Consider the following 288,358-nt stretch of genomic DNA (forward strand, 5'->3'; position numbering starts at 1 on the left):
CGTGCGGTTCGGGCTGGGCAGGGGGTGTAGATTGTTCCACGCCGGCAGTGACAGCAACACGTGGTTTGGTTACCATCAGCAAATCAAGCTGTAAGCCATCACTGTTGTGTGCAGTGTTCAAGGTTGTAACAGGGTGACAATACGGGGTATATATGTACCATAGTCATATTAGGGTTTTCCCCTTAGTCTTTTTCTAAACGTGCAGATTTGGAGAGGGCTCGCTCTAGTTTTTACACGGGAAATATCGGTGTTTTTTAATGGATGAGTCCATGTGGCAGTGCGGGAGCCAGGGCTGGCGCAGGTGCGGAGCTGATGAGGCGCCCAGCTGCGTGGCCGGGATGTTCTCTGCGGCTCCAGGGAGCTGGAGAGCGGCAGAGGAAGGTTCTTCGTCAGTGACTCCTGGTGTGGAGGGACTCTAGCAAAGCGGGGGATGCCGTGAGGACTGGCGTGGCCCCCGCTGGAGGTGGGGGGATGACAGAGCGAGCCGGGCGGGGTTGGGCTGGGCCGTGCCGGGGCGGGGCGGTGGCGGTGGCAGTGCTGGGGCGATGGCGGGGATGGCGGAGGCCGTGGCGAAGGAGCGGGCGGCGGCGGCGGGCGCGGGGCGGCACAGCCAGGCCGTGCCCTACCTGGGCCAGCGCTTCGGGGCGCTGCGCCGCGAGTGCCTGGAGGAGGGGCGGCTCTTCCAGGACCCCTCCTTCCCCGCCGGCCCCGCCGCCCTCGGCTACCGGGAGCTGGGACCCCGCTCCGCCAAGACTCAGGGCGTCGTCTGGCGCAGACCCACGGTAGGGCGGCGGAGGGTGGGGGGGATCCCGAGAGCATCATTCCTTGGCACCGCCCTATCACCCGACTTTTCTTCCTTCCCCTACCCCGTAAATTCGGTTTAATTGTGCGGGGGCGGTGGGTCGGGGCGATGCCGGCAGTCCCGGGCTCAGACCCGCTCCCGCAGCCTCCCCGGGCTGCACAATCCCGGGATTGTGAAGGTGCGGATGCTCACAGCATCGGAGGCCTCCCTTTGACGCGGATACGGGCTGGCAGGGTGACGTGCTCTGTCTGGAAAACAAACAAAGCCGTTTCCCTCTCTATCCTGAACTCTCCGTGTGGACAAACCACTTGCCCTGGGCAGCGTTCTGGACTATCACTCTGGGTTAACTCTTTCCCTTAGCAGCAGAGAGCTGAGCTGACCACCGTGTGGTTTCCTGCCGAAGCCGCCCAGCCAGCCACAGGAGCCGTGGGGTCAGGTGGACTCCGGGGTGCCTAGTGCCTAGGCGCTGCTGGAAGACTTTGACATAGTCAGTGGCGGGGAGGTAATAGCGGAGTGATGTCTGCACGTGGGTGAAAATGCAGTGGGCGCCGTGGCACATTCTGTGAAGTGAGATGGCTGCCCACAAGCTTTGGTCACCAGCTCCCGCTCTCTCACTGTGCTTGGTGTGCCAGGTGCCCGCACTCTCATTCCTGACCTGCTCCATCTCTGTGGTGTTCGCCTGCTGTGGTCAATGGCTTGTGTAATTTGCTGCAGGTGGGGCCTTGTTGCCTCCCTTACCTGTGGCTATGTGTAACGCGAGGCCTGTTTTGTTCCCAGGAGCTGTGTTCCAGCCCCCAGTTCATAGCAGGTGGAGCCACTCGCACTGACATCTGCCAAGGGGCCTTAGGTAAGGTGGAGCCAGGAAGCTGAGTTTTCCATGCAGCTGCTGCCCCAGGACACTGTGGTTTATACTAGGCTGTAACTCACTCTGTAAATATGTCCTTTTGCATCCTACCACCTCTCTGCATATCAACTCAGACCATTCTCTCCTTTCCTTGGCATTTGCAGGTAGGGACCACATGCATTTGGGGCCACTGTGCACAGCCTTTCTGCATGCACCAAGCAGGGATGACACAGACTGTTTTCCTGGTGACTTTTCTGATCATGACCAGTTCCTTTCACGTTCACATCCATGTGCCTGAAAGCAGACTGACTGATTTCTGCCTCTAACAACTGCTTAGAAGAGCAGTTGCATGCGCAATGGGGCATTTCTTTCCATGGTGGAAGAGAGTGCTGCTGAGCAGGGGGGACCCCCCCAAAATCTGGAAAGATGCAGTGCAGGGAAAACAAGTTGTATGGGGGATTCCCTGCTGGTCATCAGCCCTCAAGGTGGATGTTTCAGGAGGGATGGGCCAGCCTATGAGCTGAAGCTTTTGCCATGGCTTCTGCTCAGGTTGTGCAATGGCAGCCCCTCAGTCAGGCTCTCTTGGAGGACCCCTGGGAGCTGCAGGGAAGCCCCAGGAGACAGCTGGCAGTGACTGGCTTAGCCTGGCTGTTTGTGCACAACTATCCCGGGTCTGGAAGCCTCTCTCTTGGCTTGCCTGCCAGAGGGGGTTTTAGGCAAGTGCCTCTGTGCCTGTCCACCCAGAAAGCATCGTGGAGGCTGGCAAGGAGAATGTCTGCATAAACATGAGAAGAAATAAAGTGAAAGCAGTAGGCTCCTATTTATTTCTATTATAGCGGTAGTGAGAGGGTTTTGGATTAAACAGCACAGTTGAGGGAAAGCTCTTGGTGCAGGGAAACATGACTAATACATGCTGTGTTGTTCTGTTTGTTTGCTTTCAAACAGCATAATATTAGCCACATTGTGGCTTCTTCGTTTCTAGTCCTACTGCTATTTGTGTTTTCATGTCCAAACATAGACAGGGAAGCTTATGTTTTGTGCTTGTGTTTTCTTTCAGAAGTTTTTTAGGTTTGTGCTTTGACAACTAGGTACAATTTGTGTAAAAAGCCCTGAGAGTAAAAATACTTAGATTATTTACTTAGTTCTCTTCATGCCCCAATACCATCTGTGGCATGGGTTAGGCTCTACTGTGTCATGGGTTGTTGGCATGTCACCAGCTCCCTTCCTATGCCCTCTCTGCCCAATATTATGTCTCCCACCATGACTGTTTTGGCATAAAGCTTGTCCCAGTGCTTAACACACGTGCTGGACGTCTGTCTTCTCTTTTTATTGTGAAACTTTACAGCTATGGAGTTCTTCAACTTGAAATGAGAGTTTATTGTAATGCCATTTCAACATCTGGCACTTTGTAGAGATGCTGGTTTCTGAGGGCTCTTAGTTGCTTCCTGCCATCGGCAGCCTTCCAACTTTTCAAGATGCTGTGACAGTAAGAGCACGGGAATGACAGATTTGTAACTTCATTTTCAGGTTAGGAAGTTGCTGTTGCTAATGCCAAACCCTGTTTTAGACTGATAAAAGGATTTGTTGCCTTACTGGTCTTTGGACCAGTCAGATGTTCCTGTGAGGTTGTATGGTATCACCAAAGGATGTGAGCTGACTCAGAGCTGGTATTATTTTACCTCCTCAAAACTATATTTGAGTTAGTGCTCTTGTTTGTCTTAATGTTTTCGCCATGACTAAGTACTGTGATGACTTGCCCCACTATCTTTCCATGAATCTGGGCAGGATTTTGATATTGTGTGACAGTCCCGTGGTTGATTAAAAATTAGATGCTATTGATTTTATCTCTGTATTGCCATTGAGTAACTAAGAGCCTGTATGGAATCTCTGCTTTATACACAGTGAGGCTAGCAGACGTGCTGTGCAAATGCTTTTCTTAAAATTTTTGTCATCACCTCGTCTGACACCAGCATTTATATCAGTACATGTGCTTAAGCTTCCATTTACTTGAATTTTGTGTGCCGACATTGATGTCCCATGACATTTTAGGATGTTACAGAGAAGATTGCACTGGAAGATGTCGGATGCTTTTGAAAACCTGTATTTTTCATCATGCTGGTTTTTTTCCATAGGAAGCTTTTGTAGCCTTATTTATCTCCCAAAAGGCTTGATCCCAAAGCAACAGACTTGTAGCCATGTGGAGCTTCACTGCTGTTGCTAAGCCTTTCAGAACATCTGGGAGTACTGCAGGGGCAGATGAGGCATCCAAAACACACGTACCCATCAGTGCTGCAAGAGGTTTCTTGGCAGAGGATGTGTAACCACACAGCTCAGCTAATGAGCAGAGATTCCTTTTAACCCAAGAGGGTTTTTTATTATGGGCCAGGTGCATACATTTGTTTTATTGTTTTTGACCTGGGCTGTATGATACTGTGATGCATATAAGGCATATCTGATCATCAGTGCAGAAAAGTTTGGGGTTTTAGTTGGTTTGTTGGCTGTTTTTGGTTTTTTTTCTTTTTAGGTGAAACTTTTAAAGGCACGTATTTGGAGTTAGTTTTGCAGTATCAGATCTGAAGTCAGTGATGTTTTTTGGCTGCAAATGGCAGCACATGGGATGTGGTGACTCACTGCAGCAGAGGGGAGGATCCAAAGCCAGAAAAACCTTGTTCACCCTTAACCGCCTTTTTTGGAGGGGATGTCACCATGGTATCACAACACTGGAGCGTAAACAGCACAGTGTCTCTCATCTGCTGTTTCGATGCAGGTGTCTCCTCCTTAAATAAAAATGTGTGAAAAAACAACTAATTGAGTAGGACGAATTTAGGAAATTAGATCCATGGTTTTCTTAGGCTGACAACCACTCCACTGTCAGTGGGTTGCCACAACCTCATGTTTCTAACCAGAACGCTTCCTGGATTCATGTGGTATTAATAAAAATACATTCAGTAGCTGTTAATCTATAGCTATGAATGTTTTAAAATAGTGACTAGTCTGTGATTGGCAGAATGTACATTAGAATGTTCTTTTTTTTTTTCCCATATTTTTACACGGGCTGTGCAGTGGCCAGAGGAGCTGCCTTTTGCTTACAGCCCTTCAGGCACTTCTTGGGTGTGTTTTGCCTGTCTTTTCTTTCTGGAATGGTCAATTTTAAGCCCTTAAGGCTATTTATGTGTGCCTTGCAGTTACCTTTTTTTTTCTAACATTCTGGTTGTAGCTGGAAATTAGGTAAATGCAGAGATAGGGGTATAGAAATAAGTAGTAAAACATTAAAATGGCAAAAAGGAAGTGTGACAGGAAAAAGTAGTACTTCTTGTTCGTATAAATATATGCTACAAATAAACTCACAGCTTGTTTTTTTATTCCCTTTTCTGATAACGTTTTTCTACCTATTGTTCATTTACAAAAATTCTCTATGATTAACCTAGCCTTGCTAACGCTCCTTTCAAATTCTTTTTATAATTAACCTCTGTTACCCTCTTCTTAATTTTCCTTCTCTATCAAAGGAAAGTCACTGTCAAGAACCTTACAGAAGTACCAGTTCTGATAGTTAGGACTATTTGGTAAAGACTCTACTCATTCTTACTTAATGCTTGCTAAAACTCCAGATCTGTTCTCCTCCAGGCTTTGAATTATCAAGTTTACTTCTTGTGATGACTGTTCAGAAAGGAAGAGGTGATATCTTGACTGTTGAGCACTTTTAAATGTGAAAACCAACGGATGAGGTGTCTCCCACATATGCTGCATCTGCTTTTAAATCTGAAGAAGACCTTGCCCAGAGTAGTCCGAATTATGATCTATGTTTGTCAGACTCTCAACCAAGAGATTTTACAAGAGTCTACTATTTCAGTCTGCCTGCATGAAGCAGCCAGAAAGTAAAGGAAATTCTTTATAGACTCTGCTTATTGGCGTAGAGGTCCTCTGGGGGGAGTTTCTCCTTGAATTCCTGTGTTTCTTACCTACAGGGGAAATATGACTCAAAGATATGTTATATCATTGAAGGGTGTATGCTCTTAATCTAGATACCTGATCAGCTTCTTGACCCAGGCTTCCTGAGATGCTGTGGTCATGTTGAATTGTTCACTTATTCTTTCTGTGCTGCTCTCTGCGTTCCCAGCCCCTGCCATGTGTGTGGAATAGAAATGCTGATATTTCTTGGGAAGAACAGTGAGACAGCTGCCCTCTGAGCCAGGCTTGCCACTAATTTAAATCAACACAGTTTTTCTGAGGTTAGTGACACCAGTGTCAGGTACTCTGGGGTTCTCTTGGAGCATGGGTCTGAGAAGCTCCTTTTACTTCTGAGTTGCACAAATCTGTCTGTAAAAGCCTTGTGGAGCATGGGGTGTGTGCTGGGGCTGTTCAGATGCTCAGATAGGCCCCTCTCTGTGGGTTATCAGTTATTTGGTCTCTGTGGTGAGATGAGACAGGTTAACCTACCAGTTTGTATATTTGTGACTTGTCTCATGCCTTATGGCTTCCTTCCAACTTCAGATACTCCGTGAGAACTGCTGTGAAGGATAGCTGCTAAATCCCTTGTGTGACTGGAGGAGAGAGGACCCATAATTATAGATTAGCCCATCTCAAAATGCCTCTTAATACCTTCTGACCGCAGTCTCTTTCCCTGCAAGCACCTTTGTGGTGTGTGGCAATACCTCTGGATGCACTGCAGCACCAGAGGATGCACAGCTCCCAGGGAAGAGAGTCTTACAGCACCTTGGAGGAGGCTGTAAGAGGAGTTCCCTTTTGGCAGGGTGAGATGGATGTGCTGTCGCAGAGGAGGGAGGGGAACATCCTTGTTGCTTCATAACCTGTCAAAGCAGAATGGCAAGGTGACTTTCCTGTTTGAAAACTCTGACACAGTGATTTTTTTATTGCAGTACAAGCAGCCAGAGGCCGGGCTGAAGGGAAAGTTTTATGTTTGGTTCTTCCCCTCTAGGTAATGAAACAGTAAAAGCACCCTGGGTTTTGAAATTGTTCTGCAATTTCATATCTTCTCCCTTTTATGAACTGTGAAAAGGGCCGTGGGACAGATGTCATTCATAGGGGTGCTGCTAGGGGTCAGCTATGAAAAGCAAAGGGCAGCCTGGAGAGAGCTGCAGGTTGCTTGTGTTCCTGCCAGTGCTGTCTGAGCAGTGATGGATTTGGGCCTCAGGGTGGACCTTGGGGGCCGCTTTAGAGTTAATTCGCCCTGAAACTTTCTCCCATTTGGATCCCAGCTTCTCACCTGTAGGCTCTGAGCCTTTTCCTATGGGAGAGAGGAGACTGTCTAGGGACTGCTGCTTTGCTGGGCTCTGGCTTGCTGGCAGCTGCAGCTGGTTCATGCTGCTTCAACCTGCAATCCTCCAGTATCATTCTGGGGGATCTGATGTGTAATACCGACTACACTCTGTTCACAAAGCAAAGGGACAGTGGATCTGGTAATGCTAACAAGGGGTTTTGTGCTGGGCTGTGGCAGTCAGGGGATCATCCAGGTCTGTAAATCTCTGCCTTGCTAACAGGCTGCAGGAAGCCCATGGCTGAGCAGAAAGGTAACTGCCCTGTGAAAGTAACACTGGGTTCTGAAAATAATTACAGAAATAGAGGTGTAATGTTTATAGAGCTCTGTGGTCTCTTCCTCCCTCTGCATGGCAGGAGATGGTGTGGAAAAACACTGTCCAGGCAGCCTGTGCCCTGGAGCTGTGGTGTGCTGGCTTAGTGTATGTTGGCTCCATCCCAGGTGGGGTGAAGAGGTGTGTGGGACTGGGAAACAGTGCCTGCCTTCAGGCCTTTCCTGTCTCTCTGGTGACTAGAGCCAGGGATGAAATGTGGGACTAGACAGAGAGGCCTCAAGCAAGAGCCTCTAGAGATGTCTAAGGTGAAAGGAGCTCCTGTTTGGAGGGAGGCTGGCAAGAGACCTTAAAGGGAGTTTGTCTAGAGGACAGGTCTCTGGATGGCAAAGCAACAGGCATTTATTAAACATGGAGGAGGGAAATGAATGCAGCCCATGCTTGAGTAAACACTGTCCTTTTGAGGAGAAACTGCACCCCTAAGTGCCTGCATGTGCCCACAGGCTCTTTACCTTTTTCCCCATGCTGCTTCCTAACATGTAAGCACTCTTTCAAATAATCCCAGAGTGGGTGATAACTGTGATGGTAGATCAGAAAAAGCCTGCTTTGGGTTTTTTTTTAATGACTTTGGTCTTGAGGAAACGCTTGCCTGCAACTGGAGGGTATTTATGTTCATGCATTTGATCTGTCTTAGAGGTAAGGTGGTGGGAGGGATCATCATGTCCCAGATGAGGGGCTTATTGGTTATAATGCCCAATCCCTATGCAGTGCAAAACCTGAAGAATGAAGTTTGAATATTGAACCTAATTATTTTTTTTTCTTTTGTTTGTACAGGGGACTGTTGGCTCTTGGCTGCCATTGCTTCTCTCACCTTAAATGAAGAAATTTTGGCCCGTGTTGTTCCCAAAGACCAGAGCTTCCAGGATAAATATGCAGGAATTTTCCATTTCCAGGTGTGTGGAAAACAGCCTTCTCCCCCCAGTGCTGTTGGCCAGGAGCCGGTGACTGGCTGTGTCTCTGTGTGTGGGGTTTCCTGGAATGGCTTTATGGGATGTCAAAGAGCCAGACAGAAAAAGGGAGCCAGCTAAGAAGGGTGATGGTGGTGGAAGGAACAAGACCATTAACCAAAGAGCTGGGAGCAGGGGCAGTCTTTGTGGTCCTCCCTCCACCAGTGCAGCCAGCTGGGTACGTGCATCCCTGAACAGGGTGGATGAAGGGAGATTGCTTTTCCTCTAGGAAATTGGCGCTAGCAGATAAAGGTCCTGGTGACGGAGTGTGCTGTGGTGACAAGGTGTCTGTGATCTCTTTTCAGTTCTGGCAGTACGGGGAGTGGGTGGATGTGGTGGTGGATGACAGGCTGCCCACCAAGAACGGGGAGCTGCTGTTCGTGCACTCGGCGGAGGGCAGCGAGTTCTGGAGCGCGCTGCTGGAGAAGGCCTATGCCAAGTGAGTCCAGGCCAGGCTTTCACCCCACTCAAATAACTGCTTCCCCATGGCATCCTCAACTGTATGAATACTATGCATTTAAAGTGTCAGCCTAATTATTACCCTTTACAGCTTCTGGGGTATCCCACAATGACTGCGTTAATGAAACATCGTGTAGAGATACCTAAGACAAGTAGCCATAGTATTGGCTGTGTTGCTAGCCAAAAAAAGTAGCTCTTGCATCTCATGGTGAGGCTGTTCCTAGAGTGGTCTCCTGTCACCAGGGCCTGGGAAACTCTGTTTCTTGTGTTCTGTGTACCCGTGAGAGCTTGAGCTACAGTGCTTCAGTGTGCAAAGTGCATCAGTCCACATGCTTAGGTCTGCGTTAGGGGCAAAAGACACTCATATCTGAACCTCCGTTTTTAGGTTGACCAGAGAGGATTTCTTCCCTCTGACATTATTATCTTGAATTTACTTAAGAAATTTAGAACATCTGAAAATCAGACCCGTAATTGTTAAGGAGACTAAAAGACTGTGGGACTCAAGAGGCAAAATGATGGGTCTTGATTGGTTGTTTTTTTTAATACATTTTTTTTCTTCGAATAGCATTCAGGATTTTTGTCATCGACGTGACTGAACCTGCAGCCTGTATCCATGATTGTGTAAGATTTTATGCTGGGCTTTTCAAGTACAGGGTGCAAAGTTGAATGGAGGGCACATTCGTAATTCGTAGCTGCTGTTGAAAGCAGAAATGCCATCACAGTTGGCCCACTGAGTGCCTCTACTGAAGAGAAGAGGAGAACAGGGAAACCCGATGACTGTGTGTGAGAGAAGAGGAAAGCAGGCAGCATGATGGTTGTGCGTGTCCCTCATTTTGTGCAGGCTGAACGGATCGTATGAGGCCCTTTCTGGTGGCACCACCACCGAAGGTTTCGAGGACTTCACCGGTGGAATTGCAGAATGGTACGAACTGCGGACAGCACCACCCAACCTCTTCAAAATCATTCAGAAGGCCCTCCAGAAAGGCTCTCTCCTTGGCTGCTCCATTGATGTGAGTTAGAAGGCTCATTGCTGGGCACCCAGCTGTGCATGCAGGCAGCTGTGGGGGGGACAGTCCACAGGAACTGCACACAGGATGCAGGTTCCCTCTGCTGTGGTGCTCTGCTCTACTTGTGCCTGGAGAGTTTGACCCACCAATGTGACTCAGGCACGTGCTCTTCATGTGGCTTAGGTTGAAACATAGACTTTATTAGTAAAAGTCCTTTGCCTCCTTTGTGTTTCTTCCTTGAGACCTAGAGCTTTTGCTGTCTTGTAAGTTCATGGCAATGAATCGTACAGGGAACTCGTTAGGGATCCTGAGGTACATCTTTGCTCCTAAGAAAGCCTGTAGCTTGGCAGCAGGATGGTGAGGGTGAGTAGATTTGGACAGAAAGCTGCTGCTAATGGCTCCTGCAGATTCTCAGATGCAACCTCCAGCCTTGCTGTAGCCTTTTCGACACACAAGTTGCACCTAATATGTTCCCCAAAAATCTGGGCAGGTCTGAATGTTCCCAGAAAGTCTGAAGCAGAGAGGCTCAGACTGTTGCCAGGTCTTTAAAAGGATTTATGAGAAAACACACTGACAAAAGCTGGACCTGCATGAGAAGGAAGAGAGGAGCTTTGGCCCTACCTGCAAGGATTCAGCATCGCTTTTAGCCTTACTGAAATGAGCCTAGGTATTGTTATTGTGTTAATCACCCTCCTTCCAAATGAGATTGCATCTTACTTATGTCTAAAGGGAAGGTAAATTGTTTACAAGAGCTCCATTCATAATATAAATGTAAATGTTTCCTCCCATTTTTCAAGTTAAATCAGAGTCCCACAAGAGGGAAGCTTCACAGCATGAAAAGTACTTGGTTAATGTCAGTGTTTGACTTCATGGTACTTTTGAGGCCTGTTTTACTTGTTTGCACTTAGATAAGAATCTGACATCTGGATTTTTGCCCCACAATACAAATCTCTTGTTGAAGGTGGAGCAGAGTAAATGTATTGTGTTGTTGATAAGTACTGGCAATTTCTGCACTGTGAATTTTTTGTTACTGAGTTTAGCCTTTGGAAAAAATCTTCTAAAATCTTCTCTTCTGTGAGAGAAATAGGGACAAGGAGATTAAGCATTACATGAAGAATGTATTGCAGGGCAGTAATAGGGCCTGAATTGACAACAGGAATCCTGCCTGCTCAATCCCCTCCTCTCTGTTTTCTTAAACTTCCAATATGCTTGTTTAGAGATCACACACTTTCTGAAATGGTAGGAAGAGAGTGATAGCCTTATGTTTCATAGGTGGTTAAACCTTCGCTGTCTAGCAAGAAGTGACTTTTTCTCTGCAGTGTTTAAAGGCCAGACTGCCCAAGTATTCTAATGGCCACGAAAAAGCAAGAGGGTGATGTGCCTTCAGGTTCCAGTGGCATCCAAAATTCAGCCTTGCTGCCCTGCATGGCAGGTTCCAGGGTGCCAGTGCTAGGGAAAGCAAAGGCAACCTCCCACCCTACAGTGGAGCTGAAGGGAGTGTTTTAACCCTGAAGCAAAGCACTGGGCTTGCTGGACCTGGGTGTGATCCCTGGTGATGCCTAGGTAGCCTCAAGCCAGTCACTCCCTGTTTTCTTCCCAGTTACCTTGAGAATATGGGGTTTATTGTGTGTATCCCCATTGGAGATGCACAAGAGGGGATGCACCACACCAAATGTTTTGGAGCCAAGAGGGAGCTCTCCTGTGGTGCAGGGCTTCTGGGGTGCACCCTTTGCCATGAACGTGGCCCCTGGAGCTCCAGTGCTCCTGTTCCCTTTCCCCACTCTGCCGTGCTGATCCCTCTTGTTGCCTCTGTGCAGCAGCTAAACCACCCCTGCAGCCTGCCAGGGAGATGAAAGCTCCACTGGAGGGGGAAGCTTTCCTCTGCAGGATCCCCTGCACATGGGAAGCCACGCTCACCGATGTTCTTTGCTCCTCCAGATCACCAGTGCAGCAGAGACAGAGGCTGTCACTTCCCAGAAGCTGGTGAAGGGACACGCCTACTCGGTCACCGGGGCAGAGGAGGTAGGTGTGCCACCCCACGGGGGTGTTGTGTGTGGCAGCCACAAATCCATCTCCAACACTGCAAACTCTGGAGTGTCACCCAGAGCTTTTTCATTTTGCTGAATCGGGTTTTGAGTCTCCTCTTTCTGAAGGAATACTGAATGAGTTGGTGTGTTTTGGATAAACAGAAATTTGTGTTCTTGGCGGTCTGGCTGAAAAAACCCTATTTTTCCATAAACATTGCTTTTTCCCAGTGAGCAGGGTGGTGGGCAGCTCTGTGCAGAGGGCACACTACCCTCTGCTGGTGACCAGGCCCTTTAACTCGGTTCTGCATAACAGGCAGCACTGTAACTTAAATGCACGAGATGAGAGATGTGCACAAAGCAAGAAAAATATATATTATTGTCTTTTAAGTGCCTGCCAAACCACTTTTCAGGAAGGCATGGTATTTGAATGCAAGGTGCCTAGTGAAGAGTGGGTGATTGCTGAGGGTAAGACAAGTGAAAACTAAGGAAGAGATCATGATGTCCTTATACATGTCTAATGAGTTTTTGGGGTTACTTCACCAATAATTGGTTCTGAAATAATTTCTGAAACTTGAGTGAGGTGTAGAGAGCTGCTGACATGCTGCTAACAGGCAGGTTTGTGGGTGTTTATTTGGTCCTCCTGTCACAGCAAAAGTGGTAGAGAGGGAGTTTGTTGACCATAATTCACGAACGGGCTTTTCCTTTGGAGATCTGTGCAGACTTTGTAAGGATGCTTCATCTTGGAGCGTCTGTCATGTCTGGACTCTGCGTAGCTGCTGCTCTGCAGTTTTCTTGGCTTCAGGCTCTAGAGGTGCACCAGCTCCTTCTTCACATCAATGCTGTGTGTTCCCCAGAAATAATGGGTGTTTCCACTGAAATTTGAACAGCTCTGCTTGGCCTGGCCTCACTGTGTGCAGAGGCAGCAGATGACAAGCCACAGCCTTGGCACAGTGTGAGGAGGGGCTGAGGAGCTGTGGCCAGTCTGAGTATCCCATCTCTTGTAACAAGCACATCTAATATAGAAGGAGGGGAGAAAAAGGCATTTGAATGTAAAAAGGCAGGTTATACATAATGATGACTTAGAGAAATATCTCTCTGTACCTGCTTTCTGGCAGTCCTGTAGCAGTTTTACATTCCCTTTGCTTGAAATCTTAGAGGTCACTTTTTTGCAGCACAAAACAGACATTTTGGTTATCATGAGCTTTGGTTTGTGCATGTTATAAAACTTCTCTGGACAGGCTTGGGTGCATGAAGCACATTCAGAATCAGTTTGACTTGTCTTTTGGACCAGATGTGTGCACGTTTGTGTGTATACTTTGTCATGCGGAACATTGAAATACTTGCTCTGTCATGTTTTTTAATTACCATAGAAGGTGTGGGAGGGAGCACGGTACTGCGTCCCTGAGTAACTCTCCATACACTTCTGATCACATCAGGTGAACTTCCGAGGAACAGTGCAGAAGCTGATCAGAATCCGAAATCCCTGGGGGGAAGTGGAGTGGACTGGGAAATGGAATGACAAGTGAGTCGATGGCTTACACGGTGCCAGTAGGCTTTTACTGCAGGGGTGCAGTCATGTTTCTGCTGTTGTCTGTTTTTTCCCTACCTCAAATTCCTCTATAAGTCACGTCTGGATGTGATGTTCACTCTAAACTGTTTCAGAGAGAAGCATCCCATCACTGTCATCTCCCTTGTGGGTGTCACAGTATGTGGTGCCTTCCATGCAAACACCTGCCTTTATGTAAGGTGCAGTGATTTGGTTGGTGATTCCTAGAAACTTCACTGTAGTTTCTGCTTATTTAACAGCCTGTATTCGGTGGTGAGCTTCTGAAAACTTACTTTCTAAAAGGGCTTTAAAATCCACTTCTGTTGTTAGCAATGAAAACTGGAGTTAATTCACCTGTGTGGCTGGGTGGTTTTTATTCTGAGACTTTCTTTTTCTAATACAAAGCTCTGCCTCAGTCAAGGCATTAGCACTTTCTGAAAAGAAAACTCTGCTTCTCGTCCTTACCTTGGATATTTGAGAAGTGAGTTAGTTATCTTATAGACCAGGTCCATCTATTTTTAATTCTGCAGTGGTTTGAGAGTTCTGGCGCTGCTGTCATTTAGATCTTGTGGAATATTGCAGTTGTGGAGAGTGAAATCATTGTACCAGAACAGCCAAATTAGGGTTTAACCTTTACCATATGCTGCAGTTGATGTGGGGTTCTCTTTCAGCTGCCCAAACTGGAGTGGCGTTGACCCTGAGGTGCGGGAGCGGCTGACCAGGAGACATGAAGATGGGGAATTTTGGTAAATACCACTAGGTTTCCATTTTGGCAGAAGAGAATGTCATCTGCCCAGCTTTTTTTCACACAAAGTAATCACTCCAAGTATGCTCTCCTAGATGAGTGCACAAAATCACCCCAAATCCTGGTGCTAAATCACAGTAAGAGAGAGGGAGCAAAGGCAAGTTGGTTGTATGGAAAACCTGTCCATCCTGAGGAGATGTTTCCAGTGGCATTGCCTCCCACAGGATGGCGTTCAACGACTTCTTGAGGCATTACTCCCGCCTGGAGATCTGCAACCTGACTCCAGACACCCTGGCAAGTGACAGGTACAAGAAGTGGAGCCTGCTGAAGTTGGATGGGAGTTGGAGACGAGGAGCCACTGCAGGGGGCTGCAGGAATTACCCAAGTAAGAAAAACTGGAGAAATGTTTTGCTTGTCCACTTGTACTTTCTGTGAGAGCTGATGGGATATGGTTTGGGGTGGCTTACGGAGGAGGAGAATGTACCTGGGATATCTAGGACTAATGTCCAAAAAGTGCAGGGGTGTGGGAGATGCAGCTCCCTAGTGAGGGTCAAGTTATGATTGTAAAGGTGGAGGGAGAAGGGGAGTTTTTCCTTCTGACAGCTGATTTTTGAAGTCAGAACCACATCTGTCCTAGCTGACACATAAATCAACACAGTTTATTTCAAAGAAGCCTCTGAGCAGTTTGCATAAATCCACTTCCCAGACACTTTCTGGACAAATCCGCAGTATTTAATCAAACTGGAGGAAGAAGATGAGGATCCTGATGATCCTGAGGGGGGCTGCACTTTCCTCATTGGGCTGATTCAGAAGCACCGGCGGAAGCAGAGGAAGATGGGAGAGGACATGCACACCATTGGCTTTGCAATTTATGAGGCAAGTAAGGCTGTACAGGTGCATGGGAGGAAAAGGAAAGCTCATTCCACCTATAAATGGGGTAGTGCAGTTCTCAGACTGGGCTTTCAGTCAAAACTCAGATGATGAGTCAGACAGCAGCTGCAGCAAGGCAAATTCTACTTAGATGTTTAGAAAATTATCCTCCACAAAACATAGCAGTCAAGCACAGGGGCAGGTACCAAGAGAGACAATGGAATCTATGATCCTAGAGATACTCAAACCTAGGCTGGAAAATGTCCTGAGCAAAATAATTAACTTTGATGTCAGCCTTGCTTTGAGTGGGAGGTTGGACCAAATTACCTGTAGAGGCCACTTCACACCTATAATATTCTGTTACTTCTAAATTATTTTAAAAATAATAAGTGCAGAAATCCCTTTCACTTGTCAGACTGTGGTGAAAGCAGCAGAATGGGAGCAGCTGTGGTGGGGTTGTGACCCTAGCTGGGACACCTGTTCTACCTTGGGAAGTGTGAAGCCAGCAGCAGAACCAACCAAAACACCTGTAAAACTCCTTCTGCTGAGTGAAGGGTCAGGGATGTGTTTATGGTAGCTCCTGAAGTAGGACAGAGCTGGAAATCAGCGGCGCTTATGTGGCAGTGGAAACAGGAATGATGATTTTGTCTGTGGGTTGCTCTGTAACCACAGGCAGTATGTACAACTGCTGGTTTTATCAGTATCCCAACTTTGAAAAGCTTGTCAGAGGATCTGGTCCCCATAGGATAATAAGGTTTAAAGCAAAGCTAAGTCCCCTGAAACCATAAACAGAAAGTTGCATTATTGCCTTGCTCAGCCTCTGCCTCAGAGGTCAGAGGGGCAGGAAGGTGAAAGAAGAGGTGGGAAGAAATAGTAGAGAAATTGAGCCTACAAAAAAACATCACAGTGGGCTGCAGGGAGGAGATTCAGCAGGAAGCCACGGCCAGACTGTGTCTGTGTCAGACTGTGCCCACGCTGCCCCAGGAGAGCCTCACCTGCCTCCAGGATGGAGCTGAGCCAGCACTCAGCATTGTGTGGCGTGGGCTCAACATTCACCTTCCCCTCAAGCCTTTTTTTTTTTTTTTTTCTAAGTGTGGAAGTTCCTGCTAAGCAAATGAAGTAGCCCTGGAGCTGCCATTCAACAAGCAAGTAATTCTCTCCTTTTCTCCTTGCAGGTGCCCCCAGAGGTATGTAGCCTGTGTTGGTGGTCAGCGTGCAGAGTTGGGGCTGGAGGGCTTGTGGGAAGAAGTGGTTCAGAGGATCCTCCTGTCCACAGGACAGCATGACTGCACAGAGTCTCTCTAAACTTAAAGACCATTTGTTCTCAAAGGGGCCTTGAGCCCATGTTGCATTTTCAGAGTGTCTTGGATTGGGATAAGAATGTCCTATACTGCAGAAACTCACCAAAGCAGCTCTTCCATGGCTCTTATCCCTGCCCTGACCCACATCTGCTCCCCCAGAGCACAGCTGCTTTTCCCAGCTCTGCACAGAGTTCATGTTTGACACATGAATAATATTCCAAGGAGGTGTTTATATTCATTTCCCCAAGCACCACCTTCATTAGTTTCTCTCTGTTTCTACCTGCAAGTAGCTAATAGTACACCCTGGGGGGTTCAGAGAGGAGTGGCAATGCAGCACTGCCTGTGCAATATGGGGAGGGCTGCAGGCACCTCTGAGCTGTTGCTACTCAGAGGAATGACTGAAGTTGAGCAAAATGCTGGGGTGAAAATCCAGACCCCATTACTGGATTTGCTGTACCTGTGAGGGTGCAAGCAAGCCACTGGGGTACCCCATGATACCTGAGACTGTGCTCAAACTAGCTACTTTTGTGTAAAATGTGGTTTCATCAGGGAAAAAAATGGTGCTACTAGTTAATTAAATTTCTTATGTACCTTCTTAATGCCTTAGCAGTACTGTCAGCCACGCAGCTCTCACCCTAGTGTTGAAAAATCTCATTTCCTTAAGAGATTCTACCTACCACTCCCCATGACTTTTCCTTTGCCCAGAAGGTAAAGGAAATCTTTATCTCCCACTAAAGCAGCAGGTCTGACAGGTTTTGCATTCATAAAAATCTGGGAGGACAGGAAGGAGGAGGATTCTGAAACATGCACATTCCTGATGTTGGAATCACCAAGGATTTCCTGGAGCCGAAATAGCCCACCTGTAAGACACTGCACAGAAAAGTTTAATCTGGACAATCATAGAGTCATGGAATGGTTTGGGTTGAAAGGGACCTTAAAGATCATATACTTCCAATGCCCCTGCCATGGGCAGGGACACCTTTCACTAGGTGTTACACTCAAAGTATTTGATTTATTTTATTTTATTCTTGGAGCCCTCCATAAGTGAGGTCTCTGCCTTAGGGCAGCCTGACCTCAGAGGCAGATCCAAGCTGCAGTCTCCAGGTGGCACCAGCTGTGGGGACCAAAGGGACATGGCTCCTATGCCATATAACTTTGAAGAAAAATGGTGGGAAAATTTTCAGATGTCTTCAGACACCCATCATCATCTGCAAAACAAAAGCAGGACCTGAGTGATTTATTGTGATGTTCTGCAAAATACATTTGCAGCCACATCTCAGGAGTCCTGTGGTGGGATGCACTCACCCCCTTTCTCTTCTCTTTCAGTACTGTCGAGCTGACAATTTTTTCTTTCCCTGCTGCCCCCTTCCCCCCCCATACATAGCTACTTGATATTTCTATTATATTTTTAATTTGTGGATGCAAGTGCATGCAGACTGTAGGTTTTTCCTCTTTCTTTGCTTTGCATAAGTTTTCTGGCCAGACGAATATTCATCTGAGCAAAAACTTTTTCCTGACCAACAAAGCAAGAGAAAAATCAAACACCTTTATCAACCTCCGGGAAGTGCTGAACCGGTTCAAGCTCCCTGCAGGAGAATATATCGTCGTGCCCTCCACCTTTGAACCCAACAAGAACGGGGATTTCTGTCTGCGCGTCTTCTCTGAAAAAAACGCAAACTCCACGTACGTACCTTTTTGTGTGAGAGTGGTACGAGCACGTGGGTGACCTCTGGTCCCTCTTGCAGGCATGAAAGGATGGAACAGCCCAGGGATGGGGTGGTACATCCACTTCCCAGGAGGGAAGGGGGAACGCACAGTGACCCTGTATGGATGGGATCATGGCGGTTCTTGTTTGTCCCCAGTTTCCTCGTGGGCAACTAAGGAAAGTTTGAGTAAACTTAGCAGGAAGAAATGGTGGAAGAAAAGTAATAATATTTAGTACAATTTTTTATTATTGTTGTCATAATTATCCCTGCCTGAGCAGACATTTGTAGTTACGGGGCCTTGGGCAGCTGGGTGCTACAGCACAGTTAAGTCTGTGGAGAGAAGAAAGCCCCGGGAGTGGCAGGTTGGGCTCTCCTGTTGGGAGACAGAAATGCCTCCCAGTGCTTTCAATTGCCTGGGAACACACTGATCACCACAACTGATCTCACAGCGTTGAGAAAAATTTGGAAAAAATTCAAGATACTTGCTCAACCAAATGGTACCTTTGATAAAGTTAAAATGGATTTTAACGGAACTGGCTCAAACCGCACTGTTAGCTGTAAAACCATGAAAAATTTTAGGTGTCACACCTTAAAGAGCAGCTGGGCTAAAACCTCAGGAAGGGATGTGGGATCTCTTGTATTAAGCTCCCTGATTCAAAGCAAGCAAAATCCTTTTTCTGTCCTGTAATGTTTTGCTGCATGTTTGGGCTGTGGTGAGAAAACTGGGATGGCTGTTGTGTGAGGACACACTGAGCTTTGGATGGGCCCTTAGCAGTGCTTAAGTAGGTGTGGTGCTCCCACAGCACCTGGGAGACAAGGTGAAACACATCAGAATTTAGGGCTCTCACTTTTTGCTCTTTTAAAGGAATAAAAAAAAAAAAAAGAAAAAATATCAACTAGATAAAGTTTGATTTGCACCCAAGAGCCTGGTCTTGGGCTAAGTGACACTGAATGACCCAAAGAGTTATGTGTGGCCCGAAATCCTGTTTGTGACTCTGCAGGACATTGCACAGTTTGTAATGTGTTTCCATAGCTGGCAAAATACTGCTTTCCCTGTGGTATGCAGTGTCTGTCACTGATTAATCCAGTAATTTTTGAATACTAATTATTATTTCCATATTTTAAAGAATCTCTGTGTAACTGAAGCTTGAAGGAAAAGCATCATAAAAGTGACCTGTTTTGATTTTAATATTGATTTCTTTATCTTTCTAGGGTGATAGATGATGAAATTGAGGCCAATTTTGAAGAGGTACATCAACTTAAATGTTTTTTAAATTGAGATGGTTTTGTTGTCAATAATTGGGGTTGGAGTGCCTGTTCCCTGTGCAGAGCAATGTTTTTCAATAGGCATTATCAAGAACTTTGATAAAAGATCTTTTGATATCCATAACTGAGTGTCAAGCAAGTGGAAATATCATAAGCAATGTAATGGAAACGTGCTTTATCCAGCTCTCAGACTTCCTAGGTAGAGGAGGTCAGGTACACTCTGAAGAGTTAACTGGAGCCACAGGAAATTCCCTTTGCTCTCCAGGAATCCAAGAGTGCAGCTTTCAGTCCTGGGGGTTTTTTGCATGTGAAATTGTTTCCATGAGTAACTAGTGGCTCACCATATGTTTAGTCCTGCTGGAGCTGGGGATGTTTTGCCTACCCGTGCATGTACCCCATGGGTGATTTTTTTGCAGCATTTGCAATGCCAGCATTTTGAGGTGCCCCTGAAAATGAAACTGATTAAAATCATAGCAAAAACACTCTACCTTCAACTTTGCCATTTTAATTATGTTTTACTAGGGACAAGGAAATGAACAAAGTCTTTCTCAGGTAGAAAATTTCCTCCTTTCCACATTCTCTGTTTCTGTCTTCTAGACCGAGATCAGTGAAGATGACATCGAACCCAACTTTAAAAGGCTTTTTGGACAGCTAGCAGGAAGTGTGAGTATTTTTCCTGGTAATATCTTAATGGCATCATGGGTGAGTGGGTAAGAGAGACACCTCTCCCTGGGACAGAGTTTAGTTCTTGTGCTGAGTCAGATCTCAAGCGTGTGCATAATTGTGCGAGCTGAAATCTGTGCAGTGACCCATCTGCTTATCCAGTGGATTTGTGAGCACTCCTGGTGAACAGTCTTTATTCTCTTTGAACTGCAGGCTTTTATCTCTGCAGGGCCCTAATTCTGCCCTGGGGCAGAGCATATGGTGCAGGCACAGAGGTGCCTCGAGGGCTGGGCTGTGCCTTCTCCCCAGGCTGCTCTGGGCTGCCCAGGGGCTCGGGCACACCTTGCTGGGCATGCTAATATCTGGGAATTGGTGGTGCTCTTGGGAATGGGAGGAGGGAGAACTTAGTGCTTGCATTTCCATCCAAGGGAAGTGAACTCCAAGGGATGTTTGAACTTGGCCAGCTCACCCAAAGGGGTCAGAGGCTGCAGATGGTGTCTGCAGCTCACAGTGAAAAATTTGTTTTCCTCTTCTCTGCAGGATGCAGAGATCTCAGCCTTTGAACTGCGCAGCATCTTGAATAAAATCATGGCTAAGCGTAAGTACCTTCCTCCAACAGCAGCTTCAGTTGGCCACCAGCGGATTTCCAGTGTGGCTGTGGGAGCAGGGAGTGCATCACCAGCCTGGGCAGAGTCAAAGCCCTGGGCTGTGCCCCAGACCTGCCCTTGGCTCTCCATCTGGCCACAGCCACATGCTCTCTCTGCTGCTTCAGGGGGCTGCAGAAATGCTGGGGCTGTGCCAGCCCGGAAGGTGTTTCACAGGACATGTGCTTTGGCAGGGTATATGTGGGTGTCTTTTATCCCAGCATCTACCACTGGGAATTGGCAACCAGGAAGATGGACAGATTTGATTAGTGCTTGATAATAATCAAGAGAGGTATTGCTGCTACTTCAGTATTGAACCACTCCTGAGTGGTTCAAACAGTCTGACCAGACAATGGTCTGCCATGTCCCTAAGCAGGAGGAGAAACTTTGAAGCTCTGGGCTACTTTTTCTGTAAAGTGATGCCTAGCTTGGCTCTCTATTATTTCCTTTCCATTAAACAGTGCTCAAGGAATAAGTGCTTAGAGAAGTGTGTCTCTTTAATTTCCAAAGTGAAATCTTATCCAGATGGTCGGGACTGTGTTGTACGTCTGTGTGCACCAGCCAGTTAGCAATGGGGTATTGCTGGTTACCAAGCTTGATTTGATATTCAGCCCTTGCACGAAGCTGCCGACTGCTCACCTCTGTAAGTTAAAAGTCCATGTTGTCCATAGGAGTCTACACTTACCCTTGAAGGCAGACAGTAAGGGCAGGAAAGCTTTTGTCTCTGTCTCTTGCTTCTGTAGCACAACTTCAAACTAGACTAACTGGGCTGTTTGCTTGGGGAAACATCCCAGCTGACTTTCACCTAAAGCCTCTCCATCAGCTGCAAAGGAAGCCACCAATCTCACAGAAGCAAATAAGGGCTGGTGTGTCTGCACTGGTTAGAGAGCTCATGAGCTATTTAGGAAGGTGCTGTGGTACTGCATGCAATGATAATCCCGTCTTTTGCTCTTTCTTTACAGGTCAAGATATTAAAACTGATGGCTTTAGTGTTGAGACATGCAAAATAATGGTTGACCTGTTAGATGTATCCTTTAAGGCCATTCCTAGGTGATATTCCTCTGTCTGTGCTGAAGTAGGTGAGCTGCCTTTGCTGCCTGCTGGGTCCATCCTGATGTAGTAATGACACCTGAGATGGAGAAGCTGGTTATACCCTGGTTCCCCTGAAAAACCAGGCCCTTGCTATCACTGCTCACCATGGCACGTGCATTCTCCCAGGCAGCCAGGAAAATCCATTATCAGATGTTATGATCTGCTTTGAAGCCTTCCCAGCTGTTGTGTTCTGGTTTAGCTGGGGCAAAGTGGTGTTTGTGGTTTGGGAAAAGGCATCTGGCTCTCAGCATGGAGTGGATGGCCTTGGCTGTAGAGTTGTATGTGCACATCTGGGTGCACTTCACCTCTCTGTTATCTGGCTGGAGTTGGTGAGTGCATTATAAAGCCACAAGGACCTAGCAAATGGAAAATGATGGAAACTAATGGAAGTGGAGAGTACACAGGATATCAGGAGCTTTTATTCCTCAGAATATGGGAAAAAGTGTAGGATGAAGGTTCAAGTCTAAGAATAGTTGTGTGCAGCTTCTCTGTGCAGCGGGAGTTGAATTGCAGAGTTAGAAAAAGGGAAAATTACCAACACAAGGTAATGCTCTGCTATAATTTGGTGTAAAATATGGCAGTCCATAGGAACTCCTTAGCAGATTTTGGGAGCAATGCCATGACCAGGTTCTTTTGTTAGCTGTTTGCACAAGAACTTAAGTTCTGCAAATAGCAGGCTTGGTTGTGGCTTTTCCTGTTTATAATCCAGACTTAGGACTTATGCTCCTTTAACTGCAGCTGTTGAACCAACTACACAGAATAAAATGGCATCATCTCAGCTCTTTTATTCTTGTAGAGGAAAGACAGCTGCAAAGGGGAGCAGAAAGATCTCGTGAACTGATCACCGTTTAAATTAATCAGCTTACTGATTCAGACAGAGTTTTTTAAGTCACAACTTAAAGTTGTAAGTAAATCTGGCACAGGGAGAGAAAACCCCTTTTTCTTCCCTCCAAAAAAATTCCCTTAACTCAGAGAAGAATGATGGGAGTGGTAAACTGGGACTGAAGGAGTTCTACACCCTTTGGACAAAGATTCAGAAATACCAGGTAAGATGCAACCTCTTAATGAGAAACATGTAGAGGTGGCTTTAGATTGATTTGCCTCATACAGTGTACACATCTCCTTTCCTAAAGCAGGGGTTGTGTGTCCTCAGTCCCTCAGGTTTTGTCCCTTGGAGTCCTTCAGGTGCTGGGGTGAAGGGCTGAAGGAGAGGCTGCTTCTCTTCCTGCCTTACTCTGGGAGGGCTTTCCGTTTTTAACTCTCATCCAAATATTTAACTTGCCTACATAACAGTGGGAGTTTGGTGTCAGCCTTTCCACTTTGGTAGTGATAGTGCCATGGGTGTTCAAGGAATTCTCCAGAGTAAAGGACTTGCTTTCTAAAGCTGCTTTTAGATGAAATCGACACAAGCACCAAGTCCTTCAGACCAACATTGCAAATGCTCCTGAGTTACACACAGGCTGCATTTCAAAATGTTTCACTTCCGACAAAAGCCAAACAACACTCTGAATTATTGTCAAGGTTTGACTTTGGGTTTTGTGTTTTGCAGAAAATTTACAGGGAAATTGATGTGGATCGATCCGGTACCATGAACTCGTACGAGATGAGGAGGGCGCTGGAAGCAGCAGGTATTTATATTGATCTGTCCCTTTATAGGATTATATCAGTTTCAAGCTGGGTTGATAGATGCTCTCTAGTCTCCTGTACATCACTTGTAAGATGAAACATCCTGTGTTCCCAGACCTGAAGGCCTCCACGTGATTCAGATGCTCAGCTTGGGCTCTTGTCTTGCCAGGCAGGCTCACTAAGAGCATCTCAAAGTGGTGACAGGTTTGCAGTTATTTTCTTTAGTGATCAACTTTTGGAAAAGCACATATAACTGCAACAGTCTGGTCTTGTAACAGCGTACTTTTGTCCTTCAGTGAGTCTCTCTGGGTATACGTGGGTTTGGCACAACCTGGTAGAACTGGGATATGTTCTACTCCCCCAACTAGGGAAGGGAAGGGGCTTGACCAAGGAGTTATGCTCACAGCAGTGGTAGGAGTGGCAGTTTTCTCCTGCAAACACTGAAAAAATCAAATCTGAGTTACGAGGGAGATATCATTGACCCATACGATCCCAAATTAACTTACTGGTCATGTGGGGCCATCCTATTGTCCACTTTTGGTCACTCTGGAATTTTCCCCTCTTGTCACTCTGTAAGATGAGGCAGCATTTCAGTTTGTACCAATGTTTAGACACTCTGTGGAAAGAGAGACCCATTTGCCCACAGAAAGCCACTGCTTCATCTCAGGTCTCAGGGAGCACACACACAGCAGGAAGAACACGTGGCCTACTCACAGCTCTAAATCACTCTAAGAACAGAAGGGGTTGTTGGGAGTTTTAAAAATGAAAGTAAATACTCTTAAAATTTGTGAATTTAACCAAAAGAGGTTAATTGAATTTCTGGTAGTGTGTAAGGTTGTTTGGGGGTTTTTTTTGTTAGGTGGAGGGGTTTGCAATTTTTTCTTTCTCTTTTTTTAAATCCTCAACGTTGTATTTTTAGGGTTCAAACTGAACTGCCAGTTACATCAGATCATTGTGGCTCGTTTTGCTGACGAAGATCTCATCATTGACTTTGATAACTTTGTCCGGTGTTTGATTCGGCTCGAAACCTTGTTCAGTGAGTACACGCTTGATAACTGGCCAGACTCTGTTACTTTGTGTTTGCAGCAGGATAACTGTCCAGAAGTCCAGGATAAGGTATCCATCCAGATAAATTCAAAACTGAGATATAAATCTGGCCACCCACTTTGCGTGCTTCTCCTAGATCTAGGAATCAGCCTTTTAGGCCAGGCTGCTGAACCACAGCCAGTCTTTCATGCAAACAGTGGTATGTTGATTAAAGAATATTAGAGAGCTGTTAAAAATGTTCAGTCTTGGGTTTCCACAATGATTGGGCCTTTCTGTAGGTCAGTGTGAAGTTTTAGATTCTGGGATTAAATTCCCTTTCAATCCTGAAGCACAAGGAAGGGGAAGGCTTTCCAGTTAGTTCCTGTATTCACCCTTGTCTGTCATCTCCTTCCCACCACAGAAATGTTTAAAAAACTGGATACTGAGAAAACTGGAACAATAGAGTTGAACCTTGTTAATGTAAGTTCATTTAGCTCAAAAACGTTTGTTTTCCTCTTTTGGGGGAAGGGAGGGAGGGATGTAGAGTCTGTCCTGCTCCATTTTGATTGACTGTGGCTGGTTATATGTATTCACACTTACGCTGAATTATCTGGCTTGAGTATTTGTAAGCAGCCTTAAGAAAGTTTTTGCCTTCTAAAAGTGGACCTTCATCACAATATATTCTCTGACAGACAGACCAGAAGCCTCTTATCCCTGTACTGGCTGTAATTTTGGCTTCTTCCTTGCTTTTTCTGTTGTCAGAGTAAAATGTAGGTGCAGTAGTGACTCATGGTCTTGTCCCTGTCTGCTTCTTTCTGCACCCTGTGTGCCCTGCAGAAAGGACTAAGTTTAGAGAAAAGTACCCTCCTACTTGTGTTTGACTTGCTTATGACCTGAACATAACTTACTTCTGCAACTCAAGGAGGAAATGTGCAAATCATCCCAAAACTCTTTTGACCTAAATGAGATATAAATTTAAATCAGTCAGGAAAGATCCTAAAATTACTTCTGTAACAACAGGCTGACTTTATTGTAGAAAGGGTAATATGCGTACTTGCTAAAAGTCTTTTTACTAAATTTAACCTTGGGCCCTTTTTTTCTTGTTCCAGTGGCTGTGCTTTACTGTCATTTGAGCCACTGGCATCAGCTTGAGACCTCCAAAAGAGCATGATCAGGTGAAGATAATCAAGCTACATACAAGTAATATCCTAACATAAATGTGCCTTAACTTACACATAGCAAATTTTGCACGCTATTGCAAGAAGGAAAACATTCTACTTCAACTGAAGAATTTGGAACCTCATTTCTATGGGTCTGACAGTCTTTATCTACGATTATATACCCTCTGGACAAGGGCCTTAATTTAGTATTAATCCTCAGTGCAACTTCTGAAAATACTGCTTTGCTAATATCTTTGTGTTTGTTTAAGGTGTTTTACAGGACTCCTACAGGAAGAAAGCTCATTATAGCTTGACAGTGGTTTAATAAGTGCTTTTTGAATAACAGCTCCATGCCATCCTCCAAATCTGAAATTAGAAAAGGGATAGTATTGCATATCTTACCTAAAACACCTGTAATCAGAGACAGAGGGTCCCTTGTATGCCTTCTGTCAAGCCCCAGCATTATTCTGGTTAAATATCCTTTGAAGAATTTGAAGAGCAAGTACAGGTTTGACCAAATGAAAAGACAATTCTTTCCCTTCTGACCACTGATGTGCCTGGAGCAGGAGGCTGTTGGCAACAAGATTGTTCCAAGAGAAAGCCCATCCTCTGAGGTGGAATCTTGAGTTCCTGTATCTTATTTATCTTCCTTTGAAATACAAGAAAGTATTTAAATAAAAAGAGTATAAATAAAGTTTGCAAGACTTATTTCTGCTGCAGCTAAGCACCTTTTTTTTTTCTTAGATATAGATCATTGCAGCACATGCACAGAGCATTTGCTTTCAGGAACAGAGCTTGCTTGTTGCCTTTTAAAGGGGAAAAACAGCATGCTGGAGCTGATTCTGGATGTGTGTCAATTAATGAAGTGTTACAGTCTGAGACTTTAAAAAGATTAGTGCTTGAAAAACTAAAGTTTTCTAGATAGGTAATTGATACTATATACCCCCTCCCCAGCCTATTAACACCCTGAGGCTGTGATCAGGCACAGACTGCTGATGACTTAAGTTTTGCCCTGAGGAACTGTGTCCTCCTTCTTATAAACCACTTCTTGTACTTACAGGCACCTTTTCAGAAAGCAGTAAGGACTTACCTAGTAGGAAAACATGAGGCCTGCAGGGTGAGGCACTTCATAAATACCCTTTAAGGAAATATTTGATCCTCTGTTAAATAGTGTTCATTACCAAATTATTCCCAAATAGAGAGATATAAAAGGATAGTTCCATAGGAAAGGCTTTATTTGGAAAACACCTGTACCAAATCTTTTTTCGTAAGTATGTCCCTTAGCTTTTAAGAGAAACAAAGGTTACGTGCAACTAACAGATTCAACTCAATTTTAAATGCAAAAGACTATCCTGAATGGATGGGGGAGTAGGGGTTCAATTTAGTACAGAAAGTAGTTGAATAGTAGTGTAATGTAGAACAGCACTGTTTTGTACTGGTAACATTTTCAGATGGTCTAATAAAAATTGCCATTAAAATACCCAGAGTTAAAGCTGAAGAGGAGACAGAAGTTTAATGGTATCACAGTGGAGTAAAAACAAGTAAGTTGTCAAGGACTACAGAAAGTTTCTACTTTTAGTCTTCAAAGTACAAAATACAATAAATACATGAGACTCTTTGTAAAAAGAGGAATCTAAAACTACATTGTCTGTTACAGCACATAATGTTTCGAATACATAGAACCTCTAAAGTTGCTACAGCTTTTTTAAAAGTTATTGCTTAATGGATCAGTCAGGTGGGTGTGACTGTTCAGATGCACTTCAGTTTAGCTTCTTTAACAAACATTCTGCTTCCAGCAATGAGCAGTTGGGTGCTGTGCACTTACTTTAATTTCTCCCATCTGGAAAAAGCCTTGGGATAAATTTTGGACAAAGCCAAGTTGTCTGTTTCATGATGATTCCTTCAATGGTAAATTGAAAAGGTCCTTGTACTTAATACAGAAAAAAAAATGTGAAATTCTCTTCTGCCATGTTTGAAGAAACCCAAGTGGGTACTTGAACATAATGGCTCGCTTCGACCGAAGGCAGCAGAATTTCATTTGCTTGCAAGCATTATTTCATCTTGTACAATGCCCTCATCCATTTGCTAATGCATCAATCCTTCATTTGTTTTCAAAGCACATTCTTCATAGCTTTCAAATTACATTGTCATTGAAATAAGTCTCATGATATTGGAACCAACACAAAATGAGGTTTTTTTTCGTAAGTCATCCATGATTAGTACTTGAAGAATCTGGCTGCTGTACTATTTCATGCCAAGCTTCTTTGTCTAGGTTTAATCCTTGGATACAGCTGAGGGTAAAACAGAAATGAGGTTTAAAATTTTATTGCTTTAAAAGGTTACTTTTTTTTTTTTAAAGAAAAATGAACAAAAAAATTTCTTTTTGGTGCTACAATGCTAATGTAATCTGAGGTAGTAAAAAGCATGATTATAAAAACACCCAGGTCACTAACAAATACAAATTTAGTATTCTTAGGCAAGCTAAAAAAAAAAAAGTACTAACCATGTCAGTTCCAAAGCAAGGTATTGAACAGCACACAATACATAACTTTCAGCTCTACCCAGGTGGGTGGGCCAGGAAAAGCACATGGCTTTGTAGGTCAAGAGACTTTCGTGTTCTGTGAACTGCAGGATTGTTCTGTTTTATAAAGGGGACGAGAGAGCAAAATCTGGTTTGCTTTCTCAAGGCATATCAGCTTTTACACGTGTACCTTTGGGCAAGCCGGAAACATCTGGCTGCAGAAGGACCATGGAACAGCAGGAGCTGTGCTTTACTTAGAGTGTGAGTGGCCAGTGCAATCACTTCAACTACCCAGCCATAACTTGGTACCTGCCACCCTGTGGCTCTTGAGCCACGTGCTGTTCACACATTCTGGCCACACACACAAGGTACAGGGTGGCGATTGACGGTGCCGAGATGGTTGGGAAGTTCTTGGCTCCCACTTGCAAGGGTTTTGGGAACAACTGCTGTTGTGAAGAGCATGGTTATTGGCATGTGAAAATAGGATACACTTCATACAATAAGGAGAAATGAATTCTCCATGCTCTAAATGGCAGTGCATGTCCACATTGTTACTTAGGTTCTTTCATCTAGAAAGTTCTTCTTACAGGTGCCCTCTTCTCCCTTCAACCAGACTCTGGTTTCTTCTTTTTTCATAGTCAGCTCATGATTAGGAGAAAGCCAACAACTCTACCTACACAAGGTCTCAACCTGCTATGATTTCACCACTAGCAGAGATGAAATGAGTTGGTTATCATCACACCTAACAGAGATTTCATTTGTCAGTTTTATCAGCTTAGGGAGCTAGGGCATCAGCAGGAAGGGTAGAGTACTGATGCAGATAATTTAATCCTTGGTTTTATTCAGTACACCTAACTGCAAGGGGATAAAAGAACCATGATAAAAATATAACTTAAGAATATATTAAACTACCAAACATTTTCCTCTGTGCTGAACGTTATAGCCTCGATTTCAGCTGCTGTATTAAGGGTCCAGTAATTGCTTTTGAGAACCACCACAGAATATTTCAGTGGAAGTACTAGAACAACTGAACAGACACAAGAGTGTAACAGTGAATAATACTGTGCTTGGGTAGTTTTCCCCAAAGATTCTGTTTGGGTTGTGTTGTGCTTACAAGGACAAGTTGTGATCCCCAGATTAAGCTGTGTTGCCCTGTGCTTTTGGGGTTTTTTTTACAGAAGCACAGATGCTCCTTGTGTTCTTACACACCTGAGCTCAGCTGAGTGCACAAGCTTGTGACAAAGTAGCACATGCACAAGTCACACTGGGGCAGGTAAAAAAATTAAAAAGCTGCTATTTTAACCTTACTGTGCAGGGTTGATGGCTGCTCTCAATTTAGAAATGTTTACTTTGGAGAGAAAAACACTGAGCAAAAGTACTGTGTTAAGGGAGAATTTTACAGTACATTGTGGGTAGGTCTGACCTGAGAGAGATACAGAAATGAAATCTGATTTTGCATTAGATGCAGTTGCTCTGCAAAATCTAACCAGTTGAAGAGTAAGGATTATCTGCATGAGGAAGGAGGTTCAGCCTCTTTCAAGCATCATAAATCAATCAGCTAAAATTCAGAGTGGTTAATCTTGGAGAACCTTTTATCTCCAGCAGCAGGGCAACTGGATATGTAGAGAAAAGCTTAATGGAATGTTTAGGCAATTTGTCCATCTGCCATAGTTTTCTAGCAACTCAGCCATGAGGAGAAATATGGGGATATAACTGAAGTTACCTTACTTGTACATAGTTGTTTTTAATAAAAGAGGGCAGTACAGAAGGTGATGAGAAAAGGAGAGGTCATTCATTTAAATATTATTGTTAAATATTACTTAAAAAGCATAGGAGAAAACAAAAATCTGCCTTTACTTGGTAATGTAATTTCTTTTTCAACACTATAAAAGAGATAACCTAGATTTTTGCAGTGTTTATATCTGTGAAACATCCTCAGATCACAAGGTGCACTGTGTATACCCAGACAAGGAAAGACTGAGGACTCACTCTTCATGCAAGCCTCAGTTCTTAAAGCCTTTTGTGTCAGTGCATCACTTTTTGAAAGAGGGGAAAACCAGCTCACACAGAATCATAGAATACCCTGAGTTGGAAGGGACCCACAAGGATCACTGAGTCCAACTCCTGGCCCTTTATGGGACAGCCCCAAAAATCACACCATGTGCCTGAGAACATGCTCAACAGAAGCTTATGCACACATCATGTTTGAATAAAAGGGTTTTTTTTCTCTCAGATGGTGAGACAAGATTAGTATGAGAGCTTGCTATGTACAGCAGGGTGATGACATATGTTGTTCTTTTATGCCCTCATTAATATAATCTGTGTTAGGTATCTTAAACAGAGGGTGTTAACCCATTCTGTTCCCCACATGAATACATGGAGAATGTAAACTCCTTCCTCTTGGCTTTTAAAATGGCATCTCACGTGGATGCAAGAGATATGATGAGTATACAAGTGCTTTGTATACTCCACGTATGGGGGTGGGGTCTTTTTGACTCTGGCAGTATCAAGGACTCACCCCCAGCAGGTTGCGGGGAACGTAGCCTTCCTTGTCGTTCAGCCGTGCCCACCACCACTCGACCTCATCTTCATCTTCCCGGCGCAGGATTGTCATGCAGTCTCCTTCTTTCATCGAGAGCTCGTCATCATTCTGAGCCTCGTAATCCCAGAGTCCATAAATCACTCCTTTGTTCATTATGCCCATCTTCTCCTGCACTCCTGCAACATTGAAAATACAGAGCAGTTAAATTAAAATAATAAAGAAAAGAAAAAGGACAACAGGTGGAAAGACTGCTTTACTCTTACTGGAGAGCAGTCCAGGAAAAAAATATAAACACAAACCAACATCAGGTCCTATCACAGTTGGCATCTTAGTGCCATCAGCTTACTCAAAGTCAGTCCTGGAAGAGGTGACACTGTGGAGTTACTCCATACACACAGCAGACAGGTTCCTTCCTTGCACATGTTCAAAAAATATGAGGTAAATGGGGAGAGCAGCACTGATTGAGAAAAGGTTATGGGTTTGTGTTCACACTTTCTGGACCTAAGTGATAAGCAAAAATATACTTGCTTGTATTCTTAGTCCATTGGTCATCTCTCTCTGTCATAGCAATACCTGCTCAGGTTGACCACCCTGTCATTTTGGTGCCTGTGGTGTCATTTGCCACTCGTGTCACTTTATTTCAGAACCTTAAGTCAAGATGCATCGCAGACCTGTACCTGAAAGATCTGTCTGCTACCCTCCAGTTGCTTTTCGTTAACTCAAACACTTCTCAGTTGTTCTTAATTTCTGACACTATTTTGATTATTTTTTTAAAACACCGACTTCAGAAACACAATTCTCCTAAATTGCTTCTGGACCAAGGTGTCTTGGAGTACACACACATGTCCTGCAGATGTTATTTAAAACTAGCTCATTTTACAGCTATAGCAAAAAATGAGATATTGTTCTTCCTGAACATATTTCTCAGCCTCTAAGCAACTAAGTGGAAGAGGTATCTTAACTGTCACACAGATTTTCTCTTATGTAATTCTTTTATTTTAAAATATGAATCCGACTGGGCTTTTTTGTTTGGCTTTGGTATTTCCAGGAGCAAAAAGTACTGCCCACTGTGTAAAAACAACTTGTCATTTCCCTTTTCATCACTTACCTATTACAGCCTATTGTATAGGATTTTTACCTACATCTGCTAAGGGAAGCATCTGCTCAAATCAAGGTCTTTATTTCTGCATACCAGATCATCACATAAAATTAAAATTACTTCCACTGCATGATAAGCTCTGCTCAGAGAAAAACTCTTCTCTTGCTTTGCATTTGGTATAATTACAGGTTTGGCAGAAGTTGTGCTCTGCACCCACGTGGAAGGTGAGACTGAGCATTAAACATCAAAGCAGACAAACAGAAGAGTCACTCAATGGATCTGGTCTCCTAAGGAGGTATTAAGAGTCCCAGGAGAGTAGCAGGGCAAACATGCTCTTAGAGACAACACAGGCATTACATCTTAGAAAGTGAAAAATTGCATACTTAAGCAGCATCAGACTTGCCATTTAATCAACACTAAAGGATTAGTGGTTTTATTTAAGCCTACCTGTACATGATGCTATTCAATATTGGGCATAAATTTACAATAAAAAGGGATTAGGTGATCAATGAATTACAGCAAGGTTTCTCACCTTACAAATGAGTTTAGAGGGCCAGGTTTTAATGTCATATCTTTTCTGTAAACAGACAGATACACATTCCCAAACTTCTTTTACAGCAAGAAACAGATTTAACTAGTGAATGAATTTCTTACTACAATCATAGGCAACCAGAAGCAGTCTTAGCAATAGGATTAATTCCTAATGGAACAATATGGAACTTTGATGGCTGAACAATCAATATACCAAGAGGTACCCTAGTTTCAGTGGTTTCAATTTGGAAAAAGCTGGCAATATGCCCAAGCCTTACAGTCTTTTCAATGGGTCATGAAAAGTATCTCACAACACACACAAGAAGTCCCAAACCCAACAAAAACCAGAGTATCAACTTAGACCACCAGATGGTGGGCCCAGAAAGAAAAACACAAAAAGAATGCATTTCTTCATGCTGTATCTAATGAAGCCATGGACCTCCTTTCCACAGGAAGATGTGGACTGTTTACCTGAATTTAAGAATTAAACAAATTCCTGAAAGAACTCCCTCAAGGGCTGTTCAACACAAAGATACCATTATAATGGTATATTAGATAATCCTCTTAACTCATATCAGAGTTAATGCCAGTACAAAATATTGGACAAGTATTATTTTTTTATCTAGTCCTACAATCTTCCTTGGATATTTGCTCTCGGTGATCACCCTTAGAGAGTCTGAATACAAAACTAAATGGAATTTTGCTTCACCCACAGACTTTGATGCTAGTTAAAAAGGCTTCCTCCCTTCGTAGTGAAAACTATATTTTTGGCACCGAGAGATACAGTTTTCAAGCTTAGTGAGGACAGCTGGACAGACTGTTTTGAAATATGCTGGCTGAGCAGCTTACAGAAACTCAATCTCGCCTGTTCCACAAAACCAGCGAGGCAGTATTACAGCTTTTTACGCTGTGTTACATTACTGTTACACTGACATCTTACAGAGAGATGACACATCAGCTGGTAGGTGCCTACGGGACAAGAACTACATACAAAATAGAGAAAAGTAATTTAAAACCCCATTACACACAAAACATACAGTAAAGTAATTTAAAACCTCATTGACTAATACTCATCACACCCTAGGGGGAATTCATGCTCTCCATTAAAAGATAGTATCTCTGTAGTCCTATTATTTGAATAAAATCTAAATTTAATATGGGATTTCTTTTTAAATGCAAGTGAAGAAAATAAGCCAGAAAGATGAAGTCAAATTCAGTGCTTACTAATCTCCATCAAGGCAGAAACTTGGCAATACCTTTCCTGGTTCTAAAGTGCACATAAGGAAATACTCCTCCTTAAAGACACTAGGTAACAGGTATGAAACTGCCTACTGAGATACCCGTACCACTGTTGTTTTTACGTAAAAGAAGTACTTATGTGGCAAGATTCACCTGACTGCCACCTCGCAGCAGTGTATCTGTCAGCGCACATGCTTAATTCAGAGTTTTTGATGTAGGGAAACCTTTTGTTACTCAGATCTCCTCCATAGGTTGAGTGTTACGAAGTTAGTCTCCGTGGAACTTGTTCAGTGACAGGAAGCCAGCTAAAACCTCTCTCTTTCCAAGAGGAACCTGAAGCATGGGCACACAACCCAAGCGTGCAGCTTACCCCTCCTCGAGCAAAAATGCACTGAGAAGTGCCAGGTGAGCCCCTAGCACTTGCCAGAACTCAGTGATGGCACTTACCATATAAGAACTGGGAGCACTGTGTGTAGCCTTCCTCCATCTCCTCGCACTTGTCCGCAGCCGTCTGCATGTCACTGTAGGTCATCGCAAACACGGCCGCACCCGACTCCACCAGGAACTTGCACACCTGCACGTTATTGCAGGAGGCTGCACAGTGTAACGGGGTCCTGCAAGGCAAGAAGGAAAGATGACACTCTGTTTATAGTGCTTGTAGCAGCGCTCAGAGACCCCTGGGAGCAAGCCACTTTCATGGGTGACCTCCAGCAATCAGTACTGCAGCACCGGGGGCTTCCCACCAAAGCACTTAACCCAGGATGTCAAGAGCGGTTGCTTTTCACAGATAACAGGAGCCATCGAGAGCTGCTTGGGCCCTAAAGCTAGGTTTCCACACAGATCTCTAGTTATGCTACCTTTCATAATCCATTAGCATTCTAAGAACATTCATCAGGGCAATAACAATTAAAAATTAATCAATATTTTAAAACCCACTCAGAAATCTTTCTGACATCATGCCTCCTGCAATCTAGACAATTACTTCAAGATCTGACTTTGTGCAGATGATTGGGATAACCACTAAGGTCAAATAAAGATGTTTGTTGTCCCTCAGTCTTAGGCCTCAGACACTCTTGTTATATGCAGAAATAATAATAAAATCACTGCCTCCTGCATTAGCCTTTTGTAAATAATCTTCTCAGCTACCTGTGAGAAGGATTTGTAGCCCATTAAGAGCTGCAAGCCTAGTTTGCAGGCTGTAGTTTTCCACTTTGTTTTGTTTTTAAGTTGTCTGAGTATTGGACGTAGAACTGAGAAGATACTGCCCAGAGCATATATAACTATATACGGCTTGTTATGTGTAAGATGTCTTAAATTTCAAACACAGGAGTTTCCTAACAACTGTATCCACCCTACTGGACATCAGACCCAGTTTTTTCATAAAGGGAATATTAGTATAAATTTCCCTATTTTCCCCTCTGCACAGTCTCATGTGATGCCCCACAGAGAACTGCTGTTGCTCCGCTGTGGAGGAGTCATTGCCAGCTCCACAGGAGCAAAATGAGGGACATTCTGAGGGAGCTGCAGCAACCCCCAGGCCATGGCTCTCTTGTGGAGAGCATCTTCAAGGAGCCACTTAAAGAAGTCATTACCATCCATCACTATCTGCAGCATTCACGTTCACCCCAAACTGCACCAGGAACTTCACGATTTCAGTGTGCCCAGCACACACAGCGTTGTGCAGTGCAGTAATCCCTTCATCATTGGGCATGCTAGGATCTTCCACCTGCTCAGACAGAAAGGAACCAGTCACATTCTAGTGCAACTCTCTAGGATAAACAGCTCTTCGCACATAAAAATGAGTTGTCCTATTCTGAAATACAAATTTGAGACTTTTCTAGGAAGGACACAAGCAGTAGGTAGAAGACTACAACAACTGCCAATTTTGCAACAAGACTCATATATAAAGGTTTGCAGTGTCCTTTTAACAGTGAAAACCTAGAGTGGTTCAGAGAAACAGTATTTTAATAACTTAGAAAAAGTACTTTTAACAAATTTCTAGTATTTGCCTATTTAACTGTAAGCAAAGTTCACATGGATTTTGCTTATCAATTATCTGATAACACACCACATAGGGATGAAACACTACATAAGAAATGAGAAAAAAGTTGTCCTGCAAATTTATAGTCCTGATGCTAAAGGCCCACTGTGGATTTAACACACTTAAAGTCAGCCTCCAGGTACAATCACTTATGAGCAATTATTTCCTCAAGGACAGATCTAGGTTGTGCACTATTCTTTGAGTCTCCTCAGTCCAGGAAAGCTGCAACTTCCTAGTTTTGAACCAGGATTGCTGTTCGTCATCTTGCAAGTTAGTATTTGTACCTCATAAATTATTCTCTGCACAAGGTCAAACTCCCCCTCCAAAGATGAGTCCAGAAGCAACGCAAGGGGATTGAATTTCACTCTCATTCCATGCCCAATTCTCTCAGAGCCAGTCTTACGCAAGTTCGTCCTCTTCCCCTGTGAAAAGGTAACAAGTTAAAGACATTTTTTTCCCTGAGAAACACAAGAACACAAAAGACTGCTTATTTGGGAATGACAGCAGAAATGATCAACTAAAGTACTGTTTAACATGAAATCTATACTATTTTCTACCAATTCTCTGATACATTATGAATATATTAGGTTAGGCATGCTACGAAAGACCTCTGCCTTTATCTCTGGACAAGGTCACTGTTCAACTTTATTACAGAAGTCACCTTGATCAAACATCAACAAAATAAGAAAACTCCCAAATTCCTGAAGATCAGGGGAAAATGCCTTTTTCTTTTTGTTGTTGTTGTTGTTTGGACAATTTTAGCATTAACTCTCACAGCCATTACACAAACCAAGCAGCACACTCCACAAGACACTACTTTAAGTGCTGATGTTAAGTTCCTAACACTTTTTCTAAGTTTAGCAGAGGAGAAAACAGTTACGGAAAATGGTTTTGCAAGGAATACAGAACCACATACAGAAATGCTTTAGATGTTCCCATTGATACTGGAAACCAAGCACTCCTTTAGCTGAGTTTGTAGTCTTTCTTTAAGAGAACACGCACCCAGCATTAGCTCAGCGCTCGCCCCAGCTGGCTGTGCAGCAGCAATAAACACTATTCATGAGGGTATGTAAATTTCTGACAGATGTCCAGGCAAAGATGAATAGAAATTACTCACATTTTGCAAGAGCAAACACGTGAAGATAAGAGATATAAGAAGAGATTCCCAGAAAATACTCTTCTGCCTGTTGATTTCTACATAATATCAAAAGTATGGGCTTTTTAAAGAAAAAGCCTGTCAGCACAACCCAAGTATTTAAATATGAAATCAAGAAGTTGGGCCGGTTTCTTCTCATTGCTGCAGAATTATTATAAAGCCAACCAGAAATGAGTTCTTACAATTTAGGAAACCCTACCACTCAAGTTTCCTTGTAAAAGGTAACAAGTACATAAGCTTTAAAGCATAGAAACATGCCATGTCTCTTCTATGCAGAAGTTACAAGATTAAAAAGCACATTTAAAGCTTTTAACTACCCTGCACTGAAGATAAAGTGGAAAAAACCACTTCCATGCATCAAGTTATTAAAAAAATTATATTCATGATAGGTTTTCAAAGCAAGTTTTTGAAAAACCAAAAACATAAAGCATTTCGGTTATACAGCACTGAGATAACATCACACCACACACAGAGAAGGAAATTTCCAAAATAAACAAGAGTAAAAATACTGCCCATCCTTAGCCCCAAGAGACTCCATTTTGATGCAACTTGAGAAAAGACTGATGTTAAATCAGGGTCCAAAGAAATTCAGAAAGCATTCAGTAGAAGAAATGCAAACAGCTGATGTCTACAAATGAGTTTTTAAAGCAGAAACAAAAGAAGTCAATTTCTCCATATTTTTCAAGCAAGGCACTTCTCAGATAAACATATGCAATCTAGGATTAAGATAATTAGTTTCCAGCTCTTAGCAATAGTGGGAAACGCTTGTGAAATCTGTATCTGTACGTCATTAAAAATCAACTTTAATTTCTCTTAAAAATGAAGTAAAAATCTGATGTAGTAGGCAGATCTTTATAAGGAATATTCCTTAGAGCTCAGAAGAATTTTACTATTTGTATATCAGATTCCATTTGAAACTTTTCATTATGTCATTAATTCTAGAGACAACAGAGGCTTTTCATTACTGTCATTCAGTCTGGAGATAAGACCATCACACAAATAGAACAGATAACCCACAGAGAGACTTCTAGACCATTCATGTGACCGTTCTCCTACATCTGCTTAAGCTCTACAACACAATGCACAGAGTTTATGGCAGAGCTTGAAATGATTTATTGACAGGGCACCCAAGTTGTGAGCTAATACTAACTAATACTTACAGGAGGCAAAGAAAACTGTCCAGTAACTTCAGGAGGCCTCATATTGAATGAGTCCTCTCCCAAACTCTCTGGTTCCCCTGATGGATAGGGAGGTGGTGGGTATGGAGGATATTCTTCCATGTATACCTCCAGTGGCAGTGGAGCTTCTAGGTTTGTTTCTTCTGTTTTTGGCTGCGTGAGTTCATCACTATCTGATACAGCCTCAGGTACAGGGTCCAAAGGTACAGAGGGAAGAACAGCCTCACTCTGGTCTGATGGTGTGTTTTCTGTTTCCTCAGCAATAGTTGGTTCTGGCATAGAAGCAGCTGTTTCTTTTTCTGATTCTGTGCTCAGATAAGGATTGGGGATTTCTGCTGGGCTTTCAGGACTGGCAGCTGATGCCGTCTGCTTGGAGGGATGCGATGGAGCTGAGATAGTCTCCATTGCAGCCAGAGTGGTCCTCTGATACAACAGCTTCTGAATGTTGGGGCCATTAGGACCCTCTGGCTCAGTAATAGAGCTACGTTTCTTCAGTGGTCTGGGTGCATTGGACAGCTTTTTCCGTAGTGCTTCCAGATCAGCATCACTCTGGTTGCGGTATGGATTGGATAAGAAAGGCAGCAGTTTGGTCGGGCTAAGAGGACGGGGAATTCGCTCTGGTTCATGATTCTCATGAGCAGAGGCTGTTGTTTCCATCTCAGGCTCTGGGCTGCCTGGTTTGCCTTGGAGGTTTGAGTAGACATTCTCCGTCTGCAACAGCTGATTCTGTACACCAGCTCCTGCCATCACAGGCTTGCCATACACTGCATAGCAGTTCAGAGAGGGGCAGGGGAAAAAAACAGAAACAAAAAACAACAAGTTTGAATATTTTATCAGCAAGAAAAGAACAACAAAGAAAAAAGGTAAATCAGGTTGTGTATTCTTTATGTAGAGCAAGGAAGAGAATAATACAATCAACTGAACAGAACTAATCTGGCAACAAGGTTTACCATCACTTATCTTGCAAACACAAGGCAGACAATTTACACTTTTCATTAACACTCACATACAGCATGGAAGATCCACTTAAGATTCTTACAGTGGTCTCACCCACTTAATTCCCCCAAGGAACAGCTTTACACCCACAGACCAGGTGGAAAGCACATGTATCTGAGGTTTATCAGACAGAAGAGAGGTAGAGAGCCACATGCTTACCGCTTGGGAAGTGTGGTCCTCTGGTGTGTGTCCTCGTGAGAGCACTCTGCACTGCCTGCTGGAAGTTCTTCCCAGGAGTCTGCTGTTGTGTGTACATGCTATAAATTGAACTTGCAGCCACAGTTTGAGGCTTTCGAAATGGTGGCTGTGAAGTCTCTTTGGCCGGCTGAGGAGTAAAAGGCCTCACAGCAGCTGCTGGGGGACTCTCCTGTTTGGAGGAAGGAAGAATTTGATCCTGGCTAGAGGAAGAACCTGCAGGAGGTACTGAAATTCTTTGCTGTATCTGCTGAGAAGGATGGGAAGACTGCTGTGCCACTGGTTTTTGCTTGTTCCCCATAGCTACAATAGCCAAAGGCAGCTTCTGCAGGTTTCCATCCACCTTTGTATCAGAAGGTTGCAAATGACTGGTTTGACCAAAGTAAGGCAAGTTTATCTGTTTTGGTTTAGTGGGGACAGGTGGTGGCACCTTTGTTACATTTTTATTAGTTGCCTGAAAGACAAAAAAAAATGTCATTAAGATAAAACAGTAAAACATGGTTTACAATTCTGCTGTGAAGGATTAAAGAGGCTCAAAGAACAACACAGTATCTAGTGTTTCTACTGTTGCTGTAACACTGTTTACAACATCATTGGAAACACGAAGAGACTGCTTGAAACATTTTCTCATCATTGTTGTTTGTGTAATAGTTTGAACCCATTCTCTTTAATTCTTTCTGTAGCAGCTATGTTTAAAACACCAAGCACCGTAATTTCTCCCTAGAGATATCAGAGACACTTAGTAGCATCTGTAGGCAAGAGGTTGTTTTCCAACAAAGTACTTGTCATCCCCCAGTTCTATGTTACTTCTCCCCTACCTGATCAAATTGTGCCCTTGTGACAAAATTTAAGTGGGAAGTCTTGATGTAATCAAACATTTGAAGGATACTGTTCCATTGAACAGTGAAACAAGAGTGATTTTTTTTAAAATGATTTTTTAAAAACACATGCAAATGCCTCTGCACATACATTCTTTGGGGAAAAAATACACACATACACCCTAGTACAAGTAATACAGTCATTTTTATATATTAAGCCAAAATGTGACTGTAGAGAATGATTTTGAGTTACCAACTCCCATTAAAAGCCTAAAAAACTTTTTTTCCTTAGAATCAGTCTTTTAAAAGATGACCTAGGTACTTTTGAGAGAGCTTTCTGACAGTAACATTTGAAAAGCTGCTGGATGGAATTGGCCTGAGTTTCCTGCATACCTGTGCTTCTCGCAGGAGATCTTCACTGCTCTGGTTCTTCCTCAGGGTGCCGAGCCCAGCAGACTGGTCCACCGAATCAAACATTGAGAACGGACGCACTTTCTTCTCTTTGTCTCGTAAAAAGGTTTCTCCTTCAGCTGTTGTTAGAGAGCAGATGACTTTCAAAAGGGATGGTACGATTGTAGGACTAAGAGTCCTGTTCTGTGCATTATTCACCACAATGTACTCAAGGGGTGCTTCTTGCATCCATCTTTCCCCTGCACTAAGAAACCCTCGGCCTATCAATTGCTGTATCATGCAAATCGAACAGGAGCACATAGAGAAGGCATTAGTATCTACTTCATCTGAGGTGAGTGGTGGGTTTGGTTTCTTTTTAAAATCCCTGCCACACCATATTAAGGACTGTATGGCAATACAGGGTTTTTTGTGCTTTCAAATGGATTCTCAGTATTTACTGAAGCATTTAGAAGAGACAGATATCATCAACTAGATTCTCCATATTTTCAGATTAGCCAAGCTCATAAGAACATACCTTGTCCTTCACTAGTCACAATTCCTTTTCCTGAAGTCAAGGTTGATCCTTGACTAATATGATTGTCTGCATTTGAACTACTCCAGTCAGGGGTAGACAGGGAAGGTTTTGCACTGGGGACCACAGAACCTAGGAGATAACAAGAGGAACAGATTAGGCTAAAATAGTTGGCTCATTTATTATAGGTAGGTGGGCTTTTTTAAGAGTCAGGTCTAGACAGTATGCAAGTATCCCATACAGGTTAACTGCTATAGATCCTGCCACTACAGATTTTCATCTGTTTGTTTTAAAAAAAGAATGCAAACCAAGTTCAGAAACAACTGTCAAAGCAGCAGCAAAACTATTTGTCCTAGAACACACCTGCAACTAGAGCATTCAAAAAAAGCTTCTCTAGATTGCCTCCTTTCCAGTTGGTAGGAAACTTTCTTTGAATATTTGCAGTAAGTTAAAAGGGACACGGTGGTTAAGGAAGTATGAAAACCACACACTGGGCAAAGCAAAACACAATGCTTTAAAGCACAGACAGGCCCTGCCAACAACATCCAAAACAGTAGAAAAATCATCTCTGTGTTTATTGCAGAGGTACTGCAATAAAGCTGATCTTTACATTCACTGGAGTAGACATACATATCTGCAGAAATCACTAAAGAAATGTTTCAACTTGCTATTAAATATTCCAAATTCTCTCTACTAAATTTTAAATAATGTAATACAATAAGTAATGTTAAATTCAAACAATAATGATAAGCAGCAGCACAAAAGTTCCATTCTGACAAAGTACCAAAAACTCTAAGAATGCCATCATTTTGTCTAAATGTTAAAAAATAAAAAGTGATGTTTTAGTTCAAATAGCTCACTACCCCACATTCCTCTAGAAAAAAAATTTTATATGATCTAGAGCTAAAATTCCACTCCAGTTGTTCTAGGATCAGCAAACCAGACAAAATTAAACAATTCTCCATTCACCAATACAGCAAGAGACACTTGTACTGCCTTTGTGCAATGGTTACTTTAATAATACCTGTCAGAACTGCAGATGGAGGGAGAGAGAAAAAAAAAAAAAAGAAACAGAACTATTTTAAGAGCAGTCTCTATTTTTTCCTTTTAGAAAAAATTAGAGTTTCTCTTCTCTCCCAGGTGAAAAGTGAGTCTTCTCTCAAGATAGCACAGAAGAGATATTTGCAACTCTCTAGTTTCTCCACACTTTTCTCATGGAACTGAATTGTCTCTCACAGGAAATACTCGCAGAGGGAAGCCAAGCAAATCTCCATTAACTCTCCAAGTAGGGGAGGCCAAGCCTTATGTCATCATCAAGTCAATAACTTTATTGCTATTTCTGTGCTACAATCAACTGCCTCCTTGGTAATATTTCTTGTAATGTTGGTTAACCTTTACACGTGTCATTTCCAAAATGTGTGATCAGAAACTTGGCTTCACTAGTTTTTAAATCCAAGCACCAGGTTGTTACAGGTATGCCCTAAAACTGCCTCTAGAAACTCAAGCACAGACTGGTGTATAGTTTTTAGCAGAACTTCCAAATAAATAAATAAAAAAAAATAAGTTTACAGAAAAATCTTCCTACATTTCACAGTATATATATAACAACACCTATTCCTCACTAAGAGAATTACTTCATTTATAACACTGAATTGTATATCCTCAGTGCTTACAAAATGTATTCACTGGTACAAAAAAAAAAATTGCAAATAGTTAAGAGTGACATCTCAAGTAAGACTTTGCTTTACAAAAAACAAACACCAAAACAAAGCTGTTAGGTAAAACAAAATGTGTCTGGATAAGAACTATTAATCATAAGCCATTACCTGCAGGAGCTTTAGCCTGTGAACTGTTCCCAGCTCTCATGTTGGGCAGAGTTTGTGTTTTTAGCGGACCATCAGGTACCTGCAAAGCTTGTGTGCCATCTGAAAATGCCGGTTTCACCAAAAGTTCAGGTCTGGAAGCAATACGTGGCATAGTAGAGGACTGGATATAAGGACCTACTGCTGCCACTCGACTTGGAGCAGAGGACACTGGCTGTGGCAAATTCCCATCTGAAGAAACCTTTGGGAAAACAAAAGAAGAAAATGTAAAGAATTTTATGCTGCAGTATCCATACATAAGAGCTTGAAACAAAAAGTCAAAAAGGATAAAACAAGAAGCAATTGATACCCCAATATTAAAAATGCTTTTTTGAGAAAGCTTTGAGAACTATAAACCTGAGGTAGCAATAGCAAAAAAAAAAAGGAAAAACCTAAAAAAAAAATTCCATGACAACATAAGATTTCTTGTCTGCAAAGAGTAAGTAGGTTAACACTAATGTACCATGAAAAGGACTTTAATAATACAAGACTTCCTCTACATATGGATAAAGACAACAAGTCGAGCGTCTGAACAGCCTTCCCCACAAGCAAGTTTTTACTTCAGACTGTACAGGCAACAAATCAAATCAATGTTTTAGTTATTACATATCCCACACTTACTGGTACATTCTCTTTCTGTTGCAGAGCAGCCTTTTTCTTCCACAGACGCTCTCGCAGCTCATTAACACGCTTATCCATGACTGCCACCTCCAAGTTGCGCTTGTTCAAACACTCCCTCTGTTGCTGCAGCTTGGCATTCTGCTCCTGGTTCAGTTTGTTCCTCAACTGAATAAATTCACAAAGCAGTGGGGGGAGGAGGGGAAAACAACAAAAATAAAAACAAATTAACTTGCAGGATAGGGGACAGGAATCGGTTTCAAAGAGAAAAGCCTTTTAAAAAGTCAAGTCATATTTTCTCTCCGGAGAAAACGTTGGTTAGTCTCCAAAATTGCAGAAAGGAAAGGTATATACACAGTGTGCTCCTTCCTCTCTTTGCATTGAACTCAGCACAACTAATCCTCCATCCTCAGCACTCAGCCACACGTAGGTCTGGTGGGAACAGGAGCAATGGGATTTCTTTCCAATAAGGTAAGAAACAACCCAACCAACTTTTAAGCCCTTAAGAATCGTGAGTCACACGCTGGCTTTCCGTTACCTGCAGCTCCTTGTACAGGCGGTCGAGCTCAGCTACAGCTGACTGGTTGTCGTGGTAACCATCAATTCGGCCGTTCTTCAGCATCTCCAGTTGCCTGGTGAGCTCCTCCACTTTTGACACGGCCAGCACCAGCTCGCGCTGCTTTTGCTGGAACAGGCTGTTCATCTGTTCAATCTCCTCCACTGGAAAGAACGAGGGAGCACAATAGCTGCCCTGAGAAACAGCCGAGCGTGGGCCGCTTCCAAGGCAGCGGTTAAGGGGACAGGGAGCGCCCTGCTGGCCTCCAGAGCAGGGCTGCACAGAGCCAAACCAGCTCTTCCTCCCAGCACTTGCAAAAGAAAACTCACTAGCACGGTTATGTAAATTTGATCTACTTAGAGCACTGATGGAGAGGGAAAAAGAACGCTTCTTTTTGCTTTCTGAAGTATGGAAACAAACAAAACCACAATCCCAGACTGAATTCATCTGTAGAAGCCTAAATTCACTGAATGCTGAATTCAGCAGGAAGACACTCAGCCACAAGGCATATGAAGACACTCACTCAACCACAAGGCATATTTATGGTATTTAAAACTCTGAATTGAAGTCGTAAGAAGTCAGTGACAAAACATTGAAGCTGTTTCATTAAACAAAGACTCAGAGGGCTTTTTCGGGTCTATTACAAATAGCTGTCATCAGCTGCTCCCACTGTCAAAACTGTTCTACTATAGAACCAAGTTTAAAAAAGTCAGTAAGAATTCAAAGTACCACCAAGACCAGACCTGTTGGGGATAGTGCACAAAAACAGATTCACCTGCTTCAGTATCTTGTATTACTCTACCATCCTTTTATGCCTTTAAACTGATGTTTATTTTGTGCAACAGAACCCAAACAGAAAGTGCATTCTCCCCATAGAAAACCACTTTTGCTTTATCTGTAAACCACAACACCTCCTACTAAAACAACATATTTATATTTTACCTTAACAAACCAATATATTTTCATTTGAGTCAGGCTGGAAATAACAAGTTCTACACAATATGTATATAGAGAGGATGAAAAGGTAGGCAGAAGAACATGTGTCAATATATGTGTCAAGTCTGAAATAAATATTTAATGTTGCATCAAAATGCTGAACTACAAGCACTCAACCAGTACTGTACCAAGCCAGACTGTGGTCAGATTCACATAATTAAAAAGGAAATATGCTGCCAATTTGGCCATTAAATTACCTCTCGCATAAAAGGCAAGGTATCAGGCTAAACTTTGTTATAGGGCAAGAAAATAACAATCTAAATGTGTAGGGCACTGACATCAAAGATGGAAAAAGTTACTGTGGTACACAAAGGTATTCAACTAAGGAAAAAACCTACACTGTAATTAAAGAGCAGACATGCTAGGCCTGAAAATACAGGGTGCTCTTACAGGATATTTTAAAATACAGTAAGAAAATAAGTTTTATTCTCCATCATTCATGAGTTTTCTTGGTAAATACAAGATGTGAAATTGTTAGGATCAACACTTCCTGGAATGCTGTAAATAACTCATCTGAATCACCAGAACTGCATTTCCTGAAAAATCATAAGCTACTGTCCCCAAGCAGTAACTCACCTAATTTCCCATTGCTGAGTCTTTTCTGCTCCACGTGGCCTTTCAGTGCTCTCACTTTCTTAAGTTTGGCTTCTTGATTCTCAGCAATTTCCTTTAATCGCTTCAGTTTTTCCTGCTCAGCAGCTTGCTGTTGCTGTCGCTGATCTTGCTGCTTCAAGAATTTCAGACGTTGTTCCTGCAGTCAAGACAAGGATTTTTTAATTTTTTTTTTTTAGATGAACTTACAGTAAGGTACTGACAAAAAAAAAAACCCAGTCACCACAGCAGTTCAGATCAGCTTCAGCCCAGTATCCCATCTTTCCAAAATGTCAAGGGAAGTCTGAGAGAACAGAGCAAACATGAACCCATTCACATACTGAACACAAATATGTCCCAATGGTTATAACTGGAGAACTGCACTCTGTAGTACCAGAACCTACTGAAACAGAGGTGGCATCCATGTCTAACAGCCCTCGGGAATTTTTTCATCCATGAAATTGCTCAAAACCCTTTGAGGCTTAAGAAAAATGTTAGCATTCACATTCCACGACATTTGCCAATTTCATTTAATCACTACTTGGCTCTTGAGTTGCAGGAGCTAGTGACTATTTCCTCTCTACCTTCTCCATGCTACTTGTTCTTTATAGATCTCTAGAATATGTCACATTTAAAAAACTAAGCCATGCAGGAGAATTTTAGACCATTATACCATAAGTTATTGGGTTTTTTTGTCGATATTCATCATTTCACTAGTTCTGCTAAAACCTCTGTGAGATGGGGAATGACTGCACACCAAAGCTCTGAAAATAGACTGTCTCCTGATAATGATCACCACTATCACAACACAGTTAATTCAGGACATGGGAAAACCTTCACAGTGACCTGGTCCCCATTTGTGCAACAGATATCATCTTAGTGGAGAGGATCCTTTTGCCTCTCCAAGAGTACAAGAGTAAAATATGTGTTATCACAGTTTATATATATACACATGTGTCTAATTTAGACCTAAAAGAAACCATTAGATCACCAGATCACCTATAGAGAATTCCTTTTAATCACTGGTCATTATTCCTGGTTTGCAGTTCTAGAGACATGCTGTTCCAAAAAAATCACCAGTCATATTTAGAAAATGGGGACTTTGAACAAAAACAGTGCACTTTGAATAAAAAAGGCAGAGCAAAAAGTGAGTTTGTCTTCCGGAGAAAACCAGGCAGCACCTACGGTGTATGTACTACTTTAGAGTTACTCCCACGCAAGAAAACATCAAAAAAAAAAAAAGATATTACAGTTCATGTCTAAAAACAAAGTGTATTTTTCCTCCCTCAGGATCTATTTTTAATATTGCATCTGATTTCAGAAGGCAGGAAAGAGGCAGTGGAAAGTCTCTCTGAAGAGGCGTGCAGGAAAGCAGGTTTATTCCAGAGAGTGACATTAAATGAAGAATTCTACCACTGGGACACCCACCAGGTTACTCTTCTTCAAACCACAGGCAGCAGCCACCTACCTGATGGGTAGCTATCCAGACTCAAAACTTCTTTTTTTTTTTTAAAAATCTCATACAACAACTCCCTTTACATTAAATACATATCACATTCCTATTTCTTGTCTCATATATATAGTGACTATAAGTGTTATTTATAAGACCAAGGTATATTGCCATCACCTTTGAGTGAAACAGACAGTTGTGAATGTTTAGGCTTCTTCTATATTTAATAAATCTCAGCTGGAACTGAGAAGAGGGCAACTATTCTGCCTTGGCAAATTAAACAAGACAGAATTGTTTAATTGCAGCTGAATTTCATGTGAAAACTCTAATCACTTGGTTGATTGACCGCTTTCTTACATTATAGTTGCACCTTCTTCATACCTGTTCTTACCATAAAGCAGAAATAAAGTTTTATTGACTATTTTGGCAGGCCATAATACCACTTAGCAGGTGCTGCAGAACCATTAGAAAGCCACTGTTTTAAGCATTTCCCTGAGATAAAATTATTGAAGGTCAAGGGAACTGAACAAGATGCTAAAGATTAGGACACACACGCAGCTGGTGTCAAAGGAGAGGGAGACAGAGTGTGTGACAGAGGAAGAGGAGTGAGACCAGATCCTCAAAGCAGCCTTCTTCCCCAGTAAAGCACATTCTGAAATGCATGGGAACTCATTCACCCAGACAGACAAGCCCTCTTCAGGACAGACTCACATTTAGTGATTCTCTGCCAAAAGCAGAATTTGCTGTTATATTTTCAAGTCTAGTGTGTACCAACAACACTTAAGTCAAATATGACCTCTATGCCACTATTCTGCAGATGCATTCAGAATATTTTTCTCTCTAAACACTTCAGGAGCACTCTGTGTGCTTTCATTAGCTTTTCTGTTATTGTTCTGCAAGTATTCCATAAATCAGTGTCCTAGTTACTTCTATCACATACATGCCATCTTTTCCAGACAGCTGCCCCAGGAAACCAGGCACATTGAACTCTATCAGGAGAAGGCAAGATATCATTGCAGGACAGCATTATATCCTGAGACAAAAGCCTTGTTCCATGATCAAACTGGTGAATTGCTGGTCACCACATAGAGCACAAATAAAGCTGACAGAGCCACCAAGACAAATGACAACACATTAATGTTATGTGCTCTATCCTTTTAGGGAGCTATATGGTCACTTCTACCACTGCCATTATTGTAATGTTTTACTACTAGGTATTTGCATAGATTGACTTTCAAATTTAAAAACAGGCAGCCAAAGAAAGGGTTCTGTTTATAAGAGGTGAAAAAACACACATTCCCAACCCTCTCTCCACCTCACGTGACTCTCACTACCTTTGTTCCGGGCTGTAAACAATCTAATTCCAAACTCACCTTGTTAGCCAACATTTGCTGTTGAGCCTCAATTTGTTGCTGCTGGCGGGATGCCATTTCCTGAAGTTCAGCCAGTGTCATGTCCATCCTCGGAGCACTCACCTGTCAAAGAAAACCCAAAGCATGTTAAGTCAAGAATTTTTAATTTGGCTAGTATGTAACTCAACAGAGCTACTGCACAAAAGTAAGATAAAAGTCTTTAAAAACAACCACCACCAAATATCCAATAAAATAATTAGAAGTGTCATCTTTTAATAGTAAAAGAATAAATAGTTGTAAGCTCTTGTAAGTGTGTATCCCAATTCAGCAACTCACAAAGGATGACATCTCTTGGAACGTTAATATTTCTAGCAAAACCCCAGCAGCACTTTAAAGAGGCATTTCAGAGCCCTTTATAATTAAGCTCAGCATGAATCAGCTTTGACTGACTGAGCCCAGAATGCTCAGCACATGGCAGGATAGAGCTGTGGTCGTAGGTGGATCACTGCAATTCAACGTAAGTCAAAGAAAATGGAAAGTTTAAATATAGTTGGACGGGGGGAAACACCACTCTAAGACAGAACTATTATTAGTTATCTGTTCACATGTTTTTCAAATCAAGATTCAATCTCATATCCATAATTATATCTTTTGGAGCGAGAATAAATGTCAGACAAGGAATTCAATGCTGAAACACTCACTGGTCTCATCCTGAAGTCTGGAACTAGGAATTTCTGACACAAAACAGAGACAGAAACATTAAACTCAAGTAATATGAGAGAAAACTTTTGATGGGAGTAGAGGAGAGAAAGTATTCTGAATTTGCTGCTCTAGGATCACCTGTACCAGCAGAGATATGGCAGCCTAAAGATCTCAGTGACATCTTAAAAACAGAAAGCCAGGATGATAATTGCTAGAGGTTTTGTGTCTATTTTAGAGCAGTCATTAGCAACCTCTCCAAAATTGTCTCTTAGTTTCCGTGGTAGGACTTGCACCATTATCTCCAAAGAGGGGAAGCCTCCAGTGTCACTACACTGGCCACTGCATCAAGCACTTACTCCATTCTCTATTCTTCGGTCACCAGGCACTTTCACACCATTTCTTTTGAAGGTTGGATCTTGAGGCCTTTGTCCAGTCCCTAGATAGAAACAGTCAAAAATAGTAAGGTATTTTAAGATTTTTCTTATCCTTTTAGACACAGCATTCATTCAATGCAAAACGAGAACAAGTACAATCGTTATGGTTTAGAAACTGAACACCTGTTCTTCTTGTGTGTTTACCACCAAGATAAACTTAACTGATGACACAAAACATTTTTTGAAAAGGTTGCTGTTTGATGACAGCTTTTATTTTAAACTATAGTTCTGTTCAAAAAACAGACAAAAAAACCAGCTTAACCAACAAGCAGGCTATTTTAGTATTTATCCTGGGATGAACAGTAAGTGTGTATTATAGATACATAGTTTAAAAGCACAATTATTTTTTTCCCGTCTTGTGTCAGTAAAGATGCTACTTAACTAGACTCCTGTTTTAATGCTTCTATCAAATTACATACAAACAGTGTTCAGATACCAAATACCAAGCTCATTCATTTCCCTGTAGGACATACATGACTGCTACCTTCTTGCCCATTTGATACCTCTTTAGAGACCATATTTCTGTAAGACTAACTGCAAAGCTCAAATATATTGCTTAGCAATGCTGTGGCCAATGAAATTACAATAATCCTAATACTACAAGCACCCTGGACTTGAAAAAAACATATCTTGACAACTAAACTGCTCTGTAAGATCCTTAGTTGGTAAAAATGGCACAGCTTTAGCTTTTCATGCACTCATTCTATCAGCAGTACACATTTCAAACATCAAGATATGTTTAGTCTTTTAAAATATGCTGGATACAAAGCCACTAAATGCAAATGCAGGATTTCCAACACTGAGGAAGATTACTAAGGATGAAAACAGGAAAAGAGGAGGAAGAAGAATCCAGTAGACTGTTTCAGAAGTAAAAGTCTTAAAGATTCTAATGAAAAGATAAATGTAGGATGCACAGAAAACCCTTGAAAAGCAGAGAGTAAGTTTTTAGGTTTCACATTTAAATTTACAATGCATCGATATTGCATTCTGAGAGAAATTGCCCAGGCCATTCATTTAATGCTATTCCTGAAACTAATATAAGTGTGCAAATTGTAAGAGAAACTTTGAAGAACTCTATCTTTTACCAAGCATGCTAAGTTTATCACCCTGGTAAAGTGTTATCCAGGTGAAACACCCTGAGCCCAAGTTATAGATTGCATCACTAGACAACAGTTTGGTTACTAGATTTAAAAGAAGAGACCATCACACATCTCCAGATATTTTGCTGCAGAAAATATATTTAACACAGGATGCCCTCAGACAATTTGGTAATAACCAGATCTAGAGAACCTGCAAAAATTTCAATTTGGACTTAATATTCCCAGATCTAGCAAGGGAGGATGAAGTCTTTCCAAAATTAGCCAGTTTTCTGTTGCAAGCCTTCTTGCTTCATAGGAAAAAAATGGTCATACAAGAGGGATTGCAACACTGTACTGACTATGAACATTGATGGATAACATATGCAAGCTGTTTCCTTAACCTTGAGGAATGAAATGAGACTTGACCAAGTGAAAAAGCTGAGAACAACACATACCTGCTTCCCGGCAGGGAGAGCGTTCATGCCGAAGAAAGAAGCGAACCTCACTCCTCTGCATCCCAAAGCGCTGCAGGATATCCAGCATCCGTTCATTATCGGCTACGGGACGCTCTGAAAAGGTAAAAAAAAAAAATACCAGCTGACTACTGCATCCCATCATAGCTTGGGCACATACCAAACCAAAAATATCCATCCCTCATCTTTCACTTGAACACCTGTTATTCCACAGGTGCAGTGGGTGCACATAATCCTTGCCCTCACCCAAGCCATTTCTTCTTTCCCCTCAAGAAGCCACAGTATCACTCCTTGCTTCTGAAACTAAACCAGCACCTATGAAAAGCAGCCCTTTAGAAGATCACCCCTGAAGGGAAAAGCTGAGGAACCGTCGCAGCCCAAGGGAAAACAAACAGGGAATTGAGACCTTTCAGCTCTAGTGTCTTTCTTTTGTATTTGCAAATCATCTTGCCCACTCACCACCGCAGGAAATGTGCTGGTGCACCTTTTGCTCCACTTCTTCGGTACCTCAGACAAACTTATTCCTCAGTCATTCCCACCCCCTCCTCAAAGCACTGCTGCTTTGATTCCTACAGGGACTCATTTACTTCCTAATTCCAACAAGAATTAGGAGAGATACAAAGATAAACTCTCAGGGAAGAGGGAGTTCTTCCTTTAACTTCCTAAGGATTGCAATCCAACGCTGGATGGCAGCCCTTGCGCTCAAGCTCAGGCAGCAGCACTCAGTACCCTGAAAAGGCTCGTAGGCAGTTCCCAACAGGCCTGATCCTCAGCCTGCCAGCACAGCTCCTGTCCCTTCAAGTGTTCTCCTACAGCTCCTGTCAGACACAGATCTGGCTCATTCTCTTGGACAGCAAATTTCATGAAGTTCAGATCAGATGCATTTTGAAAGCCCTATTTCTGATAAACCTTGAAAAGCTGAACTACTTTGGATTCAAAGCTCAAGGCAAAAAAAGTGATCAGACAGTGAAAAGTGAGTCTAGTAAGAACTTGCCATTTTCTTTCAGACAGCTGAGATGAAAAAGTTACATGCACAAGTTCCACTGAATATCCTTTCCTGCTCTTATTCTCACATTCAGGATTCAGTCATATATCCTATTTTTAAGCCTTATTCGTTGTCTTTAGATAATACAAAAATCCAGTGTGAGTCTACATCTACCAACTCCATTTAGCAGTATTCCTATCTTTTTGTATTACCAGTCTTTCCAAATTGACATATTTCATAGCTGGGCATTCACAGACAGGATATAATTAGAATTACTTATTGGCCTCACATAAAAGTAATTTCTTTTGCTATTCTAGACACTTTACCATAACTTTTTCAGCCTATTTTAAATGTGATGGAGAGGGTGTGGCCAATATATCACAGTAGTGAACTTTACATAGTCAAGATACTGTCATATCTTCTAATAGCATTGGGGTTCACGATTGGGTTGAACCCATTTGTGCTGGATGTCAGACAAACAGAAGACATTGTTCCTGGTCTGAGAAATGAGACAAACAATGAAATTAAATACCACCATTTTTGCACTAGTTTCATTTTTCCTGACATGGCTTTTGTTGTAAGTTTCCTTTCATTATTTATGCAAGGGGAGGGGGGGAAAAAAAAAAAAGGAAATCAGAGAGTAGTTCATTCACATTCAATGGAGTCTTTCAAAGCCACTATCCTAATATGAAATAATCTTTTTAGCAGGAAAAATTGTTGGCATTAAGTATAAATGTTTTCAGTTTCATAAAAAAAGGAGTTACTAACATGTTTTCGGCATGTGAAAAGCTCTTTTCAACATGAAAGTGTTTCTTTAAATGAAAATGCTGCAGCTGTGCTCAAGCAATCTAGGAAGGAAAATTTCTGGAGTCACTGTCAAAAGAGATTAGCTTTACAGAATAAGCAAGTAGGTCACTGTTACAGAAAAAGCAGTCTCTTGGCGGTTACTTGTCTAGACAGCTAAAACAGCTCCTCATCTGCTAAACCTTAATTCAAGAAAAAAACCCACACACACACACAACAAAACCAAAAAATCAACAGTACCACTGTCAGATTTCCTACTTAAAGGATATACAGCAGGCTTAGGAGACAGACTTCTAGCAGCTCGGCTATACCTCAAGTGAAACTCTATAATCAAGGGAGATACCCTTTACACAAGGATTCTGTCAATACCACTCACTGACTTCAGAGGAAGGTCAGAGAGATTGTCAAATACCAAACAAATGTACATTTGGAAAGCTCAAGAAGAAAGAACAATCAGTTTTCTTTTTTAATTCCCTATCTGTCTCATAAAGAAAAAAAACTTTTATACACTCACACACCTTTTGACTGCTTTCCACAGTGGCCAAGGTAGTCGCCTAACAGAATTCTGACAAAAATAGGAAGGTCAAGAAATTTTGCCCTGATATTCTTCAAATTTCAAGCAAAACTGGGAGGACAGGGAGAGTAGTAAACTTGCCCCCTTCAGGGAGCAGAGTGCCTCAAGCACACTTGCAGCAATCTTTCAAAGTATGCTTAATAAAGTCTGACAACAGAAGCTAAAATTCCTGAGCAAGCGTCAGAAAAAGAGAAGAACGATGTAAGAAGGATCCCAGCAATCTGAAGTCTGAGAAGTCATTTTCCAGCATAAATATTTTGTTTCTACCCCAAAAGGTTAACTGTCCTGCACCATGTTTGTTTTAAAGCAGGTTTAATTTGTTCAGTGTAATATGCAAACAAAACAGAAGTCATGGCTTATCTTGGCAAAACAAAACAGAAAACTTCTCTGACATCTAAAATGAGATCAGCAAAAAACTAAAAGTATTTCTCTTCCTCGCTTCCCCCTCCCGACCAAAACAATCCAAGACATACATGGAAACATATCTTGCAAATGGTTGTTCCTGGATGCTATAAAGATGCTTAAGAAAAGATATTTTATCCAAAACAACATGCATGTATCCAGTACTAAAGTATTTTAATGTTACTGATTTGCGACTACTGCATTTTTCCTTAACAAGTACAACTTGAAACTGTATTTGAAACTTCAATAAAAGGTCAAGTCCTGCATTTCAGTCACAACAATCACACACAGCACTACAGGCCAGGGCAATGGCTGGAAAGTGGCTCAGCAGAAGAGGACCTTGGGGTGCTGTGGTTGACAGCAGCGAGCCAGCAGTGTGCCCAGGTGGCCAAGGCAGCCAAAGGCACCCTGGCCTGTATCAGCAATAGTGTGGCCAGCAGGACCAGGGCAGTGGCTGTCCCCCTGTACTCAGCACTGGTGAGGCCACACCTCAAATCCAGTGTCCAGTTCTGGGCCCTTCACTACAAGAAAGACACTGAGGTGCTGGAGCAAGTCCAGAGAAGGGCAACGGACCCTGAAAGGTCTAAAGGATAAGTCCTATGATGAGCAGCTGAGGGAGTTGGGGGTGATTAGCCTGGAGAAGACTCAAGGTTGACCTTATCACCCTCTACAACTACCTGAAAGAAGGTTGTAGCCAGGTGGGTGTCAGCCTCTTCTTCCAGGCAACCAGCAACAGGACAAGAGGACATAGCCTCAAACTTTGCCAGGGGAGGTTCAGGTTGGACATCAGGAAGCACTTCCTCACTGAAAGGATGCTTAAGCATTGGAATGGGCTGCCCAAGGAGGTGGTAGAGTCACCATCCCTGAAAGTGTTAAAAAAATGACTGGACATGGTCTAGTTGATGTGGTCGATGTTCAGTCAAACACTGAACTTTACGAACTTGGACATCTTTTCCAATCTTAATAACTATATTCAGTTTTACACACACACAGAGTGTTTGTATACAGAAGTAAATAACTAGCAAATATGACTGGATCAGTGGAGGGAACTAGAATAACTTGATTTCTAAAACAATTGTCAATGTTTTCACTGTAGAAATGGATGAAACTTCGTCTTACGACAACAGCTGTGCAAGTAACATTTAGATATCTCTTCTCATGTATCTCATGATGTGTTTGCAAAAACTCATTTCAGAAAAAAAATTCTTCGCTTCCCTTTACGTTTCTGTATCCAGATTATTTTCTTACATGTCCTTGACTAGCAGAAAAGCTGATAACTTCATCATATGAATAAACCCCCATGTATTATAAGGTCCCACTCACCTAGAAGTTTACTTTTCAGCTTAACAAGACCATTTGGACACTGAGTACTGGTAGGCTTCACTTTTCTTTTACTATAGGTGCTATCCTTTGATTTCAGGACAATCTTGCTGTCCTTTCTAGCATACTCTGCATCAACATCTCCAAAGCCAATCAAGAATCCAGGTTCAAGAAACACAAGGAGAGGAGATGCCCACTCTAGCAGGGCTCCAACTTTAGTAATGACAGGAAAACCCTGTCCCTCATCACAACCACCTGTACTCTTTAACAAGGCATGGGCACTAAGGCTAACTATAAATTCAATAGCTTTACCTAAACTTTTATTTTACTTTTCTTTCACTGTAGGCTTTGGTATTGTGCTGACTTAGACAAAGATGTATGATAAAAATACATTCCTAAAAGAACTCTTTCCATGCTGAATTGATAATTTTACTTTAGTATTATTTATGAAAAAAATACTCTTTTTAAGAAAAAGAAATATTCTGTTCCATTTTTTCAACTTAGAAATATCAGAAATATCTCTGTCAGAAGTAGATAAATATCAAGAGACAACTCTGGTATCTCATGCTATTAAACAAATATCTATCTCACCAAAGCCTTCTTTGAACAGATGTGAGCCTGAGCCAACAGCAGAGGAAGAAAGGAATATAAGCCCTTGTTATCTGATTCTTTTACAATCTTGAAGTATCTCAAAAAAGTTGACCCAAGCATAGTTATTTTCCATGACTTAAAATCCTGTCCTGGATTCATCTACCTTATGCCTCTGGATGGCTACCAGAATCTAATTAGTACCATGGAGACCGGAGTTAGTCCAGAGTCCTTTCCCATTTAAGCCATGAGACTTTAGCCATACTTTAGCTTTTCATTTTTTTATTGACATATTCTCCAGTTCCAGTGGAGCACTGCCAGCTAGGGAGATCTGAACTTCTGAGACAAAAAATCAGCAAGAACACAGAAAAAATAAAAAAAAACAGACCAAACACAACCCACTTTTCCACAAGCTTAAAAGGACACAGGTCAGTCAAAAGTTGCTTCTCTGTCCTCCCTGTTACCTACTTTCTTTAGAGCACTTCAACATCAGGTTTCTCCTACTAATTCTGCTAACACACTCCTTCCCATCCAAACTCAATTAACACCACTGGTAACAGTGAAGGTGTCATCTGAAAAAGGAAGTTTTCTTTTGCCACTGCAAGTGAAAATGGTTGTGAGGTTAAAGAAATGATCCTGAACTGGTCACAGAACTATTAATACTTAGTCCTTCAAAACCCCCACACTGGCCACTGGGACCCCACTGTGGGGAGAAGGAAGAGAAAACAACTTCCTCAAACCCTTCAGAGACTCATTTAAGTCAGAGAAGGGTTGCATGGACAAAAACATCTGCATGCTTGAGTCACCTCCTTTTGCTTTGAACTCATTTTTGCAGACTGAGCCTTTCTGCAGGTACACGGTCATACAGCACGTCTGATGGACAAATTAACAAAATGGTAATGCAGAAACCCTCTGGGACAGAATCACTTCCGTCAGGTCTCTGTGTGCCACCTTATCAGAAGCAGCAAATGCCCTGTAGTTCACCGAGCTGACCTACCTGAGCCACACCACACTTCAGCCAGGTGGCACTCGCTCTCACCAGGCTCCTTGCACAGCTCCACCACATCCCTGCAGGTTGTTTCGGGGGTCACTGGCACCTCGGTGAAGTGCTGCTCGTTGTTACTGAGGTATACGGTCAGAAACATCTGGAAGAGACAAAGGCAACAGCACACGGTTACTTTATAACACAAAGGGCAGACTGCACCTTGGATCACAACCCTCTCATTAAATGAATTCTTTCCAACACAATTACGTAATTTGTTATCAACTACTGTGTGTACAGATTTCAAAACAAAACCAAATTTCTTTTTAAGGTAGAGGCGAGAGACACTAAAGAAGTAATCCCCTGTTCAACAAAATTATGTTGCTGGAGGATTATTTGGTTTTAAATCTGGACCTACTGCTCCTTGCTTCTTCTCAAGGTGATGTGTCAGAGCTCCTCCCACCTCACTGTGTGTATATACTGCACCCATTTGACACAGCAGCAGGAGAAACAGTCATCTAGAGTTCAGAAGTACTCTTTATAGTGAAAAACAATGGTAATTAGGTCTGGTATTCAAAAAAAAAAAAAAAAAAGACCAGAGATTACTACATAGGCAGTGAAGTGGAAACATAACTTGCATTTCCATAACACATTTTATCAGAAGGTTTCTTAAGAACACAAGTCAGCTTGCTATTCCCTAGGTCTCAGTCTTAATACAAGGTCCCCCAAAGGCCATTCCCAGGAAAGCAAGGATATTTCACTTGGCTTCCTCTTCACAGCTGTAGAAGGATCCTTGATTTTTGGTTATTCTGTTGTTTAAACATACCACATGGAGAGATGTTATTCTTGCTCGTGTCTTTCCTGCCACAACTACAAAATGACCACTCTAAAATATTTGTTGCTATGTTTGATAGAACATTGATGATTACTGCAGCTGAACACCATCTCGCTATACGCTATTAAAATTAAACTGCTATCAAAGTTGAGCTGCTAGCTAAAAATTCACATCATTTCTCTTCTGAGACCTGTTCTCAACTACTGTATCAACTGGCTGCTAGTTGCATGATTTCCAGCAACACAAACATCAGTCAAATATCTCCAGAAAGCAACTGCTCCACTAAGCATTACAAGCAAAAGAAACCTACACAATTCAGTCTTTTTCAAACAGCTGGGAAAGGTGTTCTCAGTGAAAGAAATCCTTGCCTGTTCTCATTTTTAGAGGGTCAAAGGGGTACACATCATTACAAACAATAGCCCGAATTCAAAAAAGAGGGGAAAAAAGGGAATCAAAATCAAACGAGGCAAGAGAAGTATAAATATCCATCTAAGTAAATTTAAATAATGGAAAGTCCCACAACAAAACCACTACCAGAAGCATTATTTTTGTGATTTTGTGTAAATACACTGGAGCAAGTACTCTTTATGCCACTGCAAAGTGATATTTAGCCCCACCTTCTTCACAGTTTTAAGAACCCACTCTGGGAAATTCTTCTGGAATACAACCATGCACACACACATTCCTGATGTCTCCAAAGCCTTTCCAAGGTCCTTTTGAGTACCAAGGACCCCTCCATCTCTGCCAGGAGAGAAGCTGCCTTTACTCTTAAAAACGTCTGTGAAAACACTCCACACTCAGCATGTCTTGTTAGGATGTGTAAGGATTTGGCCCACTCGTGGCAGTACAAACACTTGCAAACAGTGCTTCGGGCCCTGGCACTGCACCAGACATAGCACACAGAATTTCTGACCTCTGGTTTTGCCCAGCTCCCCCAGACAAGGGTTTCTGATAAATTCCTAAACACCTTTCTTCAGAAAGGAAAAAGCCTGCAGAGAGCGAGCTCAAAACTGCCTGTAATCCTTAGGAAAATAGCTAAATTCCCCCTTAAGTCTTTTCCTTGCCACATTATGGTGGGGAGGGGGGAGGCAAAACCAACCAACCAACCAACCAAAAAAAAAAACCAAAGAAAAAAAACCAAACTTGGAGTTTGTAAGGAGGGAAATTAGGAGAGAGGATATGGAAAATGCAAAGGCAGCAACAAAATTCTGGTTACTGCCCGACGACAGAAGCCAGTGAATCCTTGAACCCTGTGGAGAGCAGGCAGGCAGATAGAGCAGGACACCCAGTGCTTGAGGATTTTTAGCTTGAACCAAGGCTGCTGCTCCTTTCACAGTCCTGTTCTTGGAGGTGAGCATCCTGCCTGCCAGCCAGGGTCACAGCTGCTTACCCACAAGCAGCAGGGAATTTGTTTCAGCACTGCTCCCTTCTCCAGGATGCTCTGTATGGGCCAGAGCTGTGGCAGGCAGGCAGGTAGGATCAGTCTACCACACGCACTCATTATATAGTAGAGACAGGCACAACCATTCTGCTGTTTACAGCACAATGAGGTACTGACCTAAATTAAGACAAAGCTTTCCGAGCAGGAACTCTGACACCTGGCTTTAATCTTTTGTCCCTGAACACGCTACCTTCTAGACGCAGTGTTTCTAGAGGAGGCTGGCAGGGAAGGATGCCAGGTGCAGCCAGGTAAGAATATCTCCTAATCACAAAAACTGGGGCAGAAAAGTATAAAATAAAAAAAAAAAAAAGGCTTCAAAATCACTTTAGAGGAGGGTTATATAGGTGTGTAAAGCACATCAGCTCTTCATATTTAATGCTGTACAACCTCACATTCAGAACACCACCGAATCGCACAGGCTGCGTATCTGCAATAACACTGGTTAGCTTTAAAAGAGGAGCTCTCAGATGGGAATTAAGAGAAAATTATAAAAACCCTGGTATTATACACAAAGCAGACCCAATTTGACCCTAGCATGGCTGTTCACTCTTCAGTGTGCCTGTCTATATCCAGTTGTTAATCCTTAGGATTTAGCAATACAGACAACTACACAGGAAGGATCACGAGTTGCCATTTCTATCCACAATGCTCAGGATAATTACTAATACATTAAGCCAAGAGCACTCAAACCTGCTGTGTGGGGGCCATTTCTGGGACTTTGTAGTGTCTGCATTACCTCTATCCCACATATTCTAGGAACTAAGGGGAAAAAAAAAAAAGGCAACCAAATCCTGCAAATTCCCTAAAACTATACCTCAAAGTCCTTAGAGTCTAAAGCAACTAAAAGGTTATGATATTGGTGCTAACTTGTTCTGCTTCCCCTTAGCTCCAGGGACAATGCTGACAATCCATCACAAAGATATCTCTCCTCAGAGAGGAGTGGAAAAGGTAAAGAAACTGATGTGACCCCAAAGCCTACTGTGGCTTCTGGGTGCTCTCATCACCCTTGGTGGCTGCTGTGGGTTCACACCACCTTGCACCAGGATCCCAAGAACTCATCCTCCTCCTGGGAATGGTTCTGCTGTGACATTCATTAACCATCCTACCAGATTATACTGCAGTTTTATTACTGTGTGGCAAAGAAAAACAAAGGAAATAAGAATACTCTCATGACACCTTGTTCAGAAGTTGGAATCCTGTAGACTTCACCTAGCTAGAGCACAAGGCAGTCTCTTGCTTCTCCCTGAAACCAAAGTGGTTAAGACGTTGTATCCAAGTCAGGCATCCAAGAACTCAGGGAAAAAAACCCACAACAACCCAACATAAAGTTCAGTTTCAAGCTATCATAAATTAAGGACTTGATAAAAGAAATGAGAGGAAGACAAAATCACAGTCAGAGCATGGATTTCTCTTAAAGATGGCAAAAACTGAAATACCTGACAATTTCATATAACCTTGGATCAGGGTTTTTTTCCTTTAGAGACTTTTAAAGAATGAGTTTTAGGAATGCTCAGCATACAGACTGAGCATTTTTAAACCAGACTCAGGTCCCTAAGTAAGTTCTAAACTAAAGATTACCCCCTCATTTCCCACCTCAAAGACAAACTCATTATTTATAGGTAGTGGAAAGCTTTAAAATGTAAAAGCACTGCAGTATTGTGGCATACTTGGGAGAAACCGGGGATGTGTTGTGTACCTACTGAAGCACTTCCTTTTAAAAATCACATCGCAGATTTCAGCTGACTCTGCTACAGCTTAGAAAATAAAAGTTTGCAGTTATGGAGCCACCAAATGAGGCAGTTTCGATCGGCTGCACCAAGGGCAAAGAGATGCCCAAGGTCACAGGAGCTAAAGCAAGAGACAGTTTTTGCACAGAATGACTGCAGTGCATGACTTACAAACAACTGGATGGCAAAGTAGAGTACTGAACATAAAGGAGGACTTCATGTCTCAAAAGAAAGCCTGCCACTTAAGACACAAATGTAATAAAATCCAAATTGGTATGAATTGCAACTTGGAGTCCCCTCAGCAGGAAATATATCATTTTGTTTCAGCTCATATTACTCATGCATCCCCTCCAACTGCAGCCTCCAAGTCTGGATTGCAACACACCCAGGAACAGAATATAACAAGAAAGCAACCAAACAGGAGGACAAAAGAGGGCATCAGATCAAGCAAGTCATATCCCCTTTTATAATCCTCCATCTCTCTTCTGCACCTCAGTCCCAAACAGCCTTACATTTGCCTGCAAATCTGACCTATTCATTGCTAAGCTCATCAACAGGAATTATACCAGTATTAAATATAACAGCTCTCAACATCTGCAAATACATTTTCGACTGAAAGTAAAAATATGAACACACCACATTTTAGCTCCTGCTTTGTTGCAATACACAAAAAAGCCCAAACCAGAAGAAATTGCTTCCAAACACATCTGGAATACCAACCTGAGCAAACATATGCCATATAATTTACAACCATCCAATGAGATATCATTTCATATCAAAGGCCTCTCATCACTCTTTTCCTTAGATCAGAAGGCCTCAATTATTGATTAAAGGGGGAAAAAACAGAAATGCAATTTACTTTTCAGCTTTGATGGTGTTTCTGTAAGGATAAGACCTCTCTTACTCCTTAGTTATTATAAAGCTGATGTCACATTTTGGGTATTAAAGGATGTTAGATTGGACATTTTCTAACTAAAATACTAATAACGTTCAATTATTTGGGATGCAAGTATTCAGGGGAACACTATTATGGTGCATGGTCCAAATTAAAATATAAGCACTTCATTAATTCCTGAAGCTACCTGAGTTTAAAGGCACATACTTCTCCCCTCCCCCAGGTTTCTAGTGAAAGATCTAACTCAGATCATAAAATTTCAGCAATGCACAATAATCAGCAAAACTCAGTCCCCTGAAAAATATTATAACCAAGTAGAGACTATATTAAAAAAAAATAACACCTTAACCCTCATTTTCAGTATTTGCTGAATTCCTATATTTATGCAGTCTTCCTGCACAGTATGTAATGTACAATACAAACTGTGGCATCTATTCACATAGTATTCTTCATCTTCAAAGCATCTTGTGGCCAGGAAGTCATGACACAAGCAAGCAGTTTCCTACTTTACAGGCAGGGAAACTGAGGTGTACCAGAAGGCAAAATCAGAGACAATCACATTATTTGATAGCCAAACAAGCATACAGGCTATGGAAACCATGATTCATTTCATTACCTTGCATTAGAGCTAATAACACAATTCTGTGCCACATTCCATATGAGCTGCATTTTAGACTGAAACCCAATACCCTTGAACCACTCATTATTAGTGTTCAAGGTTTTTGTATTTCCATAGCACAGCTAAATAATGGTCTTAGCTTGCATAACAAATTTTCTTAGCTCTCATTTTTAAGGAGGCATTAAAAGTCGCTCTTCAGGTATTTTCAAACCTAAGCAATTCTAAGATTCTACGAATTTGCATCGTGAACTAAAATGTATTTTAGAAGTTAGTTTTCGTTAGCTGAAAAACGAGCAACTGAAAAATGAGAAATTTTATAATTAATAGAACAACTATCATATTTCAAGTAGGTGACAGAAATGAGGAATAACCGCTTTCACCCACCGTTTTGACCATAAATGAGTCTTCCCTGATAAACAGAAAACCCCTCAAATAAAGAGTATTAAATGGAAGTCTTGCATCTTACCTAGTGGGAACACTGATGCTGCACCTTCCCAGATGGCCACAAAGAAATCAGCAGCTAAAACACATATTTTTGCTGACTTGATGCAACTTTCTAAACAACAGAAGACAGCCTGCACAACAGCACATTTTCTTGATCTGATAAGCAGCATTCAGAGCTGGTGGAGTTACAGCTCTCCATTCAATGCAAAATATACTACCATAATAAAGTAATTCAGCGATTCTTCTGCATGAAGTTTCTCAGAACCTGAAAACAGTCCTTCAGGAGGCAACATCCTCACTTATTGTGCCTAAAGATTAAGGTAAGCAAAAGATTAAGGTAAGCAAAAGATAATAATAGACTTACTAGAAGACGGGCACACAGGATGACTGCTATCCCTGATCCTTTTCACATTCAGCTGTTCAACAGAGGCTCAACAGAAATGCAGAGCAAAGTTTAATATTTGCCTACGGCCACACCCAAACGCTTGGAGTTCGGTCCTTGCCGTCTCCCCCGCCGCATACACTACTCCGTTTATATTGCACTGGCTTTTGGCCATAAATACGAGAAAGGAAGTTATGATGCAAGGTAGGTGGAGTACAGTAGGAAGCACCATGGGATTGTTCAGATTATTCCCAGTCTATATAAAGCACAGCCCTTTTCCCTTTCAATTGTATCACAGCAGAAAACAAGATTGAGCCTTTATTCTCAATGGCACGGTAGTTTCTGCTGGCATAGATTATTTTAAAGATACGTTTATCGTGCATTTATATTCTATCTTTGGTATAAATGTCAATTTTTTCCAGGACTTAAAATACAACATACATCTATATGCACTTTGGGGGACATGGGGAAAATAAGCTGGAAACAGCAAAGAGGAAGCTTCCTTTTATTTCTCCCTCTTATCCTTGATGCAGAGAGAACAGAATCAAAGCCATCTGCTTTTGGTATAGGCTAGTTAAACTGGGAAAACACTACAGCACAAATGCCACATTACATCTCACTATCAGGCATGCATCTGAATCATCATTAGGGGAATCTGAAGAGCTGCAAGGAAAACAGCCTGAGTTCTGGCCAAGTATTGTTACTGCCTGAAATTAATGGATGTCGGTTTGCAATCCTCCTACTTCATGGACTTCAACCTCAAAGACAGCGCTCAGTGCTCCAGCTCAGACTTACTAATGAGGAATATGCAACTACAATCTTCGTGCCAGATCTTGTAGAAAATCATCTTAGTTTAGCCATTTTGATTCTGTGAAATCTATCAGGTGTAGCTCAGGACTGGTAAATACAGGACTCCTGACCTACATACCCCCCCTCTTCCAGTAGATTATTACGCACGAGGTCATTAAGAGAGCTTTCCTAACAAAGACTTACTTTGAACCCAAGTTATGTTTTTCAGCTTGAAATTTTTCTTCAGGCATTTTCACACACAGGAAAGCAAAAGTCCTCCCCTAAGCCAGACACCAGAAGGGTCTATGCAAATGAAGCTCACTATTTTGGATGAACACCAAGCACAGCAGCAACATAACTCCTTGGTTGAGACACACATAGCACACAAGGTAAGAACGTTTCAAGCAAACTGGGCTTTTAAAGCCACCTATACTTTTGCAAGTATCTTTTGCAACATCAGCATTCAGTAGGAGAAAAACAATATCTAGAAGATATAAACCAAACAAACCAGCCTGTAAGATATATAAACTAAGCTGGTTTCAGTAACACATGCAGGAAACCACAGCCTTTTACTGAGCACCCACATTTGCCAACACATCACGTATAGTTCATTCTGCTCAGACCTGAATCCACACTTGGATTTGCACCAATGTAGTTAAACAACTGCAGGAATTCAGGGTAAACAAACCCTGAATATATTCTTCATATTATACCACATGGCAGCATGTTGACAGATCCTTTACCACTGCCATCTGTGAAGTTCTTCTCCTACAATAAAATTCCCTCCTACCCCACCGTACTCTTTCCCTTTCTCCCCAAATCCTTCCTCGTGGCTCCTCACAGACGCTACTTTTGCACTGTTGTACACTTCACTGCTGCAAGCTGACTGTCAGAAAAGCAAGCCTACACATGGGTGTTTGGGCTTGTACTGTTGGTGTCCTACTTGGAGCCTGCTCCTCCTCCTCCTGGAGTCAGCAAAGGAGAATTGGATCTTTGGAGGCCTGCCCCTTCAGGCAGACTCTGCCTCATCCTCTGCGTTCAGCACCAAGTTACAGACACTTAGCTACACAAGGAGAAAGAAATAAATAAATACTATTTTCAGGTAGATAAAAAACCAATACCCTGCAATTCTTATAAGAGATACTGAGGTGTGGAAAACAGTCCAACTCATTCAACATAACCACAGGGGGTTACAGTTGCTCCTCCTCCCATTCTTCAGTATCGCAACACGCGTTGTGCCCAACAAGAGCCTAAAGCCAAGGCAACATCCAAACATAATGAGTGGGGTTATGAACTCAGGCTTAAGCCTGAATCATCCCAATTTCTGTACTTGCGTCAAACCCAGAGGCAGTCTTTGTACTAAAAAAAAAAAAAAAACCACCAAAGTAATAACTAAATAAAGGAAAATAAAAAAGAAACTAAGCTGCTCCTGTTGCTCTAGAGCTTTGCATCTTCTCCCCTGTTGGTAATAAGAATCAGGTTCTCTTGGCCTCCTAGATGGCCAGAGGCCAATAAAGGGCTACAGGAAGTGTGCCCTGTTGGGACTCAATGAGAATTACACCTCTCAAAACAGTCCCTTAAAACACATGGACATTCTCACAGTGAAAAGAAAGCCTAGAGTTTTTACTGGTAATAAAAAAAGATTTTGTACGAGACAGAGAAAAGCAAAACCAGATCCCACGTCAGGGATGAAAGCATATTTAACACAACCTACACAAACAACACAGGCTAGCACAGTAATTCTGGCACCTTTGCCACCCACACCACACCGCCCACTGCCTGAGACACCAACTCTTCCTGGGTTTAAAAATACTCATTTTCTGCTTTTCCAGCCAACACATAATAATCTCACCAATAAAGAGACGATCAGCATTCACACCAGGAAGCGCTCCAGCCTCAGCCCATCAGCACGCGCAAGGCTAACGCAAATTTGTCGTACAACAAGTGCCTACCCATACATCAGGCAAATTTATTACCTTCTATTCACTGGTACCAGGGTGGGAGCACCCATGGGGAGTTGGGTATTGAAGCAGAAAAGAGGATTTTTTTTTTTTTTTTTTTGTGAGTCAAGGTCTATCTAAAACAGTTTAAAAAAAAAAAAAAACAAAACAAGAAAGCAGATGGTTTGCGATATAATAGCAACACAAAACAGATCATGTAGAGAGTCAATAAAAAAAGAAGCATAGAATACTCATTTACTCCAAATCCAGCAACTTCATAGAGCTCAGTGCCAAACACTTTTGAAAATACATCGTGTCAGTCACTCCCCCGGGAAAACAGCTGCCAAAATCTGTGTCCCACCTCCATGAAACAGATCTACGACCAAACCAAAGCACTCATGACGTGCACAGGTTGCTCAGAGGACAAACCATTTCAGGCACCTGAAACAATGACACATTCAACCACACAGGTAATTCCAGTGTGGAAAAAGTCATAGGACACACTGTTTGGGCTGTTCTGTGATACAGCCTGATCGGTCTGGTATCCTGAAGTGCATTACTATAACATGAAATTCAGAGGCATTTTAACATGCCACAGGTTGACACCTCCTTTATGCTGTAACCCCAGAACACGCTATTCAGCCACCCACCTTCAGGACAAACAAAAACCAAACCAATGCAAATCAGAAATTTCAGACCACACAGCACAGTGTGCATGTTTTACTGCTTCCAAAATCAGGTCTGACTTCCTATATATTTGCTGCTACAACAGAGAGGTTTCCTGTTACATGAGCCTTGCCAGAATAAATTATATGTACGTGTTAGTCCAACTTAACCCCTGCAATGAGAGGCTGCACAGAGATGGTAGAGAAATTCCCCTCCATCACCAACTCTCAGGACAACACAGATTAAGGAAAGCATAAGCTACCACTTGACTGCTACAGCTCAGCCAACCTAAATGGTGAGCTGAGAGAGGCACACCATGGTCTTCTCAAATCTGCCCCCTTATGTATTATGATTACACAGCCACACAGCAAATTGCTTCCACTGTATAACTCTTTTAGTTCCTTGTTGCCTTTACTGTAGGCAGCATTTCCACCCAACTCCTTACTAAATTCAAGGGGAAGCTACAAGAGACACGTGGCTTTGGGTGTGGATGGAAACCAAAGGAACAAGACCATCCATTTCAGCAGCATCCTACTATTAAAATGATTAGGTGTAATGTCACACCACACCTTCGCAGAAGGGCAGCTCTTTCCAACTCACCACCAGCTCTGGTGCACTACACTTCTGTTGCAACAAAATGCACCTTGAAGAATGACCTTCTCTTGTCAGATCCAGATGACTGCCAGCACACATGGCAACCAACACAGCCACCAGCCACGCCAAAGATGACCAGCATGAAATACCTAAGCTTGGTGATCACGTCCATTTGACAACAGCTGACGTTATTATCCAAAGCCCTAAAGGGGTTTTGTCCTACCACTTCTGGGCTGCAAACACACAGGAAGCCATTAGTGACTGAAAACAGCACACGTTCAGCTGGCACAGGGGACACATCGAGCTTTTGCACCACAACAGACCGATTCTTTTTGTTATTTTGCAAGTTAAAAGAGATTGGTGGGGTTATTCCAACTCTGAAAATGATAGGCTGCCAGATGGTCTTAAGTCGACCACACTATAATGGGATATGTAAAACCACAGCAGAACTGGGAAGAAGAAATCCTGCCCCTTCAACCAGCACATTAGCTCAGGCACCCTGCTTGATCTGACCTTCGCTCCTGTAAGGTGGAGCTCTACATACTTTAACTTCTATGGAAAACATTCAGCTACTGTAACAGAAGCTGCAGAAGGGTGGCAGATTGTAGAGTTGATCACTGTCTGACAGGTTTTATTTAAGTACTGCTCACTCCCCAGAGCTCTTTCCAGGCAATACCAGGCTCTACACAGACACGCCAGATGAGAAGTGAAGGGAGAGCAGTTCATCAGGGCAAGGCAGCCTGGATGGCTTTTGGCTTTACATGTTGTCACACCAAAGTCAGACAAAATGAGCTTTGCAGATGGACTTGTATGAAATGGTGGTTGCTTAGGTGGAGTCACACCTATTTTAAATGAATTAAACAGAGTTTAGTCAAATAACATTTACATTGGGCCAGGCTCCTCTTGCCCCAAGAACTTCAGAAATTGTCCCTCTCAGCCTGTCACTATGTGGCTGCTCGTTCAGCTTCCCTGGAGGTAGAAAACTTCTCTAACCCAACATCACTAAATACTATTTGCAAGACAGGCACTCTAAATAACAATGGGTTTTGTGCAACACAGGTAAACCACTCTGCAGAAGGGTCTCTTGGGCAAGTCCTACATACAATAGCAGAGGAAAAACAATGCAGAAGCAAGAAGCATGGAGTGCTGTTTCCAGAGCTTCCCTGCACAAACCTTTACTTGCAGTAAAACATGTTTTCAAAAGGCTGAGAAATCCAGTATGGCTAATGCTGGTGAAGTGGCTGTGGGGCAGCATGACAAGCAAGAAACCTTCTTCAGGAAGACAGCTCATATGACCTTTGCAGCATATGGTATTTCACAGGAAAGCTTCATGGCATTCTCCAAGGAGGTCTGGAGCACTTGATTATGTTGAGAGAGACACAGAGTTTTATTAGAGCTGAGATCAAGAAGCTCTAACAAATTCTAGGAATACCATCCTTTAGAGGGTCTACCCTGCCTTAGGATACCCAAAGATGGCAAGAATGGGTTTCACTTTCCTGGAGAAGTCTGGCAGGAGCTATCAATCACTACTCTGCATGGCTCAGATACTGGTCTGGGTGAGATTCTGCATTCAGGGCAGCACACACTTATATAGGATGGAGAGTAGGGTAAAGAAATGTCTGCACACACTTAAAAAAAGGAAAAAGCACACTGGATAAGCCACCACTCTCAGGCAGCAAGGAAAATAGCAAGTTAAAACTGAGCACAGGTATGACAGAAACAGCTACAGGGACTGAGAGCCTTCCAGTGTGATTTCTGCATGATTCATTAGCCCAGCCCATTTCCACAACTTCAACTTTGTCCAGCAAAACAGGGGTTGAGAACCCTGTGTGTCTCGCTAATGAGTTTTGTGGCTAATGAAGCCCAAGAAGGGGACAATCATACTGCAGGAGTTCAAGCCTCCACACTTTTGAGAATGCAAGAGGGATGCTTCACACCCATGCTTATGCATGGTCTTCCAGCTCCTTGTTCACATACAGCATGTCTGCAACCTGTTCACACACTCACAGGTTGCTGCTACACTGGAGTTATTGAGCACATTGGTGGTTTGGTGCAGAATAGAGCTCAAATGAGGTGAAAATTACAACATTAAAAAAGAATCTACTGAAGAAGGTGAAAAAAATGGATTTTTTTCTCTCCTAAATGACAGAAGGAAAATGAAGATAAGAAAAATACACAATTCCAGAGACTCTTCTTCAGCTTTCAATTTAAAGAAACAATGGGATTTAACACTCTTAATGCAATAGAGGAAAACTCGTAATCTAAGCTTAGATCTAAATTACTCCTTAAGCAGTTAAGCCTCACAAAATAAAAGTATCAAAAGACAAGGGAAATCTAACTTATTCAACAACAAAAAAAAAACCAAACCTCAAGCTGCCTCTTATATCCAAGACATACCTTAAACAATGAAATGAGAACATTTGCATGTGTGTGAAGTCAAGGATTTATGAACAAGCACCTCTTTTTAGGACTATTCTCAAATGTGGGACATAAACTACCACCAAGGTTCTCTCCCTATTTGTAATCAACCCTACAGAAGTAGAGGGCAGGAGATGCAGTTACTGTAAGATCATTTTAAAACTTACACTGGACACAACAGACTTGTAATCCCGCTGCACCACAATGCACCACTTGGTTTGACTCAACGGGTCTCCCAAATCCCAGGCTGAACTCACCACATGAGCTTTAACAAGGGGCTTGAGCTTCCCGCAGTTTCTGCTCAGTTTATTAAATGTTATAATCACAGCAGTCAGTATTTTATAGACCAAATGTTTGATACGGAATAACTCCATGTCAGGAGCTTTCAAGTCAGCTTTCAGTCAATTCCATGTAAATGTGCCCACGATTTTGCACAAGCTTGGGTATTAAAACCCAGATATACTGTGGATAAAAGCTTTTAAGAATCAATTTTATTATAATGAGAACCACATAGAACAAGAGATAACTGCAGTACATGCTTGATTTTAAAATATCTATGCTTTACTTTGCAAAAGGACAAAATAAAGACATAAGAGTAGGCTTTAAAAAAAAAAAAAAAAGCTAGAAAAAAAGCAAAGTTTGCCCCTAATCCTGCTTTTTAAAACATACACCAATAAAAGCTAGGGCACTGCACACAGTCATCTATCAAAAGGACCATATCATATGATATGGAAGCACCACGGTAACAGAGAAGAAATCAGTACAGAAACAACATAACCAGCTCAGTTTTAAAAAAAAAAATCCTTGGTATTAACACCACAGCAACAAAACCCAAAAGGTTCATCCTTAGACAGCCCCAGGTTCAACATCCACACAATACCACCGCTATGGTGAAACAACTGATGAGGACACATGCATGGCTAACTCTAAACAGCAGCAGCAAGATCCTGAATATTAATGATTAACAAAATGCAAACAGCAAAAGTGAAGACTAGTTTCTGCCCTGTAACATGCCAGAGTCACAGTTGCTGTTCTGTCCCTAATTCACTCCCTGTTCCCTCTCCCATGAACATTCATCACAAACTACGAGCAAGTTATCTTACTCTGTTTTAAACAACATTTCAGATCTTTCATGTTTCACAGGAAAGTCTGAAACCTCTACAACAGTTAAGCAGTAGTGACTAAGGTAATTAAGTATACTTCACATGATGTCCAGGATTTCTAGCGACCTTTATACACAGTATCATCCGACTGTTTGGGAACTGAAGATCAAAAAGACTTTGCCTGACTCACAAGTGAGTAAGCTGAGAGAAACCAGGCCTGAAGATAATAAAACTGTGAGCCAAGAGAACAGTTTTTATCTGCTCTTAACCTCATGAATCGGAGCATCCTCCAGTTTCCAGAGCACTGAGTAAGTTTTTACACTTCAGAGGACGGTGAAAACCCACCGATTAAAAGGATCTGGTGGTTCCTTTGTTATCAGTGGGCACATGCAAAAGGAAGTAAGAAGTCCTTCTTCAACTGTGCCACCAAGCCACAGGAGGCAGCTTGAGTCGGTTTCCTTGGGGTTATCCGACTCCTTCTTCAGAGAGGCTGTACGGCAGCGAGGCACGGCTTTACCCATAATTAAACAAGCTCAATAACATGCACAGTGGGAGAGAAAGGAGAGTCCCCAAGGCAGACTACTAACAAGGACACAGGCTAGACAAACGGAGCACTTCCAGCACTGTTTCTTAATCGATAATTTGAAAGGAATGCCAGGCACATTGCCATTCCACTAGTTTATTTTGCTGAAATAACCTTTATACCTGCCTCTTTTAAAGTCCAACTGACTCGCATGTAAATGAATCCCACAAACCAGAGATCCCATCTGACAACACTAGGAAGGAGAAAACAAAACAAAACGCCATGAATTATCCACCCATCCCAAACCTCATGACTGCACACTAGCCCTTGAAACTGTAAATGCAAGAGCCCCACGAGGCACTCACACCCTGAACTGTTGAATAGATCAGAAGCAGCATAATTAGCTATTCCCATGGCCTCCACAGCTTGATCTGGTATGAATTTGTAATATTGCCCTTCCCCCAGTTCTGATAAAAGCCACACAAAGAAACAAAGATACTAAACATACTGTTGCATAATATAACACAAATTGCAGATGGAGGGCTAAGGTATTAAAGTCATCTGAGAAATTAAATGCATTTAAAACTATCCCTGAAGATATTTCTAACTGGATGGGGGGGGGTGGAAAAGTAAGAAAGATCTTTTAACAACACGAAGAGAGGGGAGGGGAGAAAGAAGAAAGAGCACTCTGGGAACCTCAAGGCAGTGTTCTCTATTGAGCATCACCACAGGTCACAGTCTGTATGGAAAGTGCAAGAGGTTTGATAAGTTTAGAGCTAAGAAAGCTCAACAAAACAATCATCTAAGCTTAATTTAGCATTCTAGACAAGATACTTAAGCACTAAGTACCACATTGAACTGTTTTATTATGGTATTAAAACTTTTAAATTATTAAGGGAAATTCAGTTAAAAGAACAGACAACAAGCTAAATCCTCCAATCAGATGAAGATACGAGGCATATTCTCAGAACAGCTCACAGTCTGAAATCCCATTCATGCACTGAAATCCACGAAAAGGGAAAAGAAAAACAATGTTAATGACTGATAAACCTGATCAGAGCTAAAGTAATTAAAAGACCACAGGAAACAGGGCTGAGATCCTACAGTTCACTTCTTGTTATCATAACAAACTCTACCAGGGGTCAGTTTGTTTATAAACTTATAGTTGCTCACCTTACAAAGCGCAAGAGATTCATTTCTGCTTAAAGTTCTTTAGTTAAACTGCCTGAAAAGTGTTTCCTAAGAAAATTGCCAAAGATGGGTGACTAGTATACTATTTCAGTAATTCAGAATCCATACGGCAGTTCCAATTAACAGCCTAATGAAATGAGCAAAACAACTTTTAATTGTAGTGGGGTTTTTTAAAGGTAAAAAAATAGACATATCCACCAAGTAGGGAGCATTCTGCGATGAAAATGTGTACTTTAAGTGCAGTGCTCACTCGATATAGCAATTCTAAGACCACTTGGGACAAGACATTCAACAGACCTTAGAAGGAAAGCGTAACAATTCCTGGTATCAGAGTTGCAATATTACACTTAAAAGCGCAGCTTAACCTTTTAAGAAAAGAACATATGGTTATCAGGAAACTCCAGGTTCAGAAATTTCAGTCATTTCTGATGACAGAGGTAAAACTGAAGGAATTTAAGTGCTCTCCAGTCTGCCAAGTTAGCCCCTAACAATACAGCTGTGCACCTGGATCCACCCTGATCTCAAGAAGGCCCCCCAGTAATCACTGCATATAATTCAAATTGCAAAATGGACTGTTATCTAGATCAAGGGGGTGTGATCCAAAAACTTCTCTAGGCTTTAAAGGGTAGCTCAATCTGTTTTACCTCCCACTATCTGACAAAAAAAAAAACAACCAAAAAAAAAAAGCCCCAAACATTTATCCAGCATGCATAATGACAAAAATTATTTCTCAATACATGTTCACTTTAGGGTAATAATGTAAAATAAGGGAGAGAGACCAATTATGCTGCAGAAAAATATGCTATTTTAGAAAGTGTTTCCAGCTCCTTTTCACTACTTAACAGTACCAGTCACACTCCCACAAGCCTTCACAGATGAAAGGTGAGACAACTTCACACAGCTTGCCAGCATTAACCCTGTTATTACCTTCATCAGTACAGCTACACACAAATTACTTCATAGTACACCCTCATGCAGATTTTCAGTCACTGTCCTGACATATGGTTACAGCAGCAGTTGAGCTCCTATCTGTCATTACCACAAGGAAAACATTCCCATTTCAGGGTAGTCTCCCAAGAGCACGAGGAGTTATGCTGCTACAGCAGTTTCCCAGCTTTGCCCTGGCAGCTACTCAGAGGTGAATTCCTGGCTGGGCTCACATTGCCTGTATTTCCCAGTTGGGGTCACAAACTGTTGTTTAATCCCTCGCCCACGCTATTCTTCTGGAACACAGGAGGTGGACCTGGAGCTGAGAGTTAAAAAATCTTACACAGACGATTTTATTTGCAGGTGGGAAAAGAGACATCTTCAGAGACATTAAGAAAGAAACGGTTTAAGGCCAGCCTACTACTCATTCAAACAACGCAGATAAAGATACTCAAGTCCATGAACACCTCATTATCACATAAATACAAGAGTTCCCTTCTGACTTTCTTCTAACCCACATTCCCTCTCACCCCAAACTCTTTTGATTTCTTTGTTAAAAGAGGAATGAGGTTTTATTATTGTTAAAGATGATGAGGAAATCTGCACAAATACTTACCAAATAAAAAACAAAAAAGATAATGACTTCCGACACGGCATTTTCCACACTTTCATATTCACGTTCATGCGAGAATATTTGATATAAATTTGATAAAATGCTTTCAAAGTGGCAAGTGGCTGTTTATGTGTCCTACAGTCAATGAACCAGAGCACTTCCATAACACCTTTATGAAGTTTTGGAAATCTTATCCCTCTGAAGACTATAACAAAACTGAGATTTTTTTTTTTTGTTTTGGGCTGTTGTTTGTTTGGGGTTTTGGTGGGGTTTTTTAGCTGAATTAAAGTTCTAATACTCATGATAGCTATATTTTTAATTCCTTAAGCCACTTTCAACCTTCACGTATCTTTCATTATTCACAGTAAACACAAAGTGAAAAGGCTGCATTCATCCCTTTATTTATGTGTTAAAAAACAGAATCACTAATGAGTTGAGTCATGAGCCAAAGAGAAGTCTGAGCCACCGGGGCAATGCATATTCTGGAACTTGTCACTTGCAAATGCTGATGGGGTAAGACTGCTCCTGCTTGTTTTCTCCTTTATTTGAACTCAGTGACAAGGAATTCACCAGCAACAGGAGATTTCACTGTTATATGAGAGCGCTTACCTAGCTCAGTTTTGACAGGAATTGAATTAACACCTTATTATATTTACTGCTTGTTTTTCCAAGTTTTTATAGGCAGACACCACCACTGTTGCACAACACATCAGCTATTTAATCTGTAGTCGGGCTCATATTCTGTCTGTTCCTCTCTCATTAGCTACAGCAATAGTCACCCTTCTCTAGTGTTCTGCGAGATCAAATTATCGCCCATTATTTCCTCCTAATTGCAGAGGAAGAACCTCACACCTATAGCAAAACAAGCTTCCCTGAAACACCCAAACCCTTTCAGCATGGATTCCCAGTTTCGCCTTTCAGTACAGTTCCTTCCTCGCTTGATTCACCCCGTTCCTGAAGAGTTAAACTGGAAATAATCTTCAATAGAAGAGTGCTGTTGAAAGAACTACCTATGCGTGCAAAGCTACTCGGTAGCGAGCTCGGTGAGACAGGCCGTATCGCCCGGGGGAGGATGGCACAGAGAAGACTTTAAAGCACTCTCAACTCGGACTAAACAGGTATTAAGCTTTTGGAATTTTCTGTACATACTCTTGTTTCTCAGAACAGACTATGGATTTCATGGGCCATCCCTGCTGGTAAAACCAGGTATTCAGTGGCAGGTGTACTTTCAAAAGAAACTATTTTATGCCACCACTTTCACATATATTGTGCTGGAAACTAAGCAAAGCTTCTGCGCTTTGCTTTCATCCAACCTCAGCTGACAAAAACGGTGTAGATTTAAAATTCATGTTAAAACCCTTAGAGGAGGTGGTGCTCCCTATGCCTTTTGAAAGTCTTAAAACAAGAGACACCTCCCAGAGCACGGCAGGTTTAACACACACAGCCGCCACCAGCTCCCGAAACTCTCCCGGCCGAGGTTGGGAATACCTGCCCCCGAGAGCTCCTAATCACTTTGAACCGTAAACAACATGGACACCATCTTCCTCTGGGAGTGCGGGCACTCCAAAACAAAACCACCCCCAGCCCACAGGAGCAGCAGAGGCGGCTCAAAGCAACTTTAGGAACTTCGTGCCATTTAAAAAAAAAAAAAAAAAAAAAAAAAAAGCAAGCAAGCAGGATCCAGACTCGGTGCCCGTTTAGCCCTCCGGGCGGGAAGCCTTACTCCGCCGGGAGCGGGGCGAAGGGAAGGGAAAAGCCCCCGGGCGCTGTGGGCCCCCTCCACCGCCGGAGCCCCGCCGCCCCCCCTGCCCTGGCCCGGCTCCAGCGGGCCCGTCTAACAAGTTGATCCCGGCGTGAAAGAGGAAGAAAAGGAAAAGCTGCGGGGAAAAAAAAAAAAAAAAAAAAGCCGTGTGGGGGAGGGGAAGCCCCTGCGCGGCCGTGGAGCCCAGTCCGGCGGGAGGGAGGCGGGCAAGGAATGCCGGAGGGAAGGAGGGTCGCCTCCCGCCCCCCTCCACGTCCGCAGGATCCATTTTCCCTCCCACCGCCCCGCTCCAACTTTCCGCGCGGCGGGCAGCCCTCCCCGCGCCCCGGGACTCACCGGCATCATCTTGGAGCCGAACCGCATGGGGGCGGCCGGTCCGGCCCCGCCGCCCGGCGCGGGGGAAGGAAGGGCTGCGCTGCCGCCGGCACGACCTGTTGCGGAAGGCACCGTGCCGTGCCCGGCCCGGCCACACCGCCCACCCTCCGCTTTGTTCCCACCGGGAGCCGCTCTCCCGTCGCCCCCGGCTCCGCTCCGAAACTAACCCCGGCCCGGCGAGGAGGAGCCGCCGCGCCCCGCCCACCGCCCACCCCCGGGAGGGGCCGGCCCGCCCCCCGCGCCCGCAGCTCCACGAGGGAGGTCGGACCTCCCGGGGCTCGGGACAACACGGGATACGTGAGAGTCCTCACGGGTCACCCCCTCCTGCACATCCCGCCGAAACGCGCCGGGTTCAGGGCCCCACGCGGGGCACGGGCACACACAGCACCACTCTTCTCGGGACCGGCAGCGGAGAAGCGAGGGTGGGAAGCCATCGGCCAACGTCGGGCTTCATGAACAGAGCCTCCTCTAGTCTGATTTGCGAGTCACTGCCTTCCCCGCTGCCTCAAATGGACGATCCTACCGATAATCCCCCTTTTTAGCTCCTCGTGTACGCAGCCAGCGGAGCATCCCTGCCCAAGGCACGTTTTGTTTTATTGCTGTTCTGGTTGGACCCGGCAGTCGAACTACGATGATGGTGAGACCTCGCTGAGATGCCAAAACAGCCTTTAAGAGACCCATATTAAGTTTGAGATGTCCAAAAAAAATATCCACGCAAATCTTTTACACCCACTTAAGAGTGGGGGAAAGAAAGTTTTCCCTTCCCTGGACCAGTGTGCAGGACACCCGTTTGAAACCCAGGCACTTTGCTACACCACTTCAAAAGCTCAGGAAAGGCTTGGTAGAAAAGTATGTTCAACCAGCACCGTTACAGGGCTCTCTCGGCAGGAAAACCAGCTCCATCTGTTTTTCCTACTCGCATTAGAATCTTGGCAGTAATTAGACAGGATAAAAGCGGAGAGGATTAGAAGTTCCCAGATGAAGGAAGAACAAAACTAGGACCTAATTTGTGTACAAACATCTCTTTTTCTAGAGTAGTAAAGAAACTTTGAGAGCTCTGACACCACCCCCCCCCAGGGGCTCCTGGGCGATAACCAAGCACTGTTTAATGCAATGCTGCTGCAGCTGTGGGGGGAACGGGGCAAAAACCCGGCCCGACCCGGCCCGGCCGTGTCCTGGGACCGGGACCGGGACCCTCCTTCCCTCTTGGCCCCCGCGCCGCCACTGACCAATGGGGAGGCGCGGCCGCCGGCATGACGTCACCTCCCCCGGCGCCCATTGGCCATCCCGCGAACACAGCGCGGTGTCTCCCGGCAACGCCGTGACGTCACGGCCCCGCCCCGTCACCCTTCGCGTCCCGAGTGGCGGATCCCTGTTTTCCAGGGGGAAAACCCGCCGCTGCCCTGTCTCCACCCGGTTGTTCGACCCAAGGACTGCAGTCACCCAGCCCGAACCGCGAGCAAAGCCCCGCATTGCTGCTCCCGCAGCGCTGCTTCCGCCGGCGGGCGCTCCTAAACCCCGTGGATATCCCCTGGCAGAGCCCATCTCTGAATTCCAGCTTTTTCCCGTGGCCCCGATTTGCAGCTGTTACGATTCACTTCTCCGCACACGTGGGCCAACCTACCCACGGAAGATTTATAAACCCAGTTTTCATTTGGTAGTTTGGATCTGGGTGTGGTTTTTTTTCTTTTTTAATCACACTTTAAATTTTTTTTACAAGATAAAAATGTTACAGGCCAAAGTACGTGGCAATGGAGAACCAAAATTCTTAGAATCATAGAATCATTAAGGTTGAAAAAGACCTCTAGGAGTTTTTAACCATTAACCCAACACAGCCATGTCTCCCACTAAACCATGTCCCCAAGCACCACACCTACACATTTCCTGAACACCTCAGGGGTGGTGACTCCACCACTTCCCTGGGTAGCCTGTTCCAATGCTTGGCAACTCTTTCAGTGAAGAAATTTTTCCTAATATCCAGTCTAAACCTCCCCTGGTGCAACCTGAGGCTGTTACCTTTTGTCCTATTCTTTGTTACCTGGGAGAAAAGACCAACCCACATCTCGCTACACCCTCGTTTCAGGTAATTAAAGAGGGTGATCAGGTCCCTCTGATCATCTTTTTTTCCAGGCTGAACACCCCCAGCTCCCTCAGCTGCTCTTCATAAGACTTGTGCTTCAGACCTTTCACCAGCTTCATTGACCTCCTGGGGACACACCCTAGCCAATGATTCTGCAAATCTCTGCTGAATTTTTAGAAGCATCTAGCTGGTAAGGGATAAACTAGGAAGTATCATCTTTCAATGTACCCCTTAAGTACAGATACAAATAATTTCTAATAATAGTTAGAATAGTGAAATATCAACTTCTACGCCTGTAAAATAAACCTGGAAACAGGCAAAAATCAACTAGAAAAGACATTTCAGGTGATGTGTGTGGTAGCTACACCTTGCTAGTGCATACCTTTTGCAGATCAATCCACAGAAGCCTCTTCTGGCTCAAGTTCCAGTTTTGACATCTTCCACACAGAACTACAACCCCATTCCCGCTACGGAAATGAAGCTCCAAGGGGTGCACCTATTTATTTCCAGTTTTTGTCCAGGCTCTGTGACTCATACACTGTGATGAAAGCTCAGAGTGCCATCTGGTCTCTCCCTTTAGATCCCAGCTCCTCTCCAGCAGAGGGGACAGTGCTTGCCAGGTTTGCAGGTAAAGCAGGGTCAAAACCACCCGTGCACTGCTTGCCAACCCTACAACACGTCACACCTCCGCCTCTCACAGCAATTCAGACGTGATTTCACTAGGTAAGCATGACATGAATTTCCCACAACGGGTTATTAATTACAGGAAAGGTTTTTGGGTTTACGAGCAGGGAGTCAGTGGTTTCCCCTCAGTGGGCAGAAGTATGTGAGGGTTTCTGACCGCGGGTTCAATCTCCAGCGTGTCAACAGTTGGAGATAACTGGGTCACGCACAGGAGAATTGGCAAGGGGCAGCAGTTCCCAGTCCTGCACGTATGGAACTATCACAAAAAGGAAGAGAAGAGGAGATCTGCAGGATGTAGAGCCAAGGGCACAGCTGAAGCTCTGCACCTCTTCCCTGGTTCCCACTACTTTTGGCGGCCTGAGCGGAGCGTGCTGCAGCTGACTAAGACCACATGCAGTTCCCTAGAAGCTGTCACAGCAAGGGTTCAGGGGAAGTTAATACTCATGGAATGGCTTGAAAAGTATCCAAGAAAAGGAGAAGAAACACCACCAAACCACTAAACAGAAACGTAGCAGAATCATTCTTCTTTCCAGGAGAGATCTACTTTATCTGAACCACTAGAAACTTGAAGTAGCAGAAACACTTTACAGGCAGTAGTGGTAATGATAACCAGTAGAAATCATAGCATCATATTTTCTTGCCATTAGTCTTGTCATACAGTGGGATCAGGGGGAGGGGGCTTGGGAACATGCTGCTGTAGTTCATGCCCTCAGCACACTACCCAACCCAAAAACTCCACTTAATTCCCCCACTGCTGTATCTAAGCAATTGTAACAGTAACTTCTCATCCTCTGCTCTACCAGAATACTTGAAACTGCCTCTAGACCAGTCAAGTCCCTTCTTATGGTCCTGACATAATTAGGAGTACTATCGGGTAACATCCCTTTTGCAATAACATGTAAAAAAAAAAAAAAAAAAAAAAAAACAAACCTCCCTGCTCGCTCTTTTTAATAAACTCTTTAATTCTTTAGAAAAAGCATTGTGAATATGATTTTTAGACTGTTTCTAATTCAGTAATTTCAGAGGTTTGTCAGAAATCAGCAGGACAGCATCAATGTAAGAGGAGCAGAAGGGCAGCTGGTTTAGCTTTGCTGTCCGCTGCCACCTACTGTTAAAACTCCACCAAGTCAGGCTTTTGAGCTCTAATTCGTGAGGGATATAATTTAACAGCTCAGAAAGAAGGGAAAGCTTTGGAATTGAGATTGCTGTGAAGGAAGAAAAAAAAAAAAAGGAACATGCCAAGAGAATTACTCATCTAAATTCTTCGGGCTGAGGCACAGCATCCTCACAAGTTTGGATTCTTTCCAGCAATGTTGAACTCCTGGCACCTAATTTATATAGCCAGTCTCCAGCTCAAGATAAGGGTTTTCCAGACAGTGATTCAAAGCAAAGGCCTTGACTACTCCGTGCTGTCAAACTTCCTCACAAAGAGAAAAAGTATCTATAGAAAAGAAAACTGATGAGTTTACACCTTCAGCACTTTCATTCCATTCTGCTAATCCACCAGCTTCTTTCTAGTTGTTGTTAGATTAATTTTCACTACTTAATGTCACATTTTTTCTATTGAATTTGTTTTAAAAACATCAGATAACAGACCTCACAGCAGAAACATAGAATCATTAAGGCTGAAAAAGCCCTCTGATACCATCAAGTTCAACCATTAACCCAAATCCACCACTAAATCATGTCCCTAAGCACCCCCTCTACACGTTTCCTGAACACTCCCAGGGATGGTGATTCCACCACTTTCCTGGGCAGCCCATTCCATGCTTGACCAAGTTCCAAAGTCTGCAGATGAGATTTATGAACTCTTTAAAGAAATCTGCTACCAACATCAGCTAGGACATCCCATGTTATCCCAGTGGCTGCTTCCAAAGCAAAAGTCTTTGGTCTACGTCACATTCAAAGCAGTACATCCAGACGCATTTAGCAGGTGTAAATTTTAAATTAAGACACAGTGGCTTGCCACAACTTGCAGCAGCCCAATTCTCTAAGTGTAAAGCTTTTCTTGGACACTGAGGAGTGATACAGTGGACACACCTCCCTCCTGGTGACAAGCTACTTCTCTCTAAAACATCTGTGTCTGGCAACTGAAATGAGTCTCTTCAGCTGTAATCCCCTGTAGGGAGCTTATCACATCAGTGCATACTTAATGCACAACATCATCAGGCCTCTACTTGGATGGTTTGTGTTTTGTTGAAAAGTATGTTTTGTTGTCAGACAAAGTCCATTTTGGCTGTGACATATACTTCCTTACTCACACAGAGATGATATTGATTCAAAATCTAAACAAATAATCACATTCTGTCACATTCCTATGCCACAGCTCAAACACAAATTAGACTTTCACAATGGGAGGAACAGCTGAGTTACATTCACCTCACTCAAAGGCATGAGAGCCAGTCTCTTGCTTGGGAAAGCACTTACTACTACACGAAGTGAACATGAACTTCATGGGTCACTCTATATATAAACTGGTAACACATCTAAGCAACTACATGAGACAAGAAGTTCAGATTCTGCAACTTTAAAGTTAGTTAAAAATTATTTATTGCTTAACTTGCATCCTCTCTGTAAACTAATCCCATTATCTAAGTTGTAAGAGTCCCACGTGCACTCACTGCACAAAGTACATACTCAATCACGTTACTCAGTAAATTAATAATTGCACAGAGCCAGCAGCACCTGGAAACCAGCAGCACTGAGAAAACACTTTAGAAATTTGCACCAATTTTGCTGCAACCCATTCAGCTCTTATGAAGATCTTTAAAAAGAATTTCAAAGGATGATTCTATAAAAGCAGAAAGTGTCACTAATTTCATTCTACACAAACATCACTCACAATAAAAAAAAGTCTTCTGTTTATTCCAGATCAGCCAGAAATTATTTAACTTCAGTAAACTAAAGCTTCTCCAGCTTTCTCAAGTTAGTTGCTCAAAGAAAATTCTAATTCCCTCACTCAAAATTCTTTTCTATGTAATTTAAATTCAATGTGGCTTTTTTTCTCACAGGTAATTTAACAGCTAGCCAGTTAAAGCAAGTCTGCATTGTGTCTGAAAAAGAGGAGAAATAAACTTCCTCTTCCATTAGTCCCTAGCATCTTTGAACAAAATGTAGGCTGGCACAAATTAGTGTTTTGTATGCATCACACACAGCTGCCATTCTTCTCAATAACTAAATTATATTCACTAGACACACTCTGGATTCCTGTCAATTTATCTCAGCACAGATCCTGACAGAAGACCCTCTGTAACAAAACGTCTGTTTTAGGCAATTAAGCAATGTGAGAAAGCTGTATCTGCCCACAGCCACTCATCCAGCCCCATCAGAGAGCTGGTCAGTGAGCAAGAACAGGGAAGGAACTGAAAAATATGCTCATTAAGCACAAATATATTCAGCTGTTGCAAACAGGAATACTGTGATCAAAATCCCATTCCTTACCAGAAACTTTAGAACACTGGTTGGCCACAGAGTGACACTGAACCTCTGTCCCAGATGGATGTTTAGGGAATATGGGGAGTTAAATTAACACTGCCATTTTACTGTTGCCTTGTCCCTATTGCTCAGCTGCCCAGAAGCCAGACAGCTTATGCTAGCAGTCCCTCTGGAGTCACGAGAAAACGAAACTGGAAGGATTACAGAAAAAAACATCATTATTTCAATATCAGACCCCCCACGATTTCTTTTTTGTAAAGTGACTGCAGGACTGAGCACACCACATTTTTGTAAACACGTTCTCCTGGTTAATTTATCTATTTTCTTTGCACCTTCTCACACAGAGCTGTAGTGCTGTGCCTCAGCAGATGAAACTCTGCTTTAGATAACCCTGGCAGACATGGGTACGTGGTCTATAAGCACCAATGGACACCTTGGGAGCTGTCTTTGTCTTATACATCGACAATATTGGTGCAGTTTGTCACGTCAGTGATGTTTCACCGAGAGGAACTGATGAGGCACAGAGACATTACTGATGTCTTCACTGAAGTATCTTTATGGTAGAGTAAATACATGGTAGGTAATACATAGAAATAAAGGAAATTCCTTGGAACTTACATCAAAACTGAGCCCTTCTTAGTGGCGGAAAGTGATTCTCTGTCCCAGGGCTTGCAAACATCCTGCAAGATAATAATACAAAGAATTAGCAGAAGTCATGTAATTAAATTTTACTTAATTAAAACCTCTTTTTTTTTAATATAAGCTTTTTCAGCACACTTACTTTTGAGTACCTCTGTGTGAGGATGTGTAAACCCGACCAAGACAACATGCTATCCAGTACCTGATTCTGCAGTCATCTTTCAGGAAAGGGATTTTTACTCCTAGAAAATAGAAAGGGGATTTTCCTGAACCCTTACCCTTTTTATCCTCCAAGTACATCAGTTTACCTCATTAATAGAGGTAATAAATACACCTCTACAAACCCCAATTTTCTTGTGGAGTTGAAAATACTTTTAGCTAAATATTTTCTTGAAATTTAAGAGAAAAATATGTTTAATGAAAGCTTGGCTGTGCAACATGCCTGGCCTACGAAAGCTGCTCAAGATTAGTCTGGTCCCCACACTTTTAGTTCAGAAAAATCTACAGAGGTTATAATTTCTTTCACCCTATCTTCTACCTGTTTTCTTTTTGCTTCTACCTCTCATTTCTTGTGGAGCATCATGTTCTTCTGCCTCTCAGCTTCAGCTTATGATTCCTATCAGAAGCCTAATGTACAGTATTACAAGTAAATGAAGAGGTAGATGTAGATTTTAGAGTCACTTTCTCAACCAGTTTTTTATTCAAGGTGTGGTACTCCAGGTCCAAAACTGATTAAACTGCAAAGGATCCAGTTAAATACATATATTGATTTAATTAAACTGGGATTACACTGATATCTGAAGCTGACTCCACACAACAATACTGATTAATTTACCTATTAATGGATTAAAAGTTTCAGCTTCAAAAGATTAATCTGTTCAAATTTACACTCCTGTCTACATTTATTAAAAACATTCTAAAGGGAAATTTAAATATGGCTTTTTTCCATTTCTTTTTTAATGCCTGTCAAAAAAAGACCTTTAAGCAAGAAAGACTTTACTCTGCCTCAGTATCCAGCAGCCTGAATGAAAATATAGTTGCTTGAACAGACCAGATTTCTTTCAAAAAAATCCCAAATATCCATAAAGTGAGCAAACTGCTGCTGCCACTGCCATTTCTGGTTTTCTATTGATTACAGTAACTTAATAAAACAAATCTGTTCTCCTCCCACCCAACTTCTGCTCTTACCCTCAGTTTTTGAGCACATTACTCCTCTTTGCTCCAATATTCCTCATTAACATGACAGTTCTCGACCTAGTTACACACTCTCCCTCACCTCCAACCCCTGCTGCTAGATTTCTTCCTGCAACCCTCTTTTCCCAGATTTATGCTTGCAAGCTCCTGCTTCTCACTCTCTCTTTCTCCCCTTCCCTGAGTTTCTCCTCCTTTCTCATATTTGATAGTTACAACTTTACTTGTATTTGAGCCAGGCTCTTTCCTCTTTATCATGGTTCTTGGGTTGTTGAATTCCACACAAAGCCCAAACAAAATATTCTACATGCTTGCAATACAATTTCACAGTCCCTGCTGACCTCAACAGACCAGACTTGAGTCAGTTTGGAGCACAAAATACTTCTTATGAGCTTGTAGTAAGCTGAGAGGTTGAATCTTTCAGTGTAGATACATCTAAGAATTTCACTGACAAATTTTAAGCCAAATAATTTTACAAAGATTTTACAAAGACTTGTGACATAAAAAATTTTTGGCATATTACCACAGAGAATGCAAAACAGATGTCCTTGGTCCACTCGACCTTCCTTTTCAACCTCATATAAGCAGTCCAAAGTACAGAGATATCCAAATTTCATCCCCAAAACATAAATAAAAATATTATGAGAATTTTTTCGTAAAAGAAGCAAAACAATACTTTTAACATCCATCTTGTGAGTCACTGAGACATTTCAAAAAAATTTCAGTCCAGCTATACTTGTAATTCTAACATGGTAAATTCAAAACTAAGGCTATTTGAAGATTTTTAAGGTCTTACAAGCATTGCAGAAATCTAAAGGAGTGGTAACCCAAATAAGGCAGGTGAGGCATGTACCCTGCATGACATATAAAATATTGACAAAACGTTTGTGTGTTACATGACATACAATAGACTGCAAATAACTTGATTTCATTCCTTTCAGGAAGTATTATCAAGTTGTCTGGCTTCACTCTATCCCAAAATACCTGAAAAGTGCATCCACTGGAGAATCTGTGATGGGATTTTGTAAAAGTGCGTGTAGGTTGTGTTTCTGCAAATTAACGCAAAGTGATGCATGCTCAGAAAAACGACAGAGGATACACTGGGGAAAGACATGAACCAGAATCCGGGAGGCAGCAGAATTAGCCTACTTACTAAAGTAGACTTATTAACTATTAAGCTACGTATATAGTTGTACTTGGTATAAAATATATATTGTTCATTGTATCAATTTATTCTGCTTGGTGATATAATAAACATACAGAACATAGAGCTTATATTTATTAAACATAAAGCTTAAAGTACCTTAAGTATCTTAAAAACTTGAATTGTTCAAATTATATGAAAACCAAAAAAGCATTCTTGAAATAACCTTAAATTATGAATGCATAGGTAGGACAAAAAAATCCGCTTGCTTTTAAAGCATTAATGGACTGCCAGACCAAACTTCATGTGCCAAGTCACAAGTTCATAAAGGATTCTCCTGAGTGTGTTTTAAACCGCTGACTGTGCATGTGAAAGGAGATCAGGTCTGAAAAACATGCACAAGAACAAAACCCTTGTTGCAAGATAGCCGGATCATCTTACAGCGGCATCGATGAGCTGAGGGGCGGGGTCGGGGAGCAAAACACTTCCAGATCCGTACAAGGCACACAGTGTTCTGCTCCCAAAAAGGAAATATTAATTTCAGTGCACATTTTTGGCGTGCCATTCGGGTGACACACATAAAGGCTTACCCTTGCATTCGCCCTGCTCCCAAGCTAATTCTTTCCCCGTTGCCCTTTTTTTTTTCTTCTTCTTTTAAGAAAGAGGTTGCAGATAGGTTTCCGAGGAGAGGGGGGAGTTGCACATGAAAGAAATGGGTTAAGATTAAACTTCAAAGACGAGAAGCGTGGCTGAAAAAAAAAGTACAGGGATGCAGCAGGCAGATAATCCTTTAATCCTGTATTATTTTAAGGTGTACTACCTTAGTGCAGGTACTACAAGTGGCCCCATTCTCCCAAAACATTTTATGGCCTTTTCCCACACACTCTGCTACCACCAGCTCTGGTATTCATCTGCTGATTTTCTTTGGCAACTCAGTCTTAAGCAGCACCAGTTCCCCAGTCAAGCACACGCCCAACGTTGCTGATGTGAAACAAAGCAGCAGCGGCAGCTGAAGGCAGAGAGGAGGCTGCCACCATCCTTTTCAGTGGCTGCCACAAGTTCTGTCAGGCTAAAATGGTTGTGAAACTACGGTGTGCCTGCGCTCAGAAGCACCAGGGAATGCTCTATTAACAGCCCTTGGTCCCATCCCTTTGCTGTTCCCGCAATTCGATCCAAGAAACCTCCCTAATATGCAGGATAAAGGTCAAATAGCGGAGCAGAGTTTGCTTTATTCTGGGTGTTCTGCCTGCTCAATAATGTCTGATTTCAAGCGGTGATTTTCGGGCTGCTTAGTTTTTTCCCAGCTGGCTACGACTCCCCAAAAAGCTGTCAGCAGATCTTCAACCCCCCTGTCCAGCCAAGCTCCTGGGGCTTCTCCTGAAAGGAGGGTAGGGCCAGGCTGGACTCAAAACACAAAACAGGGTGTTCGCCCATCTGTAGGTAAAATAAAGGCCTGGATTACATTTTTAATAAAGATGAAGTCGCACCTCATGTAGGTGCTACAGAGGTATTCCTCCACCTTGTAGCTGCCCCACTGTAATTCACCCACATTCTCCTGGGAGGCCACTGTGCCTGTGCAGCCAGAGCTGTTTCCAGAGAGTGGAGGCAGCAGTGACAGACTCCTGGGCAGCAGCAGTGAAGGAGTTTTGGGAGGCCCTTCTCAGAGTTTCCTCAGGAGGGAGCATGGAGAGGGAGATGACGATCTCTCCTCTCCATTCTCCAGCCATAGGACACGATGGGATGCTGTAAAGCCATCTCAGGGGAAGTTTGGGTGGGGTATCTCCTCCTGGAGAGGGTGATCCGGGATGAGAACCACAAAATAACTAGGGTTGGAAGGGACAACTGGAGATCATCCAGTCCAACCCTCCTGCCAAGGCAGCATGACCTAGAGCAGGTGACACAGGAGCGCATCCAGGTGTGTTCTTAATGCTTCCAGAGAGGGAGACTCCACAACCTCCCTGGGCAGCCTGTTCCACTGCTCTGCCACCCTCAACGTAAGGAAGTTCTTCCTCGTGTTGAGGCGGACCTTGCTGTGCTCCGGCTTATGCCCCCTGCTCTTCGTCCTGCCGCCGAGAACAACCGAAAAGAGCCCGGCACCGTCCTCTCGGCGCGCGCCTGGGAACGGCCCCTCCGTGGAACGAGTCCCGCGAGCCGGCCGGTTGGCGCCGAGCGGCCGCGGGCACCGACACCCCCACAGGCATTCCCGGCTGGAATGCCGGGCGGGGCGGTTGGCGGCGGTTGCGGAAGGGACGTCACAGGAGGGCGGACCGCGCTCCCCCGCGGAGGAAGGACGGGCTGCAAGATGGCTGCGCCGGAGGAGCGGCTCGTGTCGGAGGGCGAAGGCGGCGCCCCGGGCTCGGCGCGGCTCTCCCCGGCCCCGCTCCCGGAGCCCGCCGAGGCCCTGGCGCCCATGGAGCCGCCGCCGCAGAGCAACACGCTCATGGGGCTGCCCATCGTGGCCATCGAGAGCATCCTCAGCTTCCTGTCCTACGATGAGACGAGCCAGCTGCGCCTGGTAGGGGCGGCGGGGGGCGGGGAGCGCCCCTGCGGGACCCGGGTCGGGCCGCCGCGATCCGCCCGCCGGGGCAGCGGCAGCTGCCGAGGTGTCGGCGGCACCGGCCGACCCTCCCCCGGGGAAGGGGCTGGATGAGATGGCGTGGGGTGGGGTGGAATGGGATGGGGCTTGATCCCTTCTCCAGTCTCCGTGAGCGCCTCCATACACGCATTCCGAAAGGACTGTTACCGTCTCTTACTTCTTTCGTTCCTTTCGTCCTCTGGGAGAAGACACTAAGCTGCTGGAGGCTTATTTCTGCTAGTGACTGCCTGGGGTGGGTAGTCTATTGTGTCTCATGGGTGTGTTTATTTTTACTTATAGAGCTTAAGCCAAGAAGTGTAGGAGATGATGAGCCTGCTGCTCCAAGAGCCAAACCTATCTAGAAATAAATGTAGGGCAAAGAAAGAAGATGTAAAAAACCCCCAACCCTTGTCTGTTTGAAAGGCTGCCTGCTTCTTGCAGTCATTGTGGTAAATCTAATAAAATACATTATCTCTACCTTTGATCTTGACAATGACAACGATAATGATAAGTGCAGCTGTCAGCGATGAGATCAATGTATGTCAATATTTAACTGCCCACATAAGGAACTTGATGTAAACTATGTCACGTTATGATAAGCTGAATCTCCTGTGAGGTTGTAAATGGAATAATAGTGAGGGAATTAATGCACAGCTTATGTAACCCTCAGTAAACGTGCACATACCGTACTGTTTCTATTTTAAGAACTTGATTAGCCTAAACTGGCTAATATTTCAAGCATATTTCTGCAGAAAATTAGACTGCTTGTGTCCTGGATCAGCAACCTCAAGTGTTGCATCCTGACTGTAACTTTAAACCAAAAGCTCTTCAAGCAGAAAACCTGTTCTTATTCATACTGCACCAAGTACACCGGTTTCTAAACATTTCTAGAGCATGCTGTCAGTCCACCGAAGACTTTGCTTCTTCTGTGAGAGTAGGTGGTGGGTCTGTAAAAGAGATGCAGTACTTTGAGTACCGTAGAATATCCTGAGTCGGAAGGGACCCACAAGGATCTTCAAAGTCCAACTGCTGGCCCTGCACAGGACAGCCCCAAAGATCTTGGGTGGTGCTCACAGTTTGAATTAAGGGAAGTACATCAGATACCTTCTGTTATACTTAGTGTTTCATGGTCTGTATTGCAGTGCCAGACACAGCCCTTGGCTGCACCTCTCCCATTCATTTTACAAGTGGTTATACCTGTGGCAGCTCTCACCCACCGGTCAGCAGAAGGCTTTCTCTAGCACCAAGTCAGTGTTCGTAAGCAATGCTGTGTTGGCACTCAAGCTGAGAACAGGAAAGGTGATGGTGTAAGGACTAAACCAGGTGTTTAAGTCTCAGTGGTACCTGGGAAGTAAAATGTAACTCTTTCACCTTTCCTTATGTAGCACCTCCAAGATTGCTTTTCCAGAAGATGGCTGCCCCTTTCAGAAATACCCAAAACCAGACTGGATAGATATCAACTCTGAAACATATACAGAACAATGCTGGGCGTAAAGTGAAGGAAACTATTAAGTTAGTCTTTCCCTATTTTTAGTTTTGAGTCAGTGACAGCCAAGAAAATGTATCTCCAGCAAATTCCTTATTGTTCCCTTAAGCACATCAGAAAGCATTCACTATGAGCATTCTTCTGAGAAGAAAATACCCTTTTCTTTGTTAACCAGCAGTAAAGAATCAAAGCCCTTCTGCTTTGACCCCATAAGCTTCATAAGCTGGATCTTTCAGGTGGCTGTTCAGAACTGAAGGTCTTCTTTTGGCAGTTCACTGAGAGGCAGACACTGGATGTTTTATGCAACTCCAGGTGCTGTTGGACAGAGAATTAAGGTAGCCTTTAAAAATAACAGTGCCTAGGCATAAATTCATAATGAAATTTCATCACTTTCTGATTTTTAAAGGTGATGAGTAGGCTTGGGAAAGACTTGTATATTCCTGCTCTAAGATGTCTTAAACAGTAAATTTTTCTCTTCTATGGGAACTGACGTGAGTTGCATATCAAATATGAATGAATGTATATTATAAGTAGTATTGTGCTAAAGATACATCGCAGGACCACATTACTTGAATGACAGGGATTAAATTGCTTAGGTATCATGCCTAAGCATACAAATGTGCCTGAAAGCAGCTTCATTAATCCCTTAGAATGTGGCATTCTGTGGGATAAAACATCTTGAGGAAGGCAGGAAGATATGATCTAGGGCATCAGTTCACCCAAACAAAATGTGGATTCCCTAAACCAGTCACACTGGAACACAGCATTGAAGCAAATGGGTGTCCTAATATCTTTCTTACTTTGGATCACCTTAGCTCACTGATCCATAAACAAAAATAAATTCCTTGAGTTAAAGTGGTGTTGGATCTCGAGTGTGTACAAGATGACAGACCAAGGAGTTGGCTGGGTGGAATACCAGCACGTTTTCAGATTAAAATGAAGATAGGAACATGCATTGTTTATACAGAGCATAGTCTCAGGCTTAAGATCCAGAAGTCTTTTTCTGTCAGCAAAGGATGAGGTAAGGAACATTTCCTGCTTGTGATGATTGCCACCAGGCAAGGCAGGACCCTGGGCCCCTCATTGTGCAAAGAAGCATTTGCTTTCCTGAGCGTAATGCTTTTTGCTATTCCTGGTGTTACTGCATTTGAAAGCATAAATGAAGCACCTACTGGTTAAGCAGTGAAGTAGATCTAAAGTAACAGAGACTAAACAACAGGTATTCAGAGTGCAGCCTTGTCTGAAATTATGTAAATATTGAGTTCTAAAAATTTTGTTTGGATAAAGTGAATGAGGGGAAAAAGAGCAGTATTTTGCTTTCAGGCCTTGAGTATTTCGTCTGGTTTCTCTGATAGTCATCATGAGAGAAAACCCAAAAGATCCTTATGTCTGAACTGTAATGTTCTGGACAAGCTGCAGCCTAGTGTGCATGCTGATATGGTAACTAGCTATCTTCCAGCTTTTGAAGGCTCCTTCTATGGGGATATTTTTAGTGACTTACAGAAACATTGAAATGTTTACCTCAGTGGGATAATAATGAAGTTCTGATAGTCCAGTTTCTTTTTCAGTCACACATCTGAGCTTGGAAAGGCACTTCCATTCAGGTTATGACTATAGCAGTCGTGATTAAAACCAAGCAATCCACAGCCTCCTTCCACACACACTCTGAGGAGAAGGTTATCTTGGATACTGACACGTGTCAGAAGTGACTTAGATTCTGCAGAAAACTTGTGTTTGTTTTCTGCACAGCAAAATAAGGACTGATAGCCTTTGGAAAGCATAGCTTTAGTATTCCTACCTAGTTTGAGTCCGTTGGTATTTACAGACATTTCTATTTTAAAGATTCTTGCTGAAGTCATCAATGTTTTGCCACTCACTTTACCCTAGAAAGGCATGTCATGAAGTGTGGTGTCTGTGTAGTTCCTAAGAAAGAGAACATTTAGTGACTCTAAATACTTTAGGATGTTTTATATCTGTTTTGGACTTGGTTGTCTGGTAGTGAAGCTTGGAAGAAATCAGACATGCTTGAGGAAACAGGAGCTAGTAGATTGAATTAGTTTGTTTACAAATGGAGAATTAGTTCATAGGCTCATAGAAAGCTGTTATTGCGTATAAGTCAGCATGTGAAGAAGCAACCTCTTATCCTGCTTTTCACATGGACTTGGAATATCTTTCTAACCCTGAAATTTGAACATAGGGGCTGGTTGGACTGGACTTTTGAGGAAACTCTGGCTTTTTCAGCTCTATGACTTGCATAAGAAAATATTCACCAGAATTTGCAAATACAAATATGAGGAAATTTAACATTTTACGTTCTTACAGTCCATTGAATAGTGAGCATCAAATTGTCTTGAACTAATGTGGACATTTAAAAGTGTAATGATGCTAGTTTGCATATGACTGCTGTCTGTGCAGTCTAGAAGAGGTCTATTGTTCCTATAAATACAGGTGCCGTCCCGTTTACATGGTGAACCAGCTGAGAATTAAGAGATGATTAGTAAAATCAGTTGCAACCAAACACCTTTTGTTTCTGGTGGTGCCTGTTATCTGTTCGGCATTTGGGTTCTAGACTGGTTATTGGCATAAATACGGGTAATGTGGAGAAACTGGAGCAAATGGTTCTTCATGCTGTGTAGCGTCAGCAAATGAGTAAGATTAAAAAAAGCCAGCACGGTTCGTATTACCCATTGCGAGTGCCTTGGTCCGCGCACTGGCAGGTCCTTTCTGCCACCAGATGTCAGTGTGCGCGTGGTTGAAATCGCTCTCTGCTTCCTCCGAATCCGTAGCCGATCGTGTCTCCAGGGTTGTTTTTCTCTTGTGCCGAGTAACTGCAGAGCTGACGTAGCCCTAGTGCAGGTACCATCGCCTAGTTCAGGGGTTTGGTAGCGTTAGAACTACAGGAAAGCTGTAAAGCCTTGTACACGAAAACAGTATCAGATCTATGCACTCCTAATACAGCTACTAGCTCAGGAAGAAAACGGCAAGTTTCCTCCTTCCTGTAGTTGAAGGGCCAGCATTATTCCTCATGCACAGGAGATGACTTAACTGGATCAGTGAATGTGGGGCAGAGTGTGCTGAGACTGTACCTCTGTAATTTACTTGTCTGATCCTTCTCCTTTGACTGTTATCAAGGAAGATCTAATAACAAGGAGCACAGACAGATCCAGTATTTGCTTAATGGTTTGTTAATACAGATCTGTTTGAAAATAGTCAGTTTGCACTGAGCTTAAACTAGCCGTGACTAGAGGAAGACTCTCAGAAAGCAGAATTTCTTTGTGTAGTGCTTTCTAAAGTAATGGCAGGCTTTGCTGGAAGAAGTGAGAATCTTCTTCCTCAAGGTATAAGCTTGTATAGACTTAAAAGTTATGAGATTAAGTGTATGGAGGAAAGGAGTGTTTGGGTTTGGTTTTTTTGGTTTGTTTTTTTGAAGAAGCTAAATCATTGGAATGTGGGGTCAAAGTGGAAATTGTGCAGTTCAGTACTTAAAAATAACCCACACGAAACCAGTTTCTAGAATAGTTAGCTCTTGCACCTGCAGAACTGAATTGCAATGGCTTTAAACTTTTGTCCAAGTTGGCTTTGTCCTGTAACTGGTAACTTTGTGAAGGTTTAACTGTAGCACTTTATTATATCTTCTGCAGATGTTAATGTCCTTTCTCCCTAAATCTTTGGGGAAAGAAACTATTGGTCTCTTAAACGGAGAAGAAAATACTTTTTTTCTACAAAAAGGAATCTTGTTTCATGTGCACTGTGTTGCATATGTTTTTACATTTAATTGTGGCTGACTTCAAAACATAAGCTTTAAACACTGGCAGAAAACCCTCACATTTCTTGGCTTTAAAGGCTTCATTTTTGAAACTATAAAATACCAACTTGATCTAGCAGAATCACTCCGGAGACCAAGCTAAAAGCCAGACACAGGCATTTGCAAACTTCCATTAAAACCAGAGGAAATTGTATCTGCTTATATATGGGAGGCATTCAGCCTACTCTCTCGTTAGGCAGTATCAGGAGATTAATTTGTGAACATAGCTGCTCCTCTTTGGAGTATCATGATCATTGTTGGAGATGGTGAGGCCTTAATCTCAGCTGCAGTTTTTGCTCACTGAAATGGAACAAAAAACAGTAAGAAGGTCTTTTACTACCCAGCAAGTATGGATAAGGTAATAGTAAAAGTGACTTGTGGCCTTAATTGAGCCTTAAGATTTCTCTTTACTTAAATACAGGTTTGTAAGCGAATGGACCTGGTTTGCCAGAGAATGCTAAATCAGGGATTTCTGAAAGTGGAAAGATACCACAACTTGTGTCAAAAGCAAGTTAAAGCTCAACTTCCAAGGTATGTATGAGTTAAAATTGCAATTCAATTTAATTGTTAGAATCTTTTAAGCAGATTATTGAAAAGAAATTTCTTGATGGCTAATTCCATTTATATATCTTGAAAATTTGAGTCATTTGGTTTTAATTCATTTTTTCTCCGAAAGCCCCTTGAACTTAAGATTTAATTGCAGAATAATGGTATGGAAAGTGTCTCTGACATTTCAAGCAGAGAAGACTGTGTTCTGTATTACTCAGCTCTTCTGGCAAGTCAAGCAAGGACTCCTAGGAATGAATAAATGCCATTCCTTTTCATGACCAACTGCCTTCACTCATGATTTATCAAAGACTGCTTTAAAGGAAAGCAGTGACAAGGATTAAATGGGGGAAGGAAGAGAGGTTTGACATGTGAGCATTACTGGGAGCTAGTTTCTCACTGAAACAATGTATTTCTTCCTCTTTCCAGTGAATAAGTGCAGCTGCTGCTATGTCCTATCAGATTTCCCAGTCAGAGTGAAGAAACTAAATGCTACTTACCACAGAGATCCTTTGTCAAAAGAGCTTCTATCTCAACCTAAACTTTGTAGCAAACACTACTAATATATTGCATTTATTATGTCAATTGTACTGAAGTACTAGCCATAGGAATTGGGGGGATAAAAATATTCACACTGATTCAGTATCTACTGCTAGTTAGTACTGAAAGCTCGTTCTTAAAATAGTCCTAAATTACATATAGAGTTCATGGATCAACAAATTTTGTCTAAGAAAGTGAAGTATGCTGTTACTGACTGGTTCTCAATCTGTATCTCTTACTTCCACGAAGACAAATGTTAGTGGTTACAATTTCTAACTTTAGGGGGTTTTAAGGGTGAAATTAACTTGAGTTATGTTACAGTTGGACTTCCATTGACTCCTTGTTAAATCAGTGTCATCTTATGGTCTGTCTTCTAGACGGGAGTCTGAAAGAAGAAATCACTCATTAGCTCGCCACGCAGACATCCTGGCTGCTGTGGAAACGAGACTCTCCCTGTTGAATATGACTTTCATGAAGTATGTGGATTCCAACCTCTGTTGCTTCATACCTGGAAAGGTAAAACGTAGATTATATTATGTGAATGTGTCTCTGTGTTTAAAAAAATTAGGATGTGTAACTTAACCTGGCACAGCTGAGGCAACTTGATATAGTGTATGTATACATATATATATATGTGTAAAAACTGTATTTCAGGTATTTGTAAACAAACATACAAGCCAATACTCTGTTTTACCAGGCAGTCTGAAATGAGTGAACCAGACTATATTTAAATATTAATTATTTTAAATTTGGTCTCTGTTTGCCCTTAGATTCTCTCTTTATTCTGGTGCTTGACTTATGGCATATACATCCTCTACAACCTTTTAGGCAAATCACATGATCCAGGCTATCAGGAGATGTAGTAATTTAGGCTGTGTATGGCACTAAGCACTCAATCAGGAAGATTTTATGCACCTTTCTTAAGGGTTTGAGGACCTCAGATTAATTGAATAAAATACTTAGTGTCTGGAAACACTGTTCAGTGTTACAGTGGATGGTGTATTTTTGTGTAGTAGGTGGAATTAGCTTCAAATATAAAGTGTGTTAAATGTGAATATTACTGAGCAATTCTGGTGGTCGGTACCCCAGCATTGAATATGTATCATCTGGTGTACACTACCCCAGCATTAAGTATGAATTATGCAAGAGAGATGTACATTGGAGATCCCACTGTTTATTAAGCTGTGGAAACAACAGGGCATGGGGCAATTGACAAAATCCTGGTCATAGGAAGACTGGTACAGCTCAGGGATGAAACGAGATCAGTGGACATTAGCCTGGTGCTTTGTTCATTGATCTTTCCATGTAAGGTTTGGATATGTTGGTACTGCTTTTTCATGAGCGGATAATTGCCCTGGGATGAATGGAAAAGTTATCTTTTGGATTCGGGGGCAGCATGCAGGCATTTGTGCTCTCAGTGTGGTAGGATAGGCTGTGAGCATGTAATGTATTTTTATCTTGAAGAGGTAACTGTTTCTGTACACCATTGTTGACTTGATATTTAATACATTCTAAATTAAATAACTATAGTGTAGTATATTCTTATTTGACTTTGCATTGTATTTTATATGTACCATGTATTTTGAAAAAAAGTAATATAACAAAGTCAAATGAACTGAAGTCCTTGATACTCACCTAGTAAATTAAATACTTACAAGAAATGTTACCATACTATTTTGAAGGGTAGATGGAAAGGCATTACTCAGTCTAGACCTGGGGTGTGCAGGAGTTGGGCAAATGAGCTTGCCAGCCATTTTCCTTATGGGCACTGACTAGTAAGGAGCTTGATTGTATTTTGATATTACTGCTAAAAAGTTTGGGGTTTTTTTTTAATTATTTACTTAGTGTATGAGTTTGCTGAAGCTGCTGCTCTCTATGCACAGTTACCAGTTCACCAGAGAACAATATTTTGGTCAATCAGATTCAAGGCTTAGTGTTCACTTCCTGTTCCTCGCACCTGCATTGCTTCCCTCAAAAAATTTTGCCACAGAACTGCCAGGAACTGAATTTGTGTTAGAATATGCAAACCCTGGTTGGAGGTTTGGCATTCTGTGAGTGTTCCTGGTGATAGCAGAGTCCTGCTGCAGGTTGGATATTGAGGATGTTGTTGCTAACAGGATATAATGTGAGTGAAATTAGGGAAGTCTTCTGTAAGTTTGTTGCTTGGTGGGAAACTTTAAGTCTTGTCTAGCTTTTGCAACTTTTTAGCTAAGCTTCCTTTATCAAAACACAACTCCTTATGATCTGTGTTCTTCAGGAAACTCTTCAGCCATTCATAATCCTGTGAGAAATATCTGTGTAGTTTTGGCTGAGAGACCAGCACTCCTATCTTGGCGTGCCTCAGACTATAATTCATAGATTGGTGGCACACCTTTCATCTCTCTGTATCTCTCCTAATGAAAGGGCTTGTTTGCCAAACCTGTTAATAGAATTATGTTTTCTGTCAGTAGTGGATTGATGTTCTCTAAATTAATGTCTTTTGGACTTAATCTGAATTTGCACTATTTTGGGTGTATGCAAGTGGACTCAAGTAAATACTTACATCTCTTCAGACTGACATAATGCTAATTTTTGCTATTTCAATTATGTGTTTCAGAAGTAGCTGGGGTAGTGACTGCTCTACATTGGAGCTTAGAGTATCTGTCTTCAGAATCTCTATAAGGAAATTATTGTGCTCTGCTGAGTATAGATTATATAACCTCAGAAGTCAAGTATGGCTGTAGTAAAACAAAATTTTGCATAATGAGCATTATTTCATGAGTTTGAAGAGAGCTGTTGTGATAGATCAAGTGAATAGCTTCTCTGATATATCACAAACAGCACTTCATTCAAAAAGGTGATCTAGAACTAAAGCACACAGTGGTATGCAACTGTTACATGGTAAAAGCCCCTGAATATGCCAAAATTTTTAGCATTAACTGAAATAATCATGCTTTTATCAGAAAATCCTAATTATTCTTAAATGTTTTAGGTAATAGATGAAATTTATCGAGTGCTAAGATATGTAAACTCTACAAGAGCTCCTCAGAGAGCTCATGAAGTTCTTCAAGAACTAAGGGACATTTCCTCCATGGCTATGGAATATTTTGATGAGAAGATTGTTCCAATACTGAAAAGAAAGATGCCTGGGTCAGATGTATCGGGACGTCTGATAGGAACTGCCCCAGGTATTAATTCCAACATATAATTAAGTTTTATTTAGTTTTTCTGTAAAAATTCACAGCACTGTATGTTTTTAAGGCTACCTCCCTTAAATATGAGCTTTATTACATAAATATTGATGATATTTGTTTCTTAAGAATGCTAATTGAAATCTATTTGCTTTGAAATTTAAAGAGGCTTTGTACTACCGAAAGAACGTCACTTGAATGTATGTTAGAATTATGCATAGTGTGTATTCCTTAAACAAACACTTCTGTGCCACCAATGAATTAGACTTTATCATTGCATTTGGTTGAAATTTGGCACATGAAACAACAACTTGATGCCTTTTATTTTTAGCACAATCAGCAAATGAATTTGCCTAAGCTGTTGTAGTACATAGAGAGCTAGAACATACTTGAATGTGCTTTTTTTACTTTCCTGGGGCAATGTTGTATACACTAACAAGCAAAATACTTACAGGTAATAGTGAAAAGACAATATTTAAAATAACAGTCTACAAGTAAGCAATTAAACTGGTCCTTCATATGCTCTTTTCAGACTTTCCAGAACTTTTGTCAACCAGAGTTTAACTTTGGCTAGAACTAAATCTTTGGCCTGGATGGCAAAAGGCAAAAGGGCTGGTAAAAGTGTAGCATTTTCCCTGTACAGGACATCTTCACACTTCAGAAACTGTGAAATTAGGTCCCTAAAAGGATAACTTAATAAAAATAGAAGAAAGAAAATATTACCTCTTAAAAAAACTGACAGGCCTAACTGCAGGAGATGCTTACTGTTTCTTGTGTATCCTGTCCACCCTTTTAGCCATGTGTATACCAGCTGTTAATTATATCCTCTTAATTATACTTTCATTTTTTTAAATTATATATGGTTTGAATTTTTTTTTATTATATATGTTAAATTTATATGTTAATGTATTCTGAGCCTCTCGGTTGAGGAAGTATTGCCCAAAACCATAGTTGAGGTCAATTGGCTTTTCGAGGGCAAGGCTTTATGGTGCATAAAAATGCCTGTCTGGTGTTGAGGGAGGAGCGTAATTTCTCCAATGGCAACCCCTTAGTGCCACGTAATGGTAGCTGTGCTGGCATCCTGACTGACAAAAAACAGGAGGAAAAGGAGGATGACTGTTCTCAGTTGTTCCTGACTGTTCTGTCTGCATAGCACTTAAAAGTTGCATCTTGCTTGCACAGCATTGCTTGAAGAGTAAAATACCAGAAAAAGTGATAGATAACTTATATAGCAGAAGAAGTGAAAGAAATTATACAGTAGCTGTTAGTCTCCTTGATTTGCAGGAACTTTATTAGAATCAACAGTTCCAAGCTCAGATTCCAGTATGACTTTAGTACTTAGGAAGAGTGATTCTAACGAAGCGTGGGAAGTAAATTCCTTTCTTCTAAAATGTAAGTTAAACTGAAATATCTTGTTAAGCCCCAAATCACAAAATTGTTAGCTGTCTGCAACTAAGACAGCAGGTTTTTGCTGCTCTAATGAAAGATATTTATTTACTCTAACTCTTCTGTGTAAAGTAGATGTGTTGTGGGTTTTTGACTTAACATTAAGTCTACATGACAATATCTATATGCAATTTTTGATACAGCAAAAGGAGGGGGGGTTATATACAGGAAATGAATGATGAGCTGTTTTTCCAGACTACTGAAAATCTATAAGCATTTTAAATTAAATTTTGCTCTGAGATTACCACACGTTCTTCTTAGACACTTAAATGACTGTAAATCTGTTTACATGCTCATATAAATTGCAACTGGTGTTCAGATTCATGTCTGGGGATTAGGGATAAGCAAAATGTGAAAACTGGGACACAGTTTTTACCATGAAGTTTTAGAGGACTAATCATACTTCTCTCTGAAGTTCCAGGGCCTTCTGCAGCACTGACAACAATGCAGCTGTTCTCCAAGCAGAGCCCTTCCAGGCAGGAAGTCACCAAACTCCAGCAGCAAGTAAAAGCGAACGGCACGGGTTTGACAGCGCTAAAGCGGGAGATCTCTGAGCTCCGCATCAAAGTGCAGGAGCAACAGAAACAGCTCCAGGATCAAGATCAGAAACTGCTTGAGCAAACCCAAATCATAGGCGAACAGAATGCCCGGTTGGCTGAGCTTGAGCGCAAGCTGCGAGAGGTGATGGAGAGCACAGTAGGAAATTCCTCAGGTTCTGGCTCAAATGAACAATCTCCTCGAAAACGGAGGAAGGCGGTGGATTCCACAGACTGTCCTAGGAAATCTAAGCGCCTTCGAAACAGAAAATAACTTGGGAGTAAATGACACCTTCAGGAGGATACACTGCTCGAGTAGCCCAAGCAGGTCTGCTTGTTTGGATACTGTGACCAGTTTCATGGTGTCACTTAGCTGCTGGCTCTTCAAAACACCTCTTAGACTTGAACAGTTATTTTCTTTCATTGAATTTTCCCCTGCTTTCTGTATGGGTGGGCCTAATGCACAGAATCTTTAATATTTGCAATAGTTACGTACTAACCAGACCTGCTCTGTTATGTTTTGAAGGGTTAACCTTTTTTTTTTTTTTCTGTGCAAACGTGTTTAAAGTAAAGTTATTTGTGTTTATGCATATGTTCACAAAAAATCTTAAATAAATTGTCTTAACTGACTAAAAAGTTAAGCGTAAAAACAGATGTCCTGTTCACTTGAAGGAAAGATCCACTTTTAAAATCTTGGTTTTGAGAACTTGACTTTTTTTGTTACAAGTGACCTTGTCTGGAATGTCTGAAAAGTAGTTAATACTTTTTGGGGTTCTCTGTAATGAGTAAAACTGACTTCTTAAGCTACAGTATTAGCTATATATTTTTGTAAACTTACAAGGGAGGGCCTTCTATCCAGTCTTCACATGCACACACCCTGGTTCTAGGTCTTGGGAGCCATGTTCTACATTTGCATGGATAGATGCATGTACAGCTTAGTCAGCCTGCCAAAAGCACTTGCCTGAAATTGTTCCAGACTCTGGGAGAGAGCACAGAGACCTGTAAAGCAATTTCTTTGTTCCTCAGCCATAACTTAGCATCTGCTTTCAGCACAGCTGCTGTTCTACAGTGAGGTGGTGTTAGAAGGTGAGTGGCAGGAGAGTTTGAACCCTGCCTGTGAGGCAGGTATTGTTGGCCAAAGCTGGAGAGCTGAGAAGTGGCCTTCACTTGGTTCACGGGCCAACATCTAACACGTGTCAGACGAGTCGTCCCTACACTCACCAAGCTTGGGGGACATCATTGGAGGGAAATGCTGTATTGTGGGAAAACTGAAACTATTTTGTGTGTCTGTGTTGAGGTTGAGGTGGAAATTTCTCTGTAACACTGATGACAATATTCTAAGCTTTCCTTATCCTAAAAGGTAAATAACTTCAGACAAAGCTTTAATTTCTTTTGCACTTCTGTTTTGAGCTTGTAACTGGAAAAGCATGTCTTGCACTGTTCAGTCTCTCTGGTCACTTTAACCACCTCAGAGTTGTGTACAGTGATTATTCCCCTCCCCATCTGTATATTTTTGGAACCTTATACAAATACCATTGTCCTTGGTTTTGTTTTAATGTACTAAACTATGTAGCTTTATCATTTGACTTATGTTTTCTTTTTTTAACCAGCTGCTGCTTTGGGTTTAGGTGGTTCTGAATTCAACTTGGGATGGCACTGAAGATGCAAATGCTGCGTTTGTAGCTGTTCACAATCTCAGTACTATGGGTTAAAGTTCAAGTTTCTCTTTCGTTTTGTACAGCTGTCAGCATAACATAGTGGCTGTATTTAAAGCACCAAACAAACAAATCAGAAATTGTCTGATCAAATGTTACATAATCACAGAAAATGGATGTTTTTCCTGAATTTTCAGCTACAGTTTTTACTTCTAGAACATATTGACTCATACCAGGAGTAGCGTTGCAAATGCCTAATATTTCGCAGACATTTAGCGCTCAAATAAACTTCTTGAATAGTTTGAGTCTTTTTTTAAAATAGGCATTTTTTCTTAAGCATCAAGGAAATGATAAAAGATTATCTGAGGGAAGACTTAAAGTGTTAAAGGAGCATTTGCTGATACTGGTTTTCTACAGCTCAGAATTTTTTTTAACATTAAGAATCTCTTTAAGATAGATGCCTGCTCTTCAGATTAAAAATACTGGCATATACTTTAAAAAATAATTTTGAATCAAAGGTTCAGCATAATAGCTATAATTACTGTGTGATACAAATTCATTCAACGGTTATTCATGATGAAAAATTCCTGTAATGGACTACTTACCAGCTATTTGTGGTGAAATACTTCCAACAAGTATAAACTTGTGAATTGCATTTACTGAAAAGGTTTATTCATACATCCCTGAATATCTTTCACCTTAGTTTCTTTATTAATTTCTAGAATATGCAAGCAATTTCCCCCCCCTTCACAATATACAAATAGTTTCAGGTTACTCAAAGAGTATCATTTATTTATGTGTTGGGGAATCTCTAGCTCTGCGTAAACGGAGCTGGAAACAACAACAGCCCATTGTTACATGAAATGTTCTCTGTGAATGTGCCAAGTGCCAACTTGGAACCTTCAGCTCAAGGAAGCGTCACGTGCTCTGAGTTTGCAGGTGCATCCTGATTATCCGCCTGCTGATGAGCACAGTGAAATGGAACAAGGCCCCAGAAACATCACAGATATGTAACAGAGGTTACAAGGCAGCTCTGGGAACGCCATGGCAAAGGCACACCAGTGTTTTGCTTCCCAGGGAGGGAGGCTCCCTCTGGAATATACCCTGCTGGCACAGACAGAATGGAGAAAACAGAATGAAGTAATAGTTTGGAGAAAGGAGCTGCAGCGGTAATTTCTGACACTGTTGTCCCTTATTAAATAGAAAGTGTGCATTTGCAACATGGGAACAAGCTGATAAATTGCCTGGAGTAAAAACTAAATCACTTGTCATTCTAAATGTCTGTGCACTTTTACATGAGTTGGTGCATCAGCCTGGAGAAGTACAATGTTTGTAGTGATAAGTGACTATAATCTGTTAAAGGGAGATGTAGTTTACAAAGTTGCATGAAAAATTGTTTTATTTGCACCACTACTCAGCTTTAGCACTTTCATCAAGGGCTGAAACTGAACAGCTCAGGGTTGACAGGGAAAGCAATTGTGTCTTTTATAGTTACTTTCTTAAAATAACTTAAAACTACTGAGATCAGTTTTTCTGCTTTTCTAAAAATAGCAGCTTGCCTTGAAAACTTTTTGTTTCGTAGTAGGGTTTTTTTTGTTTGGTTGGTTTGTTTTTTTTTTTTTTTTTAAAAATTTATGTATCTAATGAACATGGTGGAAATGGGATCAGAAGATACCACAGTAGTGCTTTTTTGAGGGAAAAGCTGTTTGCAACCAGGTCTTGCTTCCCAAGTGGAACAGCTTGGATGTGAAAGGAGTATGCAAGCACCTTCCAAACAAGGACCAGTAGATGTCATAGATGGAAGCACTGAAGGAAGAAAGACTACCTGCTTAACAAGATAAATTTCACAGAATAAAGAACAGATAGAAACAAATGGAACTTCTTCAATTCCTGATATTTGCTCAGCATTGCACATTAATCACTGAAGTCCATTAATGTTACAAGGATGCCTGTGAATAATTTCTTAATATAAAAGGTAAGAGAGAATTGAACAGAAACTTAGTTGTTTTCACTGAGATCTAAGGGGGAGCACTAAGATTGCTTAAAGAATTTTCAGCATTAAACAGGATGGAAACAGGATGATGTGGCATACGGTTGAATGTGTCTTGAGACAGGAGACAGCTACCTGATTTCTTGGTGTTCCTCATGGTATTAAGAAGGTAACTGGCAAATTACAGTGATCGATTGTTATTTCATTCATAAGTCAATTCAGTTTGGGCTGGTTTACAGCAACATGTCTGCTAGGTGTCAGCTGTTCTGATACTCTCCAGTTGTATTCCTGTGCTGCTTTGCACCATACCTGGACCAGTTCACTTGTCCATGTGCTCTCTGCTCTTGCAGTTTTCCTTCCTCATTAGACAGGGATGCACTGCTGGCTTTGGTTTACATGTAACTGAACATTCTAGAATTTTTGTCCTAGCTTTGTGCCAGCTGAAGGCAACACTAGATACTGGATCTCTTTGTCTTTGAAAAGTGTCAGATAGAAAAACTGTTAGCTTGCTGAAGACCTAATAAATCTGGATTTGTTACACAGGCTGCTTAAAGCGGAAAGACTCAGTGAGTAAATAGGAAAGGCACTTTGCTCTCCAGTACACTTGGGCAATTAAATTTTCCAAAACTTTCCTATTTAATATTTTTCTTAGTCTTTTAAGCCTTGTTTAGCTGCTCTGGAATGTTTAGTTTGTAAATCTGGGCTCTTCTATTTAATTGTCCTAGTGAAATTTGTGACTGTTCACAAATCTATTTGCATTTGCAATGCTGTAAACCTGCCTCTGCGTGCTGAACTCTTGATACTCTGTCTCTCCCCCCAGTGTTCCTGTTGGCCGAGCTGCAACCCCTCTCATCATCTGACACATTCCTCCTCTTGGCAGGATCCTTCCCAGGGGTGAGAAGGTCTTTAGCGCAGTGATGGATAGCAGTGCTAATATTTGAGCTACAAGAAGGGAAACACTTTCAGAAACGTCGCTCGCAGTGTTTGGAGTGCAGCTGAGTGGAGCACTTGTGACCCCGGCGATCCCGCGCTCGGCTGCTGCACGGGCAGCTCAGAGGCGCTTCCTGGCTTGTTGTGAAACGGTGGCTGACCGAGAAGTAAACCTTGCAAGGTCACAGTGCCTGGATGAAATCTAAACATCTGCTTTGCCTCCTGTGCTGCACCAGTCCCCACGGAGTCGGCAGAATTCAGACCATGCGGCTAAGGAGGGGAAAGCTGTGCGTGAACTCTTCCATGTCTCACCTGCTTGCTCCGTTTTCCCCTTCTAATTCCCATCCTAATATGCACGGGTTAAAAATGCATGCAAACAAAACTATTCCCACAGGTGTTATCTTTATGGATCCCGTGCTTTGTGCATTATTTAGATTGCAAACGTTGTCAAGTAGGGATTGTATTTCCCCTCAATGAGCCCAGTTGCACATGGGGATTTCAGCAGCCAGTACCCGTTAACCTCTTTTATTAATTATTACAAATAAATTTTAAATGACGCAACATAAACCTTGAGATATTAATATTACATTAATAGACGAGGTATAATTTAATTTGTGATAACTTTTTCTGCTGTTTTTGCCACTATTACTCATTTAGAGTATTTTGAGTGGATTTTTGGTCTACTGACTTAGATTGTTTTGGGTGGGCAAGTAAAATCCCAATCAAGTAGTCATTCAGCTTCTATATTAAATAATCTTTGTAGCTGAACTTCCCGAAGTCAACATTATATAAGAAATACATGAAGGGACGGATGTTTGTCAGTGAAATCCTTAGAATATCTTACCACAGAAAGAGACCTTGGCACGGGCGTTTTGAGTAGTAGTTGAATCCCTTTAGGCGGGGGTCTTTATCTTTAGTGACGGGGTTAAACCACGGCAGCAGTGCAGATTTCGGACAGATGACAGCTTTTCCTTGCTCGGCGGCTCCGTTCCCGCCGGTGCCGCTGTGAGGGGTCGCTCCCGCGGGCTGAGGGAGCGCCCCCCGCCCCTCAGGGCGCCGGCAGGGGGCGCCTCCCCGCCGGGAGCGCGCCTGACAGCGGGCGGCGGCCAATGGGCGGCGAGGGCGGGGCGGGGGGGCGTGTCCGCGAGCCGCCTGCGCGGCGCTATAAAGTGCGGGGCCGGGGGCGTCGCGGAGCCGGCGGGACGGGCGGCTGTGAAAGGGGAGCGCGTCGCTGCCGCCATGGGGAACACCGTGGCCAGAGAGGATTTCGAGTGGGTCTACACGGACCAGCCACACGCCGACCGCCGCAAGGAGATCCTGGGTGAGGAGCCGCGGGGCCGCCGCCTCTTGCCGCCCGCTACGTGGCGGGGGGGAGGGGGTCACACATGGGCACCCCACAAAATGGGCACCCCACAAAATGGCCGCCCGCGCCGGGGGGCGGCGGCGCCCGTGGGGGGCTCCCGGCGGAGCCGCCGGAGCCGGGCTGGGCCCGCGTACGTGGAGGCGGGAGCTGCCGCCTTGGCGGCGCTGGCGGGGGAGGGGAAGGGAAGGAGCGGGGGGGAAGGAGGGAGGGGGAGGGCGGCGGCCGGGGTTGTCTCCCGAGGGGCCGCACCGCGGAGCCCTGCGAGCGGTCAGGCGGTGTCACCTCCGGGGTGACAGCCCGCGCTCACGGGGAGGGGATAGCGGCGTCCTCCGGTGCCGCGCATAACGCGGGGCTGAGCTCATTGCAGCCCTTCCGAATCGCGGGTGGGTTGTTCGGGTCAGAGCCATTTCCTTCCTGGGTAGGATGGAGGTGGCACTGGTGCTTGCCGAGTACGTGTCTAGTTGCTGAGCAACGTGAAAGTGCTAAAATTACTCGATTCCAAGTGATTCATTATAGCAGCACATATCACAAGTGGAAAGGTCATGCGTTTTCGTTAACTTTGCAGGGAAATCCTAATTGGGAAGAAGGGAAGGAAAGGCTCTGTCTGCTGTTGTACTCTAACTGGGGGTAGTTGGCTGTGAGGAGAGCTTCGAAGTAACTCCTGTTTCATGTAATTCTTTCTCATCTAGCTAAACATCCAGAGATAAAAGCATTGATGAAACCAGACTACAACCTGATCTGGGTGGTTGTGCTGATGGTTCTGGCGCAGTTGACTGCATTTTATCTAGTTAAAGACTTGGATTGGAAATGGGTAGTCTTCTGGGCATACGTTTTTGGAAGCTGTATTAGCCACTCCATGACTCTGGCTATTCATGAGATCTCTCACAATAGTGCCTTTGGCAACAGCAAAGCCATGTGGAATCGATGGTTTGGAATATTTGCCAACCTCCCTCTTGGTCTCCCGTATTCCATATCCTTCAAGAGATACCACATGGATCATCATCGTTACTTGGGAGGTGATGGAATTGATGTGGACATTCCTACCAACTTCGAAGGCTGGTTTTTCTGCACCCCTTTCAGGAAGTTCATGTGGATTGTTCTTCAGCCCTTTTTCTACGCGATTAGACCTCTCTGCATCAATCCCAAACCCATTACTCGACTTGAAGTAATCAACTTGTTGGCTCAGCTTTCCTTTGATGTTGTGATATATTATTTATGGGGAGTCAAATCCATTTTTTACATGCTGGCTGGTTCAGTACTTGGACTTGGGTTGCACCCAATTTCAGGACACTTCATAGCTGAACATTACATGTTTTTAAAAGGACATGAGACCTATTCCTACTATGGGCCACTTAATTTGCTCACTTTTAATGTTGGCTATCACAACGAACATCATGACTTCCCCAATATTCCTGGCAAGAGCCTTCCATTGGTAAGTTTACTTCCAAGGTTATTACTTTTTCTTAAATTGAACCCTACTTGAACTTGAAAATTAGGTAGAACACTGACAGAAGAATGGAAACAACAAACAACAAATAACCAAACAAAAATGACAACATGAGTGATAAAGGAGGTAATTACTTAGCATTTTAGTGGTATCTTGGACAAGCTTCCAGAGTGCTGCCTGCCTCTTCCATAAAAGGAGAGGGGAGGAAAAGCATGTCTTATGCTTTGCACTAACTTTAGCTTCCTGTAATTACAACCTGTCTTCTGATTTCTTCAGTCTGTAAGTATTCAGAAAGCTAGTTAAGAAGTTGCAAATAACTTGGGATATTTGTTGTCACTGCAGTCTTAAGGACAGTGTTGTGATGTGTGCTTATGCTTCAGTTTCTGCTATCAGTGACATTCTCTGTTGGGGGAAAAGAGAGGGTTTGAGATGATGTTAAGGTTTGTTGTACTGTTGACAAATGTTTAGTAACTTTCCAGTCTGGAGCACCTCAGTTTCCTCTGGCCAGAGCCTTTGAACCCTAAATAAGTATCAGCTGTACATTGCCAGGACTTAGACCTGTCATGTCTGCATGAGTAGCAGAGGTGAAGTTTCTTCTCAGTTCAGTCTTTGCTTCCTAAAGGCAGGAGTTTTGTTCTCACTGTGTATGTGTTTCCCAATTGGAGCACAAGCTTCAGGGGACATTAAATTTGCAATTGGACAGCAGCTGCAGTGTTGGTCTTGTAGCTTTGTTTTTGCACTTGGCAATAGTAAGACCTTATAAGCTTGCCCCTTTGGTGGAGTCTGAGCTTGTTATTTCTGTTGTCAGTGCTGGAACTGTAAAGTGAAAGAAGTAAGCCAGCACTTTTAGCAGGGCAGCTGGATTGTGTAGTTGGTTTGTTGAGGCTTTGTGTGTTTCTTGTTTTTAATGACGGATGATTGCTCTTATTTATAGATTTCATCTTTCAAACACAGGAAAATTTGCTTTAAGTCACCTTTTATACCTAGGTCTGTGCTGGTGAACTAGTATTCCACTTCTTGCAGAGGTATTTCAGCTATAAATAGGCATGAATTTTTTCAAGTATTTAATTCCAGGGGTAAATACCCAGTTCTGCTGCAGGACTTGTAATCCACAGCTCTGATAAGAAAACAAAGCCTTCTTTTAGAACAGTGCAGCAAATCTGATTGGACTGGACTCTGCTATGCTGTGTGCTAAGACCCCTGAAGTCCTGAACACTTGATTCCTCAGCACTGAGGATTGTTACTGTTGAATAAAAGTATAGATGCGCTATTCTACAGGTGCAATGATGGATCAAAAGATCTTTGGCTTCAAACTAGGCATGTAAATACCTTGGGCTCCTTTGTTGCTTACACAGATTAATATTATTTTTCTGACTAAAGCTACGGAATTTTGTGAGAAATCCTTTTTTTGTTCTGTTCAGGTTTTTAAGGCTTCAGGTGCTTGGCCTTAAATATCACTAAGGATAGCTCACTGAATCTGCTGCTCTCAGTTTAAAACAGTGGTCTAGTCAGTACGTACAGCTGAGAACAGTCTTTGGAAGCAATTTATATTCATTCTTTAAAGTCTTTCTCCATAAAGGTGTTCCTCTGAAATAGAATTTTTTTTTTTCTTCTGAATGCGGAGGTTTGAAACTACATGTAAAAATAGCTGAGTTAAACATCTCTTCCCAGAACTCGTAACATCCTTTTTTACTGGTACTTGTATACCTATGAGTCAGCACTGAAGTGAGTCACCCACTTTCAATAGCAATCAAACCACTTGCTTTTTGAGGGCTTTATCATGTGGGTAGCAGAGTGAACGGACTTTGGAGTGCCAGTGGAGTTCGTTCGGGTTATCTTCAAAAGCTGCACATGAAGCTTATGTAACAACTAGGGAATTGCTTTCTCCTTCAAGAAATGTTCACACTGTGGCAATAGTGGCTCTTCCTGTATAACCTAACCTCTGAAATGAAAGTGCCGTGCATTAGGTTACACGTTGAGGTTACAATTTGCAAAGTTGTCACAATTTGTGCTAATATAACCGGTAAATAAACCTCATATCTCTTCTTCAGGTGAAGAAAATAGCGGCTGAATACTATGACAACCTGCCACAATATAACTCTTGGATAAAAGTACTATATGACTTCGTGATGGATGACACAATCAGCCCATATTCACGCATGAAAAGGCAATTAAAGGGTGAAGTGAAGCAGGATTAAACTTCTGGCAACCAAAAAACTTTGAAATGTCTGCTTGCTTAAAGTGGCTGGTATAAAGGTCTCTTGCTAAAGCTGTTCACCTGTGTCCTGAATTAAGATGTACAGCAACATAGCAATGCATCCTCAAGGACTTTGTAGCAGACTCCTACCAGCTATAACATTCCTCACAGCCCTCAGATTTGTTGGTTTAATGTGTCTCTGTTTGCCTAAGGATCAGTGTTATATGCATAATGCAAAATCACTTTGTTACAGAATTTACTTTGCTAGGTGTTAAATCTATATAAAATATGTCTGACTCATAATATTTTAAAAGTTCTCAATATAGTAAACTGCCCTCAACATGCTATTTAGGTGACTGTAGTTTTAAAAGGCTGTACTTACCTGTTAATTCTGAACTAACGTAATTTGTGAACTTAAACCTTCTGTTGAAAATGTTTCCAAACTTATGGTTGGAAGAGCTAAATTTGCACAGAAATGTTCAGTCTGCTTTTGTTTAAATATGTAATATGTCATCTGAAGCATTGCTTGAAAGTTTGACCTTTTCTACTTAAAGGACCTTAAAGGAGCAATCTATCAGAATGAAACCAATATCCTTGAGATGGCTTCTGTGACTTCTTTGTTTAATTTAAAAAAAAAAAAAAAAAGTGGGGAATTCAAGGGTATTGCCGCTCTGTGGTTCCACCTACTGCCTGAGCTGCTTATGTTGGCATATAGTGTGAGCATTTAGGAAAGTTAAAATAACTGATTGGGGTTTTCACATTGGAAAAATCGTTACAGTTTGAGGTTTTTCTGATCTTCAAGGAAAAATGATTACTATGTTTTAAATGCTATAAATATTTACACTCATTTGGAAATCTGGCTTGCATGGAAAACAGAATAGATTGAGACAGATATTGTTCTGGCAAACAAGGCTTGCTACAACCACTGACAATTCTACCTATTAAGCATATTAGTAATTTATGTACACAGAAAGGTGTTGTTAAATAATCTTACTTGTTTTTTTTTCCCTACACCTACAGTACCCTCTATAAATACTTGTCTTTCTTACATATTAAAATGTGGCGAGAGGTGGTGATATCAAATTTCCTGCTTAAGAAGTTTTTAATTTGGAGCAGAGAACAGATAGCTCTGCTGAAAACTGAAGAATCTCTCCATACCTCAGCACAGTAGGTTTGCCTTCTACCATCTAGTGCACTGATGATGGCTTTAAGCAGTCAAAGGTGGCTACAAATCACCCTTAATCTCAAATGGTCATTCTGTGGTATGTTCTTCACTAACCTGAAAGATGGAATCTGAAGAAGGTGGAATCTTTAGTTGCTGCTCTGCTTCAAGTAACTTAATTTTAGATGCCTTCACCTTCTGCATTTTGGTGTGGTTTTTTTTAGGCCGTTTGTTTTTGTTTGTTTGGTTGGTTTTTTTTGGAAGAAGGTGAGTGCCTGAAAAGAATGTGTTGGTACATCTTACTCCTTATCTGATTGTGGTCTTGTTCTTTAATGTGTGTTTTGTTTAAGTATGGGCCCTTACCTTTGGCTAAGCAGTAGAAACGGAATGAAGGTATGCCAACCACTTCCAAAGTGACTTCCTTAGGCCAGGAACACGAGAGCTAGCCAGCATATTGCTCAGGGTAGAGTGTAATGTCAAAATATACTTTGTCCGGTATTTTTACATGTAATTAAAAAGCAAAGATTAAAGTAATATTGGGTGAATTATTGATTGGTCCCCTTATGCTGAAAGACTTAAGCTTTAGAGAAACTTGGTATTTTTAAAGCAGATTCAAGACCTGCTTTATTGAGTGGTGATACAGATGAACTGTAAAGAACTGCTGCCTTTCGTCTCTACTCAGGAAAGCTGACTTTGGTTGAAATACTTGTATAGGCTTAACAAGTTGCAGACCAGTTTCTTTTTAAGCCACTTAGTTAACTTCACCCTTTTCTTCTTAAATTACCCTTGATGTTGATGACTTATAGGTGGATGAAGGACGGAAAGTGTCTCCAAAAAGTTTTATGGCCAAGAGCTTAAGTTAAAAAATTCAGCTATCCTACATGAATGCTTGAGATAACCAGAGTTCAGAGACAAAATTTTATAGTTACTTAGTTACCTACATCGTGGAATCACTGATGCTCCTTTCTGTGCCCCCACTGGGTAGTGCGAGTGTAAATTCCTGCTTTTAATCAGGACTGAAGTTGCCATGTCTCTTGTTTAAAATTGCAGATGTTGCTTTAAGGTGTTCTGACTATGCTCTTCCCTTCCAACTCCAATTATAAATACTCTGTTTTTCTCTTCAAGAGGTGCAGAACAGTGGGGAATTCTGAGGGAGATATCTATGCCTGCCATAATCGTCCTGAAACATCTGCTAATGGCTACTTATTGGAGAACACTTACTGGATAAGGCTAATTGGAGCCAGTGAGACTTCAGTTTGGATCTAAATAATGGTTCAATTCTTGCAAGCATTGCTTAATACCATTCTTAGGGATATAATTCCTGTGTAATACACAAGAGGCCTCGGCATCCAACTTCAACAGTAGGGATTTTGTCAAAAGCAGATCATCTGAAAGTTAACCTACACTGCAGCATAGTTTCATCCCTAAAAAACAGAGTCAGAGGCATTTCTGAACCAGTAGTGAAAGTAATTAGGAACAGCTGGGCTACTTGATGTGTTTGATATATTCTAAATGTAGAACTAGCTTTATCCAGTCCCACTTAAATGTGGTGTTTACTCCAACAGCATGGCACGGAACTAAGAAACACTAACATCTAAAAAAATATACATACACCATTAGTTATTGTTTTTTAAGGAAGTAAATAGTTTTCATTAATACAAATAAAATATATGGCAAAAACAGGTTAGTATAATTTTGAAACACTTTATCTGAAAGTTGGAGGGAGCCTTGACTAACCGATGAAGAACAAATTGAACCTAAAGAGCAGTAAGAACCCTGATCGTTAACCCAATTATAATTTTTTCTAAATCTATTCAAATGGAATGAGCTAACTTCGGTGTTTCTACTTGCTGGTTAAGGTTTGTTCCTTTCTGTGTAACTAAAGCATCTCAGTTTGGCAAACATCTCCTTTATGTGAAATCGGCCAGGACTTTTAAGTGTCATCCAAGTATTTTAGCTGCAGTTAAATTGTGCGGTGCCCTGAATCCCCTCCAGGGCTTTCAGAGTAACTTGCAGTTTTCAGAATAAACTTCCTTGCATGGCTTTTAACATTCCCTGCCCCCAATTATTTGAAGTTGCTTAAGTGGAATAAGTTATGCATCCTGGAATCTGATTGTACTAGGCATTAGTTTTCCCACAGGACAGGCGTGGGTATATTCCTCTTTCAAAACAACTCTTGCCTCTGGCATTCTTGTTTGGCTGTTGAACCTGTCTGCACCCCAGCAGTGGCCAATTAACATGTGCTAAATGAGCGCATCTCTCTGCAGATCTCGGTGCTTTCAGATCCCTGGCAAGACTTCCCACCTGGCACCAGAGGCCAGTTGAAAACTAGTTAAGACTTTTCAGTTGTGTGTCTCAGAATTGTTCTGGTGAAGTCTTTAAATGTAGCTGGTGAGCACATAACACACACTTGAAAGTCTACAAGTGCTGTGAAATGTATCTGTTCTAGGTGAGTGGCCGCTGTCAGATGATGAGGTCAGTGGTTCACCTCTGCCTCCTTGACTTTTATTCCTTCTAGCAGATGTCAGGTATGTCACAGGAGAGCTTAAAGCTGTTCATTCCTTATTTAATGATGAAGTTCAACAACTGATAAACATCAGCGCTGTAGACTGCAGGCTGCCATCCTAATCCTGTTGGACAAGCTGCAGAAAAGTCACTTCCAAAGAGCAATCTTGTCTAAGTAGTTTGACACAGCTTTTGGGAAGTACTCCTCTGTAATTTGAAAGTCTCAAAGGACTTTTATGGCAAAGCAAGCTCTGCGGTTTCAGCTCACACTGCAAGGCACAGGCAACACTCGTGGGTCTGCACACGTTGCTTCTGTGAGATCCTAGGAAAAATCTGATAAATACTTGTGTCTAAATCATGGGTCTGCCTTTAGCACAGTAACCTGCAACTCAGCACACAATTATCTCCTCTGTAGCAAATCCTCCATTTCACAATGAAGCCTGCAATGGTATACAAGACTTTATTCAGAACAAAGATGTGGAAAAAGTTTCCTATTGAGCCAAGAATGAAGGCAGCTTTTTTTTTTTTTTTTTTTCCTGTTGACATTTCCCTGCCCTACCTCTACCCCCTATCCACGCTTAAGTTAGCACCTACTCTGCTCTGGGACAAGATGATTATTGTGGTTTAAATATGTTGCTAGCCTCAGGAAAAGGGAGAGGAGAGTGGCATGATGAACAATTCCTTGATCTTGTCACAACAGAAACAAGATGACTCGAGGCGAAACCTCGAGGCATGTCTGCTGGGAGGGGCGGTAGCTGCATATGCAGGAAAAATATTTGTCTCTATTTCATGAAAAGGCTCGTTCCTTAAAGCAGCTCCCATTTTCTGTGTACAAAGGATCTCTTCTGTACAAAGGATCGTTGTTTTTTTAGTGATACATACTATAGCTTCACCCAAGAAGTAGCAGTGTGGGTGCACCACTCCTGTGTGAGCACTCAAACAGTTCAGTTGCTGCCCTTGTCTGCTCCTTGATGCACAGGCAGCCCAGGCAAGGTAAGCAAACAGGATATGGAGACTTGACTGATCTGGCTCTTTTAGGCTTCCAACCTGACTTCAGATTTTCCTGTAAATTCAAACACTCCTGCACCCCATTTCCCCTTCCATTATCACCTGTTAAGAATGAAGAATGATCATGAGACACCTTGAATATTAAACATGTTTTGTGTTGGAACTCTTGACAAGATGATTGAGATCCCCTTGCAACGTGCTATTGATTGAAAATGATGATTCTCCATCGTGGGTTTCTGAGAATCAGAATTCAGTAGTTCCTGAAGCCCCAAGCCTGATCTACAATTAAAAGCAGACATGTCATCTTCTGCTTTCTATACAGGGATTTAATTTGTTAGTCATAGGAGCCAGAATTTGAGTCACTGAGGCACCAGCTTCCCTAGGAGAGGGAGGGAATGTCATACCATGCTGAGAAAAAAATCACAGTGCTAAATACAAGCTGCCACGAGCGTCAGGATTTTTAAAATGCAAGTCTGTGGGGATTAGTTATGTGTAATAGCCTTCCACATTTACCTTTGGGGAAAAATATGCAGCCAGATCTGTTGTTAGAAAGCAATTCTGAGAAGAATTTAAGAGGAAAGAGGGAATAGTTTCCCTGTCAAAGTAAGGCCAGCCTTAAAGTTAGATCAGCTTGTTCAGGGGATTTGTTTAAATGAATTATGATTTGTGTAGATCAAATGATCTTCTCCCTCGTCAGTGTTCAAGTAGGTAGAGGAGCTGCTTTCAGATTAGATGTTGCTTACAGAAACTATTTCACTGGGGTTTTTACATGGAAATTTCATGACTTCAATTTTTAAAGTTTAATGTTATCAAACTTAAGACTTTCTATGAAATGTAGTAGCGAAAATCATTAATTTCCTTTTCTGATCCTTGACTGGTAGTAGTGCTTTTAGGAAGAATAGGGCAGATCAGAGGAACTGAGATCAATGATTAAAGAACTTTGTAGAATAATGATGGTGGTAAAAATCCATTAAGGCTTGTAGGTTTCAGAAGTTGGTTGCTCAGTATCTGTCATTTTTCAATGTTCTGTCTTAACTTGGATACTTCCCAGTTTGCTGAAAGTTCAGACCTTCCTTCCAAGACAGAGTCCTTCTTGTATTTAAAAAATAATAATTTAAAAAAAAAAAAGGCTCTTGGCCTGCTTTTTAAAACAGTAACATTTTCCTTCCTCTAGAGGATACCAAAACACTTAATAAATTCAAATCTGTAATTTTTTTTGCTGTTGCAGATTTGCCTAAGAAAAGTAATTAACAACCACACTGTTAACTGACTCTTAACTGTTTCAAATGTTTCTTAGGTTAAATCATAGCACTTTTCTGATTTCTAAAGTTCACTCTGTCCAAGGTAACTCTGAGACAGGTTGCCATCTGTGGATAGTTTCTTTTGATAAGGCAGAGGGAAGCTGTTCGGAGCTCTGAGAACCTGTGCTGGCACAATCATAACGTGTCACTGTTGTTGGAAAAGGCAGGATTAATGGTATGACAACATGCACTGCAGCACTTTCCCAGCTCTGTCCTCCCAGTGATTATTTCAGAGTCTTTGTTCTGGAAAACACAGCAATTTTCACTGGTGGTGGGAAACAGCTACTTGAGGAGTGTAAACACTTGGAAGAGTTAGCCTCTGCCTCAGAGAGATTCCAGGGCACCAAATATATCAGAACGGCATTAGCTTTTTAAAACTAAAAGCATTCATTTTAAAAATGTAAATGGTTATAAGCAGGAGGTACGTATTGTATCTTTTATTCCAGGGACAGTTAAAATACGGATGGTTTAGAGCAGGAGGTTATGATGATCTTTTCTTCAGGTACAGTATAAAAGTTGAGACAGTACAGCTTCTTTCCACCTTGTCTCTTGAAATCAGGCAAGGGTATTACAAAACTCTCCAACAGTGCAGAATAAGTCTCTTGGGAATTGTCCAAATGTATCACCTGCACAGTGACTGACGCAGTTCTTCATACATTATTTGATCCTAACAGTGCCAAGACAAGAGGAAAAAATACTTCAGACAATGGTAAAAAATTATGCAATGTTTAAGTAAGTGATTTTATTATTTAACTAACTGATGTATTATTTAACTAAGTGAAACAAGCCAGCTATATGAGCCACCGGCTGTATTTTAAAACACAAATGAAAACAACAAGGCAAAGCCCCACTATCCTGCCTCATAAATTAGGTTTTCCAGTGAATGGTGACTATCACTGGAAACTATTCACAGAAGCCTCTGGCAGAGTTCTTGCACTCCTCATTGCCGTGGTAGGTGAGAGGGCAGCTTCACTGGGAAGGTACTGCCCTCTTTACTGTGGGAGCTGCTGAACTGACACTTTGCTCCCCCATCTAATGACTGATTAGATGCCAAATTGAACAGACAAGATCAGCTTTTGCTAGTCTAACTTAAAACTGTAACTGCTCCTTAACCCTTCTTACTAGTCCCTGAAAATGACGGTTTTGAGGAACAGAACACTTCCACTGAAATAACTGGCTTTAGAGGTGATGTCTGTCCATGGAATGGACTTACTTTGGTTTGAGAACAACTTTGTCTTCAGTCAGCCAATTAAACCAAGCAAGTTAACCAAACACAGAAATGTGTATGGGATGGAAGAGATAAATACACTAAATCAATGAGAAGTAGCTTTTTTAGCTTTTTTTAATTACTATTTTCCAGTGTTCATAGGAAGATGGGGTAGAGTTTTTGCCAGACTGAATTTGTCTAGCAGATAGGAAGTAGCATCTGGAAATGGGAGATAAGTATCTTGTACTGCAAAAGATATTTCAAAATATCCAACTGACAAGTCTTCAGATGGATTGAACTTCTCTCTGGCTAGTGTCAAAAGCGAATATATTAATGTATTTTGGCTGTAGCACATTCCTGGCAACATACAGAGGGCTATACACAAGCTGTGGTGGTGGCAGGGTGTGGTAAAAGATAACCTTGACAGCTTGGTAATCCATCTACATGCAATGCATCATCTGCAGCTGGAAAAGGAGGCTTTAATTTCTGACCTTAACTCAGATACCAGCTTTGTTTAATGCAGAAACAGGTCAGTCTGAAATACATCCAAGGATGCTGGAGACCTCCAGTCTCCAGCATAAGAACAGTATCCTTTCCAGGGAGAAACGAGTCTTACATACTTGACTCTTATCTTACCTTTTTGGATACTGAAGATTTCACTTTCCTAAAAGCTTCTTCAAAGTGTTTACGGGAAATCTTGATTTCTCCTTAAAGAACAAAGCATAATAAATTATTAAAATTGCAGGCAAGTGACAATCAAGTGACTGTTGCGTGTATTTTAAGGCAGCAATCATGAAACCTCATGTGCTAACTGCATGTGCTACTCAACTAGATGAGATCCAATTCAATAGTGTTATGAACACCTGAACTCTTGTATTTTATGCAGACTCCCATCTCTGATTTTAGGCAAGATCTTAATCCCTCTATCCCTTGCACCTCAATCCAAAGAAAAACTTGTTTCAGAAAGTTATTTTAGGTATTGGTGTTTCTACGTGCAGACTGAGAATTTCATTCTCAAAAATGCTGAGTTAACTGCAGCTTACATCAAAACCAGATAGAATTCAAGTCCATTAACCTTTCTGGAATCGAATGTCTCAAATCCTGCTGCTTCCAGTTCTAGGCTTTATTTTCTACATATATTTAATATTAAGCTTCCCTGTTATTTAGAAAGTACTTAGAAAACATTTTGTTACCACTCTACTTCTACTCATTTCCAAATAATTGACTTCATATCATTGCCTTCTCTGGCATTACCCACAAGTGATTAAAAATTTCACTTCTAAAACTCCCTGTGTTTAAGTTTATGTAAATTGCCCTTTTGACCTTAATGCAGCTATCCACAGTAATTATTCATAATAATAACCTTCTGAACAGGTTTTTTTAGTATCTTAAAACATAAACATACCTGAAATAGGTCATGGATTCCTCTGCTCTCACAAGCAAATGCCTTGTTTAATCTAGAACTAAGCATCCCGAGATGCCACTACTACAAAAATTCATTACAATACTAACACTATGCACAGGTATCAGATATGATAGAAATATGAACTGTGCACTTTAGAATCAGTTTGGTGCATTTTTTTCATTATTTCATCAAGATGCTTTGGGCTTTCACTGCCACTACCTTTGCGATGTGAAATGAACATGAAAAAACTGTTAAGATTAATATATCTTGACTCCAAGTTTAACAAAAATCTTCTGCTAATATAGTAAAAGACTACTTAGGAAATGGAAGGGACTAAATTAAAAATGAGAACTTGTCTAAGGCATTGGTGCTGTTTTTATGCACCATCCTCAGTGGTTTGGAAAAGGGAGGCAGAAGTGACACTCCAAGTTTGCATAGGATAGTGAACTCTTCTGGTAGTTGTTAGGAATTTTCCTTAGATAAACTGCAGTTATCTGGCAGCTCATAACATAATCAGCTCACCTAGGCCTGTTCAAGTTGGAAGTAGAATTTATGAATTCGAACTTCTAAGAATTATCACAAAAAGGATACCTTTCCATTTCACTTGTAAAAATTTACAAGTACCTTCAAGCAAACCACTGCTCAGTGTTAACAAAACCACACCCCCTGAATTTATTCCAGAGGCAAAATATCAGGTATAACAAGAAGTTGCAACAGAGTTTCTCCAGAGTAGAAAGGAGCAGCCATAATTGCAAAGCCCTGACCCTGAGGACACACAGCACCCACCCACGGTCAAGCACAGGCTCTGGGAGGGGAATCAGTTGTGTGTGTCCTGTCCTAACAGTGAAGGAAGAAATTCTCCAGTCTGTGTACACCCTTTTAAGAATATAAATGATCAAGGTCTCAAATTAGAAACCACCTTTCACACTGTCATACCAGTCAGAGCTGGCACCTTGGAAATCCAAGGACATTCCACACAAGCAGCTGCTATAAACACGCAGATCAAGCTATGCATATCTTATGGACTTGCTGGCTGCCTACACATCCCTACAGTGAGTGCTCAGGCTGCAATCCTAACTGTGAAGGCTGAATTCAAGTGATGACCACCTCTGAATGAAGCCTGTTGTATTCTGAATAATTATCAAAATGAACAGGCTAAATTCACATCTCAAATCAAAAGCTTTGTCCATCTACAGCAAGCAAAATGGGTAACTGAGTCATACAAAGGGGAGATTTTATAGTTTATTTTTTTCCTCCCTCTAAATGAACATGGTTTGCCTGAAAACAAGGAACACAAAGATTCTCCTCTGTTAACCTACTGTTAGAAACCAGACAAGACTGGATATGTACTAGATCAAAAAGAATGATGCAAAGCCATTAAAATTCCAGCTTGGTTCTTAAGAGATCAGGGTCATAATGAAGGCCTAAAATATTTTCCAAGGACATAGCCTGAAAAGTCACAATTCCATCTTAGCTTTGCATTTTGACTGATAGGTAAAATAGCAAAATTACTGAAACAAATCTAGACAGATGGGCATTTTATATAAAAGTTTCAATCTATAATTAAAAAAAAAAACAAGAAAATAAAACAGAAGGTGCAGAGAGAAAATGAAAGGGCACACACTGTACTTGAAACAATTTATAACTCCCTGTTAACATCCTGGCAAGAGCCACTGATGAGCTAAACAGCAGAGATCAAAAGCAGCACTCAGATTTTCCAACTCATCTTATCCAGTTACACAATTCAACTGTGTTCCAAAGGTAGGGAATCAGTATATGGGTGGTTCACAGCTGCCCTCAAATCTGCAAGTACGTCAGTATAACTAGTCTTTGATAATGATGTGGAAATTTTCAAAGAGGTATTCAGTCTAGTAAATAAACTGCCAGTTTATAACAGAAACATTTCTTTAAGGTTACAAGGTTCAATTCTTTTAGAGAAACGTTTCTGCTGCACCTCCAGCATAACCACTTTTCCTTTCCTACTCTCCCCCAACTTTACTTCCAAGATGCTTATGTGTTCTTGAAACATCTCTGACTTAATTTTCATTTGGCTCAGAAGTCATCAGTCATACAGCACGAATGTCTTTATGCTTGTCTTGTACTACTTTAAATATTTAACATTCCATTTATCTTGCCACTGTTGAGGTTTTTTTAAGCTTTCTTACCTTTCTTGCTTTGATTATTCTGCAGGGCCATTTCCTCTCTCAAGGCACAAATTGAAGCCTCACGCACAAGAGCAGAAAGGTCTGCTCCTCTACAGATGCAAACAGAATAGGTGATTTTAGGACAAATTGCTCGTCTTTTGCTGATGGCAAACAGAAAGGCAAAATGCTAAAAAATGACAGTAAAAAACTGGTTGGGCCGTCAAAAAACTTCATCTCAAGAACACTGGAAAGAGGCCTGATGACTACCCGCTCTGCAGCCTTCATTATGGACTGACGTCCTCCGGATATTAGTCACAGATTAAGATCAAACAAATGGGAAGCAAGGGAAGAGGCAAAAATCCTACTCAGCATCTTTAAAAATGCCCAAGGATTGATTAATACTGTGCCACTTGGTGGGAACATGAGTCTGTCTTTCTTTTACAGACCTTATAAAAGATTCAAATGAAATCACTCCCTATTACAAAAGGGAGTTGTGGTGCTCAAAGCTGCATCAACAGTTAACATGTTCTTAAAATAACAGTATCCACAAAACATAGATCAGTGGTTTTATGCATTTATTTCCAGTTTCCTGTAACTGGAACAGCTGGAAAGCTGTTGAACTAAGCCCTTAAACTGGTGAAAGTCATTGAACAAAAAAAAAATATTTCACAATTAACTCCCTATACTTCATTTGGGGGTGATAGGAATACAGCTGTATTTAAAAAAAATCAAACAAAGAAAACCAAAACCACACAAAAAATCCACAAATCCACAAAAACCCAAACCAAACCCAAAGAAATCAAAACCCACAATAAAGGCCCCTCCCCCCCAAAAAAACCCCAAACCATACCTCAAAATACAAGTAAACCCAAACATTAAAAAAGACAAACACAAAACCTCCCTGAACCCCACAACAAAAATCCAATTCAAAACCCACTCACACTGGACCAAAAAAGTCCAGTGAGTGAAAGAGAAAGAAAGAAAAAGTGTTCATCTTTCCCAAGTAATATTGCAACAAGCAGCATGTCATAAACTTTATATTTTGTGAACTACACAAAATTATTAAGTATTAATAAATTAGTGAATAGCTTAAAGCTTTTTGAAGTTTTATAGACTGTAATTGCAAATTGTTTTGACAGGTATGGCCATCAAGCTTTCCCTGAATCCACACCTTGCTATTCCAAAGCACAAGTTGAACTGGGCCCTCATTACTCTGTCAAACAGATTGCTTTCAGCTGTGGGACAGAACAAGTCGGATATGGCTGTCTGACCAATTTGCTTTCATCATCATTATATATAGGTCCACAAATACAGAGAGCTCTTTTATCCTCAGATTATGCAAGAATTATAAAATAAAACCAAGCAAAAATCAAGAGGCCTCCACTGATCTGTATTTACAGCATGAAGAGGACTATTCCAGATGAGAAAGACTTTAGCATCTGTATGTTCCTACCAACTCCTTGGGAAAAAAGCTCAAGTGAAAAGCAAGAAAAATAGCATTAAGGGCAAAGGTGTATAAAACCTGAAAATGAAGAGATCCACTTAATAATAGCAATATAACACACTTTCAAATGCATCAGAAGACCGTTGACACTGCATATTAAATATTAAAGTCAAAACTAGAAGGAACTCACGTGTAACAATCACAATGTTGACTGTAAGCAATTTCTTCAAGGCTTACATCACTACCTAGTGGAGGCCGAGTGCCATCCTAAAGGAGTTGAGGTAAGAAAAACAAGAAGACAGGAAAACATTATTTTTATACATGCCATCCCTGAAGTGATTAAATTTCATTAATCAAGAATAATATTGAGGTCTGACAGATTTCCCAAAATATCCACAAATACTAATAAACTTAATATCAAACTGACAAGAAGGGTAACCAGCCCTGAAACCATGTAATTATGAAATAATAAGCAATGCTAAATTTTATCTTCCCACCAACAGATTAGATTCTCTCTAAGGAAATATTGACCAGCCTGTCACAGGGCATTGTAACATTGACACTGTTCCATAGGGGGATGTGCCTTTAATAACAGCTGGTTGCATCAGTAGTGTTGTTTAGCTGAACTTCCTCTGGTTTTATTGTGTGTTGAAATCAAATAGGTAAGCACTAAGCATGTCAATTTAGTCTTATCACCTTTAAGACTGAATTAACTGTATATCTTTTATATTCTAGATCTAAATTTTCAAACTTAGAAGTTTTCCATTCTGGATGTCATAAAAGTTTACATATACTGTTCTTACTGCTTCCTCCAGAAAGATCCCTGAAGTGGTTTTCTTTATTATTTTTGCATCTCCAAGAGCAGAAAGTCTTGAGCAACATTAGAAATTGTATTTGAAACTAGCCAACAAAGTTTCCCAACACTATAAGCTTGGAGATCTCCCTATTACCCTTTGATAACAGTAAAGTAGTATCATGAGAATACAGAGATTCAAGATGTCTCTCTTATCAAACAATATTTTTGACAGTTGAGAACACTTTTTTATACAATTGATAAGTTTGTGCCAGAAACTCATTTGACAGAAAGGCACAAATTCATATACTTATTTTCTGACTTCTTCAGAGGAACTAATATATCACATACCTACAACACTTTCCAGAAAAAAAAAATAGTTTATAGTAACTGGCAAGTTAAACCCCTTGAATACTTAACAGACAGTAAACAGTCAAGGACTAGGCACAGTAAGGAAACAATCTTGAATGAGTCTTTGCTCGAATAACAGTTAGAAAGGGAAAAAAAAAAAAAAAAAATCCAAACATCCTATAAGGAGAGACTTTAACCTTTAACCTTCCTTTAACAAGGAAGCCTCATACCATTTCATTTGGGATACTCTGGTAATTGTTGTACGAAACTGCAGGCCAGAGGCACCTTCTCTGCTAGAAAGGAGTGCTCTACCCAGGGCTTTGAGGAGCAACATGTGTTGGGCACTTCTTGCTCTGCCCACTCTGTGACAAGCTCAGCCGCCTGTGCACCAGAGAAGCTTGATGCAGCTTGTAGGAATGCTACAGGGTAACCCAAACATGTGAAGACAGGCTACTCTTGCATAACTAACATGCAATTTGAAGTGACTGATTTGTACAGGTTGACTGACATAAAACTCTTTCACAACAAAGCTCCAACCTACATTTAGACTGTCCGTCTTCCTGACAATCTATTCTTCCCCCAGCTCCCTTTTCTGCTTCTCATGCTGCCTTCATAAACATCCATGTTTTCATTCAGCAACAATCATCAGTTTCCATATCCTGTGCATGTGTTCCTTGGAAATTTCTGGGAATGCATACCGTCATCCAGAAGCCACTCAAACATTTTTTTCTCTGGCCTTGAGCAAGTGTGTACTCAAACTTTTCCTTGCCTATAATGCGTGGATGAAATCTGACAAAAATTGAGGTACTTTAACACATTTTCTCCTCTCCCCATTCCACGTTCATCTTTCAGATAACTCCTATACATTTTTAAAGATTTAACACCTCATTCACTACAAAGACTTGTAACCAAAACGTTCAGACTAGTGTGAATTAAGTAGGCATGAAAGCATCTTGCATTCCAAAAATAACAAACCTTGATAACCAGTGACAAGATCCACAGAAACCAAGCTGGTAAACAGTATGCAGTGCGTTGCTTGTATCACAAGAAGACCCATAAACAGATAAGGCAACATCAAATATGACTTGTCAGCAGAAGACAAAAATACTCTGGCAATGGGATAATAACAAGGTTACCACATCCCATGTGCCACTCCTCTTGGTATTAGCCCAACAGGAAGATAAGACTGCAGCCACAAAGATTCCCAGAAGGAGCAAAAGATGGTTTTCAGCAACCTTGCCCAAGATTTATGGCAGCTGAAGTAAGCACAATTCTGAACTGTTTGATCCTGAGAGGGAAACTGAAAACAGTTCTCTCAAGCCACCAGTTCATCATCACCAGTCAGGAGGAAGCCAAAAAATCAAGTAAGGACTCAACACAGAGTTCCTTATCCCCCATGTTTCCCTCAAGTGATTCTGGCCCTACCAGGTGGATGTGTGTATCTACTGTATGTGGCTGTGAGAGCGTGAGCAGGTGAAATCTGTGAGGGAGTGAGAGAAATCAGTTCTGTTTAATACCACCTTTCCCTCCCGTGAAGTCTCACACCAAGCTCTGCTGCCCTATTTCCCCACACACCCAATTACCTTTAAAAATAAATGTTGTAAAATAAAAATAAATGAAATAAAAATAATAATTCCTTACTGGAAAATGATTCATGGATGTTACACTCAATTTCTCTCAACATCTTAAAAAGAGCAATCATCTTTAAGAACATGGCTGTAGAAAGTATTAACTGAAATATTTTTATAAAATTTAGAAACAAACTGATCTACTGCAACGAGCAAATGGGGGAATACTTAATGTTTTTTCATCCCTGAAGCAATGCACAGAACAAATGAAGGGAAGTCTAACATCCTGAATTTGTAATGAGAGTTCATCTTTTGAACAACCATTTCATCATGAAAGAACATGTTTGAATGAGTTCTCACTTTCTGTATTATCAACCAGCCATTGCCTGCACCACAACTTTAAGCTTACACAAGTCTGAATTACCTTTTATTACAAATCTATTAAATAATTTTTGCCACACTTTTCATAATGCAGTGTTATCTCAGTGAAAACTTCGTCTCCTTTGCAGCTCAAAAAGATTATCAGATAGAACATCTGCTCTTAACAATGTTGAGCTACTGGAAAAGTAGGAAATATCCAAGTAATTCATAATGCTTTGTATGTTCTTTTTTAAGGCCTCGATCACTGCTGTGCCATACCTGGAGAAATACAAAGAATTCTATAACCCAAATCTCTGAAGTGGCAGATTGTGCTGTTACCCAGAGGGAGGACCCACGAAGGCACCTATTTTACGTTTTCACATTCACTTTGACCTACAGCCTCTATCACCACAAGCTCCCTTTAATCCTAAATGCAATTAAATGTCACAACTACTGTTGAGCAAATACAGCTGGAGCTTGTGAATCATTCTGGTGAATGTCTGGAACCCCCCAAAAAAAGCTTACAAAACACTTTTAGGCCTATTACTCACACAGATAGGAATCTTTTAATTAAATCTATTCAAACTGTGACGATAAAAGCAGCAGCTTCCATGTCTGACGGGTTTGCTTTACTCAAGATTTATCAACTCCTTGCAGTTTCACAGCAAATTTGAAAGCAGATGGGCTGATGGTTTATTTTTATGACCTCATGTAATGCTTGAAAGTGTTTCACGAGACAGGATCCTGCAACTCTTTGTAAAATTTACTCTGTCTTAAAACATTCCACCAAACTTCAAGGTAAGGATTTATTTCCAAATACTCACTTTGGTGATGGTCTTTAAAATAGCCAGTCGATCTTCAGGTGGTGGCAAACCCACATAGAGTGTTTTATCCAGTCTACCAGGACGCAGGATTGCCGGGTCAATTATATCTTAGGGAGGGGGAAAAAACAAGGAAAAAAAAATCATCCAGAACTGAGACACACCCTTAGGAAAGCCTACACACGAGAAGGAACACATGCCTAAGTGTACCAGGATTCAAAGAAGCGTTAGTGCTGTGATGTGAAGCTCTGAGCATTGAGGTAGCTGACTGAAGTAGTTTCATCTTTGTCAAGTAGGAGTCTCTACTGCAGTTAAGCTGCATCTGCTCAACGATGGCTCATAAATACCGGTTTCATCTCTTCACAAATGAACACAACTCTATATCTGGCAGTACAGAACTGGAACATTTTTTCTGAGGAATTCCACATTAACTCATAACAGTTTGTTCTATTGGAAGGACCTCTTACCTGTATTGCAAATCTGCTTGAAAGGGACAGAGATAAATCAAGAATAACAAGTACACAGGGCCAACCATAACCATCCACATGTAAACTTAATTTTACTGGTCATTTGCATCTCTATTACACACTAGTTTTCTTAATGGTAAAATAGGAGATCCAAGTACAGCATTTGTTTCCCAGGAAGAACTGCAGACTCCAAATTTATTATGTGTGGAGAAGCAAGAAATTGTTTTAATTTATTATTTCAATTTATTTTGCGATAAAATTATCATAAATATTTCTAGACAACCATTCAAAACTTAAATATAACAGAAACGTGTAGCAGCCTTTTAGCACCACAGGCTGTGGACTGAATATCCACAAACAATAAGTCAGGATATACTGACTACTGGTATAACAAGAGATACAAACAAGGCACATAACCTGTGAAGGGCCTCAATTCCTGTCTGTACTTCAGCACAAACTGCCTGCATGATGTTTCTAAAGGCTTCTCCATGCCCTATTTGCCCACCTTCCAAAATCCAATAATGATATTAACTGCTCTGTTTCACTAAGGAATTCTACTGAGTCACCATCCCTGGAGGTATTTAAAAGATGTGTAGATGGTGCTTGGGGACACAGTTTAGTGGTGGACTTGGTAGTGCTGGGTTAACGTTTGGACCCGAGGACCTCAGAGATCTTTTCCAACCTAAATGATTCTATGACTTTATGATATCCTACATCTACAGTAACGTGAACAGCAAAGTCACAAAAGCACCCACAGAAGATATAAATAAAACTGTACTTTTTCCTATAACAGACTGGGTTTAAGTATGTGAATTATAAGGATGTGTGAGGTACCTACTGCCAGAACCTTTCCCAAAAGTAACAGTTGATAGTTACATTTAAGTCTTAAGCGGGAAATCACTCGTTACACCCTCTTGACAAAACAGCTGACAGATAAACTACATGCATTTGTGTTTATCAGCAGTGAAGAACTGGGAAAAGTGAAGCTGTTGATCCTTATTCAACAGATGTTTTAAAGAAAAGAAAACACCACCCAAGCCCTAGAACAGTAGGATGGAACCACAGCTATCCCTTTTTTGCAAATGAAAAAAAGCTTGTTTAACACTTGTCAAGACTTGAATACCTGATCCTACCACAATATAGTCTTGATTCACTTTTTAGAGATGCTCATAGCCTTGTTCAAGTTACTCTCTGACTTATGCTTAAAGGACAACTCCATTATCTTTCTCTTGGACAAAAACATATTTTTTTTTTCCCATGATATAGCAGTCGTGTGCAGAAGCATCTATGGAGGCAAAAATCAACTATTGCAAATGCAACAACAAAAGTGGAGAAAAAAAAGAATGCCTTGATGTATTAATTTAATCCAGACCAGATAAAACAAGAGTTAAACAGAATCCCTGCCAGAGCAGGCCAGACAAAAACATGTTACTTATATGTTTGTGCACAGTTCTATGGGACACTTCATCTTGCTTTGGCACAAGTACACTTTCCTGTTTTTGTGGCTTTTTTTGTACAGAAGTCTTGTCACGTTATTAATATAAGATGACAAAGTTCCTCAACATCAGAAAAAATACTCTCAATAAGGACTTGCATTACAACACCGTGCGCTTGACAATTTTCCCATTCTGAAGTTCCACAAGCTCTTTAAAATGTTAAGCTTGATACACAAAATACTGTTTCCATTTTGCATGCTGAGAACGTGGTACTTGCCATGCTTTTTGTCCAACAACATGAGGTCAGTGAACCGTCTAAAGATGCATTCATCTTTTTGTGATAACATTGCCCGCATGTTATCTAACTAGATAAGCTGCCCTAATGGTGGTTTACAACAACAAGGCCACACCAAAGCTTAAAACACAGATCTACACTCCCCATCTCCTTAGGAATCCATTCACTTCACTCTTCTGGTTGAGATGTGGGCCTGAGGTTCTTGAAAATTCATGTCACGTAAACCAGAAAATTAATATTTACTTGTTGGACAAATTCACTCATTAGATGCACTTCATATCCACTTAAAAAAACCGAATAATGTTCTCCTATTGGGAATTTCAAAGCATTCCACCCTGATAAATCATAAGGCTCTCTCCATACATGTTATCTCTAAACTTATCTAAACGAAAGAGAGTCAACTCATTTTAGATACATTTAACATTTTAATGAAGTTAAGGTAGTTATCACAGATACCTCTTTCAGAGCCTGTTATTATCTCTCAAGTTGGAAGGAAAGCAAAGCATGGAAATGTGATAAAACACAACACTCCTTTTTCCAAGTGGTTGTCTCACAGAGAGACTACACTTCTACTAAGAGAAATGTCCAGTTAATAATTTTCTGTCTTTCTGATGTGGTCAGTGGCGTTGACTATGTCATTAGAAGACTCTGCATCATTTTCCAAATAATTTGACAAAATTACATAAGAAGACATTTGGAGTACATCCATCCCTTGCTTCACTTTTTAAGGTTAAAACAGGCACTAATCTTTAGAGAATTATATAGTATTTCAGTTTGCTACACTGCTCTTCAAACTACTGCAAAATTTTACGGAATCACTAAATTCCATTGAAGGTATCTTTGCATGAATTCCTATATTGTGACATTCTATTGTTGTATAATAGAACACTCACTTCCCGTTGATTATTCATGTCTTAACTCTACAGGAGTCAATGTTTACAGAAGTTCAGTGCATACCAGCAACAAGGACTACTGTGCTGAGCTCATCAAACTTCTCCTATACTCACTAGAGCTTTTAAAATCACATTTGAAGTACATGAGGTCTAGGCCCTCGCATCTGTGATGTCCTGAACCTCAGGCTCAGAAGCCCTAAAAGGCTTTCTGAGACTCCAGATGTGAACACTGTAGTTAACAGCTGAAGTTACTGTGAAAGATACTTAACATTCAGGGGCTGCTGAAAGGCAGAAATATAATTTGTGTGAATCAGAGCTGTTATGAAAGAAATTGTTCCATGCCTCACATATTAAGTGCTTTTCTTAGATCTTATCATGCCTTTAATTCAGCAACATGTATAAACAGGTAAAAACATAACAAACAATGCCCAAAACTAAAATGTAACTATTGTCAAAGACTGAAGATTTTGTCATTGTGTTTCAAAACATGTGCTTCAGGTGAGTAGCTCTAGGAAACCAACAAACTTGCTGGAAGAAAAACAGAACTCACTGAAACCAGGACCACGCTCAAAGACAAGAGCAGACGGGGAATTTTACAAGAATCAATTAAAAAAGCTACAGGAAGAGGCCATGAATAAAAGCAAAGACATCATCACACTTCACATCAAGCTTAAAAGCACTGTCAGTTTGTAGTGTTTCACTTGGTTCTTGTCTGTGTCCTCATGTTACACACAGTTCCTTAGATCCCAGGTAAATGCTGCTGATGCCTCGGTCAGCACTCTAAGAGTTTATAAATGTCCAAAGCCTGGGGAAGTAAGAGAAGAGCAGAAAGCAGCAGTATCTGCTGAAACTCACATTGATAACTAGAAATTTGTGGGACATTATAGGCATTATTTAACAGTGGTACTTGATGGTTTTGTAGTATTTAATCTCGGATTCGGGGAAGGAAGTAGACTGAAAAAGAATATAATTATTGTGACCCATAAAGGTTCTAACAAGACAAGACATTTCTGACTCCTTTTTTTTCCCTCTCTCTAATGACATTGAGTGCTTTAAAAGTTTAATCCTGTTCAGACAGAGCTTGACATTGGTTCTGCATTTAGGTGGAAAGAGACTGTGTTGGGAATACTGCATCCCTGCTAATTTAGGAGGAGTCAAGAAATATCTACAAAGGACTTTCAAAGTCACCAAGTAAATGCAAAAAACATTCAAACATCCTGCTTTTTGGGGCACATCAAAGGCTTATTTCAGCACTGCCAGAATAAGAATCACCACTTGCAGACCAATCTACTGTGCCTGCCCTTTTGGTAGGAATTAGAGCCTTCCAAGTCCTTAAAGGCTCTTCTAAAAAAAAGAAGTTGCCAGTCTCCAGCCATGGGGTATATAAAGCACCACCATTTCACAATAATACCTTGTCACAGATGCCAGCACCTCACTGGAACTGCTGTGCCAGGAACATACCTTGGTGGCAAAAGTGGTTGAGCCACTGCTATCCTACTGCTATTATTATTATTATTGTTGTTATTGTTATTATTTAATAACAGTCTCTGAGACTACAGTGCTGACAACATACACTAACAGTCATGAACAGTACCAGCAAACAACTATCAAAGCTACCATGCCTGCAACCACTCTAAAAGAGAAGTGTCTTGAAAAGCCATTTTCTCTCCCAGTAAGTTATACTGACATGGATTAAAACCTATGAGACCTCACACTTCACAGTAGTACTATATTCTTCAGATTTATGTAACACAATCCCCCCAGCAGCACCTCTCTTCACCATAACTATGACAGAAAAATCTGTCATACCAAATGTCAGACTTAAAAGACCTTTTCAGGCACCACAACTTTTATTGGTTGTGGGAATCATTTAAATATAGTAGCCAGTATAAGCTATGCCTCTCCTAGAACAGACACTACCTGCAGTGTGCTCCTATTAACTAACCAGACCATACCAGAAATATTTAATTTGGTGAGCACTGCCTCTTCCCTAAGACCCATAAAAAGTGCATAAACTGAGAAAAATCGCTTCCCCAATTTAACCCCAACTTCAGTAGAAGTTGTTCTGAGAAAAGCTGCATAAACTGAAAACTGTATTTTCTCACACTGACAATTTGCAGATAGCACAGGAAAAATTCATGGTCTAAACCTATCCAAAATGTTATTCAGACACACAGCTGATGTCCTTCTGAAGCAAGAGATCCATCCTATCCAAACTGCATGAATAACTCTCTCCTCTAGCAGAAGCTGCATGTGCCAAGCTTGGCAATTCAGAAAAAATTATTTTATTATGTTGGCAAAACAACTCTTTGTATCTTTATCAAGATGCAATTGATTTCAATTTACAGAATTTGCAGCTACATTTATACCCTTTAATGGGATGATTATATTTGTTATCCCTGCCTTTGCGTTTTCTTTACATTTGGTATTTTTACCTCAAATTCACTTTTTTTCTCCATCGATGTCACTGACTAGTAATACTGATTTCATGCCTCACAAATTTTCCAGCTGCCCTCAAATATTAGTCCAAACCTCGTTACTAAGGGAAGTTTTGTAATTTTAACTATTTCTGTATGGTAAAAGAGTATATCTGCTACTGCAGCTGAACAAGGCAACAGAAAAAAAACTGAAAAAAAAAAGAAAGGAAAAAAGAAAAAAAGATCCTCAAACCATTCCAGAGGTACTTTATAACAACTTAATGGTAAAGATGAGTACAGTATAAGGCTTATAAAGGGAGGGATTAACAATTTCACAGATTTCAGATATGCATGAAAATGAGACCCATAAGTACTGAATCAGTGTAAATCTAAACCATGGAATTAGGACAAACCTGCCCCACACAAGTATTCATATCCTGAAATGAACATCTGAGCAACATTTATTCTAACCTGGCCCTTGTAAAGCCACTGAAGTGTTGCATTCAGCTGCCTCCACAAAAGGAATCATGAGCTCAGAACGTTGCCACATACACAGACCAGCCCTAAAAGTACCCGCCTCGTGTACAACCTGCTGAGGTGGCACTGCAGGAAGGAAAGCTGGATGCTTCCTCAACTTCAGAAGTGTTGGAATTCCCAGCCCAAACTACCAGTCAGAGATAATGACAAGTCAGTAATTAGATACAAAGCCCTTGAGAAACATTAATAAATAAGGCTGCTTGATATAAATGCCTGCGCTAGCATAACTAATTTAGGGAGAGATCTCTTTCCTAAGGCAACCTGATGACACCGGTAAGAACACCCTTGGTACATCCAACTGCATCTATATATAGATGGGCTACATTGTATAACCTTATTCTCTATTCTACATTGGATTGGAGAGGTCAGGATCATCAAATTCATGCCAGGAAAATTTACCACTTTAAATCAAAGAATTGGTACAAGCAGATATAGATTTAAGCACCTACTGCTCATCCTTCACCATACAGAAGGCTTTTGAGAGTCTCTTGTGATACCAAGAATTCAAGAGATAGGAAAATTTTCCTCAAATCTCTGAAGCATTTGACCATTGGAAAAAACCAAAAATGCCTCATAGTTGCTCATTTAAGCTGATTTCAGATCAAATTTCCTTAATTCATAGGACCCAAGTAATCTGACAAGTTTTTTAACTTTCTCATCTCCTGATTTATATCCAAAATAGCAATGCTACTATTTTGCCCTGTTAAGCCATTTCTCAGTAAGATCCTGCACCTTGTCCTTAGTTAATGCAGGTCTGAAATAACTGTGTCAGTGTTATTAGTAATTTGCCAAATACCTGTTCTAGGTGCAAAGTTTCTCTCAAAAATTCTGGTACCCAAACCAGTATGTTTTTAACAAGACATATGAGTAATCCTGCATTTAATTTCAGCTGCAACATTCCAAAAAGTGCTCATAACCAAGGAAGTGCAACATCTTCATGCATGTTCCTTTCTAAACTGCTAACAAATTCCTTTACTTATGACTCTCAGCTCCAGATGGAATTCAAATTCAGGATGAGCCAAGTTTCTTGCAATGTATAAAACAAAAGACTTCTCCATAATACAAAGATGCAGAACGTTGCTTGTAAAAAAACATGACATTTGTAAAGCAGATGTCAGTGTTCAGCTTATTAACTAAGAAGATGCTGCTGGAATTGCAAAAGCTACCAAAAATTGAAGAGCCAGCAAGGGAGCACAGACAGCTGTTAATATCAAAGCCTGACAGAACATGAGGAAACAAGAGAACAACTTCAGCCTAAGGGAGCCTAGTTTGGAATATGGAGCCCGGGAAGCAAAATATAAGCAAATGGAAAATGATTTACCATGAGACAAATGCCCCCCTGCAAAAAACCCCAAACTAATGTTGTTTTTGATAGAAAATCAGTGTAAGAATTAAAAAAATACATAAATTACATTTTAGTTCGCTTTTCTTCTTTTATGTTCCAAGGAGATAATGCAAAGTCCAAAGCAGTCAAAGGTCTTTCAAAGGACTTTGCAGCAATGGTACCACGTGCTAATTTAGACACATTCTAAAGAGGTTGCTTCATCTCACACTGCCACATGAACACGGAACAGATTAACCAAGCAGAAAAAGTTTGGATTTGAGCAGATGCTGTAATTTTAAGTACAGAACAAGGTTAGTTATAGAATTCAAATATTTAAGAACATGTGATTTCATTAGAAGAGAGTCAAGGAGGTCTGATTTCTCCTTCATGATTTTTGGGTCCTTACCTGGCCTGTTTGTGGCAGCCATAATGAAAACCTGCTGACGATTCTCCAGACCATCCATCTCGGTGAGCAGCTGGTTAACCACTCGGACACTGGCTCCTGACTTTAAAACGAGAAATTTGTCAACAAAACTGAGGGAACAGTGGGAATGTGAATGTTTCAAAGTAAAAGAAACAAAAGATCTACTGGCTCCCTGCACTGAAATACTACTCAAAGAAAAAGTTTCTTTTTCACACTTTCACTGTAGCTGCACTCTGGATTCCTTCTATCATACTCTGAGCATGTTTCCATCCCAAATTCATGCTATCTGTACACCTGACACAGACTTTTAACATGTGGCAAACCTCTTCTTTCCAATTAAAACTAAAGTGCTCACTTAGAGAACTACATATAAATATTTACACTAACTGTTCTGCCATCTACCTCAAAAAGACAACACAAAATTTCTCAATATTCATTTTTTTGAGGAGAAAAGAAGTTCTCAAACATTTAAACCTCTAAAACAAGAGTATCAGATGAACTATTTAGAGTTAAATGTTAACTCCACAGTAGTGACATCCTTATAACCAAATTCAACAGCTTAACCTGAATTTCTCTGGATATTTTTTCCATATATGTGTACTAAAAAAAAAGTATTAAGCTTTATAAAACTTGACCAACATATTTTTCCTCAAGTGACAGAAAGCCTAAGAGATTGCTTTTCTTGTGAGATACTGATACCTTCTGGGCTAAAAAAACATCCAACAAAACAAAACAAAACAAACCCCACAAAAACAAAACAAAACAAAAAACCCTGTAACTTGGATTATTTATTTATGGAGATATTTTAAGACACACTCACTTCACGGTCAGACCTCCGAGGGCACAAAGCATCGACTTCATCAAAAAATATAACACAAGGGGCTGAATTCCTGGCACGCTGGAATACCTGACGTACAGCACGTTCACTTTCACCAACATACTGAAAAAAAAAAAGAAATAAAAGACAAATTACATTGAAAAAATGTAAGACATGGAGATTTTACTTGGGTAAAAAAAAATATCATAGTTCTAAATAGTATTTGAGGTACTTTGCAAGGGAGAAATGCAACATACTAACCAGTTTGCTTCTGGTAAGAGTCTGTTGTCTCTGTTTCCCTACTGATCAAGATTTATGCAGGAACTAATTATCACTAGTTCACTTTTTACAGTTGTCAGTACATTCAGAGTTTAATAGAATTCCCACTTTCAGGGGACTAAATGTAACTTGCCATCCTTCTGGTGATGAGAACTAACAAATACAGTCTTAATTAAGGACCTTGTTCCACTATTCACAAACAAAGCCAGTGAGCAATGTGAACACAATGAACAGCTGAAGTTCATACAGCAGTTGCCTGAAGACACGGGCTTGGCAGGAGGGAACTGAAGAATCAGCCAGAATTTCACTTTGAATGGTGAACTGTAGGGGCAGAGGCTGCAAAACTGTAAATGCAAACACTTAATTTTTATCACACAAACATGTTTTGATTCACTTAACACAGTCCCTGAGTCACAGCCAACCATTTTTGCTGTGTTCCACCAGGAAGCAGGGCTCCTAATTAACGTAAGTGCTGTATTTCCTGCCTGTATCAGTACTTGAAATACCCATAAATAAGTGTTTAGGAAGAGATGAATCAAATCCAGTATGTTGATTTTAGCTTCCACATTACTGATAAACAGCTAACTGCCATGGTCTTTCGAGATGTGGACTGCAGACATCTTGGTCAGTTAAACACACTCTCTTGACTGCAAAAGAGACTGAAGTTATATCACAACACTTCTAAGTCCAGTGCTGCAAAAATTTGAACTAGAGTACTATTAACTGTTGACATTGAAAATCTACATGCTACATAAAAGCACTGATGCATTTAATTGGTTATTTAGATATCCTACTTCAGTCAAGAAGGCTCCATCTGCCAGGAAATTTAAACCAAGAAATAAACTTAAACAACACAGATGGCTTTTTCCTTTTCACATGAACAACTTCACTGCTAAAAACTTGAAGCAGAGGTTAAATAAAGGCAACGTCAGTTGTACCAGTATCAGTTGTGTAATTACCAGGAATTTTGCTTGCCCCGCTTTGGACAAGAATTCCATAAATAACCAAAGCACAATGATTTGCACATACCATATTTAGCAGCTCAGGACCTTTCACAGATATGAAGTTCAGTCCAGACTCGTTGGCCACGGCCTATCAAAAAGGCAAAGAGAGATGCATATATATAAAAACACACATTTATCAGGGCTTCTTTGGTTCTGTCCATGGAGCAATAACAAATATAAGGGAAAGAACACAGTTATCAACTGTTTGTAAAATACAGAAAACAGTACAAAGCATAATTACATGCAATTAAGAGTGGGAGGAGAGCAGGGAATTTAGCAAGGTGTTCTCTCTTTGATGAGGCAGTGTTCCAGATTCACACCCCATCCCCCCTCATATCAGCTAAAGAATTCTCAGTAATTACTGGGAGTTAAGGAGATATGAAACTACATAAGAGCATCTAAAGATAAAGGTGAGTGACAAACTGAAACCTGAACAATTATCTGCATTTACATGGACAGCCTGTAAGAACTGAAATGCTCATGAAGGAAAACAAAAGTATTTTCAGAAAGGTAAATACAACAATTACATAAATATAGTAGAGTGTAGAGTACTTCCAAATACATAATTTAGTTACAGTGAAATATTCCATAGAAGTGGTTATTCAATAGAGCTTCTTCTCATCCTTGCTTCTTTCTTCTCAACCAACTTATTCCTTCAAGTTTTGCAGTAATTCCCTCTCAATTCAAGCAAAACTGTAACTTTATGACAAGAAAATCAAATAACTTCAGCACAGAGGCCTGAATTTAATGTTCTGACGAGAACTGGTGCAAAAGCCCAACTTTTGGCACTACCACCCAGACTCAGTTAAAAATACTGGAGAATCTTCTTGAAGTGCATGGTTTTGTAGGAGTGACTGAGTCCAGAAAATGCCTTACCTTAGCTAACAGTGTTTTGCCACATCCTGGAGGCCCTGCCAGCAGGACACCAGCTGGAGTAGTCAGGCCCAGAGCTTTAAACTGCTCCGGGTTTCGCACAGGCGCCTAAAAAGAAATTATCACCGTCATCTGTGACACAAAGCTAACATGAAACTTTTAATTTCAGGCACAGTTGAATGAAAAATCGTTAATCAGCAAGTTCTTTATTCCAATTCTTTACAGGCTAAAAGAATAAAGAGTTATTGGCATCTTATTATCTTGCACTAATAAGTACCCCCAAACGGGAGAAGTATCGTTACTGAGAGGCAAAGATTTTATTTACCCAAGTTCTAATCTTAAGGTATTAGTGTTAAGAAACCCTCTGACTGGCAGCAGAACTGCTGAGCTTCCAGCTAAGCAGCCTCCAATTCTTTGTTTGGCAGTTGCATAACCAAGGTTGTTGGTATAACACTTTTAGACTACTAAAGACTGAGCGACACAAACACACTGTAAGCATGAGTACAGAGAGCAAAATGTTAAATACATGCCCTTGTAACAAATTTTAAAGCAAATTACAGAAGCCTAACTGTTTTAAATAAAGATGTTGCAAAATTTCTAGTCTGTAGCACGTTAGAACTCATGAGCAGAACATTATGACTGAAATAAACAGTAAAACCAAACAGTTTTATTTCCTACATAAGGGGAAGTGCAAAAAGTCTTTGAAAATAAGGTTCAGACATACCAATATTGCCATAGTCAGCTCCTCCCGAACATCCTCCAGGGCTCCAATATCTGCCCATGTCACATCAGGGATTGTGACAAAGCCTTCTCTCTTGGCAGAGGGCTGCACTGATGACAGTGCAACAATAAAATCATTCATCTCAATGCACAGCTTCTGCAGCTGCTCCTCAGGCAAGGGGTCTTGCTTCTTCAGCAAATCCAAAAGTCTCTGCAATTCATCCTTAGGGATCATGGAAAGGAAAACAAAAAGATTATGCACTAGACTGGACTTTAAGAACTATTTTAAGGGGTTTTGCAAAGCAATACTTCAACTATCAACCACATATTTACATTATTACGTTGCAGCAATTTACATATCTTATATGTACTGTACATAATACTGATAAAAACGTTCCAGGAAAGCTCTTTGCACATTTAGCACATGTGAAAGCACTGAGCTGAGGCTAAAATCTTGATTTAGATACACAGAAGCTGAGCTAGCATGTGTATTTTGCCTTCTAATTCTTCCTACTGCTCCTCCCACACCAATAAGGAGAAAGTTAGTTCCACGCTGAAATTTCTGAACTATGTATTATTTTTATGTATTAATTCTGGTTTTAACAACAAACTGCTTTCAAGAGAAAGTGAAAAACTCTCCTGAACAGCACAATTTCAACAATTTGCAGAAATTTCAGTTACGAGTAAACCTTTGAAACTCTTAACACACTTGTAGAATACACACTTTTATTTAACACGATCTGATTTCAAGTCACCAAGTCATTTCCTCAGCCTGATTAGACCTAGCTTTGTAATCAAGCCCTGACAAAGTCTGGGCAAGCAGAATAGAGAAGCAGGGTAATGCTGTCCCACGTTGCAGGCCACAGTGACCCAAGGAGGCAAGTTCCAGCTTCCCCAGTCAGTTCCTTACTGGGGAAACTACCCTAGAAAATGCTTGATTGAAAAAATTTATACCTTCACAACATAAATACATAAATACTGTTCTAATACAGAGAGGCAGTATCAAAGCAAACTGGTACTGCACCACAAGTAAAACTGTATCAGGATTTTCATTATAAGATAGAGGGAGGAAAAAATAAAAGTAAAAATTCTGTGACGTTTCAACATTTTTCCTACAGCCGCATACAGGAAAAGTATCACTTCCTATCAGTTTCAACTAGGAGAGCTCTACAACTGACCACAAAGAAATAGAAGTCTTTATAGTGCCTGATATCCCTCTTAAGCCCTCCCTCCTCCTCTTAACAGAACCATTAAGAGAAACTCTGAAATAGCCAAGACCACTGGGTTTGTTTACTTGAATTGTGTGAATGATTTTTAAAGGTTTTGTATGTTTATTTTTCCATTATAAACATAATACAAGGGTTTTAATGACAATACCCTGTATTAGGCTATGTCAACCTCCTGCCAGCTATCAAAATATGGCTTTGTTAGGATTAGACTTCCTCATTCTCAATGACCCCTTTGATGATGGTGATGTTGATAAAAGCTGCAACTACCTGCCCTTCCCCACTTTCTTTTGGCTGCATCGGGCCCCAGGAAACACTGGGAGGTTTGCAGTATGGTTATGTTACACTAATACAAAGGCTTACTACAGCTTTTTTACACTGGTTTTTGTAATTACAGTAACAGTTTTCTTTGCCAGTCCCTCTAAAAACAGAATCTAAGTGCAATGTGGATTTAAGCCTACTTTGTTTTACTTCTCCAGGCAAATCTTTAGGAAGCCTGCACATTATAAATGCACATACAGACTCCAAATTTTGAGAAGTAGGCCCAAGGCTTTCTATATAAAGTTGTTGTGCTTCACTAACTACATCATGTTACTTGGGCCACAGAATAATTCTGGCACTAGAAATGCTATTTTCTGCAACAGAGTTCCAGCTGTCCTGCACATTAACAGCTCATCTCTTCCTCGAACATACTATAGGTACTAGGCACAAATTTGATTTACCTCAAGTAATCACACATCTGGAGGGAAAACACAGACTGCTTAAATACTTTATCAGGTCAGGGAAGAACCCCGGGCATCATAACAGATATTTCACTGTGGGCACAGCAAGCAGCTTGTGCAGAAAACTCAGTGCCAGCCTACTATTTTTAAAATTCTGTTAACAGTTGATACACTTTTGAAGAGAGATACAGCTGCCCTTTTAGCCTCTGCTCTGCTAGAAAACAAAACAACACAGTACAAACACCAACAGAAAAATCCAATGGGAAAACCACACCTTGTACAAAACGTGAACGTTGACTTTTAGGAGGACTGGGTTTTGGAAGCCACTTGTTCAGACCCATTACATGGGTCATTCAGCTCCTGTCTTAGTAGCTGACAGCTCTAAATCTCAATTAAATATTACATTGGCCATAGATGTTTGAGAATTCATGAGCGATGACTTTTACAACTATAAAATGCTTCAAGGAATAAATACCTTAGGAGGAAGTTCCAGTTGTTTGGTGCCCTCTTCCACCAGGATGTCTGTTCCTGTTCCCATGCTTTCTTCAGCTGTGTTTCCTCCAGCCTGTGCGTGTTTCCTTCTCTGCTCCTCAGATTTTATCAGGACCCTGTTCACTGTGCCCATCGCTGCCTCTCGACACAGTGCCATCAGATCAGCTCCCACATAACCCGGAGTCAGCCGTGCCAAGTGACGGAACTCAAAGGACTCTGGGAGCTTAAGCTTTCGACACAGCGTCTGAAGGATTCTAATTGAGTAGGGAGAATAAAAAAAAAGAAAAATGAGGCTGTAGCTTTGGTTTTTTAGCATATATATAAACAAACAGTACGGATTTAAGGACTCTTTCAGTCCCCATGAACTGAAAAACTACAGTGGGAAGTTTCACTCAACTGTGCAGTAACAAACACTGAAATCCACAAAGATGTGCTATGGATTTCCTTTTAGTTCTTAAAAACTAACAGCATCAACCAGGCAATACCAATCAGTGGGTAAAAGCCAGTTTTGGTGAATTTAAGTATTATAGATTCTTTAAACTTTAGCTTATGATTCCAAATCAACCGGGTAAGTCTCAGACTGTACCACAGAGATGCACTCAAGTTATCCATTAAGATATTTAACCTTGTATTCCTCACTACACTAGTCGGCACAGTCTGTTCCATCCCACTTTTAGTTATGTATTGAAGAACACTCATGACAACCTATTCTGCAAGGAGCAAATGAAATCAGACCGTGTGGTGCTCTATCTTTTGACCTTCAGTATCCTTCCCTGGCCATTCTCAGTGGAATTTGTCAGCAGGTATTTCCTGGATCCCCAGTAAAACTTCCAACAGTTTTATTGTGCACACAGCTCATGTGTTACCTCATCCTCATTCAAAAGCTAAAGTTACACCTAGTTATGTAGCTCCCTCACTAACACAAAACAGCTTTATGTAACTGCCAGTGAAGTGCTACGCTTTGCACTTTTTTTTTAAATGGGAGTTTTTTCACTCTGTAGCAAGGCTGAAGCTTTAAAAACCTCCTTTAAGGTCCATTAAGACTTCTGGCTGCTCTCCGAGCCAAGGACAAGTGAAAACTAAATGACTGGTCAAAAAAAAAAAAAAAAGGCATAAGCCAATGTCACTGCACAGAAACTGGCAGAAGAACTCTGAGGAAAGGGATCATATCAACTTGTTTAAAACAGGAAAACATCACTTCATTGGGAAAATATTTTAAAGAGGCAGCACAAACCAAAGATACTTTCTAGTTCCAATGAAACTAGTTTAAATTATTTCCAGATCAAGTAATGAAACTACAGAAAAGTCAAGAAAGAAACAAGTGATTAAGCTATTCAAAACTCTGAAATTACAATGTTTCATCTGTTTGCCTTCCCCACTGCTAAGAGCCATCCTCTTTCCTTTGAAGCTTTATTAGTGATATTAGTGTGGTTCTCAAGAATTTTTCAACCTGACAGCAGCTGTAGCTAATTAACTGAGTCAGAGTGCAAAAAGTTAAGAACTATAAATGGCTTGTTCTGACTTTGTGTCCTACAGATATTATTTTCCTTCATGGGCTTCATACACGTACAAGAAAACACTGCAAGTAAAGCAAGACCTCCAGATCCTCATCTTACTCCACCCTGCTAAGGCTGTGGAACCTCAGCTAAGCAGTTCAAAGCTTGCCTTCAGCAAGACTCATTTATCCTAAGTCAGCACACTGTAAGGGTTTCTGTTTCTATATGACCCTTTCATTTTAAAATAAAGGAACAACACCATCCCCACACTCCCTGGCAAAACAAAACAAAACAAAACAAAACAGAAAATCAGGGGAAGCATGGGGAGGGAATAATTTAAAAAAAAAAAAAATCAAAATCAACAGTTCCTGTAAGCTTACACCTCCAGGAACACAAACAATTGTACAAAACAATAACATGAACAAATATGACTACTCTCCACCAGTGAACAATCTCTACACACTGCAAAGACTTTGCCATTCACAACTGCTGTCCTTCAAAACAGTGCTGTTTCTGGGAATATGAATTTTAATATGATCCTAAGAAGTACCACAGAATCAGAACTCCCATCAGTTAACTCTTTAGTTCTGCCTCTAACAATCTGCATGTTTTCCCACAACAAAGAGGAACATAATTTCTACAGGGCTGCAGCTCTGGAGGAACAAGGGAGGAAAAAAAAAACCCAAACAAAACCCAACTTAGAAATATGATTAGATGAGGTAGAAGAAACTTATCCTTTAACCTTCCTTTCCTTTCTATAACAAGATAAGCCCCAGCTGTTTTCAAACTTCCCTTCCTGTGTTTTCTGCTGTTGTGGAAATGAGTAGCAGTTCCTTTTTAATTAAGAAAGCAAAAATAGATTTATTACTTTTAAGTTAGTCTGACAGTCACAGCTCTTTGGGTAAAAAAGGGCCAGTTACACAACAGAGGATGCAGCTCAGCTGAATGCCTGGACTGGTGTATTTCCACGAGGACTGGAATGAAGAATCTAGGCTTGTTGCTTAAGGTATGTGCTTGAGAGGACCAACAAATGGGCTATACTGAATTTAATGGTTCCATAGGGAACAGCAAAGATAGAATGTTAACTTCCTGAAAAACAGAAAATATACATTTGACTCCATCATCTATACTGTTAAGGCACTTGAAAACCCATTAACATAATGCTAAAAGCAGATTTGCACACAAGAAAGGAGACCACTCCAAATGTAGACAGAGCTTCCAAGACAAAGAGTAGATGCACACAATGTCTTCTGCGCTTTTCAGAGTGTGCTGATCCACAGGTGTGTACAGGCACAAATAGGACTAAACACAATAAAGTACTTTTCCTTAATTTGTATGTCAACTTACACATTACTGCCTTAACTACTAATTAATCACAAAGAAGCTTAAAGTTCGTAACACGTACTTTTCTCTCGCCCCTTCATCCGGGATCCCTAAACAAATTTCTCGGTCAAATCTCCCAGCTCTCCTCAGCGCAGGGTCCAGTGAGTCGGGTCTGTTTGTTGCTCCGATAACAAGGACCTGGGTAGTGGCAGCCACATTATTCAAGTCTAAAGGAAGGAAGGAAGGAAGGAAGTTAATACTCATACTCACTGTCCCAACTTTGTTCCGGTATCTGTGGGACTGTTTCTGTAGCACACGATAACACTCAGCACAGATAAACTGACCAACAGTCACTGCTGGTCATCCTTATTTCTACTACCCAGAACTTGCATTTTGAATCACCAAGTAAAAATAAGCATTTCAAATTAAATTCAACAGATATTTCCATTAGTTCTGCTTATGCAACAGATAGGCTTACATAATGCTAGACAGACCACTGTGAAAATAACATCAAATTTATAAGAGGCTTCCCATCACTCCCCACAGTACCAAAACATGAAAAATTATTACCACGAGCTTCTCTAAATAACCACACATCAGTACTGAAGTAAAGCAGACAGCAAGCCTGCTAATCAGAAATTCGAGCTTAGCACAGATGTTCCTGAAACTGACCGTCCATACAAGTCAGGAACTGAGCAACAATCCTCCGCTCCATGTCCTTGGATGCAACTTCTCTTTTTGGGGTGATTGCATCAATCTCATCAATGAAAAGGACACACGGTGCACTGGACTAGGAACAAAAAATATTAATAATTACAAAATGACACTGGCAGGGTGTATTACAAGAAAGAAATTTTTCCTATTCACTAATCTATAGTTATTACTGTAAATCTACTGCACAATCAACTGCTTCTGGAACAATTCTATTGTTCTTTCTGAGGATTTGGAGAGTCACCAGACTATGAAACTGTGCTGAACTGAGGCTATGGAATAATTAAGGCTTGAGATTCAAAATGTCTCTGCCCACTGTTTAAAATTTAAATATACCTCTATGTTGCTTTATGTTTCCCACAAATATTCCATTGTGACTGCCTGATTAAGTCCACAAACGAAAATCACACAAGAAAGGTCTGGTTTGGGTTTTGTTTGTTTTGTTAGTGACATTAGAGCTGTGGAATTTCAAGAGCTAATGTTACTGACACTCATGATGAAACAAAAGGAGCAGTAGGTGGTCATGTAACTTCAAGACTACTACAGAGCCTGACCGTGTTCAAAAAGGAAAAATGAGCCATGAGAAACTCCTACAAGTGTTCTAAAATTCCATGTACTTCCTAAAAAGCCAAGACTAATTCGGAATGATAATTTGTGTAACTAATAGAATGGTGTTTAACTGACAGAAGATTATTAATATTCACATAAAGCACTAGTAGTACAAAGGAATACTTCAGGAAAACACTGGAGTCATCTTGCAAAGGAGTGCCCTATAAAAAAATAGCGTTGCACACCCCATGCACTGGGTGTTATCAGGCAACAGCTGCGCCATCTACTGGTCATTCCCTTTCCCTCTGTCTGACAGGGGAAAAGCCATCGAGATTCCACAGGACCTGCATGATGTGGAATCGTGCCTTTATCCCTGCACAAAAATTGGTACAAAAACGGACTGGAGAACTCCTTAAGTGAATGTGAGAGGCTATAAAAAGTTTTCACACTTAAAAAAAAATCTATATTTATGCATTAGATGTAAATTCTGCAACAACAATTTTTAGAGCAACCTCCTCTCAATCACTCCACACAGAAAAGATATGTAATTTCTAAAAACTCTTTCCCATAAACTATTTAATTTTATTCTAAACAACATCTTAACAAGGCTCTCTAAAAATGAAAATACTGTATGAACTGGAAACATAATAAATTAATGGCTTCACAAGCAATCTTTTTGCCCTGTTTAACCTTCTTTTTTACAGGAAATACTTTAAATACCTACATACAGTCATGAGGGAAAGTAGAAAAATGGAATAAAGTTAGAAAACCATAACATTCTCAGAGGTCAGGAACGGAAAACTGTCTTCATGAAGTAAAACACTAACCACATCTGCATTTGTTTACATTAAAATTATCTCAACCTCTCTCATTTTCTTTGCTTCTTACTATGTCCAGAAATCACACCAAATCAAGACTTCAACTGTAGCTTGTCTCCTGCTCTTATCACATTTGTTCCAAATTTTCTACTTTATACTTAGACCCCCAAAGCCTGAAGTCTTTCACATTCACTCAAATTCCACACCACATTAAACTAGCAAAAAACCCTGTAACAAAAAAGCACAATCAACTGCTTTTACTTTGGTTTTTTATACATCCAGCCAAGCAGCTCCAAATATGTAAATAATTTCTGTTGCTCTCTTTACATTGCTATGATGAACTATCTTTTGTCAAGGCTTCAGAATAGTGAGCTTTGTGCCCTGTGACATCATGACAGTACAATGGAATTCTGGTCACAGGAGGGGAGAGAAGTCATGTGTGCAACAGTATAAGAATTCGCTCACTAAAATTCACCCAAATTCAATCCACAGCAACAAAGTACAAATCTTTACAGAGAAAGAGATAAACAATTCACAGTGTTATTTCCAGTGGGTGTCTCACCACAGCCTGCTCAAACAGTTCTCTCAGTTTCTGTTCAGATTCCCCTGACACTCCAGACACAATCTCTGTTGCAGCCACTTTCAACATTGGGAGCTCGAGTTCCTGGAAGAGACAAGGAATGTTGATTGATATATCCAGAGGTTAGAAATTTGTCTGCAAGGCTGTCCTTGCAGACAAATATTTTCCAATACGACACCTACAAACTACGCAACCAAGACTAAAACCTAAAGAGTTTTTAAAAAAGATAAGTAGTATCATTCAACTTAAAATGGGTCTGAGCCATTTGTCCAAGTGAATGGAAATGGATATTAAAAAAAACCCCACACTTTCCCTAATTCAGTTAAGTGACTGCACTGTCAAACAGCTTCTCACCTTGGTTCCCAACCCAGTCCTTCACAATGCATATTTTTCAGTTTGTGCTTGGGCTCCTTTCTTGAAAAAACTGTTTATTTCTATGCATAACAGTGCAAGACAGGCCCCACCAGGTTTGGTTCCCTTAATCCTGCTCCAGAAATATCTGAGCAGGAGGGTACAATAAGACACTTGTAAAACACACACTCAAGGTTTTCTGCTCTTAAAAATAAATAAATACAATGGTGACTTTGAAAGACTATAGCACAGCAGTGCTACACATAGTTGTGCCCTCACCACACACCAAACTATCCACACCCAACGGTGTCATATGCTCTGAAAATGTCAGGTTGACACAGGCAAGGCAACATCCAGGTTGGGAATTCAGAAACCGACTGGTTAATGGATGCCACACAATGAAATCAATGTAATGCCTCATAAGAGATGGTAAGGTTGAGTCTAGACTTAAAATGAAACACTACGTAAATTTAACCAGAACTACCTTCCATTTACACCCTTCTCAACACCCGTGCCCACACTGTTGTCCTGGGAATGCCTCAGAACAATTTCAAATGTAAAATCTTGTCACCATGAGTCTCTTCTTTATATATGAGGTTCTATCAAGCACAGATTCAGATGGAATTCAAACAAAGGAAGTGAAGATTAATATATTTCAGACTGTCACAGGAAGGATAAAGAAGTGGAATGATTTAGTCTATCGTGAAGAAGGACTGTTTTCTTTCTCTCTAAATATAATTCAGGAAAAGAAGACACTGTAAATTCAAAGCTATCTCACCCCAGCAATTGCCTGTGCAAGTAATGTCTTCCCACATCCTGGTGGCCCATGTAAAAGAAAACCACGAGGTGGGACCACGCCTAAGTGGTTATAGACTTCGGGATGACGGATGTGAATGAGCATCTTGCATATTTCCTGATGAGAACAAGAACAACCTTCACTTAAATTACAGAAATTTGTATTACAGATTGCTACTATTATAGACAGTGCACAATAAAGCAAGTTCTGTTTATTAATCTGATTTCAGTGACTGCTTACAGAAAGATTAACCCAAGGAAAATAAACAACCTTCTTGTTGTTGGTATAAGCAGCTCTTCTCAGTGCCATGCAGACGAATTCCACAAGGTTCCTTCTTTGTCATTTTTCATGTGACATTTCTTTCAGTGCATCCTGTAGCCCACAAATAAAATTTTAACTAACCTTTAAAGTTTCATCGTTGCCTCCTACATCCTCAAACGTCACTGAGGGGCGGTAAAGCTCTGGTCCTTTACTTCTCACTGTTAAGGAGGAAAAGTCACCCAAATTTAGATGTGGTATAACAGTAGTTGCTAACACCAGACAAAGAGGTACTCAGCCTTAGTTAAGTTAGCTAAGTTAGCCTTAGCTAACTTAGTATTGAGTATAACTTGAGATCACCTCTCTGCACCTCAAGAAAACACTTCTCCAGTAACAGATTCCATGGTCAAATACCATCTCTGTTTTGAGTAACACACCAAAAATAACTTCTCACCTTTCTTAAGTAACATGGATTCAATTTCTCCATCTACATCTGGAAATTCTTCCTTTTTTCTTTTTGCTCTCTTGCCCTTTGTCTTCTTTCTTTCACTCTCCAAGAGGGAAAATTCTGCTGATTTCTAGGTCATAAAATGAGAATTACATATACATAACCTTTTAAAGTCAGTGAACTCCTGCAAATACTTAAAAGAAGAAAATGTGTGTCTATGATGCTAAATTTATGCATACTATAAAAATAAAGACAAGCAAGGCAGGAATTTAACTCCTTTTGTAGAAAATCCTTTTTGTACTTAGGATTTTGCCCCTTTTCAAAATGGGTGAATAAAACTACACAAATGTTTTTACTCCACTGGAAACAATTTTTATTACTAATAAGTCACAAGTGGTTATAAGAAAATATTATTCAGTGCTAACATAACTGCATGTAAGAAAAGGACTATTACAGGATAAAAGAAATAAAAAGTTCAGTGATGAAAGCTGAGGAGGTTTTTAAGAATACAGTATTGCAAATGTTTTACAATTTGAAGATCTCTCTTTTTCTCTATTCATCTCTATTTCTCTATTCAGATCTCTATTCATTTTCTCTAGCTGAGAGGATGCAGTACTACCAGGATAAAGGAATGATTTGTCTTATCTGCCTACTCAGTAAGCATTTTGTGTTATTAGAAAGGCAGATGTAAATGCAGGTCTTCCTTCACATAAAAAACAGGCTGCTGAAACATCTGGTCAGACAAGCAATACAAATGTTAACTCAGATACATAGATGGAAAGCTTTCAGCAGCTAAACAAAACTGTGATCTCCTCCTTCAACCCAGTTATTTTTTTATTTTGAAAAAAAACAAACTGGGTAATATGACTAGATAGGGCGTAGAATCTATTTTTAACTGCTTTATAAATCAATGCAATTTCCTTTCATCTTCTGTAACTTTGCCCATTCAAAAAAATTCCACTTTTCCCAGGCTCACTAAGACTTTAACACGTGCTGTGGCTACAGCAAGCCTCATGCCATGTAGCCTGGTCACTGGCAAATGGAGTAAGTAACAGTTACTTATTTCTTCCCACTGCTCAGTATAGGCACTAATTTTCCTCAAAAAATGTAGAAGAAATTAATAATTTGGTGACTTTTTACCTCCCATACAAAGATGCTTGGAATGGGACAGAAGGTTCAAAATCACCTTTGACACTGCTGAAAAATAGGCTAAGACATTCCTTCCTCAGAACTCAGGCTAAAAACAAGTATTCTACTGGGCTTAAGCCAATCTTTCTTCTCTATTTAACACATTCACTGTCTTTGAACACAGAATGCATGTCTGTAAAAAAAATAATATATTTTAAAAATCCAGAGAGAAAGACTGTCTTTTTGGTCTTAGAATCACCATTCAGAAGCCTGTCAAGTTACACAGGAATCACAGAATGGTTTGAGTTGGAAGGGACCTTACAGATCAATTATATTCATATTTCTAGTTTAATCATCTTGGGTTTGTAAAACACAATACCTCAGAAACCGGTTTCTTTTCATCTCCTTCTACATCCTCAGAAAGGTCAATGAAAAAGTCCTTTCCACACGGAGTTTTATCAATGAACCAGCCACCATCAGAGATCCCTGTTTCTCCTCTTGCTCCTGGTGACACGGTGCTTGTTTGAGGTGCTGTTCGTGCAGGAGGAGGGGTTTCCACTGGGTCAGTTTTTGGAGTGCTTGGAACAGAATCGGGATTTCCTTTCTTATATAAGCTCAGCAGGGAACTGTTCATGTGATTTGTAGACTGCAGAGTCACACATTTGAAAAGAAAATATACGGGACAGATTATTTATAGTAAGAGGCCAACAAAAACTGTTCATAAACATAACTCAGCATTATCCCTGCTGGAGAAAAGAGGCATGCATCTCCCAACACACTCCTCTGCAAATCAAATGACAGCATATAAAACTACATGTGGTGGTTGAACGGGCAACAGCCTTTGCAATTCACCCTGAAACGAACCCTGTTAATTGGCAGGCACCTCTTTCCGTAGTAGTTTCGTAGTAGACGGTTCCTTTAATCACTTCATTCATTAGCTAAGTCTTTCAGGCCCCCAGCGTGCCTTCCTCAAAAGTAATTCCCCACCTCAGGTTCTTCCTATTCCTTCAGAATTCAATCTCCTTTCAGCTCTCCAGATTCTCAGCTGGAATTGTCAACTTTGACTACACCTCCTCTTTTATCTCCACTTTTAAATTCTCCAAGTGCACTTTCACAACATAGAATCGTATATTATGCAAATACAAACATAATCAAACACAACTTACTAGATCTTCTGGATAATCATCATAATCAGAGTCATCTGTGGTACTTCCAATAGTCCTTTACATGGAAGGAAGACAAAAAGCCCATGATTATCAGAGTAGAACTGCAAGCGAGACATCCATAAAATAAAACAAATGCAATTTCAACAACGTGGCTCCCCACAACTATGACAGGCAGTCTAAGGCTGGAGAGAAATTCCTGACTTGCATGTTTCCAATGTTCTACTTTTAAGAGTTAAAAATGCATCCTTTCCAAGTCTGTGATGAATTGGATCGACTCGTCAGCTTGGCTGAAAGAGAGTCTTAAAAAAAGGCGATGTAGGATCACTCTGACTCAGTTCACCACGAGATCACACAATCACCAATGCTGGCACAAGGGAAGTAGTAGTAAATCACTGCTGAACTAGACTAGTCCTTCTGACAACACTGTTCTAATTTCCCACAAGATCCTTAATATCTACCACAAGTTAGAGAAACCAGAAGTCCATGAGACTATGCCAAGTTTAGGAGTCAGAAAATCCCAATTCCAATGTCATTCCCACTGGCGATTTACTCAGAACATCCTGTCTTGCAGTCTTATCTCTCAGATGTAGATAATATCTCTCACGCCCAAGAAAGATTAAGAACAAAACAGAACAAAGGTACTGAATCCCATGGGAACTGAGGCCTTGTGTGGAAAACTATCCAAGAAGCCCCAAGGTATCCACTAATTCAGGGCTGTATGTTCCCCATAACAGAGAAATCATGATTAGCTCTAGTATCTGCTTGTCTTCAGGGACAGAAGTGATTCCAATAAATACAGGTAACTTCTGAAGAAGACAAGCCTGTGGGACAACCTGTAACCTTGAAACTACCAAAATTTAATAATACCAAGACAGAAAGCTTTAAAGACATGATAACACTAAAGGCATTATTAATCTACTGGTAAAAACTCGTCTTACTCATTTTTCTCTTGTCGCGCTCTTTTTGCCACATGTTCAGCTTCTAAAGCTGCTAAATCCTCACGCTGTTTTTCATTACTGATTATTCCAAACACTGAAAGAAAAAGTTCAAACATTTAAGAAAACAGTCAAAGCATAATCAAAGAATTTGGCATCTTGGGCACAACACTAACGGAACTACCTCTTGCAACTTGTATTCTAAAGGCGTTTCTTTTTCTTCGTCCATATTCTGCACTGAAAAAGAAAACCAAAATAAACAGGTTACACCAACTGATTTTCCCCCTCAACATATTGTCATTCTCAGGGGAAAAAATACATGGTAAGTTAATACCCAAGCTTCCACACAACTTCTTATTAAAAACCAACCGTGTGAAAAAATGATTATTTTTATTTAAGACTGGAATAGCTCAGTTACTGGGATGAAACCAAACCACTAAACTATGCTGGTCTCTAAGAGAATATTTAGTAAAAATGATCAAGGTCCTCTTTAACTGTAGATACAGAGAAGCAGCAATGTACAAATGAGCACACTGGATTCTATTTCACAACATTAACAATATTTTAATTTTAATGCAAACGTGAACATATGGGCACAGGACTTTAGTCTAGAAAGGACAGTCCAGTAAGAAATAACTGTGTTAATTAATAACGGTCACTATGAAAAATTCCGATTCAAGAGTATCCTTAAATGCAAGCAAAAACCATCAACCTTTTACCTTCACTTATTGAAGGTGTGTTTTACTAACTTGCTTTAATACAACAGCCAACAGAGGTAAAACAAAACCCTAAGATCCATAATCTATTAAGCAATTGAGTTTGGCTCATTTTATCTAACAAGGCACATATAAACAGAGCACACAAACATGAGTGAATACACTTCTTCATTAATCCCCACCAGTGATGTGCTGAAACACAACCTTGCTCCCTACCCAAACAAGTGTGATGGCCTAAAAATAATTAGACAATACTGACTGTCCTGCTGAGCAACCGTGCAAGATAATAATGTCTTGTTGAGTCCTGTACTGAAGAGTTATTCTCCCCTCATATTTTAAGCTCACTGGGGTAAAGTCCAGCAGGCTGCCATGCATCTTTAGCTGTTTATTTAAAACAAACAAACAAAAAAATCAACCCACAAGTAGGTCTTGTAATTCCAGTGCATTAATAAGATATGTGTTACTAGATATTTCAGCAAAGGGAAACCTGAAGGGGAAATGACCTTAACTGTTTCAGTCAACCTCGACAACTGGCAAGGAAGTTAATGTAACAAAATTTAAAATTTTTTAATTAAAAATGCACGAATGTAAAAAAATAATAATCTAATATTTTAAATACAGAATGTAAGAACACAAATCTTGGCTCACCTGTAGGTTTTCTGCAAATCAGATGCTAGAACTCCAATGTCAACATACTGCCCACATTTACTGCTTGCAAGATACTGAAACGAAGAATTTTAAGCAGAGAACAAAGTCCTTGTTAATCACTTCCCCAGAACAGCTAGACAACATATGCCTTTTTCAAACTCTACTCTTCTTAGGAAGTTCAAAATGAAAATCAGAAACAGCTTTTCACTGCCTTGCAACACATCAGAAAGTATTTCCCAAGGAAATGAGAAATGCTTATTAAATGACAGATAACAGGTAGCTCTGATTCCCCAGAAAGGGCAGTATCCTTCATTTTGGGACTTTAGGGGCTGGCTCAACTCCAATGCTTTTATTTAGTAAGAAAGTTGACTTTGGAGCCCACACAGCATCCTATTGTCAATCCTAAAGTTCTTGGTTCCTCTCAGCTAACCTCCTTTTGGTTTAAATCTCCTACCCTAAAAATGAAACCATCTATATCAATCAGCATGAATGCTGTTGTAACGAGAACTTAATTCTTTACAAGATGTTTCAAGGAATACTACAGGAAAGTGTATTAACAAAAGTGAATTCTGTCAAGCCTTTCTATTGTTATGATAGCAGCTACTCCAACCCGTTTTCAAACTACAGTTATGAAAGTGTAAGAAAATGTACAAAATTCCACATACTCCATTCACTCTCTTTGCCCGCTCTCCAAATTGGGAGTGAGAAGGAGTTCTGATACTGTAAAGAACAATTCCTTCTTAAAAAGGAGAAAAGAAAACAGAGAATCTCCCTACAAGACATGGTATCACAGATGTCACAATGAGGAGAATTTCAAAACTTCATTTAAATTAATAACTCTATTTAAAACAATTAAATTGAATACAGAGGTATCTTTTAAAATGATGTTAAACTTCACATCAGCTATTGCCCTGCAGGAAACATCAAGCCTACCATAAAAAGGCTTTACCACTTCAGAATACTCACAGTCACTGTGATCTTGTAAATTAAACCAAGCGAGTTCCCTCAAGCAGCCAGTTGCATTTTAAGGAATTAGAAGTGGAGTACGCTAATACAGAGGCTCAAAAAAATGGTGTTTAACTTGCAAAGTCACCAGAGATTATCATAAGACGTAACACAGCGCTGTGCCACTTGAAGGAATCACTGTTTTCCCTGCTCTTCACACACGTACTAGGGAATTAATTTTATTTTCCCCTTTTATTCAGCTATTTAATATAACTGCTCTACATGTTTCCAAACGCAAACACTTAAAACTTGCCCACATCACAGAATCGCAGTATCAAATTGGTGGGAAAACACCCCTGAAATCATCAAGACCAACCTGTGACCCAACACCATCATGTCAAATAGACCATGGCACCAAGTGCCACATCCAGTCTTTCCTTAAACACCTCCAGGGACTCCACCACCTCCCCGGGAAGCCCACTCCAATGTCTAATCACCCCTTCTGTGAGGAAATTCCTATTAATACCCATATATATATGTACACACACATACATATATACACTTCATGTATATACATATATATGCACACAACACATATGCACATATACCTACATATGTACATATTTATACATATATATACACACATACGGTACATTTATACATCTCTATACACTCTGAGTGTATTTTCTTTGCACTACTTATTGCACGCTTGAAGCAGCAGCCACCTTCAGGATCAGAAATACCGAAGAGGACGAAAAGATGCGCGAAAATAAAACGAAATAACAGAAAATAAATTATATAAAAAACCCCACCCAAATAAAAACACCCCATCAAACAAACAAATAGACCTTTCTAATGCCTATTTAAAAGCTCTGGGAGGTAAGGCCGGGCTTTGGTCCCCTCCAGGCCCTGAGCGGGCCGGATGCTCAAGGCCCCTCAGCGGGCGTGGGACACGCGAGTCCCCCCCCCTCCCGCCGCCAGTGCCGTGGCCGTGGCCGTGGCCGCTGCCGGGGGTGCCCGTGGGGCGGGCGGTACCTGCTTGACGCGCTGCTTGAGCCGCGGGTCGATGGCGCGGCCGGGCCGGCTCCTCATGGCCCCCCGAGCCGGGGACTCCATTTCCCAGCGGGCCCCGCGGCCGGGCCCGCCCGGGCGGGGCGGGTCCTACGGCGGCCGGGAGGGCCGCGGGGCGGCGGGCGCGGCGGCGGGATGGAGTCGGTGGTTTTCATCTTCTCGCTGATCGACTGCTGCGCCCTCATCTTCCTCTCCGTCTACTTCGCATCCTGCTCCTCTGGGGGCGGGCGGGGATGGGGCGCGGGGGCGGGCCGGGGCCGGCGGGCTGAGGGCGGCGGGGCGGGGGGCTGCGCCGGGGCATGGCCGCGGTTCGGAGGGCCGGGGTGCAGCCCCCTGGAGCGGGGGATCTGCGGAGCCGGGAGCGCCCGGCTGCGGGAAAGCGCCGCGGGATTCGGTGCCCGGAGCACGTTGGGCTCCTGGAGCGGGGGGGCTGTGGGAGCACAGGGAGCTGTGGGAGCACAGGGAGCGGGGCTGGCGCCGGCCCTCGGGAACCGCACGGGCCTAAAAAAGCGCGGCCGCGCAACAGGGTTCGAATTCCGAGGGTGCCTTGCCCTGCCTTAGGCGTGGGCTCCGGGCTGTGGCGCTCCGAGTTCCTCGACAAACAGGATTTCCATCTTCTTTAACAAAGAAGAGACCCGCCCGCAGCCTTCGCTGCCTGGCGCTGTTGCAATGTAGAGGCACAGATTTGACTTAATTTTCTCTATGTTTGTCGGTAAAAGCGAATTGGCTTTTACACCTCTTTCAATCCTGGTGCTATTTCAGAGTCTACCCGCTTCTAGCAGAAAGAAGTACAGAAGCGCTTGGAAAAAAAAAATTCAGCCTAGAAGAAGGATAGGTTGATTATTTGGTGAAAAATAAAAAGCTTTCACCTGTATTTTTAGGAATATAAAAAATTGTGTTAATTTCCTTGGAGAAAAGGACCATGTCTTTACAGGATATAGTGTGATGATGTGCATACGTGCATCCTGAGCCTTTTTGAGAGGACTTTTCTGTCCAAAATATTCGTAATTTAGTTGCTGAAAGTTCATTCAATAATGATGTTACTCTCTTATTGCCTAATGAAGTATTAATTAATCCAGCGTTGCTGTAAGTGTTAAAAAAAAGTAGATTCACTTCTTGAAACCACATTATTTAGCTTTATTGTGAGAAGAGTTTAAAAAGTGCATTAACTTTTTGTTACTTTTAAGTTCTGGCTTCAAGGGTTGTATTATTAAATCTTTTACTAAAATTACTGAGTTTGCCTCCCTGGCTTGTTGTAAGGGTTGAACTGAACTTTAGCATTTGTGCAACAGTTGCCCTTGGGGAAAATATAATAAAATCACTTGGCCTGATGATAAAATGTAGCCAAGCTTTCTATCTAACACAGGAGTTGAGTTGTAATTAATTGAAATATGTCTTTACCAGATGAACATGGAACAAGATGTCTGCAGTGAAAGCAAGAGGGTTCTCCCCAGTTTACTGGCTAAAAATAAATCTTTGTGTATTCCCAGTTACATGCAATGTTTCCTTATCTCGGACCTCAGATAATCACACTATCAGATTTGGAATGTGACTACATCAACGCTCGATCGTGCTGCTCCAAGCTCAATAAAGTAAATTGTTCTTCACTGCATTTAATGTGGTTTGGGGAAACCACATCCTTCATCTCGGCATCGCAAATAAGTGGAGTGTAACGTAAACCTGGAGAGCCTTGGCTGGCAGTGTTTTGCATACATCCTTTATTTCAGCCTGCCTGTTTCTTTTGGGTGCCCATTTTTCAGGAAATTCAGTCACAAAAGGCTGTTGTTCTGACCCCTGGTGCTGCAGGATGGGCTGCTGCCTAAACTGGTGGGACTGAGAGTTAATGCTTCACAGAGCTCTTGAGTTCTGTGCTTTGGTTCTTGTAGGTGGGCCACACCAAGGGTGTCTACTCATGACTGAACTCTGAGGTCTTCACAGCAACTTTCTCTGATGTTTCTGTGTAATTTCTAACCTGCCTTGAACAGTAGAGTTTTACTGTGATAAGGAAAAGTACCATTTTTAACAAATCTACTTAAAACTGTTTGCATTAAATCAGTGTGGCCTTCCCATGCAGGTGTGTTCACTTGGAGTTACAGGTATTTTTTTGTTAATGTAAGAGAGAAAGGTACAGGGTCCTCTCAAGCCAAAAATGTGTAATTGTTAGGGGCTGACCCAATTTAACTATGCCAGTTTTCATATTGATCAACTTTTTTATCTGTTCCAAGCCTGAGGTTGTTTGTACATCCTGTGTCTGTGCAGATTTTAATTATCTATGTTCCTAAATCCACTGTTCTCTGCAGTGACTTCAAATGAGCACTGTATACTTTTAAACTCGATTTTTTTAAGTGCTTGTGTAATGCATTTGTGTTTAAACATCACAATGCTGTGATGTTCTCTGGAAGTGCTTGTAATACTTGGATAAAGCACTTCTGTTATAGTATCTTAGGGCTTGATTTCTGGCTTACTTGCCTGGAATCTACCTGAAGGTATTAATTTCTCCACACTGTGGATGCAATCACATGCCTCTGCCACGAATGTTTCTCTCTGAGTTTTGCGTGATTAGAATGAGATGATAACTCCATATAGATCTCTGTTTCAGGAAGGAATTTACATCTGTGTATATAACTCTTTTCTTTTGCTTTTTTACAGTGGGTGGTCCCTGAGGTGATTGGCCATGCTGTTGTGACAGTATTAATGCTTATTTCATTGCACTGGTTCATCTTTCTCCTTAATTTGCCAGTAGCAACATGGAATATATATAGGTAAGTGCACGGGGGTTTGTGTGCCTTTTTTTTCCCCCCACTGTTACTAGTTTAGCTTTAAGTGTAGTACAAGGATAAAGAATTTGTCATGATGAGATGTTTCAGTTGTGTTCTTGAGCTGCTACTACTCTTCATTGATCAAACTAACATAAAACCTCTTCTTGCCATTAAAACTATAAGAAACCCAACAGTGTAAAGGATAAGAAACTTTTGGCCTTTCCTTTCATTATCCCCTGTGCCCAGGAATCTTGATTTGTGGGTCATTCCCAAGTCCATAGGAAATAATAGCATATTAATTGGGATTATGAAGTAGTACTGCAGACAGTACAACTCTGCAGACAGAGTTGTTAATGTTTTTCATGCTGTACCTACATGTGATAGTGATATCAGCATAAAAGTGCTGAGGTCAGCAAGGCTGATGGTTGTAAAACCACTCGGCTGGGGTGTTGTCCCCCACACCCTCCTGCATTCACCGGCTTGTCTCTCACTCTCATCTGCACTGGTTTTGTTCCCTCATCCCACCTCTTCGTATTTGGAAAAGGTTTGTAGACTTTTCATCCTAGGACAGCTGTCAGTGTTCCTGGTCTTTGTCCCCTGGGCTGCCACCCCTTGGAAATGGTTTAGTTATCAGTAGGGGTTTCCGTGTGGCAACACTGGAACTGTGAGTTCAAAAAACATTCTTTTTATCTCGTGTCATCTGATGTTTGGAGAACTGACCCTTGCAGGTGTTTAACTAATGAAAACTGGGTGTGATTTTGTCTGAAATTATCTCTAAACACTATGCTATGGGAGTAAAAAAGTTTAAGGTACAGGTAGGAAAAGCTGGCTGTAATTCTTGTTTGCCTGAACCTGTTAGGGTTAACTATTTGCAGGGGTGGGTTGAGTCACTGGTAAAATTAAACAAGAAGTTTCACAGCTCCCATCAGAACTAAGTTGAGTATCTCTGTACTGATAACCTGGCTGTTCATGGGCAAAATAGCCATGCATTCAAAACCCTTGTTTCCTGTGGAATGCCAGCAAAGCCTTCAAATGTTTCTAAGATGGAGCAACATAAGACAGTATAACTTTGTGCTTAATAAACAAATGTTGCCTAAATGCACACACACAGGGCATGTTTTTGCCTATTTTTTTTGGTCACCCGTATGTACAACTGTTACACAAAGTGACCAGTATTTGGTCTGGTATCTGCTGGCAACTTTGGAGTTTCATTTAGGCAATGCTGTTTCTGCAGACACTGGAGAGAGAATGGATTTTCTTCGAAGCTTTGAAGATTTCTTTTACTGGTTACCCTGTTGCTGCTTCATTTTGTGTATTTATGTTAATTTTTAAAGTAGCACCTTGCTTTCCCTTCTAAACGCTCTTAGAGTAAATTTTCAAAGATAAATTATTTCTATTTCCACACTTCATGCAATAAGCTTTGACTGCTGTTTTGTATTGACAGCTCTCCTTTTATATTTGTCATTAATATTCTGTACATCCTAAACTCCAGGATTGTTTCCTCAAGTTCAGATGTGCAGTGTAGGCAATAACTGAATTTGACAATATGATACTTCGCCTGTCCTGCCACAGGAAATCAAAATGTTAAGCCTATATCACTAATCCTGCCTGCCTTCTGTGGATTGAGGAGTTTCACTCACACTAATAGCCTGGATTATCCCATCTATAATGAAGGAATTAGAGATCTGCAAAAGCAGGTGTGGTGTTTAGCCTTACCAGTTCATCAGGAGCTGTAGTGATAGGACAAGGAATAATAGATTCAAACTAAAAGAGAGGAAATTGAGGTTAGATATAAGGAAGAAATTGTTTTCTGTGAGGGTGGTGAGGCACTGGCACAGGTTGCCCATAGAAGTTGTGGATGCCTCATCCCTGAAGTGTTCAGTGCCAGGTTGGTGGAGCTTTGAGCACCCTGGCCTAGTGGAAGGTGTCCTTGCCGATGGCAGCAGGGTTGGAACATAGTGATCATTAAGATCCCTTGACCCAAAACCATTTTATGATTATAAAGGAAATCTGAAGATTTGGGATAGAACATACATTTGACCCAGTGTTCAATGGATGAGAGAGATGGTAGTCAGAAAATGGTGGACTGTAAAGTAGCTGGAATACCCTGAAGAGAGAAGGTGTCAGTTAAAGTCAGCTCAAGTGGGAACAGATGAAATGTGAACCCGTTAGCATGAGCTGCAAACATCTGGCTAAATGTTTCTACATCTTCTCGGTGTGTTACAGTATTTCTGCACACAAATTCAGAAGGGTTGAAGTTTATTGTCTATTCCAAAATGACTACAGAAATAAAAATAATTGTGTTGAGATTGAAGCAGTCTGTGCTTTGTAGTAAAAGTGATAAAGGTAGGATAATCTCTTCCTGTCATTCACTTCTCTTCAAAATCTGCCTAATCTCAATGAGTAAATGGCAGTACTTGCCTAATTTCCTAAATATCTCAAGGATTTCAGTTGGAGGAGAGAGGTTTTGTGCGAAAGGGGCTTTAGAAATAAATCCTGGGAAGGATAAATCGGTCAAAAACAGCATCAAGGGAGACTTTGCAACATGTTTATTGTAGCATCCTGCTGGCCATTCTTGTTCAACATACTCAGATGATCATTTAATTTGGGGTTTTTTTTTATTAATTTTGTAGTGTCTCAATTGAGACAGTTTTGTCTTGCACTCTCCTTGTTTTAAAACTCTTAGGGAAGTGTTCAAATTTTTTTGTTTTTGCTTTGTTATATAAATCTTGAGAGAATAGGTCCAAATAATATGATTCTTACCATGTCTTTAAGTAGATAATACTCATCTTAAAACTGAAAAAGTAAAAAAAATATACTCTTAAAAATGCAGGCAAAATTCTGACCAGAACTTCTACATCCCTTTAAAAACTGTGTAATCTAGAGGGAAGTGTCCTGTTGCTGTGGGAGCAGCTTCCACTGAATGGAAATCCTAAAGGCAGTAGTGTGTGTTTCCATTAAAGCTGACAGTTTTCATGTCTGCTGTAGAAGTTTTCTTTCCAGTTTAGAGTATGACCACTGCCTTGAGTTGGGTTTGTCAGCATTAGCATCATTATATCCATGACTAGTTTCCTTAGCTAGATAATATAAGCTGTGGGCCTCTAGGAAAAAATACCTCACAGCTTCTGCAATTAAGTTGCAAAATTTGTTACCATTCTTCCTAAAGAGCAAAATTAATAGGTGCTGCCTTTGTGGCAGTCATATGCTAGACACATAAGAAAATTATGCACCCTATTTCTAGGAGAAATTGGTACAGGAAATTTGTGTTCTTCCTTTTATTTGAATTAAATGCATTCCATTCCCAGTAAACAGACAGTAATTTCTGTTATAATACTAAAAATAGAACAATCCTTTATCACTTCAAATTTGGAAGAGAATTTCAAACTGGAATTTGTTCACATGAACTATTTTTAATGGGACACCTCTGTGTGAAGCACATATACTGTGGTTTTAATGGTTTTTTTCCAGTCTTGTACTGCCACTAGAAGATATCTTTGTTTCTTATTCCCTTTCTTCTGCTCATATTATTGAAATGAATATTGTAAGAGGTGGGGAAGTGCCTTTTGGAGTACAAGTGTTGCCACTCGAGTACATAAAGAAAATCAGTCTTCTGTTCTGAGACCACTTTTTTTGGCTCCATAAGGAATTAAATTCCCTTATAGAAAGAGTATTAATCCAGGAAGGTAAAGACTGTGTGACATCTCAATGAAATAGAAGTACTGCTCTAGCTTGAGCTCAGCTGGAGTGAGAACTTCTTGTGCTTTCCCTTGAGAAATGCTTGTGACAAATGAACATGGTGCTTGCTGAATTTTCCCAGGACGTAAACATTGGATTTTCCAATTATATTCTTTCTTTCCTTATGTTTCACTTGGTTTCACTCAACTTTTGTTCCTGTGTGGGTTTGGGCAGCAGAACTTCTTCAGTTCTGCCCAGCCTCTCATCCTCAGTGTCAGTGCTGAGATATGACAGGATGGCTGTCACAAAGGCAGGAATACACAGATCCTTTGTCTTGTCTTACACCATCTCATTTTGACAACCAGACTTTGTGATTATCTATGTGAGGGTTTTTTGCTAAATAAATCACTAATTCTTAGCTAAATGGAGTCTTTTCCAGTCCTTTTCATCTCATGCATCTTTCCACTGTGGGTGGATGTTTTCTCCATGACAGCAAGTAACCGTGAACAGCAATTAAAATGAACTGGCTATTACCTGAATCTCTCCTGTTTATACATGGGAAGCCAGGCTGATGCTTTTAGTACTTCTTGTCCTCCTATTCTTGTTTGTGGGTTGTAGAGGCAGAGATACATGCAATATCCTGAAACTGAAATAGAATTAATAAAGAACTCCCATACCTTGAATCATGAAAAAACTCTTTAGATGGAAGTCTCTTCTGGGCAAGCTGTCCCCCTCTCCTTCTCCTGACACTCCCTAATGTTTCAATAACTACATTTTTGGGTTTTGTTGTGTGGTGTTTTTTTTCTTTATTCTTAAACTTTCAGGTACATTATGGTGCCAAGTGGAAACATGGGAGTATTTGATCCCACAGAGATCCATAACCGAGGACAACTGAAATCACACATGAAAGAAGCCATGATTAAACTGGGCTTTCATCTGCTCTGTTTCTTCATGTACCTTTACAGGTTAGTTTCAAAAATTGCTCCCAAGGAACAAAGGAATTGTCTGCCAGCTATTTTTATCTCCTCTATTCTTCCGGTGTAATTGCTGGTATTCTTGTCTCATCTTTTGCATCCTGCTAAGCCTCAGTAATATATTTTGACAGCTCTCTGTGGGCTCATTATATACCTTTAGTCTTTCTGATCAGACAGTGTTTGGAAACTCAGACTACTCGGTAATCTCTAAACCACTACAAGTACGATATAAAGAGTTACATGTTTTCAACACCTACAGTAAGTGGCCTATTTGGAATGGAAATAATCTTGAGGACCAACTTTATTTTACAAGTTCTGTTTTAAAAAATAAAGTTGATCTGAGTTACAGACGGATGAGTTCTGTGATGGGGCCACTTACTGCAAGATGGGAGAGCTACTGTTACTCTGCAGCAATATCACTTTTGCAGCTCATGTCCTCATAGGCAAAGCACACAGCAGTTGCCTTAACTTCTATTTCGGGCTCAAGTGCAGCTCTCTCATGACAGCAATAGCTGTTCCTGCTTGCACATGCTTCAGTAATCCACTGGTATCATGTTTTCTGTTTTGTCACAGTATGATTCTGGCTTTGATAAATGATTGAGAAGTTGAAAAAGAACCATTAGCTGCCAAATTGGGTCATCACTCCAGTGACTGGTTGTGGAGCCTCAGACACCTTCCGAACACACCTAGATCAGTGTCGTCATGCAGTATATTTTTCCTCTTTGAACAAGAAATATTTTTCTGTATTTTTAACATAAAATATTTTCAAAAGACATTGGATTTGTGTAGCGGTTGTTTTTGTTCCTTTACAACCCAAACTGCTGGAGTTGCTGTTTCTGCAAGATGCAATCCTTGCTTACAGAACTGACCTTGCAGGAATTAAATGGGTGAGAAGGAAAACTCATTTCAGCAGCATGGGCTGGTATTGATGGTAGTTCCAGAACAAATTTAAGTGCAGCTCTGGTGTTTACTTCTTACTGAAAGGTGTCAGCATGTGCCTCTGGCTGTCAAGCTGTCCTACTCGAGCCCAGTTTGAAGCAGTGCCTGAACACAGATTTCAAAGTGGAACAGTAGCACAGCTTGCATCTTTGTGTCAGTGTTTTTTCCAGGTAAAAAATAATGGAATAAAAGTTATGCTTTTCTCCTTTTTCACCCCTCCCTCCAACAACCTATGTGAAGTCTTGTGTTTGGATGGATTAAGATCCCTTTGGTGGAAGTGACACTTGTATGTAAGAGTGAAAAACATAAGTAAGAAACATGATTAATACCTGCTTTTTCCTTTCAACTCCTATCTTGTCATTGAAGTACATCACAGACCTTCACATACAGTAAATATCATCTTGCTGGTTGGAGCTGGTTACAGAGCAAAAGACTCTTTGCAGTTGCTACTCCCTGAACCTGCTGTTTCCACATCCAGTGAGGTGAACCAAGAGTATGTCTAGCTCAGGGAAATGGTCTGGTAAACCATAACACCATTTATCCCAATTCTGATGTGACTCTGCTTCAATGATACCAGCAAACTCAGTTCTTTTTGTGCAGCTCTTGCCTCAGTGATAAGTGTATAAACCTGAGTTTGTACCCTCACTGTCCAATAACTGTCTTTAAATTTTTTTATATGTGCTTGGAAATAGGTCTCTTGAAACAAACACATGAATTAAAACACTTTAAAAGTACACTTCTGTAATTATGTCCTAAAATTTATGAGCTTTTTTTTTCTTAAGTGCTTGTTTTTTTAGTGCACAGCTGTAATTAACGGGTTGTTTTCATGGCCAGCAATGAAAAAGACAACTCTGAGGCTTGACTTCTGTAGATACCTTGCGTTCAGTGTTTGTTCTAGGAAAAGTTTGGCTTTAAATTTATGATGGATGGAGTCCAAGTTCAGCTGTTGTAAAGATGAAAACCTGCTGAAAATCATGCTCATTAAAAAATAACTAAGGAAACAGCTACCCCAGCTGTGTGCCACTGACTACTTTACACAACAGAAATCAAGCTACAGAAAGTACTGCCCTGTAAAGCTGAAACCCAGACAGGATGGCACTCTGGGAAAAGGAGAGCAAGTAAAACTCAAACAGTAGAAAGTAACTTTTGTAGCAGTTTATGTGGCAGGCAATTAAATAATTTTATGCATGTGTGAGGAAAACATACTGCACACGTTTTGGGTGCTATCTGTCAGAAGAAAGGATAGTGTGGATAAGCTGCTACTGTCAGGTCCTTGCTGTAGTGCTGACAGTAGGTATTTCATTCATGTTTCACACTGAGAGACATGAACACTAACCTGTAAGTCCATCATTTAAACTAGCAGCTGTATATCTTACTCTGAAGACATGATTTTGAGGTAAGAGCTTTATTATTAATGAAAGTGTTTGTATGATACATTGTCTCTGAAGATTTCCAACTACAAGCACCTCAGACCTGCAGGGATGACGTTTAGATAGAGTAGATCCATTCCCTGAGGGAACTGGTGAAATTTATCACTCCCTATGAAAGGCTTCTATTCCCTACTGAGCGAAGCATTTGTTCAGTGATGGGAGCAGGACAGAGAAGGATAAGGGAAAATAACATATCTGAGGTAAAAAAAAAAAAAAATATAGATAGCATGTGTATGCCCTGATCTAGAGGGATGTTATTGTGGATTCCTCCCTACTTCCTCAAGAGTGAATTATTAACCATGACAGACCAACAAAAAAAAAAGATATGTTTTCTAAGTGGAGGTTGTCAAATATTAAACAATCTCTACTTTTATATGAATGCAAACTTCCCACCTCAATTTTTTAATATAAATAAATTCTCTGTTCATTTATATCTACCAACTGATTATAATAGTTGCAAAAACCTTGGTAGCAGGTTTCACAGACTACAGTTCTGCTGAGTAATTCCACTGGTAATTTCAAAGCCTTCTTTGGAGCCCCTGGTGGTCTAGTGGTAAGGGCGCGGCGCTGTCACCGCCGAGACCCGGGTTCGATTCCCGGTCAGGGCCACTCCCGGGCAGGTGGGGCTCGTTAGCCCTTAAAGGCAACCCATCTACGTCCTAAGGACCTCACTGCCACTGTCCAAGCTCGCTTGGCCCCGGCAGATGAACCTTAGGATTAAAGGGTGGGCTCAGTTCCGCGCACACTGTGTCTCACCTAAAAAATCCAATGCGCAGGCTGGAAGGTGGAAAGACCTTCCCCAGATCTTCGCTCGCGAAGACTGGCCATTATTATTATTATTATTGTACAGGGTCCTTTCCTGCCTCAGCAGAGTTCTTCAGTGTCAGCAACAGCAAAAATATATTTGTAATTGCTAAAACTGTGGTTCATTAGATAGAAATAGGGATTCTCAGTCATCTCCGTCCTGGGAGATCCACAGAGCACTGAAATTTTATGGTAGTAAAAATAAATGAAAAAAAATCCCTCTTTTCTGGGTCTCCCACAAGGGAGAACAGGGTAATTTAAATACAAGCTTATTATACAGAATTCAAGACAATTAGAAACTTTGGACCAATTTTTAATAAAAATTCATCTTTTACCATAAATGGGTGTGACACCAAACACAGATCCCTTCCTACTCACTCCCCAGACTGTGTTTCCCTTTGGAACTGAGGTATCCGAGTATAACTTCATGGGGGAACCACCAACTTACCCTTCAGATGATTAACCATGATTTACAGAAAGCTCTTAATCCATGAAAACACTGAAGTTGGCCTGCAGGGATTCTAACTTTTAACAGATTATTTTTTTCCTCACCACAGTCTAGAGCCTGGTCAGCTTGTGAAGATGACAGTCACTCATCAGTTTTCAGAGAGATTAGATAGCCATTAGAGTTCTGCATTTGGGGGGTTAGTTAAAATAGGTACAATTGCATGTTTCCTCCTAATTAATCATTTCAGTTACAGAGTGTTGGTTAGCCTAGTTTGTTAAAGAATATACTTGCCTCCTCTTCCTAGTACCTGTTCTTTTTCCTGCAGTAGTTCTGTTTCATGGATCACAGTACATCACTGGTATGAGCAGTAGCCCTAAGAACAGTTCTCAGTGCAGGTTAACAATCAACCTGAAACCCTGATAAACCCATAAAAGCAAATCTTTATCTGTTCAGGATTGTCAAAGCTTTATTCTAATTCTACTCCTCTCACAAGAAGCTCTCTAGAATTTTGCACAAGTGGCAGAAGACCATTTTTGCTTCCCAAGTATAATAACGGTATGATGGGCACTGGAGGTAGCGACAGGAAAACGTGGGCTATATATGTGATCCACCATGAAGTTACCAGTACATTCACCCCTGATCTTAGGCAGAAACGTTAGAGCCATACAAACCTCACTGGTTCCTCTTCAGAGCATTACAGATCTCTTAAAGTGAGGACACAACTGGGATTGCCATCTCTGATGAGCTGACAGCCTAAGGATAAGCAAAATGTGCAGAGAGGCACATCGGGCAGCACAGAGAGCATAAACCAAGGTGTAGGGTAAGTACCCTGCCTCAGACAGAGTTTGGATTTAAGCTAATTATGAAAGGCACATCTACTCTCAAGTTCTTTATGTAATTTCTTTTTAATAATCTGAAGGATTAAAAAAGCCAAACCCAAACAAGAAACCCAAACCACAGCAGTTAATGTTTAATCTTACAAATACTGAAATGTCACAGGGCTGTAGAATTCATTTCCCCGCTTCTCTTGCAGTCATCTGACCCAATAAAGGCAGATGAAGGACAGCAGATGAAGCACAGTTTTTGGCTGGGTTTGTCAGTAACTTCCTTCATCTGTGGCATTTATGGCTTAAGAGGGTCTGCAATCCAACAACCTTCCTGCAAATACCAGTACCCAAGAGAAGTGGCACAAAGCAGGACATGGAGAGGAGTAAGGCATGCCCCTTCTGCTGGCAGCTGCATTTAAGCCCTAATTATCTACACATTGCCTAAACTGTAAGGGAGAGAATAAAGTTAATAAACAGATGCTACTAGAAGGAGGAAAGATCTTTTCTAGTCAATACGTAAGGGCAAAGAATTAAAAAATTGAATGCACTTCAGCAAGATGTTTGAATTTGGAAAAGCTACAGGGAGTGAAAATTGAGGTACAACTTTTTATTTAACAGAAATAAGCTACAGCTGAATGGAAGTGCAGGATAAAGATGAGGTTCTGTTTTCAGGCACAGGGAGGAGGGACAAGAACACGGAGTTAGCTGGAGGGAACAAAGGCAGGAGATACAAGTGCTTTAAGAGCACCTTCTTAATAATGAAGTATCAAAAAAACCCACACAACCCACCAGTCACCTAAAGCAACCTGCATCCAGTATTTAGGCAAGCTCCAGCATTAAGGAATCATGGATTTCACAGAGCCTCAAAGGAGCAGGTGTTCAACAAGGGAGATGAGCACAGACTGGGACACGAGCAAGTCGACTGCTGAATGTCCAGTGAAAACACAAGCGTGAGGTGGGTGGGTTAGAGCCTGATGTCAGACACTGCCAAGCCTGCACACAGCACTGACTGACTCATCTTCTGCTCAAAGGCCAAAAGTTAATTTTCCTAGCGAGGAAGTGAAATACTAGGAATATGGAAGAAATCTATAATTAATGATCAAGAAATTAACATCCAAAGTCAGTTATATAAGTGAAGTTAGGGAAACTAAGAACTATTCATTCCAGTTATTTATTGTTTATTGAATTGAAAGGGAATACAAACATTTCTGTTAAGTGCTGTGCACCAACATGGAAAAAGTGTTGTTTTTGTTTTTTTCTTTTTAAAAATCCTAATAAAAACAAATCAGAAGTTAATGTAGTTCCAATTGAACAATTTTTTTAAAGATATGTTTAAAATACTACACATTTATAAAATAAAAAAGTTAAAACGGTGTTCTGTAAATAATTAGTAAAACAAGTGAAAATAAATACGAGACCCAAAGTTCTTATGTTTTTAATGTAATATAGCAAAGAAATTTTAACTACTTAATAATATCCGAGGAGAGTAACAAAAATCCAGAAAGTTTAAGAACGCAATCCTTTGAAACATTTAATATCAGTCCATAGCAAATAGTCATTACATACCAAAAGCTCTAAGTGTTAACTAGTTCCACCACAACTCCATATAAATCTTGACAATTTAGAAATCTTGAGATCAACAATAAAGTTCTTTTCTTGATCTCTACAGCTTGGTTTGTAAGTACATACATGCTTTGAGGATCCATTTTGTCCCATATGTTTTCAAGGAGCCAATAACTTTTTCCATCTGTGCCTAAAAATGTTAAGTTTCAAATCTAGCACATATACCCTAAGAATGAAAAATGTTTAAGAAAAAAGATGGGGCACAATGAATTTCAAATTTATAAAAATATACTGATATTAACCAAAACCTTCTGGTCAAAGGACACTTCACATACACACGACTTAAAGTATGCAATAAAACATGACAAGTACCTAGAACATTTGGTTCTCTGTCTGTTCATGGAACACATGCACACACACATTCATACCAGATGGGAGGAACACTCTCACAGATGTTTTACTGAATCCAGATTATCTGGATTAATTGACAGAAAACTTGTCTACAGTTTATTTCAACAACTAGAGGCAGCTACTGCAGCAGTAGTTCAACACTGCACACTTCAATTAAGTCCACCCTGTTTAAAAAAAGTGTCATAGTTAATGATTTTTCTTTCTCAACATCGTTAAAAGTAGCAGTTTTCAAAATTAAGTATGGCAGTTGAAAATGGACTCAAGCCAATGTGGAAAAGACAGGAGGAGGTCAAAAGGAGGATTAGCCATTTATGGGATGGGTGTTCCTTTTAATAGTCGTCTCAAAAAAAATAAAATCAGATACAAGTGTACTTTGTAGCTAAAAATATGGACAAACTATTGAAAGTGCATTTTTCCTCCTCCCCCTTGAGTTACAGTAGTTTGTCTGTTGCTCAGTAAATCCTGCTTTTTACATCCATTCTTCTCTCTCTACCTCCCTCCCCATTTGGGTCTACAACATATCCCCTCACGCTACAGCTAAATGTTTGAGTCCTGCTTTCCTGCTAAGGAAGCCTTTAAAACTGACTTTGGGTGGGAGCATCCCTTAGCAGTGTAGAAGTTCACAACTAGGCACCAACTCCCAACAGCATACGGAGTTTTATTAAACATTACCTGTTTGAAGCCAAGTTGAGAAGTAACTGGCAAGATCTGGGTAGATTTCTAGCTTGCGTCTTTGCTCCAATCATAAAGAGAGGTTAACTTTAAAGTTGGAGAACTTTAGAATAAAGACAGAGGGAATTTAAAAACAAAAGGTGTCATTTCCCCCACTACCCTCCCCTCCAAAACAAGAACACAGCTACCATTTTCCCTTTTGTGCTCCATTGTGCCTTGAAAATTACTTACCTGAACAGCTAAAGAACATTCAGATAATAAAATGCTTCAGCACTTCTTTTTTTTCCCCAAGATCTGCCTTGGTAATAACCTGGGGCTACTGTGAATATTTTAAGCCAACAGGTGATCAGAGAAAGGTACAAAATGAGTACACACTTACAGTATTTTCCTCTCTAAAACCATCGGTCTGTTGACTAGAAATACAGTAATTTATTGTGGGTGTGTACTTGTTCCAGCCTTACACTCCAGCCTATGAACATTTTTAAGCACATGGAAATCAACGTGCTGCAAACGAGCAAACTTGTTTGGGTTTTTTTTCCCCCACCCCACCCCAGTCTCATTTTACAGTCTGTGCACAAAAAGTGTTGGTACTTTTCAATTCACATACTGCGAATATGTGATGTGTTAGAAATAGTTTAGGTTCCTCTTTCATCTCCAGGTTGGAATGGTAGTCATTGGTGCTACACCTATGACGGCAGTTTGCCATGGGACCGAGTAGTGTGGCAAAATGCAGATGAGTCTCACCTTCCTCTCCTCTCTGCTCACCACCCGTGAGGCATGGACAGCGACGCAACACGCTGGGACTGAGACACTCTGGAAGCAGTGCCATCTGCATGGAGCTTTCCTTTACATGGCACGGCTGCACCACGACACTAAAGGAGAGGGATCGGAACATGTGCCTCTCCCTAACTCTGCTTCTTAATACCTGAAGTGTCCTTTATGGGTGCAACCCAAATCCAGAAGAGACAGGCAGTATTTGGGCAGAAGTACTAGGTTTAAATTTCTAATTGCATTGCAGTGGAATCCAGGCACCAGCACACGCACCCTCCCACACAGCTCGTGCCAGGTAAGGAGTCTCGCTCTGATTAGTTACAACCGCCACATTAAAAATGCCTCTTGAAGTACATACGAGACTTTAAATCTCCACTTGAAATTTGATCCAGCCTTCACCACCTGCCTAGAGTTCCCACCTTATTCCCATGAGTATGAGATAAGCAAGTAGTGCCAGACCATTGTATGAGACATTATTAAGAGACATCAAAACCATTACTCTCTTTACTCTCTCTAAACAATGTTTGGTTTGAAAGCGTAAGCTCCAGAGTAAGACAATACTAGAATAACTTCCAAAGATCCGCATACTGGCATTGCTTATGAATTATACCACGTTTTGAACATGTAAAACACTGTTTACAATTCAGGTAGTTAATTTTTCTTTAAAACCCAAAGGTTTAGCTTACTCAAATTCGATCTTAGGAACTTGTCTCCTTCCCTGCAACACCACCATCGCAGGAACAAGCCTGACTAATCCTGCACTGTCTGAACTAGGAAGAAAAACAAAGAGCTTCCTCCAGAAGTAATTAATGGAAGGAGGAAATGATTTATAGTCTCAAATTCACATATGTATTCCCAGTACTGTGGAACAGTAATTGCTATCAAAGCACTCACCTTAACTTTAAGGCTGGTGTACTGTAGACTGAAGATAAGAACATTAAGTTCCTACCTGGTTTTGGAGGTACTGAAAGACTAAGGTCAGATTTGGGGCTGGTCTCAACCATAGTATCAGAATCTTAACTCACACTTAAGTTTGCACACAAGGCAAGAAAAACACCAACCACCTGATGGCTGGAATCTAAAAAGAAAAAAAAAATCTAACCTGCTAACCTTCACTTTGGTTTTCTGGGAAATACCACGTTCCCATTCAAAGTGGCTACACTTCTTTTCCCAGGAATTTCAGGAAACCTTCCCCCATCCTTCTTCCACACATGACTACTAAGAACACTAGATTATTATCTCATTAAAGGATGATGTCCACACCTCTGTTCACAAGACTGCATGGCGTGCCCTTCCCTGCTCCTTCTTTACTTCACAGCAGTACCAACACTACCTTTCCACTCACGGTGGCAAAAGGGAATCCAGTGCCATTCCATAATGAATTTGTGTGTAGTGCAGAAGCACAGAGATGCCAGGCCATCTGTTTACACCAAAAAGAATAAATATTTAAATTATAAACGTTTTTGGTTTTTTCCTTATCATGGGATATTAGTGGAACTATTCCTAGATGTGTCAAGTTGTTTACAGCACCAGCTTGCAACAAGGTCTGGGAGAGGCATTTAAATCCACAAACTTAAAAGTATATTCTCAACACAGAAATCTATACACCTCTGTTTATCAAATAAAGAAAAATTTCCATTGTAATACAAGTGTTTAATTATGATTTGTATGTTAATTACTTATACAAAATGTTGACTTTGTGAAGAAAGGACCTTTCAACACATTCTTCCCTTGAAGTGTAGTCTACCTTTTACAACAGCATTGTTGCATATATTTATGTAATTAGAAAAAAAAATACCCTTTCTTGTTTAAACTTAGTCTGGTGGTGCAGTCTGAACGCCTTTTTTTTTTCCTAAATAATACAATGTATCTGTTAAGACGGACAGTGAGTTCCTCCATCTAAAACAAGCTTCACTGCCTACATAAAGCTCCTTCCAGCCACTGCTTCTGATTGGGTCTCAAGACACTCCAGAAAAGCATCAGTGATACCGTGTTTCATGACACTTCTTGCATTGTTTTAATTCCAAATGTATACAAATGAAGTCATTTTAATCCTATAAATAATTTATTTTTAAAAAATTGTGCTGTTAACCCCTTTGCAGGGCAACGAGCTATGTGAAAAGTACAAAACTTTTTGTCAAATGTGATACTGAGAGTGCTTTTGACATAGTTCATTGGTTTATCATCTCAATTTATATATATACTGCGCAACGGGCAAGGCTAGAATCCATGAACCAAGCTGCAAAGATCTCAAGCTAAGTAAGGCGGAGAGAGACTTGAGAAACAAGAGAAGGAAATACTTTCCTATCCAATGTATACTCTTCAGACTAAAGCACTCTTTCTATCAAGCCTTCTAAACTGTTAAATAAAGTGTTCCAAACAAGCATTTAAACTTCATTACACAGAAGAGCAACAAGAACAGTAGCCTGCCAGACAAAAAGGCAGGAGGGAAAAATATATATACTGAGTTCAATGGTTAGCCTGAATGTAGCACAGTTCTTCACAACCGATGGGGGGGTAATTTCAACACGGTGTCCAACAAAGTTCTAAGGACGTGCTTCATCTCGACTGGTTACTATGAAGCAAGGTGGTAAATGTTTGGCCCCAACCGGGCTTCAGAAATGGTTCTTTTTCATGACGAGCATGTCTGTCCAGCTATCAATCATGTTTGTTTGCACCAAATCCCAAGCCATTTAAAATACGACTAATTAAGTTAAACTGAAGTCGTCTGCTCCAAATTCGCCATCAACTATCCATGCTACTGCATTCCTCTGAGCAAAACAAAAACATAAAGAGAAAGAAATCACAGCTTGAAGATCTTAGCAATACTTAACATTTCTATTATAAGGTAATTATAATGTAATTACAGGTACCGTGTATTTACATAGATTTTACTGAACATGCATTAGGTTAATGGATCTCTTACTGTAGCTAAATTCCATGCTAAAAATTACTTATTTTAGGTAGAGTTATTCATATCAATCTAGAAATTAATTTAGCATGTTAGGTGTGGGTACTCAAAAAAGCCTCTGTTCCAAAAAGAAGTAACACATTTGCATTCTAAGGGGGTGTTCTAATTACAAAGCTGTCTTGCCATCCATTTAAGATTCTGAAGTTGTTAGGTATTACCCTGTGCACCTACACCTCTTGCAAAAGCATTGCTGTGTCAAATCTGTTTTCTGTTGTTTTGGTATTTATGGCACTTACTAGTCCATTTTCTGTAGGAACTAAGAAAGAGTGAGCAAGCAGCTAACTAGAGAAAACCAAACAACAAAACCAAGTGGAACACAGGCTCTGACTCCTTACAGGTACATTCCAGGTGTTACAAACAGATTAGCCAGGCTGGTCCACCTGGGTCAAGACTAGAAGCAGATGTGTCAGAAAGCACAAGTGTGTATAGGGAGAGGAGGAAATTCTTCCTCCTAATATCCTTCCAATTTTCAGCTGTTTTTACCTAGGGGACATTCTGAACTAGAGGTGTTTACTTCTCTAGTAGCACTTAATGGATTTCTTTTTTGATTACTCTGCCCAGGTTCCTCTTGAACTTGTATCCACACCCAGTATTCATTCCATCCTGTGGCAATAGGATATACTGTACTTCATTTTAATATCCACTGCCAATACATGTTAACCTTGTAGTAAGAAGTGAGAGATTCATATAAACTGCAGGACAACTCCCCAGCGGTCCTCTCGTTAACAGCCCTGGGGGAGGCAAGAAGGGCTGGGAACACGAGCACAATTTGGCAGCAAAAAAAGGGAGAACTGTCTCTCTCTCCTGGACACATGTAATTGCTGATGGTTAGTAAAGGTTCCATTTCTTAGAGATATTCCTGGGAAAACTTCACACTCTCCCCAGACTTTGGAGATGCCTTTCATAAGCATTACAATACCATTATTCAACTTGCATTGTGATCAGAATGCGTTATTTAAATTTTAATAACATTTTATGTTATTAAACCTCAAGCATTGGAGGCAAGATTTTTAAGATGTCTGCATAAATAAGTTAATATAATCCTGAGGTCTTAGTGACACTACAGTTTTCTATGGGGCCACGTCAGAATAATTTTAGAAATACCAGTTGTTTCCTTTTTATTGCACAGCATAGAGAATTCAGATAAAAATCAGTCATACACTAAAAAACAAACCAAAGCAAAAAGCAAAGCAAAACCAAACAAAAACAAAAAAAAACAAAAACAAAACACAAAAGACAAAAAACCCCCACACACACAAAAAACCCCACAAACCAAAAACCCACACCAAACAAAAAACCCATTTAACTTCTTTTTTTTTAGTAAACACGCAGGTTTTTACCTTCAATATCCTGGTTGTCTACGAAAGGCGCTGGTCCCCATATCCTAACAGTGCCATCGTCGGAGGCGCTGGCCATCATGGATGGAATCTGCGGGTTCCAGCTCACACAGTTGACTGTACGCGTGTGCCCTGTCAGCTCCGCAATCGGCAGCTCACTGCGCTTGTGCCAGATGTATACTTTGTGATCTACACCAAACACACATTTAAAGGAGACTGAGAAACGCTGTCCTGCACAGACTGATTGGTGGTATCAAAGAGCACTTCCACCCAAGCTCTCAGCAACTCGGCTCTCAATAATGTTGCAAAACCTGCATCTAAAACCCATGTCCCAAGTCTGCAATAGCACTAACAATTTTTAATCTAAAAGTGGTCAAAAGAACACAGGTCAAGCTCTTCCATTAACAGCTGAAGTCTATTACACTAGGTATTTGAAGAAAAACATTTGACTACAATGCAAGTAACACAATACAGCTAAAGAGAGAAACCAAGCTACTCTAATTATAGGTATGGAGTCATAATCTTATTCAAAAGGAAGACTTGTAGATTTTTTCCCCCCTCAAATAATTATATTTACAGAGTAGTGAAGGTATTATAAGTCATGAGTACTAAGGCCTCCTTATAACCACCTCCTATTGATGACTGCTAGATAAGAACACAGCTCTAGTTTATGAAAAATGTCTCTTAAACCCTGCAACACTCCAGTGAAAGCACAAACAGAGCAAGGGAGGGAGGGCAAAACTTAATGGCTCAAATTGTGAGCTATTACTGTCTTTAACAATTATGGTGTGGTATTTAAAGATATCAATTTGTACGTATTAAAGCAGATGCAATAAACAACCCGACAGAATTTATTTTGTGATGGAAAGTTTTTAATTACTTCTAGCAGCATCCTAGAAATAGAACAGCAAACTGGTTAGACACTCTACTGCAATTTTTAAAGAAGTGTTATTGCTTTATAGCCAACCATAGTTAAGAATAAATTGGGGGTGGGAGTGTCTCCCAGCTGTAGCCTAGCACCCTGTAACAAGGCTGTGGGTTTACCTGTCTAGTAATGTCTGTGGAATATTCCAAGCAGAGCTGCACAAACTGAACGAGTATGTATTACAAGTATTACACAAAAGCCTGATATTCAGGTCTAGCATATCAAATGGAAGTATTTTAACCTCTCTGAAAAGCTTTAACGTAGATGTCACTCTGAAGGCTGTTTGCAAACAAACCAATCTTCCTCTATTCCTCCTCCCAACCCCTATAAAGCCAACTTGCTCTCTGACCTACCTGCTAGAAAAGCATCATGGAACCACGTGGTAACAACTGTCTTCTGCTGAGGCAGCTCACTGCAGTGTACCACCTTTACATGTACTCCTATTGACACAAATGTTCTGGCTGGGCTCACATTCCACTTAACCATTGCAAGAGACTCCATATCCATGCAACCAACACCAAGCAACACTCTGCTTACACAGACAAGTGTAAGGACACGCAGACCTCTGCTGTCTGGGAGAATCAAAGCCTAAACACAAACCAGTATTTTGGTTTGGAAAAAACAATTAGCTACACTAAGGCAGCAGTCAATCCCCCTCTTAGAGACCTCTATTTTCTTGCTACTGATGCAATGGCAAGAAAAACCCCTATCTAGCTGACAATATGCTTTAAGAGGTATTACAATCTAATCAATTATTTTAAAAGAGACTATGGCAATGTGATGTTATTTTTTGTTCGCTTATTTTTTAAAACAGACTTTGTCAGTAATCACATTTGCAACAATCACTACAACGAGGCAAGAGCTTCAAACAGTTCAAGTCTAAGTAGATACAGTACCATCAGTTTCAATTACTGCTCAGTAGTTTTTAGACAATGAAGATAATAAAGAGTAAATAAATGGGGGGGAAAGGACGGGTGCACTCCAGTATCTACACCTACAGATAGTTACGGCTAAACAAATCCTGAACTTTTGGGTACTTGGGTCTCAAACCAAGTTCAACTATCAAAAGAGGCTCACACTGGACTGAAAGACTGGAGGTGCTGTCCTTCAGTCATATTCCCCTGCCTATGGTCAGAGGGTGAAACTTGGTTTTATTTTAGACATATTTGGTATTTTCCAAAAAAAAAAAAAAAAGTAGCGTTTTGTAACATCTTAAAGATACATAGCACTCACAGTGATTGTTGACATATTCCAAGTGTAATTCTTAGTCCTGCATAAGCTTGAATTTTAAGTGACCTACATGGCAGGTGATGGCACTATAGTGACAGAACTGAACCAATTCAAGATATAAACCTTTTAACAAATTTCTGCCCTTGCCACAGACAGTTGAATAAAAACGTACCACAAAGCCTTTGATCACCAAGAAACCCTACCAGACTACGTCAACAACTGCTTAATTTGAGACTCCTGTCTGCAATTAGAATGACTACTGAAATTAAAATAACCTCACCACACCTGTACCTTCAACAGGCAAATGAAGCTGTTATTCCCCAGGAGTACTTTCTGTTCAAACCATAAGTCTAAATATCACACCACAAAAAGAAAAATCCTCAAGCACACCTCACCTACTTTTAATTAAAATTGTGCAGATGCTTTTGCTTTAGAGGAGCAACACAAGAGAGTCATTAATGTTTTCTACTAGTACCATCCTCTCAGAAGATTCCTTCTGCTAGCCCACAATTTCTTCTTGAAGTATGCCTCCATCTCAGCATGCCTCAAATTTATTTCATGAACCAGTTTGCTTGCTTTTTTACTGTTGTTAGCACTTGTCATCTACAAAATTAAGGTACAGGAAGGATATAGAGTGTTCCAGTTTTCTGCAGAAGGGAGAATGGTGTTACCTTCACTACCACTCGCGATGAAATCTTCATTATGACCTCCAAAACATGAGTGAATTGTGTAAAATCCTTGTGTAACACCTTGATACTTTCTCACTAAAACTCTGTCTTGTAAGTCCCACAAGTGAACTCCCTGGAAATAATAAATATAAGGAATTTCATCATAAACATTATTAATGGCATTTTTTTGAACTATGAGAAAAAAATTAAACATGAGAGTACACTAGTTCAGAGCCAACCTCAGTACTGTTACTAGATAAAGAGAGTAAAGATGTATCAAAACACTGAACTTTCAGCCTTTGGTCCCTTCCATTCTGAAAGTTCCTATTCTTATCCAAGGTTCCAAAAGCAGAACCAGATAAATGTAACCCAATTCTCATGCCCCTAGATGTGTTGACCTGCCACAATTCTTGCTGTACTGGCTTTTTGAGGCAAAAGCCAGTTAAATAACATTTAGTAGTACATATTTCACAATATGAAACTCTTGAGCATGAATCAAAAAAAAAAAATTCAGTCTCAAGAATGAGATTGGCTTCTTTTCAGAAAATTCCATGCTCTACCAGTGAATATTAAAGCCTTCATATTACATAATATACAACTGTTTAATATCAAATATCCCAACTCACATCGAAGTATTTAAGAACAGGTTGCATTTGCAAGATTTATTTGCATTTCTATTCAACATCACCAACTCACCTGAGTTGCTACATTTAACAAAGCTAAACGGCCATTTTTTGAAATAGTAAACGACATAATAGGGTGATCTTCTTGTACTCTGAAATGATAAGACACGAGTGTCAAGGTAACCAGATAACGATGCAACACCAAAGTAAAAGGCATGTCCTGTATTTGAAATATTATCAGGAAAAGACAATTCTGAATTTGAAATTAGGTATGTCTCTATACATCAGTACAAGCCAGGTCTGCAATAGCTTGCTTATATTTATGGTAACTCCCAAGACCAAAAGAGACTTCAGACACCAACTCCAACTCCTAAATTCAAGGCAGGATCCTCTAAAATGCCAGGAACTGAGAGGACTACAACTCTTGATGACAGAAATGTCAAAACATCCACTCTAGTGCTTAGGAATTTACTTCTAATACTTGATCTAATGCTGCTTCCTGGAACTTACTCACTAGTTCTTGTCCCACGCTATTCTTGTCTTCTTTAAATACTGAGAGCATTTTAATAATGCTGCCCCCCAAATCCTTCCTCAATCCTCTTCTGACACTAAGAAGCAGGAATTCAAAACCAAAGAAAGAGGTAGTAGTTACATGTTCCTGTCTGTGAGATCCTCAAAATTATAACCCCGAATTCGCTGGTGTGTGTCCGACGCTAGAACAGTTTTCCCATCACTCAAGCACCAAAGGCATTGTACTCTCACCCCTTCCCAGGAGTCAAGGAGATTACCATCTAAATCCTGATCAAAAGAGGAAAAAAGACACAAACAAGAAAAAAAAAAAAACACATTAGTGTCAGATCTCTGAGGAGTTGTGACACATATCTTTTTCACCTTCTGTTACAACAATTGCTACAGAAAGCAATCTTACCCTTTAAAAGGGAGGACTTGGTTATCATAACTGCGGGCTTTTGTAGGAATCTGCCCCGCAGAGCTGAGAATCCCTTTTGTCACTTATTTTCTCGTGCATGACATGTGCCATCTACACCACGTCACTGAGCTGACCTTTGCAGTGAGTGAGGTTTTACATACTGCACTATTATTCTGGGCACCAAGTCAGATGACAAATAATCAAGAACAGGGTGAGACGGTGAACCACCATCCAAAATCAACACTACTCAGATAACGAGGGTTTCAAACTTCTGTTTACACGAGCAAAGACAGCATGCAAAAACTAAGAAAGATGTAGTCAAAATTCTATGGAATAAACAGCATTTGTGGACAAGGGCACTACTTTTTATTAGTGTATTTTCTGGAGGAGCTAAGAAAAAATCCCACACCACAAATCCTCCTTTAGGCAGACCAAAGATGCTCAAACCCTTCGAACTGCTACACACAGAAGTGCTGCTGAAATACTTGCATTAACGTATTGCTTCTTTCAATTACAAAGGATCGGAAGCTTTAGTGTACACACACATGAAAAACCTGAAAAAAACACGAACCTCAGATTTGACCAAAATTTAATTTCTTGCTTTGTCTTCAATGGGACAGAGGCAGAGAACTTACACACTGGTAGAACTGTCCACGCTGACCTCCCGTTACAAAACGCTTCCCATCGGGATTCCAGGCCACGCTTGTTAAACTGTCTTCATGAGACTGGCTCATCTTTGTCCTCAGCTCCCCAGTCTGTAAAATAAAGGCAACAAGGCCTTACACCAGAACCCTTTCCCAAAAAGGCACTGATGACTTTATCTGACACATGTAGTGTTTGGGTAGTGCGTGTATTTCAACATGTTTATTAAAAAGCAATACTAACCTATGAAGAATGCAGTAAGAAGGTAGTATTACTTTAGCATCTCCAGTGATTGTGGACTTTATTTGGGACAATTTCTTTTGTCCCTCAAATCAACAGAGACGGATTAGCTGGTGTGTCAGACAACTGAAATATTATGAGTAAAGTGTGGAATGAAAAGAAATTACAAGAACAAGTCAAGAGCAAGAGAAGCACTATCAAATGAAATTAAAAAAAGCATTGAAAACAAGAAGAGAGAAGGAAACTATAGGAGGAAAAGACAGATGACAAAATACATTTTGGGAAGAAGCTAGCAGTATCACAGTATTTAGAATGTTTTCCTCCCTGAGCTGAAGCTCTCCAGGCCAAAATTCAGCTTTCATCCCCAGTGTATAATGCTACCGTTTCACAAGACAGAACACCAATGAGTGGCTTACCATTGTCAGAACAGTAAGGGCTTCTATCTATTCCCTTGTGCCAGCTCTAGTGCTCTTCACTGAGCCAATTTAGTCAATTAAACAGAAGAAAAGTGTTCCAAGGGTGAAAAAAGGGAACATTTTTGTTTTAGGAAACTAAATTAGTTCAGAGTCCAAGACAGCACAAGAAAGACTATACAGCTCACAACTGAGGCAAGGGAAGCTTTTATATCAACTCAAGTGCCCATAAAATTCAACAGTAGAAAGTGATTTCCAAATTCATGAAGGAAATGGCAAAATGCCCTAGTGTCTGACTGAAAGATGAAGTTCTGAGATCATAAATTTAAGCCTCTGTGGATCTTTCACTAACATCACTGGGAGGGTTTCACAAAGTAAAATAGCTTCTATCTTACTTTTGCTACTTGTTAAAATCATCAATGAGCTTTCCCTTCAATGGTATTTCTGCCCTCTGTTTCTCTTGATTAATTTGCTGTCCCTCTCTTCAGAACCTCTTTAAGGTTCTATGCATTTACACCATCTCTTCTCAGAAAAGATCCGTAACTAGATGCACCAGAACTGCTGCACAATCCCAGGCACTTAGACTTGAACTCTAATTTCAGTTCTGTACAAACTGAGCACAGACTTTGTGGGCTGCCATAATTATTTTTTCAAATTCAAAGGGGGACAGGGAGATCAGCATCTCTCCTTTATAGTCAACATCTTCACACGAGTTTGTAGCAGTTACTTCTTCCACACCTAAAGTATTCACATATTGAAACAAAAGCAGCAGGCTGACCACAACGTTTTTATTTTTCCCTCTTAGTCACCACTTACTTGTACATTCCAGAGCCAAAGCTCAGAACAATCATCTGGGCCACAGGCAACAAGGTAGTTGTCATCTGGACTCCAAGCAATGTAAGAGACCCCATATGCATGACCTTCTAATGTCTTAAGTAGTTTTAGCTGGTGAGTATCCTGGAACAAGAGAGATACTATTGAGACAATGCAAATGAACTCCTACTAAATTTCACATATCCAGTGTGTCCAAGTACAGCACGGCAAGTTTACTCTAAGCAACTTGTCACCTGTGAGACATGAACAGGCTCCCACTGGAAGAGCAAGTGCCAGCATACAGAGTAGGGACAGGAAATGAAAGCGTCTAAGTTTCTAAATGCAAAACAAGAACACTTGTAATTTTTGTTCTAATCTTCTGTGATTCTAAATGCAAGACTCACAAAATACCACTGTACACAAATTTTGCATTACATTTCACTTGCTTTAGTATACAAGATTTCTGTAGTGTCAAGTCTTTCTACATCTACTGGAATATGAAAGTACCTGTATTTTACAGAATTAAGTTACTTGCTTAAAAGGCATGTTGGAAGACTCATATGGTTAAACAGAGAACCAAAACCTTCACGTAGGCTGACAAGGAAAACCTTGAAGTGCCAATATTTTTAGAAACTTGAGCGTATCTTGTGTGTGCTGCTCAAGGAAGAAGTTTTACAGAAAGATATTTTTAAAAACTTCCTTGAGAGGTGTTCCTAAAGTGTTGCCTACAGCAAGCTGTTTTCTGCCAGATTTAGTGAATGAAGCATACTTGGCACATGCAGCATCTTGTATAATCTTTATATTACAACTGTTTTACTGTTGCCTTGTTAGAGGAACATGACTTTCAACAAGCTTATAAAAATAAATAGTACAGCGAGATACTGTGAAACAACCACACACTGGCTTCCTAAATACAGAAACACACTTCAATACAGTATTAGCACTGACTCCTGACAACAACATGCACGTACAGAAAGTAGAGCAGAGCTTGTTAAACTGCTGACAATTTTCATGAAGCCTCTTGGAAAAGGGAAATCAAATTGTTCTCCCTCTTCCCTGCTTTTTTCCCTGCATGGCAGATGCTTATATCTCCAAATTTTTTTCAAAAAATTCTAACTTGATTTCTCTAATTGTTTCTTCTCTTCCTTTTGTTTCAGTATTAATCAACAGAGCACCTTTGATTCTAAAGAGAAAGAATAGAGGAAGGGTGACCTGAAGGACTGTTTCGTGGGATCTGCTGTGAGGGATTTGGTGACTCTCAGCCAGCCTGCAGCTTTGAGGGTTCTGCTGATTAGAAAAAGCAAATTCCTCAAGAGAAAGTAAGCTAAGAATAATCTTCAGAGTACAGAGAAAGAGGGGCAAATGAGTGGACCTCCTCAAGACCCCTTTTCCATTCTAATCATTACTCCTGGACTGCATTAAACACAGCTGTGTCTGTAGCTAAAGTGATCTACACGGAAACTGAATCATATCTGACATCATCTCTCATCCTAGAGCTTGCCTGCCACTAATGTGTTTCTTCTTAGAACAGAATTAAAGTAGCCAGTCCCTTCAGCATACCTGAAACTCATTAGGAGCAAGACACATGAGATATTCCTCTTCTAATGACAGAACTCTGTGGCTGTTACTATCTTCCATACTGCTCTCATACTTCTCTCTAAATACAGCAAAACTGCTATACCATGTTTTGCTCTAAAACAGCAGTCACTGGAATTTCAGGCAAAATTCCCCAAATGCAATCAATCTGCTTCCCACCCACCACCTAAAGAAATCTCAGAAGTTCTATCCCTTACATCATCCAAATTTTTGTTATGTGTAAGAAACAATTATTCAGGTATCAATTTAGGTCTGCAGTCGAGCTCCCTGGCTGAAAAGCCAAAAACCTGTCGACAGTTTTCAGAAAGTGCAGGAGATTTTTGTAAGGAGCAAGTTAAAGGAGAACTCTAAGAAAGAGAGATGCAAACTACGCAAGGTGATGCACCAAGTGTAGTTATCCTGTTTGCTCTAAAGATTCTGCCACACTGCGTAAGAGTCAAATGATGCATCAACACACAAACCAAGTTCACTCAAGACATTATTTAATGCTGTTGAGTCTGAGTAAGAACTTTGAAACTCACAAATGAAAATGGAAATAGAGCCATGGGTTAAGATACTTTAGACATGTAGGTGTGTCTTAGAAAAGAAATAAGAAATTCATGGTATGAAATGAAGAAAACACACTGAAGCAGTGTCATTACACTTCAAGAAGGGTGATGGAAAAAAGGGAGAAATGAAGGATTCTCATACACATGACCTGTGTGGAAAAACAAATACTGTTCATTTAAAACAGTCTTCTCCCATCACTCACCCAGACAGCGTTGAATAGATGTCTCCATGTAGTTTATATATGCAGATTAGAATAAATCTAAATACCTAAAGCCTTGAAAATCTGATTAAACTTACAGTTCAAAAGACATTCTCAACTGCTATAGGAAATGTGAGAAGAGTGCTCTGGCAAACATGAAAATGAATCATTTGAGTTATATGGCCTAGTGTTATTTAGACATCACCTACTTGAAAGGGTTTCAGTTTCTTTAAAAAAGAATTCAAAAAAAGAAGAAAAACTGATAAAACACTATAAAGCTGCTTTCCCACTAGATATTTAAGAGATTTGTTTCTTTAGCAACCGTGTTCAAACAGGTTAGCCTAAAAACACGCACAAAATATTTGTTTGCTTTTATTAGCCAGATATCAGCTAACGATCCACTGTAAGATGTGCTAAGCAAGATGTTTGGTATTAAAACCCATCAATATAAAAGGAAGACAAGTGTCTACAACCAAGTGATAAGTTAACAGCAAAAAACACTTGATCCTTAATTTACTTAGAATTACTGTTTGTTAAAAAAAATAACCAAAAACAATGAACAAAATACTGATACTTCCCAACTAAATAACAGAATTCAGCTCTGCTGCTATGCAGCTCTTGGCCCATCACACACTGCCCCCAGTAACACACAAACCACAGCAGTTCTTAAGCCTGAAAAAAACATGGCATTGCTGTTAGTCCACAGGCTACATATCAACTATGCACATGGGAGAGGGTTTTAAGTCCTTCCATCATTTTAATACCAAAAAGGACATAAGACTATATGGCCTCCTAACCTGAAATGGAATAATTAAGTTCAGCTCTCAAATCCTACTGAAAGTCAGAATGGATCTAAAAAACCTTTCGTCTTCTATTTTGCATACCAGGAACAGATGCGTTGTTAAAAAACTGTAAGAATCTCATTTCTGATAGTTTTCCAAAAATTAGCAACTTCAAATGTTGTGTGCATGTGTTCAAGTTCATTCGGTTTTCAATTGTTATGAAATACACTTTCATAATCATTTTTGAGTCAATTAAAAGAGACTTAGATTAAATTCGTCACTCAATCTTTTTAATTATGTAAGAATAGATATGGGTAGGAAAAACATATAAAATATCCTACAGCTACAAGATTTAAGAGAAATAGGGCCACATATTATCAAAACCTACAATTGCAGTCTGTAAGAAAATGGATGAGTATACTTCCACATGCCAGCATGTTTAGATCTTTGTCTCACAAAGTGGTATCCTGATACAACTTTTAGTTAGGCACATACCATCTTATTAGTCAGGGATAAAGTAATAAATGGATTTAAATACTCTATTGACTTCACCAAGTGTATTAGTAGCAGCGAGATAACAAAGGGGTTAGTCACATACAAAACACAGAAGGACTCTCAGGGTGACTTAGAAGAAAGGTTCCTCATTGCCATGCTCCTTCCACTCTCAACCAGTGCTTTGAGGCCTTCAAGCTGAGAATCTTCCCTGGAGGGCAACAGCAGGCTCTACCCTGTGGTACCAATTAGGAGTACACAAAGTTCCTGCCCCAAAGCTGCCATCAGGTTTACAAGTGTCCTCCTTCACTAATTTACACTGATCTGGATCTTTGGGCTTTTACATCCCAGGAAAATACCCTAGTCAAGGGAGCTACAGCACCTGTTAGCCTGTCCTGCAAGTGTCCTATGGTTTCATCCTAGCAAGAGAAAGTTGAGAGCGAGGGGAAAGACAAGTCCCACACATTTTAACACTTGGCACACTTACTGGATCAACCTGCCAAATAATAACAGTTGTGTCCTTAGATCCTGTTGCTAGTTTAGTGCCGTCGTTGGAGAACTTGCAGAACCACACTTCATTACAGTGCTCCGTTAGTATCTGCTGTGTATAGCACGGGAACTGTTTCCTGGGAAAAGAAGGGCAGGTATTTGCAGATTAATAAGCAAGCGGTAAAACATTTTTTGAAAGTCAAGCTAATAAAAAACCAAAACCAACCAAGCAAACACCTTATTTAAATGTAAGGCCACACAACTCAGAAAATTCCTCTATTAACAGCTGCTTCAAATAAGTACAGAATGAAGTGTCTTATCTGGTAGCCATCAAGTGATTGTAACTAAGTCTAAGAACACAGAACTATTCTTATCTCACTCACATAAACTGTTATGCTTTCATATAGCTTGGGATGAAACTGGACCTCGTTAAGAGGGCACCAGTACAGAAAATACTGAAGTCCAAGTCTCTTTAAACCCTAGGTGCAATGTTTCATTTACACATGAGGTCTCTGCAGGTATCTAACTCACTTTAATGTATCTTGTCCACTCTTTAGAAGTGATTATTCCATAAGAGTTTTCTTCTCGAATGTGGCCTCACAATAAGTTAGACGTTTCTTTGCCTTCACTTTGTGCCATTTTTCACTTTCTTTGCAGAGTACCACATACAGTATCTAAGCATAACTAACAAGATACTACTGAGCTTGAAAAGTTTAACTCACAAAAATCTACATTATTTTGTAAAATGTTGTGCTTATCAAACAAAATATTACATGATAAACTACTGAAGAGGAGTCAGAACATTCCTCTAGAGCTAATATTTAATATTCTAGTTACACACTGAGAAAAAGCTAACAGTCAAAATATTCAGTTAGGCAAAAACTGGAGACATATTTCATTTACATCTTGCCTGTGAGTTCTCAATTAAGTATTTCAGAGCTAAGATAAAACATAGGCTTTTACAGCAGATGTAATAGTGCAACAACTGCGAGTTCATTGGTCAGATGCACTAAATAATAGTCACACAGACATTTTTTTGAACTCCAGGAATCCTGAAGTGATTTAGTCTCAGGCTGAGTTTTTACGGCACCCAGTGCAAGAGGGCAACACAACTCTGATGGGACAGGATGCTACTAATGTAATGTCAGTCTCCTGGAATGTGCAGTTGTAACTTTAACTGGAGATAAACTGGTTTAAAAAAACCCCACAGAAACACAACATGTCCCCCCTCCCCAAAGGAAGAAAAACAAGCATCTCCCCCCCAAATCATGTGAACAGAAAACTTACTTCCTTCACATTTGTGTTTAGAAATACAGTTTGGTGGTAGCCAGTCTGACAGACACCTGAAAAATTACTTCTTACCTGAAGCTAGAAAAAGTTCTGCTTAATATAAGGTCTATACCTTCTCAGTAATTTTTTTTTTTTACTAGAAGGGGCTTCCTAGTCCATGACTAAAGACTGTCGAGCAGCACCAAACACCCACCCAGTCTTATTTCCTGTCTTATGGTGGGGGGGATAAACAAATTGTACATATACATATCTGCAGTTGGCTTCCTTGGGTATGTCTACTTACTTGTTTATAGAGAAACACAAGTGTGTTCTGCTCCTGCTTTAAGCTGACCAGGAACTGTCTAGTTGCCACTGGAAGAACACTGAACCCAAGGTAAAAAGCCCCACCCATGAAAGAAGACTTTGTTTTCCTTGAAGTCTACAGGGAAGTAGGCAAGCCCTTACACAGACATGAGCACCTACAGGAAGAGTGTTTCATTATTATTTAGCCATATTATAAGTTAATGTTTTTACTCAGAGCAACAACTTGCTCTAGAAGGCAAGTCTTTAACTGTAACTCATACAAAGTACAAGGGCCACACTTGTGTCCCAGGAAAGCCTTTTCAGCACACTTAATTTTAAAAACATACTCTATGGAACAACAGCTCTTGCATTTTAAAGCTTAAGAAAAGCAGCCAAGGTTTTGCAGACATGAAAAGTAAGCAATTATAATACTGGAGTACACAGTTCTTATAGTAAGATGGCCTTTATGTTCCTAAAAAGGGCAACAGTTGGTATAGCTGCTGGAGACACATCCCAATACTGCATTATGCTACTCACAACCCAGTCAGATCAGAGCATCCCCACAAAAAGTTCTCTTAACTAGAAGAACATACAACTCAGCAAGTCTGACTTCAAAGACAGCACAGCTACACTAAATAACCCTTCTGCAGAAGGAAATAGCAGCAGTCTTGAAATAAGAAACCACAACCAGTTGTCTAACAGTTTCTGGGTTTGGTAGTTAGATGCACAAAGGTTTATCTTTATCTTTTTTGAAGTCTTTCATTACAAAATGTTCTGTTCAGCACAAAAAACCTGAATCATGTTACATACTGAAATAAAGCATCTAATAAAGTTATCTGTTCTTGTATTACACAAGTTCAAAATTACAAGTAAATCACCAAACAGCTACCTTTGCACTCCCTGTACATACAATGAATGATTTATTCATCAACAAAAAAACAAACAAGAAAATCCCAGAATACCCAACAAGGCTGAAAGTTCTCAAAATCAAAAATTACCATCCCCAAGAACATCAGTTCTCTATTATCAAAATCTCAGGCACAATAAGATGAAATCCTTCGCCTTCACTCCCAGCAGTTTCTCACTCTCATCTCCCACTGTACAAAGGAAGTTTTAGTTACACATTTTACCTATTAGTGCAATTCAAGCATGCTTAATCAAAATACTGCGTTAAGTCCAAACCAGATTAGTTCCAACTAAAAAAGGGAAAGTTGTCAGTGTTCTATCATTTAAGTAGCACAGGACTTAAAATGTCTAAGCTATTAGACTACTGTTACTTCTGTCAGCTTCATCAAAATTTGGCTTCCACTGTCTAACTCACCTCAATATGCCCAAGCATGGCAGCACGTACAGCACACCACACACTGAACTCAGACCCCTGCAACAGGTAGGTACAATAGGTTGAGTTGAGAACAGAATGGAAGCCTTTATTTTCAAGTGGGCTTTCTGGGCACTTTTTTTGTTGGGGTTTTTGTTGTTGGTGGGTTGTGGGTTTTTTTAATTACAGTAATTGTGAGTATCTAGGTATGTGTATATATACCAAATATGCAAGTTTAGGAAGTACTGCTTTAGGTTAAAAACCCAAACAAACAAAACCCCAAACTATGGCCAAACTTTCATGTCAGCAAATAGATTCAGATGGGTGAAATTTAAGCCCAGATTTGTTGCATGCAGTAGCTTTTATATCTGGCTCTACTTAGTCCGACTTCAGTAAACCACACTTTTCACAGTCAGCTTGAATGCTCTTTGGGGTTTGATTAATCACATCAAACCCCTACAGAACACTCAGTACTATTTATGGACTTGTTTAAAGACTAAAATTAAATCTCTGTTAGTCTGATTTTAAGACTCACTTCTGAAGCCACAATACCAGTATATGATCACTTCCAATAGCTCTTAAAAGGGGCAACAGTCAAACGTCTGCACACACATACACACAAAGCTGCTGAAATAATGCAATGTAGCAAAACTGCAAGCTAAAAGATTTACATGAATACATGAAGTGCCAAAGATAATAATTTTAAAACCTTAAGATGGCTACAGTGAAGTGCTATGGAAGTTTGCATCTTTAAAAAGAGTTTCCAAGAAACACAAGAATGTAAGTCAAAGCAGCCAAGTTTATCAGTTCTTAATTAGCTTCATCAGATGAGCCAACCTTAACATGAAAACAATTTCCCTGTAAGCCCAAGTGTTAGCCTATTACATGAACAAACATAAAAGAGTATCCTATACAAGCTCACTTTCTAGGTGTTCTGCCCTTCATTCCCTCATTGCAGCATGCACAGCAGTTTCCCATAAAAGCTACACTGAGTTTTTAGGTCCTTAGCAGAGTTTTGCTGGGTGAAGAAAAACTGCTCAGATCAGCCATTTGTTAAAAACAAACATCCTCCTGCTTCATGTCTACTACAGTACAGCATTTTGAAGGTTCAGAAGCAGACTCCCTTTTGTTAACAGAAAAAACGTTACCCAGATAGTCTAAAGAGCCAATAGAAATGTGTAAGAGACATTCAATTCTTACTACTTCACAATTCTGAGAAAATAGTTCTTTATATTGCGCAAATTAGAAACATCTATTGCACATTTCTCCTCTGCTTTAACCTTTGTGTGTAAAAGCACCTGTGTCCCCTATTAAAAGTTATAGCTGAAAGCTGATTTCATAAAAGTATGCTTCTACAGGCTTTCTGCATTCCAGTAATCTTGAAGACAGAGTCTGGATAAATAACTTACTAGTGATTCTCCAGTGAAAAAACACAGCAATCATATGTTGATGCATAAATAGACTGGTTGTCCAAAATGACAAGAAACAGGTGGCTAAGGATTAGCCTAGTACTATCTTCTATTCATACCCATCTGATTAAAATTTTAAAGCTTTAGTCTGACCCCACTACTCCATGTTCAGGTACCAAAATTTCTCACACACACCTTCTCTACTCCCCACCTCCACCACTCCTGTAATGAAAACTGTCCCTTCCCAGTAAAATCCTGTTAAACCAGCTCAGAATAGTTCTCGTGTTCCTGCTAAGAGTAGGTACAATCAGATTACTTTAAAAGACAAAGAAAAGATACTGCTGCCCATCTTAGAAGTCACAAGGGTTTCTTACCTACTACAAACGTGATCTATTAGCAGCGAGACAGAATCTAGATTACTATCTAGTTTCGTATTATGATATAGGCACCGGTCCCGTTGTAGTTCCACAGCCTGACGGAGCAGGTTCTGTAAACGCCTTGGAGGAAGCATCACTGACGGGGGTAGGTAGGCTGTAGGGGAGTTATGAAGGACAATCAATCACATAAAAAAAAAAAAAAAAAAGACTTATCAAAAGCAAGTTACAACTAAGAGCATACTTTGATTTGAGTGTTTTTGGAAGAGACCTTAGTAGATAAAGTACACAGCTTGTTAAATTTACAGCTATACACCTGGAATTGGAAGCATGAACTCCTGGAAAGCAGAGCTGTATGCAAGGTGTTTGCAGTTACAGAACATGTTGTCGCGGTCAACAAGCACCATTTACACAAGCTACCTCGGTATTTAAAAACCTCAGTAAAATCATAAAGCACCAATATCAGCAGCGTTCACTTAAGGAATTACCTATTAACACTATGAAAACAAAGAATACCATGGGGTTTACAACTCTGATATACATATATAGTATTACAACAGCCACAAGAAAGAGAAAGGAGAAACTGTATTTCATAATGAAGTATGAGACCACTATCAACCAATACTAGTATCACTAGTGGTTTTAGGCCACACTTAAGTCTTCACCTCTCACTACAGCAGGCATTTGTAACATATACACACACACCCCTCCCCGAACCACACATTTAATCAGTAAGTTATACCGTCACTGCATGCAGCAGAGGTTAAGAAATAAGAGTTTCTATTGCAAATAGTTTATCAGAGACAGCAAAAGGTTAGGTACAGAAGACCAAAGGGTAAAGGCACCTAAAGGCATCCCCACTAACCAAGAAATACCAGAAAAGCAAACAACCAGCAAACACAGGTAAAGTCAATTCCCTGAGATATGTAAGATATATGGGATTTACAGAGGTGAGAAGAAATGCTAAACACTAGAACATCTTACTCTGGAGTTTGTCCAAAAGTTTAGATCTGGAAGCTGTTCCTTTCCCTTCCCACTCTGCTTTTGCACGCAAGTCATCTGCATGGCTACACATCAGGTACCTGTTTAAAAAAAGTGCACACACACCAACAGACCAAGTCTTTCTGGAATCATTCTTTTCACTTCTGAGCATGATATAGATCATCACATTCTTAATGAAACTGGAAACAGGTGATTTAAGCTTGAGACTGATAGGAAAAGGGGGAGGAAACTATTTCACAGGAAAACACACCTTTAGAACAAATGTCTACAAATTTGCCACAGAAAAAGAAAACAAAACACAAGCGATTTCAGAGAAAGTAGAAATAACTTCTTTTCGTCTAAGAACAAACCAGATTATATCCACCTACTTAATTCAATTATAAGGTAGTTGGCTAATAATTCTCAAGATCAGATGACCATCCATAGGTATGTATTCATTTGGGTTCTAGTAGTACAAAAGTAAATAATCATCAGGTTGTTTTCAAGCATCTGAAACAGAACACTGCCTACTGAATAGTATTCTTTACTCAGCATTTTATCACATCTCACCACAGCTTATTAATCAACAGGATAATAGCTTTAACACAGCTTGAGCCTTCTCAACGTCAGCTATCAAAAGCCACAGAATTCCTCAGAAAACTTCACTGCAAGGGCTCTCAAAGTCCAAACACTTACCCACTGAGGACATGAATGCGTTCTGTATTATATTTCAGAGGCGTCAGTTCACAGCGTAGAACCTGAAGTGCCTCCAGGACCTTGCCATCCTCCAGGTATTCCAGGTACTTCTGCTGCAGCAGCAAAAACTTCATCCTCTGACATGACAGAAAGCAGCAGTCAGGGGAAAAAGGTTGACTGAAGTTTCAGAAAACGTTTGAGCCTAAACAGAACAGTAGAAACCATTCTACTATGCCCTTCAGAAATACAGCTCTATGTAACGTTTCATTACTCAATTTCTTTTGCTGGGTTTTCAACAACATTGCAGCAATTAAGTTACCCGTGAATTTCCTTCCTGGCCAATGGGGCTCTAAGCATATTTTTATCTCATTCCTCAGATCCCCCCTACAACTTGTCTCATTTTTACTTGCTCTTTTTAGCCATCATTCTTCAAACCCTGAATTAGACAGGCTTTCCAACATAAGGTTCAGTCAAGGAAGTGCCCAAAATCAGCTATTCAACATATTTAAGACTGTATAACAGCACAGAACACAAAAGGCCAACTCAACAAGTTCTCACACTGCTTACATAGGAGCAGACAAGGATTGTTTGCATAGCTGCATAACATATAGCAATAACAAATTGACACTGCCTGAGGTTTTGTTTTGTAGTTCTACCTTGAGTTGTTTTCCTTGGGTGGTGTTTTCAGGATTACAGAAAAAAGTATAGTTTTCTATATTTAGGAATCACTTCACCTCTCTGAATTTAATCACTGTTATTTCATAGCGTTCCTTTCACCTTGCACAGTTTTTGGTTGTTTTCTGTTTCAGAAAAAATAATCAAGCCTACTATTTTAACAACAAATATCTGTGGATTAAAAAAAAAAAGGAAAATCAGGTATTAAATTACTATATATATAAAAAAAAAGTCCTAGAAATTTCTAACAGTAATTTAGTAGAAACACAGTTTGGTTGTTCCTGGATGAAACCAACTATCCTGTGTTTGCACATGTTCTTTACTGCTAGCCATTATCAGACAGAAATGACATTTCTGGTCCACAAAACTCACCAGGTTAAAAGAGGAAAATGCATGTGGCTTAGACATCTTGGTGACAAACAGCTTGGAGATTATGTGTAGCAAATCACATTCACTTTTCTAATGAATACACCACCAGTTCAATCACCAGTTTCCTTTGCTTTCATCAGACCTCAGGCACCTCACTATTTTCATGCTCATATTTGGTCAATGTTTACTTAGTTTCAAACACACTGCCAGCCTCCTTCAGCAGAGGATAATTGGGAAGTTTAAGATGTTCCTGTCCTATTAGAGCTCACATGAAACTAAGCCTTACTAGATGTAAAATCCAAAGTGGAAACATAAAGCATTTTCGTTTCCACAGCTCTTCAAAAGAAGGAAGTTTCCACATACAATGCTATTAACTTACCACACAGCTTTGTGAAGAATAAAACATGTCACAATAAAAATGATTTATGTTCAAACACGTCTGTAGTGCTCTGCTGTCCTGTACATGACAGGCAAACCCATATTACTCTCCCTATCCAGCTCTTTAGTTTATTTGAATTTGGAATTGTTAGACCACCACTGTACAGTTTTTCCAGGTGAGACAACACTTTTTGATGTTCTGACACGTGAAAAATCAAAAGAAAGATATCCCAATTATTTACAACCTCAGTGGTTGGCTCCATGCAGTAGGTCAGCAGACCTCACGCTGTTTGCTTATCTACCAGCAGCAGGAGGGATAAGAGTTTCCTCTACCAGCTGTGTACATGCTCACTAGGATGCCTGGAGATGCTCAGGTAGCAGTTCCAGACTATATTTCACTCCTCTTGGTCACCTCACGCTGATGATCAACACCAGATAAAAAGTAGCCTGACATTTCCAGTCTGTAATAAAAACTATAATCCCTCCACCTCTTCCTTCTCCATTCACTGTATATAATATTTATTAAATTTATATAATATTGCCATTAAACACGATAACCTACCTTATCTGTATCTAATTACTCTTTCTCCCTCCCTGCTTTTAGGACTTGGCACATTAATTTCATTTTGTTAGAGGAAAAAGTAAAAAGAGCAGAAAACACCAAAACATAGGGTTTATAACACCAGTCCCAACAACTCCATGGAATACTACCGTGCAGAATACTGTTGCCAAGTTATCCAAAGAGGTGTAATTTCAGTTTTGGGTTAGAAAATATAGTTTAAAAAAAAAAAAAAAGTCAATGCTATATATGACCTCAGCATTTCAAGAGTATAAAGGCCTCCAGAACAACACAGTACTACACACTTCATGCAGGAATCTACTGTTACCATAACAGTGAATTAGAATAAAAGATAAGTAGTTTGAAATTGTAATTTATTTACAGCAAAAGGCAGGCAATAAAGTGTTGATAGGAAAATTAAATTGATTTGCTAAGCTATTTGGATAACTGCTCCCAAACTTGCCCTACAGCATGCTCAAACAATGGCACGAATTTCCTTAAGGCAGAAGTCACACTCCAGTGACACCAAATTTCAAGTCATTTTTTAACTCAGGACACTCACTGCCTCCTACTTCTTTTTGTGCAACTAGTGACTTTACTGATGAAGAGTTCACTGAACAACTGAATTTTATCCTTATTTTCTCTCAACTACTTTATGCCCGACTAATAGTATTGTTAATTTCTTCCCAACACCACTTTCTCACTTGTTTATAAAATCTGCAACTGTAAAAAGCACAAACTCTGCTAATTACGTGGAACAGAATGAGTATAAAACTCATCTGCTGCAATGCATTCACAAGAGCAGCTCATTCTTTCTCCATATTCTCTAGTTCCTTACAAAGAAAGGGAATCAAGATTATCATAATCAAAATCGTACCATTATCATCTCAGTGTTTGCAATGGAAATTCAACACCATTACAGTCTTTACTACTGAACAATTTAAATTTGGACACCAGCATGGCTTAGCTTACAGCAAAGACTCTTCACCTTGAAGGACTCATGGAAGAGTCCATACAACAGCTTCAGCACTGCAGTCTGGCTGGTTTTGCTCAGTTATTATTACCTCATCCTGCATTTCAAATCTAAGAGAGGATGAGGATAAAGTGCATTACTTTGTTGTTTAGACAAGATAGTATATAAGTGTAGGTTGAACTCTGATTACCCTGGGGCAAAACCGAGACAGAGCTAACAGATTTACGGGGGGGAAGGGGGGTAGGGGGGCGGTGTGTGTTTGTTTTAATCTATGTATTATTAGCATCTTTCTTCAAACTGTAGCCTTTGATTACTAATAGGAATACTTAGTACTGCACTCCTTCATTTTCCGAACTGTTAGTAGGAAAACCCCTTCCAGAATGTTAAATTCTAGGAAGTCTGGCATGCACCACAATTCACCAGCACTAGGTAACCAAAGGTGAAAACCTCAGCAAACACAGTTGGAAGATAACAGGACAAGCACACTACCACAGTCAAGAAATAAGGCCATTTTGATCACTGGTTACAGTAGCGAGACTTCAGAAGTTTAATGATCAAAATGCGTAATAACCTAAGTTTAGGATTAGATTTTGGTGTTATTTTTGACCTGCATATTTTAACAACTTCACTACAGTTTTATTACCGTACTAAGAGTCCAAAGCAAGTGAGTAAACATTGCTGAAACAACTGTTCTTTGAAGTTAAACAGGTAACTAAAAGACATGCTGAAATTATCAGCTGCTGTTTCAAAACAAACACAATAGCTATCTACTTACAGCCTGCAGAACTAAGACCTCAATTTTCATTATCCTGTAGCCTTTTACGTTGACAGTCTTCTAAAACACTGATGAAAGCACTTAAAGCCAAACCAAAACTTAAATGTAAGATTTGATATGTAAAGGGCAGAAAATATTCTGGTCTACAGAATACAGAAAGGAATTTAACAAGGCTTCAACCATACCAAGTCCTGCCACATGGAAAGTGAGTAATTCCAATAGGGAACTGCCCTTAAGGCTTGTAGCAAGAGGGACACCATACAGGCAGGTGGAGCACTTTGCTCAAACAATACATAAATCACATTTTTTATTGTATTGGTTGCTGCAGACTGTATACCTCCAGAAAAAGCAAAGAAGACAGTTTGAAGGTACATTCTAGATGACTGTAAAGGAATAACCTCCAGGTTTCTTCCGTAGGTTGAATTAGTTACCCAAGATAGATGCCATAATATGTTTGAGTAGCCCTAAAACAAGCAAAACCTCAGGCTGGCTCGAAGTTGACATTTTCTAAGCGTTACTCAAGGAAAAACATCATGCTTGATCCAACCAAAGTTTTCCTACAGATTGTCTCAAGACATCTGTATCTTATATACTGGAAAAGTAAACATGACTAATCACATACTATATAACAACACTCAGTTGTGTTGACACAAATAGAAATAGAAAACTGTCCTGTGTGCTACCACACACCCCACATATCAACACACTGTTTCAAAGGTTTAAAAACTGAGATCAGCCATTTCACGTTTAGTGTTTTTACCTGTAGAACTTAAGAGTACTCTGCAGAAATAATAAAATTAAACGCGAGTGGAATTTTTAAAATACACACGTATCCCCTTCAGCGACCAGACCTTTCAAAAGCAGCTATTTATCCTGGTCACTTTGTCCAGGTCATATTAACCATAAGGGGAAAAAAAGGCCAACCAAACCACAAACCAAAAACAAACCACAAAACACACACCCTACTTTGTTAAGTACTCTGTGTCATCTAAACTTTTAGGCACCCATTCTTCTTGTACACACACATTTTTGAAACATCTAGTCATACAGCGTGAGTCACAAGTCAGGAGTCAGGAAACACAAAATCTACTTTTCTATTTAAGAGTTACCTGCAGCAGCATCTTGCTTGCACTTTCCCTGATCAACACATTTATCACCTTCATTAGCTCTGGCTTGACTGCGTTGGGATTACCTACAGAGCACAAAGCATCCCTCCTTACCTTACCTAAGGGTCTTTCATTAGTCTTCCAGCTGCTGATTACACTAATACCCACCCCAAACCTCAACCACGTACAGAAAAGCTGGACAGGGAGGGAGGCAGAGACAAGAGTGCACGCAATGGAATGCACACGAGCTCAACTTAACCTTGCAAATCACGTTGTCTTACTAAACATACACACATGTAAGACATTTAAAACTGTTACCTGTTTTAAATTATATGAAGTTTATATAAAGGAGAACAATGTAGAAAAAAAAATCAACCAGTTGATATTTGGTTCAGGTAAAGTTCAGTCTAAACCAAGTATTTTTATTGCATCAAGTTTTCTGGAAGCAATTAGGCATCAACATTAAAGAAGAGCACACTTTCAGAGCCCTCCAAAACAACAGAAGGAAAACATCCCCTTTTTCCTCAGATTCAGTTATCCAAAAAGTACAGTGCTGATGCTCAGCTAAACCTTGACTGACAGACATGCAAAACACTAATACTACTGCATAAACTTCACAGCTTCACACATCAGAAACAGGAGAAAATCTGTTTCAAATGACCATTCATATTCACGTACAGCAGTTTCATAATTTCAGTCTGCACAAATGACTGAAAGCTGCACGAAATATTCTGAACTACCTCAAGTCTGAGAAAAGAGAAAGTACTGGTCTAATTAGGAGGTGCTAAGCTTTGACTGAATTAATAGAAAAGAGTGCAAACTTCTGTCAAGTACCCTCTAATGTTTTGTTAAACATCTGTTTTCCTACTTCACTTCCTGTTCTCTCTTTCTCTCCCTCCCCCACCAGACAGGAAATTGTCTTGACAACAAATGAATCAGCTAGAAGTGGAACTAAGCAGCCATCAGCTGATTCCTCATTGTTTACAGTCACAGACACTTCAAAAAGCCTTGCTACTGTTCTCTTCCTAAGTGACCTTAGCTGTTCTAACTTCATTTCATTAAAATAAACGTTTAAACACAACAGAACAAGCTGTCTGAAGAGCCAAGTAATGATTTTCATCTTGAGATACAAAAATCAAAACAAGAAACACTTCACTCAAAGCAACTGAAATCATAACAACACATATTGTAATTGTCAAGTCACAGGATCTACCAACCTTCTATTTCTAGGTTTATCTTTTTTAAAAAAAGAAAAAAAAAAGCCAGCCAAAGAGAAAAAGCTCTAAATAAAATCCCAAACAGCAATACAAATGCATTTGCTCTTTAAAAGCCATCTGGAAAAGCAACAGTATTGTTCATGGTCTATAGCAGCCTCCATATTCTTGTAATGTGCTATTACAAAGCCAACTCCACATTAGTATTACTGCATTTTATTTCTGAACTTCTCTTCCCCCAAGAAAACTTAACTCCTATAAACACTAAGACTGTGAGAAGTATCTCAAGTATTCAAATTAGTATTCAACATAGGCAGTTTCTACAGAAACTGACCTATTTTAGGACAGTGACAGGATTTCTATTTTATCAGTTAGGTATGTTTAAGAGAGTTTAAACATTCAGTACACTAAATCTTAGCCCCAATACTTTTGGGCTGCCTATCTCACGTTCTAAAACAGAATAAAAAAGTTCAGATTAGTATGACGTTTGAGATAGCATGCAAGCAGCTTAAAGTAAACAAAAAGAAAACAAGAACTATGGACAACCAACTCCATAGTGAAAGATTACACCACTACAATTAGTTCAACTACACAGCTCTGAAAGAGTTCAAGTGTGCCTCTTACCACAATTGCATGCGGAGAATGCACTAAGGCCTTAAGTTCATTCAGGTCGTTCTCAGCCTGCAGAAATCGGCATAAGAAAAAAAAGAGTATATAAGGAGGGTGGATTTTGAATTCTCTCACAGATACTATAAATTTAAACAGTGGTTAATACAGTCCTATAAGCCCTACGTTACCTTATCCCATTCTCCTTCCATGACATGATTGCGGAATTTGGTAGCAGAAGGATGTTCTAAACGACATCCTGACTCTTGCATGAGGAGATCAACAGTCTGGCTGCAGGAGAGATACAGTGTAAAAAAACCCGACCAGTTTTACCCTCACAAATACACCGCCTGCCATGATAACAGTTTACCATATTTTAAAGTAAATTTAAGAAAACAAGAATACTATGACCAGATTCAGATGCTTGTTCAGAAAGAGGATCTCAGTTGCCTGAGACACATAAACAGCTACCTCTACCTAAAGCAAGTTGTCAATGAGCTTGAAAGCTTCGCTGAAGTACCATGAAGTCTGTGACTTACCAGCCACCACAAACAGCCATCCCTGCACAGAAGATAAACTTCATGAAGGAAGACACAGACTAGAAAGCTGTTAGCTACTGGCTGCTATCCCTGGCCCCCTCCCTGCCTCCCCCCCAATAAAAGAACACAGAAAGTGACAGGCCTAATTTTTTCTTCTTCCTCACATCTTAAAAGACTGGCTCCTTACTAAAAAATAAACAAACTCATGAACCTGTAGCCCTCCCCCTTTTATACTAAAAATAGCCTATTTACTGTGGTGTCGTCTATGAATAGTCACGAGTTGTCTGCTGCTGTAAACTTGCCTCTTGTGTCAGAGGCAATTTATTTATGTTATAAGTTCTTTATAGCTGATCCATTTCACAGTGTTTTGAAGACTTCTTTTGTGGTAGTTACATAAACACTTTACAGCACTTCTCTAGCCTCCTTCCAAAATTATGACACACTAGCTTTAGTTTTACTCACAAAGTGAGTGTTGTGATTAAAAACTTAAGACTTCCCCTACTCCACTGGGAAATTATTTTCCCTATTCTGACTTCAAGAAAGGGCCAACATATTCGTTTGTTGTTTACAAGTGAGATTATTACCACGAACACGTGTCCAGCAAAAATCTACAGAGGCCTTCACCATTTACAGGGCCAAAGGTTTTCAGAGTGAGACCAAACAGCCTCTTTAAGTGGCAGTTTACTTTATGCTCGCTTCCTGCGAGCTGACAAGCCAAATCTTGGAGCTCATCTGCGAAAAGCCGCCCCCCCACGCCCAGCTGCGGGCTCCATTATGTTTACCAGATAACTTCTCCCCACTGACACATTCGTATTGATCTACCCTTATCGGTGTGCAACTCGACTTCCATATTGCCATTCCTGGCAGGGGAAGCTCCCGGCCTGTCCCTTAGCAAAGACACCGGCCCAGGCTCGGAAAACACATCTCCGGCTCCATTTTTTTCCAGGAGCGGGCCTGCCCCACGGCTCTGTCTCACCCCGGGAACTGCTCTCCCCTCTTTGGGGACTACCAGGCTGCGACAGGGCACTTCTGGCCACCAAGCCCCGCTCCGGAGGTTTCTTTTCCCTCCCCTCGCCCCTGCTCCGGCCAGCCCATCCTCCGCGGGGACCCTCCCCGCGAACACGGTGAGGGGACGGGGGGGGGTGTGCGTGCGGGATTCTCCCGGCCCCGAGGGGACCCTTCGGTCGGTCGGGGCGCCCCGGCCAAGGAAGGAAGGACGGAAGGAGCCTCCCCTCTCGCCGCCCCGGCCGCGCTGCCCCTCGCCCACCGCGGCCACTTACTTGAGCCCCAGCCCGTGCAGGTGCTGCCCGATCAGCCGGATCACGTCCTCGTCGGACTGCGAGAGCCGCTTCTTCTTCTTCAGGGCGCTGCCGCCGCCGCCGCTCCCCCCCAGCTCGGCGGCGGCGGGGCCGGGCCCCCCGGCGGCGGGCACCCCGTTGTTAACGCCGAGCCCGCCGGGGCTGCCGCCGCCGGGGCCGCCGCTGTTGGCCGAGGGCAGCAGCCCGTTGGCGTGGGCCAGCTGGTCGCCGGCGGCCGTGCCCGCCGAGGCCTCGCCGTTCTGGGCGCCCAGGCAGCCCAGCTCCGGGCCCTGCGGCGGCGGCTGCTGCTGGCCCCCTCCCGCCCCGTTGGCCTGCATGGCGCTGCTGGCGATGCCGCCGCTGCTGCTGCTACTGCCTCTGAGCGGGGCGGCGGCGGGGGCGAGCCCGGCGGGCAGCGAGGGGGACTGGGACGAGGTGAGGCCTGCTCTGCCCGCGGACGCCCCGGGCTCTCCTGCTCCCTCCACCGCCGCCGCCGGGGAGGCCCGGGCTTTCTTCCGCGGGGGCGGGGAGGCTCCGCCGGTGTCCGAGTCGGAGGAGGAGGAAGCGGAGGCCAGAGTTTCCTCGCCGAGAGCGGCCGTGGTGGGAAGCCGGGGGGGCGAGGAGGGGAGGCGGCGGGGGCGAGGGGAGGCGGAGCGGGGCCCTGCGCCCGCCGGGGGTCCCGGAGGCAGCGCCGCCGCCCGCTCGGGGCTCCCTCTGGCGATGGCGGCCGCCGCTGCCCTGAGCCCCCGCCCGGCAGCCCCAGGCGCCCGGCCCGCTCCGCTCGCTGCCCGCCGGGTTTGTCTCCTCTCAGCCCAGATGCACCTAATGGAGTCCGGGCCGGGACGTCACAGGAAATTCCTGCACTGCCCCCTACACACACTTCCGCCGCCCGGGGCCGCGGTGGGCACGGCCCCACGGCTGCCGGGGGGCGGCGGCGGGGCGGCTCCCCGGGGGCACGGGGACGCCCCGCCGGCAGCGCCCGGGTGGCCGCCCGCCCGCCCGGGGTCTCCCGGCGCCTGTGCGGGTCGTGGGCGTCGTGCCCGAGGGGGTCCCGGGGGTCCCGGGCTTGTGCCCGGCGTGTCCCCGCGCCCGGCGGCCCTGGGTGGGGCGGGAGAGGGGCGAAGGCGGGCGGGCAGGGGGCGCGGGGGGCGCCCACAGCCCCGACGTGTCCCGGTGGGACCGGCCGTGCCTGTCACACCCGGTGCGGGTGACCGGGCACTTCCCCGGCGTCGGGTGATTTCCCGGTGCAATTTGGACGGGGACAAGTGGGTACAAATTGAAGGAGAGGAAATTTAGGTTAGGTGTTCTTAAGGAATTCTTTACTGTGAGGGTGGTGAGACACTGGCACGGGTTGCCCAGGAAGGTTGTGGGTGCCCCAGCTCTGGCAGTGTTCAAAGCCAGCTTGGATAAGGCCTTGAGCAGACGAGTCAAGTGGGAGGTGCCCCAGCCCCTGGCAGAGGGGGTTGGGACTAGATGATCTTTGGGGTCCCTTCCAGCTCAAGGTTCTGTGTTTGCGTTTTTTAAAAAAAAAAAGGAAATGCTCAACAAAATCACATCCTGGCATTGCCCAGGTTGGTTACTGGAGGTTTTCAGACCCACTGTTGATCTTGTCTGTTGCAGTCACTGCATGCACGGGCATGGAAAGAGGGGGTAAATGGCAGGTTTGCTGTAGATCTTTCAGAAATGTTGCGAGTTGGGGCAAATTTGTCAGGACAGGCTGTTGGAAGGCACTGGGAATTTTGGGGTCCCAGTCTCTGCACTGAGGTCTCCTTGCTGTCCTTCCTGTGTAATGGAAGGCAAACTCAAATCCTGAGCCAAGCCTCTGGTCAAAATTCGTGAGATGAGTGAAGTCTTCATCTTTAAGAATAGCATCTTGAAATAATACATTGTATGTTACTTGGTTTAGAGCCTGTAATTTTTATCTTTGGTATGCTCAAGCTTTTCTCCAAATCCCAAAGGGAAATAACAAAACTTTTTTTTTCTCAATGAAAGCTGAGATTAACATCTAATCATCTTCCCCTTCAGAGGCTTTTTTTTGAGGTTTTAGGAGCACCAACTTAGGTTAAACGAGGAAGTTTGGACAATAGTGTTTTCCTTTGAGTGGAACTCCGCAGAAGTCTGACTGAGGGAGACTGCGGGCCCAAGACCAGTGGAGAGGTCTGTGAAGGGACAAAATTCATGAAAGAATTGAAACCAGAGAAGGAGATGAGACCACGTGGAGGCCTGGCCAGTTGAAATAGATACCTTGGTTCTGTCTGGAGGCCTTAGAAGGTATTTGGTTGATAACAGCCAAAGCACTCTTACACCAGAGGGAGAGGTTGGAAAGATCTTTGTTGTTGACCTCTGCCTGTAGCATTAAATGCGGCTGTGGCATTAAATTCAACATTGATCTTCTGGAGAGGAAAATGTTGATTTTGTGTTCTTTAGTTCACCCGCCATCGCTGGAGAAGACAATGCTTGTGTTTTAGCCACTTCACCACTACTGTTTATCCCCTCATCCCTACTGCTTTGTCTTTTCAGCATTTCTGAGTTCTTCCTCAGTCCTCCTTCATCACTGAATCTGTTATTCAAAAGTTTGGGTAAAGATGACAGGAACAGTACAGAGAGCAGCACAGACCATGTGAAGGCACCTGAAAGTGAAAAGATCAAGACTAGGTTTCAGGAAGGTAAAGTTGCTCATCATCCTTTACTGCCCTGTGCCACAGTGTTTGCGGTGGAATGGGGAGGTAGAACCCCCTTCCTGCTGTACCAGTTGGTGCCACTGTCCCTCCAGCTGCTGGCCCTGCCACACTGCTCTCACACTGCCTGGAGAGCCTGGCCTTCCCTAGTTAGTCACTGCTTTTGCTACCTGCATGTGCCCTCCTGCTCCCACACACTAGTGCCTGTCTTGGTGAATCTGTGTAGAGTATGTCTGTGATACAAGAAATGCAGAATCCCTTTCTTGTAGGTGGGCAATGTGTATGGGCAAGTGGCCCTGTATACCCAGCTGTGGTAGAAAAGGGTCTCAGAGGGTTGCAGTTTCCCTCTCTCATTTCAATTAAATGCTCTCAAGGAGTAAGAGTAGTGCTTGGGACTGAAAAGAACCTAAAAGATAACCTTTAAGAGGTTAATTGTATTGAAAGTTCTCTCCCCTCACCCCACCCCTCACATACATATTCTCCATCCTTGTGGGAGGAGATATCCCAGCACAAACACAAAGAGCTGGAGGAAGAAACTCAGTATGGTTGGGATGGTACAGACCCTGGCTTGCCCAGAGAGGTGGTGGATTCACATCCCTGGAGGTTTTTAAGATGACGCTGGATGTGGCACTGAGTGCCATGATCTGGTAATCACAGTGGGGTTGGATCAAGGGTTGATGATCTCGGAGGTCTCTTCCAACCCAGTTAATTCTATGATTCTATGATTCCTATGCCAGGGAGAGCTGGATGAGACATCTGAAAGTTTCTTGGGATCCCAGGTGACATAAAGGTGTAGAAGGGGAATGATTCAGAATCCCACGTGTGAAGAGCATGCCTCAGCCAGATCCTAGCCCGTGTGTGTAAAGTTCCCGGAGGAGTTTCTGCTCCTGTCCTCCTTCGTCACCTATGGCTTTCCTAGTCATAGGGAAGAGCTTTTTCTTCCAGGCTTTTCCTAGTCACCAGGAGGGGATCTTGAGAGACAGGTGTGTGGCTAGCAGACTCCCTATGCTGCTGTAAGGAAATAGAGAATCGGGAAAGGGGTAATGGCACCATGCTTTGTCAGTCTTCTATCAGCTGAGCCCTGATTTGGATCCTGATTCTATTCCACACACGTATGAGAGAAGGCAGATTTAATAATCCAAATAAGTGTGCGGCTTTTTGAGCAATTAGACAAATGAACTGGTAAATACACTTGTGACAGATGACTCTATTATAATAACATAAGTATGCATTTGTCATATTTAGGCATCTTCAGAGTTTCCCAAAAGTAGAGAATAAATGGAACAATTCAGCTATAACAGGTGACAAACTTAAAAACACTCAGAAGACGAATTTTAAAGATGAATTTTGGCAAACTTAAATACAGTTGTTGTAATATCATCCAAGTTACTGAAGTAGAGGCATAATACATAACTATTCAGAATGTGTACAATTCTGACATAATTGTAATTCAAACAACTTCCTATAGTAGACAGCCACATCTTTAATTGAAAAATGCTGCAGAAACATTTCTTAGTTATTTTGGCAGTTTAGAAAACTGAAGAGACCCATCACTCCTTATCAAAAACAACCAGTGAACTGACCAATGTAGAACATGTTGAACGAGTGATATCTTTCAGTGTAAGAAAAATGTCTTGGAACATTCTAGACTAAATACAAATGTTTGAACAGCAAGAAACACTTCTATTTTCCAGGTTTGGAATGTTAAAAAAGAAAAAAACCCTTCAATTTGTCATTTATGGCCTGACTAGAACTAATAAAACTTAAACTAATTTATCTCTCTCTCTCTCTTTTTTTTTTTTTTCTTCTTCACCATTTTGCCCTAGAGGAGGATGGGTCAGAAAGTCCAGATTCTGAATAATAGGAAGATACTCTCTTTAAGGGCTTGGGTTATTTGATAATAACCGTATGAGGCTGCTTCAGTAGAGCTGAAATATTACAAAATATTAGAGAAAGTCCTGGAGAGATGGTTTAGCAGGCAAAGCTGCATGATGAAGGTAATTAGTCATTTGATTCCCTCCTATCGGGTATGTATGTGTGTATCCTTTTCCTATGCTTCTGCACCAAATTTGAGGTTACTGGAAACAAACCAACTAACAACAAAGAACAAAGGAAGAAAGAATAATTTAGAACAATGGCATTTTCCGCAGTACCAGCTAAATAAATGCTTGAGCAGGCACCTGGATGCAACTTCCAAAAGATGAGATATGGATGAAAGACAACTACCTTCCTTAAACAGCATTTCTAGAAAGCATTCACCAGATAATCAGCAAATTACGCTGGTCTGAGATTCTATCACTTCATGCACAGGATGGTTGGTACTTTAAAGTAGAGAAGTGGAATATGGAAAGCAAAAACTTGTCTGGAGTTGCAACTGAGAGCCAACATGAAGGGCAAGAAAAAGAGCTTTCACGGGTGAGTTAGCAGCAAAAGGAAGAGAAGGGAAAATGTGGGCCTTCTGCAGAACTGGGTCACTGAACTACCAATAAAGGTCAAGGAAAAGGCTGAAGGACTCCTTCACCTTGGGTTTTACTGGGCTTGGGCTTTCCACATCTCCCAAGCTTCTGTGGCTTATGCAGGATCTGGAGTGGGAAGGAGACTACCCACAAAAGGTCCACTGTATCAAGCTGGGAATATACAAGTCCCCTGGACCAGATGGCCTGCATATGAGTGTTGAGGGAGCTGGTCAGTGTTACTGTGTGCTCACCCCCTGTGTCATTTGAAATGCCATGCTGGTTAGAAGACTGTAGATGACTGAAGAAAAGCAAAATGTTACACCTTAAAGTTCAGTTGTGTCTGACTCTATGTCACTGATTTTGAGCTTAGTGATCAAGGGGAAAGCAGAGTATGCCATTTAAACTTGTCTTTATTAATGCTTTTGGTAGGCTTCCTCAATAACCTTATAGCTGGGGAGATGTGGAAGGGGTGGGCAGACTATGTGTGTGAAAAACTGGCTTTACCACCAGGATTGAAGGGTAGTGTCTCATTGGTTTGAAGTTTGACTGATGCCCAGTTGGGAGGGATTAGGGATCCATCCTGGAGCAAATCCTGTTTGATAAAATCCCCAGTCAGTGGGGATGGGACAGAATGCACCCTCAGCAAGTTTTCAGCTCATCTCCATAGCAAGCTGGGGGTATCAGTTGATATACTGGAGGCCACAGACGCCATTCAGAGTAGCCTTGACAAGCTGCAGGAGTGGGCCAGTGAGAGCCTTGTGTTGGTCAACAGAGCCAAGTCCAAAGTCCTGAATGTGGGACACACTATCCTTGTAGAACAGGCTGAAAACCAACTATTTTGGGAATAGCCCAGCAGAAAAGTTCCTGGCCATGGCACCTAGAGGGCTGCATTATGGATATATCCAGCAGGTACATGCCCTTTGTGCAGCACTGTGAGGGCGCACTGGATACCCACTGTCCAGCTTGGGCTCCTCCAGCAGCAGCCAGGTCAGTGGAGGTTGTTGAGGTGGTTGGGGCTGGAGCACGTCCTGTATGAGGAAGTGGGTTTGGCTACATCAGGATCTAATTACAGTGTTCACCTTCCCAAGGGGAATTATAGGGAAGATGGCACAAGGCTTCTCTCTGAGATGAGCACCAACAGGACGACAGACAAAAGCGAGAAGTTGCACCCAGAGATATTCCAATTGTGTATAAGTAAACAAAAGTTCAAAGTGAGAGTCATCAAGTAGTGGAACACTTGCCCAGAATGGCTGTGAACTTTCTATCCATGAACATAAAACTAGGTTGGACAAGAGTTTAAGCAACCTAATTTAGCTTTCAAGATAGCCCTGTTTGGAGTAGAAGGTTAAATCAGTGACCTGCAACTTTAATTTTGCTGTGATTATAAACACAATTCCCAGAAGAATCCTTGTGGTATGGGGTGAACAGTATTGTCATGTCTCAGGGGTTACTGTCCCAAAGCTTCAGTGGGGTCATCATGTTGCCTTGTAGATGAGCTCACATGGCAAGGATAAGGGCAGTAGCGCTGTGGTTGCAACCTAATTAAATATTAGGTAATCACACTGTGTCTTCTGTCCACCAAATTCATGTACATACACCAATGTCAACCTTTGCACTCTCCTGGGCAATCACAGCATGGTGTGGTCACAGAGATAAATGTCAGAAAGTGCTGAGAATCCCATGTGGTACAGAACGTCCTGTTTAATGCCTGTTATTACGTGGTCAATGTAATTTCTCATCGAAGAGCATACATGGCATGGTTTTGCCTGTATTTCTGTTGCCATGGATGCCTTTCTGGATGTGCAGGATGCCATGTAGTGGGAGAGCTCAGACTTCCCTGTATGGGCAGATAAAACATGAATGTGCGAGAAGTGTTGATGCCAGACTGGTACTTACTGTGCAACTTCTCTGAGCATGAACAGTGCGACAATATTGCATATGCTGTGAATCTGACATGTCAGACTTGCTTTGCATGCAAGTTTTATCTGTCTGGGACTATCCTAGATATCAGTTTGTAAAATCTGTCTGTCTATACTGTGATATATCAGTCATTTTTAGGTCTATTAGGAAGTTATGTGTAGCCAGGATTTGCAAAGGCAGTAGGCCACCATGTCAGTGCTTCAATGGACTTGCAGTGGACAAAATAACAGCGTGCTTGGACTTTCCTTTTTTTCCTCCACATGTTGATAGACATGAATGTTGACTCTTTATGAAGTCCCCTTCTGACCACTGTGTGCAGCAGGAGCTGGCAGGCATTCCACAGCAAACGCTGTCACTGATTTTCTTCCATGAAGCTTTCCAATCTTGTAATTTAGAGTGTCTCCTGTGGCCTGTGTTCCTTAATATTAGTGTGTCAAATTCATGTCCAGGTCTCAGATGGATTATCGGTGTTTTTATGTGGGATTGGATTTATCCTCCTGTTGTTGCAGTTATTTTACTTTTCCTACTTGAGGGCCGCTCCCCTGCTTTTTACTTCTTGCTGGCTCTCAAGACAATTGTTATTTCAGGCTTGTTAATTGTGTCTGCCAACTCCCACATAGCTCCTAGAGCCTAACCCTGAGTGGGGTAACACAACACCTTCTGTTGCCTATTCTTTGAATTAGGACCTGTCTCTCCCAGAATGACATGTACATTAGTCCTTTCTCCATATGACTTCTGTTTTCTCTGGAAGGGTATATTGCAATGAGCTCTCACACCTGGAACTAAACATTCAAGACCAGGCACGTAGGCTGTAATATCTCATATGCACTCTGGAATGGGCAGAGAGGGGAAATTATTACGTAATCACCAGATTACATCTTGACATTAAGCTAGCTCCTTGGAGCCCTGGGATTACTTAGTAATTTTTTTCCCCTTCTTGATCAGGAATATATTGTTTTCCACATCCACGTTTAAAAAAGCAAGTGAACCTCCTTATTTGCTTTGGGCAAGAGATTTAAGGTTAGTGTCACAAGAATGTCAATGCACTACTATTTAAGTGCCCCTTATTTTAAGGGAAATCACTAGTTTTTGTTGCAAGTGTACCTTTGCTTAAAACACAACTTTACGCACCAGCTTCTCCATCTTCGTTGGTGCGTAGTATTAACATCAGAAATAAAAAGCCACAAAATTAGAGAAAAGATTCCTTTGTGTGGCTCTGTACACTGATATAGTAAAAAGTCTTCACCACTTTATCTAATTTGTAACTGTTTGTTGGTACGTCAGCTCTGGCACTTGCTCTCAGGCTTAAAACCTCATAAAGTTTCAAATAGCTACTATAATAAAGAACCTAAGACACCACCAATAATCCAGCCCAAAAATACTTTCTCTGCATGCTGGAAAAAGAGTTTTGGTCCAGAACTAGACTGGCCTGAGATGCAGGAGTGGGAAACACAGTCATGGCACAACAGCACTGCACTGTATTAAAGGCTGATTACTCAAGCTTTCAGAAGGACACTCATGCAAGTTTGTTGGGGTTCTTTTTGTCTTTGACTAGTATATTTGGGCCTTTGGTACTAAACCAACCTGATTTCTCAAATTGAAAGCGTAACATTCATCAAATTTTCTATGATACTTGGGGGCTTTGGTTTTGTTTTGTTGTTTTTTTTTTCTTAGAGGGTAATCTGTGAAATACAGGCAGAGATAGTGTTTACTGAGACATGTTTGGAGCAACTAATACATCTTATTTGAATCTTTGCCTCACAAATAATACAGTAATTTCAAATACACGCAGATTAAACCTTTATGCTTTTGTTGGCTTCTCTCCTAAAAAGAGCGCCAAGAGAGTTTCTGAAGCATGATGTGGTAGGTGGGCTTTACTGACATTCATTTGGCTGCATTACTCATCACCATAGTTTGACTAATGGAAGGGACACTCTAGATATTGTCATTCCTATTTTTATCTATCAGGGCAAGATGATAAAATAGACACAATTGTAGAATAGACACATCTGTAGAATTTTTAGGTAGTTCCTAGTTTTCTATAAATATTAATTGCTTCTTTGTAAGCAATTTCTATTTAATAGCACTTCTTGAGAATGCCACATCTGAGAGAAGAGCGTGTCCTGCTGGATACTGTCAGAGCTGGGAGGCATGGTGGGAAGTGGTTCCAGCTGGAAGGAGGAAAGGGGAGTTTTGTAAAATTAGGATCAAAGGCTTGGTCTTTTAAATATTTCAGTGCACATGTAGACATACTTCTGTGGGTAGTACTATTTACTGCATTTTCACAGTTGGAACCAGTTTTACGAATTCTAACAAATCTGTCACCTCAAAGTAACTAATTATATTGCACACCGTGGCCACTTCAAAACCTCACAATGCTTCCTGAAATGAGCTGGAGCTTTCTGTCCTAAAAAACAAAGACTCCTCTCCCTGAAGCTAAAAGAATCCCCATGTGTTGTTAGGAGCCCCCTGCCAAAGATGTGCAGTGCCAAAGACACAGCTGAACAGAACTAATTTCATTTTGCCAGGAGCATTGACACAAATGCAAAGTAGGTGGCTTGATAAATCTGCTTTGCTGTTATTGTTGCAACAACGGTTAGCAAGGAAAACCTTGACAGAACTTTGTTTTTTAAAGACACAATTCATGATATTAATCTAGCCTGACTTTATACATCTCTAAGTTAAGCATTTGGCCCAAGCTATTTTTCTAGGCTTCCTCTGGAGAGGTGGAAGTACCCATAAAGGTGCCACAAAGTCCCAGATACTTACTGTAGGATGGGATGTATCACTTTCTGGTGTCTTGCAGTGACACTGGGGGAGCTTAGCCCACATATGTTACAGTACATCACTAAGTTGGAGGTGAATTGAGTTAAAAGAGGTAAATTCTGCCCTAAATTCCTACCACTGTAATTGTAGATTTGAAAATGCAAACTGACACATTGGGTGAAAGATGGCAATGTGCCACTGACAGCCACAGTGAGTGAGTTATGGCAGTGGGACACCTACTCCCATGTTACTGGGAGGCCAACCCATGGCTCATGAGTGGCTTGCAGCTCAGAAGCCAAGTTGGAGCTATACTTTTCACATCCCTTCTTGGTGATCTGTCATCGTCTGCTTCAAGGCCATGATGGTTCCTGATGCTGAGCTGTGGGAGGAAACTAGCCAGGAAAGGATGCTGAGGGCAATACTGACAGATCACCTGAGGAGCAGCAGGTCTCTAAGGACATTGCCAGGAAGGACCCTAGGATGTCCTTCAGGGATCTCTGAGGGTCTAGACCTACTGCCTCTTATCCCGAAGCTGCTCCCAGGGCTCTCCATCCTCTTGATTCTTCAGGGTATGTGTCTTGTGGCTCTTGGGCTTAGCTAGAGTCTAATATATGCAGTTCATTAAATAGCAAAGGGTAGTCACTGCTGCTCAATTAGTTTTGTTGCTCTAGAAATATGCAGACTATTAAAATTATTATAGAAGTGTTATGATACATGCACAGGAACAAAAAGCAAGATGAAAGCTTAATAACCCTTACTGATTAAATGCAGTAAGCATTCTGAATATACAAAACTGCCAGCAGTTTCTCATTATTCTCACAATCTCTTTTCCTTTTCCTCTTGTCAACAAAACTCTAAATTATGCCTTTTGTTCACTAAACCCATTCATTTTTCATATTAATTTTTATATTTTATAAGGTCACTTATCCCATAACAGATACTTGCATACCTTCTTCAGCAGTATTTTTATAGCATTATTTCAACACTGAGATGAGACTTAAGAGTATCTACTTCATTGCTATAAAAGCTTGACCATGCAGATTCCTTAAAATGTCTGGTGTCAACACATTATGAATTCACTGAAATCTTAGGAGATATTTGATGCTAAAATATCCTTAATCTAGTTCTTCTCCGCAGAACTAATATATTGCTATATATCTTTTATAATTTATTAAATATTAGTATTTTATCAATATTGTTAGCAAAATATTCATAGTGTTAATATATGGCAAATATGTGAAAAATAAGACTGTGCTCCTTTCCATATGTTCTGAAGTTTTTCATAGGAATAACAATTTTAGCTGTGCTGTTCAACACCTGTAATCGTTTTTATCATTTTACCTATATATCATGTATACCTAGAAACATTAATATAAATGGTAAATAATTTAATGTAAAAAACAAGCCCTATAGATTCTTGATCTGATTTTTTTTCAGCTACAGGTAGCCTGAATGCGGTAAGTTGAGGCAGATTCAGATTGTCAACAACTGCTTTCATGACCTCACTTTTGAAACAAGTCTCTATGAATAATATTGCACAATTATTGCACTATCAGGCATTTTTTGAGCATAATTAAAATATTGAAATTTTTTAATTAAACCCTCTAGAATGCTCAACCTGCTGAATTTTACATTATGCCTTTGTAATCCTTACAGAACAGCACTGGCCGTGTTTCAAAAGGGAGCATTTTCAGAGGCAGGGCAATATAAAGCCTCAGAGATGGGGAATTTTTGCTGCTTGGATAAACATAATCAAAAATAGATGTAGAAATCATGTCTTCAGTGGTATTCAACCTGTGCTGATTTATGCTTTTGTGTTTCCTTGATCAGTGGACATATATCGGTCTTCTCATTTCTAAAGATGTTTTTGTTAAGGGGTTTCAAGTTCAACTGTCGTTTTTGTTTGTCATTACATTGGATTTCTCTTTGCACAGATCAGGCTGCAAATTTTTCTTTCTTTTTTTTTTTTTTCATAGGGAGGAAAGAGGATCATATTGTTCTGAGTTACAGTGGCATGCAAATAAATAACACTGAAACTTGGAAGAGTGTTAATTAAAAATTATTATAACCTGACTGACCTGACTTGGCATCGTGGTATCTTGCCAAACTGGCTCTTTATTCTTACGCGTGTCTGATTCGTGTTTGTGGCGGGAAGCTAATGAGTTCATGGAATTGTTTGGCTTAATCCTGCTTTCTTTGCACTGCAGGAGTTTTATGTGAGGAAGAATAAGGAATATCAGAATGAGATTCACGGGGTATGACTCATGGTGATTAATCCGAATAATATTTGGTATAGATTTCTATTTTAGTAAGTGCAGGTAGATGACAGATTGAGCCTGTTGTTTGTTTGCTTAAATGAGATTTACATTTGTTTAAGGCTGGCTTACACCTGTGTAAATCTACTGGCTTCAGTGCAGTCTTTTTATTATTCCTGCTGGTGTGGGGTCACAGTAGGGTCCACTGAAACAAATTAGGATGTATTGAATGATGTAATTATTCAACAACAACCTAACACCCGACTTGTTGTAACTTCTGATCACATTCCCATCCTTTTAGCTTTGCAGAAGAAAAGCAATTTGGGTGGCTGTGAACAAGAAGGACCGGAATCTGACTTAGAGAGGTCCCTCAGTTAAAAGAGAAGCAGATCTTATCTTTATATTCATATGTGCTACATAGACATCAAAAGGCTGTTTCTTAAATTCTTTGAAGCAAGATGGTTCGAACGTTTGGCCTATTCCTCATTCCAGTTCCCCCAGAGACACTGGACTGCGGGCTGGGGCTACAGAAGACGCAGGCCTCCCTCCTTAGCCCGCCCTCCCAGCTGGTTGCTGTGCTCATTAGCTGGGGTGGAGTGCCCTGGTGACACACCCATACAGCATCTTGTTTTGGAGCTAGTTGGTAGGAGTGCTGCGCTGAGCTGTGCAGCCATATCCTACATTTAACTACAGGTTTACGTGAGTAATAAGTCAGGTAGTTAAACCAGAGTTATTCACAATATGTAGCACAGGTGATGCAATTACCAAACACACGCTGTGGGCCCCCGCTCCGTGGCCACTGCTGTATCCAGTAATTGTTGGCGTGGTTTGACACGTGGGGTTGTGAGCAGCACAGGAGCATTCTCAATAGGATGCATCATACTGTCCTTTTTTTGCATCTCCTGTTTTTCATAATTTTTGGTAATGTTTCAGAAGGAATTCCTGGAGGTTATTTTTTCTGTTCCCTTAGGAAGGTAGGTGGTAGTAGCCGCAGTCCGACATTACTTTACATTGCATTATTTACAGTACATACACACTTTAACACGTATCTTTAACATCTACATACCAGTAATGCCAATAGGCCCAGGCAAAGTGAACCCTCCTTTTGTAGATATTAAGTTTGACCATAAAATGAATGTCTGTCCATGCCCCAGTAAGCTTGCAGTTTAGAAAGAGGAGACAAAATGGAAAGGCAATATAAACAGAACAGTTTGAATAGGGGGGATTCCACTGTATGTTTTTTCTTAACGTTGCCATCAGTCTTTCAAAGTCTTGGAAAGGAAGTTATTGAGAAGCGATGGGAAGGGGAAGACAAATAGTGGCACAGTAGTGGAAAGGGAAATTTGACTCAGAGAAGCTTTTGGTAACTGACTTCATAGAAATAATACAATAGAGAGTGGAGAAAAAAAATCCACGGTCAGATCACATGAGGAGTCAGTCCAAAATTTCCAAATAGGTTTGCTGATGTTTGTTGGCAGCTTTTAACTTCAGCTGTAAGAAAAGAGCCTCTTTTCTCCACAAACCAGAATTAATCTGTAACGCTTTTCTCCTCCAGCTCAAGTGACTTGTGTTAAGGGAGCAGCTTTCAGACAAGGACCTTGGACCAAGTCCTGTTTGGGTACAGTGGAAGATTTCCAGCTGCATTTTAGAGCACCATTCACCTCTTGTGTCTGAACTGTTAATTTGCAGTGGGGTCACTCCCAACTTACACTACTGCAAGGACTTTAATGGTCTAAATAACTGCACCTGCTATGTTAATGAAAGCGTGCATAAAAGCTCAAGTAATTTAGAAAATTGGGTATTGTGTTGGGGAGGGAAGAAGGAGAGAAAGGTATAAGGGGCAAGAACTTGGTCAAAAGAAATAAAGATTTCAGATCACTTGCTGTATTATTGCCACAGTGTTATCAGTGCTGCTAATGCTTTCAGTATTTTACCAACTGTATTCAGCTTTGTAGTTGAATGTGTTGCAGAGCGGGAGGGTTTTTTGAGTAAGAAAAGAGGGAATTAGAATAATGTTTATTTTAAAACAGCCCTTCCTATTATTTTGCTGGCAATTTTTTGAGACTGTGAGGTTTGTTTAAGACCAATCCCTAGCAAAAAATAGGCCAGTGGGTGTCCTTGAATCATAAAATCACAGGGAAATAGGACTGGAAGGGACTTTGAGCAATCCATTTCTTGCTCCAGTCTGCAAACATGTACAGATAAATGTTTGTCTAACCTGTTTCTGAAATCCTTTGCAGCCTCCTCAAGCAATCTATTCAAGTCCTTATTATGCCTACTGTAAGAAAAGCCATTTCTAATGTCTAATCTAAAACTCCCACCTGCAGTTTACACCCATTACTTCTTATCATGCCATGCTGGGCATGAAGAACAGCTTAATTCTCTTCCTCTCTGCATCCATCTTTTATGTATTAGATAATGCTTGCATTCTCCTGTATGGTGCCTTTTTGTGTACATCTGGACTTGGATGAAAATAGGTTAAAGGAAAAAATGAGAAAAAATTAGATTTCTGGCTGAGACAGTCATTTTAGTCGATCAGGCAGCAAGTGGCTGAAATGGAGGAGTTGGAAAATGCTGGGCAGGGCAGGGTGATTTGCTGAAGGCAATCTGAGGCCCTAAACAATAGTGCATGAGAGAGAGGCTGGTGCCTGCCATGTGTTACACATCTCTTATGACAGGGCCTGTTTGGCATTTCTGTCTCACCTGCCCATGTCTCAGCCTGTATCTCTCACCCATCACCTGAACTGTGGCCAGGAACTGTAGGTGCTTCTGTCAAGCCTGATTTTCAGGGATTAGGTTGGTTCTCTGTTTCCATTTTTAGTTCTCTCCATTCCAGCAGTTACTGATAGGTTGGAAAAAGTAGGGATTGAGAAATGTGGCAGCTGGTAACTGACCCACTGTCCTTAATTCAGCCCTCAAATGTCAAACTCCAGATACAGGAAATATCCAGGAAATACCTTCTTCCTTCCTTCTTCACATCTTACAGGTCCTGGCAGAGGTCACCAAAACTCTGTTGTCCAAACATGAGTCCCTGGCTACACTAAGCATCTTCTCCAGACCAGTATCCCTTAGCATGTGTACTACAGACGCTTCCCAAGCATCCTGCAGATGCTCCAAGGCTCTTGAGAGCACCAACCTGTTTTCATGGCACCCTTTGACTATCTACTGTGTCCTCTCCCAAATGTCCACAGCCATACCAGCCTCATGATATTTGTTCAGAGTGTTTGGTGTCTAAAACCTGGAGCTTTGTGGTTATGTAATTTAGATTACGTATTTGGTAGTCTGTATAGTTTCAGGTGATTTACTTGGTTCTACCTATGCTTCAGATGCATGGAGCAGCTCTCCAGTATTCCAGGTGCAAGGCATACATGTGGGTGGGTGAAACCAGCCAACCAGATACACTCCTCATCTCATAGGGTTGCTTGTGGGGTGAACACTGGTTTGTCCCTTTGGAGCTGACATCGGAACAAAGACACGAAGCAGTTCACATGATTTAAAGCTGTTGTCTGCAAACCTGAATAGTCACTGATTATACTGGAGTCACATTTTCTTTTCTGTGATGAAGACCAGAAACTTATTTTAAAATTTAAAACTATGAAAACTCACGTTCTTCTGCTAGTTGTGTGGTTCTGAGAGCTGGGACCTGAAGCATAAAGCTGTAGTGCTATTTCTACTGCCAAAATGTTTCTCTGAGTGAATGGGTATTTTACAAAGGGGAGAGAAAAAATAATTGTTTCTCATGTCACTTAATTATTGAAAGAGAAAGCCTATGGAAATTATTCCTCAAGTCCCTGGAGTCCAGAATTGCCTCATTCCACTCTAGCAGTGAACATGCTTCACAAATGTGCAGTATGACAGAATCTACCTGTAGGCTAAATTTGAAAGACAAATCTCCATTTTGCTAGTTTCTAAAAGAACAGTTTGTATTAGCTCTGACTGAATTTTTTTTGTTAAGGAAACCATTTCCTGGTCTTGGAACAGGAGTGACTATTAATATTATGGGTATAGGAATTGGTATTGTCTCTGATTATATATGTCAGTTTTGAAATGAACCTGGAGAAGTCCCCCAAGTGTTTTCTGTTGGTAACTGTGACACCCAGTGGTTATTTAAAGAACTATATAAATGTAGTACAGGCAACTGCAGTGAACCAACCTAAAGGCTACACAAAATGCTGAGGTTTACACAATAAATGTGGCCTTTTAAAAGTAGTATTCTTTTCTTTGGTAATGTGTACAGATGGTAAAAATAAGCTATTTTAGGAGTGGTAAGGCTTTCATCCATTTAGTTTATGTTTTGCCGTATTTAAAACCCCTACACACATATATATCTTTGTGTTTACTTGTACAAAGCTTTTTCAGACATTGTGAGTCTGAGGTTGCAATTCTGGTGAAACACTGACAAAAAGTAACTTTATCGCTATGAAGTATGAAATGGCTTTTAATTCCTGTTGGTGAGAAGCTGGCTCAGAAGAAGTCTGGGAGATAAAAGAACCTTGTTTCCTCTCCTTTGTTTGCCACTGACTCATTGTGTGGCTTAGAACAAATTGCTTGTGTGCATGGCTGATAAGTAATTCAGTATGTTCATAAAGGTGCAAGGTATAATTAGTATTCATCTAGGTGGCATTCACCTCCAACCATTTATGCCGTAGTCAAGAATGATTAAATTATATGCTGTGTATAATGCATCATACTTATATTCCAAAGCATAATATTACTTTATGAGCTGTGTTTTATTACAGAGCACTCAATACATATTCCTGGTAAATGAGAAATTAAATTGTATTCTTTAGGGATCACTGACCATAAAATATTTACTCTTGGTGGCACGTTCTAAATAAAGGAATACCGTCAAAATTCAGAATATCTAATTGCAGTGGACCAAGCAGCATGTACCCATTATATATATATATTAATTTATCTATTGTTTGGGAATGTCTCAGGGAACTACTTAGGCAGGAAGAGTTACACAGCAAAAGGAACGATGTCAAAAGGCATCCACTTATAAACCTGGAGATTAAACAGAGCTGCAAAGTCAGTAACTGCCTAAGGCCCCGTTTTTGGTGCACTCGCTGCAGCTATACTGTGTGCTTCAGGAGTGCTTTTCAGCTCCCTGAGTGCATGCAGCCTGTCTACATCCAGGATTGGGATGACATCTCTATTCCCACCATTGATTTATCTTTACCCCATCCAGTTTTCATGCAGAGAAACTGTGGCCAGAAAGGGAGCAATGAAACATGCAGGCAAGTCAGGGTGAGGAGAGAACCAAGACAGACAGATTGAGACACACACACACTGAAGGGCTGTGTTACATCATCAGTTTGTAAGAACATCAATATTAATTTTTTTCACACTTTTTTTTAATGGTTTCACATGTAAGAGTATCACAGGAAATATCTGTCATTAAATCCTTAAATGCTGAATTCAAGATAAAAATACCTTACAAAACTGCACACGTTGGAGCTAACTTTGTTTATCATGAAAAATACAGTGTTTTTATGTGTCATTATTTACAATTCTGTAACATTTACAGGTCCTGATTTCACACCCTGCTGCCCCGATCTTTACAAGGACACGAAAAGATAGAAACAGATAGGAAAGTCTGCCCAAAGAAAATTAAATAATGCTTGATAAAGTGCCCTGTTTATTGTGTTGCTAACAGATTGTCACCTGGTGTTGTTAACTGCAGGATGAAGAGTGTTTTTGTTTTCCAGCTTCTGATAAGAACAAGAATATGTGATACAATGTTGTTCTAACATAAGAATATACAGTGGTGCTTACTGATATACTGACGTGTATACACTTGGCACAATTCTAGTCTAGTCTCCAGAAGGAGATCATGAACAGATCTTTTGCTCTTTAAATTAACCCTGAAATATGTGTATTTGCTACAGGAATTTGGGTTTGCTTAGTGTCTCTCCACTGTTTATTCTGTGTTTGAATGACTTGGATTCTGGCTCTAGATCACTGTTGCCTGCTCTTGTGTTTTTTTGGTTTTTATATTGCATGTAGCTCATTTCAATCCTTCCACTAGCTTGTTTGTTTGGTTTGGTTTTTAGCCTTAAAAAGTTGGATTTTATTCCTCAAAGACTGGACAAATCACGTTAGAAACCAGTTTGTCTTCTGCTTTTTTTACAGCATATTTTGCTGGCCAGAATAAACAAAGCCTTGGGCAATTTGCCATCCTATTCTAGACAGGATGTCTAACAAGTGGAGTAAGTGCAAGGTCTGTTGTTTACATTGTGAATGAAGTTTGGAGTTTTTTGCTTCCCAGTTCAGTATTCTTTATTCTAAGAGTGTTTGCTTATCCTCTGTGGAGAAAGTTGCAATTCACCATGTGCAAATCTACATTTTTAGGCAGAAGAACACCCAGATATGTACTAGATTAAATGTGTTCCAACACTTGAATTACAGGAAAAAGAGTATGCTGAGAGAAGAAAAAGTCTGACATGTATGTTGATATTTACCTTAGTTTATGTGTTGGGAAGAGCATACTTGAAAGACATGAGTAGTAATGTATTTTATCCCTTCCCACACACATGGGGCCTGGCATGCCCTGGAAGAGAATCTCCTAGTAATTAGTATTAATTGCTATGATGTAGCACTCCAGTGGTTTATGAAGTGTCTCTGGTGTCTCACCGAAACCTAATGTTTCAGATACAGACATAAATATCATAAAATACAGTTTTCTTAATAAAGTTACACCCCTACTGATTAGCCAGTGCCCTGAAGTCTAGTGATAATAAGACCTGACTTAAACCTCCGTGCTCATCCCTGTGCACACTCCCTTCTGTGACAAACCAGCTCTTCCAGCACTCAAGTTTATTTCAATAGTTGAAAATTAGCTCCTTGTTCTCAAGAGCATCAAGGTCTGGCTGTCTGCAAGTGGTGGCTGCTAGATATGCATACTAATTTATTGATTTCAGGGAGAAAAACAAGAAAAGGGGAAAGAAGAGAGCTTAGGGGTGGAAAAAGAGCAAGAAAGTGGCTGCAGGAGCCTGGCAGCAGAGTGAGCCACAGTGCTCTGTCAGGAGATCAAAACAAGTGGATCCACCCTCATAATCTTCTTCTTGCACAACCCCTGACATGGCTGTGTGTGGCTGTGTTTCACCCTGAAAAGAGGTGAATAGAGGACAGACTGCTGACTTACACAACGTTTAGAGGAGATAGAGGTGAATTTTTAGACAGCCCCTGCAGCCAGTTCAATGAGTAAAATAACAAGTATAAAATAACAAGTAAGCAAGTTGATTTTGCATCAGGGTGCAACTAATTTAATAATTACCAGGCCAGACTCCTGCCTTCTGGTGTTTTGAATGCTGAGGTATAAAAATAAAATGTGTGAAATACAAAATAGGATTTCTGGATGGTGGGAGTGAGCAAGATTTTATTAAGGAGATTTGTTTAAATACTGCTACAGAAGGTGTAATACAGATCATACCATCTCACTAAGTCACAGGAGTTCAAGAGTTGAAAATGGCCATTTAGAACTTGGATGTATAAATAAGTGTCAGAGAAACTGAATAAATTCTTTTCTCTTGAAGTTGGAAAACCTTCTCAGACACTACAAATGACAGAAATTTCATCTTGTTCACCAGAAAGCCTTTCCAGAAGTGTCAGTGACTCATAGATTCAATGTCAGTCCTAAAAGCCTTCCAACACGAGGAGAATATGAAGTGATGAGGCATCCTCTGCTGCACATCTGCTTGAAGTACAGCACAGCGCTGTTTTAGCACCCATGTTTTTAGGAATACAGGCACTGAACGCCCCTTTTCGCAGCAAGACAGGATTGTCTCTTCTCTGTGGGATTTTTTTTTTTTTTCCATCTTCAAGCACAGATAGCCGAGGGAGGAAGTAACTGAGTGATTGGTTACTTGTGACTACTGAACAAAGGCCCCTTTAAAGAAATGTCTTTGAGTGTAAGCAAAGTTATGAGTTGTTAACCTACTGTTGATTTGCATTAGAAAATCACTTAAACAGACATTCTTCCTCGAAAAGTTCTGTCTGTTGCTTCCCAGAGGCTCATATGGGGCACTGTAACTTTGCTTCATCATCGCTTACAGTATTCCAGGAGGAGTACAAGGAAGGGATGAGAGACAAACAGAGAAATTAAAATAAATTTGGGATGTAATATCTTGGCCATTGATTATAGCAGAATTCCAACCTAGCTATGCTAGAAATGTACTCTGTTAGTTTGGACAAGCCATTGCAACAATTGACACCTCACACCCTTATTTGGTTTAGGACACAAGTTTCATGATTAGCTTAAGCCAATCTGAGACTGTACTGCTGCCAAAGGGACATTCCTCCCCCTTCTTACATCAGACCAGGCACCCACATGACCATACAATAAACTGATCCAACTGAAAACCAGCCCTGGGAAAAAGGAAAAAAAAAAAAAAAAGCAGATATTAGTTTTTAATTGAGTCTGAAAGTTAAGCAAGCTCACTGTTCTACCTGAAGGTTGTTGGGGTTAACAAAGTGGATGGACTGGGAACAAGCAGCTAGAGGGATGGAGAGGTTAAAGAACTGCCCTCTGGCAGTGAGATTCAGCAGAATGAGTCTTATTTTAAGTGGGTTTAAAGTTTCCTTTAGCATGCAGTGTGTGCCCAGGAAGGTTTGCTCAGTAGAGAGAAGCAGGTTGTGCTGCCACCCCAACAGCTGTGCTGTGTGCACTGGAGGGGTTGTGCTTTGGGTTAGCTCTGGGCTTGTCCCCTGCAGGAGCCTGCTGTATTGGGTATGCTCCTGGAGCGTGTCTTCCAACTTAGGTGATAACAAAAACTCATGTAGATGCACCCAGTGTGTACCTGGGGGTGCCAACAGGACTAACATTTTTTGAGACCTCTGGATGCTATCATCATATGAAAGTAGAGTCTGTTTGAACTCTCTTCTTGGGGTAGAGAGGCAGGAATGTAGCAGACCCAGTGCTGAGCAAGAAAAAAGAGACCACAAAGATTTCATGTGGTTTTGTCCCCACAAGAGACTGAGTCTTTTCTGTGGTGCTGCTTTCAAGCAATGGAGGGGTGCCAAGGTCTCTGTGGTTCTCATTGGTGATGGTGCACTCAATGCTTTTCCCACTTGTGATTATTACCAACATAAAGCTCTGCTTTTCTTAGCTCCTGGATGCTTCACCAAAGTAGTCTGCGGACTCACATTCTAGCTTAAATGTGTCTTTTTGAGCTGCATCCTTAATTTGCCCTTTGGGGGTGTTTTGTGCTGTTAGTGTATTTAAGCACTTACTCATATTTTTCGTGGGTCACTCTGGTAGTAAAAGACAGCAGGGGGCACCAAATCTGCATAATTCTGTTAAAATTACAGCATCCAGGTCCATGCTCATAAAACTGAAGTTATTATGCACGCTCTCAGTTTAACATCCGGAATTTTGTTCCAGCACTGATGTTTTCTAAGATACCTGCTTGATTCTCAGGAGCTACAGTGGTGAAAACAGAGGTCGAATTTCCACAAATGTACACAACTGGGCCAGTAGCAGACCTTTCCCCTGCCAGCTGTCATCCCACTCCCTTCCCTACTTAGTGTTATGGGCTCCAGAGCTCAAGCCCAGGAAGATGCTCTCTCTAATACTTAAATCAGGAACCCATTTGTATTTACAGAACTGAAGGCTTGTTTTTCAGTTCCAAAGTATCTTAATGTCGGTGTTGAAATCACAAGTGTTGGACTTTCTAATGAACTCAACTTCTGTTGAATGGCCATGCAAAATGTTTTCAAATCTAGAATAAGTGATGTAGCTTAACTCTGCCTCTGTTCTTTTGAAGAAACTGGAACTCATTCCTTTTGAATTGTTAAGAAAAAATCCTCTGCAAAATAAAAAGGAAACAAACACAAAATATATTTTTGAATATTGGTTTAAATGTAATCTGTGAGGATGGATCTGATTCAAAAGCTTCTTAATGTGAGTGGTTCACACTCATGAAACATCTGTGGGTACACTCAGAAAAATAAAACCTATTTTTTGTATATATAATATGTATGCATTATTTGTATTTTAGAAGGGCTTCAGGATTGGATCCTCATTTGATAACATACAAAGAAAAGTAACATTGCAGTTTGATAGACACTTTAAGAAATCTGTTAATTAGGAGCTACTAGTAGCGTGTTTCTGTTACAGCCAAGGACCAGGAAGATGAAAAAATGTGTTCAAACCTTGCTGACATGGTCACCACATAGTTTTTTTCCTGCCCTGCATGCCTGATCTTGGGTTTCTGTTCTTCCAAATTTAAAATCCTTCTTTGAAAAATCAGACCACAGAGAGAGGGAATGAAGCAGAATAGTTAGTCATGCAACTAAGAAGAGAACCTGGGTCTGAGACATGACTGCTCATTCTGTGGCTTTTGGTAAGTCATTTTAATGTCAGATTCACAAAGTAATTTAGTTATTTGAACTTTAAGTTCAGCTTGTTAGGTGCACACCTAAGTAAGTAGTGCTTCTAGGCTTCTTTATGTACTTTAAATGCAATTACTCATTGGATAAAATAGATAAACAACATACCTGCTAAGCCTGCCAGAACAGCATGTTCTTACAGGCAATTGCCATTGTTTCAGACAGCAGGAAAAGAACATCTTTTGTTGGGTGACCAATACTTAGGAGAGTAGCTGCACATGAATGTGCACGATGACAGCCTGAGAAGTGTCTAACAGCACCTGTCCTGATCTGTGCTGAACTGGTGGCACATGCCAAGCTGATCTGTGCATGTAGAGTCTGTCCAGTATATCTGGATTTAGTGATATTGTCAGATCTGAAATGTTAAAAGCAGGAGGAGAAATCAAGTGTGGTTTCCCCCAAGGAGATACCTCATTATGGGATTACTCTTCATGATTAGTTTACTGAGCATTTTCTCTGAGGGTTCACATGTCTTGTATTTTTGTGCAGTTTCACAGATTCACTGACCTTACAGCATTATTGTGAAGAGAAGTACATTCAATATTGGAAAGAGTCCTTATACCACCATAATGGGGATTGCATAAATATCTAGTGTAAATAGACTCTACATTACCCCTGATTTCTTCATAGAAAGTTTACACCCTTGAACTTTTGGCTTCATTTGTCCTACTCACAATAGCAGGTTAAAATAATGATTTCAAAACCGTATTTTACAGTCACCAGTCAAAAATTCTGTAGGACTCTAAATAACAGATCTGGATGGTTCCTTAATCATCTGCAGGTAATCATCTGTGTTTCTTCTGTCTCCATAGCTCTTAAACCCTGTCAGCTTGGACATCTCTGGAAGTGTTCAGGGTCAGGTTGGATGGGACTTTGAGCAATCCCAACAACCTGATGGATTGCAAGATGTCCCTGCCCATGGCAAGGGGGTTGGAGCAGGTGATCTTTAAAGGACTCTTCCATCCTAAACCTTTCTATTTGTTCTGTGACTTAGAATGTGTTAGGTAAGGTAATGAGTCTCTGGTTTGTAATTTGTAACCCAAATCCAGTCTTAGACCTTGGATGCAGTGTGCATGACATTTTCAAAGGTAGGTTATGGAAGCATGATCTGCTTGACATTTTTACATGACTATTAATGTCATGTTGGGAACATACAAGTTTAGCAACATAATCTCAATTTCATGGCTTTATCAATAGAAAAATCTTTCTAATTCCTAATTTAAATCACTTCTTATATTTAAAGACCATTGCATTCTACCCTATCTGTAGTGGGCAAAGAATATTATAGTATATATTTCCACACTCACTATCACTTTACATATCTGAAGACTGTTTTCAGTGTGTCTTCAGAGTTTTCTTTAGGTGGAATGAGCTCAGTTCTTTCTGCCTTATCTCCTAAGCTGATATCTCTAATATCTCCTGAATTATCTCAAACATGTGAACACAGTTTTCACAAGTGTAATGTTCCAAAATGTCACTACTTCACATCTTCAGTGCTGCCTTCTGTCTTATATATCCCAGTACAATATTTTCTGCTTTCATTCCAGATTGATACTATTCCATTTGTTCCATTTGTGACAAAACATGCAACTGTTTTTCTGAGTACTGCTGCATCATGCTGGGAAAATGCACCTGGTTTTGCTATTATTTTTTGCTATTCACGATTCACTGTCAAAATGAAAGGATTTGGCACATAGGATTCTACCTTAGGTCTAGCACTAGTAAAAACTCCCATTAATATTTTCGGTAACACAGAAGAGAGGATTATTAAATAGCATTCAGCCATCAGCTGCAGAGGATCTCTTAACTGCCTGTGAAAGGGTAGGATGTAAATTGAGAATCATCATGTCAAGTTAAGAAATCAGTATGAAAAGTATATGCTACTCAAAAAAGAAAAGCAAGAGCTACTTCATTTAGGTAGGAATAATTAAATACAAAATACTAAGAGTGGAGAAATCAGACAGCACTGTGAAACAGATCACAGAGTTAGGATATATGACTTTATTGCTCATTCCTTTTCCCAAGACCTGTTACTTTGTTATAGAAAGAATTTTGTTTCATTTCATACAGTTTTACCTAGATTAATCATTGGTCCTTGCTATTTCTTTCTTGCTCTCTTCTTGTTATTTGTTTAATTGAAATTAACAGAAAAATAATGGAATAAATAATTAAACATGGAAAAATGCTGATCTTTCCAAGGCTATTCCCTTTTCTTAAGATGGCTTTTATCTTTGCCAGTCTTCTGTCTTTCAGGATTTCTCAAATATCTAGTCAGTCTGAGATTAACAGCAATTTTTAAAATATAAAGCAGAACGGAAATATGTGCCAGTCTCCTTAAATAAACTGGCTTTCCTGCAGGGACATTTCATGCATATCTCAGACTGTCTCTCAATGTTCTGTAGCATTTAAGAAACATTTTTCTTGGTGTCAAAGATAGTAAAATATTAGTTATTATTGTGAAAAAGCACATTTTCACCATACCTATCAACACCATAAAACTTGTGTATTGAAGCAGAATCTCATTTAAGAAGTTGTGCAGACAGAAGGATGAATGTCTGCTGTTAGCACCTGTGAATTTGACAGATATTCAGATACGAAGTTGTGTGGTGATCTACTTTCACAATATAACGTAACAGTAAATTCAGATGCCTCAGATTTGAGGCCCAAAATTGCAGGGTTTGGAATTCACATGTGATGTTCAGAGACAGAAGACACTAATTAAGGTAGTAAAAGACACTGTGCATAAAATGGGTTTATACAATTATGGGCTGTGAAGCCTTGGACCAGAATGCTGTCAGGCAATTGGTTTATCTGGAGACTCCTCCCACTTTTAAAATATAAATATATTGGTTTCATGCCTCACCTAGGAATTCAAACAGGCTGAATATATCTTTGCCTTGCAGCACCATTAAATTAATGTTCCTACGAGTGGAGTTTCTAAACTCAAAGTTATCTTTTTAAAGAAGACCCTGGCTGCCTAGTGGGGGAAAATGGAAGATTTCATGCAGTTTTGTAGTTAAAAGCATATTTTTATTTACTTAACTGAAGTCCTAAACCCGATAACAAAGAATACTGATAAATACAACCAAAGAATTGCAAACAGTGTAATGTGTTTGGGTTAAATTCAGGCCTGACAGCCCTGCAGGATGAAATAATCCACATAGAATAATTTTGGAATGGGTAAAGGCATAGACACTCCCCAGTGCAGTTTCTGGATTTTAGTGTGGAGGTACCATTTGTTGGAGCAGAAGGGTAATTAAGTTTCTGTTCCTCCTCGCTTGCACCAAGGAGATTAGCAGGGGAATCTCATTCTTCTCAGTTTTGCAAGGCAGACACTTTTCTGATAAGAATTGAATTTGCTTATTTCAGACAGTCTGGTAAACAACCATCAGAGGACAACTTTTCTCAGCTGCTGTGTCAGTCTCACTGCAGTCTGGGCACACCTTGCCACATTCAGCTATCTTGGTTGCTCAGGTGAGTAGTTAGTTGGTAGGGAGATCAAACTGTTTACTCAGCTACTTAAGCTCATTTTCAGTAATTCTACCTCCTTCCTTGGGATACACTAGTCCCTCCTCTTCAAGGTGAAAATGAGCTCAGTAACACTGTTTGTGGATATAGGTCATCTTAATTCATCTTCCTAGTGACTTTTGTTACCTTTAGGACATAATTTATGTGAGAATTTACACGTCACTAATTCACACTATCCTTGCTGGAGACACTTCAGTTTAAAGGAAAACCAGCTTACTGTACTTTCAAAGCAAGATTACTTTCTCCTAGCAAGGCAAAGTGGCCTTAGTGGGAACTAGGGCAGCTAAGCTGCAGTGCTTGGAAACTTACACCCTAATTATCATTAATTAGCTTCTCCATCTGGGCCACAAAAAATATGTAAAGAATACTCAGAAGGTTGTCCAGTGCATTACCTTTTCCTGCAGTATGATCTCCATTGAATGCATGTGTGTTGCCTGGTCATACTGCAGTCGCTGCAGTGGAAAACGCTTTTGCAGTTTAAATTAGCAAAAGTGCTTTCTGATTTTCCGTTATTTTAATGTTCAAAGTATCCCTCAGAAGGTAGCATACATACATATGTAAGTTACAACAGTAACTGATAGATCATTAACATGAATTGGAAATACCAGAACTGCTAAAATATTATCTTTGCTTCCATTTCTGGACTGCACCCCTAGCTTGGCCACCTTCAGCTTTGCTTATGTTAATTATTTCAATGGATACTGAATTATTATCAACCCAATGGATGTTTCAGAAGCCAAAATAACCCCTCACCTGAATACTTGCTGAAAAAAGATTTTATTTTAGAAAATTGTGTCTACAAAGAAAACCTGCCTGGAGTTAGTTTGATTTTGAGAGTTGCTATACGTGCAATCCAAAGCAAACAAAAAAAAAAAAAAAAGGAAAAGACTTCATTTCTATTATATGTTTTTTTCACAGGAGTTTATAGGTCAACAATTTATGTGACCCAGTCAGCAAGAAATGCATGTGTAGCATCTACGTCTTTGGATCAATTAGCTGGCTGATGTCAAGGTAATTACATTAATATAAGGCTGTTGCAGGTTCAGGGAGGAGAGAGCTTAGTTTCTCTATGGAAGAACTAAATGCCTTGAACAGAGAAGAAGATTTTGTCTCTGTGTGTATGTGCAGTACTTGTAAGTCATAATAGTTTCTAAAAGGCTGTTTAACTTTCTGAAGTTGTCTTGCTGGTTCTGCTTCAAACTGGAAATATTTTATATGATGTTAAAGCCAGGATGGCTAATGTATTAAAGATTTATATTTAGAATAGGAATGATCTTCCAGAACAGCGTTCTCATGAGATTTCTTGCTAAACATGTTCCTACTCCTCCATTGCCACCTCCAACCTTTTCTTCTGGTATTTTTCCAATTTACAATATGAATTCTTCAGTACTTGTTGTCAAATGCTAAAATAGTTTTTATAAGAGACTTTAACTGAAGTGACTAGAGATTCTAAGTGATACAGAGTGCTATAATCATTAGTTTTACTCCTACAGTTAAAAATATCCCTATTTATAGAGTTTTTATTTTCTCTGCTTTAATATGAGAAATATGTTTCAAAGTTACAAAAGCTCAGGGGATCAGTTTGGACAGTCTTTACTTAAATTCAGTGTTTGATAAAGAGTTCTGTTATTGATGTGCTAATAATACAAGTCATTTTTTTGCAGCAAGTGATTTTTTTCCCTTTAAACAGAGGTAAGTCAAACCTGATACTAATTTATCAAGTCTGAGGACAAGGAGGCAGTGTAATAAGGGTCCTGAGCTGACAGGAACGAATCCATTCCTACTGTTGCTGCAGCACATGCTGCTGTATATCTGCATGGCCTCTCCTTCCTTTCACATCACAGGTGTGCCCACCTCTCATAAAACTGCCTCAAACCCAACTTTACTGAATAAATACAACCATAAAAGTATGTTTATGTATGCATTAGTCAACACTGTTATTTATGCAGACCATATTGTAACTATTCATTTGTGTGTGCAAGTTAAAAATGACTAAGACCATTAATTCAGTTCGAACACATATGTCAGTTTGGTGAAATACTGATTTTTTCCTAAACTATAGCAAAGACACCAGGTCTAGATTTACTGCACCAGATTGCTTTTTTCGGGACATCAGGGATGAGCATTCAGTATCAGTCTCCGAACAAAGAGACAAAGAGGAAGAGCATTTAGTTTCATATGAGAGAATTTAATCATCCTCTGAGAAGGAGAACTGTTGAAGGGCATCACATATTTGTCTTTGTTCTGGCATCTCTGTTCAGAATGATGGAGCCATAAGGTGTGGGGAGCACCAGCAGGGCTTGTAGATTAGCAGAGTATTACAGGCTCTGGGGTAGGAAAAAATGAAACATCTTTAAAATCTGAGGAATTTGGCTCAGAATGTCATTTCAGTGTTTGGACAAATGCATATTTTATGCAATTTTTCTTATTAGCATAACTAGCTCTGCAGGATCTTCAGTGACTGATGAAGGATTTCTCATAGGTTACTTATTCCGAAAATTTGATATTCCTCTTTCATTCCTTTGATGGAATTCAGTTATTCAGAATTGATAAAGTTGTAACCCACTCTCTCCCCAGCACAGACACAAATTAAATTCCTTCTTGGCAGGATTAAGTAATGTTAGCAAGCATTCCTTGTGTATAGTTTCCATGTATTGATTTGAAGGATATTAGGTAATGTCAAAGGCAATTAAGAGTGGTTCAGATATACGTTAAGGCCTTACTTTCTATTCCCTACATTGGCTCTCATTTTTATTTTGTGCTTCCTCTCCAGACTAAGGAGTTTGAACAGTTCAAAAAAATGTTCTTTGAAAAAAAAAAGTATATGTGTTATTTCACCAATGCTAAAAATCTTATTACTAGTTTGTGGAAGACTCCTGCCTTTCACGTATTTATTGGAAGGACTTCACATCTGGAAGGACATAACCTCTAAAAGATGAACATGAATTCTGCTGCTGCCATGAATAATTAGGGTCTTTGGCTAATTCTAATCCTTCTGAAAATTATTAGAGAACTGTTGGAACCAAGCAAATCCTTTCCCCATTCCATTTCACTTTAAAGCAGGACCTCCCTCCCCTGCAATTGCTTTTTCAACTGCTTTTTGCTACTCTGTCCTGGAACTAAGAGCAGAGATCCTGTCTTTCTGGAGTGCTTAGTATCCTGCCAGACATTTCAGCACTGGTGAGGAAGCAGTCTTGGTGAACTCCTAGAAGATAAAAGTTGAATTTGGAGGAGTTAAGGAAGTGGGAGGCAGTAGATGGACCAGGCTGAGAGTATAAACTAGCAAGAAGATAAGGGAAGGACAGGCTAATAGGAAAGAACTGTGTGGTAGAAGGGCAGAGGAAGCTGGAGCAATAGAGCAGAAAACCACAGCTTAGGAATTTAGAGGTGCAGTGGTATCTGTGCTCACAAAATTGGTCCACTAACCCTGCAGGTAATGCAAAAAGTCACGGATAACCTGATGACAAACACTGCTCTATTTGCTAGCAAGTTATCAGTAACATGCAGGGTCAAAATGTGTGTTGTGCCTCTGTGGTAATCAAAGCATGGGACAGAACAGTTACTGAGATCACTCAGTTCAGATGAGTGATCTGAGCTGCAAGACTCAAGGCCCAGTTTTGCCAGTGGCCACGATGGACATGAGTGTGATGACAGTGTGTAATTCTGATACTGGCTGGCAAGTGAATAGTAGAAGCAAAGCACTACGAAGTGTTGTGCTCCGAAGAGTCTTATTTTGCTATTTAGGAATATTTCTACATTGCATATTAATCTATGCTTTTGCAAGTGGATTTCAGTCATTAAACGTGGAGATTATAGACTGACAGGAACCTTAAAAACTTCAACAGGGGTGAATGTAAAGTTGTGTACTAAGGAAGGAATAAACCCTGGAAATTATATAGGCTGGAACCTATCCAGCTGAAGATGACCTGAGACAGGCAGTGGAATAGGTTGCCCAGAGAGGCTGGAGGTTTTCAAGACTTGACCAGATGAAGCCCTGGGCAACAAGTCTGACATTGACTTGGCACTGATTTGAGCAGGAGGTCAGACTAGAGACTCCTGAGGTCCCTTTCGACATAAACTTTCCTATGATCCTGTGATAATGTTGTTAAAATTTATTCATCCACGTCCTACAAAAGAAGGTGGGAACAGCTGGCAGTAAAATGAGATTATTGTCAGTGGGTTTGTGAACTATCACATTCCTGGTATCTGAAAATAAGGCTTCATTAACAAAATGTCACTTGCCTTTATTATTGCAAAGGTAACCTTTTGAAAGTGAACTGACCATGCAGTAATAGAGTCATTTCATCTGGAATCTGCAGATAATCTGAAATAATAATGCATGAGACTATGAAATGCTTCTATTAATCTCTGTGGGATATTAGCAGTAAAGCCCAATGATGGCAATTTGTATATAAGCGTTGTTAATAATTCAGTATTACTTAAGGTTCACAAAAGAGAGATTCAGATGTATTATTAAAAATACTTAATCTATGAATGACAGTTCTCTCCTATAATTAATGTAATGGCTTTTAGTCTAGCAGGCTTTTACTCAGTAATATGTTACACTTAAAACTATATATTGTAACAATAACATAGGAATCCTAAAACTATGAACCACCTTGGCTGAGGGTGTATCATCACCTTGTTGGTGGATTTATGGTGATTTTAGCCTCTCACTTCAGTGACTACTGGCCTTTTAAAGACTTGTCCTTTAGGTTTATACAGTTGAGGTAATTATTTGGGAGTTGAAAGGACTCATTAGCAGTCCCTTCTCCTCTCTGATGCCGTTCTGTAAATTAGCCACTGGAAATTTCTTTCAGTGCCTTCAAATTCTTTCGTTATCTAGCACAAAAGGTCATTTCCCATAAAATCAAGTGCTCCAACACCTGCTTATGTAAGGACATCCTGAACTCGTGAATCTATTAAATGTGTTTTCACAATCTATTTTCATGATCGGATGTTGTTTGGTTTTGAGTGCTGTCTGTTGCTCACCAGATGAACTCTGTTTTTATTACTAGTAACCTGAATTTTTCTGGTCCCCCCACCAAAAGCCATCTTAAGTGAAGAAATCCCAAATCATGATAGTGTTTTGCCCTATGATCATAGTTGAATAGTGATAGCTTTCAAAATCAGCATGTCAGTACTGCTTGTACAAAAGCAGCACCACCATCTATCCTCCTGTGATGACTCTCTGTGAAATTGGGAGCAGACTGTATCACAGTCATATTTTCCAATAAATATGCATGGTAAAGACAAATTCTTTACTGTTCCCCAGTACCAAATCCTAATAGTGATAGCTGTAGCATTACAAAACTTCATCTGTGCAAGGAGAGTGAGGCCCCTCACAGTCTTTTGTAAAACACCTTTCTCCACAGGTTTTACACACTGTCATGATCTGCTTGTGGGTACTGTGGGATACAGCCCACAAAACCAGTTCATGTAAAAACTTGTGCTAGGAAGTGTTATTAAGCTTGAAGTACCTTATGTGACCCATCAACAAATACATTTAAAAGGAATAGCCCCTGGTTAAACATGAGAGCAGAGACTACAAACCACTTTTTAATCAATCTGTACGTAATTTACTTTTCATTTCTTACTGACTTTCTACTTTGTCTGCAATTTATCTCATGGTCCAGCTTTCTGACTAATTTTTGCTGTTGCATTCCCAACAACACTAATTTTGCTGTTGCAGGTGTTTGCCATGGAGTTAGAACAGCAGTCCCTTCTGGAAATGGCTTGGGAATATCTCCTTGTATGGAGGAAGCAAGAGCATTTGTGAGATTTTGAAGACAAAAGAGTGAAAGATGAAGTGCTAAATCTGAGACTGTGGCTGTTAAAATGAGCAGCTGAATACCAGAGAGCAAGGATTACTGCATTGCCTAACAGACTGCTGCAGAACCTCTGAGCCTTTTATTTCCAGTAATAAAAAAGAAATCCACGTGAGTCTCAACGTGTGGATGTAATTTTGTTTATTTGGGGAAAAGAAGCGTTAAAATAACAATTTTCGAAAGCAACAGTTTTTCCTAAAGGAAAAAGAACTCAGTTTTTATACATAAAATCTATATCCTATACTCTGTGTTTGTCTGGTTTGCTTATTCCAGATCCCTTCAGTGGATAATGCTGCATCCTCAGCTCCCACACCCTCCACCCTGGTCTCTGTGATATACGTTATTTCAAAGGAGCACAGCTGGGTGCTGGACTGTAATTTCTCATGCAGCCAGGGTCAGATCCATTAGTATATGTGGAGGTTAGGACCAAGACCATGAAAGTAGATGGGGAGCTAATAGACAGACTGGTGTTCCTGCTGTGTTCACAGGGGCTTAAACCAGGGAGAAAACAGTCAGGCACATCCATATTATTTTCGCCTTTTGCTTCGTGATTTGCAGTAGCCTCATTCATAAATGACAAAGGAACAGCTCCCTGATGTGAGGTCCTCATACCACAGAGAGCTGTAATGAGTTTGGAACAAGATGGAGATAAGGAAGACTTTTTAGTGATTACTCAGACAAATCTCTGAGTACAAATCAGAGATGCGCTGAAGGAAGGGTGTATCTTTCCATCACTCTCCATCACTTAAACATCTGAGGATACTTAAGGTATTCTCACGGTATTATGTAAGAAGAACTCAGTAAGACAAAAGTGTCCTAAATGCAGCTTTATAGATTTTTTTCCTTTCACTGTATGTCAGAAACTTCTGTAATTTGACAGCCACTGGCAATGATTAATGGCTAGCAATATGGCCAGGGGCAATGTGTGTTTCAAAATCAGTACCAGGAAAGACTGTGTGATCTTGGAAGTCTTTGGCTGTGGAACTGTCTTGCAAAATGAAAAATAAATATTTTGCCTGTGTGTTTGATGAAGAGCTCCAAATACATAGCTGGAATATAAATGAAGGTGAGAAGACAGTGAAAACCAGCAGAATATTTACCTTGGAATGTGGTGCTAAGCTGAGATTTAATGGTTGTTTCCACTTCTTTTATGGTATATTTATATTTTTCATAGATGTGCATATATGTACAAGTGTATACTTAAAAGTGCTCCAGAAAGAAATATTTTATTTTCATTTTCTTAGAAGTATCAGTTTTTCCTGTGTTGAATCTTAACATAGGCAATATATATCCAGATACTGAAGTAACTGTGGCAAAATAAGTAAATATTTCCAAGCACGATTCCTGTACCTCATTTACTACTCTTTTCAAAATGTGTGGTTATGAATAAACCATTTACTTCCACACACATATGCTCTGATTTCAGGATTTCAGATACAAAAAAAATAAAAGGTCAGAGAATTACAATGGGTTTACTGCACCCCTGTATGACGCAAAGCTCATTACTACTTGCTATGTTCTGTCCTTCTTAATTAAAGCATCAGTTCACACGTACAGTCTGGAGCAGCTCAATTATGAAAGGTTAGATCCATCAGTTTATTCCTGATTGGTTTATTAATTACTGGTCTTGATTCTTGATTCAAATCAGCACTCTTTCCTCAGGATAAAAGTGCATATTATGTTAAAAATAATATCATAGAATCATAGAATCAGCCGGGTTGGAAAGGACCTCTGAGATCATCAAGTCCAACCCTTGATCCAATACCACTGTGGTTACTAGGCTAAGGCAGTAACTGCCACATCCAGTCTCATATACCATACTTTTAAACAAGAATATATTGTAAACATTTCAAAAGAAAGCTTCCATTGGACTTGGCTTTGATTGAATTACAATCTCCTGTTCCATGAAGTCTGACTTTCACAGGTAACCACTGGCAAATTTCTAGTTTTGTTACTGAACCGCCTTCAATCCATAAAATGATAGAACAAACACTGTGAGCTGAAACTCTTTTTCAGTTTTGTAAGGATGTTTCAAATAGCTTTCATCTATGGTCTTCAAAATATTTTTTAAATGCAACTTCTGATGGTTCTGTGGCATGGTCTCATGAAAACTTTTCGCTTGCAAACCTGCTGTATTGCGTCAGCTGATGCACTCCAAAGAAGTGGAAAAACTTTTGATAGTAAATCTAAACCAGATCTTTTTTAGAAATGGCTAAGCTGTGTCTGGAGATACCGCAGATGCTGTTAAAGACAAGGTGCGAAGGCAGGAACTTATCCTTCCTTCCTTCCTTCCTTATTTTAAACGTGTGCTTCAGTAATTTGGGTACTGCATATACCTGAAAGCCAGCAAGAGCACTTTCTCAGTTGATGGCATTTAAGAAAGGCTTGTCTTTATTTACTCCAACAGTAAGTGTCTTTTTCACCTAGTCGGAAAGGGTGGACTGGTTTCACTTTGCTGAGCTACTCTGCGGCGGTTCATGAGGTCTTGGGCTGGGTTCCTGTCCCCTCTCCATCAGAGAATGGACGCTCCAGCGCTGGCCTCCCCACGGACCTGGGATGCGTTTCATGGGATTTACCTGATCCTGAAAGGAAAACCAATAAGTAACACCCCACCACCACCACCAAAGCACTTCAAGTTTAGGCATATAATTATCTTCTCAGTATTTGGCCTGAACTGATCCCAGCCTACGCTCCTTCCTCTCACGCTGTCGTGACAGGATCTCAGTCAGAAACACGCGGCGCTGGCAGCAGCCGCTGCCCGAGCGGCGGCAGGAACCCCTCGCCAGCCCCGCACCGCCGAACCCCGCGCCACCAGCCCCGCACCGCCGAACCCCCGCGCCACCAGCCCCGCACCGCCGATCCCCGACCCCCTCCCCGCCGCACTCCCCCACCGAGGGGACCCGCCCCTCGGGGCCGCCCACCGCGGCTTCTCGGCGGGGCTGGAGCGCGGCGGAGGGGCCGGGCGAGGCGTCCGGTGCGGGGCGTTGCGGGGTCGGGGCGGGCTGGGCGGAGCGGCAGCGGCTGCGGGGGGCGCGGAGCCCGCCCGGCCCCGCGGCGTGTGCGGCGCTGCCCGGGCACTGCGCCGCGCCGGCGGCTCGGGGGTCGCCGCTCTCCCGCTGAAGTGAAGGTGAAGGGGGGCGCGGAGGGCTCTCCTCGCCATGGCCTTCACCTTCGCCGCCTTCTGCTACATGCTGTCGCTGGTGCTCTGCGCCGCCCTCATCTTCTTCGCCATCTGGCATGTGAGTACTCCGGCCCCGCATCACCCCTTCCCTCCGGCTGAAGCGGGATCCAGCCCTCGGTGTGGAGGGTCGTGCCACGAGGGGAGCGGGGCGGCGGGACGGGCTGGGGTTGGGGCGGGCAGCCCCTCGCCCGGGGAGCTGCGTCCCGCGCTTCCCCCGCCTGTGGCCCCGGTGCCAGGACGGGCGGACCGCGCCGTGGCACCTCTGCGTGGGTGACGGTGGCTAGTACATTTGTATAAGCGTAAAGACCGGTGGCCGCGCCGCTGTCTGTGACAGCTTGGTCCCCGCTCTCGGGAAGCGCTCGAAGGCTGAGCGCTGCCCCAGCCCTGCGCTGAGGGCTGAGTTCAGGGATGCTCGTGGTTCCGGCACCGGCTGTGCTCAGACGTGAGGTCTTCCAGGTAAGAACATCTGCTTTTCTTGCCTGCGAAGGAGAAACTGCCCCATACCTGATGCAGCAGTAAGGTTGCTTTTCTTTCAGTAATTACTACATTAATAAGTTCTTAAAAAGTCGGGGTTGAATGTGAAACTCTCTCATCCTTCTAATGCATGAGCTGGATATTGGAGTCCACCTTCATTAATTTCCCTGGAAAGCATTGGTGCTCACTCCTTACTGTACGCTGGGTGGCTGTGGTAGGCATAAGCATGTAACTTAGAGGGTGTTTATTTCCTCAGTAATGAGATTATGCATAATTTTGCAATTCTCTTATACTGTTACATATTTTGGAATTATTTACACTGCATGTGTGCTACGCAACTCCATGTCATAGACATTCAGGATGGAACAGGATAAGCTGAAAAATAGAACAAGTCTCATGAATGTATCTACAGCTACCTGATGAAGTAAGAAAAGAAATCCTCCTTTACTTACAAGCAAGGGAGATACAGAATATATTTTTATTGAAATGAGAGTAAAGCTGCTAGCTTAGTTGTATTAGCACTATGAAACAGATTCTTCTGTCATGAGAATACCTTGACATTTAATTATTTTGTACCCTTAATGGGGCAGTTACAAGATTTTTTTCTTACTAATGAAACCACAAAAGTGTGATGGTAATGCCAAGTATTGTAGGGATGTCAAGTACTGCAAGGCTGAAAAGGATTTCTAGCAGTCAGCTACTGCATTACTCTGAAACAAAGGAGTAGTACAATTTGAATGATTACTCATGTTTTCTTTCCTCCTCTTCCTCAAATCTTAAGATTCCCAAAAGTGCTCAGCTTCTTCAAAGGTTTTAGAGTTAATAGTATGTTCTGCTCTGAATCTCTAGCTAGAAATTAAAACATTTTCATTATTGCAACAATTTTAATAATTGTTTTATATATTTGAAGTATATTATTGTGTTCTCTTTTTCCTGGACTGAAGTTGTTGTCTGAAGATATACAGTACTTCAAGCAAATCTGGCAAATTGTTCTTCCATAAGTGAGTGTAGTTGCTGCAAATTTATTTGTAGTGAAACAATTTTTCAACTTTCAGTCTATAAAGTCATGAAGAGCAATCTCTTAGTACTGGAGCTCTGTAAGGCAACTTGGAAATAAAACCTTTTGTCAATACGCTTCAGTTTATGCAGCATGTTTCTTACATCTATTGAAAAATTGTTGAGGAATTGAAATTGAAAATTTCAATTATAAATGTAAGTGCTGTTCTGTTATCATAGTGCAAGAATTGGTATCATAATTTATTGTAAATAGATAGCAGTTCTATTAAAATACATGGTTTGAGAAGGAAGGTCATGGAATAACAGATTTAACACCCTGCCAGAATAAACTTTTAAGCATGCATATTATCCCCATATACAAAGCACAAGAAGATTTATTATCCTTTCTGTAAGAATTGTTATTGTGTGGTTTCTTGTGTAAGTTACATGTTCAGTCATGGGAGTTTCTTTTACCTTAAATATCTCAATTGTAAAAATCTTCCCAAGAAACAAAACTCCTACTCCTTCCTTGTGGCTTGATTTTTTTTTTTTTCACTATAATATACTTGTAAGGGACAGTAAATTTATTGTAAATAGGTCCTCCTAAGGGCAGTGGAGGATTTCAGTAATTAAATTTTCCTGTTAAAGTGCTTTTTGGTTTTTTCATTGCTAAGAATAAGCTGCTGATTAATCTGAGCATCCCAACACTTTCAAAGATTTCTGAGGTTCTAAGACTTAATAAGAACTTATGTTTTGTACATTATTTTAAAGGATAAGAAAAAGCTATAGCATTTGGACTTGATACTGTTCTAACCTGAAGCTGACTGAGGTTTGGGCAGTTATCTGGAATGAATTAACAGTGGATCAAATAAAATTTCATTTTCTTTCTGCTGGCAAGCCAGATGAATTACAATTTTCATTAATATTGATCTAATAGGTTCAATAAAAACTATAAAACCAAAACAAGAGAGTAAAGTGAGAATTGTTTTTTTTTTTTGGACACTGTGCTTTTCTGATGCCTTTCTTCTAAGAAGTTAAAGACTCTATGCATTCCTGTGCTCTCTACTCTTTGGGAGCAGACAAAATGAAGCTGGTCAGAACATTTTAAAGGAATTGTAAATAAAATACACAAAATCCTTCAGACATCTGGAACATGTCATAATTTTTTTCCTGCCTCTGGGTGATCTTCTTGTATAGGTAGCCAGTGGTGTCTGTCTTAATAAAGAAACACCAAAAAAACCCCAAACCAAAATTAGATACTATCAGAAACATTTGTTTAAACTCTGCCCAAGAATTATCTTAATGTATTCTTGCTGGAATTTTACTCATACATATTAAATGAAAGAAAAGGGATGAAGATATATTTCCATGTACTTCATACTACCAGCACGATTCCCTGTGGTACAGGAATTGCTTAAGGATGGAGGTTGTTCAGTGACCACAATACCTCAAGCTGTAATGTCATAATACTAGGAACATCACGTAGAAGGGGATGTTTTCATAACACTTTCGTGGAAAAGTGCTAGAGAATTTAGTAGAGGATGGTGACCTTTCTGCTTGGTTTCTTAATCTGAGTATAAATACATGGCTCTTGCTGTAGAAACACAGTTACAGTAGTGCTCTGTTTTACCAGCTGCAGTGTCACTGAAATGTGTTTTGGCCAAGGTGTCGTCTCAAATGGACTGATGCAACTGAGCATATTTTGGTGTGGTACATATGGGAGCATATTTTTATGTGATACAACTAACAGCAGAATTTGGTTTATTAACTATGTGATTTGATATCCTCATCTGATCTTGTTGTAAACTCAGGAACAGAGCGTGTGGTCTTTATTACTCACCATCACAGACACTTTGTTTTGCTGACCACAGCGCTTGTTCTTGTTTATATATAGCTTTTTACTGGTCGGTTTTACTCCATTCCTAAACTCTCTTGAACTAAGATTTATCCTCCTGTTAACATCTAACTGAGCTATGTCAAGTCTGTTTGAAGTCCCAACAAGACTTGACATACCACAATAATTTCTAGTGTAGCTCCACTAAGTTGTGTCTGAAGTGAAGTTAACTAAAGCTGACCAAATTATGGCTTTTCTTTCCTGATTTAAAATGTGGCATGCTTGTGTGAAGTCCCACAGCACTATTATTCTCTTAAAACATATTAGTTTGGGGTCATCTTAGTCCTTCCCTTTTTACGATATTTTAAGATGAAAATACTTGCTTTGAAATTTGTTACTTAAAGGAAAGATAATACCAGAGCAAAACAAGTCATAGTTATCAAGAACTTCACTGTTTTAAAAGAGGAGAATTTCTGTGGTGGGCTCTCTCTCTTTTTCAAGTCATACAAGCGTATCTTTGCGTGTGTGCGACTGCTTCATAACCAGCACTCCTTAAGCATTGCCAGAAAGTAGGAGTATCATGCCAGTGAAAAAACTGATGGTGCCAGCCTGAGAAGCTGTACCATATTGAATGCTTTTTGGAGTATTTGGGTATGATCGTGAACTCAGATGAATCCAGGAGCAGCTCTCTGGCATGACCAGAGTTGTGTGAGCTGAAGTTGATGGCAGTTACTTGAGCCAGGTGTAAGAAGAATAAAGCAGCAGAGCGTGGAACTTTTCTGTTATGTGCCCCTCCCCTCCTTATTTCTCTTTTGAAGTGTGAGGATAGTATTAATCCTGATAAACTACCTTAATAGGCCTTTGGCTTCACTTAACAGGTATAAGTTCACAGGTATACTTAAAAACAATGGGAGGCAGTGACTGAACAGAGTAATATAGGCTAAAATTGACTTGTAGTTTTAAGTCAAAGCATCCTTTTTTTTTTTTTTTTTGCAAACACCAGGGAAAGAAGCCCTTGGAATATGTATTGTGTTGTTTCTGCTAATGGCTTTGTGTATTACGTTTCTCAGACAGCTTGAATTATCTGTGCCTGTTTTTCTCATTTGCTAAGTGTGAGTAATGGAACTAAACTGTCACTTCATTTAACATCTATTCCTAAAATGTCTTTGCCTTTTGACAGAAGGTGCTATTTACATATAACATGTTGCCACTTCTGTTATTTTTCACTGTACTGTCCTGGTGATGTGGACTGTGTTTTATTAGTACTTAAGATTCAACAGCCTAGGTAAAAAATTCTAAAGCTCTCCAGGTTATGTGTGGAATTTGGTGAATATTCGTTATCTGATTTACTTTGGCAACCTCATGAAACCCATAGTCTAATTTTGAAGATACATTAAAAAGTACACAAGAAGATCCTGTAAAGCTTGGATTGATAACAAATTCAGTTGAGCAAAATGCTTTGGTCACAAACTGTGTGCTGGTCTATCAATGTTCTCTGTGTCTTACTGTTTCTGTGACTTAGATTTGGAGGATAGATCCCTGCCTTACCTGAAACCAGCAAAGAGATCTATGAGCTCCCTTGAACCTGTGCTTCTCTCCACAAAAGGCTCCCAGTCTCAATTTAACTTCTTTGCAATGCTTTAGAGCGTGTCATGAAAAGGAAGTAATTTCCTTACAGGCTTGTGGTAAAGCTTGAATTTTCTTTCAGATATTGAAGTTCAGTACTGTTCTTTAATGAGTCATTAATACACTTATCTGAGAATGTTGGATAATTACGAGCTTAAAAATAAAATTAGATGAAGCTTTGATGAATGGGAGCACAAATGCTGTTACTATATGTTATACATGTTTCTTGAAGATGTCTTTTCTTCCCTAAGCAGCTAAGCACATTGTCCCTGAAGGTTTTACAGTCATGACAGTTTAAGGAATGAGTCTGATATTTCCACTCTTTTTAAAAACAGAGCACAACCAGATTGGTCTGGCTATAACATGGCTTGACAGTTCCCTTACAACTTTTCTTTCAGAAGTTTGTCTCATTAATGCTGACAGACAGATATTAGGCCAGGCAGCACAGACTGTGGAGCAAACTGTATCTTATATATTAGAAAAGAAGTATATTTCAGTTTAGTTACCATGTCATGCTTAAATAATAATTAAAAAGATCATAGAAGTCTTTGGGCTCTAACATAGACTTAAATGCTGTGGAAAGATCAAGTGGATCTCAGTGTATGCTTGAACTGTTGTGATGAGATTTATTTGGAGAAAGGTTTTAAATTACGTGTGTTTGCCACTGGCTGTAATTCCAGATGCTTCACAAGTCACAATGACTCCATTATCTGTGTAAAATAAATTATTCTGTGGAGTCTTGTGCCTCCCACAATATGTGCAGAGAGCTATTTAAATGTTATTTGCTTGTCACCCATCTGTTTTTTTTTTTTTTCATTTTAGGATTAGTTGGAAAATCTACTTACTAAAGGGATTTTATATCCAAATTGGTAAATAATGTATTTCTAGTGCTTTTTCAAAACTGCTATGCTTGTTAATAAGCAAGGCAATATAGCTGTCATATTTTATTAGACCATGAGTACGACTCTTAGATTGAGTCTGAGGCATGAATTTATAGCTCGTTACACATATTTGTTTATTCAGCCACCACGTACTACATGAAATCACACTTAAAACATTGAATTCAACCCTCAGCCCTCTGGCTTAGTGTATTTCCCCCACCCCAACATAATATCCTTTTAGCAAAATATTTTTCAGAAAGAGTAAGAAGCTCAGCAGATAGTAAGAATGTTTTCCATGCAGATAACAGACATCTCTTTGACCTGTTCCTCATCCTCAGTGCCTGTGACATGCTGTTCATTTATAAGCGCTGTTGCTGCTGACAGCTGAAGGTGACTCTACCAGGCAGTGGAACTAGGTCTCGTTTAAGTTGTAAGCTGGGGATACTGAGAGACTTAAGCTTCTGAAAGTGGTATTTTGGAAAACACTCCCACTTTCTGTGGAAACAAAGTATGTCTCCCACATAAAACAGGCAAGAATTATTATTATTTCCACTCTGAAAAGAGTCACTTAAAGTCACAGGGCAGAGTCAGCTGATGAGGTAAAAGCAGAAAAATGTCAAATACTGTTTGATTTACTGGGTCAACTTCCAGTGTTTCACAGTTGGACATTCCCATTTAAAAAATTCAATTTGTGACCGTGATGCTGTGCAGAGAGCAAGATGCAATTTTATTAACGGAATGGGTTTTGTGTTCCTTGATAATAATTGCAACATCGGAAATATCCAGTTCCTGTTAAAAGAAACAATAAAGTGTTCATAGAATAATTTTGATTGGAAGGGTTCTAAGAAATCACCTCCCAAATCTCTTCTTCAAAGCAGGCCTAATTTCAAAGTTAGGCCAGGTTGCTCAGGGTCTTGTCCAGGTCACTTATGAACTCTCCTTGGGTGGAGGGATGAAACACCACCTGGGTGGACAAGGGGAGAGCGGTGGATATTATCTACCTGGATTTCAGCAAGGCTTTCAATACTGTCACAATATCCTGAGAGGCAAGCTCAGGGAGAGTGGACTGGATGTGTGAACAGTGAGGTGAATTTGGAACTGGATGAACAGCAGATCCCAGAGGGTCGTAATCAGAGGCAGAGGGTCTAGCTGGAGGCCTGTCACTAGTGGCATCCCCCAAGGTTCGATACTGGGCCCAGTATTCTTTACCTTATTCGTGGATGACTTGGATGAAGGGGCAGAGGCCACCTCAGGAAGTTCGCTGACAACGCCAAGCTGGAGGAGTGGCCGATACCCCAGAGGGCTGTGCAGCCCTTCAGAAGGTCCTTGACAGGTTGGAGAGATGGGCAGAGAGGAACTGTTTGACATTTGACAAAGGCAAGTGCAGAATCCTGCTCCTGGGGAGGAATAACCCCAGGCACCAGCACAAGCTGGGGGCCAGGTGGAGACCAGTGACAAGTGGTGTTCCTCCGGGGTTGGTATTGGGACTGACGCTGTTTAACATCTCTGTCGGTGACAGGGACAGTGGGATCGAGTGCATCCTCAGCAGGTTTAATGACACCAAGCTGTGTGGTGTGGTGGACATGCTGGAGGGAAGGCATGCCATCCAGAAGGATCTTGACAGCTTGAGAGGTGGTCCTGTGTGAACCTCATGAAGTTCAACAAGACCAAGTGCAAGGTCCTGCTCCTGGGTCGGGGTAATCCCAAGCACAAATACAGGCTGGGCAGAGGAAGGATTGAGGGCAGGTCTAAGGAGAAGGACTCGAGGATGCTGGTTGATGAGAAGTTCAGCATAACCCAGCAATGTGCCCTTGCAGCCCAGAAACCCAAATGTACCCTGGGCTGCATCAAAAGAACTGTGACCGGCAGGTCAAGGGTGATGATTCTCCCCCTCTACTCTGCTCTGACGAGACCCCACCTGGAGTGCTGCATTCAGCCCTGGTACACCTGACATGAGAAGAACGTAAACCTCTTGGAATGGGTCCAGAGGAGTTCCATGAAGATGCTTAGAGGGCAGGAGCACCCCTCCTATGAAGACGGGCTGAGAGGATTGGGGTTGTTCTACCTGGAGAAGAGAAGGCTCCAGTGAGACCTTATAGCACCTTCCAGTACCTGAAGGCAGCCCACAAGAGACAGAGAGGGACTTTTTACAAGGGCATGTAGTGACAGGACAAGGGGCAATGGCTTTAAACTGACAAAGGGTAGTTTTAAATTCAGAGGAATGTCAATGCACTTCGTGAAAGCAGGACAAAGCATTTTTCTCCACTTCCCATTGAAAAGGTAATACTATAAAGCAGGGATTTATTTTAGGAATGACATTGTGAAAAGTTACATTAAAATCACAAAACATTTACAATGGAAGTAGGTTTTCTCAGCAAGATACTGCAGGAGTGCTGAACTTGCAGCTCCAGGTTTGATAACGTGAACACATGAAGCAGAACATAAGAGAGATGAAGAAATAATGCCATCATTGAGTTGTTCCATAGTACACCGCTTGCAACTCTCTCATCAATGCAGTAGGTCATGAAAAATCTATGGATTGTTTTTGGGTCCTTTTGTATTTTTATGCTTTTGAGGGTCATGTCATATTTTAGCTGTCGAAGATAGGTTGGGGTTTTTTTAGATACATCTGGAAGTGTAGCTACTTTGCTGGAGGAATTGAAGCTTAAAATATTTAGGAGACCTACAGTAAAATGATGAGAATTAATAACTTGTAGTTCTTGCAATTATCTCAAAACAGGCAGCGTGCAAGCACCAGGCATTGTTGATACGAGCACCATTTTTTTAATAGAATGACATTTGATTTGTTAGTGTATTTAAATGCCAACCATCTTCATGCTGTGTGTGAGTCATGATTTCAAGTGTTTAATTGTTTAGTCAATCTTCTGTTGCCTTATTTTTTAGCATTATGAGTTTGGGCTAAATAGTTCACATTGTATCACTAAGTGGAAACTGCTTTATGCATTCACAGAATGGGCATTTATAAGCAAACATAATGAAGGCTCCACTGAAATCAGTTTGATTGAATGTGCTTCAGAGTTGTTCTTCCCTCAGTGTTATATAAACACTATTAGCAGATCCTTTAGAAAATTGATTTGCCGATCATCTAAGTGGCAGACCTGTTTGGAGCTCTGCTGAAATGTATCCTTAGCCTTAATCATGCCCCTGTAATTAAAGTAAGGGGTTTCATAAGAACCTAGCTAAGCAGATGGGGATGCTTTTTGGGCTGCTGTTATTTTATTCTCAAATTTTTTGGTTGTTTTTGCGGTCTCCTGTGTCCCTTCCTCTTGCCCTCATTCTGCAGCCACAGCTGCATTGCTGCTGTATTGCTTCACCTTGCCTTAGCCCTGCAAACACACCTGTTTTGTGTATGTGAGTGTGTGGGTGTGTGTGTCTTAGAGTTACTTCCTCCAAGTTCTGCCTGACCGCTTTTTAGGGAAAGAAAAATTAGGAAGATCTTGAATCTGATCATCCCTGCCTGACGCCTCCTGTATTAGAAGAGCCCCTGTTCCCTTGTCCTGCCTCTTGCTGGTCTAGCTGGGCTTCTGCTGTGCCACTGGGAGGCAGGAAGCACAGATTCAGCAGAATTTCTGTCTGCTGTGGGCTTCTTTCTGAGACAGCATTGGTAGGACTCTGCTGTTGAGTGGGTAATGGGGAATAAAAATGGTGTGGGAAGCAGGGAAATGGGACTGTGGGAGGGAAGACTTCAGGGAGAAAGATGTGAAGGAAGGAGGAAATAAGAGGAAGAAAATCGATGTACAAGTAGGGGACTAACAAGAGAAAAGATTGAGAACGCAGCATTCTCATTTGGGAGGCAGTTATTTGAACAGAAAAGGCTGCCTGAATCCAGGAGGTATGGTTAATTCAGGTGATGGACATTTTTGGACAGCCTGAGTAGTGAGTCTTCTGTGTGGGTATGGTGTAATATGCGACATGCTTGAACAGATTTTTTTAGTGACAGAACCTAGATTCCCTTATGTGTTTCCTGGATATTGGTGAATGTGCATAAGTCACTGCTGGTAGGAATGGAGAACATAAGCAGCAGCAATGTGAAACCTGTGGGGAAATGTAAGAAGTGTGTGTGGAAAAGGAATGTAATGCTTCTCCCAAGCATGTATCAGCGTAGCAGAAATTAAAAATGTCAAAATAATAACTTGTAGCAATATATAGGAATCTTTGAAAGCTCCAGAAAAGAACAAATTGTGGGGTGGTGCTAAGATTGGATACTTGCTTACAGACAGCACTAGCCAGCTGGCCAGGCTCTGATCCATGACTTTTATCTTACTGATACTGAAAAAAAAATCTTCTCTTTTGATCTCATTCTCTTACCTTCTTCTTTGCAGTAAAAATATTTTTTTCTAGTTGTACCTATTCTGGTACATTTTCTCCTTTGTTTACTACCCTTTCCCTGAATTTATTCTGCAGGAACATCCTTTTATTCCAAGTTTTGGCATTATCAGCTTGGTGCTGCTAAGTAATAGGAAAAGTGCTTCAGTTCATTTTGAGAATAATTTATGAAGATGGAGCTTTGTGGCTTTAATGCATCTCTATCTTTCTCCTTGCATATCCCCCAAACTGTAATTTTGATGAGAATAAAAAGACAAGTAGAAACATTGTATGGGAGCACGCTGATTTATGTTGGGATAAATTAGAAATAATTTGCAATTTTGAGGAAAAACAAGGGCAGAAGAATAAACCCTCTCACACCTATAGGTAACCAGTTATATATTGCTTCAACCCAGAATTAAGCTGCTATTGGTCCAATGTGACCAGACTACCACAATTCCTCCTGCCTTCTGCACCTGGCCCGCCTCTTTCAGCAATCCATGTCTAGCCTGTCCCTGATTTGGTGTGGAAAATGCTGGATAGTGAAGAACTTGGCTTATACAAGTAGAAGATGTACAAATCTGTAACAATGCATCTGTGATATGGAGGTAGTGAGAAATACATCTTAGTTGTTTCATTTCTCGTTGTGTTTTCTTAGTTGATGTGGAGTTTAGTACAAAGAGAAGCAAGGGCACAGCAGTGCTCTCTCTTGTGCTGGAAGCAGAGTTCTCCAGCCTCTCCTGGGCATGGATGGAAAATAATGCTGCTTTCATCTCCCCCTACTTGCTTGAGAGATCCACAAACCAGTTTATTTGCACTAGATATTCCCTGAATCAGAGCCACAAATCTGAGTTTAACACCTCAGCTGTAAAGCTTGGATCCAAACTCCCATAATTTCCTTTTGGCCTATTCAAGAGATCAAGACTAGGGGTGAAGTTCTTCCCTAACTTGTTCATTATCTTGAAATGCTTGTTTAGTTTATCTGCAGATGTGGTCTTTGTTTGCATCCTTTCCAGAAGAAAAAGCTGGTGCAAGAGGGAGCGTGCCACAAAGATGGAGCCAGGCTCTACTTGGTGGTGCCAAGCAGTAGGACAAGGGGCAATGGGCAGAAACTGATGCACAGGAGGTTCCACCTGATTATGAGGAAGAACTTCTTTGCTCTGCGTGTGACTAAGCACTGGAACAAGTTGTCCAGAGCGGCTGTGGAGTCTCCCTCACTGGGGATATTCAAGAACCATCTGGACACAATCCTGTGCCATGTGCTCTGGGATGGCCCTGCTTCAGCAGGGAGGTTGGACCGGATGACCCACTGTGTTCCCTTCCAACCTGACCCACTCTGTGATTCTGTGATGCCCTTTCTTAGCTTGCTGAACGTGTGGCTGTGACCGGGAATCCTCACTGTAGCAGATTGTTTGCTTTTCAAGTCCTGACTGTCAGATCAAGTTAGTGCCTGACTAACAAGTGACAGCATTCTTGATAATGGCATGTCAGTTTGTTGGTGCTCTGTGAGTATGTGGTCTTGGGGTTTTGGTGCTGAACTGAAGAAATCAGAAGTGGTTAGATACTGAAATGTTTCAAAAGTTTTGCTCTCGTTATCTAAATGGAAAAAGCTGTTTGTTTTATAAGGAATCCACATAAAATACTCAATTGCATGTAGGAGGAGGAGGCCATATGCAGGAAGAGAATATTGGCGGAAAGCTTGTATCAAAAGTACAGGGAGTGTGGGAGATTTACAGTCAGTTCCCTACTGAGGCAGAGATGAAACCTGTATTTCCCCCAGCCTACAAAGGCACATAGATTTTGTGCCTTTGGAGCTGGTGAGAAACACTGTCAAATCCTCTGTAAGGTTTTATTGGTAGAAGGAGAAGGGCATCCATACAAGCACTTGGAAGTGTCAACTTCATACCTGCTGCCTTTGATTCAGACCCTGACATAGCTTCATCATTGACCCACAGAGTCTCCAGACACAGATATCCTACTAAATGGGATGGTCTCACATTGTATGAAGTTTTAACACAGAAAAGTTAGGGTTGGTTTCTTGCCTCTGAAATGCCATCAGTGAAATGTATATTTATGCATGGTAACATGGTACCAGCAGTGGAACTGACACTGTTATCCATGTTTCAAAAAAATTAGTAACCGGATGGTTCAGGTTCTCTTCTGAGAGAAAGAAGACATGATTTTTTTAAGTCAGTTGAGGTAGAAGAATTGTTTCTACCACATTGAGTGTGGTAGAACTTAAGTAATGCACCTCTATGTACATGCAACCCTTTTTCTGTTCAGAACAACGTGCTGTATTCACTGTTTTTGGTGTGAACTGAAAATGTGGTGGGTTTTCTTAGTATTGGTAGCAACTCTTTGTGTCCCACAGAAGGGTGACTTTTGGGGTGTGTTTGATTCACAGAATACTTCCTGAACTGTTCCCCTGTACTGAATGCAGTAATGTAAGGTTTAAAAAAAAAAAAAAAAAAAAAAGAAAAAGGAATCATGACAACAAAATGATGAAATCCTTTGGGAGGGAAGGAAGCACGGCAGTCTGGACTTACCTTAAAAATTCCTCCTCCGCTTGAGGTCTGTTTTGAAATGTGTTTTAGCTGCAGGGAGCAAAACTATTAGCCTATTTAGAAACCGGCTCTGTATAGCTGTATTAGCATCATCCCTCCTGCACAGCTTGCTGCTTGTCTTCCTTCTTGTAACAAAATGCAGTTTATATGTCTACAGATGATTTTTGTCTGGCTGGATTTCAGCTGGTCTAGGCTGGAAGACAGCGAGTGGGTATAAAGTTGTGATACAAGCGCAGGTAATCTTTGAACTCTATTTGGGGAGTCATTGGGGCATTTGTCTCTCTCCTGGAGGAGAAGGTTGACATCTCTATTGAAGGAGAGGGTTGATATCTCAGTTTCAGGATGACTGGGGAACATATTTCAGTGTCTGTGGTTAGCAAGTGAAATCTGTGACCAGAATCCTGTTGTTAGCCAGTAAAACTGTTCCACCTTGCAGTTGGATGAAATTATTTTTAAAAGCCTGTTTCATAGCAGTTGTAGAAATCTGTCAATAGATGCTTGTCAAATCATCCTTCTGGAAACATTGTGTTCACAACAGAATTTTGCAGCTGCTGAGGTTTTTTAGCGTTTTTGTCAAAATTAATAACATTGATTCTTTACATTTAGAAATCATGTTGCTTTTCCAAATTGTAGTCTGCAGTGTTGCAATAATAATAACTGGTAACTCGTGGAAATAGTAACTTTCCATTCAAAGCACTCAGAGCTCTGTATGATATGGTTGTATTCCTGAAGATCAATTTCTGGCTCTTTCATGGTGTGGATGGAGTTTTTAATTCTTGTACTCAAAGGTGGACTGTTGCAGGTGACTGCCAAATAGTTATTCTTAGTGATTTCTCTTGCACATCTCTGCAGGCTTGGAAATCTGATTTGGTGTAGCTGATGCAGCAACAGTGCTTTTGCCCATCTGTATAGGATTGGGGTTTTTTGTTTGTTTGGTTTAATTTGCACTTACATAGTTTTTATTTATGCAGGGGAATACAGTGTTGTAACTATACCAATGCAGACCCATGCTCTCAGCAAGAGAGCCTTCCTAAATGGATTTTCATCAATATTTAATTAGAGTAGTATAATTATACCTTTGCATTGCTACAGGTAGATAGGAAATCCTTTTGAATTGTGTTGGCAGAATGGAGATTATGCATTTTTGAATTTGCATATTGGAGTTTCTATTGGAAAAGTCTTCAGATCTGGCTTAAATACTTAAGAAATTACAGTAACATTTTCCTGATTAAGTTAGCTTAAGCTTCCAGTTAGAGCCTAAAAAGCTTAAGTCTTGTTGGTCTAAATGTAACATCCTTTTACAGTCAAAAGAACTTCATGAAAAAGATGAAGACTGGATGCTCAGGTGTCTGTTTGTGCAGTCCTGGTTGGAGCCACAGGAACTTTGTTTGCATTAGCAATGTTAATGTTAACAACGCATTGACAATGTGTTTGGGTTTCTGTGTGGAGGGTTGTTTGATGGTGCCAGCATGTGAAATTCAAGTTAAGTAGAGCAAGGAAGTGCCATACAATTGTTAGTGTGAAATCTGACAAACAGAAAAATTTTCTAGAGTGACTTAAAACCATTTTCAATCTTAATCCAAAAAGGCTCTGCTTAAAGCAATGCTCTGCTCTAGAGATGGACAACAGTACAATGATCAGTGTACTGACAGCATTCTTTGTTTCCCCTTACATTTTATATGGTGCAGTAATCCAGAGGCTTTGGTTCTTCTACCACTGATTCTGTAAATAATTTAATTTCTTTGAGCTTCATTTTTTCCCTCGTATAAAAAAAAAGGAAATTATATTTTCCTTGCATTTGTTAAGACCTCGTTGCCTTGAAGGGAGATTTATAACTGCAAAGCATTGTTAGTTATTACTGTTTATTTTTATTAATATGCGGTGAATTAATAAGTGTAATATTCAGAACATTAAATACATTGGTAAGAGATAGGAGAATAAAGAAATACCATTCATCTCATTTTCTTCTCTGCTCTTTATTTGCTGTAGTGTTAAGGTTCTCAAAGACCAGCGTTTCAGATACACTGGTCTGGGAAGCCATAGTGTTATGTGGTGAGGTATGATTTGAGACTTTTTCCTTTTTTAGGAGGAGATGTTTAACATGAGGGTATAGATAAGGAATAAAATATGACAAAAAGAATAAAATTTTCTGGCTTTTGAGGCAGGTTGTCCATCCATTGGTACAATTTTGAATGATCTTTCGTGCTTGGTAGCATGAACCAGATCAGTTCAAACAGAAGAGAAAGAGGAAGGAGGAGCAACCATCTTGAATAAATGTTCACCAACCATATAGCTAAATTTTCTGTTCAGATTCATTTCATATCATGATAAGAATTGGGTAGCAAAAATTGTTCTCTAACTCTGTCACTTTGTTGCTGCCACTGTTCTCTGCATCTCTCTGCAGGCTCCCCTTACTCCATCGTGTCAAGGCCCTTTTTCATTCTCACCTGACTGAATTTCTCACATGTTTTGTCAGTTGTTGCTTCTGCTCAACAAAATCCAGTGAAGTAACTCATGCAGATTGCATCAACAGCTCATGGCTCAGAGGCAATGTCCCAAACACAGTAAATATGTCTGTGCAGCAGTTGATAGGCTGGCATGAAGTTTAGGAGGACAGTCTGCTCCTAAACCTGTCCACCTTCTGTCCATGTGCTGACTTGCAGACAGCCTATGAACTGCCAGTATGGGCACTGTGAAAGCTGCATCTGAGAGTGGAGGGGAAGACAAATTGTTTAAATGAACCATTAAAGACAGTTCCTTCAAGATGGGATTGTGGTGCATTGACAGGGTGGTGGCAAGGAAGCATATGTTAAGTGTTACTGTTCTGGTCTGTGGTTAGTGTGGTTGTCATCAAGTTCTGTTTTATCTTAACTTTTCTGAGATGCCAGTAAGCAATAATATCCAACTTCTTTGCTGTCACTGGATTCACACCCACACCAACTTCACTGCCACTCTAAAACACCACAGTCTCAATTAAAATATGTTTCTGTAAGAGCTCAGTGATTTTAAAAAAAAGTACCTTCCCTAAAAATGAGATGTCATAGCTTGTTTCTAGCATTAAGTGAAGTTTTCAATTTGATTGGTACATAAGCATAGGAAGAAAACAAAATTCAGATTCAGTCTTATGTGAATACTTCATTATTTGAAGCTGTTGTGGTCTGGAGAGATAAGCACAGAGAGTGCAGGTAATGAAAACAAATTTTATAAATATCATTGCAGCTGAAACATATTGTCATCACAATCTCGTTGATTCAGTATGTGTTTAAACTGTTGGGCAAACTCCTTGCTGACTTACAATTGGAGTTTTGAGGTTTGCAGATGGTGTGAATCAGAGACTGCAACCAGTATTTTTATAGACCTTTAGTTTTATTAGGTGGAAAACACCCACAAATACACTTCTAGTACACTTCTATTAACAGGAAGAAGCATAGCTAGGGCAGTGGCAGAACAAACTTCCTGCAATGATTTGCAATGTGGATTCACAGGGAAAATTCCTAAAGGAAGAAGATAGTGCAATATCCATTGTCCAGTCAACCTCAGCCTTTTTCTGCAGTAATTTTAAAAATTATTGCTAAACATAATGTACCCTTTTATTTTTTTCTGATATAGATTTGCAAGTAAACAGATAACTTGGTGGTTTAGGTTTTTGAGTTTCTAAATAAATTCAGATGGTCCTTATTCTCTGTCTATGAAGTCAATGTACAACATTACTGTTTACTAATAGAAATAAATTTCTCCTCTGTGTAAGATCAGTCCCTGGCACGTTTCCAAAATGCTGAGTGCTTAGCTATTTGTTCAACTTTATGACTAGAGGTTAGTCATTTTTCTTTGGTACACTCTGCTTACACTGTGTTGCCTTTCAAGAGATGGGGTTGCTGATATCCATGTGCGTGTATGTTTTGCAGTCTTAATTGTCGCCCTGGATCAAATTAGGTTGGATAACTTAAAGGATATTGAACACTTTATAAAATACATTCATTTGCAAAGGTGAAATCATGACAATTCATGTGGTTCATGGAGTGCCCTGACTGGGATCTGTTACATTGTTTGCCTCGAAATGAACTGCTCTGTCAAGATGCTGGTAAGTGTGGCAGTTTCTGAGGTGAAACAGATCCTGAGCGTGTCCAGGTGCTGTCCCAGAGCATTCAGCAGACGATGATGTATGGGAAGCAGTAGCTGTACTTCATCCAGCTGAAATGTGAACAGGCAGCAGCTCGTTTCTCTCGTCTGTGGTCAGAACAGTGCACCTCCCGTGAAAGCATTGGGAAACACTTAATGGAGGCAAGTGGTTTGTTATTTTTGGATGGAAAAATGGCAACTCCAGCCACACAGCGTCCTAGGGCATTGAACGGCTACAGAGAGTGAGTTATAATTGAAAGAGGAAGACATTTCCTAATTAATTATGTAAACCCCACAGCAGTACAGCTCAGCCCAGCCGTATTTTCAGTAATATGATATGATTTGTTGCACAAAGTGTATTGTGAGCAGCCAAAAATCATAAGAAGCTACAGCTTTGTTTCCGTTGTTTCTCAGTTGTGGTTTTTGAATTAGGACACCCAACATTGTGAGATTTAAACCAAACCAAAACAACACAAAACCAAAAACCCACCCAAGCAAGCAACCAACTAAAAAAAACAGGAAAAAACATGCCCCCAAAACACTTTGGGAGTTTTTATTCCCTCTAATAGTAAGCCTGCCTAATGTTACACTTTCAAGCTTTTCACTCTAACTGAGAAATAAGAAATAGGAAATAAGAATATATTTGTTCATAATTTAAATTAATGTCATCACTAAATTTCTATTTCTGGAGATTTAACAGCATAAGACCTATTATGGAACTTCTTTGAAGTAAAATGATAAGAATTGAGGAGGATCTATTTTTTTCAGCTCTCTTTCCGGAAAGACACCGAAACTTTTATTGAAGAAACTTTCCTCAAATCATATGTGCTTGATACCAGACCTCAACCTCTCTTGGGTGTAGCAGGAATGTCTCTTAACATTGTCATAATTTGCAGACATCTCAAAAGGTTATAGGATTATTGTATTTGCACTTACTTGTTCCATGAAAACGATGTGCTTACTACCTGTCAGATCTGTGGCAAGGCACTTAGATACAATGGAAGGCTAAGAGAAATTGTGTACCAGCAAATAAAGAGTAGGATTTGGGCCAGAGAGTTGAGTGTGTTGGTCAAATAAATAAATAAATAACATGACATAACATAAATAAATAAAGAAAAAAAAATAGGAAATCTAAATGTGTAGTATATTTGAGACTACCGTCTTTTTCCAAACTGTCATTTAGGATTTCTTCAAGACTTACCTGCATTAGTTAAAGCTAGCTCAACAGAGCCCTGCCTTAACAGCTTTGTCTTTCAGAGCAGCCAAGTGAGGCTTTGCTGAACTTCTTGGAAGGGGTCTATCTTATGATTTCAGTATTCATGTTCCCCATGTTGTTGTCTCAGACAGTCTTTCCTCACAGCATGAGTTGGATCTTGTACTGGCTGACATTTCATGATAATTTCAAACTCCTGGCTGCTGTTACTGACTACCAGAAGGAAGATTCATCTCCACATTTACAATGGAAAAAAAAGCTGTAACCACTGTACATTAATAAAAATAGCTGCCACTCAAAGCTCATGACAGTTTTCTTTCTTAAAGTTACATCTGTAAGTACCAGTGCAGTGGAGTAAAGAGAATTTAAGGGAATCCTAAAGTAAATCAGTGGCATAGCCATGAGAGACAGCTGTCTTACCTGTTACAGGGCCATCCTTCCCCCTTTCTGTCAGTGCTGTCAGTGCTGATGTTGATATCCAGTTACAGAGGTACCCAATTACATTTGTGTCCAACTTGCATGGTCTAACCCCTTAGCAGTTGGTCCAGCTTAAGACCGTGAAGCCCTGTTCAAGAAGTGTTAAATATAGAGGTGTCGTGAGCCTTATCCTTCCCAAATGCACTCCAAGCCTCTAACAGCTTGTTATTTGCTGTTTTACCATTGCAGACCTAATTCCTAGCTCGCAGAGCTGCTGCATCCATGGGGAGAAATGCTTCACTTATAATCGTGTTTTATAGTTCCCTTTGTGGTTTGTTCTGCCGCTTTGACTTGTCATAGTTGAATAAATTGAATTCTGTAGAGTGCTCTTGTAAAATGCCACACTTTTGATTTTTAAATGTGCTTCAGTGTGATGAATGCAGCGTTAGAGTGGGATGTGGAGTAGTGCTTAAATTTGTGGATTGTAGCTCTAGGTTTTATTCTCAAACCTCTAGCCAGATTATTATATAATTCACGGATAGGCCATTTTCAGGATTTCTGCTCCTGCGTTCTGTATCTGTAAAATGAATGTGATTTACCTGTGCAGCAGGTCTGTGTTGACACCCAGTTGGTTCTTTTTTGAACAGCGAGGCAGCAGGCTGCTATGGCATGTCACAGAATGCCTGTTGCACTCATATACTAATTACCCAAGTGCTGCCTTGTACTTACATCATCTTTTTGTTGAGAACCGAGACTTTGGGTTGTAAATTATCTAAAAAGGACTCACTGTTTTAACATCTGCTTATGTGGTGCCTGTCATAGCGAGCTTTCCTTCCTTGGGTGAAGCAAGAAAGAAGAAGAAGAAAAGGTGTCACTAGAATACAAACATAAAGCTAAGAATGTACTTTGAGATCTTTCAGTGAAATATGATGAGGATTACTACAGCTGTTTTTTTTCCAAGAAAACACTTTCAAACATTATTATTTTTATAGGCACTTTTATCTGCCCTGCTTTAAAAGGGCAGTAATTGCAAGTGTGTCTCAATCCATCTCTTAATGGAGGAAACTGAAGGACTTGAGCAAAAAAATCTCTTCATTAATGAGGTCTGAAGTAAGGTTCTAAAACCTGCCAGAATTTAGGAAGGACATGTTTGCTCTAGAAGGGTTACCATTTGAGGAGTTTGTCTGTTAATGTATAGCAGCTTCATAACAGTAAAGCTGATACTAATTCAGAATTAATATGTGAAGTAGGTTTAATAGCTAATAAAAATGGGCTGTTTATGTATTAAACCTGGAGCAGCATAGCTGATCCACCTCTGTGTTTTGGGTAGCTAATGACTTTCTCCTTCGGATTTGGAGAGGTATTTGTTTGTGAAATAGTTTTATGGAAATTTGAGAAAAGAATTCTAGCTGATATGAGGGAAGAAATATGGAAAGTAACAACCCTGAAAAGGCTATAGGTATGATTCTACAGAGTGACAGATTAATGAGGTCTAGGTTTCATATGTAGGAGTATCCCATGTCTTGTTTTAACTACTTAGTTCTGAAGGGAGTGTGTTGGAGAAGCTATTTTTTCTGGAAAGTGAGGAAGGGAGGCAATGCATCTACCTAATCTCTAAAGGAAAATAAGCGTTTGAATGAGCATTCATTACAGTATTTGAAAAAATAAAATAAAATAATGTTTTTCAGATAATTGCCTTTGATGAACTTCGGACAGACTTCAAGAGCCCAGTCGATCAGTGCAACCCAGCCCACGCAGTGAGTACAACCAGTGGTTTGCTGAGCAGTGCCTGCTCAGGAAAGGGGGATGCACCGAGCTGTCAGGGAAGGATGAGGGAAATTAAGATAGAGTCTCTTTGTGAAGTCAAGTGTGGTTTGGAAAATTGATTTACTGGGCCTGTCTTGGGAAGCCAGATGGTGACTTTTTATGCTAATAGCCTGCCTTTTTGCTGAAGGAGGCAGGAAAATAACTCGGAAATTCAAAAGCTGAGGGATATATAATGTGATGCTAATGCTTTCTTTTTTACCTTTTTATGCTGTGGCACAAGTTTTCCCTTTTGAAATAATTTGCCTTCTCTGTGTTCAAGCATGGGATGACCACGTTTTCCCACACTGTCTGTATCAATGAGCCAAAAGCTTGAGTGGATTTGGTAAGAGGCACATTCATGGACCTCTCTCTCCAATGGGAGGGCTCTAAATGCTCCCATTTTTTAAGAGTAAACATCATATTCTGCTGCTTCTGCTATGGAAAAGTTTAAATATCCCCTGGGACTGTAAACTCACTTTTAACTAATGAACAAAAAATGCAGCCTAGATATTTCAAGAAGTATTTCAAAGTTCCTCTGTTAATTAAAGCTGTAATCTAGAGTGAGTTAGCTGACTACAGCAAAACATGTGTCAGTGTGTACTACCAGCACTGAGACCAGAATCTTACTCCCCATCATCTCACTGGGAATTACAATGATTATGACAGGTGCTGTATTTGATCTCTACAGAGTATCAAGTTATTGAATTGCCTGCAAATGATAACCAGATTCAGTACTTTGCCATTTTACCCTGTTTTCGTAACTCAGCAGAGGATTTGTGGTACTGCTTAGGCCACTGATGATTTTAAGCGTAAACTTTACGTGAATCTTAGAATAAGAAGGCTTTTTTTACAGTTCACTAACACATAATCAAAACATGAGAATAGAAGAAAGAAATTATATCAAGAAATCCTGTAGAGGACTTCAGTGGGTATAATCTGGTTTTTAATTAACTGAAAGTAATCTGATTTTGCATTCACTTTATCTGTTTTTACTTCCCATTTTGGGAACTACATACAAAAAATGTGTATATATTTGTACCAGGTATTTCTTATATATTTGTTCAAGTTCTTCCCTCTGCATAGTTGCTTGTGCCCATATCCCATTTAGTGGGGTAGTTTTCTTTATTGCACTATAAGAGTGTCTGATGTTTACCCATGTATCTTCCACAATGTTTTCATGATGGAGGGTAGAGCCTTTTTGGCAAGAGGGGGCTGAATTAAAGAGAAATCAGAGACAAAACCAAGGGCAGTACTGAGAATTTAATTCAAATTTCCTGGTTTGCCCTCTATTACCTATAGTTCAGAGACAAAATTCCTGCTTCTGGAAGGCCAGCTGTAGTTGGGAATCTATTCAAAGGGAATTGAGAGGTCTATCGTTCCCTCTGCACTCACCTCCTTCGAAAGGCAGGAGAGCTTTCTGCAGCTTCACAGGCACGTCCACACATATCCATTCTCGTGTTTGCAAATGTGAGTCTAACATTTCTGAGTCTCTTTTAGCTCAGAGACACCAAAAAGAGGCACGGTATTTTTCTGGTGCCTATCAAGCTGCCACTGCCTCACTGTCTTTCCAACATGATACTTTTTTTAAAAAATGGCTTAAACTTGGGGGCAGGAAAGCAAAAGACCCATTTCTTTGGAGAATAGAAATAAAACTCAAACTTGTGGCAAATTTAAAGCATTTGAAAAGCAGAAAGCTTAGGGAGAGTTGGCTTCTCACATTGGTATAGTACAAAAAAGTTATTTGTTTGGAATATTTTTTCATGTCTAAGTGAAAATATTATCAAATAGTCTTCTGAGTAGAAGAACCACTCTGCCTTCTGCAGTGTAACCAACAGTAGAATGTTCCAATAACTCCAGTGATGGAGTTATGGGGTAATGAAGTGAAATTTGATTGTACTGGTGAGTTTTGCATTATGAGCCACTTAAAAAAAACCAAACCTGTCTTTGATTTGTTTTCTTTCTGTGAGTTGAGCTTTAAGCATCTTTTGAGTCACAGTGCTTAATTGCAGTGATTTTCAGTATTTATGAATGCATCTGTCGTTTAAAGTGGCATTTCTAGGACAGTTCAAATATTTTTCACTGGAGGGTTAAATTCTAATATCACATGTTGAGGTGCCATCTTGGTGATAGAGGAAGAGATGCCTTATAAACTGCACAGTTGCTTTTGCCATTCAGAATTATCTTGAAGCCAGATGTGGGGTACCTTAAAGTACAAGAGCAAGTCTCTGTGGTATAGACTGGCAAAATAGAGCCACAAAGGCTGACTTAAAAAACATTTGCAGCCTCTGGCTCAAGGCTAACAGACTTGAATCCCCAGCTGATATTGTTATACCCAGTAACAGATGAAAAAATAACTTACTGGGACTTTGAAATGGGTAAATCACTTGGCTTGCTAGCAGTAGGTGAGAAGCGAAGACTGTCATTTCAGATTAACAACATATATTGCTTCACTGCAGCCATTAATTAAAACATTGACCCTTGTAATTGTAATATATTGTCTTAATTTATAACACCAGCTAATCTTCTGCCTTTCCCCCCCCTTTTCCTTGACAGAGAGAGCGGCTGAGAAATATTGAGCGGATTTGCTTCCTCCTGCGAAAGGTGAGCGTAAACTAACCTAGGATTTGTGAAGTTTAGGAGAGTGAAGTCCATCCAGTGGTGATGTGCATTTATTTTCTCTTTGATCCTCTCACTCAGTTGATGAAAGGCTGGATTCTACTGGAAAGTGAAAGTCATGATGACTTTGTAAGGACAGAGTAAGACAAATTATAAAAGGTTGGCATAATAAGGCATGTCTGGATAAGAACTGAACTTCAGAACATCAGCCCATTCATTCCAGGACAAGCTTTTTAAAGGTGGTGAATAATTTTGCAGTTGCAGCTTGACGTTCTTTTTTATAGTCCTATAAAGCTGCTGATACTGTTGTAGTACAGGCTCTAAAAATACCCTTTTTTTGAACAGTGGCTTACTATTTGATAAACTAAACATTTTTATTAGTTACACATTTAGTGTTTAAGGTTTCTAGGCGATGGAATAGAAAAGTTGATATAGTATGTATTTTATCTTGACACAAGTGAGATGCTGAGTGCCTCAGTTTCTGAGGGATTTCAAGGAGCTGATAATTTGTGGGGTACTTATCTGTGGCTTCAAAAACAATTAACAATCTTTGTTCTCCTGACTCTGTCCTATTAAAGTAAAAATAATCATAGTTCTAAACTATTTTATTCTGTAAATTCAAGTTTCTATACACTGTGTTCTGCGGAGTAGTAATGGAGACACCTAAATTATTCTGCATTTTTGCTTAAAAAGGTCATCACTGAAGTGTGGACTGCTGCCTGCATCCTAGTCAAGCTAAGAACTAAATTGGTTTTAAGGTACTTAGAGATTTTAGGAAACCCAGTGGTAGGGATTGGGGTGATCCAAAGGCACAACTGTGACTCCAGGCAGAATCTTTGAGCTGTCATTCCTTAATCAGTCAGAACCTGAGTCATATCTGTTTGGCACCATTATGAGTTTGTGACTGTTAGGAGCCACATTTAAATACTTACTGAGCCTGTTTATGACCCTTGGGATATGAAAATAAGAGAAAATACTTATCACCAATAGCTTTCCATTTTATCAAGCAGGCAGCCAGCCAATTTCAAGCTGTGCCCCAGTTTCTTGGACATAAAGCAACTGTTGAGTGGTAATGTATTAATATATGTGAGCCCCATGGGAATGCCTTGCTTGCATCAGTGTTTAATTTTTATTGAGCCTCAGCCTTCTTGTGGAGAGCAAAATGGAGCATTTTGGCTAATTGCAGACTCTGTATTCATAAGGGACTGCCTTGCTTCTGGTTCACTTAAATAGTTTGTTAATTCAGCCTCTTTTTCAAAGTTCTTTGGGGACAGATTTGTTTTAATTGAGAGATTATACCCAAGAAGAGGAAGGTGCAGTAACTACAGAGATTTGTAGTCTGCAAATCTGACAATCACTAAAAATAGCTGTCGTTTATGTCGTATAGAGGAGTCATTGTTGAGGAAAACTCCGGAAAAACAATAAAGAATTGAGTGCCAGCTATATTGATACATGACAATAGCAGGCTGCTTCCAGCAAGCACTAAATATATCCCTCAATATAACATTGTGTGGCTTCAGGGTCTGTTTCTCTTTCTATGAAACAACAGCATACCTGTTTTCCTATGTCTGGAAGACAGGTAATTCTTTTAAAGGGCTTTGACATCAGAACTTAATTCTTAAGATCTGATGTAAATTTGTTCTTTAAAAGGTTATAGGTGGGCTAAAAAACTATGCTCAATTTCATTATATGCTGGTTTTATGAGGGGTTCTTGGAAATTATTAACTGGGCATACAATATGTCATGTAAATCTGATCCCAGTGGGTAAAGACTTTCTTGAGGATGGATTTTTGGTTTTATCTCCAAAACACTTTAAAAAAGTTTATTGACAAACTGTGACCAGGTATGTGATATTTCACCAGATATTATGTAATTTACTTCCACTTTTCAAAATAGAATGGAGGATGTAACTGTTCTACAGCCAGGCATTTTCTGATGTTTGGTTTGGGGAGAATGTTTCTATATCATTAAAACAAGTAGGGATTGTGTGAAGCAGATGTATATGATGCTGGCCTGTGCACATGCATGCCCACGGGGGTCCTTGTTTTTATGGTGCTATAGAATTAGATAAGCCTAAGTTTTCTGGTTACTGGAGAATGATTATGCATGAAGAAACTATGAACTTTGTGTCACCATGGTCAAATCTCTTCTATTCTGAAATAAATGAGAAGAAGACTTATTTTCTGAATCCAGCCCGAAGTAAAGTTCTCTCAGGATACAGGCATCTCATTTTATTCAGTGGTGTGTGTTGGGGGCTTATCAGCATAGATTTGTGTTCCTGTGCTGTAAATTGTTGAATATTCCATTATGTGGATGTTGGTTGTCTTACAAGTGTTAGATGGTTCACACAGGACACACACTGGTATTAGCAGATGCTGTACAACCTCTGTGCTATTCTTTTTTTTTTTCCTAAATTACCTTTGTTTCTCTCAGGATGTGATTACAATGCTGTACAGAGGTACACAAACTGAAGCAGTGCAGTGTAACAGCAGCACAGGCTTCTTGGGCTCATCAGCCTTGCTGAGGACTGTGATTGGTTTGGTGTGCCTATGAAGTCTACCATGATTTTTAGGATTAAATATTTTGGTGGGGCTGCTAAAATATATTCAGATGATGATGACAGCAATATTATATAATTGTAATTGCAGTTGTATTTCAAGAAATCTATCTACAAGATTGATTCCTGATGGAGATACTTATTTTAGCACTAAGGACAATTAGGAATTTCCTGGATTAAAGCACCATATATTTCATCAATCAACCACTGTAATATTATTACTTTACCTTTGAGGAATTTTAAATTAAAGTTTGATTATGTTATGCATCATAATTTTTGAATTAATTTGATAAATCCTTACTAAGGAGAAGAATTGATTGAACTTGCTTCTTGCTCAGTGAAGACATTGGAGATTTCAGTTTGCTCATGCAAACACTGCTGAACAATATAAGTGATCCTTCTCCAATTATCAGCAAATATTTGTTTTTAAACTCCATTAAGCTAAAGTAAGAGTGATTTTTGAGCATCAGAACTGGAATTAGAACTTAATTGGGAGGAAGTTGACATAAATAAAGGCAGACTTTCACTTATTTTCCTACTGTAGTGGAGCATTTTACTTAAGTTATGCCCAAAATTACTAAAACTGCAAGTGTAAGAAAATATTGTAGTTGAGCTCAGTTCTTTTTCTTGATTTTATTTAGGGATTTTTGCATTTTTTTGTAATCCTGAAGGGATGACTGGAAGAGAGCAGATTCAGCAAGAAATGTAGCCACAGGCAAGGTGACATTAATCTCAAAGATGTTCCAGATGAACTTGAACTGTCTTGAAAAATACAAACAAAATACAGACAAAAAACCCTGCAGGGGCAAAGTTTGAATTACTAAACTTGGCCAGTTCAGCACTCCAGTAGTAGCAGTAGCATAGTAGATACGGGGTCAGGAGCTGGGATGTTTAAAAACATAACAAAACAAGCCAAACCTGAATAACCCTTCACCTAATCTTTTTTGAAGCAAATTTTAATGTATTAGTTAGGAAGCTGGGGGGTGCCAGTGCATGGTTTGGTCTAGTACCTGTGTCACTGTGGTTTGCAGTGGAGCTGGGTCTGCAGTAGTAATGGTGGAAATTTATTTTTTACTCATTCGTTCTGGTGTTTACCAGATTCAATTCTGTCTTTTACTGCTCTGGAAAAATAAAAGGAATGTTTATTTAAAATTTATATTCCATTGTGTATACCCTAATACACGTGACAGTTATGTTTTACTGTATTTACAGGTTTTGGTAAATAACCAAAACCAACGTTACCTGAAAGAGCAATTATAGAAGACATTCCAGTCAGACTGAGATAATGTAAATAAAATGTAAAACCTAGTGAGCATTATATATAATCCCAGACACCTGAGTGTCTGTACAGTTTTGTTTTGGTATGTTTCAATATGAAAATATTCTGTAAAGGAAAAGTGAAAACTACGTGTATGTGTGCAAGTAACAGCGATTCAGAGACGCAAGTAATTAGAAGCTTGAAGAGTTATGGGTTAACACCACAGGTTCAGCTGTAGACAGAGCATTCTAAGGATGAAGATTAGGCTTGATCCTGTGTCTGTATCATGCATGTTTGTCAGCATAGAATGGAAGCCTAGATCTCAAACCTTGGAAGAACCCCCACAATATGTTCAGTGAAATACTACTGAGCTCACTGGATCAGCTAACAGGGAACAAGTTGGCTTTGGCTTTTCCTTAATAGCAGAAGAAAAGAGTGTTATCTGAGTATGGAGTCTCTTTTTCTTTATGTGTAGCTAAATATTATGCAAAATCAGCCCTGTTAAAAAGTAGCCCTATCTTTCCTTTTTTATTCTTATCTGACTTTTTTTTTTCCTACATATTTTGGCTGAAGGAGACTGACCAATGTGCACTAATTGCCATATGAAATAATTGTTTTAACTTGAACCTTGAGAGGTTCCAGACCTTCTCCTACCAGTAGCCCCTACCATTCTCTGCATGCAGCAGGTACAGTGGACATGCTCCTTTGTGGAGTGTCGGGTGTCACAGCAGCTGATTTCAGTTGACTGATCATATTCTTTTCATCTTGATAAATTTGCTTGTTATTATATCACTGTTTTTGTTGTTCTGCCTCACAGTCACTGGCAAGCCTGAGATAAAGTGATGGATTTTAAGTGTCTGTTTTTGGATGTGTCTGTTGATTGCTTCGTCGTGCATTTAGAAATTTATGAACGTGTGACGTTCTTTTACCCAATCTGCAGGCCGATAGTCATTAGCAGAGTACTTCCGTAAGCCTACAGCTTGGTTCATTAAAACACTTAATGTGAGGTTATATAAGCAAATGTAGCAAATGTGATGCACAATCACAAGGAATTTTTAAAGTGTTGTACAGCCATCCATATCGTAAGAAGGAGCCACACTTTCTCCCTGGGGCTAAGAAATCCCGTAGGTGAAAACTACAGCAAGAAGACAATTAGCTTGTTGTGAAGCTGGGAATAGCAGCAATAGTTTTACCTTTGTAGTGTTGTACATTTTTTTTTTTTTTGCAACCATAGTAAAGATGTTTTAATTCCTCGTTTAGTTGCTCTTAAGAGGAGAAGAGCATGTCACAGCATAGCCACACTTGGGGGGTAAGTCTGCAGGGTTAATACATCCCATGTTCTCTCTTAACTGAGAGTGAACATTCAGTCTCTGAAACTTAGGTGCTTGTAGAAAACAGCACCTAAGAGGAAAACAGAATTTTTAGTGTAGGCATAAGGTATTTTTGAACTGTGGAAATAGCAGTGGTATTCTGCCTAGCAGGAGAAAGAGGCTGATGCTTCCAGAGTTCTGATAAACTGCTGCTGGAACAAAGGGAACAAAAAAATGGCACTGCATGACATTTTTCCTGTTAATAGTGATTGTTACAATGATGGAGCACATGAACTTTGTCCACTCTCATTAGAGACCAAAGAGTTCATCACTGTTGCTGGTTTCTCAGTACACATCATATTTCTTGATGTATCTAATGCTCTGTGTCTTTTTCATACCTCATCAGCATGATGAAACTGCTGAGTTTTGACCAAGCTTCTGGGCAGCAGGAAAACTGTCAGGGGACCCTTCCTGCAGAGTGTCTGGGAGCATAAGCCCCAATCAAGAGACGGTGTGGATTACTTGTGAGGAGTGAATATAAAATTACATGTATAGAAAACATACTGCAGGTACCCATGTAGTTATTCAGTGTCTCCCTGGGATTCAGTGCAATACAGAAAGTTGTTCCCAAGCAGGCACTGCTGTGTATAAAAGGACTAAAATAAACACTATTTTAAAGATTATTTCTGTAATCTCAAATGCCTTCCCCCTCCCTGCAATTTAGCGGTCCAAAACAGAGTTGGTTTATATCAGAAAGCTTTCTGAATGTCCTGGATTTAGGAAGGATTCAAATTCCAGTTTGACATTCATGCTTAGCATTCATCCCTAACATCAAACAACAATAAATGTGGCAGTGATAGCCCTCTCTGGGCACTCTCAGTCTCTCCTTGACACTGACAGCTTGAAGCAATCTCTGTTTATTGCTCTGAGATGAGAAATGTGTTGATATTCAAGGATAAACCCATATGAAATAGGCCTGGATTTGAAGTTCTTATAATTTAGACACCATTTAGATAAAAACTAGTGCACTGTTAGTGGCTATGACAAAATCTGACTGAATTTGTGTAGAAATTCCCAGTGAAAAGCACAGAAGAAAGAACAAAGGTCAAACTCTGAGTAGAATGAGGGAAGAAATACAAGGTTTTTGATTAGGCAGCTCAGCACATGTTTTCATAGCACTCCACTAGAGTCAGTAATAGTTTACTCATTGGAAAATCATAATTTTTTTCCCTTTGGTTTTAGACCTCACCAGGAGATGTCATGAAGGAAGGTGTCTGGTATATATTTCCAAAAGGTCTTTTGATTCCAAAAGTGCCTTTTGATTGGATCACATTAGATAGTTTTTTCTATTAACTGGCCTGATTAACAATATGCATCTGAAACAGGTGTTCAGTAAGCCTTTCATTAGAGGCTTAAAGATATGATCTGTTATTTGGACTACAGTGGTATTCTGAATTAATATTATCAGGTGAAAACTTCTCATTTTGGAAGTGCCTTAAGTAAAGTCAAAAGAGTGGTTTCAGGCTGTTCCATTTGTCTTCTTTCTTGGAAGAAAACGTAATACAGGAGCAACTCTTTCTTTAGGTGGATGTTCTGTTGTCTTACGTTTTACCACATTTTGAATTTAACATTCTTTTTTTGTTCTCTTAGTTGGATACTTTGGTCTTTTAAAGGTCATGTTGTTCTTTAGCCAGAGATTACTTTCAGCAAGACTTGGGCTCTCCTTTTCTATAATGTTTGCATTAGTGTTTGTTGTTACATCAGTGCTTTCTGCCTCATGCAAGGAATAAAGCCTTTTGTGCCAGGTGCTACAAAAACCACATGGTGATAAATACCAGGAGCATTTGTTTCCACTCACAAGACACAACAGGAAAGGAAAGGTTGCACAGCTGATCTGATGATAGGAATCTTGTTTTTGGAGTCCTACTTAGTTTTCTTATTAGCAGGCATAGCTTGAATCTTTTATTTGTAACTGAAGCTAAAATATTTTTTTGCTGGTTTTGAGAGGTCTCATGTTTTACTGAGTTGATAATTGCATGTAGTCTTGAATCTCTCCGGCAGCTGTTCAAATACAACCCAGACTGGAGTCAAAGTACTGTGGTCCAGTTGATTACTGTTGGGAGCAAAATTATCTGGTGTGGTTATGCTTGGAGACTTGTGGTGCTTGCTCTACAGACATACTAATAAACACAGGCAATATGATGAGATAGATCTCTGTCAGCATCACAGTGAGCATGAGCTAGACACATGCACACATAATTAGCTGCCAATCTACCTTAAAAAGAAGTTCCAAAGTTTGCATGCAGGCACTGGTATAAAGGATATTGCTGTTTCTAAGGCATTAACTAGATCTGCAGATTTGGTAGGATGTGAGCTTGCCATGCTGTGTGCGTTCTGTCAGTTAGGACTCGCACTGTGATTACAACATCTTTCACAAAACTAAATTCTGCTTTGTTTGAAGTGCTCTAAAAGGCTCTGAGCATGTGTGACACACCCAGAACTGGTATGTATTTCAGTCCTCCTTACTTATTTGAAAGGTACTGCTAAACTTCTATTATGTCATAAGGCCACCTTTCTTCTGGCCTTCACAGTGGCTCTGACATGGTGTTTCTACACTGGGAACGAGTAACTTTACACTTTAGGGATAAAATTTGAAGTTAGCTTAAAAGTTATTAATTTTTAGTCTATGGAAATCGTGACTTATGGTTGAGTTCTTTTTAGACAGTTTTCGTACAGCATCTCTTGTTAGTCAAAAGAGGCAAGAGATAAATTCTAAATCTTCTGTTCGTGTAAATGATGGGGCTGTCCCTAGATTGTACAAGGGAAAGAAAGAAGAACGTAACTGGACAGGGGAAATGGAGATACAGGAAAAGCAAGTAAAATATTTTTGACTGAAGTATTACACACTTTTACTGGCTCTGTGTGGGTTTAATTGTTTTCTCCAGCTTGCCTAAAGGAGGATGGAGTTAATATATTCATGATGATTCACATTTCGTAGAGATTTTGTTTGCATCCAGAAAAGTGAAAGGCATAATAATTTTTCCTGAATCTTGCAACAGATTTCCAGTATAGACAAAACTTAGGTACCTTCAGTACCTGTTACTGAGCTACCTTTTCCTCTTTTGCATTTTGATGGGAAATTCAGTACTGATCATCTAAAAGCTTCTCTCCTTCCCTCTCTTAGGTCTTTTCTGCCTGCTCTTTTGTTACATTTGTTATCTGTGAAATGTGGAATGGGATAAAATGGGTGCATACCCTATTCAGTTAGTCTTTTGGGCACCCACATAGTTTTAATTTCATCAGAAAGAGTGTAACTTGGCACAGTTGCTATTTTGCAGAACTGACAATAGAACTGGGATCAAAGAGCTGGCAGTATTTGTAGTTTCTGCACAAATAATCCCATAAATGTTGCTTGACTAGATATAGCATATCTCTTCTTCACATTTTTTGTTTCCTTTTAAATAGATTGTGTTTATATTTACTAGAAAAGTATTACTATTGCAATAAAATACTGAACATAATCCCTTTTGTCCTTATTTTGGATACAGGATCATATCTGGAAAGAAAGTCCTCAAAATAGGACTAAAGAACCTGGAGGAAATGTAGTATTTCTGGCAGGCAATTCATTCGCTACTGACACTCGTGTATTAAGTGCATTGTGCCAACACTATTTTTAGTCAATTTTACAAGTTCCTGAATTCAGCACTTTTCAAAAGTTACAACATAACAATTGCTATTTTTAGCAGTGGTTGCCTAAGGATGTCTGTGTGCTTACCTAGGGATAATGAGAAGATATATCCTGCTGTGTCTGCCAGGTGTTCGTAGCTCGTAAGGGGAAAAGTTACAAAAACTATTGAGAGTGAAGAGCTCAAACTTGTGGCTCAGATGCAGTTTGGTCCTTATCCCTCTTTTACTCCAGGGAGAAGTAAGATTCACCAGAGTGATGGCTGATGAAAACTGAAATATCCTTTGAAGGGAGACACATATGGTTATTCATAATATTGTTACTCATGAAAATATTTACTTGTAAAACTATTTCAGGTTAGTCAACTCTATTTTGCTGTTAATCTCGTCTTTAAGTGTTTATTCAATAATTGGCAAAAAAAGTATCACCCTGTAATAGAGGACCTCTTACAATTTAGCTTCTTCCAGTGCTGTTCTGGAGGATATGTGAACATATGTCCTACAGTATCAGAACACCACGAGTAACAGCAGAATAAGGCTGAAGATGCAGCAAAAATGTAATGAGTAACTGTTGCCCATACTGTACTCCTGAGAGCACTGTACTTCTCAGCCACTTGGGGTAATGCAGTTTATGCATCTGTTCCTCAGACCTGTGTTGAAGATATTGGCAAAATTTGACTTGCTAATGGACCGTAGTTGCTCTGATTTGGTATGCAATAAAGTAAATATTTGCATTTTAATAAAACTAAAGAAGTTAGGGTTAAATGGAATGTCACTGTTATGTTTAGCAGAATGTTCAGTGTGGGTTTAAGTCAGAATTAAACCCTATAAAGCTGCTATGCAATTACAAAAAGCAATATAATACCTAAATGTAGAGTACAATTATATATGTTACAAAATATATGTAAATATATATGTTATATGGATGCAGGTTTTTTCTGCTGTGAGTTAAATGTCCTACCTTGCATCTAGTTGCTGATGTTTTCTACAAAGCTGTTAAAATGCCAGGGCAGGAATTGTCTTTGCCATGTCTACAGTGCTGCACCAAATCTGCTTCCCCAGACTTGACAGTGTTTACACACCTGATACGGAAACAGCCCTTTAGTGAACACTTAGTTTTCAGCATTTATGGAAGTGTCAGTCTTAGGCAGACCCCCAGGAGAAGGCCTCAGGGCCCTTCCAGAGCCATGCTGATGGCTGAATTTCATTTTAATCATCACCGAGATATCTTCATTCATGGACCTGCCTGTGAACTGAGGGGCTGGTTTTATAGATCCTAACGAGCAGCTGCAGCACTAATGGCCATTCTCACCAGTTTTGGGTGAGCAGACAAAGATGGCATGAGCTCTTGGAGTAACCCACCTGCTGGTTGTGTCTGAAATACAAAAGTGAGGTAGGGTAAGAAGGCGTTTATTACCCTATTTTCTGTCAGCGTTGTGGAAATTAGAGAAGTTCGCACTCCAGGGTTGCTAACCCAGCTTCTGCTACTGGTTCTGAATTAACATTAAGAAAAGAAAGGTCATAAAGGTGTCTCCTGATTCCTGCTGAGTGGAATAGAACAGTTTGCAGAGGAGATACTTGTAAGATCACAGCACATCTCCCTTAATGACGTGCCTTCCAAGGATGGGGCGGGCACTTCTTGAATTGTGCCGGGGCCCTGCAGACCTTACAGTGGAGGAGTCTTTTTTTAAATCCATTTCATAACCTTTTTACCTGTTGGCTGTTACGACCTCCCATAGGATCTGCAAGACCGAAATATTTATAGATATTCCTGATGAATGTCCCATAAAGACCTGATCTTCATCTGTCACTCTTGTTGAAGTTATTATTGGTCTTAAGACAAAACTTAAATATTCTAGTCGTAAACTAGCTCGAGTGGAATCTGTAGATTTTGAATATAATTATCCCCATGTTGCAGAAGACAAAAATGAGACAATGAGAAGTGAAATGATAGGCCTAAATATAGATATATTTAGTAGCTGAGATGGAAAAAGCATCCAGAAATCCCATGTTTTAATATTAGATCTGCTACCCTATTACAGAAGGATATAGCGTGAGAATAGTAATTAGGTTCTATGTGTTATTCATTTCATTGTTTAGTATTTGTGCTGTGGAGTGGCTTATGTTCACATCCAATTAAAAGAAATGTTTAAAGAAATTCCAGTAGTGCTTTAGAATAATGAAATTGCCTTTACAAGGCATTGGCTTTTTGCTGCTTTGTTTCCTTGTGAAGGGGTGAAAACACAGATGTTGTGTCTTTTTTTTTAATTGTGCTCTGGATTTGGTCTGTAACATTGAGTCTTGCATGTGTGCACCATTGCTTTCCCTCACATAAAAATATAAACTTAATAGGCCCAACTCCACCTTGTTCTTTTGATGATCTAGAATCCATTTTCCAAATATTTTCTTTTCAGATTGCATGCATCTGCCTGGCAAACTGCTAAATACTTGTGGAGGTTTGCACAACATGGTTTTGAATTACTTGAAATGCTTTCATTGTAGGTTTCTGTTATAACCATTTTAACTACGCTACTGAATTTCTAAATGATTGCTATGAGCGACTGGACAACAGTTTGTAGAGACACAAGCAAGTGTGGATTTTAGCAGGAGAATTGAAATAAATTGAACCTGAAAATATGGACTGGAAAGCTTAGTATATTTTCTGTGACAGCATTGTATTGGGCTCTAGGGCAGCCCTTCAGAGGAGGTTTTGGAAGTCAAGTAAATAATTTAAAGTAGATTAGAAAGATACACTACAAAATGAGAGCAGAAAACCTTCCTGTATTTCAACAGTAAACTCAATGTTTTGTGTGTTTGATCAGTGCAGGCAGCACGTGTAAAACTGCTACAGTTATTACAGTGTGTGGTCTGTGTGTTTAAGTTACACACAGTTGACCCTACTACTTTGGTTTGTGCAACAGCAGGAGGAAACAGATGATTTGTTTCAGTATATGTACATTCACATGCACACACAGTCTGGGCTAATGCACATGCTACTGCTATTTTTCTGTGTCTTTCTGCTTTCTTTTTTCAACTGCTTGCACTACCCTTCTGATTTTTGTGGTCTGTGTTGTTCAATTAGGAGATTTTCAGAGTCATTAAATAGTCTCCCTTTGATCTCACAGTGTCTTTAGTTCAACTGACACCTGCCAGTAACCCAGCTTAGCTCTGGCAGGCTCTGTTGGATAAGCTTTAAAGTGTAATTGAATAACTCCTGTGTTCTGAAAACCTTGGGTACATCTCCCTCCACTCTGTCCCTGCTACTGATGAGGACCTATTCTACATGCCAGCTTTTTTAAGGCATATGGTGTAAAAAACCAGCAAAGTGAGCACCGTAATGACAAGCTACAGTCATCCTCTGATAGAAGTAGGTGCAGTAGCAATAACCTGCAATAAAGTAGCATGCACTTAGATCTGTCCTGAACTGGGGCCTTGCAGAGGTTCCACATGTGCACAGTGTTTTCAGTTTCTTGTTGCTTTCAGGTGGATGGAAAAGAGTTTGTGTGTTTTTAAGGTGAACAACTTGTTTCCGCTCAGGTAATCACCAGAGCTCTTGAATTACGTGAGGGAGATTCAACCACGAGATCTATTCAGGTTTCTTCCTCCCCTCAGTGGAGGAGAAGGCAGCCATAAAGAAGGGAAGTTACCTCAGCCTCTAACAGCAGAATGAAGGCTCTCAGAAACCCTGGTAGTGTGAAGTGTCTAATGGCTGGAAATTTCTGGGTAGAGTGTAAAATCCATGGTTGCAGTATAGGGGGTTGGCATGCACAGACGGAGACTGATGTAGACTCAGAGTCTACACTGATGAAGGGAGGTTACTATTCCTTCTATAGTATCTTCCCACTTTAGGTTTCTGTGAGGCATTTTATGTGCCCTGTTCCCCAGTCAGGCAATCTGTAAGTCATTCCATGTAAAAATGATGCAATGTCCTGTAAAAGCAAAATTACATTTGAGAAGACAGTATCCACATGTAATAAAATAAGGAAGAAAGATACTGACAGAAAAAAAAACCAGGTTAGTCTTTTGTATAAGAACAGCAGAATGTATTTAGGAAATAGGAAATGGAATAAAATTATTTAGGACTGAGCTTCCCGAGGGATGCCCTTCTGCAATTGCATGTATGTGTGTACTATTTTGTATGAGTATGAATTCTTATGGTGAGATAGTAATGATGTGATGATGATCCTACCTAAAATTTTACATTTTAAATGTAAATGATAGATTGTGAATAAGGGTTTTCATATTTATGATGTGGATATTTACTTAACTATACATACCAGAGCAAAACTTAGAAAGGTATGGTAGTCTCTTTTTCTCTTGTTTGTGTTATAGCAAAAGGTATTTCTGATAGCAGTATTTTATTGCCTAGAAACTGACTTCATTTTCATGCTTTCCTGTGGTTTTCCTCAGATAAATACCAGTCAGACTGGATTTCTGGTGATAAATTTGTAATGCCATTTGAACTTGGGACACAAAGGGACCAAGTTGCAGTCCTTCTGCTGCTCTGTGACCTTCTTCTTCATCTCTGTGTTTCATAACCATCTCAAACTTCAGCTTGAGCTGTATCAGAAAGCAGAGGTCGTTATCTGAATCAGGGTGTTCCTAGTTCAAAATAGAAGTATACTATTTATATCCTAACATGTTTACCATCTGACAGCTTCCTATGCTCTCCCAGGAATGATTTAAAGATGTTGGTTTCATTCCTATTGCACAGTTATCTGTATCACAGAAGTTACTATTGCATTTGAGTACCTCAGCAGAAGCAAGGAGGATTGTTTGACTGCTGTTTGTTTCTCAGCCAACTCTCTTCTCTCCAGGAGCTGAATCCCATGTTTGCTGAAGTTGATTTTTTTTCAGAGGATATCATGTCAAATTCCAGGACATACCTCAGCCAAGTACTGAGGCAGTGTTATTTTTTAGTTATTTGTTTTACTTCATAAGCCTTGCTGTAAGTGCCTTTCTCTACTTTATGCTTCCAATTCACTCATCTCCTCTTAGATTTGGTCTCTTAGGTACATCATCTGAATGTAAATGGTAATTCACTTTGCAGGCTAGGCTTTGTGTGCTTCTTTGAGTGAATTCTCTCCAGAAACAGTGTTCAGCACTGGTCCTTTCTTTCTTTATGTCTACTGGAAAATATCACTCCAAGAAGAGAGCGAAGAGGCCCACTTGCTGTTCTATCAAAAGCACAGGTAGATTTAATTTACACCAGAAACTGTGACTGGAAAGTGAGCCTATTTCTGAGAGCCCTCTGCTTCTTTTGTTTCCTTCTGTTTCTTTCTGTTTCCTTTCTAGCTTCACTTCAGATTTTTGTTTCATTTTTTAAGCTCTGCATAAATTTTCCCCATTGGTTTCCTTCCCTGTTATTACCAGCCAGCCCACTGATCAGGCACCAGGATTTCAGTCTTGCTAAGTTGGTGTATTGTGTTGGAATCAGAAGTCAAATATGTGATAATGAGTGTAATATGCTTCTGAGTGTTGTGATGTTTAGTGGGTAGATGTACACTCTGAAGACCTTTCTCGTCTGCAATCTGTGATGAAGATGAATCATTCTTTGGGAAAAGGTTATAGTCATGTTGTAAATCTCATTCTAAAAGTGAGAAATAAAAAAAAAAGATCCAGCAGTGATAAATAACTACCATCTGGAATCTGAACTATGTAATTGTATTATAATTTGTCATCCACATAAGATAAGCTTTTGAGAATGTTTAAGTTGAAGGCAGAGATACCAAATGTGTTAACTACTTCAAGTACTGAAGTTAAATTAATTTGAACAGTGTGTTCCATGTGAGGTGGAAAGATTCCTAGAACCAAGACAATGGAATTCCTTGCAGCACAGCTGTATGAGAGTAGGTAGGCATTGGGAGAAGCTGTATAGTAGGGTTTACATTGTTTTAAATAAATAGGGCTCACTTTAATTATTTGACAGATGAAAATTAATTTACATCAGAAGAAGCCTTAAATGCCTTTTGTGATTGAGCTCTAGTTGATGTGTCTCCAAAATTAGCAATGGGTGTAGATGAGCAGTGGATGGGTTTGTCTAGCATTAAGAAATATGTACTGCTGGAAATTATTCTCTTCTATGACTTGAGGAAAAGAAACAGAGATTGCTGAAAAAAGACATGGGAAGAAAACAAGAGAATAAAGACAGCAAAGAAATGGGAAAGCAGGGAAAAAAGCAAAATGCCTTGTGAAATAACTACTCTGAATCAACATCACATAAATTTCTGCTTCTGCCAGCTGCCCACTCACTTTCTTTTTTAATAGAAGGAGTCATCATGGTTCTGAAGCAAGTAGTGTAGGGAGCTGTGCATTTTCTAAGGAAGTGAGTTTCCTGTCTTAGTGGGATTTAGCTTGCAAGACTGACTTAGTAATGGATCTGATCTCTTTAGGGGGTATATAACATATCAAAATGGTAGAAACAGTGTTTAATTTTCCCAAGGACACTCCTGCAATACAGTAGTGACGCTTCAGAAATAGCTTTATTATTTCCTTTCTGAAAGCAATGGTAAAAAAAAATTATTTCTTAAAAAAAAACCTTCTGCCGACACTCATTTAGTCTCACAGTGCTTCTGTGAGGGAGGCATTAATATAACATATGTTTTGTAGATATGAATCTGGAACAGCAGATAAGACAGTGGGTGGTTTGTCCCACGCCTCTCACCAAGGCCTTGGAGTACAGACACGGGTAGAACCTGGACAAACCTGGCGCTGGGTCTTGCGCTCGCTGCTGTAGCCAAGCCGTCTGTCAGCTGAGGTGTGTCTGGGGACAGACACACAGGGGTCCTGCCAGACCTGCAGAGCTGATTTGTGTTCTGAAAAACTACTTAGGTGACTAAAATCAAAGGCGTGTTTTACTGACATCTGTTATTTCTCTTTCTTTCTCTCTTTTTTAGCTGGTCTTGCCAGAGTACTCTATCCACAGTCTTTTCTGCATAATGTTTTTATGTGCTCAGGAGTGGCTCACGCTGGGGTTAAATGTTCCTTTGCTTTTTTATCACTTCTGGAGGTAAGCCCTTCTTTTCTATGCTGACTGCTTGTTAGCCTTGCTTGCCAATTCAGCACACGTGCAGACTGTATGAACAATGAAGGACAGTGATAGGAGTGTGGATGAATAACTTTTGCCCAGACACTTATGCCTATAAGCAGCTGAAACTTACATTTCCAGCAAAAAAGGAAATTTTTTTGTGAAAATTTATTGGAGAGATATATATATAGAGAGAGAGATATTTATATATTTATATTTATATCTTTATATATCTCCTCTATACCTCTTTATATATATATTTATATTATATTTATATATTATCTCCCCCTCTCTCTTTATATATATATATATTTATATATAAATGTTGCTTTCAGTTACTAACTGAGGTAAATATTCCATAGAGTGTCAGGATGCACACACTGCAACTGAATGAAAACATGGAATTTAAATAAGCTGGAATCCGAGTGTGGAACTCTAAATACTTCACAGATGGGGAGTTGTAAGACAGTCGATATTTGAAAGAGCTTGGACCTATTCATTCAGCCCTAGCAAGGAAACCTTTCCATTGGAGTTGTGAAATAAAGACTGGGCAGATTGACAGGTTTTTGCATCTCATCTTCTTTGGCAGCTTTATGATTTTTTTTTTTTCCAGTATAAAATAAGTCGTTTCTTCCTGTTCAATAGGGAATTGATGTTCTGCAAGAGAACTCTCTCTTAGAGACTCTTGGGGTAGGGATTGCTGTAGGGGAAGAACTATTGTCTTCACACTGCACATGTGAAGAAGTGGGGAGTGTTTCCACTCTGGATCTCTGATATGTGTTTATATTCCCCAAGGGGCTCTCAGAATTGATCATGTAAGACCTGCTGCTGTTTTCCAGATGGGCAGTAGAGCTGCTGCTGCTGCTGCTGCATCTTCCTCTGCATTCTAGTGGAGGATCTGTTGCCTCTGAAAATAACCAAGAGACATCAGTTTTTGCCGTTGTCAGTCTGGAGTCTTTCCTAGTTTTGAATTTTCACAATGTTTGTAAAAGCACAGATGATTTTTGTCTGTCAGGGTCTCTTTGTGTTACAAAGGTACATATGGTAGCAGAAGAATAATTCTGTAAAGAAGTCAAAACCATCATCTCAAACAGAAACTAAAAAGTAGTAGCTTTTTTACACTTTTTTTTCTGCAAAACCTTGGTAAGTAATGCAGAGTCATATGATAAATTCAGAAGTGCCAGTATAGTTCTCAGAAAGCTAAATGAAGCTACAAATGCTTTTCTCCCTATTGTTTGGCTGCAATAAATGTTTACTTAGGGTTAACAATGTTTTGTTGTGCTGTTTTACTTAGGGTTAACAACCAAAGTGTGACAATAGCACTCATTTTAAAAGTTTCTAGAAACAAGTATGTCCAAAAGGAAAATGGTCGGACTCTAAATAATGATATCAACCTTTGGAGAGAACTTTTGATTTTCTCTTTTTTTCTGTGATTCTCCATATGCTTTGCTCTAAGTACTCCATAATTTCTACTGCAAAGTAACTGAGACAGAAGCTCCTTTGCCAATGATGTTGTTTTGTCATGACTTTCTCAAACATTGCTGAAAATAATTAGAAATTTCTCTTAGATAAGAAAACATTTTCCAAATAAAATTATTTGGATGATAAATTTTTTGAGCAGTGCCACATGTAGAAAACCTTAGTCAGCTGGCTCTTATATTACTCCATATTGTTTTGTTTTTTCCTTTTCAGAGTTGGAGGAACTTAGCTACCATCTGGTTGAGACTGTCACCTTTCATCATAGATGAAAAAAGTTGTGTAGCTGCAGTTAAAGCCCAGTAATCCTTCCTGCATGCTCTGATCACAAGCCACCATATATTGACACTCACAGTATGTGAGTTATTAGAAAGCCAGAACTAACTATATAGGAAGTGGAAATGTTTCAATCTGAAGAATTAATAGAACACAGAAAGTCCACACTCATTAAGTACTTGGTTCTATAAGAAAGGAGTACTTAGACTAGCATCCTGATTTTAATAATGTCTGGAAATAGAGACTTGAAGAAAAAGGGAAATTCCTCCTATATCGTGGAAGATGGTAGTCTTCTGAGCTGGTGATCAGGAGGGTGTATATCTTACATTATATTATAGAGTCATTCCAGATGTCTTCTCCTGCTCTTTCAGGTATTTTCGTTGCCCAGCAGATAGTTCAGAGCTAGCCTATGATCCACCTGCAGTCATGAATGCAGATACCTTGAGTTACTGCCAAAAAGAGGCCTGGTGTAAGCTGGCTTTCTATCTCCTTTCCTTCTTCTACTATCTCTACTGGTAAGTCTGGTCATTTCACTAAGAAAATAATAGCTGCTTTTCATTTCACTTGTGAAACTGTATTTAGGAATAACTGGAACCAGTTGGCCAGTTTCCTTAGTCTCATAAAACTTCCTTCTGATGTTGATTCAGGGAAGCACACTCACTTACTGCTGACACCTCAGCACAGAATATTAAGTGTTTATCTAAGGCCTGAGCCAGGCCCCAGGGCCAACCCAAGGAAATAACTTTTGCTCCTTTATATAGTCTCTTAGGATGGATGAAATAGCAAATGTTATATTAATGGTATTATATCAAATAAAATTATAATGTCCTTATGAGTCAAGAGAATCATAAGAAAAATACTCACCTGCTGGTGTAGTGATATTCAAGATGGTAAATAAATGGGTGGGAACACAGGATGCACCATGCCTGTAGTCATTCCTACAGCCTCCCTTTCATGACAGGGTAAGCCTGTGCCTGGTTCAAACCCCGAATTAAAGTACATTCATGAAGATATGCACCCTAGCTGTGTGTTGTCCCTCCTGCTCCTTTCAGCTGTCAGACACCAGTGCACAGCCACAAATGCCCAATGCAAAAATATGTGAGGATCATATTTGAGGTAAGACCTTGGCAGAATCCCTGTGCTTTTAGTCAACCCCCATAATCACACCATAAAAACTACTTGACAACAGACTTTAAGACACTTTAAATGGAGGAGTCATTGCTGCAGGTTGTTGTTTCTCGATATTCCTTTTAAATACTCTTGAGAACAAAGTTTTCTGTTCAGCTGTATGTGTGTATGTGCCTGTGTCTGCACATGAGAGAAAAAGCTGGCAGGGGCCTAACTCCCATGAAGATGGATATGGCATGACAATCTGAGTTTGGCATCCAGTAGCTTTTTGGGTTTAGGCTGAGCACCTTTGCCTGTCCTCTTCATGGGGCTGAGAGTGAAAAGCATGGCAGTTATGCTAGATGAGCTCTGTTGATAGTGAAAGGAGACATGGCAAGGAATGGCTGGAGAGAAAAGCATTTTTAACTCCACATTTTTGTGTTGGGATCAAAGTCATCTGTGTAGCGTGGTCTGGCATTTCTGCTGGGACTTCAGTGTTGTGCAGCTTCCTGTGAGCCCTGCTTCCTTCATTCTAAAATGTGGCCATAATCCAAAATCCACTGCCTGGTGCTAAATAAAGTAGTATAAATTACATACAGTTTTACAGTGCTTTCCTAGGTATTGGCAGAACTAGAGTTGCAGTAAAATGGAGCTGTGGCAATATACTGTGTTTTCTTCACTTCTCCGAGTTGTATTTAATATGTATGGATTCACTCCAGCTGGTGCACTTCATGTTTCTTCTACTGCACAGAGCTTTTTTCCAAAAGAATCAAAACAATGCAGTTTCATGGAAAACCTTGCCTGCCCTGCTGAGGGTTGCTGGTTGAAGTTTTAAAGATCAAACATGCTCAAGCAAAAATGGTTTTGTTTCTTCGCTGTTCAAATTGAGACATCAGACTGAGCTTTAAAAAGCTCAGACACAGCTTGTGGTGCAGTAGAATGTCGATAATGAATTTGTTATTTCTTGAGTGCCTTTTGATACCCATCTTGAATGCACCATAATTAAGATGCTTTAGAAAGATAGGAAGAATGCAAAGGAAGGCACAGGCCATTACAGTCAGACCTGAGGAACAGACAGCAAAGGGTTGTAAAAATCAAAGTGCTCTGTATGCTTCAAAAGGATGCTTTCATAGTGTGTCTTTCTTTTACATTCAGCATGATCTACACTCTGGTGAGCTCTTAACTGAAAGATCATCGTTAAAGACTGAAAACAACAAAGGCTGGAACTGCAAGGACAAGTGAACCAAGTGATGCATGATTAAAAAAGCAACGAGGAAAACTTTGAACCCAAGCAGTAAATAGAGTATGTGAAAGAAAGATCCAGTGACAAGAAGCAGATGACCATGGGAGAATGGCTGAGTTAGTTGTTTTTGTCTCCTGTTTCTCAATGTAGTGCAGTAAATGACTTTCAAAACCCAAGCAAACAAAAAAAAATGCAACACGGGCTAAGTTATACAACTATTCACCTGTCCAGGGCTAATGCTGCTTGGTTTAGTGGATTCATTATAAACTAGAGTCCCTGCCGTCTTCCAAGGAGCAAAGTTTCTTTTCTTAAAGACTATTCTGGCCTGAGAAAGCAAAGGATAAGATAATCTTACACAGAAAGAAGACCCATACAACACATTCTGAAAATGGGCACTGAGTCGACATCAGATAAGATATATGACTGTCCTGAAGGGATATTCACGTGATACTAAGCAAACAAGGATGTCAAATCTCATGGAACTCTTTCAGTGGCTTTGTTTGGGTTTTTTTTCCACCAAAATGACAATGACAAAAGAATTTGCAGCTGCAATATTCTGTTTTCTGATTATATGCTATTCCTGCTGGTGAACACCCAGTATGTTTCTGTACTTCAGTTGTGATACACCAATAACATACAGTGATGTGTATAAATACAATGGGTTTGACCTGATCGTGCCAAGCACTTATCAGAATAGTGTTCCTCTGACTGCAAAGAAAATCCAAGGTAAAAGCTGCATATATTATAGAGGGTTGTAAAACAGGTGTTATATTCATCACAGCGCTGGATAACAAATACTGGACCAGCTAATCGTGGTCTGTAATTCTGTTTTGCAGCTTTATTTCTGCTGTAAAATTTAAGCCGTAACAAATACACAAGATGTTTTTGTCCTGTATGACATTCGTATTGAAAGTTGTCCATTTTTTTATAATTTAAAAGTTTTTAAATTTTATCATATAAGTCTCATTTAAATTCATATGTATGGGCTGTATGTCTTTATATGTATATACAAATACACATCTACATAAATACTCACAGTCTATTTACGTTTTAGGTTAATCTGTCAAGATCAAAGGCGCCAAGTGTCCAGAACTGCTGCTAAATGTATTTCAGCACTGAACCTAGTGAACCTGGGCTTGTTCCCTCAACGTCCCTGGTGCTCTGGGTAGTAGGCAAGCCTGTAAGTTCAAGACTAACACCAGTGCCTGCGCAGACAGTGCTTGGATCTTGCACTGTGAATGAGCTGACAGTTGGGTATGTTGCTAACAGAGATGTGGCAGAGAACAGCGCAGAGAGGCCCATCTGTACCCCAGCTTGTTTACAGCTGGTCTCCTTAGCACTAGCTCGCTGCTGACTCAGCCAAATTTTGACTGGCTACTGAGAGACTGTTTCTGTATCCAGACTCTTGAGATCTTTCTTGTCTGGGCACAGGACTTGAGCAGGAGAGATGCAGTCTCACGTTCAGCACTGCCTCTGTGCTACCATACCCTGTTTCAGAGCATGGTGCAGAAGCCATGGCTGTGTGAGTCATCCCATGTCTGGCAGGTTCCAGACTGAGCTGGAGTTACTGTTATGTGTACAGTGCCAAGACTCTTTCTGCTTTGATCTGGCTGTGTTAACAAAATTAAATCCTGTTAGCCTGCAAAGCACAGTGTCTGCATGCAAACTGTCTGCTCCTGGCCCACGCCAGCTCTGGAATCACACCTGGACATTGCTTGGAAGAGTGCTAGCTGGCCTGAGCCAGCATTATACCGGGCTCATTCTAACAATATTTAGATGATGAAGTTGTCCCAAGGGCTGACATTCTTTCTTTAATTCACAACTACAGACACAGCCAGTAGGTCTTTCTGGATGTAGTTTGCCTTCGTATAAGTATGTTCCCAGTTCTGAAAGGATACAACAAGGCTGACAAATCAGGTTACTTGGAAAGCTAATTTGGGCTCTTATAGTTCATAAGTTTGGATTGCAGATGCTACAGAGGTGGCTAAATTGCCCTTGAAATCACACTGACCCTGCAAGCAATACAGATGTGTTTGCTTGGAGTGAGCCCGAGCTATGACACTTCATTACAGAGCTAACTCATAAAGCTCTGCTGCTGTGGTATAATTAGTGCACAACTCATAAAAAGTTGATGACTGTAACTGAATTTCTTCTCTACAACCTAACTAATGCATCTTTTTCTACAGAAGTATAGGAACTAGATTCTCGAGAACAAATCACAGTGGATAACTTCTAGATATCTTACTACCTCATAAAACTCTCAGCTCTGAGCAGGTGACTGAATCTTTCCATGTGTCTTCTAGGAAGTATAGGAGATGGGAAAAACTTAATTCAGGTTTCCTATATTCCAGATACGTGCTTTAAAGTCAGTTTCATTTAAAAGCTTGCTCTGTGTTTTACCCAGGGGTTGCAGTATCTTGCTGGGAACTCACATATAGTGAATGTTCTTAAGACCAGATTTGTCATTTTCTCTGTTAAACTTTTCAGCCATGTTAAAAGAGAAGAAGCACAAATAGGGGAAGGAAGAACGAAGGATAAAAGATAACTGTTGCTCTCTTAATCCCTCACCATGTATGTGACTAATTACAAGCTAAGCCTACTTCACTCAGAGGGTGGTTGGGCACTAGAACAGGCTCCCCAGGGAAGTGGTCACAGCACTGAGCCTGACAGAGCTCAAGAAGCACTTAGACAACATTCTCAGGCACACAGTGTGATTGTTGGAGCTGTCCTGCACAGGGCCAGGAGCTGGACTTTGATGACCCTTGTGAGTTCCTTCCAACTCAAGATATTCTATGATTCTATTTTAATCAAACCAAGGGAAGTAAACTGCATAGTTGTTGCTAAAGAACAGAAAAAAATTATGTGATCTTTGCTCACAAGGAGGTCTCTTCCCCTTGTCACACTTTTAAGGGAGAAATAGTGCATGCTACCCCTTTTTGTCTCCAGTTCCATCTTTTTGATTGGTGAAGGCTGCAGATTTCCTCCCCAAGCCTGCTTCATTCCTGTCTCTTTTCCTGAAAGGGTAACTGCATTACTTAGGCCTAGCAGTCCTCTTCTCTTCTCTAACACATTGTGGTGATACAGATAGATCCCAGAAAAGACATAAGAAAACACGTCATCTCCCTTTGCTCCTTCAAGCAAGTGTGCAGTGAGCACATGCTTAAGCAAGTATTCATTTTCCTCATTTGTACCATCTGTGATGTGAGAAAGGTGAACCTAGCTTCTGAAATCTTTCCATATTTGTATTACTCTTTTCTTTTTTTTTTTCCCTCCCGTAACTGTTGAATCTGCTTAAAGGAAAAAGGTGGGACATGAAAAAAAAACAAAAAAGTGGGAGAGGATGAGACCAGAATGAGCTGCTTACCCAAGGGGTAGCTACACAATGTGCTGGCCTGTAGCTGCCTGTTGCTGGAAGGGATGAAATGGCAGCCCTGTTGGCAAGGTGTTGCTCTGAGGTTCTGCTCGTCCTATTTATAGTCAGGTAATTGCAGTGATGCTGAATCAAATTGTTGCTGCTATGACTGTTTCAGTTTCAAATCCAGCAAATCAGTGCTGATAGCAGAATGCTTCGCCTACAAATAATTAACTATACTTAAGCTGTCAGAAATGTTTTTCCATCTGCTTCCTTGAGCCATACTCTTCCTTTTGCACGGAGCCACTGGAAGTGGAAGAAAAAGTTCTTCAACCTACACCTTCTTACAGAAACTATTCAGAGGTTATTATGATCTGGCACTGCTGCTGGGGTCATGATTACTCATACATTATTAATAGGGGTATTAGCAATCTGTTGCTTTTCCTTTCTCCATTCCATCTCCACACAGATATTTTTGCTAAAAAAATAAAAAATATACAGGGCATCATCCAAAACCCTTGAATGTAAAGAGTATTTTCTTTTGCTTCCAATTGACTTCATTTAACATCCATTACTCTAGAACTGCATGGGAAACAGGGTCACACTGGAAAGTCTCTAGAGTTTTGCTAGTAGGAATCCCATCCTTTAAATCTTGATATCACATCCATTTAACTGAATTATGTTGATGGAAGAGGAACCTCCATTTTTGAGGAATAAGGGTAACATTTCAATGTTCATGCCAGACTGTCACAGGAAGTTATGTCAACCTGGTAAAAATCTGGCTTCATGGAAGTTTATGGAAATCCTACCTCTTTATTTCATATGAGCCCTACTTACCATTGTACAATTTCTACCAAGAGGTCAATGGAAATTTAAAAAAAAAAAAAAAGGAAAACCCCAAAACACAATAAGTTTAGTTATTCAAAAATCTTACTGGATGTTATCTAAAGTTTGGGATGCTACAAATAGAACAGGAGATGAAAAAGTCAAGGCGAGAGGTGTTTTTTTATTCTTTGGGAAACAACAAATATTAGAGTACCATCCATGCTGCACTGAACTTTACATTGGTGATCTCAGTCCGTATTCCTGATCTGGTGAGTTTTTTGATCATTCATGGCTCGTGAACACATTGTTCTGATTTATTTTTGTTCTGCTCAGTAATGCAGCTGTAGGTGGGAAGGAGGGAAAATTCTCCTCTGAAATACAATATTCCCCTTCTTTCCTCCCAGATAACCTGTGAACGTGCAGTAACAAAATCTGATGATGTGTTTCGAAGGTGCACCTCAATCGAAGAATGAAGCTGTTTGCTGCAGGTGATGTTATGTTGCAATTTAACAAACCGTGGTTCTAAACATATTTTTAGGTGCTTACACACTTAAAGTAGTTATTTTATTGCCTCTGATTGCTGGCCAAATTCTCATGTAAGAGAAAATATGTTTCTGTGGCCTGATTCCATGACTTTCTTTGTAGTCAAACTCTTGGTAAAACTCGGAGGAACGTGAAGTGCTTTTTAATTATTTTTTTTCCAAGAATAACATCCCATATTTGGGTGATATGTTATGGAAGTTGAGAGAAGCATTAAAAAGCCAAAATATCTTACTTAGTCTAAATTTTGAAGAGACGTTCCTCCTTTTCTCCCATGAGTTATTCCTAGTATTACTGGTCTCTAGACAGATCTGAAGAAATCTGCCTGTCCCACTGTTTTTTCTGACGGTTTCAGTCTTTTTAAATAGATTTGTCACTGCTGATCATTAGCATGAAACACTGTCTGGAAAGAGCAGCTCCTACAGACCACCCCAAGATTTACACAAACGTCTTAAATATCACGGAAGTAATCCAGTCTTATGGAATAGCTCTCACCTCTACATAGTAGTATAAAGTAACAATCAAATAATATACATAATACATAGCACAAGTCAAATAGTACAAGCAAAGCAGGCTTTCTGTCTGTATTTCTGTCTGTGTTCTCTCTATAATACTTTTTTTTTGGTAATACAGTATTTTGCTTGTTGTAAAAAGCAATATAATTTACAAGACCAAAGATAATCAGGCTGCTGCAGTTAACAGGAATGCAAAGTTTGAGCGTAGTTATTTCTAAAGATTTAAAATAATTACTGTTTCTGACAGTTATTGACAGCTTGCAGTTACTGGAGGTGCAAATTCTGGTGTTAATACTAGCTTTAGCAACATATACATTTTCTTCTTTTGGCATAAGAATCCATGTTCCTTTCTAGAACATATTTAACACATTTTCAGACCTTATATGACTCTCAGTATATAGAAACTTTAAATGTATTACAAAAAATCCAGATAAAATGCAAATACAAAATACAGCAAACATGGCAGATTATTTAGCAAATTTCTAGACATTCAAAGGAAATTTCTAGGTTTGATGTCATTTATTGTGGGTCTCTGGACTGTCAAAGCCTACCTGAATGCTGCCATTATCAACAACAGTTCAGTGAGGAGATGCACGCTCAGTTATATCTTCCCAGCTGCCCAGAAACATCTCATCATGTAGCCACCTTTCCTGCAGAGCAGATGACATCCACTTTGTCACTTTGAATCCGTTGCCCTTTTAGAAGTTAAGAACATCACAGTGCAAAACTGTTCTTAGCCATTTGCAGCCAATGTTGTTGAGCTACCTTGCCCTTACAGGCGTGTACAATACCATCAAGCAAGAGCAGTTTTCACTGACCTCTTCTTGAGCTTCAACTTGTACTGTTTTAGAGTGTTGTTTTGTTGTGTTTTGGTTTTTTTAATTTTGTGTCTGAAAGGAAGAGTTCTTTTCTATGCGTGATGACCAGCATTGCTACATTGGTTTTGGAAGCTTCAAGATCCCTTCGGTTTGGTGCGTTTCAGTAAATATGGAAGCATCCTAAATCCATGTCTTTGAAATGTGTTTCTCCTCAGGTCTGATTTTCAGTATTCCTGCTCTTCCAGTGCTGAGTAGTTGCCCAGCCAGAAAGAGCTATATAAATGAATTATAAAGTTGTATAAAATAACTCAGGGAGGAGGGCTCTTACCTATCCTTTCTTATAACATAAAAACAATGGGAGCACCAAAAGAAAATGTGAGGCACAGATGTGAAATATGAAAAGAAAGATAAAAATGTTAATCAGTGAACACATTGTCACAACCGATACAAGTATCAGGACACCCAGTATTCAGTATTGTTCCATTTGAATCTGTACCCTTACATAGATAACAAACATTTCCGTAGCTACATTTGAAAGAATAAAACTACAGAAGAGTTAGAAACCCAAAACTTTCAGGACAGGAGCCATCCAATTGCCGACTGTTTTGAGTTCAGCAGATTATTTACCCTATGACCTAGTACAAAGTATTTTCCACCTTGTTCTGAAATGTCTACAGGTGGCTGCTATCAGTGATAGCAGCTGAAGCCAGATGGGCCATTGCTGTGTTCGTTCAAGGACTCAAATTCTGTTCTTGAATGACCATAGAACATCTACAGAATTGGAAGCTGTGTTTCAAATTATTAACTTCTCTACGCCGATAAAAATTTCAAAATCTCCTAAATGACATTGGAGTATAAGTGTAATTTTCACAAATATTTGTTTATTTACTTAGAACCCTAAAAACCTCATGAAAGTGAGATGCCCACGTACCAAGAGTTCAGTACTCAGGAGAGAGCAGTAAGAATTTGACCCATGGTAGCTATTCCTCACCAGGTCCTTGTGTTTGCTCTCTACAACCTTGTAAAGCAAAGTCTGCAGTTTCACAGGTAGTTTGCATCTGGAAGTGCTCACAGAGGAAGTTGGTGCAGAACAGCTAATGTATTCTTTGGTTCCTCTGTTGCTCTTTTAGATTCACATTCCTGGCAGATGAACCCTTAGACTCCTGAATTCCTTAGGCACTTTAAAGTGTTATTTGAGTACAGTCTGCTCACTTCTGTTAACTGCAGGGTACATACTCTAACCAGCTAACCAGAAAGGATATAAAAGTAAGGCAAAACCAGATAATCCTTTTTTAAGAAATTAAGTTCTCATCATTATGTTATGAGAACTGAGAAAATGAGAGTTCAGCTCTTGCCTGTTACACACCCTTCCTTTGTCACATTGGGCAGGCACTTAATCTCTCAGCTCACAATCTCCTAACTGGAGGTGATAGCACTTTCTTCTCCCTCATTTTGTCTGTCTTAGTTTAAATTGTGAGCTCTTGTGAGATGGAGCCATTTCTTTCTCTGAGTAATGCCTGGTACTGCGTAGCTGAAATTGGGAATTACATGTCTAGATGGTATTATAATCTAAATAATTAATACTTGGAGGAAATCACGGGAGGAAACAACAGAATTCGGTGGAATTAGTCAAAAGGTATTTTTTCCACTGCTGCCAAGATTGGTTCCTGACCTGCTCTGTTGCTGTGCCCTAGGGCCTACTGACAATCTGAAGTGTGCTTTAGCCTCTGAGTGCATGTAATGCTGTAATTTGATGCTGCTGAAAAGCACTAAAATATAAAGAATAAAGTGATCCAAACAGCTCCCCATTTCAGTATTTTGCACCCTTCTAATTCCTTGTTGCTTTTCCATCCTATCCTCTTCTTTTATGATGCAGTGGCATCCTGGCACCTTTTGGTGTTGCATTGAAAACAAACCCAGTGCAAGCTCAGAGTAAAACAATGACACTGCTTTTAATCCAAATTATTCATCTGTGGTTACATTTATTGGAGAATAAAATTATCCTGTTTTGATTTTGGTTTTAACCAGGTATGAATGGAAATCAGCTATTTTGATAGAAATCCTTTTCATCCTGGTATATGAATAAAGCCGCATTTGTACAGGAGTTTGATGTTTAAATGTGCATCAACACAAATTCGTTATTAGGCCAGATCAACAGCACAGAAGTTGCCTCAGTTTGGCAAAGGATGATATATTTTTATAGATATAACCTGGCTGCAGAACAGCAGAGCTGTGCTCACAGGCAGGAACTGTCCCAGTTGCAAGTACCTGGTGTCGCCTTTCACAGTGTGGAGCCATGCTGGTCACTGGGGGGCATTTGGTCTTCCAACAAATGGGCTTAAATTTGCAGTGCAGCCTCTGAGGACTATTCACAGGTTAACCCCTCTGTGGGACCCGTGTTCATAATCACAAGGGAAGCAGAACCACCTGGGAAGTCAGTATATTAAACAGTGCCAGACTTCTGCAAAGCAGATACGTGTTTTGACCCTTGTTTCTTCCACCACAGTTCATATCACCCTTGAATTTGGCCACCTGATATTTTGGTTCTAGATCCTCAAGTTCAACCCTAAAGCAGACTTTTTTCCTATTCTAATGTATTTGTGGTCTGAGAGATTGCATGAGATGAACTCTAAAGGGATCTAAAGGTTTTTTTATGTCCCTTTTATTGTCCATTTATAGGCCTTTAAATACCTTGTTATTTAACTACGTACCCCTTGATACACACACACACACACACACACACACAAGTCATCTAGAAGCTAAATAAATCCTTGCCTGTTATATATAATAAAGGGAAGTGTTCTTCTGTTATCTTTGTGTATCTGTGCAGTAGGTCCAGACAGTAATATTACTTATGGGGTTATACTGAGCAAGAAGAGAAAGCTGAATTTCTGGGTCTCGTAGGCTTTTCTAAGATGTTAATTTAAAGCACATTTTTGACAAGCGCTGCTGGCGGGTTCAGAGGAGCTGCTGTGGGGTCATTGTAAGCCACGCCACCTCAGGTCATTTGAGAGCCTTTTTTCAAGGGATGTTGAAGACACTCCCTGTATGTGTTCATTCTTTGGTTCTTTGACCTCAAAAACCTGAATGCAGTTAGCAAGGTCTGCAGGAGAAAACTAAAGCTGATCAGTCCTGCCTGTCATGCAGAGAACTGTCATATTTCCAGCAGCAGACAGTACTTTGAATATCCATGAAGGAATCTGTTGTATTTTCTATCATGGTTTTGTCCCTTTAAGTTAATTATTAAATAAGATTGTTAGGTTGTATTGGAAAATGTGACTCATTCTTTCAAAACCTATTGCCTTTAAGTAGAAGCATTATTTATCCTCCAAAAGCTTCCTGAAGTGGTAGTGGCAGCAGCAGAATTTTAATGTAACCTCTCTCATTCATCATTTGAAGCCTACAACAACAAGTGATGAATCTTTGATGAACCTTGTCAAGCTTTCTTCGGATTGTAATAGCAGTTTTATAATCTTCAAAGAAGTTCAGAGGCAATTTGCTATGACTGTATCTACTTTTTTTTCTCTATGAGCATTCAGCCCAGTGCTGAGCACTGATACATTACTGGATTAGAAAGTCTTGTCCCTGTGTTTCTGGTGTAAATGAAAAACTGTGTACCAGACGTTACAAGTATATTTTCTAGAGAAATCCCAATAAAAGCTGCCAGACTGCAGGGATCCTTTTAAAAATTTTTGTATATATCTATAGATATGGATATGGATGATATAGATATAGATCTTTTTACTGTAAGTATAATGAATCCACTGACAGTATATAGAGACAGTCTCTTATCCCGGAGCACTGGGAGTAATTATGAATGGATGGTGCTTTTTTCATTTGATTGTAGGGCTCTGTTTTCTCTCTGCAGCATGTGCTGACATCCATGAAACACACTTCTATCTCCAGCACCTATCTTGTTCCCAGAGCATGGTACAGGTTTTATCAGAGATAAATAGTGTTCTCAAATGAGGACATTACTTTTGTCATTTCTTGTTTTGTCATTTTGTTTTTGTGCCTCGTTCTGCTAGAGGCTAGAGTCAGAACTACTGAGAACTCAAGGACCTGGAAATTTGTTTACTGTTAACACAACCTTTGCAGTCACCGGTATTGTTGGCTACAAAAATAGCTTGTCCTTTTAAAAGTTTACGCTATAACTTTATGACTTGCAGAGAGCCTGGATATAGTTTTTTGCCTGGGTTGGGGCATAACTGCATGGCTACCGTGTTTCAAGTCTCTCATGAAGACAAAGCAACTGATCTACAAAAGATTCTTGGCACTCTACAAAGGCGGAACGGAGCAGAACTGCTTTGCCGTGTCCTTGCCAGTGCCTGGGGGCAACGGGCTCTTGGGAGGACTCCATCCTGCCTTGCTGATTCTGACTGCTGGAGTGGTTCCCGAGGGGAGCTGCAAGTAGCTGGGCCAGGCTGAGATCAGCTTTCTTATTATGTTAAGTGATGGGCTCCTCTGCCAGTTTGACCTTCGTTCCTGCAGTGTTTCAGTTCAGCAATATATCAGAGTGAGAGAGTAACACTGGGGAGTTGCAGCAAAAATATACAAGTTGTTTAATTCTCTCAGGACAGACAGATGTTTATCAATTCTACCTAACCATGCGTATTTCAGTTTCAGTCACTGATGACTTAACAGGCTGTATGTGCAGAGCTGAATTTGCCAGGAAAACTGCTTCATCAGTAATGGGTGAAAGAGGAGACCGAGTGATATTCAAAGTGATATGTACTCTTTTAAGCCTGACTTTTGATTCTGTAGTTTCTCCAGGATGTTCAGGAAACTCTCATAGTGTCAGTCTTTGTGATTCATTTGTCTGTGACTAGTTATCCCTCTTCACTTGAAGATCCAACTTACTGATTGGATTCCTGATCTTACTTCCTTGATCAGTCATGGTGGCTAAACTTCTAGCTCTTTCTCCTTGTTCCTTCATGGACAGCTTCCTGTCTTCTCAATTTCTCATGTGATGTTTGGAGCTACAACTTTTCACAAAAAATTGGAAGTTTGAGTATTTACATGAGACGTCCATGCATGGCTCAGACAGCAGAATCCCAGAAAACTGGAGTATGGATGAGGTGGGTTATGTTCTGTATCTTCACTGCAGGCAAAGTAGACTGATCTCACCCTGTGATAGATGCCAATCTTTGGTAACCCTAAGCCCTGTGAAGTGCCTGGGATGCTTGTGTCATGGATGTTCATACCTTATTGTTCATTCCAACTGCCTGGACCAATAACCTGCTTCCTACAGTGGCCAGAGTCTGAGAGGAACATCCAACAGTGCATTAACAGATGTGGTACAATCTGTCCTTCTTCTTAAGTTTCATTCTCACCTCTTATAGCTGGAGACAGGTACAAACTCCTGCAGCCTGAAGTGAACATATCTGAAACATTAATTAAAACTACATTTTTAACATATGCAAATATCCAAAGCCTTTTATTCTGACTAGATTTTTTTGGTTTATGTTGCTATGGGCTGTAGAATTTTACTAGATGTTGTTTGGGGACAAAAAATTTTTTACCGCTTTGGAATATAATCCTAGTTTTATTGAAAGTCCTGATTCCCCTTGTTTATGAGATTGGCAAGACAGAAGTTCCTGATGTATCACCTTTACAGTATTCATTATCAAATTCTCTGATGAACCACATCATCTGCTTTTTTTTAGTGAGCAATACCAGAATTCTAAGGGTTTCCTCACCTATTTTTGTAGCCTCATCTCAGCCTTTCTCCCTTTCTGTGATAACATAATTTCATGTATTTTTAGTTTGAGTGATTTGAACAACAGTTTTGTATCTTCTGTGTTATTCATCATTCTGCTTCACACGCAACTGTGAATTTATATATTTTTTTTAATGTTTAAATTACAGCTGTCATGACAGAAGTCTTCTCTGGGCTCTCCAACTGTGATAGAGAGTTGGGCACGTAGCCAGTTGGGCAGATTGAACTGAGATGTCCAGTTGGACCAATTCCTCATTTGGATTTGGAATCCAAAACAGCTACTTTTGAAACTGAAATAAAGCTGTGTGTTAGCCCTTGCAACACACAATCTGTTGACCAAACAGGGCTGTGGGGCACCATCTTTGCTCTGCAGAGGAGCATTATTTCTGACAAACCACCTGAAAGACATAGACCCCTCAAACAGAAGTATCGCTCATCCCAATTTCTCAAGGCAAGGGGTACAGCTTTGTAAGATGGAGAGGAGAGAAGGAACACAAAAGTGGATGAAGAAAATTACCTTTAGGGTGAAGCAGGACAATATGAAAAAGTATCAGTTCTGAATACATCTCATACTCGCCACAGAGAAACTGGAGTATTTAGTGGCCCATCAATTTACCCAAGCAAAGGTCTCTGCCCACGACTGGAGTTGCTTTTCCAGGTCTCATTGCAGAGGCTTATCAGTAATTCCCCAAGCCACTTACTAAGCTGCTTAGCAACATTTCTCTTCTTGAAGATACTGCCCCTGCCTGTCTGCTGACAAGGTGGGTTTGTATGTGTGTTCCCTAATCCACATCAGTGGAAAAAATTAGCTTACATTTGAACTCTTATTTTCTGGGAATCTGCACACATCTGCTACCTCTGCTGCTTCTGTCTTGATGCAGGCTGGGCAAACAGAAACTTCTGAATCCATGGCACTTAAGCTGCTGGAGCAGGTTCAGCTGCTGGAACTCCCACTGGAGTCATTAAACACCCTTCATGGAAAATAATTGATTGCTTTTCCGGCATTCAGGGCATTGTGTTCTAGGTGGGAATGAGAAAAGGCATTCAGATAAAACCAAAAGTTACCCTGACCGTAAAATCCGGACTGAATCTTTTTGGAGTCAGAGAATCTGGATCATCTTATCGTTCTCTTATTTCTGGGTCTGGAAGGGAAAATTCAGAAAAAAGCAAAAACTCTCTTCTTCCTAAACAGCCAGTTCTGCTTCTCCAATTTGAGGAGGCTGGTTTGTTTTAATAATCAGTCTTATGGGTAGGTGGTCATCTGAACAGATCTGAAGATTTGAGGTGGATTTTCTGTGTCATTGCTGCAAACTTGAGAAGCAGATGAGCTGTTGAACTCTGACACAGATTCAGTATGTAATCATGGGCAGATGGCCTAACATT

General features: G+C 40.6%; 8 protein-coding genes and 2 long non-coding RNA genes across 22 annotated transcripts; 7 read left to right on the forward strand and 3 right to left on the reverse strand.

The window, feature by feature from the left end:
* Positions 1-519: 519 nt before the first annotated feature.
* LOC126640539 (calpain-2 catalytic subunit) lies at positions 520-26,031 on the forward strand. 5 transcript variants are annotated; one of them, XM_050316420.1, is made up of 21 exons: positions 520-782; positions 1,580-1,649; positions 8,027-8,145; positions 8,505-8,638; positions 9,500-9,668; positions 11,604-11,687; positions 13,129-13,214; positions 13,910-13,984; positions 14,208-14,368; positions 14,690-14,859; positions 16,029-16,040; positions 17,626-17,837; positions 19,073-19,109; positions 19,724-19,789; positions 20,330-20,387; positions 21,396-21,460; positions 22,503-22,571; positions 23,075-23,153; positions 24,071-24,187; positions 24,599-24,657; positions 25,287-26,031. In XM_050316420.1, the coding sequence occupies exons 1-21, from the start codon at positions 546-548 to the stop codon at positions 25,308-25,310; spliced, it is 2,103 nt and encodes a 700-aa protein (XP_050172377.1). In that variant the 5' UTR covers positions 520-545; the 3' UTR covers positions 25,311-26,031. The 5 variants fall into 5 exon arrangements, with proteins under 5 accessions (XP_050172377.1, XP_050172375.1, XP_050172376.1 ...); XM_050316418.1 differs by lacking the exon at positions 25,287-26,031 and having other exon boundaries at positions 546-782; positions 24,071-24,655; XM_050316421.1 differs by lacking the exons at positions 520-782; positions 25,287-26,031 and adding an exon at positions 792-1,434 and having other exon boundaries at positions 24,071-24,655.
* A 520-nt stretch (positions 26,032-26,551) lies between these two features.
* On the reverse strand, positions 26,552-78,213 carry TP53BP2 (tumor protein p53 binding protein 2). Of its 3 annotated transcripts, none has more exons than XM_050316417.1 (18): positions 78,050-78,213; positions 56,359-56,506; positions 50,671-50,784; positions 49,059-49,138; positions 48,022-48,123; positions 45,184-45,358; positions 43,594-43,775; positions 43,059-43,223; positions 42,402-42,639; positions 40,579-40,707; positions 40,047-40,204; positions 38,800-39,289; positions 37,627-38,408; positions 35,595-35,732; positions 34,862-34,995; positions 33,717-33,883; positions 30,377-30,576; positions 26,552-27,628 (listed from the first exon to the last, which is right to left on the reverse strand). In XM_050316417.1, the coding sequence occupies exons 2-18, from the start codon at positions 56,504-56,506 to the stop codon at positions 27,587-27,589; spliced, it is 3,444 nt and encodes a 1,147-aa protein (XP_050172374.1). In that variant the 5' UTR covers positions 78,050-78,213; the 3' UTR covers positions 26,552-27,586. The 3 variants fall into 3 exon arrangements, with proteins under 3 accessions (XP_050172374.1, XP_050172372.1, XP_050172373.1); XM_050316415.1 differs by lacking the exon at positions 78,050-78,213 and adding an exon at positions 75,549-75,745; XM_050316416.1 differs by lacking the exon at positions 78,050-78,213 and adding an exon at positions 75,549-75,744 and having other exon boundaries at positions 40,047-40,183.
* Positions 78,214-87,038: 8,825 nt separating this feature from the next.
* On the forward strand, positions 87,039-100,445 carry FBXO28 (F-box protein 28). The gene is made up of 5 exons (XM_050316424.1): positions 87,039-87,275; positions 93,048-93,157; positions 94,090-94,228; positions 96,684-96,879; positions 98,744-100,445. Exons 1-5 carry the CDS (start codon positions 87,063-87,065, stop codon positions 99,136-99,138), a joined length of 1,053 nt encoding a protein of 350 aa, XP_050172381.1. The 5' UTR covers positions 87,039-87,062; the 3' UTR covers positions 99,139-100,445.
* Positions 100,446-104,582: 4,137 nt separating this feature from the next.
* Positions 104,583-109,061, forward strand: DEGS1 (delta 4-desaturase, sphingolipid 1). Its single transcript, XM_050316265.1, has 3 exons — positions 104,583-104,760; positions 105,492-106,234; positions 108,301-109,061. The coding sequence occupies exons 1-3, from the start codon at positions 104,679-104,681 to the stop codon at positions 108,445-108,447; spliced, it is 972 nt and encodes a 323-aa protein (XP_050172222.1). The 5' UTR covers positions 104,583-104,678; the 3' UTR covers positions 108,448-109,061.
* A 5,766-nt stretch (positions 109,062-114,827) lies between these two features.
* On the reverse strand, positions 114,828-152,438 carry NVL (nuclear VCP like). Of its 2 annotated transcripts, XM_050316263.1 has the most exons (23): positions 152,345-152,438; positions 150,365-150,438; positions 149,185-149,237; positions 149,004-149,097; positions 148,066-148,120; positions 147,279-147,545; positions 145,778-145,901; positions 145,468-145,544; positions 145,048-145,182; positions 143,901-144,002; positions 141,933-142,050; positions 141,343-141,487; positions 138,425-138,695; positions 136,006-136,224; positions 135,285-135,389; positions 134,434-134,496; positions 133,129-133,248; positions 132,291-132,390; positions 124,519-124,625; positions 120,813-120,889; positions 119,200-119,288; positions 116,266-116,336; positions 114,828-115,089 (listed from the first exon to the last, which is right to left on the reverse strand). In XM_050316263.1, exons 1-23 carry the CDS (start codon positions 152,423-152,425, stop codon positions 115,045-115,047), a joined length of 2,592 nt encoding a protein of 863 aa, XP_050172220.1. In that variant the 5' UTR covers positions 152,426-152,438; the 3' UTR covers positions 114,828-115,044. The 2 variants fall into 2 exon arrangements, with proteins under 2 accessions (XP_050172220.1, XP_050172221.1); XM_050316264.1 differs by lacking the exon at positions 150,365-150,438 and having other exon boundaries at positions 152,345-152,389.
* Positions 152,439-152,458: 20 nt separating this feature from the next.
* Positions 152,459-179,882, forward strand: CNIH4 (cornichon family AMPA receptor auxiliary protein 4). Of its 2 annotated transcripts, none has more exons than XM_050316269.1 (5): positions 152,459-152,584; positions 153,904-153,972; positions 155,030-155,142; positions 159,639-159,779; positions 160,362-160,566. In XM_050316269.1, exons 1-5 carry the CDS (start codon positions 152,516-152,518, stop codon positions 160,387-160,389), a joined length of 420 nt encoding a protein of 139 aa, XP_050172226.1. In that variant the 5' UTR covers positions 152,459-152,515; the 3' UTR covers positions 160,390-160,566. The 2 variants fall into 2 exon arrangements, with proteins under 2 accessions (XP_050172226.1, XP_050172225.1); XM_050316268.1 differs by lacking the exon at positions 160,362-160,566 and adding an exon at positions 179,601-179,882 and having other exon boundaries at positions 152,478-152,584.
* WDR26 (WD repeat domain 26) lies at positions 169,700-197,840 on the reverse strand. Of its 2 annotated transcripts, XM_050316266.1 has the most exons (15): positions 197,375-197,840; positions 195,747-195,846; positions 195,574-195,630; positions 188,901-189,037; positions 188,208-188,305; positions 187,224-187,380; positions 185,444-185,500; positions 182,549-182,687; positions 178,447-178,587; positions 176,971-177,090; positions 176,060-176,205; positions 175,481-175,559; positions 174,788-174,917; positions 171,965-172,150; positions 169,700-170,424 (listed from the first exon to the last, which is right to left on the reverse strand). In XM_050316266.1, the coding sequence occupies exons 1-15, from the start codon at positions 197,728-197,730 to the stop codon at positions 170,399-170,401; spliced, it is 1,929 nt and encodes a 642-aa protein (XP_050172223.1). In that variant the 5' UTR covers positions 197,731-197,840; the 3' UTR covers positions 169,700-170,398. The 2 variants fall into 2 exon arrangements, with proteins under 2 accessions (XP_050172223.1, XP_050172224.1); XM_050316267.1 differs by lacking the exon at positions 185,444-185,500.
* A 694-nt stretch (positions 197,841-198,534) lies between these two features.
* Positions 198,535-201,818, forward strand: LOC126640465 (uncharacterized). Its single transcript, XR_007629046.1, has 3 exons — positions 198,535-199,663; positions 199,913-200,058; positions 200,808-201,818. It is a non-coding gene; the product is annotated as an uncharacterized LOC126640465 (long non-coding RNA).
* Positions 201,819-220,669: 18,851 nt separating this feature from the next.
* On the forward strand, positions 220,670-230,326 carry LOC126640466 (uncharacterized). Of its 2 annotated transcripts, XR_007629048.1 has the most exons (5): positions 220,670-220,798; positions 223,229-223,333; positions 224,306-224,398; positions 225,052-225,079; positions 229,080-230,326. It is a non-coding gene; the product is annotated as an uncharacterized LOC126640466 (long non-coding RNA). The 2 variants fall into 2 exon arrangements; XR_007629047.1 differs by lacking the exon at positions 220,670-220,798 and having other exon boundaries at positions 220,877-223,333.
* Positions 230,327-232,286: 1,960 nt separating this feature from the next.
* On the forward strand, positions 232,287-283,064 carry CNIH3 (cornichon family AMPA receptor auxiliary protein 3). Of its 3 annotated transcripts, XR_007628919.1 has the most exons (7): positions 232,287-232,454; positions 252,535-252,603; positions 255,206-255,253; positions 270,974-271,086; positions 273,228-273,371; positions 275,119-276,460; positions 279,788-283,064. XR_007628919.1 is itself a non-coding variant. In XM_050315391.1 (6 exons), the coding sequence occupies exons 1-6, from the start codon at positions 232,374-232,376 to the stop codon at positions 275,144-275,146; spliced, it is 483 nt and encodes a 160-aa protein (XP_050171348.1). In that variant the 5' UTR covers positions 232,287-232,373; the 3' UTR covers positions 275,147-283,064. The 3 variants fall into 3 exon arrangements, 2 of the variants coding, with proteins under 2 accessions (XP_050171348.1, XP_050171349.1); XM_050315391.1 differs by having other exon boundaries at positions 275,119-283,064; XM_050315392.1 differs by lacking the exon at positions 232,287-232,454 and adding an exon at positions 232,790-232,852 and having other exon boundaries at positions 275,119-283,064.
* Positions 283,065-288,358: the final 5,294 nt, after the last annotated feature.

This window comes from Myiozetetes cayanensis, unplaced genomic scaffold, assembly GCF_022539395.1.
Source record: "Myiozetetes cayanensis isolate MyiCay16 unplaced genomic scaffold, myiCay2020 scf2-11, whole genome shotgun sequence".
Classification (NCBI taxonomy): Eukaryota; Metazoa; Chordata; class Aves; order Passeriformes; family Tyrannidae; genus Myiozetetes; species Myiozetetes cayanensis.

Excerpts from the sequence above, each read along its gene's own strand:
- WDR26 (XM_050316266.1), bottom strand. The coding sequence starts at position 197,730 with ATGCAGGCCAACGGGGCGGGAGGGGGCCAGCAGCAGCCGCCGCCGCAG. Across the intron at positions 188,306-188,900 it reads CGCATTCATGTCCTCAGTGG|GTACCTGATGTGTAGCCATG; the intron begins GTAAGTGTTTGG and ends TTTTTTAAACAG. Across the intron at positions 177,091-178,446 it reads TTTGGCTCTGGAATGTACAA|ACTGGGGAGCTGAGGACAAA; the intron begins GTAAGTGGTGAC and ends TTTATTTTACAG.
- NVL (XM_050316263.1), bottom strand. The coding sequence starts at position 152,425 with ATGGAGTCCCCGGCTCGGGGGGCCATGAGGAGCCGGCCCGGCCGCGCC. Across the intron at positions 141,488-141,932 it reads GTTCCTGACTTGTATGGACG|ACTTGAATAATGTGGCTGCC; the intron begins GTCAGTTTCAGG and ends TCCTTCCTTTAG. Across the intron at positions 135,390-136,005 it reads AGCTGACTATGGCAATATTG|GCGCCTGTGCGAAACCCGGA; the intron begins GTATGTCTGAAC and ends ATTTCTTTTTAG.
- CNIH3 (XM_050315391.1), top strand. The coding sequence starts at position 232,374 with ATGGCCTTCACCTTCGCCGCCTTCTGCTACATGCTGTCGCTGGTGCTC. Across the intron at positions 252,604-255,205 it reads AGTGCAACCCAGCCCACGCA|AGAGAGCGGCTGAGAAATAT; the intron begins GTGAGTACAACC and ends TTTCCTTGACAG. Across the intron at positions 273,372-275,118 it reads TTCTTCTACTATCTCTACTG|CATGATCTACACTCTGGTGA; the intron begins GTAAGTCTGGTC and ends TTTTACATTCAG.
- LOC126640539 (XM_050316418.1), top strand. The coding sequence starts at position 546 with ATGGCGGGGATGGCGGAGGCCGTGGCGAAGGAGCGGGCGGCGGCGGCG. Across the intron at positions 21,461-22,502 it reads TAATGGTTGACCTGTTAGAT|AATGATGGGAGTGGTAAACT; the intron begins GTATCCTTTAAG and ends AACTCAGAGAAG. Across the intron at positions 22,572-23,074 it reads CAAAGATTCAGAAATACCAG|AAAATTTACAGGGAAATTGA; the intron begins GTAAGATGCAAC and ends TGTGTTTTGCAG.
- DEGS1 (XM_050316265.1), top strand. The coding sequence starts at position 104,679 with ATGGGGAACACCGTGGCCAGAGAGGATTTCGAGTGGGTCTACACGGAC. Across the intron at positions 104,761-105,491 it reads CCGCCGCAAGGAGATCCTGG|CTAAACATCCAGAGATAAAA; the intron begins GTGAGGAGCCGC and ends TTTCTCATCTAG. Across the intron at positions 106,235-108,300 it reads CTGGCAAGAGCCTTCCATTG|GTGAAGAAAATAGCGGCTGA; the intron begins GTAAGTTTACTT and ends TCTCTTCTTCAG.
- TP53BP2 (XM_050316415.1), bottom strand. The coding sequence starts at position 75,575 with ATGCGGTTCGGCTCCAAGATGATGCCG. Across the intron at positions 40,708-42,401 it reads ACAGGCTAAAGCTCCTGCAG|GTTCTGTGGTCCCCAGTGCA; the intron begins GTAATGGCTTAT and ends GTTATCTCCTAG. Across the intron at positions 34,996-35,594 it reads TGCAGAGAATAATTTATGAG|GTGGAAGATCCTAGCATGCC; the intron begins GTACAAATACTA and ends CTGTCTGAGCAG.
- FBXO28 (XM_050316424.1), top strand. The coding sequence starts at position 87,063 with ATGGCTGCGCCGGAGGAGCGGCTCGTGTCGGAGGGCGAAGGCGGCGCC. Across the intron at positions 87,276-93,047 it reads AGACGAGCCAGCTGCGCCTG|GTTTGTAAGCGAATGGACCT; the intron begins GTAGGGGCGGCG and ends ACTTAAATACAG. Across the intron at positions 93,158-94,089 it reads GTTAAAGCTCAACTTCCAAG|ACGGGAGTCTGAAAGAAGAA; the intron begins GTATGTATGAGT and ends TCTGTCTTCTAG.
- CNIH4 (XM_050316268.1), top strand. The coding sequence starts at position 152,516 with ATGGAGTCGGTGGTTTTCATCTTCTCGCTGATCGACTGCTGCGCCCTC. Across the intron at positions 153,973-155,029 it reads GCTGCTCCAAGCTCAATAAA|TGGGTGGTCCCTGAGGTGAT; the intron begins GTAAATTGTTCT and ends GCTTTTTTACAG. Across the intron at positions 155,143-159,638 it reads GCAACATGGAATATATATAG|GTACATTATGGTGCCAAGTG; the intron begins GTAAGTGCACGG and ends TTAAACTTTCAG.